The following is a 288358-nucleotide window of genomic DNA, read 5'->3' on the forward strand; positions in this document are numbered from 1 at the left end:
TTGCTTACTTATAATTATACAGCGTATGTGTTTACCTGCAGATTTTCCTTAATAAAAGCACTGATTAAAAACTGAATATAAACTCGATCTTATGTACCTCTGTCTGACATGATATTGCAGAAAAATAGTTTTGCTTGAGCTTTAGAATCATATGGACCGTCTGACAGAAAGCAGTCACCTGTGGCGATAGAATCTTAAATGGTTTTTAGGAAGCCGACGTTGAATTTATGACAAACATGAACATCATATTTATATCACTTGTACATTAGTCATATTAGTAAATCGTTACAATTAATATTTAAAAATTGAGTTCCAATTTCAAACTGCAAATAGTAAATTTCATTATTCATAAAATTCGTTACTCGTTAGTGACAAAAATTAAAGATGATAAAAATATTTGTTGTTACGATTATGGTAAGTCTTAACAAACGGCCTTATGAGAATTATCTCATTTCATTATTCACCATATTGTTTTGATTTCCTTAAATTATTTATTGCAATTAGATAAATAAGTATGTTTAAAATTTAACAAATATTTAAAAATTTGTAAAGTGAGGAAATGAAAACATTCTAAACTAAAGCCTACATTAAAAAAACGAAAAACTAAGCAATAAATCTTACAATACTGAATTTCACGGTAGGTTATAGAAATATTTTGTCACTGTACCGACATATAAAGACCATCATTATTCATAATTATGTGGTTTTACTAAAGGACCTATTAATAAGAATAAACTCCATCGATCACGTTTAAAGAAAAATGCTCTGTATTTTGCCATTTTATGGGTAAAATACATAATCTGTCGACGTCATCGTTTTTATTGTAATTGTAACTACGTCCTTTCGGTGTAATATTATAAAAAGCCAAAGAAAACTTTCGTTCGGTCTGCAAGAGGGATTGTAACATTTTATAATCATTTATATGCGAAATCTAATATGAGTGTTAATGGATAAAAAACGTCTCGGCATCGCTCCAGGCGTCTTAGTCAAAGCTCTTGTAATGTGTGGAATGAGAAAATTGCGTGGATTCGTTAACGACTCTTCTGGTAAGATAAAGAATGTTCACTTTGAAAATGAAAATACTTTTGGTGAATGGATTATTGTAACATTATCTTTTTTTAACATTTATTTTATACGAGTACCTACATATTTTGATTTAATTAATAACTATTTGGTAAAGAAATAATATTATATTAGGTTCATTGTAAAATCAATGTTACATCATACATTATAAGTTTCGAATGGGACAACAACGAATGCGGTATTGACATTGGTTTTCGGCTACCGTCCGCATGGTTATTTACGTCTGACCATGAGACAACAGCCGCTGCCGTTCACTCGCGACTTAGACCTGTCGATCTGAAAATACCATCGCCAATACAGGATACATCTCATGTTATAAAATATAAAATTTCGCATTCCGAATTTATACATCCAATTAAAGACTTAAAAATATGAAATAGATTTTTGGACAAGATTAATCTTATTTCGTCAATGAATAGCATGTGGGCAGTGTATAAACACTAAGTGTGACGGAATAATCGCAATTTATACAATGGTTGAACTTGTAAAGAAATATATTATCATACCTTTTTATTTTGGCGGGCGGGGGTTAGCCCCACCTGGGAGCCCATCTCGGCTAAAATGTTCTTCGGCATTTTGATGCACAGTGAATCACTTGTTGGAAAATTCGCGGGTGCACTGTTCACGGGCGATAACACGGTGCGCGGCGGACGCGCGAACTAGCGAATGAGCGCGGGACTGCGCGCGCGCACTTATAATGCTTGCGAGCGTGACGTCACCGCACCAGCCTGCGCTCCTGCACCCTACGCTTTGATTACAAAGAAATTTCAGAATAATGAAGTTTAATGTAAACACCCTTAAGTACATACGTTATTTTCTAATAAATAAATTTATCAATTAACGGTGGTAACAGCAAAAGTAATCTAAGTAATCTTATGCGAAACGTATTAGATCAAAAACAGCGTAACTTAATGATATTTCAATGCACACCAAATTTTGCTAACCATCCAGTTTTCACAGAACTGGTCTTGATTGTCAAGGCGTCGTCGTCGATAAGTTTTGAGAACTGACCGGTGTTTTTCATAGCGTCGAGGGAGCCCCATGTGCCAAAAAATTGTCATTGTATACGTTACTGAGCGGATACCTTGACTCGCTATTAAAATACCCCACAATTACATGCAAAACTATTTGGTTACTAGTAGTTTAGTATAACTATTGTACTGTTTCCTGTTTTAAAGCCACAGCGTCTTAGGTTTTCCGCTTGCTTGTCTTGGTTTTTAACGCTTGGCGCGACTTCCATAATTAACAATGCCGGACTTATCCTTATTAATAACATTATTTGAATTTTTTATCTTGAGATTATTTATTCATTTCATTTATTCGTAAGCAAATAAACAAATATAAAATATATCCAACTGAATTACACATACACTAAGTTGAATACAATACATATATAAATTTTCAACTCAAACGGATTAGCGGAACTCCTAAAAAATTCAGTTACAATAATTGATCCACACGTCAGCTACACCTCTTGTTAAATAAATGCTTGCAAAAACGAAGCACAGACGACTATAAGAAAAATGTATTCGTAATCAACAGCGTTACGGAAATTTAATGTACAATTCGATTTATTTTATAATGCCACATAGGATTGCAATAATGAAACAATATAAATAATGTTATTAAACAAAACAAGGAATAGAATGAAAATAGAACAAATGTTTTAGCTAAAACGACACAACTATAGAGTATATGATTGTGTGTGTATGTGCTTGTGAAGAATGATAGGTTTTATTAATTCATATGATGCAGTTTAATGATCTCATTTTTTAATTGTATTTTTGTCATAGGTAATATAAGTCAAGAGGTTGATATAAATTGTTGTAAGTTTGTATCACACGTATGATAATAGAATTTTTAGCATAGATTGTGCTTGACTTGGTACATTTAATAGCTGCTTGTTTCTCAGTTTAAAATAAGAACCATTCAGTGAAAAAGTAGATAGCAAGCGAGGACAATTGATTTGGTCATTTATGATTGCGTGTAATAGTATCATATCAAGCTGGTTTCTTCTTTGTTCAAGTTTATGTATTTTATAATGAGTACGTACGTATCTTATTGCTGTTGAGGTTTTTAAGTCCTTAAATTATATAAAATTACTTTAAATCTCATTTATTCAGAAGTTAACACTTGTTTAAACACAGGTTTTTATTGAATTGTTTACGTACCTACTAAAGCATACTTATGGTGGTTCCGATGTGAGCATCAATTTTATTTATGATTAATCTTACAACTTATTGATTTCTTGTTAAATAAATATATATAATTTAACAAAATATATTAAATATAAATTATTTATTACCAAATTTCTTAAATTAATAATCTATAACTACTTTCAGCACAGTTTATTTTGATTTATCAACTGACTCAAAGCAATTTAGACCAAAAGTTCGCAATTTTTTTATTTTTTTTTTGTTTCCCTTCATTGGTGCATTTTTGACAATAATAAGTGAGAAATATGATACTATTGACACTGTCATATAACTGTCCAGGTTACAAGCACAGGCTATTTGCATATAGTCATGTAAAAAATAATATAACGATCGATAATGGTTTAATCGTCATGAAGTAACGATATGTTTAATTTTACTGCGATCTGTGACCGGTGTCTTATTTAATCTATCAGAATGTGGAAATGTCCGTTACTCTGCTCTCTAATCGACCCAGAACACAGCAATATATTACCAATAGTAAACGACCATGCATTCCAAGTCAATGTACATTTTATTTATATTTTTCTTTAGCCCGTTGTAGTGTACACGCGTCATCACTAACATTTAATTTAGTATTAGTTTAATATTTTATAAAAATATATATTATCTGTGTATATATACATCAGTCATCTCGAGTAACAAACGTTCTGAGCCGAGGTGCGATCTCGTAGGAGACACTCCTAGGACGAACGCCACTCGGAACCCGAGAGGGCTCAAGTTTCAAGGTTAAGTCTAGTACTCGCCCCCACGCCCGGTAGCTCTGTAAAGGCTAGTAGGACCAACAGTAAAACGACACACAGACACACAAAAAAAAATTGCATCGCGGGAAAATGGAGGTGACTGTATTTCATACAATTTGTAACAGAGTTAAATTTTATTTTTTAATAAAAAATCTTCCTTTTAATAAAATAAAAAAGTACACAGACTTTTTTTGTTTAATTTTATCTACCTTAGAACTCTGAAGTCAAAATATATTCAAATTGGTAATTATCTCTCGCTTACACTAAATTGGTGGCAGCCATTTAATTTTTAATTTAGGCGGGAAAATCTTGTAATCACTTCAAAGCAATACGAATAGCGTTCTGAAATCAATTATTCGTATTTTTATGAAATCGTATATAATATCAAAATATGTATTTTTTTAAATCATTCATATTAATTAATAGTGACTAAATATATAAGTATTTCTAACAATATTACTTAATGGTTATGTCTTATGCTTTTCAGAAACACGAGACATTCCTTTATACTAGTAATTACAAAATAATTGTAAACTCAAAAACTTTCCTAAACATCAAAAAAACAAATAATTTGTTATGTACTTTTTGCACGCAAATGTATCTTTATTTATTTTTTTATTTAGCAACAAAATTTTATATGTATACACTGACAACTGTTTAGTGTATACATATACAATTTTGCTTTAAAAATATATCACCGATCCACCTGCCCATAGAAATTAGTATTAACACAAATTACATAGAACAACAACTAAATCTATTAAGGACATAGGTCCTTGACCATCCAATTATATCCAGAGGGTGGACGAGGAGGATCTAGTTGGTTCTTATTTTACTAAAAGATAATTATATAATATAGCTATAAAAGTAAAAACCAACTTTAAAATCAAAAACATTTGTGTTGATGAATTCTAAAACTATAATAGTTTAAATATATAATTTGAAATCGTTACAAAATTAAATAATTAGCCAAATATAAAATAGGATTATATATTTTTAAGTCAAAATGAGTAGTCGATATATTTGAATTGGGATTAAAGGTAATTTTTAAAAAATCTATGTACAATTTTTATTTATTACAAATGTCACTAGGTACCATAATGGATATATGTACATTTTAAAGACGAGGAAAACCAATGTGGGTTTTTAAACTGTTATTTAAAATGGTAATCAATGTTAAACTATTCGTCCAAACTAATTACACATAATAAAAAATAAGCAAATTCAATGACTACTGATCAGTAAGCTATGTGTTCCTAAGTAGCATTAAACATATAATATATGGCGATCATTAAAAGTTTTACTTTTTAATCACGATTCAAAAACTGTCAAAGCGACAATGACATCATTTTTGGGATTAGAATCTGTTAGTTATATAACAATTACTAAAAGTAGTAACATTGTCTACGTCTAAACACTTCATTGTCTTTACACCATGGGTCTATGTATGTATGTATGGTCTTTGCCGGAGGACTCTATAATAATTAGTAGTTAAACAAGACTTCATAGTGATAACAATACAGGAGACATATTATGCTAAAACTAACTAGTTGTCTATTGTTACATCCGAATACAACAAACGAGTGGTGACCACCCAGGCAGGCCTTTACAATATAGTTTTATACTTTGGTAGATTTTTATCTTTACTATTATATGATATAAATCTTTCTATGTATAAAATTATTCGGAACGTGTGTATGTCACTGAACTACACATATAGCTGTTCCGATCGTAAGGAATCTTTTGGTTATTGGATGGTTAAGATGGAACGGTAGATGGTGCTGCGATCAGGAAGTAAATTATATTTTTATTTCACCCGTAGGAATTCAGAACCTATTTCAGCCAAAGGCAGTCAGGACAAATGCGAATTTTAATGAATTAATTATTTTGGTTTATGATATTTTTCTGACCGTGCCAACGTCATAAATAAGGAACCAGTTTTAATTTCTTTTTTAATTAAATAAATTATTCTAACGGACGTGTAAAGCGTAGTTATTGTTTTTTTAAAATATTTTTACTATGTGTTATACGGTAAAGTGACAAGCAAACCGAACAGTATTCCGTAGTTCCGATACAGATTATGGAAATAAGTCTAGCAAACAATGCCATTGTTTTTTTTATTTTAAATACATTGTTTTAAGCAATATGGTCAAATACGTTATTTGAGGTTTCTTAGGCAAATGAGTCACTGACGAATATTTGTTGAAAAAAACTAATCGTTTGTCAAAATTATCAAATATATTTTAAATGCTTCAAAGTTAGAAAACAATATTTAAATAGCTTTTGAAAGTTACGAATTCTATAAAGATGTTACTAAAGAATATTCAATGAGCCGACAATATCCAGTGGTCTAAACACGTGAATCTGAAGCAGAATATTGCTTGTTCAAACCCGAGCAAGCATCATTAAAATGTACATGCTTCATTTGCATTTATAATTCATTTCGATGAAGGATAACATCTTAAGCAACTCTATGTGTCGAATAAAAATCATAGAAAACAACAATAATTGTCTAACTTTCATATAAGGATCGTCAAGGCGTCTAAATATATATTATTGCCATTTAAATAACATAATAAATAAAAAACTATATTTAATGAAATTAAATTATCGTTATTATTATATAAAGACTGTATCACTTTGTTTATATTATTAATAACAGTTAAACGTTATAAATATTAACGTTTCATTTACATATTGTTGTGTTATTAATGATATATCCATTTATGGAAATTTCCAATCCAAATTTAAATCTTATTCATGATGCCTTGTTTTTGCGCTAATGACGCAATTAGTTCTATTTAAAATCCAGTTATTTCAACGCGCGTGAAGCCGCAAGAAACATATTATAGTAATGTCAACACTAACTTCGTTCCAAAACAGAGAAAATAATATGTAATATAATATATTATATTTACTAATATATTATAACTATTTATATATATATACTTACGTTGATTACGCCTAAGCATAAGCTAACCATAATTAAATTTGAGTGTCCGTTTGTAATATTAAAATAAGTGTTTTTACTGAATGCATTTGTTTACACGGTACATATACTAAAACACAATTTTTTTAAATTTTTGTCTGTCTGGCTGTTTATTCCGGCTAATCTCTAAAATTGGCTGAACCAATTTTGACGGGACTTTCACTGGCAGATAGATGATTTCACAAGGAGTAACTTAGGTTACAACAATAACATTTTTTGTTAAAATTAAACGCGCACGAACTCGCGGGCACAGCTAGTTAAGTTAGATATGGCATATAGCTTATGCAACAGATCCTAAGGTCCTGGGTTCGAATTTTTACTCACCCAAATTGACGACGATACTTATGTAATAGGGAACGTATTTACTTATGTTTGTTCACACATGTGCTTTGACCATATCTCCTACGCCGATAGTCCTTGTATTAGCCGCCGTACACAAATTTTTTTCAAGAGTATGTTATTAGCTATTCATGTAGCCTGCTTATTGCTTACTTACCTATATAATTTACAAGCTTAATAATAGGTAATCTTAAACGGTTATATGAATGAGCAATATCAGCAAATAAAATATAGAAGTCAATTAGTAATCGTTCTGGTATGTAGGGCTGTATCTAGTTAAGGATTTTCCGTCAAATTTGTAATAATTACAAATATTTAAGTAATTTTGAACTACTGTTTGTGAAAAATTTCATTAAATTTAGGTAAAACATTATTTAATTGATCTTTGTAAGTACGATTCATAAAAACAATAATAACGATATATTAATTAGTAAAGTAATTTATATTATTTAATATTAACAGAATAGATGATGTTACTAATGTTATGTGTGATTATAAACATTAAAATTTTGTGTTGTAATTGACAACACAAAATTAACTGTGCGGTCTTAATACCTAGTGCCTCATATATGTCAAAAAACTTATACAGTATCGAGCACCTCCAGTACGTTGGATTGACAAGTGAATTGTAAAGTGAAGATGTAACTCAAAAAAATCTTAGAGAACCCTACTTGTCGTACAATGTGTATAAGTAAATTCGTAATACTGTGGAATTATAAAATGTGTAAAACAAATAAAAACCTTAAAAACTATTTTTACTTTATTACGAGTAAGTTCTTAATTTGTTGGAAGTATTTGTAGAATTCAAAAAATGGCTATAGCTATGACGTGACCACATAACATAATATGAATTTTATTATTCATATTGTCTCTTGATATTTAATCCTAATTTCTCAGGCCAAAGTGATTCAAACTCAAACTCAACTCAAATTCCTTTATTCAATATAGAAGTATTATACTTACTTATTGATAATCAAATTAAACACTACCTTTCATATAAAAAAAAGTAACGAATTTATTTGTTTGCTCACTAAACAAAACTAATACCGATCAATCCACTGAACACAAACATTCATCTTAGAAATAATGTTAAAAAAATGTTCCTACATTAAAGCAATCCATAAATTAAACGAATCTCGTCTTTATGTACTTCGTATTTTTCCTTGTTTGGTTTGTCTCCGTTTAAGTTAATTAAGGTACCTATTTATTTTAGCATGTGACACACGCATGGTAACATTTCATATATTTTTAATGGATTTAAAAGTTATATTAAATAATTATTTTGATTTTATTATACAACCTCCCCCTGTATATATTCCAGTAGACAAAACTTTTTCTGTATATGATGTATAACTAGTTATCGTCCGCAACTTTCGCCTTATAGGTTTTGTTGTCAGTTATTATTCATACAATATCTTTGTAAACCCTATGTGTGATTCTGATGTATAAGATAAATTATTGTAAAGTTTCATTAAAATCCATGCAGTAGTTTATACAAACTTTCGCCTTTATAATATTAAAAGCTTCAATATTTCTTGGATAACCCTTTGAGTTCGTTTTGAAGAACACCTAAGAGACAAATTCGACCTTAACCCGTAAATAGTTGCCATTAACTAGTTCAAAAGGAACAGTTTAGTGAGCGTGGCCGATTGCAACACCTGCGCACGCTGCCGGGAATAAATCGCACCAGTTCGAGCCGGTTAATTCCGGACAACACGTAATGGCGGGGTGACAGGCCAACTAGGAAGTACGCGGCGAAGTCACAGCGAAAAAGCGATTAATCATAGATACAAATGTTGGTAACAAAAATTCTTTAAATTGTCCTTGATATAACTCTTTCATTAGTAATCAAATTGTTACGGAAATAATTAATCCCATATTCGTATATACATCAACTTTCTAGTTAAAACTTCTAAATGATTCTATAGTAATCAATTCTGAATAAGAACAGTAAAGGTTTTACTACTTTGTTGTGTACACTTAACTTTCGAAATTGAAGTATAAACATAGTATTTTTATAAAAATATATATGTATATAACATGCGCATTAAAACGCTCACAGTGAGGCCACGCGCTGTGGATACTTATTAATTATTGTGAGACTTCGCTTTGAAGCGTCTCTATTGACTGCGGTAACATTAATAAACAGATATTCTTTGTTGGCGGTAGTTAAGAATAATACAACAATGTCTGTTCCAATATTATCAACATATTGCATTAATAATCGGCCTTTTATTTTTATTGGTCGTAATAGCTCCCATGATTCTAGGATTAAAACAAAGATACAATATACGACGTTAATCCCTGTGTAACTTTTTTTAAAAAAATGTTGTGACCGCAGTGATTTTTACTGTAATATTTTATTCGATGAGTATTATATAATCGATCTTAATGAAAATATATCATAGTATCTTAAATGTAAACCCATCATTCTACATTATGTGAATCATAAGAGGTAGGTACTTTTTTATATGGGTATTAACAGAGGTTAACAACCTTTTTAACCGACATACCACGGCTAATATTTTATGTTTATCATGTCATCTCTTTCTATAAAATTAATAAAAATAAGATGAGGTTACGTATTTATTTGATTATTAAATAAAACTGAAATACCTCAATAATAATCTGAACTATGTAAGAGACATTTGAACTTTTCATTAAATATATAAGTATTCGTTACCTTCTAAGTCGAAATTACCCATTGTTTAAATTTCTTCTTATTGAATCTTAACTGAAAATGTCAAGCCCAAAATATTCAATTATCACGTGGTCGGTGGTAAAGAAAATATCGTGAGGTAACCTGCTTGTAACGCATAAATAAAACTTATAAGCTAATAAATAAATCATTTTCATTAGGTAGTTACGTATACACACATTTATTTCTAATGCATTCTTTAAAACTTTTCTTTTTCGAAGAATATATACTTCACTTAGACTTGGTTTAAGTTACTCATATTCGTAGATGAATCTATTATTTTATTCCATTCTAATTTCTTATTTGGGTGTAGATTATTGATAGTCATAGCATTAATACAAGGAACAAACACAAACTTGTTACTCCTGTTACCCGATTGCATAGTCAATAACACTTTTGTGGTGCAATTAATTTCTACAACAGGATCTCAGAAAGCGTTGAAAATGCCTCTGTTGTCATATTAAAAAAAAGTTAAGGAACGCTTGTATGCGAAAGGTTATATTATATAATTAGTGAGTTTATGATTGATAGCACGCCTTGGGTTTGAAACGATCGCCTCCTGGCTATTTCTTTTCATATTGAATATTTGTAAATAATAAAATTGAAAAAAAAAAATGACCTGCTGAATTTCCAGGGTATTTTCTTTTCAATAAGTAAGTCTAATGCTTCAATATTGAATAAAAGAATTGGAGTTTGAGTTTCTCCAAATCGTAGTCTTATAAGAAATTTGTCCATTTAATTTACGTGTACTGTTAACTTTTGTTAGTTTTGATTAAGTTTTACGTAAGTGACCTGACATAATCTTGCCAGTAAAGTAAATAATATAAATATTAGTTGATTGAAAATATGCTATTAATGATCTCAAATAGTTATATACTATTTCTTTTGTAAATTTTAAAATGTAAACATAAACTAACCAGGCTTATAAGAATGGAACTTGCTTGGAAATGCTTTTTCGTAAACTTCTATATCGTATATTTTGACATTCATATAAAAAATAGAGTTATTCCATAACTCTAATTCCTTAATCGATAGATGCAATATAATTAAATTATTTAATCCTTTTATTTAAATATATAAAAATGATCTAAACATCGATAGATAGTCGTTGCTAAATTTAATAAGAGCTATGGTGCCGTTGCATTGCGGTTGCCGACAACAGATTAAAAATGAATATTTACTAAATAAAAGTAATTATAATAAAACACAGTGATTTAATTAATATTTATTTTATACATACAATGGATTACATATGATATTCTAATATTACACAAGAACTTATAACACTTAATACATTAAATAATATTTAGGTAAAATTATTTTGTTGAAACAATTAAAAAATTGTTAACAATGCGATAGGACATAGAGCCATATATATTGATAAGGATACATTAATTTATATCGATAAAGTCTAGAAGTTCGAGGTAACCCTCTGACGTTTAAAAAAATATATACAATATTACGATATTTTATATAAAATAATATTAATTACAAATAAATTTTATTTAAATAGTTTTATATACATCGCTAAATTTAGAAACTATTATATATTAAAACAAAAATTTTCTACTTCATAATATACTCCGTTCGAACAATTTACCTACTAAATACTTTCAAGAAACTTATTCAATTAAGGCGCTGACAACAGCCAAATAAGGTTCTATATAGAAAATATTTTTTGTTTATTTTAATCGAATTTCTATTATATATAAACTAAATTATATTTATAATTGTGTCCGAAACATGTTCACCATAAATTTCTCGAAAGGAAATAATGTAAACTAACTAAACTATAATAATAATAATTGTAAATAACATTGGTGTTGTCAGTATCTTAAGGAATAGTTTAAGCCTTATCCGATAATTGACCCTGTTTTAGATAATGAATTAAATATATATATATATAAATGTAAATAAAATAAAAAATAATGTATAAGCGAAAAAATCACAGCGCATATAATATTAATATCTAAGGAATAATTTTATTATAGAATATCCATTATATACCGTTCTCTTCCTAATTAAATAAAAGAAAATATAAGTATTATGCATTAACGACACTAAATATATTATTAATAGTTATTAAAACATCGCACATTTCAATTAAAAAAATTTAATATACAATTTGGCAAAACATCGACGTCAATATATTGAAAAAATGCAGGAATTTTGTGCATAATAAATTTATTTCGTATTATATAATAAAATGTAAATTTATAAATTAAATATAAAAATGTCTACCTACGCATTCAATTATTACAGAACAGTTTTGATGGAAAATTTCTAGAAATCATTTAAATTATTATCGTGGCGAGACGACTTGTAGCTTTCAATTACTTGGAATTATTTATTGTTTAACTTAAACAAGAATGCATATTTTTAGTTTATATGAGCATATGTATAATATAATAATAATTAATTTTTAATATTTGAATACATTGTGAAGAGTATCGTAAGACCGCATTGAGCAGGAATGTTCCAACCCACAGAAACATTAATAAAAATTATTGAGATTTGAAAAACCGTTTTTATACAGGCAGTATCTGTTGTATTATCTCTTTAAAGAGAATATTTTAGTTTTAAATGTTGTTGCAATCGACAAAACTCATCTAGTATTTGTCACAAATACATTATTAAAATAATATTAACATAAATACATAATACTTTGTATTATTGAATCAGGTTGGAATGATATTGTGATTTATACCAACGCGTGTAATTGAAGATGTAGATAATAGTTAAAAAATCTTTTAATTTAAATATTTAACGTAACTTCAATTATAACATAAACGAAAATTCATGATATTATTCCTTCAGTTAGTAAATTTTGATGTACTCATGTCGTCGCCGAGGGCTGGTGTTTCGTTTAATTCTTCAACTATGCGTCATATTGTGACACAGACATACTATCATGTGATAGACACTCAAATGTCACGATGAAACGCGACGGTAAAGCGTTTCTTGTGATATGTCATAACATGGAAATTTGCCAGGTGATTTCAATATTGATTAAATTTGCAGAAACATTGTCACATAAAATTCTATAAATTGTATTTGTATTGCTTTATAATTTTTTTTTTTTGAGTTATTTGTTATAAGTAATATGGAAATACTGCGCGTATATATTTTAGAAAAATTTGAGCGTCCTCGCTCTGTGCTGGTCATGGAAAGTGATATAAAAACTTACAGCGAGGTGAGTAGAGTACTCGTAAGTATACATTTAATAAATGGTAAAAATTTGTTTTTGTGGTCAAACCACAACGACAAATTCTTATGAATTTGTTTATATAGGTTGATTGACTATATTAAATTTACAGTAGGCAGAAATGCGTGTCGACTGTGGAGTGCAGCACAGCGCATAGAGTGGCACGCAGCGCATGCGCAGTTCCGGGTAGACACAGCAGTGTGATCACGCGCTCCTCTTTCTTTTCATACTCCTCCGTGCCAGTGTAGCGCGCCACCCGGGCCATGGCCACCGCGCTTACCTGATTGCGGAACTTTATTAATTTAGGTTTAAAACTTTAATCAAAACGGTCTAGTAAGTTCAGCGCGTTAACAAAACATCGTGAAGTAACTGGCATTTGTGTCGGATGGATTTCTATAAATAATCCATTGCAGTGATATTTATGATTGTAATAGAATAAATTAAATATAAAATCTATTTCTACAGAAGATTCGCGTTTTCACTTGTAGATATTATATAATTTTAATGAAAACTAAATGCTAATACAAAATATTGGATTTATTCATACCTCTACATCGAGGTTTTCTTCTTCTTCTTCTTCTTCTTCTTCTTCCTCTTCTTCTTCACGTGGTTCGACAACTTTTGGAGATCGCGGTGGGAGCTCAATAATCAACTGCAACAAATAATTAAATTATAACAATAGATTTTTTTATAATGTCATGCATTATAAAAAAAACTTTATTTAAAGAATATGATAAAAAATTTGACAGTTGTTAGTGGTGGGATACCTTAATGAATTCAATAAAATATCGCGATTTACAAATTGGAATAACTTTACTGGATCAAACCAGGAAACATGCCACTGAGAATATAATTTATAATTCAAGTTTCGTTTAAAGGCTATACGATCATTTTAATATAAATAAATAGAACAGCGAAATATATCAGCCAACGTAGCATGACCTAATTCAAATAGTAATTTTAATGTAATTACAATTATAAAGTCCAAAAGTATATAGTTTGGATTGATTGAACTTTGTTGATTATTCGATTGGCTAGTGTCACAATTTATTAAAAAGGTTCGTTGTCTATCGTTAAATTTTACTTGCGTGATGCGTGTTGTTTGACTTTGGAAGAGTAATGCAATTAGTCATATTCCACATAATTTCGAATTTGTTTGGTGCACATTTTATATTACTACTCATGTAGAATACACTCGTATAAATTGTTTAGTTTTAGTATTAACCCCAACATAGCTACTACGATACGCAGACCGTGTACAAAGACATGTCCCGACTCTTTAGTTCCAGTTTTGGGGAAAAACTCGAGAAGGTCAGAGGGTGATTTTTTAATTTGATAAATTTCTGCCAGAGGTCACATGTAGCCCACTTTAAAATACAAGCTCGGAACCAGGGGTACTCGTGCATACACAGATCGAAAAGGAAAGTATTATTCAGAACAGCGAAACTACAAAGGGACTATAACAAATAAAATCGCAGTTAACGGAGCAAAAAAAAAACCAATAAAAAGATCTAGAAAAATGGCACACAAAAATCAGAGGGCATATAATTAATAATAATGAAAAAATAATAATAAGGCATCTTCGGTCATTATAAAGCTGATATAGACTTTGGATTCTAATATAAATTCCAAAATAAAATTATCCAATAAAAATTATCTAACATCTTACCTCAATGATTTGTCCTCGATATGGTCCAAGTGAACAATTTTTAAAGTCCAGCATTTCGACCAAACGCTCCGTTTCTGGATCGATTATAATGAGGAACTGAAAATTGTTTATAAAATACAATAAAATACAGACATTTCTAGACAAACTTATATTTAAAAAAGTAATGATTATGTTACACAACATTCTGCTTTTTTCCTTCCTTTAAAATTTATTCTTTTTTTATTTTGTAACATATTCTTAATTAATTTTCTTAAGTCTTGTCGACTCGTCTATTCGCTGCGCAGAATGAGTTTACATTTCATATATACTTGTAATTTCGTTGCTGTTTCAGCAAATGGAAGTTAACCAACATTTTATTTTTAGATATGATGTTATAAACATAATTATATAACTTTATTTTCTAAAAATAATAGGATGTTAATCTTTGCTGAAACATGCGCGGAAATTTTCAAATTGCATTAAATAATACACATAATATTACATTGACCCAGCCTGAGTATAAATGAAAATAAATTAACTTAAAAAAATAAGAAACGCTCCAGAAAAATACTATCAAAATCCTTTTTTGTATTATACATATTTTTATATTGTCACAGATTAAAAGAACGTCACTAGGATGCGCTGCCGAGTTACCTTCAACAAACGGCTTGGCAGGCAAGTAATATAAATATGTTAGGATCAATAAAGGCCCTTGTGCGACATAACTTTGAATTAATATTTTTTTAAATATATATTCTAAGTATGGAAATAATTACTTAACACTTGTTAGCAAAGCCCTGTATATCTCGACGGGTATAGAAAATTTTAAATCTACCTATCACTCCTTCTCCAGAATAAATAATAATGTACTATTTTATAGCTTTTTCTAAATAACTATAATAATTTTAGTAACAATTAAAGGGTTTCTATAGGTTCTATAAACCTTTAATGTTTAAATTTTTTTTTTATTGGTTCGTCATTCAGCAAACCGAAACACGACTATACTAATTATTGCTGCTTTGAATATTAGATGAAATCGTGTTCCCTACCCAGACGGGCTTGCACAAAGCCCACCAAGTAAATAGGTAACGTTATGTCTCCGCACGTATCTATTGTGTACCATACCTTTCGCGTTATAATTAGCTGATAGACAGTGTCATCGATCAGCGCCTTGAAGCCGGAGATAACACCCAGGTCTGCATAACGGAATCCATATCGCACGCAGTCACGTCGCCACCCACTGGGTAAGGTACCTTTTTCCATACCATAAGTGGTGGTAGCCCGGGGCTGTAGACATGGAGTATATTTTATAAAGACCAGTTCCAGAACAATTTATTTATGATATAATAAGGAAAAAAACGGATGGTATTCCCAGATGCGCCTATAGTGAGTAAATCAGTAATACGAAAGCTGGCCGTAGAGATTCAACCAATTTTTCTAAAATATTACAGCTGTTGATAAATGTATCAATGTATCATTCTCGTTCACGGTCAATTATTGTAAAGCTGAGTAGTCCACCCGGTGAGATACATTGAGATACAATTCTTGCTTTATAATGAAATATATAGTCAAGTTGGCAACAAGTCTCCGCCATCCTTACTACGAGTAATATCACTGCGATACTATTTATTAAGAAAATTAGTATAATATACCCTATCTTCTTAATTTTTATTTCGACCAAGGCCACGTATTTGTATACTACATATTAGAACTTTGTTTACTGTGATGAGACGACCAAAATATGTTTAATTACCTGAGGTACGGGGTCCCAGCCTGTCTGAGACAGTAGTCCATGTCCAGCAAAAGCAACTAAATCTGCGGTGGCACTCAGAGGTTTCGTGATAGCACCAACTAGACCGCGTCTTAATGCTGCCGCACCGCTTTCGCTCTCACCTACCGCTACACCTACGAGCGGGTGGTGGGCTATACCACCCACTGCACCTGTTCGCAAGATGTATGTGAGTTATTTATGACGAAATTAAAATTGAAAGTAGTTTGGATATATATTATTATATCAAGAAAAAATATGTTTTCTTACCAAGAATGTTTATAGCAAAGTTGGTGACGCCAGTAACCAGACCTGCCATTAGGTTGGGCGGTGGTCGTCTCCTATGAAAAAAAATATTATTGTAATAGAAATTTTCGAGTCCGATAAGGTTTTATCATAGATCAGCTTATTTAAAAACTTTACTTTGTTCTACGCAATGAATAAATTATGACTGGAATAATCAGTGGAAGTATGACGTATACAACTACAAGCTACTACATAAAAAGCAAGATTTTCTTTATGTACCTAGCAGCAGCAGCTCTCTTAGCATGATCTTCATCTCCAGCGAGCAAATCCAGATTCCTTGCGAGCGACCCAGCCGCTGAGCTTAGCGAACGCAATAGGGCTCCAGCAGCGGCTGAAGCAACGCCTTTGACGCCACCACCAGCGTTTCCAACTCGGCTAGCTAGCGCACCCGGAGCACCTAATAGCTCAAGACCACCTACCACCCACCCTGAAAATGAACATTTATATATTTTTAAATATATCAATTTATTTATTGACTGCACTCAGATAAATAGACCCAACAATACCGCACAAGTATTTTTTTATGGTATAGATAGGTATAGACGGGCAAATGGTCCACTGTATGGTTAGTGGTCACCACCTCCCACAGATATTACTGTTGCAAGAAATGTTATTCATACCTTACATCGTCAATGCGCCACCAACTTTTGGGACCTAATATGATATACCAATTTATCCGGCAGTAATGGCTCACTCACACTTCAAACCGAACACACACACAACAATATTAAGTATAGCTGTGTGATGGAAGAATATTTGATGTGTGGGTGGTAACTACCCAGATAAGCTTGCACAAAGCCCTACAGAGAAAAACCAAAAGCATAAAAGATTAAAAGCAAGGAAAAACCTCAAAATAACTATTGTATATTGTATTTAATAAGTGATATTTGACGTACGCATATTAATTGATATTTAAAAATTAAACGCATATTAATTGATATTTGCTAGGCGGTTTATTTTCTCCACCTACCTGCACCAAGTATAGCCGCTGATAAGTAATGCACTGTGAGTGCATGTTTCAATCCTTCAAGTGACGTCATCGCATCGTGGATTTGAAAGGCGCTGAGACGTAATGGACTTTCATCAAGTGCTATGTACATACGTACCTGGGACGATAATATATAAAAAATTACTTAACGAGATTAATTTGATGATAATGATGATAAATGATTGAAACTATAACTGCACTTATAATTTCACTAATTGACACAAATAAAAACATAAATTTTAGTTACCGCGGTATGTAGGGTCAAAGTTATGTCGAGGGGGTGAATAATTAACTTCCTTAATATAAGCGGACGCTGTAACGTGTAAGTTTCAGCAATGGCGATCGACTCGGACGTTTGTATTTTTGAGGTTGGTGGCACAGCTAAGTGGTAGAGTTCAAGCGCCGCAGCGACGTATTCGTCCTCTATGTAGAGACCCATAGGACCCAGCAGAACTTCTACTTCAGTTATTTCTGTGGGGAAGAATGGTTTCGTTTATGTGATAAAGTATTCCACGATGACAAACGACGACCCTAGGCAGCTTAGCTTTGAGAAAAAGCCTACGTTAATGTTATCACTCAAGGAATAATAATAATTGATATATTAATCAGTCGTGGACAAATAATAATTAGAAAAATCCATGAGGTGTTATTAAGTAATATTAATATTAAATGTTTTACACATAAATTATATTTTCTGGACGTACGAGAATACATATTTAATTAACAACCATCACGACAATACACGTATATTCCGAAGACGTCACCGACAAAATAAATATAAAATTACAAACTTTTTCAAACATGCTCATCCCATTGTATGTATTTGTCATAAAATGTACTTCGTAGATGTTTGCTTAGGTCAAAAATCGACTAGGAAGACAGTATAGGAACCAAACTAAGGAAAAAATTAAAATATATTATCACCTTGATAGTTTCGATTGGCCACGGTCCACCGGTCATGGCATGTCTTTAACAATAGTCTGGCCTTGGCGGCACGACTAGGGATTCTGTCATTGAACATCCCCCATAGCGCAGGCCAGGGCTCCAATGGATAAGCTTCGCAACGCGTAGTGGCAACAACAGCAAAATCATATTGCTCAGTGTCATATTGAGCGTTATCTAGCTGGATGTCGGCTATTGCGACCGTGGTTTTTATCATCTGTATTTAAAAAAGAGTATTTTTATAATTTAATTGTTATAATAAACTAGCAGTCGTCCCTTGGTAACATATGAATGTAAATACTCTAACTATGGCAAATCTCACACTCGCCTTGAAAAAAGCATACAAATGTCACACCTCTAAACGTATTATGTATATATCGTAAACTTCCTGTAAAATTATAAAATAAAATAAACTTAGAACATTTGCATTGACCAATACTAAAATCGAAATGTATATTAAAATGTTTTAAAGTGCTAGAAACTACGGTACATCACATATGCTTTTTAATCTTACCCTAGTATCAGCCTGCACGATCAACGCCACTCGCTGCAGGTGGAGAGCGAGTAAAGGTATCGAATCGGAGGAGGCGCCCACGGACACTATCACGTTGTCAATCACACATCGGAATCGTTCCTTTTCCGACCAAAGTTTGCTACTATCCAACCAATCTAAACAAAAATATCTTAGTCTAGTCTATCTTTAAGCTAATATTTTAACCTAACATGCAAAATACATAATACAGTATATTCTGAAAAAAAAAAATACAATATACTCTAAAATATTGTTGTAATAAAATATTAAATAGATTTTATAATTAAAGATATTTAAAACTAGTTTACAACGGCATGTTGCCATTGTAAAATATTATTAAATAAATATTGCCCATTTATTTTTCAATATGCTTAACGTTAACCATATTGAAAAATATTGCACAAACATTCAAAAACATTTATTTCATTATATGAAATAAAAAATATACCAAAAAAATAAGATAGGTCAATGAAATAATAATAAATTATACCCAAAAAAAAAACATAAAATAAAGAAAAACCTTTTTGGGAGACACCTTCCAAGAGATATGATGTTTCAGAAAAATCGGAGGAATCTTTACGGGCCACTGTCGAATCGCTGATTAACTCGTTTTGATACGCCTCTGTGAATTATATTATCTCGTCCTTATGTTTTCATAATAAATATTATTGAATAAAAATCAGCCTTTAAGTTAAAAAGATCGGATTTTTATTGAATTAATATTTCAATGAGTACTAAATATCTAAAAATAAACTAACTTGATATAATCCTTTTATTGATATTAGCAAGGTTCATATTAACTACAAATTACGGATAAAATATCTTTTTTTGACGGTGATTAGTTAAATAATGGTGAAGATGAAGACTCGTCTTTCGAATGTCAAATCAATTATATCAAATAAATCATCAGTTAACTAAAACACCTGCCACACAAACATTATAAGTTAACATTAGACGTTAATGTTTTTGTATTATAGAGAAAGTATTTTATGTCAACTTACGTGGGATGTCTTCGTGCTCCGACTCGGAGCGTTTCATCTGAGACGAGTCATCGGCTTCGATCGTCCCCGCCGTCGTCACCGCCGAGTCTCTTGCTAAGTCGCTTTTCCTGCGTCCGTACTCTGTTTGAACCTAAAATTTTAAAGATATTTATTTAATAGAAATTATTGTTTTTATTATATTCGTAATATTTAAATTATTATTTTAAATATAAAAAAAAAATACTTGTTTAGAAGTCGATGGTTTGGATTCTTCAGCAGATGTACTGGCCGCATTGTCTTTATTCACATCCGTCGTGCCTCTTGATGATTTGTCTAGAAATTTTGATATAAATTACTCTATGCTATTAATACTATAAGACAATAATGTCGACCCGACCGATTTCGACGACGGGGCCAAATCCTAAGGGAGACCAGGGGGCTATTACGGTTAGAGAGGTTGATAAACGTTGCAGTCGATACATCAGTACTATGGAGTATTATGCTACTGCGTAGGTCCATAATACTGATTTTTAGTTTTTTGAATTGATTTAATTTGATAATAGCAAAAGTAGCTATGCCCTAACCGTAATAGCCCCACGGGCAACTACGCGGGACATATTATAGCGCTCAAGTGTGTGCGCAAACAACTCTCAATCTCTAGCCCCTCAGTATCATAATCCGATGGGACGGCAAATACGACACGACCGGATTAATTTAAGACGCAGTACCAACTGCTTCACGTGCTTTCTGAGGAACGGACATACAAGTTACAAGTATATACTTCTAAATTCCAGCTCCATGGCTGTTATTGAGGATTTTTCGATAGAAAAACCAATAACTTTTTATCGGCCTGGCCTGGCCTTCCAGCCTAGGACCTCGGAATCTGCAGCCATATATCTAGCCCTAGACCAACGAGGTAGTCATAACAACATTATACTTAATATTATAAATCAATAGATTCTGCTTGTTTTTGTGCAATCTAATAAATATTATAAATTGCGTTTTTTATTGTTATTTAGTAACGAAAGTATTAAGTAAAGTATTTCCATTATTTCAAGCGCTTATTACCACAGACGACATATAATAATAAAAATTATCAAGAACATAATTAAAAAATATATATATATTATTAAAAGTTTGACTTACTTTTAAAATATTTTGGTCCGACTCGTTGGAATTCAACGTTGGATGTTTCTTGTTTCTGTAACAATTACAAAAGTATAATGTCACAATTATCCAATAAATTCGATATTGTGATTCAAAATTATACTTTAACTTACTTCTTGTGTTTGTTTCGACTGGCTCTCTGCGGAATATTTGCCGAGCCTGCGTCTGATGTCACTCGCTGATATGTCATTCTGTTACAAATAAACAAACGTTATTATTATAATATTTTACAAGTTAACTATAATAATAAAAAAAAAGACAAAGACAAAAATTGTTGTTGAAATTTGGGGACAGACTCTTGACTACAACGTTAAGGCTAACTCTACTATCTTAATGATATTCAACAAATGGAGTTCAAAGTCACATCATAATTCACTAATATTCGTATGTCGTGCTAAACCGCAGTATTATATATTTTTAACTTTCCGTGGTCAAAGTCCACGTTAGTCGCTATAGTTAATGTTAAAAGCGTACTTGGTCCACGTCCTGCAACTCTAAGGGTGTAGAATGTGGCTGTGTGCGCACGCGCATTTTCATCGTAACGCCGCCAGAGAGATGTAAAAGCTGCTCTCCATCTGTTACCGCGATCGGTTGGCTCCATTCGAAAATCCCTTCACCTGTTAAAATATTTATAATAAAACAAATGTTTTGTTAACCATTAATTCGCTTTCAATTTTCTTAGGCGTGTACTTAAAGATCCTATTAATCTGGAAAAATGGGCATTTAAAATATGAAACTATCAAAAAACATAATAAGAAAAAAAAAATAATATGTTTTCTTTCTTATCGGTATTCCATAATGACCATTATATAACGATTGTGTGAACTAAAACCGCATATGAAATAAACAGAAAATCCGTATTAATACAACGGTATATTGAAAACATTAATTTTTTTTACACAGTATACGATAGTGTGAAATATAATTAAATTAAATTTATGTTGTATAATTTGTATTGTTTTTTATTTTTTATTTTGTGCGTCAGTTACCTCTGCTGACTCCAATAATTATGATAGGAGTTGGTGCGCGTCCCGCTTGCGCCGGCGGCGGATAACGTGCGCAGTACGCGGGCGTCGAGTAGTGCACGACAGTGTTCGATTCAACTACGCACCACCACTGCACGCCTAAACAGTCTTGTGCCGGCTGGTAACAGAAGTAAATACATTCATAATATCTGCAATAATTGTCTTTTCGTTAGATATTGGTTTTATTAGAAAGGAAGCTCGTAGATTAATATAACCTTACACTACGACTCCAAAAAATAAAGCAACCAATACCACAAACTGCGCAAAGTAGGCGCATATTTTATGAATTAAAATAACTCGGGTAGAGATACAGTTTTCTATGTAATAACATTTGTTATTATGCTTCTGTTGTACACACTCACTAAGCTTAAAACATATATATTTCATGTGACAGCAAAGAGGACATATTAGGCTTTAGGTTAAATGTATATTAAGCGAATCGGACCTTCATTGGGTTTGTGCAGTCTTCATTTTCAGTAGGTTGCGCGATGGCAACGATCGTTTTTGTGTGGTTGTGCACCACAAATTGTGGGCACCGATCTTCTGAAAAAGCCACAATCCATCGTGCTTCGTGCCGCAACTGCGTCACTACTACTGGCACCTTAAACATAATAATTTTATTTAGTATATATTCTGGTTGATTCTTATCGACTACGTTATATAACAAACCTATAGAATTTGTATTTGATGGTAAATTATTGTCTTTGATCAAAGATAATAATTTATATTTGTCGTAAAATAACTTAATTAAAAACTACGATCTCGCATGTAAATAAATGGTTATTATCCTGATGGCTAACATTAATATTGTGTTAGCCCAGTATTTAATTTAAATAAAATAAATAGAAAGAAATGAGAAATTCTACGAAGTACAGATACAGTTACATGATAAATTTATTGCAGGTATCTCACTTTTCACAAACGTGTGGGTGTTACCGTCTATCGGTCTATCGCAAATGTGGTACTTTAATGTTAATTACATGTCAATGTAATATTAAATAAAACTCACGGATCGACCATTTTTGTCCTTTAAAGCAATCGATCTTCGAACTGGCGCCACCCCCAGCCGTATGGGTACCGGGGTGTTTGCTTGATAGATTTTAGTGGGAAAAGCGACGCAAATGAACGCTCGTAATTCATCCGCATCGCCTCCTCGCCAGCGACCGCTCATCCAGAAACGACACAGGGGACTTCCATTTAGACTGGAAAATACATTTTTTATTAAATGCTTAATAATCCTTACATCGAATGAAGATCGAAGGTGTGGACATTATTCAGAATAATAAACTTAACAAAACGTTTTTTGTGAACTAAGGAAATTTAAAATTAGTGAATCGTTGAGGTGTTCATTTAATACACAGAGACAAAAGTCACGGAATTTATTTTTTCGCTGGAGATACAATACCTTGTGACATCACTATTTTGTACAAATCAGTTTACAGCGAGCATAAGTAATCTCAGTAACTGCAGATTCACTAAGATATATTTTATACCTAGTTTTTAAGTTTAGTTTTTCTCTATTCGCCACTTGCATATTAAGTTAAGTTATAACTGAACGATATCCAATTTAATTTAAAAATTGTTACCTATCTTTATGGGTCGGTGGAACAATTTTAAATACTTTAGGTCGCAGAACCGCATTATCCGTTTCGTTCGGGACGGCTAACGCCGATACCTGACAGAGAAAAAAAATAATATGAGATGACTGAATACATAAAGTATTTTATAACAAAAAAAACGCAGCAATTGACTACTAGTAAACCATTTCTTGAGAGCCGAGATGGCCCAGTGGTTAGAACGCGTGCATCTTAACCGATGATTTCGGGTTCAAACCCAGGCAGGCAGCATTGAGTTTTAATGTACTTAATTTGTGTTTATAATTTATCTCGTGCTCGACGGTGAAGGAAAATATCGTGTGTAAACCTGCATGTGTCTAATTTCAACGAAATTCTGCCACATGTGTATTCCACCAAACTGCATTGGAGCAGCGTGGTGGAAAATGCTCCAAACTTTCTCCTCAAAGGGAGAGGAGGCCTTAGCCTAGCAGTGGGAAATGTACAGGCTACTAATGTAATCTAATGTAAACCATTTTTTACATAGCCGTAAGGCAATGTAAGATGTTGTGTCGTCTGTGCTTAGACTTACATTGGATCACTCGCCCTTCAAACTGGGACAAAGCAATACGAAGTGATTAAAGCACGGGTAGGTCCAAACGAGCTCGCATGAAACCCTAATAGAAGCCAATATAAGTTTTACTACAACTTAAGTGTACCTACCGATAAAATACTCAATATGAAAATTAGTTTTTAAATAGACATACAAGTCCCCGACCTCGCTTCGAGATCAAGTCAGTGAGATAATTTAAAACTACCGCTACGGTTCTAATTATGTTCTATTTATGAATCAAAAAACGTTCGTTCTTGGTATTTTGCGTAAGTTAAAATTGCTTAAAAGACGATTACTTTGAGTTGTATTAGGATGTAAAATTATGTTAGCAAAGATATCTGTTAACTTACCAAAACATCGGTATTTAGCCAGTTAATCAGGACGTAGCTGGATGTTATCCCGAGGATATTCATGTCGTCCTTTATTTCGTGATACATTGTTACGAGTGCCACCTATATGAGGATAAAGTTTATAAATCCAAATTTAAAATAGGTTTTTTATTTACCTATAATTTTATTTGTATAAAAAGAAGCGTGTACTTTGGTAGTAGTTTAATCTATTCTAGTATTATAAAGAAATGTAAACATGTATTATCATGAACTAATGATCCATATTTTTTTTACTTGTACTTCCAAATTCCAAATTAGGAGCGGCTAATGGTGTAAATAACTGTGTAGGTGTACTTTGCTGTATAAAATATTTTTCTTTCTCCTTTTAATAATTGTGTTACCTTCTGGTTACATTGCACAGCAAACGTGGCCGGCTTTTCAAGTGCAATTTGCCCCGGCGCAGGTTGTCCGTATCGACCAAGCTCTTCCTGGCAGAATTCCAGTTTGCCACTCACGAATGTTTCTCGACCTATCTCCACTGACATGAAGAAAGGTTTCTGTACAAACAAATTCTTGTATAACATATCTGTGTAATTTTATCTGTACTAAAATAATTCGAACATCATTCATCCTCTATATTTTTCAATTCAATATATATTAAATATTTTACCTAATTTTGTTTATTGAAAAATATTATATTCATATTTTTTTACGTAAATTATTAACAATGTTATATTTTATCAAGCGACTTAGACTAAAAACCTGTAACATTGCGGTGGGAGGAGCAATCACAACCCCTGGCTCCAGTCGGCACATCGGTGCTCCGTCGTGGCCGCGTAGTGTTAACGATATTGGAGAAGCGTTCGCGAGCAACACAATGGGGCTCACAATCAGTTCTAGTGAACAGCCACTGCCTATTCGAATTGCTTCGTATCGTATCTGTTGTAGGAGATGTTGTATTTATCATAATTCAAAAAATAATTTTCACAAATACGACAAAACATTAACATACTTTTAAAAAAGGAACGATTGAATAAATTGATAAAAAAAGAGATGTAACACTGAGTTTATTAAAATATCGATCGTTTAGTGATGTATGTGTGTAGCTAGTTGACGCGTCTGTTTAATTAATTGAAAAGATCAATAATAAATATTTTATGTCTGTAAATGTTAGTCTGTAAATTATAAAAGTAAAAACAAGAAACATAAGAACCAGGAAATATTTATGAGAAAATACATATAGCTACTTTTATCGATATAGTTTTCGCACTTACATTGACGTCACACCGTGGCTGTAAGTATGCTGGTTCCCAAACACCACGCCAATGATTGGTTACTACTGAGTACGGCCACTTTTTACATACTTCTCGAGAATTTTCCAACCTAAGTCGTAAATAAAATATTTTATTAGCAGTTTAAAACGACATCTATGAACGCAAAATGTACTTTAAGTGTTCTTTATTATAACCTAGTGAATTATAAGATTAAATCTGCGTTCCCTTCATTATTGGCCATTAAATCAAAACAAGTCTATATTAAAAGAAAAACTACTAACGTAGCATTGGTTACATATTACTCACCACTGGTTTATGAGGTTTAAGACGTCATCTATATTATTCATGGTTGTCCGTTTGTCAAAAACGGACGTCTCAGTCATGCCATAATGTAAGAACACCGCATCTCGCGTAACAGGACAGTCGATGTCCCTGCACAAATTATACATAAAATCTGATGTCATTCGTCCAATAAACTTAATGTACACTTACTAATAATAATATAGTACTTATTATGAGGTAATCAGTTTGAACGTTGTTGTTTTATCAGCGCAACTGGGTTTCAAGAATTTGTTTCAGGCGAAGTTTAAAACGCTCACGATAGGATAGGTCGTCTTTAGACGGGAATAGGAGCAGGAGTTGTATGTTATATAATCCAGACATCAAATGATTTATATTTTGAAACTTGACATCCTTTTTTATCTTTTTTATATATTTATAACATAGCATGGATAAGGTGAGATTTGGGATTTCATGTTTGATGTGATAGTTTAAGAGCTGAGTAAAAAGTCGCAGGTTCGATCCCTTGGGGTATTATCGTCCCCATTCCCAGCTCAAGCTTAAAGGTTAAGTGGATGGGTAAATGAGAACATTCGTAATTCCTTTAAACGGGACATTGATTATATTCATTAAAAAAACGACGACTATTATCTATTAAAAACACAAAAAAATGTTTATTCTTTACCGCAGTTTACATACGTACTTAAGGTTGGATCTCTCTAGTGGAAATATACGCTTCGCGAATGCACCAATATTTTAATATACATAAATTTGAATAATGGTTGTGGTGCATTTAAGGTATTCTTGTTTTATTAAAAGAATAATGTGTAATGGATCTTTTACCTGTACTGGAAAGTGAGTTTGTGTCTTATAGAAGTAGTTCCTGGAGCCATGAGGTGAGTTATGGCACCACGACCTTCCGCCTTATGTACGGTGAGCGGATAATCGCATGTCACAGGTGCGGATGGCACAAGACTCTCACCCGATGATATCCGTACCTATAAAACAATCTCTACTGTAATACGTGCTTACTTACAGTTATAATAACAGGTATTATGACATGATAGACTGTCAAACGTGACGCATCGGAATAAATAATGGCCAACAGTTGGCCAATAAGTACACGCATACTAGTAAAGTAGTATGACGATTGGCGAATGTCAAGCTGTCACACACACCAAGATAATAAAGAAGGCCCGTTTATTTTAGCATTTTGGTAATGCGACATTCTATCTAGATCTATAACAACAGCCTGTAAATTTCCCACTGCTGGGCTAAGGCCTCCTCTCCCTTTGAGAAGGTTTTGAGCATATTCCACCACGCTGCTCCAATGCAGTTTAGGGGATACACATATGGCAGAATCTCGTTGATATTAGACACAGGCAGGTTTCCTCACAATGTTTTCCTTCACCGTCGAGTACGAGATGAATTATAAACACAAATTAAACACATGACAATTCAGTGATCGATAACCCGCAATTATTGGTTAAGATGCACGCGTTCTAACCACTGGGCCATCTCGGCTCGATATAAAAATTATTTATATATTAATTATATATCGTTTCAATTATATCTAAGGTTATATATTATATAGTTTTGCAAAAAAAAATATTTACGAATTAAAGCAGCCACGTACAATTGTATTCTTTCCATAATTGAACTTTCATTAATTATGAGAAGTTTTCTTTGTAATAAATGATATATTTGCTATGGCAAAGTCAGGGCTCCGATATATCTTTTTAATATCAAATCCCATAGCTCCGTGCACTTCTTGTCGTATCTATATATATATCTATATTTCCATTAAAAACCTGTTTAAATGTCCTAAATATTTTGATATGGTTCATCATCACAGCGCATCATCATTATTTATCTAAACCATGCTAAGGAGTACACTGTCCACGAATTATATAATTACCTCATTCTATCGCCTATGTAGTTGAACCATGTATGGACTTGTATAGCGGTAATAACTCGTGACAACTTACATCAATGTTCAGAGGGAGATGCGAACGTATCATGTAGAACGGCCAGAATGACGAGACAATACCACCGTCGTTTTTGACAGGGGTCACTCGACACCACACCGACATGTACTCCGCCATCTCTTCACATGGAACTTTTAATACAAAATATTTTAAAATAATATAGAATAAATTTAAGGAATAAAAAACAAGTTACATATTTACTCAGACATTTAAAAATGGTAAAACCTACTTTTGACAAGCCAGGGTATATTTCGTTTTCTACATTCTCGAAGCGGTATTTCGCCAGACCAACTGTTTTCGTTCGACATGAATCTAACCCTGAAAAATCATAATTATTATTGAATAAATAATATCGATCTAAAAAATTACGAAATCAAAACTATTTTTTCATCAATACAATTTATATATAATCGAAAAAATTAAATTAATCCTTTACTATATTTGGAAGATAACTGTATCAAATTCACATTTGTTTATTTGTTATCAAAACAATACACTTACACTTACGTAATGATAGTTAAAGTACGAACTATTAACAGCGCGGAAAAGCAGACACCCTATTTGGGTTCTTAAATCAGTCAGAATTTATTTGCAATGAAAGTTTAAAAAAAACACTGAATTATTATTATTTGATTTAGAATAATATCAATAGCACGGTTTCGATGGGGTTACGGGGTTTAGTTTTGCTGTGACGCAATATATTGCAACTTTTTATTTCCACTTCGGTTAAGGGAATTTGATTTCTCATTACGGCAAAGTCGTTAACATGTGCAAATGGTCCTCGTGATGGTAAGGTCACCATAGACATATTACCCCTGCTGCTGACGTGTTATTACAAATATTAACCATTCCTTACATAGCCAGTGCGCCGCCAACCTCTAGAGCTAAGGATGTTATGTCCCGTATGCCGGTAGTCATAATGGCCAACTCACCTCCTGCTATTGCTCCTGCTTGGCGGGGGAATTTCTGATGGTACTTACCCAGACAGACTTGAACAAAGCCCTAACTCTTCTTTGCAACACTTTTATTACTGCACAGTAATTCTTTATTATTTATTTATTTATTATCAAATAAGAAAAAATAGATAGTATTACATATTATTTGGAGCACTTACTTGAAGGATGCCTCATAATCGAGATCGCACAGAACACTTAGGCCGACGCTTTCTGCTAGCAAATTGTTTGAACTTATTATTTGCCAGGGGCTGTTTGCGGAGCTTCGCACCCGAAGCTTGAAAATAAATAAATTATTTAATAAAATTAATACTAATCACTTTAATAAAAACACTCATAATGGACCATGGATGTTTATCGTAGACTAAATAAACACTTAAACCAGTTAATAAATCATATGTTCAACATGAGATTATATAATGAAATCTAGAACTCTTTTCGATGAGGAAAGCCACATGCGAGGACAAAAAAAAATTAACCAAATATTTGGCTTTTCTAAAATATGATAAGGATATAATTATATATTCCGAGAGTATTTTTCTCGCTCAGCTAGACATGACTAGAGTTATAGTAATGATTAGGTCTGCTTTACCTTGTACGCAAAGTCATGACGCAGTAAATTCGCAAACACGAGTCTTCCAGACAGGTACATGTCTCGTCGGGCCCCGCTTTCTGTGACACGCACGTGCAAAAAGACACCCCTTGTATTCATGGATGTATCTTTATCTTCTAGACGAATGCGTGTCGAACCAGCCGTAAATCGAATGCCTACGATCAAATACCTTTTAGTATCCCGGTTTATAAACTATTTGGTACGGAACTGCTTGAATACATAAATATTGATGATAATTTATAATTGTCTATGATAAGGTGTTAAACTTATAAAAATGGTGAGCCTCCTGCTCGTTTGCTACCAATAACATAAAAAAGTAAAGTTAGAGTATTAGTACATTATACATACTTTTGGACCAACGCCAGTTTGAAGATGTGGTTGGTAACGAGAACCTCAACCTCTTTGCAGCTCCAGGTGAAGCCCATCTATTAAATATGAACAATTATGTACATCATAAAATAAATAAGACATTGTTTTTATTCTAATTTGTAAATCACACTATTACACTATGTATGATTAATTTACTTAAATATGAGAGCGAGGAGCTCTAACATTAAAAATACTAAGTGTGAAATAAAAATCACAAATTAAATCCATATTTTGGTTTAGTAATCAATTAAACATATTTTTATTACTCTTAGTTATTTCACAAGGTTCCATTTTATTTAACACAAAATATCATCCGTTCGAAATGAAAATTTTACCGAGTAGAACCGGCAAAACACTCAGTAGTATTTTTAATTATTCATTTACGTGTAATAATCGTGTACCACAAATATATGGAAATACTTTTAATTAAAAATGCATTCATAATTACCTATACGACAACGAAGCCCCGGGGCTTATCGGTATCAGCTCGTCGGTCCCTTCTTGCGCGATGCGCAAAACGCTAGTGCAATTATTGTGTACCCATAACGTAATGCGGCCGGCGAGAGCTGCCGTAGGATTGCCCTCACGCTTTTTCAACTCCACATTTTCATTAATATGTAGAACGTTCTGCCAGAAAAGCGAAAATTATAAATATATTATTCATAGCAACATCTTATTTAAACTACAAATTTTGCATTAAATAAAATACCTTTTTATAAACGGCGCTCCAGTCATCTACCAGAGATCTCAAGGTGCTGACGCGTGCGACATGTAATACCACGCGAATGTCGCCAACGCGAAAACGAATCCGGTTGTCAACGCCATAAGCTACAGTGCCTTGCGCGCGAAATTCATTGATGAATTTCTCCATAGTCCCATTAGCACAGTCTATTATATCGCTCCTTTATATTAAATAAAGACATATTATATTAGCTCCTTGAAAACGGAACGTAGTCACGTACGTATGTCGTAACACAAAAGATAAAATTATTTTTAGTAAAATTTTAATGTAAATTTACACGATTACTAAGCTTACAACAATTAAACAATAAGACACGAGTATTAAGCTCATTAATACAAAAAAAATTACGGATGAATGCATTATATTGTGAAATATATGAGAAAATCATTTTTATATATGTTAATTTGTTACGATGCATGATTGATGCAAGAGTGTAATTTCTACGACTTACGAGAGATATGTTTCGAGAAGTAGTTTCGTGGTAGAACCGAACACGCAGTGTATGGCGAAGTCGCGCGCGCGCAGCGTTAGGATCCGATGATTCCGCACATGTGGTCGGGAAGCATAGTAACCCTCAACAATTTGAGATGACTGCCTGTGTACAAATGTAAATAAAAAAAAATACCATCGTAATTTTCAGTACGATTATTACACTTTCGAGTTTCAATTCCAAATAATCTCTTGATAAAAAAGAGAACTACAGTCGGGTTTGGTTTCTTAGTAGCGATTTAGCTAGTTTAATTTTTCCATAACAACCTACCTAGGTATGATAGTATTATCATTGTGCGCATGTATCTCCATAGCAGCCAGCCGCACAGCGACGCGGTTTCTAGGCAGGAACAACGGTCCGAAGTAAGAATCCACACGTAATACCCCCGACATTTGATCAGCTGTCACGTTATACGACCTCTTGGAGTAGTCTTTAGAGGGTGGAGTCTCGGCTGTCTATTGAGAAAACGGTGAAAAACATTAAAATCATAAAGCCTTAGCCTTTTCAATCGAAAGATTAGATATAAACAGCAACTACTGCGTAAAAGCAGTAAAAATATATGTACGTAAACTTTACGTAGCTCTCAATCGACTCTGATGCAAAGTCTAACATTAAAGTAGAATGCTGCCTATAATAATCTAAATATAAGCAGATGTAATTTTTACCGCTATCGGAGAATTGATTTCGGGAACTTAAAAATAACTTTATCAACTTAATAGATGCAATCATTTTGAAACCACGGAGAGACACTTAAATTTTATTTATTTGTATTGATTTCGGTTAACTTAAGAAAATATAAGTAGATTTTACAATTACACATTGCAATTATTATTAGGAATATGAATAATTTGAACATTTCTATTTCACTAATTATTACGAAGGGATCAAAGATGTTAATCTCTTTATAGCCATTATTACAAGAGGTATTTTGAAAAAATCATTAAATTCCTTACTAATGGATCTTCTCGTGGCATAAATTTTCTGGCCTCAAAGTGAAATGGTAGTTTATGATCCGATTCAGAGCATGTTCGTATCCGCCACAATATCGCAAACACTGCCTCTGAAAAGCAAGAATATAATAATTAATAATAACCAAGTAATAAGGATTATCGCTACGTCTAAAATAATATTAAAAATATATGTCTATAACAATAATAAAACGCTTGTTATAACCGTTTTAATAGTTATAGTTTTAGAAGAAAGTATTTACACGTAATATAATGTTTTATAAATAAAACAGCAATTACTGTTACGACTATTCTTAGGAACTCATGTAATTCCTCACCGGCTTCCTCCACTATCGGCATATAGTGGCTATCCATGATATGTGCAATAAGAAAATCAGAATCTCTTAGTCATGTCACCGATGCGGTTGTATGTGAACAAAATAATTAAATAGTACACCACCTACCTTATCCGAGTAGCCAATACAATCATTCGGCGCGTGCTGAGTTCGATTCTCACATTTAAGCATAAATATATTTAAAAATAAGTTAATTTTATCGTCTATCGTGACGTTCACGTACCACTCGGTGATGAACTAAGAAGCATCTCTATTGATTCCTTTATCGGCAGCTTGAAATACGTCTGCGGCTCCCAGCGCACCAACATTGGACAGTACAACTCTAACACACATTCGATTTCGTCGTCCTACAATATAAATTAATAATTAATAAAAAATAAATAAAGAGTAAATAAATAACATTTGACATGAAATTGACGCGATGTCATTGTTTAGTCGGGAAGATTTGCGAAAAAATTGCGTTTTGAACGTCGACGAAACTGTTATAGGAATTTTGGAAGTAAAATGAAAGTGAAGATAAGTAGTTAATTGATAGTGTTATATTATAAATATATATATATATATATTATAGTTATTAGTAAATCGCATGAAATACGTAAATCTAAGGTAAGTTTAATTTTTTTCCTACTTCCACTGGAATATGCTATAAGTCATAAACGGAACTAACTTGCAAGTCTGGCACTGGATAGACGATGAGTCGAGTGATCGCTCGCGGATGCGGATACCGCCATGTCAACATAGTTCCGTGTAATGCAACCTGGTAAGCCAATGGCTGATGACAACCTGACACAACCTTGAAAGCGCCGCTTCTAAAATGAAATAAGATTACTATCAAGTATGTATACAAATGAATGATTTGATAAATAAAAGTATCAATTCCCCAATAAAGATCCATTCAATCCTTTACCAAGAAATCAGCCAATTGCTAGCAAGATCAACGAAAGTCGTTTTAGTATATTACGGCTTTAATGTGAACAATTACTGTTTGTATATTGCGTCACCGAACTGCTGTTCATCAATGATCATTATGATTTAATTTAAGAATGTATAGTATTTATTAATATTTGTGATGAGAATGTCTATAAAATCAATTGATGCGCCTGTTGGCAATGTTATCGAAGCTATTTATTTTTATATTATATTAATATTTAATTCATATTCAGCAATACGAGTGCTAAATCAACCATGTATTCATTTTATATTTACTAAAGGTACTATTACTATATTGAGAGCCGAGATGGCCCAGTGGTTAGAACGCGTGCATCTTAACCGATGATTTCGGGTTCAAACCTAGGCAGGCACCACTGAATTTTCATGTGCTTAATTTGTGTTTATAATTCATCTCGTGCTCGGCGGTGAAGGAAAACATCGTGAGTAAACCTGCGTGTGTCTAATTTCTCCTCAAAGGGAGAGGAGGCCTTAGCCCAGCAGTGGGAAATTTACAGGCTGCTAATGAAAGGTACTATTATTATTGATAAAAAATATGTACTTTTTTATAAATTACCTTTACTATTAATAATAAAATATATATAGTCGTTGCGAAGCAATACAGTTTGATTCAAAATAATATATGTGAATTATCTCTCATCGATATTTTTCGTAATTGAATCCGTGCATTATGCGTAATTACATCTCTAGTTAGTTATCGACTGCGCTGAACTTCAGCATAAATTGTGAGTATTACACAATTTTTTTTTAATACGGATGGATATTGCCAATGTTTATCGTGTAGGCATTTTAAATATTTACAGAATAATCATTACTCACCGCAAATCATCCTTATAAAAGTGGTTATTGGCATCATCATACTCCGAAGAGGCCTGATCGTTTGAAAATGCAGTCGACTCATTTATTGTTGACTTATCTGAATCTTTGCTTGCTGTAAAATCAGCCGAGGGCGTCATCTAAAGATAACGCAGGATTAGTTGAGTTGTAGATTCTGGATGTTCTGATAAGCGTCACAATTATTTTTAAGCTGTGGTAACTTAAACTTAGGTTAACACGCAAGGTATATAGTATGACATTAATTACAGATAAAAATCTATTTATATAAATAAGTTTAGTCTAGTAAGACCTTTACCTTTACCCATCCAAGTATTTCTTTCACGGTTTCGTATAATCGGACTGCAGTAGCCAAATCTGCCGGTCTTAAGTCGAAGATTATCTTGTCTAAGTCTACACCAACTCGCAGAGTTGGAACGAGAAGATCTGAACCCCCTTCTTCTATCCTCCAAGCCTCCCAATTTGCTTCGAATAAAATCCTTTGAATTTATAAAATTACAGCATCAGTTAAAATTATTGGAGCTTAATATATTTGCCGCACGTGTTAGATCTCTTTGAATTAAAAAACATTTTCAAAATACTATTTTTGTTGAAATTTTATTTGTTAGTTGTTATTAATGTCAGTTATTTCCCGGCTTGGCAGTATATATTTCAAGATAAAGATAAAATATTATTTATATTTTAGAATCGTTACATAGATTTGTTATAATCCAAAACATCCTCACCCAGCCATGAGCGGTTGTAAAATAATATGTCGCTTGTCCTCCTCAGATCCAGCTGTTAGTACTGCTGCAGTGATCAGGCTTCGGAAGGTCAACATGTCGGGTCGCTCGCAAGCTGCCAGCTGTATCCGCACGGCATCGCACCCCACAACGCCTTCCGAGCCACGTATGGCTAATTGATTCGTTTGTATTATTACGCACTCGATTCGGTGACCAACTATGAAAGCAAAAAAAAACGATAACTTAGTTTTGAAACTGGAACGATTATTAGGATATAAAATAAAACAACTAATTTTTTGATCAGATACGAACCCAAATTGCGTCGAACATTATACAAAAATGGATTCGATATTTCCTCTGTTTCTTCACAAACTGTATCTTTCGTTGTTATGTGTCTCTTAACCTGTGTTGAAATATATTTAATTTAATTGATTTCTTATTATTAATGAACATTACAAATGAACTTTTGTTACATTTACCAGATCCACAATGCCTTTGATTCTTCGAAGTCTATCTGTGCATACTTCAAACATAAGTGGTCTTTCGACATCCAATTGCACAACGCCTCTGGCGCTTGGCTCGCCCAATGTTGTCAATCCTTCTAAATTTGAATACAAAATAGTAAATATGTAAAAAATGATATTAACCAGCAGTTCTATAGTTTTATTTAATATTTAAATATACCTAATGATAAATCAACGCGCGCGGTCGCAAGTGTTGGTGGTATGTCTGTGACGGGATCCGGCGTCCCTTTTGTAGTGTCAAGTATCGGGGAATTCCATTGATCCTCTTGCTGACCAACCCCAAGACCTACCCAGGCATTGAATAGCGATACCTGAAAATTTAGAAGCTAGATGAATTTTACTAACACTAAGTGAAAACCATTTAAGCCTGAAACACATTGCTTAAGTTTTTGAGTGTCTTCATATAACACTATTATAGTAAGTTAAAAATGAGCATTAGCTCCAAAAATGCCTACAACGTTGTTTGGCGAGGAAGCCGAAAACTTTCCCGCAGGAGAAAAAAAGAAACAGCGTTGAGGCATGTACTGGTCACGAAGTCATTCACACGCGGGCGCGTTTGTCCAACGACGATTTCGTCTCGTTGTTGAGTAATGAGTAGAACTGATTGCTTGATGTTATGTCATATGCTGCTCGCCAGTTCTTTTACTTGAAGTTGGCTGACACGCTACCGCGTGTCTAGATGTTGTGATGTATTATTGGGCAAGTTGAGTTTTTATAAAGTTGGTTTAGAAAATATACATAAGCACAGTTGTGAGAAGAAAATTTGATTGTATCTATCTTAATGGCGCTGAAGCATATTGTTTTTTTTTTAAATTTAATTTACTCTATTACAATGATAGGAGTTAGTTTAGAATAGCAAACCATAGTATAAGCCGATCAGTCTTGTTAATTTAGACTTGGCTCATAAATAAAGAAATCATATTTGCGACGATACTTTTGTATGTAATCTATTTTATAACATACAATAATATTTTTATTATTTGGCAATTGTTACCTATCTATAATTGATTAAGTATATATCTACAATACAAATATGAGTTAATTTTAAAATATAATTTAAAATGATAATTAAGGGTGACAATATATTAATATTTAATTAAATAACACGTACCTGAACGGTTTTCTGTTTCCTCCGGTTCCAATAATATAAATTGGGTTGGTGGAGAGTCGCGTGAATTAATGGCAAATTTCCTGTAGCATGCCTTGCTAATGGCAGAGTATGCTAAAAAATTGAGAATTGGTTATCTTCTCGCAAAATAATGAAAACTCAAAGGCATATTTTAACATATAAGATATAAATAATTATATAGAAAGATTTATTTTAGGGACGGTCTGTTTTCTAACGAAGGAAAGATTATGACGACCGAATTGATTTGTTATTTAAGAACATTGTAGGCAGATCGGTAATAATGATATTAAAAAAATGGAAAACAGGACAGAACATTTTTGTTTAAGCAATCGAAAAGATACGTTGTTTAATTTTTTTCTGATATCTAGTATTTGGATTCAGTAATATCGAAATAACGGTAGATTATTAAATTAGAAACAAGAAAACATTGAGAGCTTTCTTACTTTTTCATCTAATTTAGTCTTTCCGATGTCCACATTTCGAATATTCTCAGTGAGACTTCTGCTCGTGGTCATTGAAACTCTATCATCATCCATTCTCGATTCATTTTTATCATCAATTACAACCTGAAAAAAAATATATATTTAAAAAAATATCTATTGTCTCATGCGAACTAGAACTCAAGCAAGCAACAGTTATAAAAGACGTAATTTTTCTATAGAAATTTGAATTGTCATACCCTTATCCGGGGTTCTTTGGGTGCACGTTTTTTATATACGCCGACCGGAGGACGTAAATCTCGCACTTCTCGGGAATTATCATCCCTTACGTAGAGGGATATGTCAATAACTCCCGTTGTCACGAATACTTCCAAATAATCGGAAGGGTTTGCCCTGACAATTTTGACGCACATGTGAAAACACAATCTCAAACGTATAATTTTTTTTTTTTATTAAATGTGTAGAAAATAGGTAGTGTACAGTAGTAATGTTGTACAGTAATACGATAAATAGCGAGGGTCCGTTTTATTTAAAAATAACGTGTGCAGATCGATAGGAATTGTATTAATGGGACCAAATGTAAAACTATACACGAAAAAAATATTGTTAAGCTTTCGAGAGCCTATCAGACACAGTCTAAAAAAGTCAATTTAAATTATTCTATACACCATATAAAATATTTCAGATATATTTTTTGGTTCAAGATAAATATAAATTAAATTTATTTAATTTTCAATTTGTTACATCAAATTAAAATCGAAAATTAACTCACGTAAAATCGAAGCAAGGTTTGGCGACTAATTTCTTGATAGGTATGAGTTTACGACCCTTTTTATAAGTAGAGTGGGACGTAGTTGTTTCGACACCAGAGTCAATCAAACAAGGTCGATTTATTTCTGTATTTCTTTTAGGTGCTTCTGTAAGATAATGGGATTTACATATATATTTTAAGATATTGCTGACGGTAGTAGTTTAATAGTTAGTTCATATGTTGCAGACGATAACCCAATACAAACGATCAGGCAAATATAAGATTTACATACAATTTAGTTCTTAGTAACAGCTCAAATGCGAGATAAGTAAGGGTCTCGAAAAGCCATTCACTTGCATTTAATCTTATTCCTATTGGGTTAGCCGTCCCATAGGATGAAAATTTAGTTTATTATTTTAAACAAATATTTATTTTATTATTCTTCTTACAAATTATGCAAATACTTACTTTGAATTTTTGGGGACGTCTGTTCAATGACATTTGGAGAAGATTCATCTGGTTGCAAATTTCCATCATGTAAAACATATGGACATGTAACGTTTTCTTCATCGAGAAGGAATGAACCTCTGCGTCTAAAATTATTATATAATATTATGTATATTATTATTATTGAGAGGAACGATCCGAAAACAAAGTTGCCTATCATGAACAATTATATATAATAAGTAAATACAAGTTCCCTAAACGAGCATCGCGTATCTTTCATGACAATCAAAAACACATATTCTTTTTTAGGAGTGTGAAAAGTATATTAGTTGTCATTTTAACTTTGTTTGTCAACGTCTTATAGGTTATAGGAAGTCATATTTATAGAGTTTATAAGTAATATGAAGAATCGAGAAATTATAATAAACTCGAATAAGTTTTTTACCTTTGTCTAAAAACAGGCTTCAGTTCCTCTGCAAAGATTCGCACCAGCTCAAGATTCTGCATCCCAATCTCTATCGAGCAGTCTGACAGCAGGTTAAGTTCCGCCGCGGGCCCGCTAGCCAGTCCACCACAGCTAAAAATCGCTGGCGCTAGTATGCAACCTATATCAACGCTGTAAAAATAATAATTTATTCTAAGCTTCCGTCCATTACTTTATTTATATCTTTGTATTACTTAAAAAATAATATTGCAGGAGAAGATCGTTATTTGTGTGATTCCACTCACGAGTGAAGAATTGGAGTAATAACTGGTGAAACAACCGGCTGACTCCATTTTAGAGCGGGATTTTCAAGACCGGTGCCTTTCAAGATTTGCGACTCTGTTACCTGTAAAGATTATTTATAATTACTTTGCATACATACATACATACTTTCATAGCAATAAATCGTTATTTTTCCTGATACTAACTATTTTACATATTAATATAGCAAAGGCAACAAATAGACTATTCGGGTGACAAGTAGGTATATATCATTATTTGTTTATTTTTGTTAGTCAATAAATACCATGAAATGAAAATAATATTTGAATCACCGACATTTATTTAATAAATATTAACTGTATTGTGGGTTATTTTTCACAATAACAAAAATAAGTTACATAAAAAACATTTCAAATGCCGTTTATTCATTTATTCTTAAATATCATGTTCCTTGATTTAAATTTTATTATGATTCGTTAGGGATGCAATAAACGTGATAGTTACCTCCTGATTAACGAGTTGACTGAACTTGGCCGAACTTATTGCTACATGTCGTACCAACACTTCGTATTGACGACTGTCCAAACTTGGACATAGAGCCGTCCAGGTGTTATCTGAACTTGTACTGACCGATTGTCTGGAGATATAATATTTCTATTAGCACAAAGTAATTCGTTTAATTAACAAATCAATTACGAAGTAAGAGATATGTGTAAATATTTTTGTAACTATCTCTTAATCATAAGGATACCTGCAAATCGGGTTTTCCGGGTGCGGGCTGATGGTGATTTTGCCTAACTGTAAAAATAAATCACATTAATATATTCTATAAATACGGTAAATATTGTTGTAAATAATTAAATATACATACTACTAGCGTTATCGTGTCGTCGTCATCACTTTCGACCTCCTCAGAAGTTGTTAACAGCAGCCTTAGACCACCAGCTGTGAAGTAAAAGAACGGCCACTGCCACGCCTCCCGTCTATTTGAGAAACATACAGATTGAACTCAATTATATCTCATATTAAGTTCATTCGTTGGAATAAAGTTTTTTTTATGCGGCTTACTAAATCAAATTTAAAAAAACGATGTTCGGTGTTGTTGTGGTTACGTAAAGGAGTTATTTGTAATGTCATGATATATTTCATTAAAATATATAAATATGTAACATACTTCATTTGCCGAGTCTGCAGCGAGCAAGCTGTATGCGGTGTTAGTTCGTACACCCAGGTTATTATATTATCCAATATATCTGGCTGAAGCACGGCCTCTAGAGGTGCGAGTGTTCCGTACACTTCCCACATGGTGTCCACATTCTGCAGATATATAAGGTACATTAATAATATATATTATAGAAATGTGAACATTGGTACGATGTCAGCCTTTTAGCAAAGTGTCATCAAACCTGCTAATAACATATATAATTACAATAAATACTTACATTTAAGATGTTGTATTCTATTAGTTTGGGATGTAAGTCATCTCTCCAGTGATCGGGCAAGTCTTCTATCCTGTTAACAGAATAAGATAGTAGTAATAATATTCGGTTCTCAATTCGACAAAAATGTCTCATAACTTATTCGACATATCTCAACAATTATCATTTGACTGTGTACAACAACAATTTTGTAACAACTTTGCCCAAAATCTATTCAATCAAAGTCGTGAAATTAATCGTACGAAGTTGGTGATAAGGCTTGTGTAAGCCCTTTTGGGTAGGTACCACCCACTCATCAAATATTCTGCCGCCAAGCAGCAATATTTGGTAATGTTGTTTTCCGGTTTGAAGGGTGAATGAGCCAGTATAACTACAGGAACAAAGGACATAACGTCTTGGTTCCCAGGGTTGGTGGCGTTGGCAAAGTGGGGGAGAGTAGATATTTCTAACAGCGCCAATTTCTTTGGGCGGTGGCGATCTCTTGACATCAGGTGGTCCATATGCCGGTACGCCTAGCTTTTAGATTAAAAAAAACTTAGAATAAAAGAACTGTAATATATCTTACAGGGCCTGAGTGACCGTGACTGTGAAGAATTGGTAACCAGCATTTGCATGAGTTGGTTCGCGAATTTCAAGTACACGGCCACCCAACACACCAGGCACCCACTCAGTGTTGCTCGTGCTGAAAATAATATCAGTAGATTTTTTTTCAATTAGTGAACAAATAAAAATGACTTAATACACATTATAATGTAACTGTTAAAAATATTTTGAGTACAATACCGTCTATAGTGTCGCACTGAAGCCGATGCTATTTTCATCTTGAGCTGGTTGTATTTTTCTTGAACATCGACAGTTACCATGGCGTCTTCTAAATCAAATGCCAGCTTCACATGAGACGAAGAAATCAGGAGCGCTGCACGACTCACCACCCATTGAAACCAAAAGAACGTCGTCAAGGCGTCATCTGGAAAGATTATGTTTGTTATATAAAAACTTAATACTGTGCTTATGCTAATAACAATGATATATGGAAAGCCAATTCCAATTGGAAGATACACAAACAGACAAATACACCAAATATTAAATTTACATGATATCTTTGGTTGAGATCCTGAAGAATTAATGTATGGTATTTAATGTACATGTCGGCCAAGTCATTATTAGAACTTTAGAATTAAAATATATGTGTAAAAGTAATAAAATTTAAAGAAATATACGAGAATATTAATCAAGAACTGTTTGTGTATGACGTAGAAGGGCAATTAACAAAAAGCAATAAATATATAAATCTAAAATATGCTTATCTTTTGTAACATTTTATTTTCAAATATTTAATTTTTAGAAAGAGTAAATTTTAGCGGAGGGTTGTTTTATTAATGTATCCTTTTTTGTTTGTATATTTACAAAACGGGAAAAACATGTATAATTGTATTAATGTCACCTGGAGTATTAAGATCTTTTGCTTCGAATATGCTAATCAGCTGCTCGGAAGGGTTTTCGCTCGGAGTCTCTTCGGATACACTCGGTCTTGGTTCGAGTTCGGATATTGATCTGCAAAGATAAATATTTTTGCTATGGTAGAGAGAGGGAAATGAGAGTGCGTATTCTCTCAATTTTCCAACCTAATTTCATTCTCCCGAAAAATAACCCTTTTTATCATATATTATATTTATTGGTAACGATTAGAACCTACTAACCTACTCGGTAAGCTGTTATCAAAAAAATATAAGTTTTTATATTTTTTGTCCAATGATGATTTTCATAACTGATGTTAATCAAGACCAAACTGTATATTCGAACACAATATAAAAACCTTAAAATTAATTATGGGCTTTTTATCAGTTTTGAAGACAAAAGACAAAGCACTAATTGTTTTCGTTTTAATTTAAACTTACTACTGAATACTTATATAAAATGTGAAACGTTGTATTTAAGTTAGGCTTCTATTTTATTTATTTCTATAGTCTATAAAATTAAGAATACAATAAACCTTTACCAAATTTAATAAAAAATAACAAATAATTAGTCCGCAAAATCAAATACGATATTTTATGTATTGTCAAAAATATACAATAATTATAATAACAAAAAAAAATGTTTTTGAAAACTGACTACAAAATGTTGCCAGCCTGTAAACTAAATACATAAATAGAATTTATACAATTTTTATAATAGTATTGCTCATATCTTATAGACTTTTACAGAAATGTAGTATTCCACCACCAACATCGTACAATGTATAATTTTAAATCAGTCAACTCAAGATATCAATCTGTACACATCCCACTGCTGAGCTAAGGTCTCCGCTGAGGTGTGATTTTAAGAAGATTTTGTGCTTATTCTACCACGCTATTACAATATCGCACGTGTGATTAAAAAATAGGATTTCTTTAAAAATGTAATTATAAAAATGTAAATTAATATTGGTTTATGATAAGACTCATTATTCTAAAATACAATGTAGGAATGCTATTTACACACCTGTCTAAGAAGCTAAAATATTTCACTCAAGCTTACTTACCTTGTAAGTGATCTCTTTGTGCTCCCAAATGAAGACACTCTTGGTTTAACTGTCACAGGTGGTCTACGAAGCAGTGACATTATATGGGCGAAGCAGTGCATTGCAATGGCCACGGTTTGAACCTAAAATGTTATAGTCATGTCTTACGGATTGCCTAATGATGAATACATATATAAGAACTTTCTATTATATACAAAATAAGCATAAAGGTACATGCAGCTTCCGTGACAAGGAACTCGCTGGCATAATTTTACGGAATATAAAGTTGGCCTGAATAATGTATACGATGTATAATGTATATGATGTACTTAATAAGATAATTTTATAGGATAGTTTTCTATGGGATTTTGTTTCGTTATTTTTGCTGTAGTAATTGATGAATTATTTTATAAACGTTGCTTAGAAAGTTTTTAATTAAACACAGATATATCTCTTTCTAACATAATTGATTTGACATTCGAAAGAAGAAGATACAACATTGTTAAACTTATCGTTAATCACCCCCATAATTATTGTCTAGAAAAAAGTTGTAGGTAAAGTCGTTTCCGTGTAAAACCGACAATGATGTTATGATCTAGCCCAAATTAAAAACTTTTATAACTAGGGTGATGGTATTAGATAGGGAGATGATGTTATTAACGATATGAAACTCACCTGATCTTGTTCCAGCCTGACGATGATTGGAGGAGTGTCGGCGTGGAGGTGGACACCTAACGAGATGATTGGACCGGTTGTGACATTGGCGGGGTCTGGTGGTGAGTCCGGATTTGGCTCCGATGGTCCTGGCTGTTATAAAAAATAATAAACCTCATCAAAACTTTGTTATCAGTTCTAAATTAACACGTTACTCTAATACATTCAAACATAGAATAAACAAAACTTTAAAAAAATATAATAAAAAGATTTAGCTTACCTCGGGACTGAGTTTACCTCGCCTGCAAATTTAAAAAAAAGACGTTTAAATTAGTAAATAATCACCACTATATGCATTCATTTTAAACATTACTTACTTTGCCGGACCGCGAATAAATTCCTTCAAGGATGAAGGTTTGAAATCGGACCCCGTCATGAAGTACTTCGTCTTCTAAAACAATAATGATTGTATGTCTTATACGTCGAGGTTAAATTACTAGATAATATTTTATAGGGCATGTTATTATTTAATATGTTGTGAAACAAGAGTCAGAAAAATACAAAATAAAATCAGAAATGAAGTTTTTTGTGCATTCTGTTCCCGAATATAAATCAGATTTAAATATAACTTTGCGTTACGTTTTTACGTTTTACAGTATATATAGTACACGAACTGCGTGCATCCTTTTTGTGTGTCTTCAAATGTTTGGTATAAATACTAGCTTTCCTTGGGGTTCAAGTGGAGTGGAGTTACATTCGCATTAATAATAGTTAAATGTCTTAAACCAATCTTGAACTAGTAACATTTGGCAGGAAGTGTCACACTTACTACCACAAGAAAGTATGACTAAACGCGGCTATTGTTACTGTTCTCTATTCCAGGATTTTATCAATCTCAATTTAAATAAAGTATTATAGATCACTTGTAATTCAGATAAGAAGTTAAATAGACTGATCTTCTATCTACGTTACGTCGGACTATATATATTGTTCACTCACATCTTCATCCCGGTTGTGGTCGTGGCGTTTCGGTCTTGGGTCACTTTTCTTACCGGTCTTGATTATTAAGTTCTTAGTGACCACTGACACAGTGATACTCGTTGTATTGGATTCCAGCACGGTTTGCGGTACAAGCACCCGTGACGGTTTCAACTGAGACCGAAGTCCTGACATTGATTTTTCCCTTCCAGAACGTTCTGTTCCCGGTCTCACTTGTAATGTGTAGCAGGACATGTCAGTGACAAGCGCCTTCCAGGGAAATGAGTCGTCTTGAGCTGTATTAGAAATGAAATTTTATCTTATAAAATATATGTATCTATTTAATTTTAGCTTAAGAAAGAACAGAGTTGATATTCACTATAAAATATTGAATAAATAATATGGTGAACGTACCGTTAGTATCACGTCTCGGTCTATGGAACGTAGGACGGTCGAAGTTGATATTTGTCCAGCAATTTTGCGATTGTGGATTTGATTCCAGAAGTAAACGGCCAACGCTATGAGAATAATAATGGAGATATTGTTTTAGTAAATTTGAATCAAATATGAATATTACTGTATGAATTTCACTTAGTCAAATCAAATATAATAATATAATAGCAGTCTTTAGTTTAACAAAATGCTAGACGACCTTTCTTAGTGACAGTAGAACTGGTTAACTCTTAGCTTGGAAATAGGAATTTCCAAATTCTAATAGCTAATAAGGATATCTTTGGATGTCCAAAGAGATGCTTATTAGCATTCTTATACCATTAAACGTCTACATGATTTTATTTCTCTTTGTAATATTGTTCGCAATATACTTATCTAATCAAATCTTTACATATTTGTTAATCTTATTTTTTTTTTTGTGGTAATATATATAGCAGACCCATAACGCCGACTACTAAAATGTCTACTAAAATTAAATAAAGTAACTTGAGATTTCAGAACTTTATTTAAAAAGGAATTATATTATTTTTACACAATTTTCTCAAACCCCGATCATTTCACTGTTTTTATATGTTAACGACAATTAAAAGGTTATTTTTTATGAATATTTCGAGATGTAAAGTCGTAAACATTGGTGACGTTGGAGTAAAAAAAATTGTATGAATATAATTATTTGCTAAAGAAAGATTTTAAAGATTATACAATTCCATTCATAAGCCGATTAATATTCGTATTTATATTGTACGGTTAATCTTAAATCAACAACTTTTGAATACATACCTGATAACAAATACCCGATGCGCAGTGGTGACGTGTCGCTCCATAGCATCTCTAACCGTAACGCAGTCGAGTGAAGACACAGAGGTCGAAGATACGTATATCTGGATGAGGCCCACCTCGACGCCGACCAGCAGGCGTTTGAGTCGTTCGTGCAAATGTAACAAATTTACGCCTTTCCACCAAACGTCGGTCTCTTGGCTCTGGAATATATTTTCAGTGATAAACAAACATATAATTATGCTATAATTAGCTGCCTCGTTTCTGTATTATTTAGCTTGTACGGCTGCATATTTAGATATTTGAATGGACAGGCCGGGACAGGTTTGAATTCCAAGTAGGATCAACAATTGGGAAAATTCTTAACTCCCATGCTTCGGAAAGCACATAAACACCGTAACCAGTTATGTGAAATTATTATTTGTATATATATAAATTAATATATTCCAATACCTCTTGTGGAGGGTGTTTCGGTTCTTTCTTTTCACTTTTCTCACTGCTTGAATCCACGCTCTTCGTTCTCATATGAACTAGTTCTGCACCAGACCCCGAACGACTGGCACCTCGACCGCTTGACTGCAAAAAATTTCGTACCATTTTCAGACACATAAATGTTTAGACAGACGTCAGCTTCGCATGTAATTCAAATAGAGCTTTCAGTAAACGCGTTCCGATTTTATTTGACCCATGTTTTTTGATGAAAAAAAATTAAATAATTAAAAACATTTACAAGGTTGTAAACAGTTCAGGTTCAAAACGTTGCCAATTTTGTAGAAATTTAACTAGATTAACGAATGTAGAGGGGATTGCTGTGTAAAATGATCTTAGTTATAAAATTACTAACGATAAAACGTAACTTTATAAAAAAATCTCTTTATTTGGATCTGGATACAGTGTTAAGAAAATTCAATACGCTTGGATCATGCACGAATTATTTTAATGTTATCTGATTGATGTGAATTAATATGTAAAATGTAATTCTAAAACTACTCACAGGCGGTGTGACTCGTCTCCGAGACAAGTATTGTGAAGAAGAGGCATTTTTTAAACTTTGATTTTGGGGTATGGATTCTGTAAAGGTAAAATACATATGTATAACATAGAGGCACAGATTACATACAACATTGTAACATATTATGTGATCATGCTTTAATATTTAATATTGTTTTGTAAGGGTGTGAATATTTGGATCTCTATAAGTCGGATTATCTTTACTGGGCATGCGAAAACTACTGATATAAGTTTAATTATTGTTTAAAATGTGACTGAAACTAAACTATTAGTGTCTAGTTACTCCAATACATGTGGTACTCTAATGAGATCTAAACTCCCTTCATTTAATGAAAGTAGTAGCAGATACAATCCATTGCAAATGCTTAATAAAATGTTAAGGATTTGGATCATAGTGCTTCACTTCACGTAATATACTTATTTACATACTAGTTGTGCCCGCGACTTCGTGCGCGTTGTTTGTATTTAAGTTATTTGGATAGCGTGATTTTTTTTTTTTTTCTATATATATGATTCTAAAAAGTCCCGTCGAAATCGGTTCAGCCGTTCCAGTGATTAGCCGGTACAAATAGACAGACAGACAAAAATTGTACATTTTTTACAATTGTTTTGGTATATGTACCGTGTATACATACATATGCATTTAGCAAAAATGGGTTATTTTAATATTACAAATAGACACTCCAATTTTATTATATGTATAGATTAATGTAAGTAACCGCTGATTAAAACTAATATATCATATGATGTATTGTATAGAACAAAGTTTTAATAATAAAATAAAACTTGTAGCATATCTCCATCGGACGGATCTGTGTGTTAACAGTGAACCATCAATGTCGGTTTATTTTCCAAATTAACTAATATTAAAACTTTAATAATAAACATTTACCATTCTGCGGTATCGGTAACACTTTGGAGCGGTAGCTCATCCAGGTGACTAGCATAGGATCGATACTCAATGCGGTGGGCTTGACCGATATATTCAAATACTCGATTGCGTTAACGGCGTTGGGATCCATACAACATTGCCAACTTGCTTTTATGTATGGTCTGCAAAATATGATGTATAGACATATAATAGACTATAAAATATCATTCAAATATATACATTGGTAAATACGAATAGAATGTAGAAAAATATTAATAAATATAAATATTTATCATTTGGTTTTCAGTGTGCAATTTTTTTTCCTTAACAGGGCTTTATACCAGTATAGTCTCCAGTGCCTCTTTTAAAACATTTTACGGCAAGCGATTAAAATGTCTTCCGCCGTCGTGTCGGATTTATCCGACCCATGACCCATCGGATTATGAGTGAGAGAGAGGGATAATACATTGTACTTGATTTGCACCGATGGCAAGTCTCCAAAATCAGTCAGAAGGATATCGTCATACTAAAATTGCCACATTAAAGCCATATTGAAATTTAACTTACGTAGAAGTTGGAACTTCTGGTGCAGAAAGTAGCCACACTTGCTTTAATTCACCACCAACTAATTAAAGTATGAAAAAGTAATAGATTAATATCTCGTTTACGTTTTACAATTATTTAAGCGTTCACACATAGGCGTTTATATTCAATGTGTATTCCTAATTATAATATGATAAGCTTACCCGGAGATTGGATTGCGGTAGCTTTGATGGAGTTGAGCGTCATGAAGTGTGTAGTGATATTGGTCGTAACGAATCTGCGCAACAGTAGCTCTTCTAATGAGATGTTAACGGCAACATAATCTAAAAGAAATTTTAATAAATATTCAGGCCAATATATTGATACAAGTTATACATTCACGAATATTAGTAATAAAAGAATTATTATAAAAAATCATGGTTTTTTATTGGTAAACTAAGTTCTTCAGAGGACAATAAATATTATCGAGAAACAAGTAGGTAGTATAAGGACTATTTAGTATATTTTTCCGCGATCTTATTTTTATTCAGTTTAAGAATTTTAAATATTTATAATTTTAGTACACATTTAATATGACGCTTTGTAATAAGATAACATATATAAGTTTAATATATTTTTTTATGAAAAAAAAATATATATAAAGAAATTGACTTATAAGGTTCTATTACTTCATTTCAATTGAATAATTTATTAAAATATTAAGTTACCATCGTCATGTAGCGCATCGTTGACGACAGTGGTGTGACGTAAGTGATCTGTGTAATTGCCCTTAGAGAGCGACTGGGCCACTTGGTACGCTGCCTGTAAGCGAGCCGCCGATCCGCACACGTTCGCCTCTCCTGATCGTCAACAAGAACAATTGATGAGGTCAGGAATTATTGTTTATAGATTCGATATAAGTTTAAATATGACTATAAGTTTATACAGCATTCTAATATTTTAAATATAATTTTATCGTATTATTAATATTATTTTCACATCATACAGGATGGAACAAGTTCCAACAATGTTTTTTTTTTAATGTGTCTAGCAATGCCTCGTATATAATACTCCTATTTACCCCTCTTTTTAAGCTTAACACAAGTGGTGTTAGAAATGTACTATCATATAATTCGTGGAGATCTTGAATAAAATCTATATTAGTTATTATTAGATCGTAAAATAATGGATAGCTATGAGATATCAAAGGTCGATGAATTTATTTCGGAACTTTGGGCAAATATTGTATTTTGTTACAAAAGCCACATTAGCATTGTCGTACGTGACTATTTTCGTAACAACTTTACCACTCTTATTTTGTAAAGGAAAATTCATTAAAAAATACTATTTAAATTGATTAATGGAATTATCATGGAAAAAAACTATATATATATTTTTTAAAATAGGTAGCTCTTGACGCAGAATAACACAACTGGCGGTTCACCGCGTCATTTACAAGCTCGCACGCCTACTCAACGTTGCAGCTAAGACGCCGTGGTGCGAATAACAGGCCTTATAAGTATAACTTACTTATTCTCATGGTAATCCCAAAATGGATAATATCTTTATGCTCGAAGTACTTTTTATGTAGCAGCAAGTTTATCAAGAAGCGTACGCGTATCCTCGCGCACGGTCGCGGCGGCTCGTCGTTGAGGGTACAAACGCCAACTTGGATAGTTGATTCTATTGACGTATATAAACGAGATGCTCGGTTCAATGACCCGCTATCTTCAAGCTGGCATGCTGCTGAACATACCCTGAAGAAATATATTTGTTTAAGTTACGAGAAAGACAGATAGTAATGTAATTCTACCCACGACGATCATACCTACTTATATATTTCAAAATTATATATTCTAATAAAAATATTACAACAATAATTCTTGCTATATTGAAAAACTCATATTGATTTCGAAAATAGTTAATGTTTTCATATTAGTTAAAAAAATATAAGTGTAATAATCTTTATTTAAAAATAATTAATAGATTATTTTACCTGTGAGGGTAGAGAGGTGCAGTGACCGTGATCGATGTGGTTGGTATTTGCACATCAAGTATGAGTGGCGGTCGTACTGGAACTTCGGATTGCAAGTGGTTTGTTGGTATGAAGCGCACGCGAAAACCTGTTATGTCTATTTTAGCGTGTCTCAGTGGTAAGTTGTCTGTTAACGCGTCACATTCTTCAACAGTAAGTTTACGCATAGCGATTTCTGAAAATATTCAAAAGAAAAAAATGAAATTTGTAAGGTTGGATGAGAGTAGTTAAGAGAGATATAATCAATGTTTGAAGTTCCAGTATAATAAAATTTCGTCTGTGTCCATAAGATATAAAAAAAATGCCAATAAAAATGTTTGGAAAGTTCTACCGGTTCCTTCTTTTTCTTTGTTAATTAACGAGTATCTTAATTGATGAAGATCTTTAAAGTATATATATATATGTTAATATAATGTTTAAATATACATTACCTACTGGAGCCGGTAAAAGGACCCCGTCATAAAAACTTTTCACAAGTGCAACACGATGAAACAGTCCCGTTGACACATTGCATAACATTGGCCGAATTAACACTTTCATGGTGCACTCTTCCACCCAATCGCTAAAATGACGATTTATTGTATGATTACTATTTTTCTTTTTTTTTATGATATCGGTAGGCGAGCGAGCAAATGAGTCACCTTTATGGTAAGTGATCACCACCGCCCATAGACAATGGCGCTGTAGAAAATATTAACCATTCCTTACCAATCCTTCCTTGCTCTCACCAACCCTAGGAACTAAGATGTTATGTCCCTTGTGCCTATAGTTACACTGGAACACAACAATACTGAGAACTGCTAGGAATGTGTGTCACCATAAGGGTCTTACTAGAAGCAGAAAGTCGATATAATGAGGAAATCAAGAAGTTAACGAATGTTAGATTCAATATATTGAAACACAGTAGAAAGTCAGAGAATTTTAATGAATATACTCTTTCATTAAAAATTGTATTTGCGCTAAGCAATAGAACTTATTGCTTATATATCTCAACCTTATAATGCTATTGCCAATTTTTTTTTTTTTATGTAACAATGTTAACGTTTTTGCAACAAGATGAGAGAAAATGTTCATGATATGAGTGCCTAAATAATACAACAGGCGGATGGAGTGCGCGGAATACTGTAAATAATAATCTTCAAAGCAAAATAAAATTGTTGGTATTGCGAAACGAAAATAATAATAATTGCAGCAGCTTTGAAACAGAGATTGATAAAAATGATATCATTATCAATACTAATATTATAAACTCGTAACTCTGTCTGTATGTCTGTGACGCTTTAACGGTTAAGCCACTGAATCGAATTGGATAAAATTTGGTATGAACCAAGCTATGACTATTTTCATTTTGACTACGAAATATATATTAGTAATCTTTAACAAATACGAATTACTAGTAGTTAAATTTTTTTTTTTACCTGTACTGAAAGTCACTCGGTGGATTGTCATATGGATTCTCATATTCGTTGGCTGGCGACCTCTCATGACTATACTCTAAATAAAGAACTGGAGCCATCCTTATCCAAAATTGATCCATTTCCTCCTCTTCTGCTTTTGGTGCATCCTGGCGATTACCGACACCTAAGTTTTCGGCTTGTGCTTGTAACTAAAATCAAAAATATGAATTTAATCCTATTAATAAAAAATGTAATATTAAATAAGATTTACTTTAATTTGCCTATTAAATATTGCTGCACGTGATGACTTATCTAAGTTCAAATCTTTAATACTAACTTTTTTCAATAAACAGTGATATATTTCAAGCCTACTAGAGACTTCAAGACTTTAGGTATCGAGGCTTTGTCGAAGCCTGGACTAAGAAAAACAATTATTGGGTTTTTCTATCTATAAATCTACAGTTGGAATTAGGAAGATGATGACGTTACATTTTTGAGCGTCAGAAAGGACGTAAAACCGGTCGTCCTGAGCCTGATATATCTCCGTTCGAGTAAGAACGCCGTTCAATCGAACTATAGGAATAATGTTATAGTGAGAGGATCTATGTTTGAGCAAACACTTCTGCACTACTTACGACATTTTAGAAATAAAAATAAGATTTTACCAAAATCAATTATATCATTCATTTGTATGTAATAAAACTAACATAATATGAATCCCCTTTGAACAGTTTTTGTACTACTTTAATTACTCTCACTCTCTCATTATCTATTGCTTACCTCTTCAGTGTACTCTTCCACCTTCTCCTCAACCGCCTCAGTGGCCTCAGCGATTTGCTCATTTAACTCTTCATCCACCCAACTCCAGGGCTGTTCGTCTGGTTGTTCTATTTTACTCAAGAAAATTCTTGCCTCGTCGTGTACCTTCGAACGATATATGTCAATAAATATAAACTTACAACTTCTTATTAAAAATAGGTAAATCCACAGACAAATCGAGACACTAGTACTCGGATTAATATATTTCAAGATTTATATGTTAAAGTAGCAATAGTGCCCTCCTCCTGGGATTATAAGTATATGTGGATACTACCACGTGTCAATTATTTTACCACTGAGAGTCAATATTCTGTGTTTCTGAGTTTGATACAAAGTAAATGTAATGTCGTATGTTCGGCAGCAAGAAGAGGTTTCTATCTCTTACTGCAGTATCTATTGACGAAGTATCTATCTAGTATTGTATAGTAAGTATCTATCAGTATCTATCTATGAATGAAGGTACCAACATCATATACATAATTGTTTTATTTAATCGTTTCTAAAATAAATAATAACTATGCAAAACATTTCACTGACACCAAAGTAATTTGGATAATGTCAAAGTAGAGCTTGAGTGCAACATTTCTGACATATGATAATTTCACCTTCGTCACTATTATTGAGTACTGTATATTTTACAATAAAGGTATGTAGGCACCTAAAGAAGGTAAATAACTTTAAATAATAGATTACATGCGTTTAAATAACTTACATCGTTTATATCCGTGTGACCGCACACACACTTTCCGTGTCCGGCAAAGGTTATCGTGCGAGCTCCGCAGTTGAGGCGAAATAGAGTTGGCGAACAAATAAAACTCTTAATGACCGCATCCGTTGCGTTTAGTTCTAGAATACTACGTGCGCGCTTACGAACAGTGCCGTGGCGTTCTGCTACCTGCAAAGAAAAAAATAAAATGCAACTTAACACTGGGATCATTCCATCATCTTAAGATCAAGGATCGAAGATCGAGGTATAATGTTATTTTCAGGTCAACTTAGTTTGATATTTTTTTAGCATTAGCAGCCTGTAAATTTTCCCGATGCGGGGCTAAAGGCCTCATCTCCCTTTGAGGAGAAGGTTTGGAGCATATTCCACCGCGCTGCTCAAATGCCGGTTGGCGGAATACACATGTGGCAGAATTTCGTTGAAATTAGACACATGCAGGTTTCCTCACGATGTTTTCCTTCACCGTCGCGCACGAGATGAATTATAAACACAAATTAAGCACATGAAAATTCAGTGGTATCTGCCTGGGTTTGAACCCGAAATCATCAGTTAAGATGTACGCGTTCTAACCACTGGGCCATCTCGGCTCTTGTATGTATTTAAAATAATATATCATAATTTCGTTTGCAGAATTCCGCAAAATTATTCGAACTTTTTCTTTATTGCATTAATTGTAAGACACAGTATTGAATATTAATAATGATAAATAATTAAAGTATGCAATTGCGTAGAGAAAGTTAGGTGAGTTACAATTCTTATTTTAACGAATCACATAAACAGATACAGATGATCGATAGCATACTTTTTTATTTATTTTATAATTCAGCACCTTGTATTCAAAACTTGTTATATTAACTATTATTTTATTTTGTAAATAAAGTCAAAACAGGACTACACAAATAATTAAATGTATATTGTATTAAAAACTACAAGATAGTAATTAAATAATAAGAACTATACATACATTTTTGAATGAATAAATTATATATACTTTATTGTACACCACAAACTACAAGAAACACACAGAAAAAAAAGTAAAACAAAATTAGTAAAATAAAAAAATAAAAACCCAAAAAACAGTTTTTTTTTATATTCTTTCATTTTTATATTAAATATACATTGTAAAGCTTTATTTTTCGTTTCTATAAGCGTTTTCATTAGTGTGTCTTAATATTCATAAGAATTATTAATAATTAGATATTCATGTCATATTAATAATACATAAAAATACAAACCTTAAACAGCACGGAAATGATACCAAAGTGCGCAGTAAATGAGACTGGTACGGGAGTTGCAGGTGCTGGTGTCTCTTCGATGCCCGCATTATTCCAGACAGGCATCCATGACCAAGCCCAGTCCGACCAGCTGTCAGAATGAGTCGGTTCGGCTGAGTTGGATGATGTCGCATCTAGAAAGAATAAATCAACGGTATTGTGGAGTGACGTCAGAATCGTTACTATAAACTTCTATAAATATATAAACTACGATAATTGACAGTATAATCTGTTAGTAACCTAAGTATATTTCGTTACTATCAAAACTTGCCAGGGTAAGTTGACCAATTACTTTGACGACCTCGACGTGTGTACACCGGTTTTTATGGGTACGCCACTCCGAGGTCCCGGGTTCGATTCCCGGCCGATTCGATGTAGAAAAAGTTCATTAGTTTTATAATTTTGCTATCGTGGGTCTGGGTGTTTGTTGTACCGTCGTTGTTTCTGATTTTCCATAACACAAGTGCTTTAGCTATTTACATTGGGATCAGAGTAATGTGTGTGATGTTGTCTAATATTTATTTATTTATTATTTATATTTAGTGGTAATTCAAATCAAGTCAGCCAATTAAAATAGAGAGAGAGCTCATATTTCAATCCTGTATAATTTCATAACTGATGGACTTTTATATCGTTTGTATAAAAATCCATCAATTAGCTAACAAAAATAATGTAGCTTAGCTAACAAAAATAATTATATTTTTCGACATTACAATAACCATATGCACTGGCTTTTAACTGCGACTTCATGCGCGTTTTAATTTAACAAAAAGCCTAAGTTACTCATTTATACATCCGCTACCTGCCCTTGAAAATTATGTCAAAATCAAGTCGTTCCAAAGATTAGCCGGTACAAACCGACAAGCAGGCGGACAGGCAAAAATTGTACAAAATGTTATTTTGGTATATACACCGTGTATACATACATATGCATTTAGCAAAAAGCGGTTATTTTAATATTATAAACAGACACACCAATTCTATTATATGTATAGATAGTATACAGATTTATATGATCATTAATCTTATGTACACGTGTAAAATTGGGGCAATAGGAAGTAAAATACGTTGGATTCAAATAGGGAATGTTTATAAGTAATTTAGTAATCGCTTACGTATTGGGGCGGGTTGTATAGTCAATTGCTTAGGAATAGGTGAAGGCAAGTTCACTTCAAAGGGTGCTCTTTCCCTCAGCAATCGCAATAGAAGCACAAGTTGGTCTCCATTAAGTCCCCACGCCAGGCGGTTACATAGCAATTCGACGCACAAACTGCGAGCTCTACGAGTACTAGCTGATACAAGTCTTGTCAATACCCTAAAACAAAGTAAATTTGTCAAGGATAAGTGAGACACCATTTTTTTTATTTAAATAAATTAAGATATATAACTCCTTGATTCCTAGATAGAAAAAAGAATGAGCAATAGTAAAACTAACGAAAAGGTTTTTTTTTAATGTTTACAATATCGTAATTAGATATACTTTTAACTATAGGCACAGAGGACATAGCATGGTGCGTTGTAAGGAATCGTAAATTTTTTTTTAAGCGCCAATGTCTATGAGTAGCGACGGCCACATCCGATTATAAAAATGTCATAATTAATTTATAATTAATCAAAACTTTATGTTAAATTACAATGTAAATTTATATAAATCAATAAAAAATATCCATTCATAATAATAATTAAATATTACATATATAAACACTTATTTAACTGATTCACTCTTTACGCTTGGGAATTATATCACTTAAAATTCAAAGTATGTTTTATCATGACAACATACAAGTAAGTACTTTTTAATGTTTAGGGAAAGAAGTTTCCGATAAATGCATGATCTGGGGAAATTACAAAGATAACTTTTATATGCATAACACCAATACTTCTAGATATACATCACTGTCATATTGAACTATACAAACTAATTACCTTATATCCATTTGACAACGATACAAGAGTGGTTCATAAAAGAATCTGATCTTGCCATCAGAATCTGCCCTATCAAGACATAGAGTGAGATCATCAAGGCGGACTATCCTCCTAATGGCGGGTTGATTTTGATCTATATCTGTAAAATTTATAATTATTATAATACTTCGTATTAAACAAACAATTAATAAATAATTAAAGTAATGCAAATTATGATAAAAGATTTAAGGAAAACAACTAAATTCGTCAAAACTTTGCTATTGAAATCAATTGGAAATGAAAACGAATATTATATTTGGTTTGATAACGTACCTGCAAATGCCGGCTCCCAATTAACCCCCACGCTGTCAATTGAGAGCCTCTTCACATTCAAGGAGAGCACAATGTCATCATGGACATATTTTACGATCAATGAGTTCACCCGCACAGCAATATTGCTCACAATGCGGCGTACCAGTGCCTGCATGTATCCTGGCGGCGTATCTACCACTTGAGCCCTCATAAATAAAAAAAATACAGTTAAAAAATCTTGATTGGTGATTCACTTATTTTTAATTAATTATATAAAATATAATAAGTAGTATTAGTAATTGTTACATATTCATTATTAAGATCTCACGCCCTTCATGTTACATTCTCATTAGCAGCCTGTAAATTTTCCACTGCTGGGCTAAGGCCTCCTCAATCTAAGGAGAAGATTTGGAGCATATTCCACCGCGCGGTTTAGTGGAATACCCATGTGGCAGAATTTCGTTGAAATTAGACACATTCTTCACGATGTTTTCCTTCACCGCCGAGCACGTGATGAATTATAAACACAAATTAAGCATATGAAAATTCAGTGGTGCCTGCCTGGGTTTGAACCCGAAATCATCGGTTAAGATGCACGCATTCTAACCACTGGGCCATCTCGGCTCTTAACACTTCACACTTACGCAAACGCAAATGTGGAGAGGTTTTTTTATTTGAAAAGTTAAATTAAATCATATATGTATGTTATACAAATAAATACAATATATAAACCTAATAGTTATTTATATATTTAAAAATAATATTATACACTGAAAATATATTTAGTTAAAATAAATGAACACTTGCATTTGCAATACAACTAATGTTGTTTAGAGTAATGAATCAAATGTATACATTTATATTTAGCATATATACCTGTGAGCTTCCCATGGTGTTGATTCATCAGCTGGAGGATTTAGACTTAAGATACATTCTGTAAAAATATATAAAATGAACAAAAAAGTATGTGGTATAAATTAGCATACACTTTAAAATCACCCAAGGAATATTTATTGTCTGACTCTACTTCGGAAAATTTGAATAATCATTGTTTATTAATGTATTTCTTTAAAAACTATGTAAGCCTATGACAATTAGTAGAACAATTACCAGATAATATAATAAGTACAGGTACAAGGGACATTACATCTTTGTTCCTAGATGGTTAATATTTTATTATTGTTTATGAGCAGTGGTGACCCCTTATAATCTGATGGACCATTTGCCAGTTAAGTCTACATAACCCAAAAAAAAAACAATTTAAGTATAATTAATAATTTACGTAATAATTAATGAAATGAGTTTCTGATTAATTTAATACAGAATGTTTTCTATATAACAAAACAAACTTCATTTTCATCTAATCTCAAATTTGTTGATAGATGAGCCTTTGTACACCGAGGTGCATAACACCCACTCAGTTTTCCTCTACAAAAATCAATACTTTGTTTAGCTTTGTTCCAGTTTATAAGTTAATTCAACCACCTGCACCACCCACCTACCCAGTGTCATTACAGCAACAAGAGATATAAAATCATATTACTCTATTTTTAGCACAACTTGAGCTGAGTATCTCAGCAAAACTACAAAATGTAAATACAATATAAAAACTGACCTATTGTGTCAATAGTCACAACTATAGGTTCTGACATAATTTTTGTCCATGGTACTTGTATGAGGAGCTGATGTATACGTCCAGACAATAATGTGAATGGTAGAGCTACTTCTTTCTGCAATACATCTGCTTTAAGCACAAGATTGTGCAGTGTAACCCCACCAGCCCATAGGGATACCTATAATAAATTTAATATAATAATTAAGAATTACTGTACTGTGTACCTCAAATAAATTATATTTTCTTTTGTTAAAAACTTACTTGGGCATTGGCAGGTTTGAAGTCACGAACATACTTGTCAACATAACTCAAAAGTATAGGTGTGATATAGGATTCAATTTTAAACATTTTTATTTTTTAATAACACAGTTTTACTAATACTGCTTTTCACATTTCACTGATATGAATATCACTGGTATGGTAAAATAATTTTGTATGTAATCAGTTTCATTGTCAGTAATTTTTATAATTATTTAGTATTATTGAGAAAATAAAACATACATTTGCTTAGATTTTATATACAAACATTAAAACATAGTGGTTATTTACTATTTGTAATGTGTAGTACTAAATGTTTTCAATCAATGAAAATATTTTAACAAAATAAAACCGAATTCAATAGCATATAGCAATGTTACAGCAGTAATTGTACTTGGTTTGCTGGCATTTATTGATGAGTTCCATTGTGACTCCGAAACTAAATACAAACATTGAAATTAAGGAACTCTTCCTACTTTGAACTCGGTTAAAAAAAAAAATTACAGAAAGTGATCATCACCTTGTTCATGGAACTCTAAATCGATAACAAAATTTAACATCGCGATTGATAGTCTATACGCCAATCTGCAATGCTTGAAGCGGCGTAAGGTTTCGAAAAGAAAAGGAAAAAGCGCACAAAACAGCACTTGAAAAACTACAGAAAAGTCCCTCCTGAAATCTGTAGATCCATACACTTCTACAGATTCTGCAGAAGACCGAAAAAGCTCAGGACTTTCAGTCACGACAGCAAAAAATGTCCAAATTATTATAAGCTTTGTACCGGCCGACCGAGCTTTTTACGAGAAGAATTTAAATACGAAAAAAATTTACGCACGCTGGGTTTCGAGAATATTGACACCGTTCAACTTGCGATTTGCAAGCGGCTAGGATGTTTTGGTTTTAGCCGGCGATAATTTTGTGACTGTATTGTTACCATAGATTAAAATTGGATTCAATGGATATGGAGTCCGAACAAGAGTCTATGCAATGAATAAAAAAAGTGAAAGCCAAACAAATTCAAGGAAAAAGAGTCCAGGTACTAGTGACTATTTTTTGGAATGGTCAAAGCTCGTGAGGCTATGTCCAGAAGGAAGATATGGGGCAGACCTTAAAACTCACTAGCGGTACGAACTATACATAGCACCTAACGTCTATTTCCAAATTGTAAAAGGAGTTACAGGACCGGATAAATCCGATGATGAAATGTAGCTGAGTTAGGTCATTATTTTGAAATAATTGTTAAGTTAGGTGATTTTTTTTGAGTGGAAAGTCATTATTTGCCAGATGTGTCAAGTGTATTTCAATTGAGAGATATATTTAAAAATAAAAAAGGATTTTTAAAGGATTTTCCAGGAATTTATCAGCCTTTTCTTGCAAATATTTTTTTTTATCATGTATCAATTTACTGTATTGATTTGAATGTTTTGTTAAATTATATTTACATTTTGGAGCAAGCAAATTATGTGTGGATTCAATCTCCAGTTTAAAAGACAGTTAGTTATAAGTGCACAAAAATACAGATGCAAACGGCAATATATTTGCACATCATGAAGATGGGTCCTAGTGATTTTGACCAAATATTGATTGATATTCTGTGGTGTATTAAGTACTGTGATTAAACAAGAGTTATAACAAGATAAACTCATGTATCTATTGTGAATACTCTTCAAACCTATCAATAAGAGGCAAAAACCCAACTGCCTATGAACTTTTTTTGTAATTAATAGCCTATTCATTTCTATGTAGAATCAATTCAAGTACAGCATATTTATATTATGTATTTATATTTGGTGGTCCTATAGGTGTTATTTTGATCATTTATCGTTTTAGACCATTCTTTCAGCCTAAATAAACTAGCATATGCAATGTAAATTTTTTTTATGATAATTAAATAATGAAATACGAGTTCTCTACTGTCTGCAAATTCTTAATATTTATTCAAAGGTACCAATTTGGTTATTAAGATTATATGAACAGTTAAAACTATTAGACAAACATTATTTTTGCAGATAGAATAGATGAGAGAAAGATTTTTTTGAAAAAATCGCAATAAATTACCTCAATGTCTAATAGAGAGAGAAAAATTAGGAATAGTAATATTTTTTTATTTAGAAATCACAATTTTCGTTAAAAAAATATTAGGTGTTCCCTTAAAGTGTCTATTACCTTTACTGTTATACCGATTTCAGAAGATTTTTACTTTTTATTTTTTCTAGATATCTATGGAACCGGATTGTATGCACTAAAATCAATACTTGATTTTGTAAAGCTTGTGCAATGTCGCATTTTAAATTACAGTTTAAATAAACTTCTTATAATTTGAAAATTTATAAGGACAACATTCTATTTCTATATGGATTATTTTAGTATTTAAATTTTAATTTATAAAGTCCATGGTAAAATTAAAAATAAAGGAAATGCACTTCAGGCACACCTACGATAACACAGATCTTATCCGAATTTAGTCATTTTAATTATTATGATTAGTTATATGAGTAAACACTATCACTTGAACTGTATTTTTAAAGTTAGATTTAGAGCAGTAATGTTTTTTTTTTTTTATAATAATGGCAAAATATTGCCGACTCGTATTTCCAAAACACTCTTACTAGTTACACATGTCAAATAATGTTTGACACTTGACACATTGTCTATTTGTCACAATAATATACGTATTACGTACTCAAATATATAGATAAGTACCGACTATCATCTAAATGTTAAATTATTAATTGAAGTTATTAGTATATAGTAATTAGTTTATTTATTATTTTTTAAGAATTTGTATATATAAATTAAGATCTTTATATTAATTTATTCCACACTAGTTCATTTTATTAACTAGTAATATAATTTATTTTTTAGATTAAATTGTTTAAGCTCTATCATACTACTAAGATATCCTAAGAAAAGTATAACTGGATATTTAATAAAAAGAAACACATTCATTCAACAAATCTACAGACAAAAATATTATGTTGAATTGAAACACTTGAGGGTAATCATGACTCGCATGCTGATGATATTTTAATTTTGTTCTTATATAATACATACATCTTTGCTATATAATTTATTTTTATTGGTTACCTATAAATGACAAATTCTTTCAATAACCAACAACGTTAATTTTTATAAAATATGAAAATTCAGTGACTTTATCCTCAGTATACAATATGCATAAATAACCAAAATATATTAACGGTATACCTATAGGTACACTAAAACTTTCTACAGTATCTACGTAATATTTTGATGTGTAAGGGCTTTTTCCCATATTTTTTGTAATCTGTCGAATAAAGTGTGACAGCGATTATTTGTGAATAATGCGATAGGAAAGGTCGGTGGGTCAATAAAAATGTATTTGTAGAATTTAGGTGTTTGCCATGGTTTTTGCTCTTTGTGTATTAAAATTTTGAGTTATGGCTTTGTTTACATCCATGTAAGTTTATTTTATTTATGTTTTTAATTATTATATTGCCTTTATGGTAAAATTATTAATGGTGTTGACATATGCTTTTGCTTTCAATTTTGTTTTTTCTTTGTTATAGAAATGCTAATAAGTTATATAACTTCTTTAATTCAAGGTTTAATATTAAAGATAACAGAGAGACTCCCCACAAAATGAATTTGAGGAATTTAAAAATTTAACTAGGTAATATGTGTACCCTGTCGCGGATCAAGAATGATTTCGAATTTTGACTTTTTTACCAACAGTCAAGGGTTTATAAATGTTTTATACAACTTGTGAATTTTAAAATATATATAAGAGAGAAAAACCAAAATCTACTTTGTATAATTATTCTCCATGTAAGTGGGTATATAATAAGTACCTTTATGTACGTTTAAAAAAATATTAATCGAAGATATAATTGTTACCAGAATGAGTTTAAAACTATCGTATTTATTTATTGCTTGGTAAAAATTAGTATTGTGTTAGTGATCTGAACTGAGCAGAATTTTTATCAGTAAAATATTAATTTTCAAAAATGCTATATACTATACTATACTATTGTATACTTCCCAATCATAATCTCCCAATTCTCATAAATATTACTTTAAATGAATCATAAATCAAGCGGCTTAAAAAACAAATTTGGGAAACAATCTGAAATATTATGGTAATACCATTATGCACTGCACCTTTATGAATACCATATTCATACATGAATGACAGAAATAAGTTATGTCAGGTCAACATACAAAATTAATCTTGTTCTGCGCCCAGAGTATACATGTTATTTTTGCTATCAGCTTTGTGTACAAAGATGCTACAGTTAATTTGTAGTAAATAAAAACATTTTTTTGAAATAAAAATTTAATAACATAATAATTTATTTAGTTAGGTGTAGACATTGAAAACACTTTATTTAATTACAATTATAAATTATGGTTATGGCTTAACAAGATACCAAAATAATCTTTCTTTCTTTCTTTACAGCTTACAAAAATAAACATCACAGAGCAAATTCCATGCCACCAACCTCATAAAATTTTGTGACAAATAGAAGTCTCCTAGTCATGTTTGGGCTCTAGCTAAGCTAGTTACATTTTTATACCATGTTTTCCTGATATTTGTAAAGCTATGCTGAAATTGACACACCATTTTTGCAGATACTCAAGACTCACATTTGAGAATATTAATCATTATTCAACTGTTGTCAAACAGTTTACAAATTTGAGCTGTAAAAGAAAGACATGTTTTACATGGAACAGCCAGCAATCATTGCTCAGTCCTATTGTTTATTCGGGTGTACAGTGGCGGCTGTTAGCTAATATAAAGAAGAGATTTCGGAACAAGAAATCATATGTTGATTCCAATGTAGCAAAGATACCCAAGCAAATGAGTGAGTCATTGCAGCCTACTTTGAATCACATCAGCTATGGAGGACAATTTGAAATGTAAGCTAAATATTCTGTTTAAATTTATACACATCTATTGTGTCATCATTGACTATGAAAAAGAAGATCTTATCGTAAAATATTTATGTATTATAAAAAGGAATAACAATTTGAAACTAGTTATACAAAAGTAACATATATATATATAATATATCACTAAACAAGGTTTAAATTTTCATTTGAGGCAAGTAAGTAAAGTATTAAATTGAATGTTTAAGAATGCATAGTATCCATTGGTATTGATAGATTCTAATGTATAAACTATTTTTAACTATTTAGGTGTAGTTTATTGGAAAAAAAGATCTACATATTTACATTAACATGCTCTGGTGTATTACAAGTCACATTCCTTACAAGCAAAGGCTCTTGAGTAAATTAACTACTTCAAAAATATATAGATATACATTTATAAACATATAGTTTTAAATGTATAAACATGATATTGATTATTCCGAGTTATTATATAAATTATGTTATATATTAATAAACATAATATTGACATAATATGCTATCCTGTAAGAATTTATATTGATAATTTGCTAAGAATGTGTTCTACCTACTTGTATACAGGAAATTAGATAATGCTTTATCAGATTTTATTAGTCTTTGTTAGAGTTTCAACAAACCAAATGCATAATTGTTATTTTCTATTAATGAATGATATTCATTGTATATTTTTTTAACAGTTGTTCTATTTTAATTCCATTCCTATTTTGATCAATCTCATTTACATTATTTTGTTATTGTAATCATTATAAGTTAAGTTAAATCAGAACTGGTAAATTCTGTTCTTGTTTACAAATAAATTATAAATCATACTTAAAATATCCAAATATTATAAGTAGTATCTTTCTCAGTTCAGAGGAAGATAATACTTCCAATGAATGGCGGGATCAATCCAGTTCCTTCAACAAAACACCATGTAATATACCAACTGATTTCCGGATATGGGAGTCAGCAGGAAATAATAATGAGACCTCCAACGGTATGTAATCAATAAAAATTATTTAATTATGTGAATAAAAAAACTGAAAGACTAATAAAAGTTTTTTCCAATCGAGAAAATAACTTGTCTAGAAGAGTTCTTTCGTCTGGAAACAATCCTGGGTGTAAATTTAGTCATTCTTACTATAAAATTACATTGTCACCTGACTGAATTGACATAATATAAAATTTCAACTAAATACATAAAGACTTATGGTTTTAATTCAGCATGCCTAATTTAAATAAAACAAACTAACAAACAAGCCAAGTTAAGTAAAAGCTCTAAAAAACATCCTAGTTTTAGTATAAAAGTAAGATTGTTATAATTTTTTTTATTTTTGAAGGTTTTAGATTTAAAGTAATGTCCTACAATGTCCTGGCGCAGTACTTATTAGAGTGCCACCCATATCTCTACAAGGAATGCTCGCCTCGAAATTTAAAATGGAGAGTTCGTTCTGCCAGGATTTACGACGAGATCTTAAGTTTATCACCCGATGTAAGTACTAACCTGAAAAAATATAACGCACACCGTGTTAATAATTTGTTAATACTAAATAATTATTAAATAAAGTGAGTAGAGTACTTAACAGGTATCAACTATACAGGTAACAACAATATGTCTACCTTCCCGCTCACAGCAGAAATGCAATGGTTTTCGTCCTCAATTCCATCACAGTTCTTAATAAATTGAATACGGTGTACAGTGTTTATTTTTAAATGTTATCAAAATACTTTATATTTCTGGATTACAGATATTATGCCTTCAAGAAGTACAAGTATCACATTTAAATAGTTTCTATGTCAAATTGGAACAGATGGGATATTTCGGTATATACAAGCAGAAGACTGGTCACAGGCATGACGGCTGCGCGATTTACTTCAAGCAGTGTCATTTTGACATGCTAGATCATGTTACCGTAAGTAATATCTAGAAATGCTTTATATTAAACCGATTTTACGTGAGATTAACGGTTTTGAGCAGAATTAATTATACATTTAAGAATACATAAATATACACGTCACGTTACTTTTACGTAATTAAATATTAATGAAATAATATATTTAATTGCATTTCGTAATTTAAAAAAAAATACAACGGGTTTGTAATCTACATTATGTACAATAGCGATGCCTTATTCATATTTTACTTCTCTCGAAAGATATTATGTTAGCGTGATTAAACATTATTACACTCGTAGTTTACCACGAGGACCAATAAAGACCAGTCAGTTAAGACAAATAAAAAATAAACTCATTCAATACCAAACGCTATTAATACTCAAACGTGTACTCATTCTCATTAAGTAGTTAATAATACGTCTTTTAACAGCCTACTGCTGGGTAAAGACCTCTTGCATTAAGGAGAAAGCTCAAATTTATTGCATGACAGACATGACATGCAGTTCTAATTAGAGTGGTGGATAAACAAAGTAAAGTGATAGCAAAGTTTTAACTGAATCAGAACCAACGGCCTACGTGCATTCTGAGGCAGAGGAATGTAAAAACTACTAACTCACTAACTCCGGTTTGCTACAGAATTTCTTAACAGAAATGCCCAACAACCCTCATTAAACTTACTAGGGATTTGAACCTATGACCTTGAAGTTTGCAGCTTTATGAGCTAGCTTTAAGACCAACAGACAGATTTTATTGCAATTTAAAATACCCAACTATGAACGAAATATTAACAGACATTCTCTATAATGAATATGCCCATTCTTTATGACGGGTCGGTCGAATTTTATATTAACTATAAATGTCTATAACTGTAAATGTATGTGTGTGTAAAGACGACTTATCGCCTACCTTGTATTACTGTACTATTATATTTGTATTGAACTTGTAACTTAATTCAAATCTTCTATGCTTATAAAAAGATCGCTATTTTTATGAACGCGCCTTACGCAAAAACTACACATATACATATATATACACTACGTGGAAGATCTAAATTAAAGGCTTAATGTAACAAATTAATACGAAATGTTTACAGCAAGATACATCACTGTTATTGAATTTATTGTTATTTTTAATATATGAAGTTGTATAAAAATAAAAACGAATAAATATCTTTGTAAAATTATAGTTTAAAAAAAAAAAAATTAGATACAACCCAATGAGGCGTTTACTTTGCGCTATGTAGGATTTTAGTGTCACCAGAGTTACATATATAACTGCTCTATGAATGTAACTGTCAAAGCCAATGCAAGCATGATAGGTATTAAAACTTGTTACAACGTCTAATATTTGAACAAGCTTATCACTTATAAATAAGGCGACGTACAAAAACAACAGATAAAACACGAACATACCCATTGATATTTGCAATCATTTGTTGAAGATCTAAAATTATACTATAATATATGAAAGATTATTTTCAGAGATAATAGCCGATATCTAACAAAGAGAATGGTCATACATTTTATCACAAATTAATTAATAAATAGAATATGTATTGACGCCTTAATCGAAGTTTAATAAGGTTATTTATGTAAAATAATATTTTTATAACTTGCTCTGAAGGAAAACTTCGTAAATGACAATCCTTTGACTTGGTTATATTGAAACGGGCATTAGCGAATTTTGCTTTGATTGCACATTTTCAATGTAATTTTATGTTTTTTTTATTTAAAAGTGTATGCTTTTTTGCAACGAGCGACTTTCTGCTTTGCGATTTGAAGAAATGATTCTATATTTGTATAATATTGCTTTGGATTTATGTGTATGTATTGTTGCTGTTCAGTGAATTGTTACACTTTTTACTTTGCTAAATTAACGCAATTTGAATGGTATAAGCCGGTGTGTTTGCGCTCTAAGTAAATATTATTGTTGATACGTGATTAATTGAGCGTTTCAGATCTGTTTTGTCTTTTCCACGATATTTGTCTAATATATAAAATAAATAGATATATACAATATATATACTTCTATACCTTTAATGGTAAGTAAAGTTTAATCATTTTCGCGCGGGAGAAGCTACGACTACTATGAATGCGAAATTACACCAGTAGAGCAATCATGGGGATTGACAGATTGTATTGAAAGTCTGACACACATTTTTCATAAGAAGCAAAATAAAATAGTTAACTTGCCAAACCGTATTTCTGTACTTTGTGCTGTCGTGTTCCGGTTTGAAGGGTGAGTGAGACAGTCTAACAGGCACCAGGGACATAATAACTTACTTCCCAAGGTTGTTGTCGTATTGGAGAAAATTGGGCGGTGATGACAACTTACCAACAGTTGGCCCATTTTCCAGTCCGCCGAAATATTTCATAAAAAAAAGTTTTTACACTATAAACTATTTTTGTATGAAGCTTCGTTGATTTACTTTCTAATTTGTAGGCATTATTTACCTTACCTTTGTATGCATAGCGAAAACTTTTGATGAGTGTCGATTTGTTCATTGAATATCATATATTTATTGAATATCCTATAAATAAAAATTGTAATATCTTTAATTGCGTTAATTTTTTATTAATAAATCCTCAAGAGAAACCGCAATTGCGGCCACTTAGTTTATTCGTTAAATACATTTTAAAATATCAAGCTGCTTTCGAGATTTGCTTTAGTTACTTGCTAGCTCACATTAAACTCTTAAAATTATAAACTACAATTAATCAGAAAGTGATATTTACTCGTTGATAAATTTTATATAATAATAAACGTCCGACATATTAGGTGCGTTGCGATTTCTATTAATGGCAGGCAGAGCGCGAGCTGTACAAAACTTCTAGTTATCATATTCATAATGTATTATTGTCAATAACGAGGCAGACGAAACAATAGGTCACCTTATTTATATTATATTATGTCGCCGCCTCATATATGCAAAGCTGCAGTAATTTTGTGTTCACTATGATACGAGGCGTGATTCAAATGTAATGATATAAATAGTTTGTATGTTTGTTAGTTTGAGCCGAGCTGGCCCAGTGGTTAGAATCCGTGCGTCTTAACCTGTGATTTCGGGTTCAAACCCAGGCAGGCACCACTGAATTTTCAAGTGCTTAATTTGTGTTTATAAATCATCTCGTTCTCGGTGGTGAAGGAAAACATCGTGATTAAACTTGCATGTGTCTAATTTCAACGACATTCTGCCAAAAGTTATCCACCAGCCCGCATTGGAGCAGTGTGGTGGAATATACTCTAAACCTGCTTGGGTCTCCTATGGTTTTTCAGTTGCACCCACTCATTATATAATCTGCCGCCAAGCAGTATTTATTCGATTTGAAGGGTGAATGATCCAGTGGAACTACAGGCATATGCGACGATAATACCTAAAGTTGGTGGCGAATTGGCGAATGAATAAGAAATGATTCAAATTCTTCAGTGTCAATGACAAAATGCATTGGAGACCACTTCCGATCAGTTGGTCCATTTGACCGTGCGCTCTATGTTCAAAAATGTTTTCCAATTAATATTCATGATTTATCCTTGAAATGTCAACTCATCTCTGTCTATTGCTCGTCGGTTAATGTTAATTTTTGCACAGAACTGGTGGAGATTTTTTACGTAATAATCTGTTAATGTCGTGTTAATATAAGCACGAATTTTCTTGCGATGTTTCAGTATTTTAACTACTGGTCCATTTCTGTGTCGCTATATGATATGTCATCGTTGTGCCAGTAATTTGGACTTTTTAATCACAACGTTGGTAGTACACTTTACTATTTTACACTCATGTATGATTTAGATGTACGGGTTCGATTCCCCTTTGGCGTGTATTTGTTACTAAGGGAAATTTATTGCTTGGCTATGATATTATACTATGACTGTTACCAAGAAATTAAGTATATTATTTATTTTTAAAGTATTCGCGAATGTATATGTATATGCGTTATGCACTGCCGTGAGAATAATTACAAAAAGGCATAGCGAATTTAATAATGTAATTTAAACAAAATTATATATTAATTAAAAAGCGTAAATTTGTAAATATTGTCTATGTTAATATTATAAATGCAAAAGTAACTCTGTCTATTACCTCTTCACTCTTAAACCGCTGAACCGGCTTATATTAAATTTGGTGTCGAGATAGGTGGAGTCCCGGGTGAGGGCTACTTATAATTCACCTTGCTTTTGCTATAGGTAAAGATCTATAAATTTAAATTCTGCGCGGGTAAAGCCGCGGGCTAGTATTATATAGGAATGTAGAGTTCTTAGTTGAATTTTTATACATAATATTTCGCCTTTTGAATGTTTTTTTTGTTGTTATGTAAAGACTCTGTTGGCATTTTAAACCGGAAAATGTCTGTTCGTTTTGTCGACACTACTGTGTTATTTTAAAATAATTTACACATCAATTTGTACGGGGTGTATACCGGAATTCATTCGAAATAATATAAAGTAACAAAGATACCCAGCAGGCGAGTAAACGAGCTATCAGTTATAAGTTCATAAATATTAGCGTTATATATTTCTTACCCATTGAAACTAAAATGTTACATCCCTTGTACCTTTAATAACAGTGGCTAACTGTTCGTTTTTATAAATTATTGATCTTTCGCTTGAAAATAACTGATGATAATTGGATATCGCCTACCTCAGAGTCCTTAGGATAAGTAGAGTTAAGTTAGCAGTTAGAATAGAACAATAAATGGTAACTGTACTGTGTAAAGGCGTTTCGCATGACATCACTACGTTCGTTTAGAATAAACACTAATATTTCATGCATTGCTCACTTGCGGCTGAGTGAAAGTAATAATGAAAATGAAATACATAGATTATTAATATGTATATCAATAATATAATATACATATAATAAAATCAGTGGCCCAGTGGTTAGAACGCGTGCATCTTAACCGATGATTTCGGGTTCAAACCCAGGCAGGCACCACTGAATTTTCATGTGCTTAATTTGTGTTTATAATTCATCTCGTGCTCGGCGGTGAAGGAAAACATCGTGAGGAAACCTGCATGTGTCTAATTTCAACGAAATTCAGCCATATGTGTATTTCGCCAATCCGCATTGGAGCAGCGTGGTGGAATATGCTCCAAACCTTCTCCTCAAAGGGAGAGGAGGCCTTTAGCCCAGCAGTGGGAAAATTTACAGGCTGCTAATGCTAATGCTAATAAAATCGTAACTGATCGAAATCTGTACAAAGATTTACGTTTATATTGTTTTATTATAATCGGGATGTTATTCAACCAGGGCCGATGAGGTTAAAACCTTATTAAAGAGTTCCAGTGGTGTTACATCATTCCTTTGCATTTGAAAACAAATATAAATAGGTATGGCGCAGTTGTGCAGATTAAATTATAAATTTAAAACGTTTGGTTGTTCGTGATTTGATTTTTATCGATGGCAAAGCATTCAAATAAGTTACCTATCAAAAAAAAAAAATCATAATCTGTCCATCCATTTGGGAACTACAATGCCACGACAAACGCATAGATATAGAGGATACACATCTGTGTATACCTCATTATATGGCTGACATATCTATGTCAGCCATATAATGAGGTATTATGTACTTTTGAGGCTTAAAGTCTGAGAACGTCACCAGCTAGTTTATAAATATATTTGTGTAGGACATATTATTTCATATGCAAATATATATAGTAATATTATTATTGTACATGCAAATCTAAAGTTACAGAGAATGAAACGACAGTCTTCCACGAGTGTGTATATTGTAAATTACGTAATCATTTTGTGTCTCAATCAATACTTCGTAGAATAAATTTATAAGTTATAACTTGAAAATCTGGTTAGATGTTTGTCAAATCATCTCGATTCAAAAATAATTTCTTAAATTTTAATCAAAATTAAAAAAGTAAAAATCCACGATCTTTGGATGATGTATTTGTTTTAGTTGTGGAAGGTTCATAGTTTGAAACTTATATTTTTATAAAACGGCGTCAGTAGTACGATCCGCGGCAGTGAAACTGCGCAAAGTATCTTGTATTTTACACGCTAATCTTAAGATACGTGTATTTAAAAACAATAATATAAACAACTATAATATTATGGATATGAATTGCTTATATTCTTGTTGACATACCACTGATAGTTTTTCTTTATAAATAAACGTTACAACTCTTAAATGCCCCACGTCTTGGTGAAGGCGTACTCTAAAAGAGAATAACTGTATGCAAAAAAAAAACCTAATAGATACGTTAACGATTTATATATATTTCTTCACCGTTTATGAAAATTCGAAATGATCATACGAATAGCAATATAGTACAAATGACCAATTACTATTATAGGTATAAAGACCATTATTTTTATGATGTAGGTAGGTGGACGACTAAATGGGCCACCTGATGGTAAGTGGTCACTACCGCCCATAGACAATGGCGCTATGAGAAATATTAATCATTTCTTATCGTCGTCATCGTCAATGCGCCATAAATCTTGGGAACTAAGCGGTTATGTCCACTGTACCTGTAGTGACACTGGCTCACTCAACATTCAAACCTGAACAACAATACTGGGTGCTGCTGTTTGGCAGTCGAATATCTACCCAGATGGGCTAGTACAAAGCCCTACCACTAAGTAGGTACAATTTTGACATTGAATTAGAAATGGTATGGAATATCCATTAAAAATTCAGGATTAAAGTAGCTTTGAATGAAGCTGAAGTTGTGATCGTATGTCAGTAAAAAAAGTGAATATAAATACTTAAGTTGAATAGTATTGTATCATAAGTAGGTATGTATTAGTCAAAAACAGTTCATAGTATAGCAGAGCAAATCGCATGGAAAATGTAATTCTTAGGTTTATTTGTCCTTAGTTCGTCTTTGATAGGAATAAGCTGAAGTTATTATAATGAATTCAGCTCGAACATCTGTATGTAAAAACTTTTTGATTTTAGTTACTCTTAGTGACGCCACTACTGAGACTTATATATTATATTTTTTCCAGTAAAATAAACAACGACGTTATAAAATTAAAATAAAATTGTCTGCCCGTGACCACGAACACTGCAAAGTGCTCGAAACGTCGGGATGTTAAAATAATTAAAATACGCGATTAAATCCGTTAAAAACTAGTTTTATTTCAATGTAAAATAAAATTGTCAAAAGTGCTTCTAACAGCCATAGCAATATAAATAATGCTATTACGATTAGATTAGTTTTAAGAATACCAAGGTGTAAACACAAAATATACGAATGTCATAAAATAAATTTCTCATGAAAACTAACCTATATTAAAATAATAAAATGTTTATTTATCTTAGTTAAATAAAGTCCATTTGTTTTATGACTCTTTATTTGCACTTGAAATAGCAAATTTACGGAATTCAATATTTTTTCTCTTTCTTACTTTCTTACTTTTTAATGTTATGTTAAATATTCAACATAAACAACTCAATACTCACGTTGTAGATTTATTAATTAAATTAATAATTTAAATTAATATTTCACATAAATTACAAAATGTAACCAGAAAAGGCTTTATAATCAGTATATTTCAGGTGGAGTACTATCAGCCGGAGATGCCTATCCTCAACCGGGATAACATAGGGCTAATGGTGAAATTACTACCGAAAGCGTCGCCGTGTACACCCATTGTGATCGCCACAACCCACCTCTTGTATAATCCTAAGAGAACAGATGTACGCCTGGCACAAATGCAAGTACTCTTGGCAGAAATCGATCGTTTTGCTTATGATAGTAAATCAAAGGGGTGAGTATTGGAAACATTTGTTTTTTTTATTGCGTCAATGTAAAATGATATTATCTGTATGAGTAATCTGATACAGATAGATCCTTACATTATTTCTGTGACCGAGATTGTTATTATGTACGCAGATTTAGTCAAATATTTCCTGGAATTAACACATATAATTTGCGTACATTAGTTTGAATGAGTGGCGATCGTGCTTACAAGACGTCTTAGTGTGCGTGAGACGATTAAGTGTACAGATAGAAAAATAATACAAATTAGAGCATATTTGTTAAATTTATTTAATTAAAAATTCATTTATTTAACGTGACTTCGTGAATGAAAAGGCCTATGTGGTCAAGGGTAAAATGGCCAAATCTGACTTATATTTCTATACTTGTTGACTTTGACCAGGTTTGTTGTTGACCAGGCAGGATATATTATATATACGTATATAATTTTAAAAAAACATTTGGCGTTCTGGTTATAGAAGGGTTATGGCGGGGTAAGTTCATGGTTGAAATTGTTAAACAGGCAGTAGTATGTCTTATGTGCTTAATTTGTCATAATGTAGTTGAAATAAAGTAGCAAAATAATGAAAAATTAATCTCTCAACTTCGTTGAATTGAGTGAAGCGGCAACGACCAGTCTTGTGTACATAAACTTTTATCTTGATGGTGTAAAGTGACGTTTCGTGCTATTTACATTTTTTAGCGGCACTTCGAGCCTTCGCCACGGCTGTGGTGGCGGAGTAAAAATATATAATATTATATATGCACTTCTAAGAACTCTATGATTCACTTTCGTGTATTTGAGTGATTTTAAATTAAATTTATGTTATATTGCATAAAAATTCATGATACATATAAAACAATCAGCTTCTAATCGGAACAAATCTTCAAATGTACAATTTTTTATGTGAATCGGTTTCATACTCAGATATCAGAAAAAAATATAGTTATTTATTTTTTATGTAAAAAAATGTTGTGTAGTGTAGTATATTCTTCAAGTATAATTATTTAAATATATTAATGTAGTTGCTATAAAATACATTATTATTATTCCTATATCAAATATCAAAATTATATTAATTGTGAATTGTTTTTTTTTTCTGAATAATATTTTATTTCAAAATAATATAAGTGTGGTTGTATAAAAAACATTTAGATTATAATAAGTTAACAGTCGTTTCCAATGTTATTGAAAATTCATGGACTGCAGTCACACTGCTAATAGTTACAACGACCTGTGTTAAGGAAATAGTATTATTAGTCATTGACGGTTTGAAGCCAGTGAGTGAGCCAGTTCCCGAGATTGGTTGCGCCTTGGTGATGTAAGGAATGGTTAATATTTCTTACAGCGTCATGGGCCAGCGTCTATGGGCGGGGACCACTTAACATCAGGTGGCCAATTTGCTCGTCCGCCTATCCAATTGATATCGAATAGGCGGATGAGCTTGAACGAGATTAAAAACAATATATATATAATATAATAAATAAATAAATAATATATATATATATATATATATATATATATATATATTGTTTTTAATCTTTATGCTGACAGTAATCATTCGTTTTTTTTTCAGATCCTACTTGCCAATCATTTTGACGGGTGATTTTAATTCAAGTCCAGACAGTGCAGTTATAAAGTTGTTAGACAAAGGACGTGTTAGGTAATCATTTTTACTTTACTGTTTACTGCAGTTGTTAACATTTAAATTAAGGTGTTCCGCCACTATGTATGGGTTTTTGATACGTAAATGATTTTTTTTTTGTATCATCTTAAATCAAAATTGTTATTTATTTGAACACGGTAGCTGTGATATCTATTATAGTGTGGTTTAATGTCGGTTTGAAGGTATAAAATAGAAATCTTAAACATACATGAGTTACGTACATATTCGTTACTAAATCAATTTATTTTGTTTCACTTCCTAGCACTCATTTCATCTTGTAATTATTATCATACATAGATATAATTAAATATTAATCCATCGATTCAACTCAACAACATATGGTGAATAATCGTTTTATTTTGTTTGTTGTTATATACATTTTTGAAGCTTTTTAAGAAAAAAAGCAACAATCGATGGATTTTTTATTTAAGAGTTTTTTATTTATTTAAACACTACTAAGACACACTGTACATCGGTATGTTATGATGATTGATGAATCACAATTCCAGGAAAGTGAACGCCTAAGTTCCACTTTCTTCCATTTTTGAAATCTTTAAAAGATTCATATTTATTTTTAAAACATAATTTTTTTTAAATATTTTCATTTCTGCAAGATTGTTCTATGTGTAAGATTTTTGGGGATTTTATCTTTTATGACACTAAAAATAAGGTTAATTTTACAGCGCTGGTGCATTGAGGGATAATTCAGACTGGAAGAAAATTGGCGTAACTGACAACTGCCAGCATCTCTCTGTCTATTTAAATAGGCATAAAGGAATCGCTCCCGATTTTAGTATGCTAAAGGTTCTATTTCATTTTAGTTTTTATTAGTTTGATTGATCTCTTTATATTTTTATTTACTCACATCCGTCGAAAATAGGTAACATCTGTGTCACAGTTACACGTATATATATAGAGAAAGATATACCTCGAGTGAGTCAAATTTTTAGCACCAGATGACTTTGATGTTGCATGATCCATTTTGTGTTGGAACGCATTTTTTTCATGTATTTTTTTGGAAACAACTATTTAAAGATACACTAGATATACTTGAATTATTTCCGTTATTCATTCTCTAGTGGCTCTACGAACATTTCCAGGCTATAAATGAAATGACAGTCGTTTCAAAGCAACTTTTATTTTATGAATAGTTAATGATGAACAGTTTAAATAAAATACAAAGTAAATCTATGTTAATCTATGCATAAAAGTAAAATATGAATAACTTATCACGAGATCTCCAAAACAATAGGCCTGATTGACTTTAAATTTGGCGTATAGTTACACATTTCGTGACGCTCCAAGAAAGGATTTTTGGAAATTTTAACTACGAGACGGAGGGGGTAACTTTGTATTAATTTTACCCATAAGTCGTAGGACTCCTACTATCGTAAGGACTTAATCCTGATCATTATATGAAACAATGATACATATTTGCTTTGGGTTTTACACGCTTGAATTATATTTCGAAACGGCTTGTTCTTGACTGTAATACTTAGTTTTGTAACAATATTTTGTACATCAAGGTGTGATTATATTTTTTTACCGTAAACAAAAACCTTTGTAACAATACTAGTCATAAACTACTACATTTACTACATTTTGTTATTATTTATTTATTTCATTATTTGTGTTTGTATTTTTTTCTTGTTTATTTAATTTTAAACAAACGGTATTATTAGAATTGATAAAATAAACATATATATAGTATTAACGTTACATATTGAAATGAAGAAGATGAAAGTTATAAATCAATTTTAATAAAAAAAGAAATTAAGAGAGTCTCTCTCATTTATTTAGACTACAAGAAATGAGATAGATTCATTAATATATTCAAAAACTGATAATGTTTATAGTTTAAACCACGCTTTAAATTGAAATGAAGAACTAATTCAACCTACACCCCCTTCCTACAGATATTCAATTCTGATTACTCAATAAACACTCAAGGGGATGACACATCTCCGATTCCGGATTACAGCGAGATGTTCAATAGCGGTTCGATTTGTCACCCTTTAAAATTGACATCGGTCTACAACAAAGTGAAAAGTGACGGTCGATTCGAGGCTACCACGTTCCAAGATTATTGGATCACCGTGGATTATATTTATTTTAGGTATGATTTAATTTTTTTTATTTCGTTACTTTTTTGTTCCTCCTATTTTTATTTTTTAAAATAATAGTCGTTGTTGATAATTGCAGATTATCTATTAATTTTCATCCAGATGCATTACTTTTTTTTAGATAGAGATTTTAATTATATTATTTAAGTAATAGTGAGGAACTGATATTTAAATTTCCTCAAAGTAGAGTTAACAGCTATAATTATAAACATTGTCGACTAATGTACATAGTCCATCAGGTTATATGCTTTACGAAAGCTCTTACAAGAGTCGTTTTAACGTTTGGCAAATTATATTCCAATAAATATACCATACGAGTAGATGATACGAAATGTAATATTACATCGTAATAATGTTAAACCAGCTTAAAAGCACTTTTAAGAATGTTTAACATTATTATTATTATTGTTTTTGTTTTGTTTTTTTTAATTGTGAAATGCAATTATTATTAGTTTTAATGTGAGTGATAATTAAGTGACATTTAGATTTTTTTTGACGTTCACAAAAAACTATGAACCAAAATCGTTGTATTGCTCGATAGTAATGTCTATAATTACATATGCACAGACAGATAAGTGATAACATTATTTTTATGCTCACCGTTAGTAAAGGTGTATATTACTTTTGTACTTCATTTTTATATTACTATATAGGCATAAAAACAGTATCGGTGTTTCATTTTAATCGATTTTACTTAACGTCTAATATATTGACTCGAGTCGATAATTTATTATTGGTAACTTTACATTGATGTGTTGTCAGTATTTCATAAAGTGGATAACCTGGTGGTCAGAGTATAAAAATTCTTTGTAATAATAAACTCTCGTTGTCATTCATTACACGATTAATCAATTTTTTCTGAAAAAAATTCATATTTTTCTGTAGAGCAATAAAAACAATTTTAGCAACCAATTTAGTTTATGTGACTCGCGCTTAATAGTCCGGTCAAATTAAACCAAAAAAGAAAAGTAAGTTACTTAAATTTACAACAAGCTGAAAATGCTTTCAGTTGTTCAAAACATATATAATAATAATATTCAGAAGTTCCGAATCATTCCGGTACTTGGGTGTTTTTTTATTTGAAGTCAAAGGTCGAAAATCCCGAAAAAAATGAATTTTCACAATTTTCAGGAAAACGGTAGGTTCAAATTACCATTTTCCTGAAAATGATTCAGAACTTCTGAATATTATTATTAATTATGTTTTGAACAAGTGAAAGCATTTTCAGCTTGTTGTAAGTCTATGTAACTTCGAATGTCTAGTTTGACCTAAAATTTACAAGAAGAAAAATCTAGCTCAAGACTTTCTAATCGCAATTCTGATACTTATTGCGATCATAAATTTTATTATTTATTTGTAGGTGCACACGTTGAGATTCAAGTTGTGTTACACATGTTTTAATTATTTGTTTTTGTTTCAATGGACGAGAATGTGGGCTCACTTATGCTTACTATGGGTACACTATGCGTCAGTAAACTTACGCATTTGTTTAAAACGATCAAATGTAACTTACTTTTTCAGTCATTGCAAATCCCTCAAGCTTTTGGAAAGGCTTCGACTACCTTCAGAAGTAGAGTGTGACGTCCTCGGAAAACTCCCAAACGACCATTACGGCTCCGACCACCTCGCCCTGGCAGCGATTTTCGAAATCAAACCTACCACGTCTTCCCTGTAAAACTATTTTGACTTCAAAAAGGTCTTCTATATCGTAACATCCGTTTATCACATTTACTTCTTGGAACAGGTTTTTAATGTTTAACTTTGGTAATGATTTTCATTGACCATGAAATTTTGATATCCGATACTTAACATGTTTTTACACTGTGAATTTTTTCACTACGACAAACATTTTTTTACTTTGTTTCGAATGATATGCTATTAGAGCATAATTATGGATAGAAAGAAGCCAATATCACATTCGATGAAAAACGCACTTTGAAAAACAAATGAAGATTTGTATGTATCACATATTATATTACTTGGAAATATTTATATAATTAAATCCATAAAATAAAAAGGTTTGTATGACTTAATTATTTCATTAAATAAACCTTAGTTTCGGTATCAATCAATCGTTTCATTTGTGCGCAAAGCGATGGCGAATTGTTAAAGTTTTGTAGTTTTCTCGATAGGTTATGTGACTTAACGTCGGTTAGTTCCGTCTGTTTATTTAATTTTTGAATGAAGAATTATGTATGAACATTTTAATATCTTTGTAAATATTTTATTGACACTCAGGTTTTTATTTTTATTTTAAAAGAATAATACATATTAGTTTTTATAAGTTTCTGGAAAAAAATAATGTTTAAAGAATCATAAATATTCTTCATATTAAAAAAATATTCACCCTACGTGATAAATAATAAAGGAAAATCTATTCAGTATGTTCTAATTTATTGAGTCGAAATTCAAAACAATAGACAGAGAATTTTCATAGAAATGATAAGTAATTTGGGCTTTGTTTGGAAATATAATAGGGTTTAAGATAATATATGTAAATAGTATTGTTTTTATTTAAATTGGAAGCAATAGAAGTTGTACAAATATATTTTTTTTATTATTTTATTATTTCATTACAGTTGTCTAATAAAAAACTTTTGAAGTAATGTTGTTGTTTTACAATCCTTTATTAATTAATTAACATTGTTTGGCATAAAAACTCTCGTCGAACTCACTCATGAGATAAATACTGCCGGTATTTAATTAATCTCAACATTAAAACTAACTACATAAATTCTTCTAAGATTTTCTTTGCTAAAGAAGGTATTCTCTTGTATCTCCTGGGCATCAGGCCCCGCCGACCACCGCTGCCCCTTCAGACGCATTTTAATATTAATAGTTTGCACTACAATATTATTAATGTAAAACGGCATCTTTGTGAAAACTTTAAAAAAAAAAAAAAACTTGTATAAGAAATTTTTCAAGTGACATTTTTCAAATTGTTACCATAAAATTGGCGGTCCAATATTTGTAAAAATTATATGTACCTATTTATTTAGTATGTGACGATGAGAGTTTTATATACAGACAGATAATAAAATATGTATAATAAATATATTTTTTCACCAAGTATGAAAAGAGTAATAATATATAAAAAGAAATAGAAAACCATCTTAGACAATAATTTAAAAAAAAACCGCCAGAAAAATGCCTTGGAGATTGGAGATTTTCAGACCGCCAACCTTATTTATAATATGATAACCATATGATGATGATGTCGTCCTGGCCGATTAAGATCACTGCAGCCGATCTCTAAGGTGAGCTACGCAAGACTTATACGCAAACACATCCGACACTATCGAAAAGAGTTCAGGCACAGGATCAACGACTGTACGTGCTTGCCGGAGGAAAATTCCAAATTACAGATTGCTGATTGTTACTGAAAATGTTTCGATAGAAAAACTCAGTAACTTGTTGTAGGGATCTGTGGCTTTATATCTAGCCACTAGAGCAAAAAAGCAGTGAAAAAATAATACTGTTAAAAATAATAAGCAAAGTAAAAAAGTACAATAAAATAAATGAAAATAAAGTGACTACTCATAATACAAAAAAATATTCCGATACGTCGACAATTAGCTCGCTAGGCTATCAATTAAAAGGCTTAACTAGCTTTTTAATTAAAACCTACCTAGCTAATTGTCTGCGACATTTACATAAGTTTATTCTTATGTTCAACTTTTATATGTATTTTGTAAAATTATATATTTAATATGATTAAACAAAAAAGAAAAACTAATAACATTTGAGATATGTATAAAAAGTTTATTACTTTTTAATCGGAGTTTTATTTATATTATTATTTAGTATAATATGGCATAAGATTCTGTAGAGCCCTTAGCCGTCATTACAATTTTCCATTTATGCATAGCTCTTTCAAGAAAAGATTTAATGATAGGTGGACATTTATAAATATCAAGTACACGCAGTAGCCACTCATAAGATTACTATCGAAAGCTTTTTTTATAGTCTATGCAGCACATGCTTAAATTCTTTTGAGTCTTATGTGCATCTTCCAAGAAAGCTTTATTTACCATTAAATGATCTTACATCCATGGGCACGTCGACATCCTCTTTGATCTGGGGCCATAATATTGTGTACTTGACAATGAGTGTACAGTTGTTCGGATAGTATCGATGTGAGAAGCTTACATATGCTAGGTAAACATGCGATGGGACGCGAATATCGGTATTAAAATGACTTTGCCAGTTATGAGCCAATCTTCTAGCGGTTCTTCGTCTTGTAGAAGTTTGGTGAATAATAGTGCTAATTGGTCATGTATATTAGTGAGATATTTTAGATAATTATATTGAATGTTATCTTGCCCTGGCGCTTTCCAATTAGGTAATTTACTAACAGATTGTATAATGTTTTCAACAGTTATTTCTTCAAAGGTGCTCATATTTAAGTTATTATTGTCTTGTTCTATATCAGTACCCTAATCCATTCTGCGTCGTGGTTGCGATAAAATATTACTCCAAAATTCCTCGGTACTTCTATATAATAACTTCTATATAACCGATGTTCGTCTTCAATAAATATTTTATTCTGCAGTTTCTTATTGTTTATGACATCGTTCATATTCTTCTTCTGCCTGCTAGTGCTTTTATTTTTCAATATTTCTTTTGTACTTTTGCATTCTGTATTTTATATTTCGTGTAAATTTTTTCTTTGATTTTAATCATTTTTCGTGATGTCTCCTCTCAAAATTTCTACCATTTGTCCTAATTCTTTCCTTGAGCGTTCAATTTTTATTTTTATTTTCTTCTTCCATGGGGGATCTGTGTTAGGCTTTAAAACTTCGTCAGACAAGTAAAGAGATTGTTTGTTCATTCATATTTATTATATTATTCATAAATTATTTGTTTTTGTTGCTACATAAATTAAATCAGTCGTATCTCGAAGAGTACAATTACTTGCCAGAATATTGGGTAAATAATAGTTAATTATTGCTAGATTATGTATAAATTGCTTATCATTTTTTACTTTTGGCAAGTAAGTGCGCTTTTCGATAGGTATTTCTTTTACTTCTGCAGAAATTTGAAGGAATTGAAGTATGATGGGATTTTCATGTTCGATTTGAAATTGGCTTGTTAGAGATTCTTCTTCGTTTCTATTATCCACATTCAAGGTGTCTTCTTTAAGCCTTTCTTCCGCGATATTGTCTAACACTGAAGCAGATGTTGCATTCGGTTGAATATTTGAATCGGTTTGGTGAGAATGTAGTATCTGGCTATCAGCTCGCAGTTTGATTCGGTTCAATAGTTCGTGAGAAATGAGATTTTGTTTCAAAATTCTACGTGCTTGATTAGATAGTCTATTTCCGTTGAATCTATGAATCCTATGATTATTTGGGTTTCGGTTTGTAAAATTTTTTTCTAGCTTACTAATATAGACAATACCTTCGCGTTTCGCTTCAAAGTAACAACACATTAGTTCTTCTTGTTCCTGATGTGTCCATTTCCTTCTTCTATCGATTCGATATATTTTAGGATTGTCAGGATTTCTCTCCTTGAAAAGGGTCTGTAACCACTCCCTCTGGCTCTCTTTAAAATAACAAAACATAAGTTCTTCTAACTCTACTAGTGACCGCTTCTTTTTTTGCATCTTCAAATTGTGATTCTGTGCTCGTTTCAGATGTTCCGGCCGAGCTTGCTTGGGAGACACTTCCCTGCTCTGCAAAGTATCATCCGTATCGCTTTGTTCATCGGTTGTAGTCCTTGAGGATCTTTCCCTAACCCCCCTATCCCCGACTCCCATCCAACCGGCAAGAAGGAAGTCGCTGGCTCGCATTCTGTCACGTCTGACGCCAGGCGTGCCCCGGCGATCGCCCCCGGGAAGCGACCCTATACGTGTATTTCTTCAATGTGCTTCCATATATCCTTGGGTTACTAAAGCTCCGTTACCCATTGGTTAGTAAACTTAAAAGTTACCAATGTCCGTCCCACACGTAGCAAAGGTCATGCCGGATGTGAAGCTAGGTTTTGTGAGACTTATTTATATTATTGTAATATATTTAATAAACTCATATTTTGTTACTGTCTCCGATTTCATGAAAATAAGTGTAATAAATTTCAAAACGTCATTCGTATGGCTTTAAAAATTATCACAAGATTTTTTCCCGCGTAAAATTATACACTATGACTAGCGTACGTATGTTAGGTATATTAGTAATTATAAATAAAACTCCTTTCTATAGTTTAAATTTAACCGTTATCACTTTTAACCGTTATTTCATGAATCTATGATTTATATTTACCTTTGTAATCAAGTATAAAACACGCCATTTTCATTTTTATCCAATCTAATGTTTTAAAAAAGCCCGCCATCCTTTTTTCCACAAATAAAATTTCTTATGTTAGGTCCTAAGTCGTTAACAAAATTAACCCTTGATTCCAGTAGATAGATAAATTATTATTGGTTCTAAATATAAAGTAGGTAATTAATATTCTAAATTATAATATAAAAAATTACTATAATTTTCTTACGCAATAGATAACGAATAATAACATTTTAACTATTTTACGATCATTATTATATATTATAGATATCTAACTGAACATTAATTGTATTCAATAAGCTTACTGTAATCCGTAAGAAAAGATTATATAAAGAATTCTGTGTTAGTACATACAATGTGCCTGTGACGTAAATGCATTAAATGATACCTCTAATAATATATGGCGTTTTAAGACCAAACAAAAAAAAAAACAATTAAATGCCTTCATTAACTTGACACGGGACTTTTTTTTCATTTCATTAAATTACAACACCCTATAACATCATCGGAAAAATCGTTGCATAAATCCTAGCAGGTCAATAACTTACGGCCAAAATAGATCAAACGTTGTCGTTCCAAATTATTAACCTAAAATAATGCCGGCTGAGGATAAAGGGAACTACGGGGAGTGGGTGAGGGGGTACGTTCAACACACACGGAGTTGCCGTTTTTACAGGTTATTGAACTAATTTTGCAAATGGTGTTTTTTTTTCATTGTTTGTAAATTTTTTTGTTCGCAATTTCCACTTTTTTATTATACGTCTATTTGTGTTTTCGGTAATTTTATCAGCCTCATATTAATGAGTATTAATCGTCGTTTCATTTAATGTGATCACGTCGGCGCCACTCTGTATATATACGTACAAAGTGAATCTGAATGTAAAAGGAGGAAGGGCTCTTTTTGGACTCTCTTAGACAGAGTAAAAATTTATTTTAACCCCAAATATATGTGTGAAGTAAGTGTAAGTATACGACAAGAGATTTTGTGTTTCGCGAATAGGAAATGTAATAAGCGCATGAAATCTTTATCTAATCTACCAGAATGTGAGGGCTGAAAAATAATTTTAGTAATTTATTATAAAAAATAGTACTAAAATTACATATACACTTTAATTTAAGCAAAATTTAAAAAAACAAATAAATTGACGTATTCACTTTAATTTTGTTTTTTTACGCTGGTTCACAATTAATTAGGTTTTACGCTTTATATATATTAACACTAATGAAAATTATCAGAAATCCCTACAAAAATATATCTAGCGTTATTTTAAATTAGGAAAGGAGTGGGGACATAAATGAAACATTAATTACACTTTATTGAATCATTTATACAGGTCTCATTTAAAACTCAGGGTACAAAGTAAATTAATGATACAGCGTAGCACTGTTTAAAATTAGACGTAACAGTAGGAAAAGCTTCAGTCACACCAAATTTCAAAAATCGATGATAAAAGCGATTTACTCATTACAATAAGACGAAAAACCAACTATACCTGAGTTAACAATATTTCAATGGAATTCTCTAAGCAGAACGCCAGCTGATGGGTTATAAATCGAACTTTACCGAATTTGTTATTGAAACTAGGCCATTGCAAATACCAGGCTTGAATTAATAGTCACCCCACTGGCGCTGCCTTACACTGTATATTTTAATATAGTTGGTCTTTCGAAAACTCTTAACGAACGACAGGGAAAATGTACATCTATAGTGTAATTTTATTAACGAAACATTTATGCCATTTGAACCGTATTAGGTTTAATTATTAACTAAAAAAATTACATGTATAATTTTCGTTGAAAATCTTCTCCGGCAGTTCAACATATTGCCATGCCATGCCAAACTTTACATACATACTAAATACCGTATCGCAGAGCCAATTAGTCATCACCTCACTCGTAAATAAAAATTCATACCGATACACAATAAAATATTGTTTAACGGTTGAATGTTTGAGTAAGTGACTTCGTAGACGGACTGACATACCATCTTTCTTAATAATATTACAATTACGATGAAAGTAATATACTGATTTCATCATATAAGAAAGAAATAAGAATTAAAAACATCTTAATAATCAAAGTCAAGGTTTGAATCTCGGGCATCACATTAAATTTTATGATTTACTTCGGAATAAATCCGTGAAAAATGTTTCGTTATCAGACTTACACTGCACATAGGATACAGTTAGATGGTAAAGCGATAACGGTTTCTCAATTAAACAGAACCATTCACACTTTTGGCGCAGACGCGTAATTATGATTCTTTAAAGAAATAGGATCGCCGACTTTAGTGTTTACACGGGTCGACAATCTATTGTGTACGCTAGTCGGGATTTTAATGATATGTGGTACAGCTGTACGCTAATGGCTCTATATTTAACGGTGAATTTATAAGCGATTTATAAGTATACGGCAGTGTTTTGAGAATCGAGTCGTCAGTTTTCAGGCTAGAGCGTTGTGCTTCGAGTGCTTTTTATTAATCGCCAAATAATTATTATATTTATGAATATATTATGCCTATATTTGAAATTGGAATAATATCATATCATGATGTCTTATAATTTAGTATAAATTTTGATACTTTCAAGTCAGAAGTTCGTATTGTTTCAGCCTAAATAAGTTTTTTATTTATTTCATTGGCACATGATCCTAACATTGAATGTTCGTAGCTGTACCACATAAACATTTATTAACACTGGCACAATTTTCGTGAAAGAAATGAAGGATGTAACAACTGTGCTAACAACGACCTTACGTATAATATTAAGTATAGTAGGAGATACTGTTTTTTCTATCATCTTACGATTTCTATGTGCATTAATATAATTGTATCAGATTTTTTTTTCAAAAATACCACATATTACAATTACGTATACGTTTAGAGGCTGTGATCAGATTATTAACAAACTAGGATACGCTCTAAAAAGGCTTTCAATGATCAAAAGTCAGAGCAACTATAAGCCGTATTTAACTCTTGTGTGTGACCAAGTTGCAACACGTGGTCTTCTTGAAAGCACTGCTTCATTTATTTCTCATTCACACCTACTAATGGACACAGGTGCTGTTACATATGACAAGAATATTTTGAAATGCACATTTATGTTTTACACAAGGTCGCCTGCACTTATTTCAAACAATTAATTACCAAAGATAAACAATGTGATTCCTAAAAACCATTTGTTAGGTCGAAAGTTTAGATGAATTCCAAAACTCCATAAACTTCTTGCTCCTTCGTGGTAGCTATAGCTAACAAGGTATGGTATCATGCACCCATATATTGAAACTGGGAAGTTATTGAGAACAATGCTTCCCCAACGCATAAATATCTCTTACTATATTTAAATTTTTGCTTCAGAAACAAAATATATTTACCATAATTAAAGGTCTATTAAAGCTTAAAATTATTTATCGTGTATTTGAATTTTGTAAAGCCTCAGAAATTATATTGTAATAAATAACGCATTGTCAGGGACCGATATATCGGAGAACGTTCAAATTTTACTTATTATAAGAATTTGTTGGCCAATTAGTGAACCTATGTTATATTAACGTACTATAGGAGCTATAAATGGCTTTGGCCATTACACCTATTTATCTAATAATACTGGATGGACATTAAATTTAATAAATTATCGCGAAAAATTCAGTTTACTTCATAAGATCTCTGGTAAGTATACTATTCGAAAAGCTCTTAATATTATAAAACCTTATATAATTTTTTATGTATTTGTAAGAGGTTTAATAATTATTAACTAGAGAATTCGCTCAATTTAATTTAATTTTATGTGAATTGAGATAAATACACGAATGCGGTGTTAAATTTTCAAAAATCGAAACAATAAACAAGCTCTTATTAGTATCTAACAATCAGCAATATCGCATTTTAATTTATTATTATATCATTATGTTTAACTAAAAATATATGAATAAATATGCCAATCAAGCATATTATAATCGCTATTTATTTAAAGATCAGACAATTTTAAAAATACATCTAAAACATTTTAAAATGTAAGTAATTAAATAAATATAAAAATTGAAAGGTAATATACGGCTAATTAAATGTTAGTAATTTTTGATAGTATCCGTAACAATATGAACACGCTTTAATCTGGACGGAGAGGGATAAGTGAAAATGGATATATTGTTTAGATTGTATATTATATTGTTTACGATATCGATGTACTTTCAAGATTAATTCTCATTCGTAACCTCGTTAGAGTGCTGTTATACAAGAATAATCTAAAGCGATTGCTCGGGAAAAGCACCTGTAACTTGAGAGGTTGGAGACAATCATTGTCACTTTCGTCGTTCGTAAGTAATACCCGAAACAATGTGATACACAATGTTTATTAATTTAATAAAAAACCCTCTGCGTTATATCGAAAAATTGAATAAAGCATATAAAAATGCATCAAAGCTCCTAGGTTTAAATATATACCTCATAAACCGCAAATAATATAGGCGGGTCCCGTTAGAGTTTTAGAATTCATGAAAACGTTTCGACCACAAAAGTTACTTAGCCGAAACACACAAGCAAAATATATATATATATATAAAATAATTTTAGATATACCACACTACTAAAAGATTTGTGGATATATCCTACATATAAATCTTAAAATAAATACAATATACAGATAAAATTACGATTACAATTTTATACGAACGTATCGGCTGCGGCCTCTCCTTCGAAACGAATACCTTCAGACTAGGATGTTGATTTAAAATTTTGCCAACTGCTTTCCTAACTACAAAATTTGATATTTCTCGAATAAGGAGAAAAAAAGATTCCTTCAGCGAAACCTATGTGGTTTATCTAACTACAATATTAAGTTTTCTTGAATATATTATTATTAACGTAAACATCTAGATATATAGATATATATATATATATATAGCTTAGTCTTTTACACTGAAATAGATTATACTTGAATTTGATTAAATCGTGAATGTGTATAATGTATAGTTCCCGTTCCTAAATATTATTTTATAGTTTTTGTAAAATAAATATTATTTATAATTTTGTTTTCGAATCGCTCTACGAACTGGGAAACATAATTAATAGCATTTCTGTGATTATTTACACAAAAAAAACACGTGCAGATTTAATACAAGTAATTAAAATTCAATGGAATTTAAATAAAATAATTTAGACACCAAACTAATCTATTAAAACATAGAAAAATGGTCAGTTACTTATATTTTATTTTTTTGGTCGCATCGGGCCCATGTTTAACCACGCCTATACAATTAATATATGTATAATTATATACCTACTATCGATTGATAACCATAATTCATCCGAAAACAAAATTACTGCGATTTTGGCCAACACGAGTAATTCACACTTTCAACATCTAATGACTTTCGTAAGGTATTTTAAGAATGATTATCAAATTTTAAAATTGAAGATATTAATTACACATAAACATTTTTATTAAAAAAGGTAATTTAAGATAAAGTAAGATTTTGGATAAATTGATAATAATCGCGTAATTTAAGAATTTAAATTATAACGAAACAGTATTGAACAAGAAATAAGAGGACAAAGAATTAATAAGACATCAAAGAAATAAAGTCATATTTCGTCAACAACCTGTACCCGCGCAGTAATCAGCAAGCCTTCATGGACCCGTTTGCTGGTTTTGTTTTGATAGTACACAACATGCATGTTCTACACTTAACAGTATTAACATCGACACATCTAATAATATATTGTAACAACCTCGGCCGCCATAAATACAAAGTCTTCGAACTCATTATATTTTATGAATCCTACATTCGTTGAAAAAGTATTACTCTCAAAAACTTCTCCGATCCATATTACTGTTTCAATTGCTTAAAAGTAACAATTGGTTGAGGGCGCGTTAAATTAAATATGGACCATGAACAACTAAGTCTGCTTTGCATTTGTGCCTTTCTTCCTATTTGTCTAATAATGGCTATGGAATATATGATATATCAACCAATTGATGCTTAAAAACGTTCATTTTATCACATCATGTTATCAGTTAAAATTATTATCTAATAAAAATGTCCTACTTGATGCGATGCGAGCTTTATTTCGAACAACTCCATGACAATCTGTCAATTTGTAAGATTAATCGATTCTACATACATAACTATAGACAACACAAACGTTAGCTTAAATTACAATTCACAAAAGACAATCAATAAAACTGGTGTAAAAACATATTATAGAGAATAAACAATTTCGTATAATTATTAGATACGTAACATAAGATATGAAATTGACAGATTTGAGTTAACTTGTTTTCTTTAAAGTCTATATTGCTCCAAGATATGTATTTTAACATTCCATTGAGATCTACTGAAACCTTATTAAAGTCCATTATTATATCAAAAACGCTAAAGGCTCGATGTACACGCTAGATTCGTTATTATTGTAATAAAAGATTTGGATAAACCGTAAGTAAAAGTAGCGTGCACACCGAACCTAATTCGTAAGTAGTAAAGTGAATAATATAACATATAGACTAAATTAATTATACCTATGTATAGCTACAATCTAATTGGCAGATTTGTGAAATAAAGCGCATTGAACGTCTATTGACACTTATAATTTCTTTAATTTATATAGTGCTCGTTGATTGAAATCTCATTAAAGTCTACATTGTGTCCTCTCCTTAAAATACGGTAATAAGCCTCAAAGTGACAGTCAAAGCGTCTATTACATTGAGAATGTAGATCTATTTAACCGTTATGTAATAAATTGCATACAATCTAACACTGATATAAACACAAATTGTCCTACGCTGTTTCTGAACCTATGAGTAATATTTGGCAGCGTTATGTTAATACAGTTTCTATAACTTACCACACAATGTCTATAAACCGGTAATACACCAATATAACGAACAGTTTGTATATAATTCTGTCTTTTACACGGCCACTTCGCGGTCACTGAATTTATCGACGCGAATTTTACGAGTCTTTGTGATAGCAATATATATTTTGTTGTACATACGCTTTTTGGTTAGTAATTTCATTCGCCTTGTGTTCGTTTAAACTTGATTAGACTAATAAGTTTACAATTGAAACGATATTGGCGCTCATGTGAATCCGGACTTATGTATGTAGACACTATTTTTAATTCTAATCTAGGGCATAAATATCATGCGTTTTAATTAAAATGTTTAAACTCTATGAAATGTGTATTAATGATATGATACAAATTATTTCAATGATTACTATGACTAACAAGAATTTACCATACACAAAATGTTTATAATACCGGCCTTTGGTGAAAACTTGGTGATGCAAATATCAAGAATTTAAATAGCAAATAATTCGAAGAAGTAATAGAGTAATCAGAAGTTCGAATAACAATCGCGTCAACATATAGAGAACTATAATTTTGAATAAGAAAATAAATTAAAATACTTTAGAAATTGCAAAGCTTTTAGATATTGTTCGTTAAGGATATTTTATTCCAAACTCGAGACTTCAACAAACCCACTGAGAAACGTAAAAGTATGAAATTGACAAGTAGACAAGAATCTCGTGGGTTCAGAAAAGTCGAGAGAAATGAGTATTTGGCCGTTATCTTATCAATAGTTCGAACAATAAACACATTAAGTAATAAAATCACTTCTTATTGGATATGTCTATAATATTAAAAGCTAATATGATTATATTATCCATTCTCATTATTAGCGACAGTGTAAAAATCACGCAAGGCAAGCGAGTCCTTAAAATGTTTGATAACATTTCATAGTTCTTAAAGAAATTGTAAAGATCTAAATACCATTACAAATACGAAAAACATTTTAAAATTTGACTTGAACTGTTTGCCTGACGAAATTGAGCATATCCGATGTTGTAACGAAGCGCTGTCACTAACATTTCTCTGTTCACAACCATCCTGTATTGTATACTTAACGAATAAAGCCTTTAAATGTAGTAACATATAAGACACATCAACAAGCAGAATTATGTAAACCTATGATTAATAATCATTAAACTACGATGCTAGTTGCTGTTAGGCGGCCGAGGCTGTCTCAACATTGAGTCGGAGTGGGTCGGGATCACGGCCGTGTGTCACGGGGCTTATACATTGGCAATCTTTAAAACATACGACATTAATCTTACGACTACGTTCCTGACAACACGAGGTTGATATATTTAAATCACAACCTCGTTCTGAATACTTATTCGACCGCGTTTCACCGTACCTTAAATCCAACTCTAAATTTTATACCGGAATAGTACTTTGATTGAGTCCATTGAAGCGATTGTCTACTATGGTACGAGATTAGCGACAAGGCGCACAGGCCCGACCTTGTGCTGAATATCGGCTTACTGGATTTTCCGTGAAATTATTGTATGCGAGAGAAATTTATATTTCGGCGTCAAATCCATTCGATGCGTTCAGTCTTTGGTCGTACTCGTACCTCTTGGTAGATTCTACGGCCTCTACGTTAAATCGGCTCTGTCTTCGAAGTGGACTATCTCGGTATCTGAATTTCGGCTTTAAATAAATTGTTGCGTAGCCACGTAGGCTTTTTAAATAATTATTTGTGTCACATTGAGTGTACAGTAATCAGTATCAAGCGCGAGTGATTGGGCAGCGTCGTAGAGACAACAACACGTTCACTTCGCCGAAGTCAAGTCATTTTATGCATTAGGCGCATTACGCATGCATGTACGTATTACAAATGTGGCGTCACTCGAAGCTAACGCCTCTTAAAGTGATTCATAATAGGCCTATTTGAATACATATAAGTCGTCAGTAGTATAATTCCTAATATTACATGTGTATCGAATTGTATAAATTATTAGTGTACGAAGCGGTTTGTAAGCTTTCTGGATTTATTTACAATAAGGGCCGAGGCGAATTGCACTCATAGTAGGTACAAGCGTATTCAAAGATATTATTTATAGAAGGTAAGTCGTTAAAAACTTGATTGCTAGTATTTGTTTAAAACTAAAGGATCGCTCGAAATCGAAGCATCTATAAATAGTTCATAAGTGTGTGACAACGCGGTGGGCGTGCAACCATGCGTGCAGGCGTCGCGCGGCAGCGTCGCCGTCGCGATCAGAGGGCGGCAGGCGTGCGGCGGGCGCGACGCTCACACGTGACACGCGGGCGGCGAGCGCGCGGGCAGCCGACCGCGCCATACGGCATGCGCGTGCTCGCCGTCCTCCCGGCACGCCTTACCTGAAACGCATCAAGCGAACATTAATACTTGTAACCACTGGTACGATATCTTCAAGCGTTATTGATTTTATTTTACATTTTCCTTGTTAATTTCCTGTATTAATTTGTAAGTCATTGCCTTTGTTAATACCTATGTAGATATTATTGTTGTACTTTAATTTTCTGGAGTAATTTAACCATTCGATTAGAGAAAAATTTAACATTCGATATAACTCAAGATATTTTTCAATGATATATTGTTAATTTAAGTTAATAATTAAAACGAACACTCATTTGACACATACATTAAACATATATTTATCTACAACAGTGACATCTGTCTATGATGTGTTATCATTAGCGTACTTTTTAAACTAACAGATAAAACAGTGAATACAACATTGTCTATGGAAGGGGGTCGTCACAAAGCCATGCCAGTATTGACAGGACTGCACATAATAACGCAATACTCACGATATACAATCACAACGACTATGCCAATTGTATAATCATTCTCGATTTGCGTTGAGCAGCAAGTTTACACTAAGCTTGATTTTCTATTTATTTAGTTTCATTTATACTTCAGAATAATTGTATTTATTTAGTGTTATGTGGTACGTGATGATGCACAAACTCTGCCATATTTTTATTTTTAACTTATGTATCAAACTATCAAATAAAAATTATATTGCGTCGCATATTTAAATATACAAAGAAAGAAAACCAAGCTTCTCGCGTAAACTGACGTAAGCTCGAGCAAGATTCGAGAGTTCATGCGAATTTTGTTACCCTACTAGACATAAGAACACAATTCAATTTATTATTAGCTACCACTGTAACATATAACAAAACCACAAACATTATGCTGCAAGAAATAAGGTATAATTTTGATTCTCAATATCTGAGATATTTTGTCAAGCAAATGCCAATCGGTAGAGTAGATATAGATCAAGTTTAGTGTACGGAGTGATTTGTTAATTTAGTGCGAAGACTGGGATCACATTTTATTTATTAATTACACAACACATTCAATCGGACGAACACTTAACTGTAAAAAATAAAAAAACGATAACAAAAACAAAGTTGTAAACGTCTATGAATTAAGTATTAACCCCCGACGACTCGACGAGCGATAATTACCTATTTACGTTCGTTACAAAGTCAGATATGCGTGAGAGAATTTCTGAATTTGTTAATCGATAGCCTCGTCGGGGTTTAAAGTTAGTACCACGTGCCGATGTCAAAACGTCTTCGAAAGTTATTAACAAAATTTTTGAATGCATTTAAAATCATTTTAAATGCATAATATATATATTTTTTCACAGATATAGAGGGTCTAATTTGACGGAAATTATTATTAAAACGGGTCTAAACGACGAATATATTTACTTCAGTTGTAAAATTAAATTCGCTTGTAACTGTTAACGATACGTAATATTCTATCAGAGTGATTGCGTGCATAATCCATTGTGGTTTTTGATGACTGGTGACGGGAGCGAGTTGCTTTAATATTGATACCTGATATAAATAATTACGCTTCCGTGAATTTTAATCGTACGGCTTTTTTATTTATAAACGCAACGACGTAATATTATTACGCAAACAATAATACATAATTATATTTAGATTAGTAATAATATTTTACGTCTCCACTCACGTCCCCCCAGAAACATGAAAAATACATAGAAAAAACGTTAATACTTTCTTTGAAACTCTGACTGAAGGTAAATAAACAAATAATAAATATTAGTACAAAAGATATCGATAAAACCAATGTATAAAATCCTCTAGAAAATAAAAAATAAGGAAATATATTTTAATGAACGAATGAGTTTATTTCTTATCACTAAATCCTAACGCAGTAGTACACAAGTCTCGACGACATAGATGAAATTTTTACCTCTAAATCTGTGATTTAATGTAAATATTTCTAGTTTATTAATGGTGACAGACGTTTCAACTTCGTACCGTTGTTTTTTTTTAATACAAAACTAAAGCCAGACACGGGACAGAGGGACATGATAACGTATGGATGAGGTAGAGACACCGCATGCCTGCATACAAAATAATAATCACCATTTAACACACCAATAAATTAAGGCTAGCGGGGTCCCAGTCTAAAGCCGAAGTTCTATGAAAAAGATATCAAATAAACACAGAGTAATAAATCGCAGCTTGCTTTTTGATAGATCTACGGCAAGAAGTTTTCATGCTAATTACGTTTTCTGTTGACTAACTTACAATTTAAGACTGTCCCGGGTTATGATGTATGTCTACGGTGACTGAAGAAACGAAAAATGCATTAATGTTTATAATTAGATTACAAAATAAAATTTTAAAAGATGTGATGCGCTATACTTTTGTTTTTCATTATGAATCTATTCACAATTCGATCGATGATTTTATAACAATGATTTTTTTTTATGTCTCAAGTCCGATAATATGTGAATGTAGTATGTAATGAAAACCCCTTAATGTTTTTAAAAGTTCAATATTTCTTATAGACATACCAAGAAGACACAATGAATACATTATAATTTTGCGATTTATTTGTTACTTTGCAAATATATTTATTTTTGATTTTCAATTACATTTTATCCAAAGCAGAATGCGTCAAATAGGATACTGATTTTTCTTAATTTTATTAATTCTTTAGCTTTGTTTACGAATATATTTATATATATATATTTAGATATTAAAAAAAGATAGTCTATTAAAACTTGAATTACAATATGAAGGGTAAAAATAAATGAAGGGCGCTGTTACAAGCTGATATTAAAGTTTAAATGTTCTAGATAATTCCCCTGAGCTAAGAGAGAAAAACACCATTAATATAAATAAAAAGCAAATACAAAAATATATGTTATTGTAAAATATGAACGCAAAAATGAACCTTATTAGTCGAGTCCTATTTATTGTTGAAACGCGTTTATTTTAATGATCGCCTTCACGGCTGTCGTCCACACAAGAAGCTCGGACATGTGACATAATAGGCGCAATGCAGCAGGCGCGATAAATCGCTTACGTGAACTTCATATTCTTTGCTACAAAATCATGTAGTAACGTAATTCATTTTATGCCTCGAATTAGTGTATTATGCAGTGTTCTTTCAATTATTATTTGTATTTTGATTTGATAATTATGTCTTTTATTTTAGTAGGTACATATTTTATTGGACGGAAATTCTCAGCAAACAGAAGAGTCACTATTTTACAAACACCCCATTGCTATTTACATATATTTTAAATAGCAACTAAGTGTTTTTATTACTCAATCAGGGTGAATTAAATAAATATAAAATGGTCTAGTAACAAAAATGTTCTTTGAAAATTCCCGAAATTTAGGTAAGTAAAAGTTGTGACAACAATAGTTTAAAGTAATATAGGACAGGGGGTGATGTGGGACCGATTCGGGTCGTGCTGAGCACGTGACGGGTCGACGGGCCGTGGATGTGACGTCACGGGTGCGCTGCGGGCTATCGATCACCCCCTTCCATTCACGTCGCGATCGAAGAGGCTGCATCACGCCGTGTCACTGACATAAGCCATTCACTTCAGTCTGTTCGGAGATGCCGTCTGCGGTATGCCTTTGGGCGCTCTTCACAAAATATTTTGTTCAACGTGGATTGCGAGTTCTTTAAGATATTTTTTTTGTTTTTGTTGAATTGATGCTTTACTATGATGTCTTTTACAGTCTTTTATTTTAAATTATTTTGAGTTTTATCGTTGCGATGGTTAGTTACTATTTAATAATATGATTTTTGAATTGTGAAAGAGTTATTATTTTTATTTAACGTTGTTGATTGCTCTTCATTTATCACAACAAATATGATTTAAAATCTGAAAACTTATCTGAAAATAATAATCACATTCTATGAATACATGATGTTCATTATAAAATTACAGTAATAAATTGATAAATATTAACTGTAACCACATTTCAGACCTCAAGTGATATGATGACTAATAAATACAGTTCCCAATGCTCTATAAATATCAATAATATAATCTGTCCGTGGAAATAAAAAAATGGTAACTTACTCGTTGGTCAGACGTCCGTCTCCAGGGCTTCAGCGCCCGAAGCGGCGTGCAAGTGGTTGACGCGCACATTGCACGTCGTGCGTCTGCGCAGCTCGCCGCGCCGGTTGTCTGGCGCGTTCGTGTTTGACCGGTTCGCCTGTCGCGCTTGTTGCTTCTGCACCTCTTGCTGCTTTAGCTAGTTTAAGTGGATTACTTTGTCACAGTTTATTCATGTTGGCTCAAGAAGTAATATGTTTATAGTCATGGTTATTCGTATTCAAGAAAAATAAAATGTTGTACAAACTTAAGTCACTTACTTGTAGAGTATTTTGTAATACATTCGCAATGCTTTGATATACCTGAAGTGTATAGTGCTTCGCGCTATTTATGATGGTAGTGGTTGAATGGCGTGAGTCACTGAAAACGTACTTGATTCAAGCGCAGTAAATCCTGGTGTTCTAACGCGGCGATGTCGTCCACGTTCCCTGCAGCTTCCATAGCTGCTTGCTGCTCTAGAAGAAGACGTTCCTCCTCACGAAGTCGACGCATGTTGCTCTCTAGATTAGCAGGATCTGCCGCTAAGGCCGAGTCCTCTAATTCCATCATGTCGGACGATGAATCATCGCTCACTGATGATTTCTTAATGGGTCCTGAAACTGTTTACGACATTTGTTATTATCTTTGTACAAAAAAATATAATTTATTACCCGTCTCAAATGTTGTCACGATGGGACCTTGTGAGAAGAACACCGTATAACGTCCACTGATGCCTTTAGATGACGTTGCGAACGCAATCGTGTTTATTTTTGCATTATATTAATCTATGGTACTTTTGATGAAAATCAGTGCTCGGAAAATTATGATGGAAATGAAAATGTGTACTTTTTGAAAAAGAAAGTGAGTTACGTATGCTGTGAGAAGAATTAATTGATTGAGTTTTATCTCCATCTTGTAATTAAGAGTACCTTATTATATTTCTTTATTTAATAGACACTGTTAGTAATCTATTGTTTGGTATGTATGGGTATCTACATAAAATATATTTTGTTTAATTCTTTCGATTGCTTTTTTGACACTGTATATAGTACACGTAACACAGTTTTAAGGTCCTATCCAAAACAGCATTTGGTACAGATAATATAAGCTATAAAACTCTAGCAATATCCAAGCTCATACGCTGTTATTATATGCGGTAGCGTTTACTTTTTAATGGAGTTTTAGAGTAAAATATCATAAAGCCAGATGGTAACAATGAAATAAAGGAGTTTTACAAATGCAATTAAGGCACTACTTTTGTTGTCTTTTGAAACAATGAAGTGTTGATTTGTTTTTATAAAGATAGCCTCTGTTTACTACACCCTTTTGACTTTTATTACGAGGATGGAAATGTTTACACTTAAAAAGAGGAGAATAAAAGAACTAAAATACTTTTTCGCTTTCTGATTAATTACTTATTTTATAATTACGTTCTGGAGTGTATATACTAAAACAAAATTAAAAAAGAAAAAAACGAGCCGCAAGGCTTGATATTGAAAAATATTATCGATACACCGTGTAGGCGATATTAATGCTCCTTTGAATTGGAATTATGATTTAAATCACAAAATAAAAAACAGAACGATTTATTAATGTCTATAAAATGAATAAAATGCGCGAAAAACATGAAACACGAGCGTCGAGATATATATTTAATGAAAGGAAAATGAAGAGTGCAGACTGCTTTCACTATCGTTTTCCCGATATTCACTACGTTATGTTTTCTAAACAGAGACACGTGACATGTTTACAAACATTTACTTTAAATATGAAGACTATACTGCAAATAAATGCAAAACATTCAAAATTAAACCAATATGGAATTATGAGTCCTGCGGCTTCAATATTATGTTGTTTAAATGTATGATTATCCAATCACTTTATCGCTTAAGTATAAAATAGTATATGCTAAAAATCAATTCGAAATATATATGTAATATTATATTCATAAATTTTGATAAAATCTTCTAACCTACACTACTATAGCATTATACTTATAAAAACTCTAATCAATTAGCCTAAAAATAGAGCGTCTAAATAACATTTCAAATTAAGCCTACGTTCGATTTTTGTGAATGTAGTTTATTTATACCTTACCAGTCAGTTTCATTTAAATTAAACATAATAAAGAAATGTAAGAAGCAAAAGCAAAATATCATTAAACATATAAAAGCGATAAAATGCAAAATTTAATTACAGATAAAAAAAAACAAGCAAACATAATAAAAAAAAAAAACTTACTTCTGACAGCGAAAAGCTGAATAAGGTGCTTACAATTAAATATAAAATAAGATTTTTATAGTTAAAAGCTAGATAGTTTAAGTAATCATTAATTTGACTATTTCCTTTCGAATTTACTTCGAAATTGTAATATTTATTAATGTGAAGAAGTATTTCTACATACTTTAATATAGGAAATAAAAATGTCTGTGTGCATAAATCAGTCCATATAGGATTTTTATCGTATTGAGTCGTTATTTTTAGTGCATTTGTAAGCACCAATAAACCCGCACTTTATCTGAACAAAGTGCCCGTTACCTACACGATGAAAAATAAAATAAGAATTGAATTTGCTACGAGGAAAACTTCGCTACGTCTTATCTATTCTTTGAGAAGGAGCTTAAGATAGTGCGGTCGAAAGAAATAAAACGACGGCTTACTTCCCAGCGGGCATGGAAATGTTTGAAGAACAGTTTAAGCCGCTTTAAAACTGGTATGCCGTGCTACCGTCTTTTTAATATCCGTTCAACAAATAACTATAAAGTATTAATAAGTTACTAAATAGTTGAATAATTGTTTCACGGCCCTTAAAGTTATTTAAACTATTTAACTGTTTCGAAGTGCTAAACAAAAAAAGGCAAGCATTTCAGAATGCGATCAAAATTCTATTATCTTCAAATAAAATAACATCGCAAACATAATTAAGAACAAAATAAACAACAACTTTTGATGTGGCATCTTCATATAACTTATGCTAATATTTACATGAACACTGCACTTCTGGCCTTATCATAATATCACAAAGATCGTCTCTATCGATAAAATCTAATCCGCACTAAACAAACAAACGCACAACACTATATAGTCAATGATCACCGCAGAACTCGTCTCTCTCATCGTCCTTCCCACCTGAAAGTATTCAAAATGAACTTAAAAAAAAACAAATAAAAGGAAAAAGCAAAACGTGCACATTGTATCGTGGCGGCTTTTGCATGCGGAAATGAAATTAAAGATAAGGGAATGGCTATGGGAAATAAACAAAAAATTGTTTCGTGTTTGATAATCGCACGTTCGTTTACATTTTAATCGACATTTGTTAAAACACTTTCACACAAGTCGTTTTTATTGATCAACTGCTTAATTGACAGTGATTTTAATCGCCTGAACACACTTTAAATGTAATTGAAGTAATAACAGATAAAACAGATAAAAAGTTTACCGTTTTAGATAGCAGTTTTTATTGATGCTATTTCAAAATATTTTCAATAAAAGGTTTTTCTTGTGCAGCAACTATTGGTTAACAATAATCGATCGATATAAGTGGCTGTTAGATAGATTTTTATACAAAGAATTAGAGTAAATGCAACATTACAATGTGATCTCTAATACTTAATAAAAACTTACTCAAGTAAGGTTCGCCCATAGTCCCGGGCAGGTAAGGGCAGCTTGTGACGTGGTTGAAGTTCTGGGACTGCATCTCTTCTTGGTCGGTCTCACGGTGATAGAAGTAATTAAAGTTAGATACGATGACAGGCACCGGTAGAGCGATCGTGAGGACACCAGCAATCGCACAAAGCGATCCCACGATCTTACCCCACACTCCAACAGGCCTATCGGAAAGAAAACGTTGTATATCTCATAGTTGGTTTAAGTCATTGGTGATATAGAGCTCAAAAAATATAAGCCCAATGATTATGAACATGCTTCATACACCCTGCACGGGGAATAATATAATAGATGCACTAAAAATAAAAATAAAAAAAATAAAAAACAAAAATTTCTTGTTAAAGTTTAGTTAAATATGGAAAAAATATTTTTTGCAAAATTTGATATATTTTATAATTTTAAATACAATTTCATACGTCACCATTCACACACGCCAGCAAATTTATACCTGCCATTTGCATTAATCGCACAGCAAAATTTTAACGCTAGCACTATGTCCAAAATAACCAAAACTCCAGTCTTAAACGTATTAACAGATTATAAATTCGCTTGCAAAAATAGATTAAAGAGGCTATTAATACATTTAACGCATCGAGTCTTGAGCTTTTTTGGACATCAAAAATTAAAAGGAATCTTATATAAATTATAAAGGTAAAACGAAAATGATATTATAATTAATGCATTAAATTATCTAAAGGAAAACTATTTACCATAAATGAAAATAATAAACATTGCAGCATACATGCAATACGCCACTTTACGTCTAACGTATAAAGTATACACGTACATCCTACATCGAAAATGGTGTGAAAACTAAACATTGATAGGCGACGGAAAGAATAAGCAGTAAAATGGTTGATCGACAATTTTACATAGTAGCAAATGTGTAAAATTTACCAGAACAATCTGGATTCTGGATATTAAAATGATTAACATGAATATGTGGTAATCAGGACAGATTCAGCACTGGGTGAAGAATAGCAAAATAATGTAAATGTGGCTATGTGAAGAACAGCTGTTGAGAAATGAAATCAACATAAGTGCAAGTCCTTTATAATCACCATTTTCGATAAGCTATATTAGATCCTTAATATTTATAACAATCACAACAACAACACATCGGACAGGAACATTGTACAAAGATACTTCAGCGAAAGCATTACGTAGGAGCACATTTAACAGTAGGACGTGGACATCGAGACACCAACAGGACCACTTCAACTTGATATCAAAGCAACGAGCCTCAACACTTTTAATTCATCTTTTACATTTATTTTATCAGAGTTGAAGTGCATCTACACGTAAAAGCGTTTTTTTTTTCATTTGATAACGATTTGGAAAGGGCGATTGTCACACCGACGACGGTTGTTGTGGTAAAAAGAAATATCGCTGTTAAAAATATTTTTTGTGTGGAAAATTTTACAACTATGCTTCCATGTAAAATTGTGAGAGTCCAGTGGAATATTTGATCTCAGTATGTAAATAAATAAATGTCTACGACGAACTGTCTGAACGTGCATTGTCTGTTTAAGTAAATAGTATAGATAAAAATGTTCGGTTATGTTCTAGGCGAGCCGTCGATAAAATCAAACTTAAAGCGTAAGTTACATGATGTGGCGAAATAAATCACAACCGTGTTAAAATGCCGATGTAAAGTTGTAGGATAAAATGAAATGACGAGAAGGCATAGATGATATTTAGGGTGAAGTCGCTGTATCATACGTCATATCGCCGTATCCTACGGTCGTCATTGTCACGACCGCCCACCAAAACGCATCAGGTATGGATTTGAAGAAGCTGTTCTCACTTCCGGCTTCCGCGAAGTACACCGCAGATGAAAACAGCACCACACCTTTAAGCACATACGAACGCGCATACAGTGGGATTACAGTGCGAGGGAGTGACTGCAGGTGGGCACCGGGCGGGTCGCGAGACGGTGGTTACCTCATGTCTCCGTAGCCAACAGTAGTCATTGTTATGACGGCCCACCAAAATGCATCAGGGATTGAGGAAAAGTTTGAATCGGGACAATCTTTATCAGCAAAGAAAACTGCACTTGAGAACACGACCACCCCTGTGAACACAAAATATTTGGTGCACGAGCGCCCGCAGCCAACCCGCAGCGCCCAGTTCCATGGCCTCGATGATTGTGCGTAAGTAACATCAAATGCCACTATGACGCAATCCACAGTTCCTTATTTTATTCCTATATGAAGCTGTTATTTTTAAGCTACATAAAACTTTGATCGAATAGAGGTTTTTCCGACATATTTCCTTAACCTATCCTGGAGTTTTGATTATGCTACTTTTATTGATTATTTTGGAATAAATTTGTTATATGTGTATAATACTTTTGAGTAAAAAGTATTATTTTGATATGAATATACAATTTATAAAGAAACTCGCGGAAGTCTTCTAAAAGAAAAATCGATTGATTTATAAGATGGTACTTACCGATAAAGAGGAAAAATATTAAAAGCCCAAGTTCTCTCATAGATGCTTTAAGAGTTCGTCCAAGAATTTGTAAGCCCTTGGAGTGTCGCGATAGCTTGAAGATTCGGAAGACTCGCACGAGGCGAATTACCCGAAGTATAGCGAGACTCATGGCTTGATTGGTGGATTTGTCTTGAGGCGAAACCGGAGCTCTTGGTAGGTTCAAGGTATCTTCTTCTTCGGCGACGACGGTGGCCAAGGTAATGAAGTAGGGGATAATAGCTATTATGTCTATTATATTCATCACGTCTCTAAAGAAGTTGAACTTATTAGGACAGGCAAGAAACCGTACTATCAATTCGAAGGTGAACCAGATTATACAGAGTGTTTCTATTAAGAAGAAGGGGTCGGTGATATCGGGCACTTCGTCTTCTTCGATTTTGGTTCCGTTGGTAGTGGTGTTGAAAACTTTGTAGTGTTTAAATTCTGGCAGAGTTTCGAGACAGAAGATCACGATGGACAGAAGGATGACGAATACTGAGATGATAGCAACGACACGGGCAGCCTGGGAGCTTTCGGGGTATTCAAACAGCAGCCAGATTTTGCGCTGGCGTTCGTTTGACGGCAGGGGTTTCTCCTCCTCCTTTATGAAACCTTCATCCTCACTGTAAAAAATAACACTCTGTCATATCTGTAAATCTGCAAAAGCAGTTGTTACATTTTATAAATAGCAGCAATATAAATGTTCGCATCGAAGCACGCTGGAATACCTTTCAATGGAAAGTAATCACAAAATCGAACTGAAATCGTAATTTGTTGTTATAATTCATTCAGTCGTTACATTATCACGGTGTAGTAAATATTTTTGCATATGAAGTAAATTGAATTATAAGTAAATATATTGTCAGGAAACGTTTGCAGACTTTATATTTTATATCATAATAAATATTACTGTAAAGCGATATATGTTGTTTTTAATTTATATTGAAATTCAATTCATAAATTACAATTTTTGAATGTCAAGTACTATCTTATTGATTTTTAATAAATGTACATTTATTTTTGAAGCCAATATTCAAGTTTTTAGAAGTATGTATAAATGTTCAAATATTTTGTGAAATTATTAATAAAAGATCGTTTTAGGTCAACAAACGTCGTTACAAATCAACCATGTCTTATGTTATGTTTTAAATTGAGTGTAAGGCTATAATAATAACCGGAATTTGTTGGTGGCCTGCTCCCCCAGTTCGTAGAACTTGATCTCTTCTGAGAAGACGTCCAGAGGGACGTTTACGGGCCGACGTAGTCGACCCCCGCTTTGGTAATAATAGAGGATGGCGTCAAAGGACGGCCTGTTTCTGTCGAAGAAATATTCGTTCCTGGAACAACAATACATTTTAAATAAGGTTCTTATGGAATTAGAAATTTTGTAAAGAAACTATATACTGCTAAAATAAGAGTAATGAAAAAATATGTTATAAGTTAATATTTGTCAATATGGATAAAAAAAACAAGAATGTTAATAGTGTAATATGCGATTAAAAAAGAATAAAGGAATTTAACTCTAATATTGCGCTTGTTTCGATAGCTAAATATGTATGTCTTTGTGTTAGAGCATTTCATATGTAGCGACATAGACAGTCAAACTTCTGGGCAACAAATAATAACAACGGCTATATCTACCACCTTGCTATCTAGACCGATTTATTATCGCGTTTTCAGTTAGCGACACACAGGATTGTTAAAACTTGTTTAATTTTCAATAAAATTTTATATTTCAGTTACTAAATATAATAATATTTAAACATATATGAGAAGAATAGTCATCACATTTAATAAATATATTATTATTTATTAATTAATTAAGTGAAACAAAGATATATCTTAAAAAAAGATTTTGTGTTAACTATTTAGTATTTTTGATATGTTGATTAAATTGAATCGCACGGTATAAAGAATATATTTTTCTTACCTCAGGGGGTCAAAGTATCTTATCCTCCTAGCAGGATCGCCCAGCAGTGTTTCCGGGAACTGGTTCAAAGTCCGAAGTTGAGTTTCAAATTTGAGCCCGCTTACCTGTTAACAAGATAGTTATTTAGTATTACAAATATTCGTATGTATATTATTGATAACCTTCAGCTTATTGAGATTTCGTGAACATATAAATTGTCTACCAAAATAATTTATATAGACGATGTTGTTTTGTTATAGTATTTATTACTTGAATATTATGACCACGTGACCGACTTCGACCACTCTCAAGGGATGGCTGGTCAGTCAACTTCGCAGGCTATTATAGTGTACAAGTATAATCGTCAACAAAAGTGCGCTCTCTATTCATTCAGATTGCAATGTAGTAGAGTTTTGTTTTGTGTAAAAATCCTTTTATTAAACAATACCTTTAAGATAGATATCAAAGTCAAGGAGAAAGTCCATTTCTCATTCGAATATCTGCCTTACAATCATGTTGTACTGACCACTAACTGACCTAGTTACGCTGTGGACCGTGCATTGTTTTAATACAGATTCCGAACAAATACCTTATTATTCAACTTGGTTTAACTGACTTTTATTAGAAAAGCTTTGTCAGTCAAATACCTTTATCTTTCTTTTCTTGTTATGAAAATTGGTAGGAAATTGTCATGAAAATAAATTCCATTAAATTGCACTGCAAAGAAGCGTAGCCTTTGATTTATGCTAAGGAGATATTCGAGCCTTGTTATAGATTAAGTCGGAATATTGTTTAGTAATAAATGGAAAATTACGATGGTGATATATTCCTCAGCTTCAAAGCAACTTTATGCTCTTTACAATATAGGTTTTTAATCTTAATTGGGTCATTTAAAATATTTCCTCTTAAAAGATAAAACTTAAAAATATATAACTCGTAAAAACAAACTCAAATTATCCTTTCTATAAGAAATAATGTTAAAATTACCCAGACAATAATAAAAGGCTAACAACAAACAAATGTAACGAATATATTTTATTAAACACTCAACCCTTTCCCTCGACACATTTCAACATGCTAACCCATGCATGGGGTATGGGGCCAAGGTCGAGAAGCAATGCACTTTGCTTAACGAGGTGCGGGTGTGCCATTCATGTGATATGACCGAGTAAAGGTCGAGATCGCGAACGTGTCATAACTCATAATGTAATGCTTTGCGAGGAACACGATAACGGTTCTTGTTAGCTTGTCACTTACATTACATGCATACGGAATGACAAGATATTATCGTGAACAATTTTCCGCTGTAGGGTAATGGCGCATTTGCCTTCGCCCACGTGGAAATAGCAAATCGTCCCGGTAAGCTTTCAGGTAAAGGTCGAACATTATCTCATTTTATCACTATTTAGATACAGTTTTAAATCTTATCCTGACCTATTTTAAATAATTTTTAAAATCGTTGAAGTTGTTTCCATCATTCGTTAATACTTCAATCAAATGTAACATGTAAGGTATGTGTAAGTAGCGGAACACATATTATTAATCTTTTGTTTATTATTTAAATCAAATTATAACCAACTTTTGAGTTCACCTGTGAAAGTAGTCGTAGGTTATCCGATAAATATTATAATATTTATTTAAAGATACAGTTTCAAATTGATTTTATTATTTGAGTGGAATTAAAATCTTAGCTGTGGTGGTAGATTTTATTAATATGAAGTTACGATTTTTCAAAGTTTACATAGTTTAAATGCACAGCTGATATAATATACATCTAAAATTCTGTGCTTTTTTTTAATTAATGCACTTATGTATATTACTTATATATTGGACTTTCAACTTCGGAGACCGGAAGTTGAAAGTGCCTTGGAAACTTTAGATAGATAGTTCGCTTCATTTCTCCCTTCGTATCATATTAGCAGATAGTGAGAGGACGCTTGTGTTTGCGCACATATTTGTGCAGTATAACTATAAATTTGTAAATTGCTTTCTGCGGCCGAAATTAGGTAAGTAAATAAAGGTAATATACCTGTAAATGTATTGTGTGTATATTGCGTAATTGTTTAAGTCATTGTCTTTCGTAAAATACATTGAAAATTATGTTAAAAAGATTCGTTGCGTCTTTATCGTTGTGTGAATAACTTGCAAAATGTAATGTAGAGAATTTTAAGTCGAGAAGCATTAGATATATCCAATAGGACGCTTATATTGATAGATTGGTACTAGATTAGTACTCTGCAGACTTAGTGATAAAAAATGTACATAAATATAGTTAATTCTGTGTAATTAAATGATTTCATAGTACAATATTGTATGGCATACGGCTCTCTGCTGGTCGGTCTTTGACTGTATTCAAATTAAGTCTTTGTTACTCGGTACATAGGACATTACTTGCTATTTTACAACCGAATAAACCATTCAACATTTTTCATTTAAAAGAATAGTTAAGAATATATAATAGTTAAGAATATATATAATGTTATTATAAAACATAATTGTTTCATTACAAGTCAAAAACACTCTCTTTCGACGCCATTCGAATTCTCAGTCGAACTTATGTCTTCTGTCGCCAGTGGAATGCTGAGTTCGATTTTTCAAACTGGTGGTCGATCTTTATGGTCTATGAAAATGCATAAATAAAAAAAAATATTAAAAAAAAATCTGTCTTTTTTCATTTAGTTATATGGTAAGTAATATAATGTTGTTTCACAAATAATTTGACTTCAAATGACTCGAGTAAAAAATTATTTTATAGTTTAATTTATTCATTAATGATAAATTCTATCGTATAATCTAAAGACATGGTGTATATTTAGAATATGATAAATATTAATTTTAAACAAAAATAACGAATTGCTTTAAATGCTACAAATAATTTAAAATGTTGATGCAATATCCTAGCTATGGAAATATGCATTGATTTACATAATCTTCGATAGTAGGGACCAAGATCGCTTAATTTAAAACCTCTAGACGTTTCTTCTTAAGCTTACTTGAAAGTTGAAGTCACTTGCTTACCCCAATAGGTTAAGAGTAAGTCAAGAGTCTAGGGAAAAAATAGAGTAAAATTAGGAATTTAAGTACGAGCTATTCTGAGCAGAAGTGTACTTAATACGTTTATTAATGAATAGTCGAACATTAAACATCATAATTTTGGTTATTTGTACAAATTAACTGTTATTTAGATAAGTATTTTGTATGTTTACAAATCATTCTAAACGGCTGTGTTAAATGTTAAGACGGGGTTTATCTATTTTCACACTAGCTTTAAGTACCTTTTAAATCCTTTGAAGTCGTAATAATGTCAGTCGTTTTAGCTAATGACCATTGGTTGAAATTCGACCACAAATATAATTTATAATGTTATGGAAACATATATAAATTAAATATTTCGATCTGATATTTTTTTACTAGCTTATGAGTAAGTACCAAACAAAAATAGAAGAAAATCGGAGAAAAATATAATCAACTATTTTATTTTTTAATATAATACATGTTTATTACGTTATTGTTTTGAAAAATTGTAATATCTAACATTACTAAAAATAGTAATACTGTCCCACTAATTTAATACTGTCCATGATAGCTAATCTCAAATACTAGCCTTGTACACAATCGATATTACGTAAATTTATGCATACACCGGTACATTTTCTGTGCATTTTCTCCCACTCCCACTTCGATAGACCTACAACCCATAAGCGAGATATAAGTTGCCAGATATTCCTGAGGGAGAAGATTTCTTAAAATTTCAAACAACTGCAAATAATTCCTATTTTATTGGCCCGAGGCGCGTATGTAGGGTCTTAACATCTGTAGCTTTATACAAAAATGAAGCAGTTTTAAATTTATAAATAAAATATCAAGAAATTTATATAATAATATTTAATCGCTACGCAGATTTTACGACGATTTACACAATAGCATATTGCGGGTACATTGCGGATGCTGCACGGCTTGATAAATCGATCTCACCGCGTCCTCACTGGCGAGTCAGACCGAGGGCGTTTTATTTATTCTTCACACTTAAAATGTCCTACACGAGCGTTGGAAAGACGCTCTATGTTATTTCAAACTTGTATAAAGACGCTGGTTTGTTTATATTTGAAAGACAATGGTGTAGAGTATAATGTTATTATCAAATGTGTTTTATAACGTATTTATACAATGTAAGGTAATTTTATTTTATAATGGAAAAACTTAACTATATATCACACACTGTATTATTAAAATTAAGTCCAACATAATTTTAAAATATTCTCCGTGATATTAATATTGTCATTCACTATTTGAGCCTAGTACACATTCGGATATTTAAAAGATAAAAAATAGAATCTGGAATTTGTACAAGCGTACTAATTTAAATTAATTCTTTATATTATACATTTTATTTAGAAAGTATACGTCGTCAAATTTATATGACCTAAAGGCTATTTTAGTTCATAATAATACTGTTACGATTCATATTTATTGGATATATTTATAACAGAGGTCCAGTTCAATTTGTTTCCATATGCTTAAATTATGTTTTTAATCCCTCACGTGGTAAAATCCTGAGGAAAACTGTATGGAACTGATAAAATTGTACCGTTTGTTTATTAACTAAAGCACTAAGCCGCATTGGTGCAACGTGGCGGAATAAGCTCAAATAGGTAAGAGACATTTACCGGCTGTGAGTTTACTTTATTAGTTAGTTTAGTCTGCTTCTAGAAATGAGGATTATATATTTTGATACAACGCAATAATGTTATACCTTTTACATCAAATAATACATTTCCTCATCATGGACTTATCAAAGTAACTACGTAATATTAAACACCGTGTTACAAATGTGTATTTCACTAATTTTATATAAGCAAAGACGCTTCGAGAAGCCCTTTTATTTTTCCATTTAATACGAAATTTACACCTTGTATTCTATAAATTATTTAAATTGTCAAGAAAGTGAAACTATATGTGACTTTCTCAAGAATTGCAAATACTTTCGACCCGTTTACAATAATTTTTAAATTTTATAAGCTTTATAATAATTAAAATGTTAATGATTCAATGGTATAAAAAGTCTCAGTTCAAATTTGCGTTGGCACTCCTAACACAATCATTTTACTTAACTTGTGAGTAAAATAGAAACATTAAAACTATGAAAAAATGACATGATATGAAATTCTTGTAAAATAACAATTTATAATGGTTGAAACAAAAATACAGAACACAATCTACAAGTAAATAAATAAACGTTCGTTATAACCGTTGGTGTATAATAAAGAAAATAAACACAATAAAAATGATTGTTTTCAGGCTGTTTCAGGTTTGTTACTATATATTTATCCCACAGTCTGTCAAGACGTAAAAGACAGGGTTGGATTTATCAGATGTAATAAAGGCCATGTGTCGTGGGAAACAGCCCGTCTGTTATACGTTACCTTTCCCAGAAAAGCATAATGATTGTATAACTTGACTTGCTCCGCCTTACCTTACAAAGTCTCGCGACTCTGAATTAGTTATTAGACTTTAAAACAGTTTTAAAACTCTTTGTTTACAAGAAAATAAAATGATACTTTGAGTTTTAGTTTTATTTGTGATTTAGTTGTTACATTAGCGATAAGATTTTTGACTGAGAGGAGGATACGTCGTTGACCTTGCTCGATTGGGCGTTACCAATAAAAATATGCCGCGCGGAAACCTCACTCCCCTGTGTCCTGTATTTGTGTCCCGTATTGATTTATTAGGCGACAGAGGTGTTGCATTGCGATTTTTGCGTATCGATTAGATAAAAATATCTTTCAATAAAGACATTCTACAAAAATAAGCCGAAGGATGACTTAGTGTTATTTAAAAATACAATGTAAATAAAAAAATCTTTTGATTGCTAGCGTGAAAAAAAGCTATTAATAATAAATTAATAATTAATGATTAATTTGCATATTTATTTCTATTACCTCTAAATTTTTTTTTATAATTTCCCCGGTAACTGTTATCGAAATAAAGTGAATCAATATAATTCAAATAAAGCCAATTGAATATCCACGCCTTAAGATCGTATTTATGTATTTAAATTCAACATTACATACTAAACATCAAAATTTGTAACGTATATAGTTTACTATAAGGTACTGCGTATATGATAAGATAATAATTTAAATTGTTTAATTTATAGTCGTTTCAAAGAATATAGAATATGATTTAAGCATAATAAGAGAGAAAATGTACTCGTATACCGGACGTGCAAATAAGCCACCTCTTGGTAAGTCGTAACCACCGCCTGCAGACAATATCGCTGTACAAAATATTCACCTTTTCTTACATGCCAATGCTTCACCGACCTTAGGAACTAAAATATTATATATCATGTGCCTGTTGTTACACTGGCTCACTCGCCCTTCAAACCGGAACACTTCAATACTAAGTTTTGTTGTTTGGTGATAAAATATCTGAGGAATGGTAGGCAGATGGTAGTTCCTTTTTAAGGTGATATATATAAAACAAAGTTATAACTAGTTACTGAAAAAAACATGAGCACGTGTTTAGAAATAGTGGAAGTGCAATTATAGCAAGAATGCGGTTCAATAGTAATAATGGAAAGAATTAAACTCCTTTGAATCGTAATTCCATTTTTCTGTGTTATGTTTAAGAAAAGTTTTCTTACTAATCATCGAAGGTCCAAATGGTAGAAGTAAGCTAAAGCTGCAAGCAGCATAAATTCGTTTTAATATTTTCCAATGAGGCTCTAGCTTTTGACATCGTATCCCTAAATGAAACGAGGCTTATGTGTCAATGCCCGTATCGTCTCACGTCTCGTCCGTCCGTGTTTCCAGGGATTTAGAGTTTGTATCATTATTAGGTATTGAGTCATCGAATCGAATAATTGCAGAGAGCTTAATCCGAGCAGGAACGTCGTTAGTTGCAAGAGTCATTGTAATTGTATCATGTAAAGCTGTAAAGTTAATTTATACTGTATTGTGTGACCAGAGTTACGCATTCCTACTATTCATTTCTACAATTTTAGCTTTATTAAAAACGCTAGAATTTATGCGTTTCTTGACTATAGTTGTTTGACAAAATGCCATACACGCTATTGTTTAGAACTACACACAAAAAACATGGAACTAAAAAGGGATTTTTGATCTACGAGCGTTTTTATAAAAATGATATACGTATTACACAAAGGATGAATGTTCGTTTGAAATAGGAATGTGAAGTGTTGTGATTAAAATGATTTATATATGGCGCGTACCTAAAGAGCGGACGGTTGTCGATGACTTGTGCTAATAAACATTTACCAGTACAGTACTTTATGTAATAACAGCTCGTGTACTTGGTATTTGTCTAAGCTTCGGCCTCGGATGTTGAAATTAGATACCTATTTTATGTTTGTACTATTAAGCAGGAATTAAATGTAATCAAAACATTTCAAAGACGAAACATTATACGTGATTTCATAAATATCAAAATTAATAGCATAACAATATATATTATAATATCGGTTTATGTATTTAGATTCTGATTAAATAAATGCTTATAGTGATATCCATTACGGCACGATTTCTTACCTTTTAAATTTTCTACTATATTACGTAATCAGTTAACAGATATCCTTTCGCGTTTCGTAGCAGTCATATTATAATCCATTTTCTTTTTAATTTATTTGAAAAAAATATTATTTAAATTGGACTGATAATCCCTGAGATTACTTCAAGATGTTAGATTACAATTGGGTCCGTACAGAGATAATGAAACCTCTTACAGGTCTACGTTTACATGATTGGCTCGTCACAAGTCCATGTTCCTGATAGCAAGTCTTGATTAATCCTGTAATCTTTATTTCATAGAAGATTTCATTGAATCTGATTTCATTAATACATTGAATGTACTATAAATGTATGTATATGTTTCATAGTCAGAGTGGCAACAGTCGAGTACATACAGTATGCTTTTTGTAAAATTTTCAACGGCTCATGTTTTGCAATAGTTCGATAATAGTGCTAGATACAGATCCGTTTGGGGGTACCAACAGTACTCCAGTTATTATACTGTCAAATACCAATACTTCTTATTTATTCTGGTTTAATAGTACGCATTGACTCATTTTTATTTGAGCCGAGATGGCCCAGTGGCCCAGAACGCGTACATCTTAAGCAATGATTGCTTGATAAGGAATTTATATGTACTTAATTTGTGTTTAAATTCATCTCGTGCTCGGCGGTGAAGAAAAACATCGCGAGGAAACCTCCATGTTTCTAATGTCAGCGAAATTCCGCCACTTGTGATCCACCTACTCCAATGCGGGTTGCATTGCAGCAGCGTTGTGGAATATGCTCCTAACCTTCTTCTCAAAAAGGCCTTTAGTCCAGCAGTGGGATATTTACAGGCAGTAGTACCTGTTGTTGTTTTTATTGGCTCATAGTGTAGTAACATGGACAATATTAACTCACTTCTTTTTTATTATTGAAAATGTATCTAAATTTAAATTTATTTTTAATATAAATATTTTAGAATATAAAATAAAGTCAGTTGTTCATTATAAACATACGTTTATAATGAACAACTTATTAATGTTATATTGATAACAAGATCAATTTCTTTAAAAAAAGGGAGAATTTAGGTTAAGACATTTTACATAGACAATGTTTGTCATAAATATCAGTAAGTGTGAATTAACAAATATACAATTTGCAGTCATACAGTAGGAACATCAGGAAGTAGATAGAGGTGTACCAACTATCAGTAGTACAGGTGTAATAGGTTATACTTAATAGCAGATAGTCTGGATTTATGCAAAATGTTTCACAAACATCGCACTAGTTGATGTCTTGTTTATAGAACGTTTCAGTGCAAATAAACTGTAGTGTGTCAGCTTGAAGGATTAATCAAACGTGCTGGCTTGCATCGTATTCCCGACAGAACGGAACGGCTCGTTTTCCAGCTTGTTACATTTGCATATAAATAGAAATGACACACGACTCGACATATATCAAGTTAGGAATGTGAAATGTGAATTCAAGTAAAAGATATATTTTTTTATCGATATAATATACTTTTGATCTGTACGTAACTATATAAAAATAGATAAATTGTCACGTCTTTTCGTTACAGATACTTACAATAACAGTAGGAGGTGATTTGTTGAAAACGTTAAGTTTATATTGTTTATTTTGTTTGTCTTTCTAATTGAATTATGTCGCTGCTCTTTTCATAAATTCTACAAAGAGAATGTAAGAATAGTTTGCACTATTGTCATTCAAATCATATACCATCGATATTCAAAATTAACGAAGGTGTGGGTGTGGATTTACCTTATTTTTTTTACATTCGTTACATAGAAGAGTAATAATAATTACGAAATTATTACGTGAGATTAAAACAGTTTCAGATTACATATATAATAACAAACTTAGATTATAAAACAAAAGACAGATGGAACAAGTGGAATGTTATAGAGAAGCAACGAAAGCGAATGCAAATTCCCTGTAGTTCGAAACGACAAGTCTATATTGTTAACACGTCAAAATTTGTTATTTTAATTGGTAATATCGACGTATTAAGAATTTTCTTATTACTGCATACACCACTATGGGCACAATTAGGTAAAACGTAACCTTTGTTAAAATACTTGACATAAAACCTTAAAAGTATCATCACATAAATCTAATGTTAAAATTATATTTCTTTTTAGTGAAAACATTTTAATACGCCTCGACTATTAGATATAAAATCCGTCTTTCAACCAGGTACTCTTGCAAAGGCAGCCTCAGAAATCATAACAACTCACGTTTTTAAAAAGCGTTAACGAGTAAGTTTTAACGAAGTACCCTCAAGACGTTTACCTGAATTGCTTCAGACTCAATTATTGAAAAGTGGCAGTAAGAGCACTTTGGCTACGTTCATTTCGAAGTGTATTTCTAGTAAAATATTTCAATCAAAAACTTTAATTCGGTTCAAATTTTGTTAAAGTATAATGAGTGAGACAGTTGCTTTGAAATTTAGGATAACTTAAAGAAATAGGAGCCGAAGTAACTAGCAGACAACTTAAAAAAAATTATATAATTCTCATTATTTTAAAAATAGAATAAAATTATGTGTCTACACCAAGCGTATCTACATAAATGAGAATTTTATGTACCTACAGTACAACTGTACGGGATTTTGGTTAGTCCTATCATCAATCACTAAGTAAAAGAAAACAACAGAATTTTTAGTTTACATACTTGAATAAAAATATTTTTTTAATAAAATTAAATCGACTTCAAAATTAGAGACAGATAGTGAACTAAAAATAAAAACAATAATATCTTTTAGGGTTTACGAAAGGGAAAACAAAATTCAAAAACGGATTTGTCTAAGATATACCTAATTCAGTACACACGCCGACAATTTTTTCGAGGTCAGTGTCAGCCAGCACAGAACAAACACAAGTTAAATAAAAAAATTACTTAATACCTAACAAATATTAATACTTATTACTACTACTATTTTAATGAAACTTAGACTGTACCCTAACATGAAGTATACGACGGTACTCGGTACTATGACTTTAAGTTTTCGATAAATTCGTGGACAAACTTACAAACATACATACAAACTTACACTTACGAAATTAAGCGCACGTGCTGGGAAGCCTAAATGGATCATCATAATAAAATATAATTAAATTCTAACAATCTTACATCCATATAGATAAATGTCGAACTGATAATTTCCTTTTTTTTTGAAGTCGCTTAAAAAGTATTTATTACAAATGTAAATAAAAAACGAAAACGAAAGATTTATTTGCAGTACAAGTGTGTGTAAGGCAGTTTAACTATAGAAACTATACACAGGACATAGTACATAATATTTCTTACAGGGCCAGTACAATGTCTACAGGCAATGGTGACCACTTACTATATGGTGGCACATTTGCTCGTCCGCCTGCATATACTATAAAAAAAAAATAAACGCAGTTTCTACTTCTCAGAGAGCAATCTTATTTCTTATCTTAATTCCCTTTTTACCTCAATGTGTTGTCTATTTTATATTCGATCGAGAGAAGGCAGGTTGTAAAACTCGCGTCGGTGTTATTGACCTTTGCAATCATCGTAACGTATTCCTTCATACTTACATAATTATAGATTAGCAGTTTAGTATAAAACACGTCCGAATACGTTTTTATATATTACTTAATAAAATTGTTACTTATATCATAAGCATAATTACTCAGTTACATAAAAAAATATAGATAAAATATTATCAGGCGAATCATTAAAATATTTTAAATCTTAAACGGGAATCCTAATCTGACGACCTCCGTGGTCGAGTAGTGTGTACACCGGTTTTCATGGGTACGCCACTCCGAGGTCCCGGGTTCGATTCCCGGCCGAGTCGATGTAGAAAAAATCATTAGTTTTCTATGTTGTCTTGGGTCTGGGTGTTTGTGGTACCGTCATTACTTCTGATTTCCATAACACAAGTGCTTTAGCTACTTACATTGGGATCAGAGTAATGTATGTGATGTTGTCCAATATTTATTTATTTATTTAATCCTAAGTAACCTTTTACTTTAAAAATAATAATAATTAAAAATACCGTCTTGTTTTATCAATATATATTTTTGGCTTCTTATATTATAGAAGCATTTATCACTTAATCAATTAATGCTTCTTTTTAAAGTCATGTTTATCAACTGTACAGCTTTAAAATAGTGCGTTACATTACAGTAGATGATACTTTTGAAATAATCAGTGTAGTTTTTATAAGATTAATAGAGGGTGTAGTGGTGGCGTCGAGGGTGATTTGCGCGTTACGTTATCGTGTAGGGTTAAGCGATAAGTAAATGTTTACTAGCGACGCGAATGCACGTTTTCGACGCATAAATTAAAATTTACGACGCAAGCCCAACGGTGCTCTGCTTTACGCGGTATTTCTTTCGCCGCGGCTGTTGCGTTGCGGTTGGCAATGGACCGGGCCAAAAATACATTTTATTGTGTATTCACCAAGGGCGCGTGTGCGTACTGCAACCGATAGACCGGCAACGCTTTTATGAAGAGATTTTATAATTAATACGCCGACGGTAACGTTGTAAATCCGACCGCGAATGGTTCCTGGTTTTAAATTTTATTATACGGCTCGCATGTGACGTACGCGGCTCCACTGCGAGCGATTACCATCGCTTACTTTTCTATTTCATATTCGACTGATTTATATTTAGACGCGTGTTGTCGTATACGATAATTTATTAAAGCTCCGTTGTAAACGGGGGCAGTGAGTGTTTACAGAATATTGTAATCATAAACAGACAAAAAATCTTTACGAGGAGATAAATAAATACTACAAATAATTCACTAGTGTTCCCAGTTTTGAGGGCTCGGAATAAAACATGAGATTTTTCCGACGCGTACAATATTTGACAAGCAACATTCCACATCGGCAGTCAACCGTGATCGCTTTCCAATAAATTCAACGGAAAATTCTTCTCTTGTCTGCTAGTTTGACGTCATTAAAGTCGTGTGTTTTTTGTCCCTTTATAATTGTATGTTTTGATGGTCTCATAACGATTCAGAAGCCGTACTTTGATGACACATACGGTTCTATTTTCAAAACAGCACGCAACAAATCTATTTGTAATAATCAAAACAAACTTAAATACGTAACGTTGTCATTTTTAAATGTGTAACAACAGACATTAATACGGAAAACAAAAGTGAAATAAACTCATTAGTCACTTTTATTAAGCGTAAAATACTCTTAAGTTTTAATTAAACAATAGTTAAGTAATGGGGAAAAACCTCTTACTTTCTTTTTCGTACAGACGTTAATGTGTGCCCAGTGTTTTGGCAATCGTAGACATTGCGTTGTATCGTCACTAAAATTCCTCGCGCTAGTGCGTTCAGAGATCAGAGAAACACCAAGTTCAACTATTTATAATGCGGTATTTTAAGGTATCTATATTTGGTTCTTTTAAATGTCTCGGTCCCTGAAGATGACATGGATTCCATGCGACCTACTTTTATACATTTAATCGTATAATCTTTTTATTAAACGTTTGGAAGTTTAGTGTATGGAAATGGTATTTTAGTGATTAGACTTTAAAAAGATAATTCTTTAATGTTGAATTATTTGGAAAGTCACTCTTTTATTAGTTATTACATGTTATACTTGTACATGATTTGTGGATTGTTTTGTTTTTGTTTTGACAGGTGCTGTTTGCAAGACGAGTTTAACTATTAGTGCCCTTGGAGCTTTAGTCTTCTGGTGGCTCATTTGGTTGTCTGTCTACCTTGACGACATTAAAAGAAACATTTGTGCGATGTTTATTAAATAAATGTAAAAATAAAGTTGCTTGTTCATCTTATTTTTCCAATTGAAATTATTCATTCTGTTACGTTATTTTTTACAATATATTTTTAACGCTATTAAAAAAGTCTAATATAATAAAAATACCTTATCAAGTTGATACCAATATATGAAACTTCTACATCAGCTGTATCAGCCGCTTAAAACAAGATTAATCTGTAAAGAGCGGTAGGTGTATCGAATATATTACATGCATACATTACCAAAGGTTATCTCGCAGTTGCCTCGTGTTAAGCACTATCCTTGGAGGTTGAATATCAGGAAAATGCTTTGTGATGTTAATTTAGCTCGCTAAAGGTCAGAATAGGAAATTTCAACAATGTGCACGTAACTGATAAAGGGGAGTTTAACAGTTATAACTTCTTATTGCAGTTTGTAATTTTTTTTTCTTTTTTTATCACTCTGTGCAAGATCATAAGTCATGTTTCTAATATATTACACAACATGACAGTTACGACAGCCGTGGATAAACATCATGCATTTTTATTTACTTTACTACATTAAAGTTTTAAATATAAATTTAATAATTGATGATGAATTTCAAGGAAAAGGTGTCGGGATGACCAATAGATTAAAATAACACCTAAGTTTGCGGGTTCTAACCCGGCAAGCGCATGATAATCATGGGCGTAACTTCACTTCTTATGATCGAGAAAAGTTTTTGATTTTGCTAGTGGGCGTTACCGATTTTGCCGCGCGGAAACCTCACACCCCTGTGCGCTGTTTTTTCGGTGGAAGTCGTCGTTCTCGTCCCGCACTGATTTAATAGTAACATAGAAGTTACATCGCATTAAAAAAATCGTTAATATACTAAAGAGAAATTCTGAACAACTATGCCGAAGGTTCCCTTAGTATTGTGTTACTTATTATTTAAATGCAAATAAAATCAATTAAAAAAAAAAGCTTGAAATAATTTCCATTACTTCTAATTATTTTGTAATATTTTAATAGAGGATAAGTAAATACTGTGTACGATGACGGTTTACATTGTGTTTTCGATAGAGATTACCGAGATAAAAAGGAATCAACGTAACTCAAATTAGCCAAACTTAAAGTGTTTATAATTTATTTCTAACGCAGCTGTGAAGTGAAATATCGTGAGAAAACCCGAGTGTTTGATGAAAATCAACCATTCACATATGTAGCAGATTTCCATCATCACCCAGCAACAGCATTCTCAAAAGAGAATTGTATCCAGTAATATGTCATTTACGGTATGTTGCTAATATTTACATCTGTCGTAAGTTTTTTGAGTTATAGCTTGTAACGCAACGTAAACGAAGTTCTATACTGTGATCAAAATGTATTTTTTTTTAATAAAAATTTCACTTGTAAATAAATTTCCTTACGTGTGAATAAGCTATTTAACTTAATGTGTACAAAATTAAAAGATTCCAAGCTCTATATATTATTTTGTATTTTGTTACTCGGGTCAGTCAGTATATACTTTTAATCAGTTTCATTGTTTTGTAATTCAAGTTCCGTTTCATGCATACTAAATGTGAAATATTAAAAATAGATTACAGGTTCACAGCAGTCTTCACATTTACATCTTGTTGTCCCTAAATTCAGTTTGCTAGATTTTCATGTGCGATGGCATCGTGTAGAACGTCAAAAAGCCACGTTTATCGCAACTGTGAAATGGAACGGGTGCGTGTTATAACCGCACACTAATTTGATGAACTGTGCAAGTTTTCAGTCGCAATTAGTTATGCAATTTAGTTTACGATTTTCGGTTTCACGCTCATCGTACTTTTTGAGCATGTAGTAGGTGTTTAAATATTGAGTTAAGCAAACAACTTCATATCTATACACCATCACACTTGACATATTTTAGAATGTACAATTATACAATATTATTAATGTTAAAGTATGTTTGTTAGTAGAGAAGCAGTATATTTATTGAAATACACGACGTTTCGAGCACTTTCCAGTGTTCGTGGTCACGGGCAGACTGTCGGGATGTTAAAATAATTAATATACGCGATTAAATCCGTTAAAAACTAGTTTTATTTCAATGTGTAATAATCGCGAAATCTAAGACAACATTAGTATATTTATTGTTTTAATTTCATAGCAATTTATGAAAATAAATTTGACTTAAACGACTGTTTTTTTCGAATGTCGTTTATTGATATGAAACATCCACGCCTTGCGTTTTGGTGTTAGAATCGACTCGTATAACCAGCCATGCTGCCTTAACGACAGCGATCTTTAGTCCCGTGCGGCTTAGCAAGTATTATATGTTCTTTTTTACATATTATTATAATTACAATAAAAAATATATTTATTAACGAAACTTTTATTAATTTTACATCTGCCTAGCGTTCCGTGAATATAATGCTCACAATTTCCTTCACGATTCCAATGTGCATCAACAGACACGATTGGAGCATTGTTGTGGGAGAGATGCCGAATCTCGTTTTAGAGAAAATTCACATTTGCTTAGCAGTGGGATATTGAGAAAGTTTTACTTTATATAACATAATTTAGAAGTTAAAAAAAGCATTAAAAACAAAAAATGTATCTAAACTGTTAACCATTGAATAGTTTTTTCGTTTCGAGGAAATCTTGAGAGTAGAATCAGGTCATGCTTACCATAAAAATACATTGTCGTCTGAACTGAATCAACGCCTACAATTTAAGCTTCGTAAGATAAGAGAAAAGATTCTGATCCAACTCGATTTAAACAAAGTAACAAATATTGCAAATAAAACCATGTAAATATTGGTAAAATACATGAGTTACCATGAGTATATAGCGGTATTTTTATTTTATATTAATGTGTGTATTAGTGAATTAAGAATATGTTTATAATTGAGTGAAATAATAGCGACATTTAACATTTCTGAGTGACTTATCCGACTTATATTTAGGAATGGTTTATCATATTACAAGATAGCGTCGTCATAATCTAATTGAGTCAAATTAATCGCAGCGGACACAACCCATCGGCGCGGATGTGAGGCATCGTAGCGTAGCTTAACGTGCATGAGTATTTGTGCATGTTTGCATGTAATTAGAAATTAACTGACACTTTAAATAATTATTAACGCAACCGTGAGTTCATCCATTATGTTAAGCTTTGGATATCGTACACCTATGAGTATGGTAAGTGGTGAACATTATAAGAAACTGTGGGAAATTTAAGCAGCTTTAAGTCACCTTAAACCTGCTTAAATTTCACTGACAGCACATTTCATTTCAGACAGCAAGTGTCTGAAATGAAATTGGCTTACTCGACCTTTCAATTGGACCACAAAATTATTAAACAATGATGTTTTACTGTAGAATATTTGGCAATATCTTGGCAGTAGTTAGTACGGTACAGTACTGCTATGTAGGTGTATATATTAAATGCTGCAGATGCAGAAGGTTGAAACCCCAGGTGGGGCTAATAAAAAGTTATTGGGTTGTTCTATCGAAAACTTTTCAGTAACAGCCCGGAGTTTAAAATTTGTGAGTGTGTATACGGTGCCTGTTTCCGTTCATGTCAGATTTGCTGCCTCGTCGGATTATAAGAGTGGTGGAATAGGGGGAGCAACTGTCTCTGCATAAATACTCGTACGCTATAATATATCCAGAACATTTGGCTGGTCTCCCTTGAGATTGGCTCTCGTGGTCGAAACCGGACAGGTCGACATAATCATACATATGTATTAAAGTATATTTTGCAACAGACAAAATATTCTTATTTTTATTATAATTACGGATAACAAAATATATTAAATGCCCATTTGCTTTTAAATAGTATAGATTTTTATTCTCAGTATAAAAATAATTATCTATTATACACGCAACATTTTTCAGCATGTCTTCTATAAGTAGAAAACCACTTAACCGAATTATACACAGTATAAAAACATTTATGTGTATTTGCACTTTCATGCACGAGATTTTTGTTCTTGTAATAGAGTTAAAAGTACAATGAAATCATTGCAAGTAATATTTATAAGTTATAAAAAATTATATCCCAGCTCGTCGTTTACAAAAGGTGCGCTGTGCCAATAACAAGGTAAAGTTCTTGTTAGCGATACAAGTTTAATGAAAAGACGTTTCTTCTCAACCGAAGTCCTTTGGTCTCTTGAGAGCGGCCACCGACAATGGTGCAAAAGTTTTTTAATTATATTTATCGATGGGCGAAACGAGGTTTGAAAGTAATGAGATACTCTGCCGCCATTGATGGGTCAGTGGATATCTTTAATTATATCTTTAAAGTTAAATAAGTTATGTGTTGTTATTATTACCTTATATAAGTTTAAAATATATGGAATAAACGTAATGATGCTAGTAAAAAAAATAAAGAGAAAAATATCATCGGTAAGCAAGCGACAGCTAGTAAATGTCCCACTTCTGAATTAAATCACCTTCTTATGAAATGAAGGTTTGGAGTTTATTCCATCAAGCCACTCTTACACGGATTGATGGGTACACAGGTTTCTCTTCAACATTGATCATGAAATTCATTATAAACACGAACAAAGGACATGATCATTCAGTGGTGCATGCAAAGATATGAGACCGCTAAATTTTGTTAAAATTCACCTGTACTAACCACTAGGCAATTTTGGCTAACCGGTACTCAGTGTTTAATCATCTGACCTCACGCTCTTCATCGTCATTGCGGTGAATTTAATTGTCAATTAGAGTCCGAATATTGTAGAGTGAATTCTTCACATCAGGCGTAAAATTAAGTGCGGTGCAAAATTACGTAATTGCTATTTACTTTACGGTACATTAATATTGTATCTCTTTTTCTATAATGACAAACTTTTCTCATCGTCATACAATAAGAGAAAATCGTCTGCTACGCTTATTCTATATTATGTTGATATCCTGAATCCATCATAAACCTTCACCAATTCGATTCGTAGTTAATTTGATTCCATCAATCGGATAAATAGTAATTGATTTCATAAAGTATCAAATATATGTTCTTTATAAATATTAGTATTTTTAAGTATTCAGATAACAAAAGGATCTTCATGGACTAAGAATGTATTTTTTAAACTATTTTCTTATTGTCTTAAACAGTTATATAGTATATTCATAATGTTCAAGTATTTGGGGTTGGTCGATAAAACACGAGCACCAATAAACAGTTCACAATTGACGACGTTAACTGCGCGTGCGCACTTGGTAACCAGTTTAATTATTCATTTGCCGCCAGAAATACAATTTTGGGTATAATTTTGAAAACATGATCGTTATAACTACGTTCCAGTTTTAGTGTAGTGTTGTTTTTTGTTGTGAATTGGATTTAATAGTCTGCTTACATTCCTCATAAAATGTAGTCATACATTTTTATTGAAATTTTAAGCACGCATAAAAGCATGTCTTGAGATTTCTGACTTTTTACTGTGATAGTTGTTTTTGAAGCGATAAAATCGCGTTCAAATTAATCAATGTAACAAAATAAGCAAAATATTTAAAACACCCATATCTTTGTTAGATCTACAAATGTAATATAAAATCGAAACATTTTTTAACGATTAAAGCTCTATTGAGAAGCGAATAAACAGATCCAATACAATTTTAAACCGAACAATACTTTGTTTACAAAATAAAATTAACTGTATTTACTGGTAAAAGAAACCTGGTGTTAATAGTATCAAGCTAGCAGTGTTAATAAATTGAGGCTAACGGGAACGCCTGCAGGGAGCGACGGCTTAACTTAATAACAATTCTCCGACGTACCTAACATGGAATCCGATTACTAAAACATTCCCTAACAATGTCGGTTACAGAGTCTATACTCTGTGCTCTGACTTATCGATGTTCGACAACACTGATAAACATTATGAAATATTATTACTGAAAATAAACATATTATTAATATTATAAATTTGAAAGTATGTTTGTGCCCTCAAATCATGCTCGAACGGCTGGACGGATTCCAATGAAATTTGGCATAGAAATCGATTATGTTGGTGTGTGGAATTGGACACAATTTTTTATTTAATATCATATCTTTAAAAAATGACCTATAATTTTATTTATGTTGAATAGAGCGAGCGAATGACAGTAAGTATTCATATTAAGCTGATTGAAAATAAAATTACTACAATATTATTGGAAAATCGACGCGATTGAGCTATTGATGTGATGTCATTTTAAACACTTTACTGACATCGTGAGGTATTATTACAGCCCAGATTCAAATGAAACGCCACATTTATTTACAGAGTTATGTGAACTTAAAAATCATTAGAGGAAACTACAGGACCTTATTGCTAACTTCCTGGAAAATAATTAAAATGATAAATAGTCGTATGTGATGGACCAATATTAATTTTGCATCAGAACGATCTCGATTTTAATAATTTTAATCACGATTATAACTTCGAAATTGATCAGGAAAGCGATAAAGAAAGCAATATAAGAACAGATAATCATGTACTGTCACAGCTTGGATGGATGTTATTCGGGTAAGAATAGGTGAAAAAGGTCTAGAAATATTAGCCATCTAGAAACATCTAGAAGTTTATAATTTTATACGACATACGCCAGGTATAGAAGGACCAGCTATTTCAAAACTCAATCTAAGCTCACTTCGGTGCTGAGAGTTACTTTTCACGTAAAATATAAATCATACGGTTTCAACATATACTTATAAAACTACAAAATCACCATAAGTCCTGAACATAAGGGGCATTGCACCTGCACGGGGCTATCTTTATAATCAATGGAAAGAGCGAAAATCTTCTACAAAATGTATATTGAAGAAACATTTCATTGACAAATCTGAATTCTGACTGAATCTGAAAAAAAATATTATTGATTTGTTTTTTCGCTTTCCTACAATATGTTGGACTGATTTCGTGAAGAGGGAAGAAATAGGAAATGGGAAGCGTGGGTTTTTGATTTAACTGTCAAATGATAGCGACCCGTTCTCGGAGAGGTCGATGTTGCTTATTAACAAGATCAAATGTTACACATCATTTGCGAGTACTATAAGGCTTGCTCGTTTTTATCTTTTCTATATACAACTAAATAGAATAAACTAAAAATGTTAGAAGATCATGGTTTTTTTTTTGCATAAATAGATTTATTTTTGTTAGATGATTTTATAAGTACCTAATAAACTATTATTATATACATTATGTATATGTATGGCTAAGAGATAAACTTTGGAATTTTATGTGTGTATATTTTTTTTATTTTTTATACGTTAGGTTTTCCGACTGGTGAGTAGACCATTCGATAATAAATGGTTACTACTGCCCATATATATCATGAGTGGGTGTAACCTACCCAGACAGGCTTACACTAAGACACTACCACAGTCTATTTTACCAACGTTGTTTATTTTAAATTAAATGACACTTAATATTAAAAGAAGGGACATTATTATATTCTTGTACATTTTATGTTACAATTATTTAAATAAGATCTGATAGACGGTGGCCATATTCAATGGAGAGTTGGAGTTGAAGTGGTTATGTGTAATTCAGGCATATCCTCAACACCTCTTTACCTCATGGCGGAGTGTAAGTGTAAACATGTACTGAGACATTTTTGAAAAAAAAAAACAAAAATGTTTTCATTGACCCGACCTGAGTGAAGTGATCAAGATCTCCGGACCTGCAGCCTTAAAAAAATAAACCAACGAGCAAAAAAACACACTTAGTACATTGAGGTGTTGTTCGATTTTTGAATTCAAAATAACATCCTATCTTCTTTGCTAGTAAAATACATTAACATTAATGTCATACTCGTATTTCCTTTTTAGAGAAGAATTCTCTTTATTACTTTATAATAGAACAATATTTTACAATAGAATACAGAAAACTATTTCTATATTAGTATTCATCGAGTCAAGCTCTCTGAAATTGAATGTGAACACTGGCAAGTTTCGCTGCCAAGTTTCGACCAAGTTATAGAAGTGATATATTATCCAAGTATTCTCGCAAAATGGGGACTATGCATATTTAATTTTAGTATCGATTCAACGTCAAAATATCTCCTTAAGTTTGTACCCATGATGATTCTGGCTATTATACCTACTTACATATTAGTTATTATGTATTTTTTCGTTATTGCTTGTAATTCGTGCAACAAACAACCAGTTTTACATTCATGTTGATATTTCCAAGTAACCAGGGAATCAAAATATTACGTGTAGATATATTTTTAATGTTACTTGGAACTTTAAAATAATATTATGAGGGTTAACTTTTGTTTGATTGTTTTTCTGAATTCATGGAAAAACTACGTACTACTTCCATTGAAATAAAACTTTCACTATTGTAAACCTGGGCAAGCTTTACTGAGTTCCCATAAGCATAAGCTTGTTGTGATGATGTAACACATAAGTGTTACATCATCTCGACTCGTCTATGTGTTGGGAAAATCTGACAAATATGTGTCCAACCCCATTTGGAGCAACGTGGCTCTATAACGTCTCCTCTAAAGAAGGACTTCACGATATCTATAGCTTGTTACTTTACTTTACTTTTTATAAGCAATACAATCAATGTTTTGCTTATAGTTATGCTGTAAATTTTTGCGATGCTTACGTCTTATTTTGTCAACATACACAGCAAAAGTAAAACATACTTTCATACTTATATTCTTTAAAAAATGGAAAGAATTCATATGTTATTTTTTATATGAAACATATTTTGGTGCGCCCTGGATAGGACCAGTTCGTATGAAGTAACGGCTAACGGCATGACGGTCTCTTAAGCGGTCATGTTTACTCTCCTTCGTCACATTCTAATACCTCGTAACTACGTGGCGATAGTATATGTACTATCGCCACATTGCTATGTATTATTATAACAATAAGAAAAATATATTTATTTTAGTAACAAACGTTTTTATTTATATTACTCCAGATTTATTTATTCGTTTGCTTTTAATTTAAATTCAACAAGCTATGCGTTTGACTCTAGTAAATATTTATTTTTATATAATTGTTTTAAAAAAAAGTAGTTTAGCTCTAATTGAAACCTTGTGTCGTCGGGACGGTTTGCTAGTTTGTATAAATAGTTTGCAATATTCGCAGCTGCAGCTGAGATTGCAAAACGTAAGAAATAAATATTCTGTGTAATTTAGTTCAGATTGGTAGGAAGGAAATGAAGAAAACATTTTATAATTATTATTTATGTACCATAGAGTACCTAGATTTGACCAAAGATTACGAGTTATATGTTTGATTAGTAATGGTAATTCATCTCGTACTCAGCGCTGAAGTAAAACGTCCATGGTGGAGGAGCGTGGTGGAATCATGGTATTTAGTAACCCAAACATTTTTCTTAAGAGAATTAGCGGTTTTCCAGGAGCCAGAAACGTGCAAGCTTCACTTAACTTTAGTAACCACTCCTATAAATGTAATATATATTGTTAGTTTTGATATTCGATAAATATTAGATTTTTTATGTTTTTGTACGTACATAAAGTACCGGAATACGTGGTAGTCAACTCACGGCATCGTACATCTTTTTTGAGTAAGGTTGTAATACGTTACGCTTAGCAAATTGCATATAATGACGGCTTTATTTATTGTACATGAAGTATTTTTTGTAACGTAGTCCAGTCCCCTTTCATAGACTGATTACGTGAACTCAATAAAAATATAGTAGCGCGTAACTCATAATAAGCGTTATGTTAACATTTAACATTAAATATGCTTAAATATTATAATCAACAAGAGAATCAACAAATAATTTAGTAAATGCCAATAACTACGATTAATGATTGTCTAGAAGTGTGCATGTATTACTGTTTATTTCATTTAAAAAATATTGTAATCATAATAAAACTATTTAATCGAAAAAAACTTAAAAGAATATACACTTTATTCCAATAATCTTTTATAAAGTTAAATGAAAATCTGAAGCTTCCACCCACTACAGGATTGTAAATTCTAATGAAAAGAACCGGCGAGAAACCTAACACTCACTCAATAAAACTGAATACTACTAATGCAGGATGTTGGCATATCAATATCTCATTTTTAAAAAGGATGTAACCAATTAATTTTATTGTTTTTATCATATATCATATCATATCATATTATTATACACTAAAACCTTTAGCGAAACGTGACACATCTTCAGCTATAGGTTTTATGTATATTGGTTAAGCAGTTAAACGTTACAAAAAAAGTCTCGTCATTTCTTATTATAAACGTATAATGTAAAGGTATTAATATACAATTAACTGAGTGTTTCATTACACGGGTTCTGAAGCTATTGCATTTGCCTTAACGTTGAAAAATATTCCCAGATATAAAAGATGAAAGCAACAAGAACAGACAATGGGATCTCTAGTGCTTTTACTAAAAAGGTTTTCATGGATAAAATCTTTTTTGTTTTAACGGAGAAAAAAACTTTTGTGTTAAACATCGAAACACTTGAACTAAAGAATATTATGACTTTAAAAGTGCCTTTTCTATAATTTTGTAGTGTGATTATTAAAAAAAAATATTTATTTAATTTTTGTTCAAAATTTTTAAAACTTAATACAAATATTTTAAAATCAAATGATGCTTGTAACAGCTAAATAATAGAATTAGCTGAGTGCCTAATGGGATTTACTATTGGCTCACGGCATTTCAGTGTCCATCTGACTTCACTTAAATGTTAGATTCTTGGTAGCTTACAGAGCCTAAGCTCGTTTTTACTTTAAGCTCGCAGAGGGGAACCCACGTGTGGAACACCCATGATGATTATTATACATTCTACCGCCAAACTACTCTACTAAGTATATTTGTGTTCTGATTTGAAGGGTGTAATTACAGGCAGAAGAGAGATAGTCAATTTCCAAAGTTGGTTGCGCATTTGATTTTTTCACGGCGCCAACCACTATGAGCATATTAACCACTCATTACACATTAAGTAGCCTTTTTGTCAGTTCGCCTACCTATGCCATAAAAAATATTAGGCGATTCCATTTTTAGCCTTAAAGTGAAACAATTTACAGAAATGTTCTATTTAGTGCAGGTAAGAAATTTCTGTCCAAAAACATGCATACCTATTGATTTAAGCTGTGCTGTGCTGTGTAACTAACTTCTGTCTGACAGACAAAGTCAGACAGAAGTTAGTGTCTTTTAAGAAAAAAATATTAATTATAAAAACTGAATAGGTAATTATAAATAATTATAAAACGAACTATAAACCTATATTCTCAAATCTATGCAAATAAATAAATAAGTAACCGTCTGAGATTCTATAAATTACAGCCTAATAAAAATATCGTAATCGTTATTTGTAAGCTATTAAAACTAACACATCATCGTGTTGTTATTTTTATCTGTATGTCTATCTATTTGTTAGGGATAATCTTCAAAACGGGTTAAAAATGCAAATGTAAATATTTACATTATTACAGAGTTTATATAAATTTAGTGCGAGTAATGCCGCGGGGTATTTTAAATTGCAAAAACGTTCATAAATCAGTAAATTACATTTTACTCGTGAACCGTCTTCAAACTTGTCGGTTTGCCTGGATAATCTCATAATCGGCTTTTAAATTGACCTTAGTCACTCAAGATTCGATCAACGATGTCGCATTGGTAAAAGATTCAATTAATTAAATGAATGCCGGTTTTCCTCAGGTTATGGTATTTTATTTTTCGAACCGGTGGTAGTGTTTAATGTGACTATCAATAAATCTGAGTAATGCTTCTATATTGAATAAGGGACTTTGAGGTTTAAGTTTCAATATAACAATAATGTATGCAGAAATTCGTTTACGATTTAAAAGAGTAACCAAATCATATTTTATGAGAAAATTTTAATTAGGATAATTTCATTAGTATCATAATTTTATTAAGCGTTTTTTTTTAGGTAGGAGTTCTGTTCTGAAAAACAGACGAATAAATAAATAATAAAAAATTATCGATTACTCTCGGCCTTAGACCTGCTGTGGTCGAAGTATAAATTACTTCTTTTACCACCAATGCAACAATAGAAATTATGGTCCTTGTGCCTGTAGTTATACTGGGTCATTTACTATTCTCCGTTATAAAATAACTTGTGACCATAGAACCGCCAATAGAAATTCTTCATGTAAAAGATTCTTGCAATTCTGTGTGTATTAGAATTATGTATGTATTTCGTATAATTTATAAATGCCTTTAGTCTTGCATATTTTGTGGTATAAAAATTTAGACTATATTTTATTTAAAGTATAGATAGGATACAGATATGGTAAGTGCCTTCCACCGTCTAATGGCGCTGTGGGAAATATTAATCATTCCTTACATCGCTAATACCAAACTTGGGAGTTAGGATGTTATATCCCTTGTGCCTGTAATTACAACTAGAACACTTCTGTTCGGCGGTAGAATATCTGATAAATGAATAGTACATATCCACACGGACTTACATAACGGTCTAAACTAAGCGAAAATAGTATAAAGGCCTCATTCAAAGATATCTAAAGATGATAATAAAACTGTATGAAAAAAAAATCCTGATAAACGTTTATTTAAAAATGACTGAGTAGTTTGTTTTTAAATGATTTCAAGCTATGAATTAAGTATAAATTCAACGCGTGTACTATTTTTTTTTAAATTATAAACACCGTTTATTTATATTTTGTTATAGTGTTGAGAAAACTTTGGCAGAATAAACCTAATATTCTTTTATCCATATTTAAACCCTAGACCTGATGTTATGCACTCTCACACGCTCGGCATTAGACCGACAAGACCGTCAATGTGTTATAGTAATAATTTTTCCCACGAAACAAGGCAACTACTATATGAATGTATAAAAGCGTGGAGTTTTAATTACAAAAGGAAGTCGGTAATTGTCGAGTCCCTGTGCCGGAGTCCACTTTTACTAAAACCCTGTACTACGGTATTGTAATATATTGTAGCAAACTATTTTCTGTTTACCATTGACTATATTTTCATACCTTAAGACCAAAGCGTTTTCATAGAACAATAAAAACTGATGGTAATCGTCATAAAATATTGTGGAACAACATACTACAGTGCGTTGTTAGTAACAGATACGAATGTTTGTTTAAACAGTGATTGGTTAAATATAGGACCCGTTAATCTGAAAGAATAACAGTTAGCGCAATGTGTTGAATTTTAATTGAATTCATTATCATTGGCTTTAATATATTTTTATAGTACAGATTCGGAAAGGATTATATCTGTTATGATTTATTATATTAGTCTCTCTTTATATTTATGAAATGGTTTGTCCTAACTAGTCTAAAAAGAAACCTAGAAAGCTGTAATTTGGAACATAAGTTTAATACGTAATGTATGTATTTTCATTTTCATTGGAGAAAATGAGAGAGTCAACTTTGTATGAATTGTACGCGTATGATGTCGAGACAAGCAGCTAGTAAATGATAAAGGTGTGGTTACCAGACCCACCAGCGTCCACACACACATGGCTGTTTTCTTAATTTTGGCTAATGCTCTACTTCGTAAAGTTGCTGCATAACATTAAATACAATCTTTCTGAATTGTCTTATAATAATAATCACTCGCAATCATTAAAAATAAAATTAAAATAATAATTCAGCTTTAAATCGAACTGATATTCAGTCATATGAATTCCTAGCTTTGTAATATACAGACAGAGGAATAGCCGAGGTAGGCTACCTCGAGGTAGATGACGGAAGTTTCAAAACATATCCATTTTAATAAAATTTCACCCTTACCGTGAAATCTGGACCAGAACTGTTGTACTTGGAAAATATTTTTACAATAAATTTCTTTTGTATATGCCGATCAATGTCCGGTTTTTGAGTTATTTGCATTTTTAAGTAAGCGCTATCGGTTCAATAACTGTTGAATTTGCGTTTCCGAGCAACGCAACATAAAAGAATTTTCATTTTAAATTAATCAATGTTATGACAGTTATGTAACTTTTTCTGACGTTTATTTTATGTGTATGTAACGCGTAATATAGTATAGGTATCATCAATATAATATTACGTTTTAAGGGAATATAATTTAGTAAATTAACAGTTAACATTAATAATACTTTATTCCTTTGATTTTTTCAAAGAAAGGAGGAATTATTAGTAATATGAAAGCTATAAAAGTACTAAAGTTTAATTCTAAGTCATAAGAACTTTGAAACTTAAGCCGTGGGAGAAACCATTTCGAAATGTTTACGGATAAAGAATTTTAACTTATTCGATTGTTTTTTATCGATTTTTTTATCGAATATCGATTTGATGCTTCATAATAATTCCACCAATGTCACTATTACTAAATGTTTCTTTGAACATACGGTGTGACCTAATAAAAAAAGGGTCATTACAGTAAAGTAGACATTAATATAGATAGTGAGCTCACTTGGTAAAATGTCATTCAATGTAAATTTTTTTAATACTTTACCCGTCCAGTGACGAGAGCAAATAAGGCACCGGTTATTGGTTGTATAGTTAATGAGCATCTAATGTGTGTGTTTGGAAATGTACTCGTCGCCAAACGAAGTTTAAATTTTGCACAAATTCATTGGACCTATTGATGACTTACAGGAAACTTTATAAAGATATCCTAATCAAACTTCAGTAGAACAGTTTTTAAGGCAGTGAATAAACTAAAAGTAAAGTAACTCTCTGTGAATGTCCCGTTCCCAGCCATCTAGGCCATCTGTGAATAAACTGTAAAGAGAGAAAGCACGTGTCGGCAACATTTATGGGTAGCTACAATTAACTACTCTAATTTTAAATCAATATTTGATTTTTTTATAAAGCAATATAAATCAAAATTTATACTGAAGTTAATGCATTTGACAGGTATAAAGAACGATAAAAATTCAACTAGATATATTAAAAAATATTGTAATCTAAGGAATGAAATAATGACGTTATATGACTTGGAGTATACTCTTCAAAAATCTATGTAAACGGACGCAGGACAGCTCCTATACATATTTACTATAAACTATATACATAAATAAACATATTTCAATTAACCGTAAGATTTGTAAACCGAACATGTATAATGTATATGTACATATATGTATACATATAACCTGTTGTGTTGGCAGGTCATATACAACATTAATTTCTGATTTCATTCATAGATAGAAATAGTATGTTTGTGTATATTGATCCAAGCTATTGGCAATTATGGCCCATTTTATAAATAGAATCTGCGCCTAGAACGTCGAGAGCATTGTTAGACGTAGTCAAGTGCTATTGAAAAATGTTTATACCTATTTTTATTTTTATGGGGTTTTAATGAGGAGTCGATTGAAATACTTTTATTTTAACACCTTTCTTGTGTTATAATGGACATTTAAATGGCAGGTTTCTATCCGAGAACTGGCAAAACATTTCTTACTGTACGCCGATAAAATGTCTGACAAATTTATTAAAAAAAAATATCTCGGTTTCGTTTTAAATACGCAGCTTCGCTCATAAAAAATAAAAAAAATACTGTCTATGTAATAATACTGTGTATAATTTTCAGTATGAATCAAATGTCACAAACAAAAATACGATATGCTCGTTCGATCATATTTGGGCCAATGAAACTTGTTTGGTATTTCAAACAAGAAATTCTCAATGAGAGACAGGAAGTTGACATTGCTACTTTCCGGAGCCTTAGAAAGTATGTAAGCCGTTTGATTTTTGCTTCATCTCTCTCGGTTCGTGTTGGATTATGTTTGACTTCGCGCATAAGATTGCACGCTTTAATATATTATACGCAGTTGATAGCCCTCGAGGCTTGGTCGCGGCTAGGATGATGTCAAAAGTATTTTTATAAGATTAACATAAGCGTACTTACATTGATCACGACCCTCTCGCAGAAGTCGTGGTCATGGTGTATGGGTTCAAATGTGACGACGCCGCCCTGAGGTGGCCGACCCTGCTCTTCTTCTTGACTGCACAATTTCGGCAGCGACCTTTAAACAAAAAAATAATATTAATCTACTTTGTTACATATAAATTATATGTTAGGTATAAATTTTATATTAAAATCTGTCTAATTAAGATTGTTTTTAAAATTTGATAGAAGACTATAATTTACGTAATGATTATAATTTTGTCTTATATGATAAATATATAAATAATATTTCAATAAAGATTATCACACTAAATATAGGGGTATTCCGTGTACTAAACTGTTAAATGAACTTGATTAAATCATATTTACGTAAAGTATTATAAAATGGTGAGTCAAAGTGGATTGAGCTCTTAACAAGACAGTACGCGGTAGTGGAACATTAACGAACTAACGAGTAACTAACTTAAAAATTAATAACTTACTTGAGATAGACGTTGCAAATCTTTAATAAGATAATTTATTGCATTTTGCCACAAACATCGGCAATGTCGCTTTCTTGATTGGACGATTTGATCAAATGCCAAATATCGGATGAATAGATAGTGCTTATGGGCAGTTACATAAATCATTGGCCATTAAATAATCACAGCCAATGTACTTAGTAATATCTCAATAGCTCACAACTCGTACGTTAAACATTACTCTGATGTGCCCCCGTCTTCTCTCCTTTCGAGGCGATTTATGAAGATGGTTTTATTTTCGAGCGTAATAGCCAAATCTTAGTCGTTACGGAGCAAAACTATGACGATTTATTTCAATCAGTCTTGTATGTACGGAACTTATTTACAAGGCTTAAACTATTTAAAGAAAAAAACTTTGTGTACAAACACGCTGTCACCTAAAAATTTATTTTAGACGCGACATTGTTGCGCTTTATTGAATACATCAATTATAGAACTCGTGCGAAATATTACTTACATTTCAATTATAGTTAAATTCAATTGACGTATTATTATAATTGACTAATTGACAGTTTGTATTTAAACAAAACTAATAATTGTAATATTTTATTAAAAAAACCTCAACATAAATAAGTTGAAAAAAAAAAATCGATGAAAAAATTAGGATAATAATTTTAATAGCTTATAAATAAAATTAATGGATGGTAGACGTCCAAATAAATCATATCTGTAGGGTCAGCTCTTGTTAAGAGATTACCGCCAACCACGGATACTTGCAGAACTGTAAATAAATCGGAGTATCTATTTATCCTCTTGAAAGGCCTATATAGCGTAATAGTTGGAAGTCCATGCCATTATTTATGTAATTTAATAAGATCATTTCTTATAATATAATATAAATATATTTCGACAAGACAAACCGTTGGCTGAGATCTGCCATTTATTATATATACTAATACCTTCTCCAAAACACGCTGTATCCTCTGGTATAAGTTTTATATGTATTGATTTAGTATTTTATTTCCGTCCAATTCTAAAAAACGTCGCCTCTTTTAATAATATAGATATTAAATAAGATTATTTATATGTACAATATACTTAATAACTTTTCTTAAAGGTAGGTACTACTATAGGCTGATATCTAATTTACGGTTTCGATAGAGGATTGGACTTAAAACCTTTATGCGTCAAAGTACGAATCAAATATTGTACGGTTTACTTAAACACGACATTTTTGATTTGTAATATTTCCTAACTGACGTCACGATATATGATTATTCAACACTAAAATGCAACAAAATTATATTGACCTATACCTATGTTACTCATGCTATTTTGTTCACGTAAAATAGTTTTGTAACGTATGTAGAACCAGAAATAGTTTAGATTCGCTATTTATACGGGGGTTTCGACAAATTTACTGAAAATCGAAACACTTCGTAAATATTATCTCGGATGATTTTATTGATGACATATGACAATTATGACTTTGAAAATTTCCAATGATCAAAGCATATTTGATAGAGAGTTTTGGTGTGATCGAAATCTGGAGGATATCTGAATGTTAATTATTACAATGCGATGGTTTGCGTTATAATTATGAATAATTGCATCGTTGGCTGAAAATAATAACGTCACTGGCTTAAATCCCTGGTCAGCTAATCAAGTAATTGTGTTTTTTTGACAAGGATTTCTCAGAAGGAAACTCGATACTTCAAAGGATGTAAATTATGAATTGAAACGAATTAGACAGGGACAGATTTATTTTTTTATTAATATTAATTTCTATAAAATATTTACGTCTTATTCGCCCATATTCTATCATATCCGTTATTCCGATACTAATCACAATAATAGTAGTGATTAAGATTAATATTCTTGATTAAGATTAATAATAAGATTCTATAATGAATGTCAGAAAAACATATTATATTCTAAACTTATCCGAATAATAATAGGTAATTCTGAACAATATGAATTACTAGTTAAATGAATTTTTAAGAGCATTCCTAAAATAAAAGATGCCAAGTATTGTATAAAATGCTGAAGTCAGCTTAAAGGCATTGTCCTGAGTGCCCCCTCTTAAGGCAGCGTAGCTTTTAAACGAGGATTTCAACTATCTTTGTGGGGAGGACGATGACAGATAAAATCGCTTTAGATTATTATCCAAGTCGCTGAAACACGTTTAAGTGAATGTGAACTGATATAGGAAGGTAATATTACGTCTTAACACATTAATATGTGGCTGCCTCGATCTAGTGGTTTGTATATAAGTTAGTATGCAAGAGCTGGACTCGAACCCGGGATGGACCTATAGTGGTCCATCCCGGGTTAGATTGATATTCTGTCGAGAATTTTTCAATAGCAACCTGGAGTCTGGACTGAGTAGTGTTTACATTTTGTCGGTACTAGCAACTAGACGCCGCTGTAGCACGTCAACTTTTATTGGTATATATTTTAGTATAGATATTATTATATCCCAGATCGTTTCGGGTAATAGTTTATTTAAACGAATTTAAAGAGAGATTACAACGCATGCTAAGTAATTACTATTATCATACATAATACTGTAATATAAATCGGTATGGTAATGTGTAGTGGATTATTATTTTTAATTAATCGCGCATCGTATAATTTTTTGTTGATTATTTAATTTTTTACAATTTTTATTTTTTAATCTAAATTAAAAATAGTCACCATTGTCAATATAATTTATCATTAAAGCAAAAACATTATCCGGCCCTTGTTTGTTTTTTGTTTTAAATAGTTAGGTGGACTGGCAAATGGGGTGTCCGTTGGTAAGCGGTCACTCCCCATCGATATTGGCGCTGTGAAAAATATAAGCCATTCTTTAGATTGCCGATGCAACAATTGAGAATTAAGTTGCTAAGTCCATTGTGCCTGTAATTACACCCGCTCACTCGCGCCTCAAACCGGAACACAGTGTTACAAAGTATTGTTGTAAAATAGAAATTTATTTTACCGTTTTACAACATCAACGGCTTGTACCTAATTAGACCGACTTACACAAAGCCCTACGAACAAGTATAAATTGATAGTTCGTTATAAAATGTGCTTGTAATGTATGTAAATCGGCGAAATACGCTATTAATAAAACAAAGCTTTCAAAACATTTTGTCAGCTGTTGTGTAAACACACGTTAATTATGTTACGAGCATAATAAAAGTTAAAGTATTTTTATCTTTATCATAAATCCACGTATTATGACTCAATCTGTGGATCAGATTTAAATCATAACTATTTTAAATCTGTTTAACGTGATCTAATTCCCATACAACTTAATCTGTTTTACGCAGCCTTGCCTATGCTACAATTATTATATTATTAGGTTATAAAAATATAGGGAAAAAAACTAAATCCCTTGTATGGTTAATGGCCTCGATTTTTCAGTGACTTAACACGTTTTATTCATAAAAAGTTATTCTAGTTATAATTGTTAATAAACGCCTCTGTTAAAATATCTTTGCAGTAATATTCTATGTTATGTTTAGGTTAAAAATATACCCCGTTTCTACAATAATTACAAAAAAACCATCCCCACACTTGGTCTGACATGTGTGATAGACTAAATCCCCTTCAAAATTCTCTGCATTTTGGAATGTGGAATAAGTTATAGTTTAGTTTAGTTTTTTTTTTTGCTTTAGTTACGGTTTATTTTAATGACAACATATAGAGATTTGAAATAAATTCGACATCGCCGTCCATAAACAGCAGCACGTGAGAATTATATTTGACATTTCTCACTGCATTAGAGCGAACATTGTTGATTTTAGAGATTGCTATCCGTTGCATGGTAAAATTATACGTCCAAATATAAGTTCACGCAAACCATAGCGGAGTTTGTAATTTCATTTGTGTTATACCCGTAGCGAAGAATATAAATAGTGAAGTTCTATTCAAAGTATGCTTTACCATTTAGTTACTCATAAATATTTACTAATACAACTTTATTCGTGTCTTAATGTATTATTTAATTTGTTTTGTTATGAATAATTGAAAAAGTACTTTATTTATCATATCAAGACAATCGATATTTAGAGTCGATTGTGGCTACCGTGTACAAACACGGTACGACGTCGTTCGTGCCTTGCAATGTGGCACGTTTTCATAATTTTTACAGGATGCATTTTTAGAACCGCCGCATTTGTATTCCCAATTTAAAATATTAGCAAGATATTTATCAAAAATATTTCCCAAAATAAAAGTAATAAATGTTAATATTTGTTAAGTGGTAATCGGAAACGAAACATTTTTGACGGTTTAATAAATACAGACAAGGTTATGACTCTAGATGACCTAATTCAGAAATAAGTTTATCCATGTCAGGTTGGAAATGAAAATGTGAATCCGAACTAAAATTATGGATACGATCGAATTTTGTATGAGTTGATAGACTTAGGTTAAATAAAATTATGTGCTACTGATGACATATTGTCGAAATCTGTTACTTAAGTAGACCATTGATTCATAGTTATCGCCTATGGGAAACGTTGGTTTTATTGATAGAAATGAAATAAAGCAAAACTCTAATTACACAGAAATATTATTACTCTGATTCAATATAAAAATACAAATATTTTTAACTAATCCCAACAGATATTTACATTTAAATGTTATATACAAAAAAAAAAATAAAGTTCCTTAACACATTTAAATTAATTTCACTTTTATTATTGCTTTTCTTACTAATTTATTGGGTACCAACTCTTTCTAGAATAAATTAAAAGAGGTCTTACTCAAGAATACAAATTCAGGGAATTTAATTTATATTATGTTACGAATGTAATTTTCTTGCACATTTATTTTCCTAGTAAATATTGAATCGTACGTATCGTTTGGATTTAAGAACGCGACCAGACTATCTGTTAGCTTACAAAGCCTTAATATTTATTTGTAGATATGAGTCAACCCATCTGGTCGATGTAAATTTGTCAATTAAACTGATTCACAAATTAACCTTCCTTAAATGTATACATCTCAAATTGTCATGGAACTTCTATGATCAAAGTTGCAGTTAATATATCGTTCAGTTATATAAACCAGTTACGTTTCGATATTATAAACTGAATTGAACTGCACTCTAAAATAAGATTGATCCAGAAATAGGCGACTTTAGTAAAGGCAATATTAGTAGGTATACAAGTAATATAGTCCGGATTGTGACATACTTTGACTTTTGATTTATGTCTTGTATGATTGTTTTAAATGTAATATTTTGTAACCCAGCCAATACATAATACGAATATTGATATTATTATTACTCTTACTTTGTCTAGAACCACATAATTATTTTTCAAGTCAAACTATTTATGAATCACTCTTACAATATATATATATATTCTATATGTATAGTATTATTATAAATTAAAATATTTGTTTCTTAATAAATGATCGATAATTTCCGATTTTAATAATCGAATAGATTTTATTTCATTAATAATTAGATTACAGTCTGAAATAAGATGTGTAAATTAGTATAAAAGTTAAAAAAAATAGCAATTCACGGGTCGGTTACATTCGGAGGACGGTACGTAGGCAGCTCAGTATTTGTGTTTATTTTGTTATACATATTAATTTTTGACTAATTTTTTTATTGTCATCTGTCAATTAATGCGTGTGGCAAATTCCATACATAGATACATACAAAATTAATAAATATACGTGTTAACAAAACTAGAAGAAAAAACGCTGTCTAGCTGCGACACTCGCGTATGTTTCAATTGAATGTTTCGCAGGCGAAGCCACGGTCGCATTTAATAGGTTTTTTATTCAGGCTCTAATTACTATATAAAAGGTATATACTTAGATACAGCATATTTGACACCATAACCGATTGATTTACGTGTATAAGATTCGTAAATCTTCAAAATCAACAGAAAATTCTACCATTAATACTATGATTAAAAAATATATGAATAAATATTTGTTTTAAACAATTTCTATAAAAAGCAATTGCTTTTTACACTTGTCACAAATTATTTGAATAAACGCAAGTAAAAAGTCGTAGATCTTAGATAAGATACATTGGTTCGATATTGAGTTGGCGAGTGCTGTCGGTGAGAGACCGCCCTTATGGTATTATTACCATATACTTTTATTTAAAAATTTTCAAGGGTTAATAAACTAATTTTAAACAATTGCTCAAATAGAGTATTTAAACATTTACAGTTCATGTAAGTATATTTACGAATGTCTTTACGTCACTATCTTCTTATATATTAATAGCGTAAGCTGATTTTTGTCCCACTGATTATGGGACGATAACTGCACGTAGAAGATCGGCTACGGTCTTATATGCAATTTACTAAATTGTTACGATTTAACAAAATAATAATTTTTTGAGAGCGGAAAAAATTACTGGCCGAGTAGAAAGCGGCGCTATGGCTGTATAAAAAAAAAAAAAACAAATGTAAAACGCGCGAACAGGCGTCGTTAGTTTACAATGAAATTAAATCAAAACAAAACCTGTCATAGGTTTTGAAATTCCTAAAAAACAGTTGAATAAACGCGAAGCTTCGCGGACGACCAACTAGTAACTTTTAAATATCCGATCACGTCTAAAACTGATGTCGTTAGAATCTATACACTTACATACTTTTCTCTGTGATTAAAATAGACTCTTATACGGTTAGGAATTGTATAATATAATTAATAAAATCGCGATCTGATTTTGGAAAATTTCACGTTGATTGCATTAATGCAGTTGATATGCATTAACCATATTTTGATCGAACTAACGCATTTTCAAATTACAATAAAACTTTTGCTTGAAATGGAATGAATAATATGCCACTGATATGACAGCAAGGGTAACAGGTAACAACATCCTCGCTCGCCTATAATGTCGCTGCCTCATCTCCGAAGGAAATTTGGTCCATATTTTCATTTACGGTAATATCTCCAATGTATCCCTTTTATCATCTACTACTATTACATATTAGGTGTATTATCTTGTGTTGAATTACATATTATTTTGTATTTCAAATGATGGAAAAGAGTAGCTGAAGAATCTACATTACGAATTTCCCCGATTCTAGCATAACGTTTAAAATACAGTTCTGTAAAATTACGATTTTAAAGTGCTCGTAAAACTACTCGAATGAAGTTTATTTAGTATAGTAGTTATTGATAGATTTTAAAATTAAATACTCTGTGCAATATAGATTTTTCATTTTCTATTATATTATTGAACCTCAAATCATAATACAGAACATCTTTGCATTGATTGTCGTATGGTACCAGTAGAGATTGGAATATAACAACAGTGTCTCAACCTCTTATTGAACATGTAACCTTAATCACCTGAACGGTGGAAGGGAATAACAATAAATCGGATGAGGCAAGTGATTGATGTTAGCGATATTGACGATGACACTTATTTTAGTCAAAAGTTGCATTCATTTTAAGAATATATCTTGACTGTTGCTTCTCAACAGTCGTTTATCAATAAGTGTACGACTCAAGAAATGATGTGCAAATATAGACATAAAATCTAGTAATCACGCAACTAAAACCGTATTGATTGTAAGATTGTAAACGAAAATATGCACATAGGAAAATTTCAGCGTTCACATATCGCTTTGACATTTCACGACAGTCCATCTCAACAGGATGTCTCTGGCAGCTTATCATTCGCCGAACAACGGCTGTCAGTTAGCGCAATTCACCAACTCGATGATACATTATTTAAACTTATTTTTAGGCATTTATTCATTAAAAGTAGCTAATTATACGAGGAAAATTTAATTAAATTTAAATAATAACGAGGTTTAGATTTAAATATTTCATAAGTTTTGGTTGGTAGGACTTTCTGCAAGCCCACCTGGGTTGATACCACGGGCTCATCATATAGATTCATATATCTGCCACCAAGCAGCAATACTTAATATTGTTGTGTTCCGGTTTGAAGAGTGAGTGAGCCAGTGTGTTTACATACAGCCCTTGTGTTATAGCAACTTAGTTACCAAGGTTGGTGGCGCATTGGCGACGTAAAGTATGTTTAAAATTTCTAATACCAATGGGCTGTGGTGACCACTAACCACCAGGTGGCCCTTTTCCGCCTACCAAATTTATACAAAAAAAAGAAGTAAATATTTTTCCTCGTCGAGAACTTGCTACGGCGCGGTTTTATTATAATAATAGATCCTGTTTTTCTGAGTATTTCGTCAAGGTAAATTGGATAGGAAAACTTTTCTAAGCCCGTCTAAATATTATTTACGATGACAGATATCAATGTTGACGTCATTAAAGCATTAACTTTTTTTCTATTTGACATCATCCTGTAATGCAAGTTCCGGTACAAATAATTCAAAAATTTCAACGCCGAATTTCACTCTATAATATAAGATGAGTCATGGTGTGATTCTTTTATTTTAGTTTGAGTTCACTCATAGAGTGATCGATTATAAAGATATATATGTTAATATAATATACATTTTTATTTCATAGAGTGTTAGTATTAGTGCGGGCGTATAGATCGCATCTATTTGTTTAAATTAATTTTTCAGATGAAATCCTTATTTTACACTCAAGAGGTCCGAGGTTATGTCCATATAATGAAGAAAATAATTTATATTATTCGTACAAACTTTATTTTGTTCAAAATGAATAGTATAATTAATCCAATTTGATTGTATAAAATTGCTTTTGTACACATGTAATTATTTAAATTAATTTAATGAATTGGATTGCCACGCCGATAACGGTTACACAGAATTGTTATTTACTGTAATTCCATTAATAATGTTCAAGTTTTCAGCAGAAACTAAAATAAATGATGAAGCACTCTTGATGTAGCAATGTAGGCAAATCGAAAATGCATGTCGATGCATTTTTTTACGATTCGGAAAAACTTTGTACTTCAGAAAAGTACAGTATTTAAATTTGAAAGGTATAATTATAAGTTTACTAAATTATAGTGAAAATTTAAATAGAAAATAATGAATATAAAAGTTAGGCTTTAACAAAGAGTACATTACATGAATACTATTGACGTTAAAAAAGAATACATGTTTTCTTCAATTTAATTCATACATAAAAGTTTGTATACGTAGGTCCTACTGGCCTCCCAAAGGCCTTGTCTTCTATCGAGAAGAGGACTCAAAGCTTCTTATACCACGATGTTCCAATTAGGTTTGAATACACATTTCATATGTAGCAGAATTTTGAGTAAAAAATATTAATTAAACAAAAAGTAAAAAAATACTTGATCTTGTTTGAATTCGCAATTTTCGGTTAAGATTCACGTATTCTGTTTATTGGGCCATATTGACTTATTGTAATCATGATTATTGATTAAAGTATAAAACATTTAAATGTAGTTTCTATTTGGTATATTTATAAGTTATCTAACAACCATCAACTTGTTCTAACAAGTAAGACGTAAGACGAAAAAGGCATTTTTTAAATTTATAATAAGGGATACACAGCATGCCAGCGAAGCGTCACCTAATCTATAATGCAACGCTAGCCATGTAACATGACTATGAAATATGAATGTCAGTAGTCATCCATCTAATATCGAACTACCCGCCACTTGTACGTGTCGGTTTAGCTAAATATAGCGAGCTATATTTCAAATTTTGACAGTTGAAGGTCGCGCTATGCAGCTTTAAACAGAATACTTAATTTGATGGATAAAGTCAAGGTTCGTGCTACGGGGGAAAGGTGAGGCAGACATTTAAGAAGCGGTTACTGGTATCCGAATTTTTAATGAAACGGTTGCATGTTCTCGTGTAACCGATGTTACATACGAAGACATAAGACGTGTTGTATTTTTAAAGAAAATTGCTTTATTTAGACACGTTAAACATCAAACTGTCATTTACGCCATTTACCGCGTAAATGTGATTAATTACTAATGGAATGTCTGATATTTTTTCATGCGACTTAGAAATTAACGTTTAACGTATTTTATGCTAGGGTTTTGACAATATTTTTACGTAATTAATGCATATTTACAGAAGTAAGATGTTTGTAGAACTAAGTATTTCATTGTCAAATTTATGTGTTTGACATAAAACCTTTCATTATTTTCATATAAGTAGTTCAATATTTACGTACAGGTAATAAATAGTATATAAAATATTAGTATAGAAAAAAAAAACTATCTTTTAATCTCATCGTCAATGCATGATCAACCTTGAGAATCATGATTTTATGTACTTTGGGACCGTAGTTACGTGAGCTTTCCGAACTGGAATCCATCAATCCTTATATAAATATATATATTCAATAAGTGTTGCTATTTGGTGGTAGAATATGTGAGAGGTTGGTACCTACCCAGAGAAGCAACCAAAGACAAAGCACTACAGCAAATATAGTAATAGGGTATCTGTTTTAGTTGTGATTAAGTAACGAACAGACAAGCTTTCACATATTTTATAATATTAGTCTGATTTTCTTGCCAAAAACTAAACTGTAGAATACTGCACTACTAACCTTATTAGTGCAGTACTGCACTACTGCAGACCTTAGTAGTGTAGTGTTGTACTGCAATATAATATTTAGTATATTGAATATGAAGGATGAAAATTTGAGATGGTAGATCTAGTTTAAAGTAAACGATCTTTTCACTCGATAAATTTATTTGGTTGGCATTTAACAAAAGTAGTATTGCCAGAAAAATAAGCCTTGCAGATTATTATTAGAAATGAAACTTTGAATGATCCTTTTTATCGTATAGATTTTAATAACAATGAAATTAATTAAGATGTTATTTCGTTAGTACAATAAAACAAAGTAACTCGGCTGATAAAAATGCGGATATTTAAACGGTTTTTTTTTTTTTGTTTAGCTACAAATAGTTTAACTGGTATTCTACTGTTATCCGTTAAAAGATTAGCTGTAAAGTGTAAGCCTTCGGATGATAGCGAAGCAATGAAATGCAACTGGAACGCCAGGCAGCGCTGGGGGCGCTTTTTAAGCTTGTGATTCCGAGGCACGATCGTTTAAATCCCTGCATACTAATTGGAGTGCCCGATCCTCATTTATTGTTATTGGAATTGATTGGAAAATGTTCTAGTGACGCCTATAAAAATATTTTTTTTTTGGAAATAATCGGATAATAATATTTTTTTATTTTATTTTTAATTTTTATAAAAATCTTTATAAAATTGCATCGTTTTTTAAAATATAAATATTCTAGAGTTTATTCTTTTTACGTCTTTGAATGGTGCTTTTATTGTGTAGGAGGGTTTTTAAATAAGTTTTCGTCATATTGCAGATATGCTATTTAAATGTAACACTTTCCAAATTACATAACATCTGCAACATGCTGTAGTCGAGAAGTATAAATTTTAATAAAGAAGCATTTATACGGACTACACATGTGTATTATATATATTTTTACGCGTTTAAATGAACGTATATTAAGATTGTCATAACGATCTTCTTACCTATAAATAAAAATGATATTACCATAAATATTTTGTCTATTTCTTTTCCGCGATTTCAACTGTGGTTAACCACACCTTTGTATCAAATCTTTAAACGACGAATTTAGTTAGAGAGTTAAAATATTTATCGTGTACAGTGCGGAGTGCAACGAAAAAAATCATAATAACTCAGAAATTCTTCCGAGTCTACGCACAGCCGACCTGTAACTATTTCCGATGAGTTATTTATTGCAAATGATTAAATTGTGAGTCTGTCATGAGTCATACGTGTAGTCTCTTTATTGATATACATTGAGAGTTACGATCCAAAGTAATCGTTTTAAGTGTATCCAATTTGTAATATAAAACATCACAATTTATATTTTCATCAGCGAAATATTTTTATTATTAAAATATTATACAAAATGATTAATCACAATACCATTGATGAGAATACAATATACAGAGAATTCCATTCGCCGATAATAGAGCACTCGCCAATCGTTTAGAACAAAACCTCCAGTATTACTCCAGAGAGAAAAGCGGACAAAAGCAAGGTAAATTAGAACTGCGACGTGGGTGTCCTCAATACTGACGCTGTCGCAGTCGTGCGGCTCGCTGAGTTGATGCGACCCTCGCCGCACGCGAGTGAATAATGCCGAAACACTGAAACAACGGAATTGGGTCGACGCGAAATGAAGACTCGAGGCGACACTCACCGGACCCGGGGATCGGAAGTGGTTAATCGTTGTTAGTAGCGGCCGCCACGCGGCACACTCACCAACACATGTCGAAATATTCCATAACAAAGCTTATATACATTTGCGATCAAACTAGAAACGAACGAGTATCGTGGACGCACTTCGCACAGCGTGTGACGAGAAAAGCGGGCAGGCGGGCGTCACGGGTGTTCCGTGACGCAACCGACAGATCCTGACCGCAGCCTCGAACGTCTTCGCCTTACCGTTCCGGTTTAGAACATAGTTATAAAAACGAAATGGTGTTACGTACCTTTGGTCTTCGCCTTGCTCCTGGGCCCGGGGGCATTCCTGCCTCGGCCTGAGGACAGGCGTCAGCCCCCATTTCTCGACCAACTCTATACGAGCAATGGTGGCTGCTCAATTTCAATGTGTCATCGGGTCGTAGCAAATACGGTGGTACAGCAGATAAGTGGCAGGGGCCGGCTGGCCCGCGGCGCCCCCCGGCCGGCTGGTGGCGCTCGCGGCCGCCGCCACCTTACTCGTATGCCATGCCACGCTCGCGTGCTGCGGTGGACCGCTGCCACTACGCCCGCTCGCTGTTCTCCCGCGCGCTCGCGCTTCTTCGCATAATGGGTTCAAAGCGCGCGGCGCGGTAGGCACATCGCGCTCACTGCGGCTGCGGCACGCCCGCCCAATTCGCGCACCGCCGACTCCCGTCACCTGCGCGTTCTGCCAATCCTACACTCGTGCCCGCACTGGCGTTCGTATTTTAATTAGTGTATAAATGTTATTACGAAGTATGTTGATATGTACGTTCTGTGATTATCGGGCGGAGACCTTACGTAATGTGTAAGGGGCGCGTGCGGCGGCACCTCACCGGGTGCGGCGAGTCATCATCGTCTTATAGAGCCGCGTGTCTATCGCGAGGCTCAAGCGAGCGCGTGTATCGCCGTTGCACGACGGCGGTGGACTGGCGCGGTCGCGCGTGCGTCCCGCCCCTTCGCCGCGTCGTATCCCCCGCGGGCGGCCCGTGCTCGCCCGTTGCCCGCACGCGTATCGACACCGCGTGCCAACCACTGCACCGCGGAATGGGCCCCCCGCTCGCCGCCCAACATCCGCGCCGCCCTCGACGCTCTCGCTCAGCGTCCGCCGCACGCCTCCGCACGTCGTTGCACGCAACCCCTTTAAAAGCCGCGACCCTCGGAGCAAAACATTCGCTTTCCTTGCCCTTATTCGTATTTCCTTGTTTTTAAATTTGCTTTATGAAATTATTTTAACGAAATAATTCCATGGTCCATAAGATGTATCGAATAGATAATGAAGAAAAAATAATTTCAATTGAATAATGTAATTTTCAAACTATACTATACTTATTAAATATTAACAAAAGCGACTTCAGTCAAACATATTTCACAAAGCTTTTTTACAATTTATATTTCGCGATGTTGCATGGCGAAAAAAAACAACAAGTAAAAAAGGGATATAAAAAATTACATGACTGTCGGGTGCTTGAGATGTCGCTGTAGCGCGATGGGCTCGGTGGAGCGGTGGCGCGGTGGCGCGTCGTTGCGGTGGCCCGGAGGCGCGACGGGAGCACAGGGATCACATCAGATGGAAGGCGCGCGTGGCCGGCGTGGAGGCATGGCGAGTGGCGAGTGGCGCCTGCAACGCGACGCGATGCACCGCGGTGCCAAGCCGACCCAACCTCAAGTAAGAAAGCTCGCAAATGCAACCCGTGAGCCAAATATTTGATCTGATAAAATGTTAACTATAACGACCATCAATTTATCGATGGTAATACGTGAAAAAAAGGATACCTTTTGACAAGGAAAAAGATTTTTTTTTTTTTAATGAGGATAGAAATTTTTGTCCGTGATGTCGAAAAAATTTAACATTAGAAATGCATAAAAAATTTAAGATTCAATTATTTATGGTAAGTAATATTGCAACTGAATCAGTCACACTAATAGACCTAGGTGAACTGATACGGCTGGCGATAGAGAATGCACTGACGCTGTAGTTTAAATTTCCTCACTGATATAAGCCTTTTTGCCTCACAGGGGCTATTTAAGGCTGTCATTTGCTAAACATGTTATAAATTATTTGTTTGACTTAAAGTTATTATTTATTCTCAAGGTTGAAAACTTCGTATTGACTGTTCGACATGGCGAAGACACAGAGCATTTTAAATAAAATTTTATAAACATATTAAATTTTTATTACTGAAAGTTTTTACCGTAACGGAATTTATTGCTCTTGTTAATATGAAAAATAAAACCTACCCACTTTACAACATTACGATAGCACTTCACACTATTACCCTTTTTTAATTATTTTTTATTGGAATCTGCGTGTTGTTTAAATTCGCATTATTTAAGATTTATTTTTTATTGGAATCTTTGTTTAAATTCGCATTATTTAAAATTATAAAAAATAACAGTTATAAAGTAAGGCACATTTTCAAGGTTGCAAAGGAATATCAAAGAAAATAATTTATCTTTTCTTGCAGCCTCACCTTGCAACCAACTCATCTCTAATGAAAATTTATTACCTTTCTCAAGAACTCGTCTGTTAAAATAGATGAATCTCTCCAGTTTATTGAAAAAAAATTTTGCTATTTTTAAGGGATTTAAGTTATAAAAAAACTGAACATAATAGTTAAAATATATTTGAAATCGCTTCCTCTTGTGTTGGTGAACTGAGCCCCGTGATGGTGAAAGAACCACCCACTCATCAGATATTCCTAGACATATGGGTCTGCCGTAGCGGCTATGTGTAATTACACCTCAAGGCCGTTGTGTTGATCTTGCGCTATGCCATTGCACAAATATTTCCAAGTCTAAGATATTGGCATTTTGTTGCCAGATATTTTTTTTTCTATTTTCATCGTATTATATTTATATTCGGTTTCCAAATCATTAATCTTTAATAGCAGATTTTATAGGTGATTTATATTTTGAATGTGGAATCGTAAACGTATATATTATTATTTAATGTAAATAATAAGCAATTATCTTGCTACTTTTTGAAGAAAAAAAAAAAACGATGTGCCTGGCACATTCAATGAAAATGATCTAAATTAAATTGTTTGTTAATATTATTGCCATTCATATTTCCTGAGGCACATCACTAGAGTATCGATTTCGAATGACGTCAATAAGATTTTTCATTATTTAAAGGAAGGGAACAAACAAAGGTCTCGATCATTATTTCATTTCTACGAAGGTCATTTTAAATGCATCAGTTCTCAAGTATATAATTTTGTACAATTTTATTTGCGTTGTTTTCTATTTGTTTATACTTCACTTTGTATCCTTGATACTAATGTCATGCCTTTTTAAAGAAACGATACATCAATAACGAAACGAGTGTTTTCGATGCAATGCGATACGTCGAAGTTATTTTAATTTATTACGAATAAATTGTTATGAATATTGATTTATATTTTGTAAATTGGAATTTTTGTGTACCTATTTTATATATGATATATATATAAATAATATGAATAGGTGTCATAAATGTATTTTGTTATCACAATAGAATAAATAAACATCTCTAATGTAATTAGCACTTTTTGTAGGTAATTTATATTTTAAGTACTCAGGGTACTTAAAATAATCCTCTTATTTTATAATAAATTCAATTAAATCATAATGTATTATCTGTACCGTAGGCGTTAAGCATTATCTTTAATTATTTAATTGGAGTACTTTTTATACTTCAGAAAATATACGAGTAAAATAAATACCATACTTTGATAATCAACACTAAATTTAGGCGACATACATATTTAAGACACTGGATTCGGATACAATTATTCATTTGTTTATTTTGAATGGTTTAATAAAAATCAATCAATTGCTACCCATATTTCAGATTTATTTTAATGACATTGTTTCTTAGTACTTAGTTTGTATTAGTATGTCATACACGCTCACAGTTATGTAAATGATAACGCCTATAATAGAAACATTAGTATTTGCATAATGTATAACAGTGCACTTACGTTGTAAAGTTTGCCAAAGACAAAATATATTAATGTATTTCCTATAAGTAATTACTTTATCGTAGCTGTTTGCTATAGTGCTTCGGAACGTTTGTTGTTCCGGAATAAAAGTTAACCAAATTTTTATCCGAGCATAAATCTATTAACTCGCCGGTTTCCATTAAAAGCCATCCGTTTTACATTTTGATATAGACAGGCAGGGAAAATAAAAAATATCCGATTATAGCTGACGAAGTTGTATTTGTGGTATCCCTTTTAATAGACTTTAAGCTGGCGTTCCAAAAACTACATGTTAAATTAAAAGTAATAGTCGCGTACTTTTATTTTTCACTCGAACGTTTATTGAAATTATCGGACTCAAAGTTCAGATTAAATTTTGATGCTGAAAATCTTTCTGATTGAGACGAAATTGTAGATACTCTCGTAGTTTTTTATAGACAGTAAATAAGAGTTTGTTTTGAAAAAAAAAAATGTTTAAATTTAAGCTACTACGTATAACAATTATTTTTTCGATAATAAATACTTACAGCTGTATTCGTTTGTTTTCATTAGTTTTATTGTACTTATAGAATTTAGGTTTCGAAGTCACAAAGTCTGAGTGCGAATTTGTCTCGCTAACGTCTTCGTATTTTACGCCATATGCATCTATTTTTTATATTAATTTTTGTTTACAATTTCCTAAATAAATATTGGGTCAGATGTTTATAAAAATATAGAAATTGCTTTTAGTTTTCACAATGATTTTAAATGTAACGTTAAAAAAGGCGTATTCGTTGATATTCGTGCAGTATACAAAACTAATAGTAATTAATGAAAATATCTATGTAATTTAATTGTTGAAGTTAAAATTGATATTCTTAGTAGAAACTATTGACGAAATTATTATAGCTTGAAATTTAATTTGATGAATCAAATGTCCTTTTTAATAAGTATATTTTGGTTTGGAATATCTTCGGAAAAACTATGTTTTATCGATATATGATTCCTCTATAATCGTCTAATAAATAAAGACAGTTATTATTTTATTAATAATTGGTTTCATTACTATAGGCTATAAAGTTGTATATTTTTATATTAATAGTAATTTGAATATTTGTAAACAGATTTTTTTTTAATAATAAAATATAAGTAAAATAAAATTTTGTAAAACAATTTCGTAGACCTTGTATTTCGTGATATATGTTGGACTTTAGGACTACAGATCGATATCGCTGTCAGTATAAATAGGCCTCTGTTACTGACAGACTATAAGTAAATTAATTAATATAAACCAGTATTATACTGATACTCGATAGTGCTTTGTTTGTAAAAGTTGACACGTGGATATATTAAATAGCTACTTATTATATAATATTAATAAATTATTATTTTAATTATGATGAGATGGAATAATGTTTTCACTAAATTATCATTATCAGGGCTATTTATTTATTATCATTAACTGGTACACCAGTTGCGTACTTTTCTACCGCCGAACAGTAGTACTATACATTGCTATTTTCATATATGAAGTATGTGTATAACACATCAGATCCCTTTCTTGGAAGGAGTGGAGAATGATCGATCACATGATCTTCTCTTGACTCGTTTGGAGCTTTATAAGCTGGCCAATATACCTAAGAAGCAGTCACTTGAAGTAGCACTTCGCACAGTGCCGGAATCTATGGGCCAAAAAGACAGACTATCAAAGGCTTAAAATCATTTGTTTCTTTAAAGATATATTATATTTAAAGTCTAGAAAATACGACAACTATGTTGATAGATTTATATTTTTTTTAATGTAAATTATTTTTAAGATTATAATACAGATATATTAAAATACTTTTAATTAAAAATTATGTTGAGTGTTATGTTTATTAACGTTTCTGAGACAGATGGGTTATCTTAAATGCGTCTTAAGTTACGGATAAATATAATTATTCACAAAAAGATACAGCCTATATATCAGATAGTCGCTAGTACCTATTGTATACATTTTTAATAATATAATCAGAAATTCGTAATTGGTTTGGCTTGCTACTATCAGTTACGGCCTATTTGTTGATACGTAGTTACGAGAAAGTCATTAAGATCAGTCAGTCAGTAAGCATTTGACCTATTTGTAATATCTTATTCACGTTATTTGTAATGTCAATGGAACTGACTATAAATTGATTTCCAAATCGAATCAAAACGTACTTTGATTAAGTATACTCTTAGGAACACTTCAGAGTTGCCATTTTTTAATATTAATTTAAAAACTGTTGTATGTAATCAACTAAACATTTTGTTGTAATCTTTTTTATTATCTATGAAATTTTATACCGAAGAAATTGCTTTCATTGCCATATTAAAGGGATTATATTACTTTAAATGTTCTTATAGTATTAAATATACTTCATTAGCCAAGTAAAAATCGATAATATCATTATTATAATATATAATAGTATGTTGTGTTAATGTAGATGATATAAATTTCATATAATATAAGATACCTTGTTAAGGTCTCGATATCCTGGGATCACATTTAGGTTCGGACAGATGAAAAGGTATTTTATCTAAAGCGAAATTCTCAGTAACAGCCAAAGTTCGAATGTTGGCAAGCTTAGTATTCCTTTGCCTGAGGAAGCACCTAAAGCCATCGGTAGTTCATTCGATCTCTGTCCGGACATGTTTCATCCCACTGGGCTTTCAGAGTAAGACAAAAGAGATTGCACATACACCAGCACTATCTTCCGCGTGGTTGTACTCTAAGAGATTTTCTCCTCTGTAATGGCTGTACGATCGAAATCGGTTCGAACCGAAAAGGGTTTATATATATATATATATATATGTTATTGTATACATAAACATCGGTTAATGTTACACTGATATTACAAATAAGTAAGTTTTGTTCGTCTGTTTTAACATATTCACGCAAAAACTGACCATCAAATTGTTATATGGAACTTTCATACAGTGAATGACAACGCAGCGAGAGAGAAAATTGCTGGTCAGGAAATTTTCCAAACGAACGATGCCAAAACTAAAACATTCCATAGATGTATATCATGAATGGGAATAAAATAGTTGGAGCTCCATGCAAAACATAATGTTTTATTTGAAATATAACTTCATATGATAACAAACTGACTTTGTTGTTGTTCAAAATAAGTAACTTTATTTTTCGGAGACAATTGATTGTATGTTTATAAATATCAAAATATATAAAGAATAATTTATCGTCTGGTTATTTATACTGAAAAATTAAAGAAAATGTTATATAAATTTAAAAAAAAAACGTTCACAAAACCGTCGTAGTGAAATCCAAAAAATATATTGGTATTTAATTTGGCTTTCAATACACGTTGTCAATTATTTACTCTACCTAATATAATATTTTTTGTAAATGGGCTGGAGGTCATTTAGACTGCAAAAAATATTTTTAATTCAGTTTTTCCAATCCTCACAGACGAGTTGTCCATGGCTTTGCCTATTGTTTGATCAAGTTTGGTAGTTGGGTGTTGCATGTTCTTATCTCTATGCAGAATCCATTTTAAAATTTCCGGATTACAATTAGTGTTTGTTACTTCTCCGTTACCGTGTCATTGATCTTATGGGAATCTGATCTAGGTAGGATTCGGCCAGCCGTGCTGGGCTTATATGTATTTTGGATTGTAAAGTTACAAAAAATATTAAGAGTTTTATCGTAGCATCGTACTTTATTTTGTCTATTTTATTAAAATTTTGTAATAAATTTACCCTAACATAGCCTATGTAGGAATCTAATTAAAATTTCTATAACGGTTCATAAAATACATAAAAATTGTAAAAAATACAAATAAAATGTATAAAATTTAGATTTAATTGTAGCGTGTAATAAATCTCACAAGTGCTTACAATGAAATACATTTACAACAATGAAAATGCCTAAACGAATAAATTTTTGGCTGTCTCAGCAAAATATCCGCTTGCATTTCGGTATAAAATGTAAGTAGTTAGTTCTGGACTTTGATAGCACCTTATTGAAATATGAATATAAAAATGTTATACGTCTGATGTGAGCATGTAGATAAAATATTAATTGTTTCTTAATTTTATTTTGGAATGTAAAGTTACTTCCAGTACTAGACCGATTATTTATTATAAGATAATCGAATTATATTTTAGTTTTATTCGATTATTATTTAAAGAATGCTCTACTTAAAAAAATGCTTTTTTTGTAATTATTTTTAGTGAAATTTTTGATAACTGTTTTTGACGTTGTTTTTTTTTTCGAATAAATTAATTAATTTTTAAAAAATAGCTTGAAATTGTGACATTCAATCTACAGGCGCGATGTACGATGATATCGAGATGTATCTGTCGATTTTTATTCATACTTGATGGAAAATAGTAACTACTGAATTAATTGTCGATTCTTCTCGGTAGTATTCACGTTGCGAACCGATGAAAGTTTTACAGTAAATTCAATTTCATACAATAACGATTCAAAAGTGCTTGTAAGAGCCTCCTCGAATAAAGTGTATTAATTTGATTTTGATTTTATGCCAAAAATCATACTGGCTCACTTGTCTTTAAAAACAGAATACAGCACTGCAAAGTTGCTGTTTGACGGTCGAATAACGGTTGAGCCACCCACGCTAAATCAAGCTGCAATTAAGGATACTTTTAGTGAGATAAACCTTCAGTAAACAAAGCGTCAAGAATATCTTATTTTAAAAGTTCTATTTCATATTACAATAACTATTTTGTTACACGGTAAAGGAAAACATCATTAGGAACCTGGAATCTGAGACGCTCTCGGGTGAGTAAGGAGTAAAGCGTTTTTTTCTTAATTGAACAGAAAGCGTTCGCTTGTTAGGAAAATTAAAGGGTTTTTATCATTCATTGTGATTGTAAAATAAGAGTCAAAAATTATTTTTTACCAAAATAATAGATAAATATAGCATAAAAATATTCTGTAATTTACCGACTACCGGGAAATAGTAAAATTGTTAAGAATAAAAAAAAAACACGCTCAGAAATTACAAATACCCATTCCAGTATAAATATTAAAACATTTCATAAAAATACAATATATTTGTTCCGAAATTCTCGAATCTTATTTCACCGTTGAAGATTAATGTCCGAAACTACCCATTGAGCTGAAATGGCACACTTCACTTCTCTGTAAAACAGGAAACAGTTCTTATACGTAGAGTGAGCGGGATAGATAATATTTGGGACGATCGATCCGCTCCGAGCAAGAAGCGAGAGCCGGTGCCGTTTCGACTAGAACAGGTAATGTATACAATTGCACACTGTCATTTTAAGCCTAACGATGATGTTGACGTGTTGATCGCCATTTGTGGATTTACAGTACAATAACAGCTTTGACTTGACCGCCATTTTCGGGTTCTATATAAAATTCAACTACTTTAATGATTTTAACCAAATATTTATCCAGTTCTAAAATACCGTTATATATGTTAATTTACTATTGGGCGTGTCATTAAAATATAGATTATATAATTATAACGAAACGAAGTGCTCATCTAATTTTTATAGCCCTAAATGTCTTCGTGTACATAATTTGATAATTTCAATTTTCCTACTAAGCGTATGTAATTTATAATTCGTTACACATAAATAAATAAATTACTTATTAACTAAATGAACAGTATTGTTAATGAATTTTTCCTTGCGAATTTTAGTGACGTAATTGACTTCGTTATTTAAAAATCTAAAAAGAACTTTGAACAGAAAACCGGGTATTCAGAAAACAAATGTGCGGCTTTAGCCAGTCTTTGAGATGAATGCATCTTTTATTTTGGTTTACATGGACAAAGCCGACTTCACCGGAAACTTTTTGTGACTGGTATCTTTTCGCTCATCGTTCTAAAGGTTTTTTTCTTACACCAAATGCAACTCTGTTGACAAAACTATTAATATTGTATTCGATGAATTTGAGATTTTTCATGATTTAAATTCAAAGTTAAATCTAATGTTTTATTAATTCTATCAAACATATAATCAAATGTAACGTTCAGAGGATATATTCCTACGAGCTTCCAGGATGCTGCCTAAATGAACAGAGTTATATTAAAATAATGCCGGGCTTAATAGTACCATCAAATAATACTAAACCAACAACACACATTATATGTATGTACAATTGAGATAATTATTAAATTATTTTAACATTAAATCAACGTAACAAACTGAACATTAAAGCTTTCAGGACTATTATGGTTACAATAATGCTATCCTCAGGGCTAGAGCGGAAATGGAACTACGTAAAAGATTTGTTACAAATGGCAAAGAAAACAGTTTCGTAATTGAATGTGTCTCGTTAAATACCAACAATAGCTTACATACTTTGTCACGTGACCGGTTTTAATACCAACGCGCCACCATCCTATCCCTTGTATTGCATTGCGGACGCGATGCGGCGTGACGTCATACAAAGGGGTGCGGGGAACATGGCCTATTTATCCCTGGGAAGAAAAAGTAGAGTTTCGTCCCGGATTTTCGGACAACTCTTATAATGATTACAGGATCTAAATTCATTGGTTTTATTTTAGCCTTAACTATACATTCATGATTCTGCAGTGTCTCGATCTATGTAAGTATTTCAATCTAAATAATTAGTTTTTATAAGAATAATATAAATTGTGTGGTGTAGTTATAACTACATCATTTAAAATTATGTTACATACAAGTATTTTTATATAAAAAAAAAACATGTAATACTATATATACACGTATATATATTATATACCGTATATCTATCTGGGCATATTAACATCGTAAGACGCATTGCAATTCCTTTCAAATACGCTGCCAACTTTGTATAATAATTATTATATTATTGTACCTGATATTACCTTGTATGAGTTTTATTGCTTTTAAAAGAAGCATTACGTATTAAGTTATACAATTTTAAAACAGTAACATTTATGGAGGACACTAAGCAAAGAAATGTTTAATCACAGTTCTTTATCAAAATCGATATTTTTGTTAACGATTAAAATATTATGAAAATGTTAAGTTAGTCCGTTTATATTTTGTCATCTGATTTTGATAAATTCAATGAACACAAATAAAAAAATATTCACGTGCACTCTTACAGGCACTTTTGATTCAATTTATAAGATTGATTTAAATCTTAGGCTACTAACAGTTAACAATTTATATTCTAGACTAGAATTAGCTTAAAAGTGGTCTCTTTTTCATTTGAAGAATCAAATATTATTAAATTTTATAATACTCAATTAAATAAATAGCATTCACTTAACTAAAGTACAAATAACTATTAATTCAACCGTATAAAAAAATCAATGATCATAATTTTAATTACTATCTGTAAATAAAAGTTGTTTCTTAATGTAGTAATCGATCTATAATCGCTTAAAGTCCTAAAGGAATATTGTGTAAAATAAAAATTTTATAAAAGAACATCGTAATAAAAAATAAAAATAAATTTGTGTAGTAATAAAACTACGCTTAAGGGAAACTCTCAATAAGAAAACATTTTCCGATGCATCGTTTGTCGCGTTATTTCTCACAATATTACTTAGAAAAGTGAACTTTTATATCAGCATTTCGCTTTCATCGAAGACTATTTAAGACGGATTTATGAATGAAAGTAGTAAGATCGCGTCCCCTTTCTATAGAAAGCTGGGAAAGTGAAATTGAAAAGAAGTTATTGCGGGTGACTGAGACAGAGGGGTCGAGAGCTTTCTGAACTATGTGTAAACAATGTAGCATCGAGCGTTGTGGTCCAACGGTCAACATACAACATACGTAATATATAATCTGATTTTCGTTGTTCTAAATTTCATAATAAATTGTTACAATATTATTTATTTAATTTACTATAATTTCAAGAGAAAAATATTCTTTATTTATACAAATAACAAATTCCACAAAATCAATCTTACGGAAGATTTTGGAAATTGGTGAATTGCAACTCCTTCCATCCTCCTTCCATTCCATAGCATTTAATAATATAATGTTATGTTATTTTAAGATAATAATAATATACCTATTTTATGAATAATAATTAATAAACATTATTATCGATCTATGAACTAATTTTATTTAAGGTTCTTTATGATTTTTTTTAAATATAATATGTATAATAAGAAAGTGCATGACTTTGTCTTATTCATTCCTTAACCTAAAAAGACAGCTCTAAAACGTGACCCTTGGTTTTGCAGTCACGTCTTTCGGTAAATATGCAAAAGAGTGACGTCATATGCAACTATATAGAAAGCTATGACAAAACGTGACCAGACCGTCAGTATGATACAGCCTTTACCTAATTGCTCGGGTCGGTCGTGACCTAGAAAAGAGAGTCGTCGCGGCGTCTACTTTAGCTCGAGCATCGCACTGCCGTATCATTCCCGGGTTTCCCCTGCGCCCTACCCCTTCATCCCCTACCTCCCTTCCCTCGCCAGAATTCGTGAAGACGTGCAAATTATGGATTGCCCGAAGTGGCCCGAATTTGATGTACGCGTGACGGGATATATGCAAATACTCTCTTACAGTCATTATAAATATTAGATCTGGTTTAAGTATATTTCGTTTTTTATTCATATTACGCAATCGATTCTAATTATTGCAAATTATATTAAAATACGCACCTAAATAAATTGGCAATTTCTTACGAATATTGAATCTGATATTACGGATTGCTTGATTGCAGATTTAAAATTTAATATTATTTAATTAATTCACTACAGTTATTTTTGCCAAATAAAAAATATTACTTGAATTAAGTAGAATGTTTAAAGTTATTCAAATCCTAAGACGAATTAAATAGGCCTTGATGTATGTGTGATTGCAATTTTACATTTAAAAAATATTTTTTCAAATTTTTCTACGTATAGGTACTCTATTGATTTGTATTCAAAATGAAAATAAATCTATAACAAATTTACAATACGATTGGAAGTGCGACACAATTTTGCTTATACCCAATATACGAATACATATGATATCATATTTTTAATGTATTGATTCTTATTTTTTTGAAACCAATATTGAATATTGTAGCCTAATTCTATGAAGACTATGCTTGCTACGTTTTTTGATACTATGATATTATTCAATATAATTTTATGTCTAATTATTCAAATATATAATGAACAATACATTTATGTATGGAACAGCAGCTTTACGTAATTTTATAATAGTAATTAAAAACAATGTGTAAGTATTGTTAATGCGGCTTATGAATGTCGTAGTACGTTGTTCTTTGTTGGCTACGCCTGCTACGGTATATCCGTAGCACTGTTTGTTAAGAAGTGCTAGTACAGCCACTACGGCGTTATTATTACTAAGTTTACATGTAACTTTTTCATTGTTTCTTGTAGCAATATCTTGTGTAAATAGACTATATTTTTATGTAAATATAATATATAGTTATTGATGCTAAACAGAAAAAAAATCAATAACAATTATCTTAATTACTAACAATTAAAAAAAATATATAAGATTTTGTTTCCAACGAATATAAAATTTATGTGATTTATATTATTTAAAACTGTATTTTATTTAACGGAACAATAACCTCATTATAGTTACGAATGAAACAAATCCGTATTTTTTAATTTTGCTCAAAATATAATTACTTGTATTAAAAATTAATTACAAGACTAGTTTATATGAATGCAATTCAAATACTGGCCGAGTTAAGACTTAATTAAACTCGTAATGGGGTTTTGTTCTGTGGATTGAATTCAATGCTTTGTTAGCATTTGAGGTTACAAGTGTGCTTAAATGAGTCTTGTTTCTAATTAAAAAAAATTAGCCGCAAGTGTGTCGTTTCGCTCTTTTTAGCCAATTATTTTGTGGGAATGCATCTTTATTCACTTGATTTGTTTATATATTAATTAGGCATGTATTATATCTTATAATCAATGTTAATTGTAAGGTTAGTCTCTTATATTTTTCATTATATGATTACCAAATAATTCGATTATTATTAGTCTTTTTTTCTATGTAAGTTATTTTCTACTAATGTAATTTTTTTGGTTATATTAATTTGTTGTAGTAATATTCAGTGCTGCCATCTAGAGACTAAATGTCTTATCTTTGTCGGTTGTAACGCCATCTGTTTTAATACTTATAACTTTCAGCAGCGCCATCTAGAGGCATAAATATTAATCAAAGTAAAATTTAACATAATAAATTCCATACTACAAGCCTGTTTACTGGTAAATAGTACTCATGAAATAGTAATTACTCAATTAAACAAAATTACTAACATGAAAGATTTAAAATTATTTAGTTTGATTTTGCTCTACGACACTTAATATTGTCCCAAAACTTACACTGCACTTTGTAGTTCCCCTTCGTACCGCTAGGTGGCGTAATTTGAAGCTTATAATTTTTTAAGTTTCTTTAATATTTTACAAGAAATAAATAGCAAATGTTTTACTGCAATATAAATTTATAAGTATAATAATAATTGATTTATAATGGACAATAAAGTTAATAAACTAAAATATTTAAGTCAATGTTATAAAATGGAATAAAAAAACGAAGATACGTTAAAACAACGTATGTTCTTTTTATACCTAAAGTAAAATACAAAAACATAACGTTGAAGTTAAATAACAAGCAGCGTCAATCTCCAAAATTCTCCGTTCAATATCTATGTCAAGCGGTAACGGTCCACCGCCCTTAATCAGCCATTCCCTAATACTTCTCGGTAAGATTTAACACACATTATAATACGAGTCATAAAACAAGCGCCGTTCTTTATAATTGGTATAGCAATGAAATATAAAAGGTTTTGCGAATTAACTATAAATAATTTCAATAGGCTTATTGTGTAAAAATAAAAATTGTCTCGTTTATAATTATCAGATTTTTATTAACCTTCGCAATTTGAACATGAAGAATAAATTGGTTATTAGCGCTGAAGTCGTCATTTCAATCGCAGTAAACATTTTAAGCACATTTCTTTAAATAGGTCTTCATTTTATAAATCTGCGTTCTCACCAAACTGCAGTATTAATGATCAACGCAATAAGGAATAATCAAAAGATTTTTTAAATACAAGCTCTTGCAACGAAATCCATATTTTCATAGGTTTTCATTCTAATCTTATATTTAAAACACAATCAAATATCTTCTCTTAATTATACTTTATAATATAATAGTTTTAAAAAAGGTTTTATAAAGCCAAGCAAATAACAGTAGGCGCGTTAATAATTTGAACACAATTTTAATTATATTTTAAAATGTGAACTATTTTTTCTCATTAGCTACATTAAAAAAAAAACTTCATTAACTTTGTATTTCCTAATACTCTTCAAAAAAATATCAATATAGATATTTTAAAGTCTCTCTACATTCGTAGGTTTATCCTACTATTAATACTTTTATAATAATTCATATTACTTTTTTTAATAATATATAAAATTTTATATGATATATAATAACTAGTTGCGCTAGGTTATCTGTATTTATGATGGAATTTTAATGAATATACTCGATATACATAATGGAAAGGGCAAAGAGTAAAAATAGTAAAGCAAGGCAGAAAGTTAGATTAAATATGAATATACCAGCCGTCTGTCCGATGGGATATCCCATTAGAAATTATGCAGAAACAGTGATGTTAATATAAAATTTAATTCTACATTTCATTTAATTTAAGATTTTTTGTTACTTTTAAATTATAAATCTAGAAACACTATGTACCCCTGAAATTGAATTGAATTAAAATATATATTAAATATTTTACTATTGTCATGTTAGTTAACTTGTAAATCATTGTATGTTGTTAGTGCGCTTTATTAACAAAAAAAAAAAAATAAAAACAACGCCGAATTTGCCGAATTTAATTATTAGAATTTTTTTGGTCACCTGTATTTCCCATATCCTCGTTTTACTTCAGTAACAGTACACTTTTTGTGTAACCCTGCTGGCGTAACAACTGTCTATACTAAATCAACGGAATACCTTATATTTAGTCTGGATTTGGAAGTCGACCCGTCAAAATGTTAAGCCAAAAGGAAACCATATAACCCCGAAACGCCCGAAATAATTAATTGGCACCATCTTTTAATGCTAAGCTGTAACAAATGCGCTTAATAATAACGAGGCAACTTTAACTAGACAGTTTTTAAAAATAAATTATTAAATTTCAAAAAATATATCACTGCTTTATAAGTATGGCCCAGATTTTGCACAATATAAACGTTTTTTTATTAATATTTCAGCATAAATATTATAATCCAAACAATTTTTCATACAAATTATCTTCCTAAATTACACTCTCTTAGGTGATCAATTTTCGATAGGCTATTATATCTTTTAATCGTTACATAAACCTAAATATTGACATATTTTTAATGACTAATTTTCATACTAATCTTTCATTCACAATTTAATCCCCTTTGGAAATGAATTTTGAAAAAACTTTCGTGGTTTACCTGCGTTTCATAAATCCCTGTAGAAAATTTTATCCTTTTAGTTCCACCTGCTTAAGATGTGCGTTGTATGTCAGTAATTCATTTAATAACTTTGTTAAGTAGATAATGTTATTGTAAATTTAAATTACAGATCATACATTTTTTTCCCAAATATTGAAATGACCAAACTATCGTCCGGAATTAGGTGAAATATTTGATATCCACGATATCAGCATTTATCCTACAGTTTTAGCGGTTAGGTCATTAGTTGTAACTTCACATTTTAACCATCTTGTGAAGCGATCTAGAACAGTGACACAATACCGTTGTCCTTGATGTATGGGTAAGGGATCAAGGGATAATATCCACATGGACGAAGGCAAATTGAGTTGATACGTCACGATTCGACATAGCATACTGACATGACGGTCATTTTCGTGATCACTCTCTGCAGTCTGTACGCTCTCCGGGTTAAACGTATCTCATGATAGTTTGGCTGAAAGGTTAGTGCCGGTGTCACTGGGACTATAGAGATTGTTGAAGATTTGCTTTCATAATGGTTAGGTCACAAAAGGATTTAGCAATGAGGTACTCATATCATATATTTCTACGCTACTATGCGGGATTTTGAGCTTCATAAGGCAAGCAGTTGCATAAGATCTTGGTCAGAACTTTGTGGTTTTGTTAGAAGGTTATGGTTCAAAAAATAGAAACCCAATGATTGGAACAATGATTATGACCGTTCGTTATCTTAAAATTTTAGAACTAATGTGTGTAGCCTATTGTCTAGCTTACGTCGTTAATAATTTTGTCCTTTTATTTCTACTAAGTAATTTCAGTTAAATTTCAAATATCTTTATAACTTCATAATAATTGTTTCTTGCTACCTTGCTCTAAGACTTTGTTTACCCTTTTCGCCTTCTTTTTTGTTTACTGTATTCGTGTACCTATGGTATAAATGTTATAAAAATGAAATGGCAAATTTTCGACTTAATTTATTTAATCATTCAAATTAAATCAATCGCAAATATTAACCGAGCGCTATGCAGTGATTACGTGGATACAATAAAATGGCTATTATGATAATAATAGGTTATTATACTTTCTGATGTTATTTAATATCTTTAATTCTAAAACACCTACAATATTATCCAAAATTTATAGCCATAATGTAGCTAATATTTATTGAAAATCTGCAATTGAAGGTTATTGTATATGGACATCGAATAATTTTATTAAATGCTTTAAATGGCCATTGTTTCATTTCAATAGATAATTAATTGGATATATATACATATATTGTATAGGATTTGAAATCATTCGTTATTACTAAAATTTACTATGACGAATATATACTACTAAAAACGATGATGCCGTAATATTTATATATTTTTAAAATTTTAATCGTAATATAATATATTAATAACAATAACTGCGCAAAAATATAAGTTATACCAACAAGGTTTACACAAGTAGCAAACTAGTATAAATAATTATATATTTTATAACTTCGTCACTTTTTCTTTGTGTAAAAGTTTCATATTATACAGTTATAAGAATAAAAGTGGTAAGATTTCAAATAATTCAATTCTTTTTCAATTAAATCGAAGGACAAGTTCATCTTTGAAAGGAGCACTTGGTAGGTAGGTCTGAGTCATTAAAATACGTTGTGGACACAAATGCCCGCAGAGATTTATTTTAAAAGGGTAATTAGGTACGAATGGATCAGCTATTCTTTCAGATTTCCGGATCAATTAGGTACCTTAAATATTAGAATTTACCATAAGTTATAAATTTAACAACGAGAAAAGATTTCCACCATGGTATGTGTAATTATTACAATGCTCTTTACGTACATATAACGTAGGTAACACAAGTTGAAAGTTATTTAATATTTTTTTATAATTTTATCAATATCGAAGTACGTTCTTTATTTTAAACGTATATTTAATAAAAAAGTTCATTTTGTCTACAATTCGTTTCGTAACAACTCACGAAAATATTGTGCGGTAATCCTTGTAACTTTTTGGTACCATTTATGTTTTTAAAGATTATGCTGCTTATTACACACTAGGGCTGTTTTAGTAATTAACCGACGAAAACAAAAGAGGGATGTTCTCAATTGGACGCGTATATATATTTTTCGTAGTTACAATTCTGAAAGTGGATTTCTTTTCAGTGAAGCGAAAACGACCCCATGGGCAGATAAGGGTTAAGAAAGCGCAATACAACTGTGTGAAGGATTCGCTTCTTAATCCTTTTCCTTAATAGAAAAAAAGGGACATTAAAGAAACTTTTGGTTCATTTATTTAAATTAATCTGTTGATTAAGATTTTACAGAGACATTCGCATAATATAAAATGATCACCAGCTTATTGAGTTTTTGTATGTGAGCGCGAGTTTGAATGAAACTCTTTGGAAAAATACACCAATGGTCCGTAAATGTCTCATTGATAGGTCTTCTCCTTGACAAGATTTGAAGTTTATTTCACCACGATGCTCTTATGAAGGCTATCGGGTTAAAATATTGCAGATTTTCGTCCTACATAATGCTGGTGTTCTCTTGATGTTTTCCTTCAACGGCGGGCAAGGTGATATTTTAAATGGAGTGGATATAATGTAATATTTTTAGTCAAAGAGGCTGTGTAACTAAACGTCTGGTGAAAGTACCAGATTTAATATTTCCATTTCAAGCAGATATGGCTCCGAATTTCATAACTTTTGCAACTATTACTAACGAAGCTTTAAACTTCTAGTTTGATGTCAAACTGCGAAAAATTTTTCAATCATTAGATACCTATTTGCTTGAATTTATAATTCTTATGTATTAGAAAATAGGGAATATTTAAATAATTATTAAATGACGGAGAAGTCATATTGAGGAGTTTTGTATAAAATATATTTAGGAGAATTTGTAACGCATGATGAACAATAGAGTTGTAACTTATATCAGATAATATTATAAAAAAGATAATTTTAATTTCTTTCTAAGATTCTTCGGATTCTCTGAGCTTTAATTTATATATCTTTCATATTTTTAATATAGTAGCTTTAGGGTGGGTTCTTTTTCAGATATAGCCTACTATGTCAACATAGTCGGTCTGGGTGATTTCCAAACGAACGTTGCCAAAGCATACCTACAGATGAAAACTTTTCTCGAAGAATGTTAGACGTCCAAACATCTTTACTGTAAAAAACACAATTAACTTTTAGGTTTTAAAAGATATATAGGATAGAGGATAAGTTTTAGAATTACAATTTTATATCAATGAAGAACGCATTTGGTTGCTCACACATTGGCGATGTTAGGAATGGTTAAAATTTCCTATAGTGATAATTTCAATGGGTAGTGGTAATCACTTACGTTCTGGTGTCCATTTACGAGTTCTCTAACCAACGATACGTTAAAGAAAACAGTAATCTTAAAATAGCACGACACTGTTATCATTTTCTTGTCTCATATAGTATTTAAATTTGGTTAAAAATTCAAATTTGTGGAAATCTAAAAAACGTGGTCGCGAATAATGGAAAATGACAAAAACTAAAGTTTTCTCTCCCAGTACTTGCTGCGGCCCGGTTCTGTAACAAATGGTGTAAATTTCTCGCGTTGATGTCATCTTACGTATTGCTTTCTGAAGATTTCCACACATACTTACGTCATGATGAACGGCAGAGTGACCACGAATATATATAGTGGCACATCGCATGCACATCTTACTTATGTTTTAACCACGATTATCTGTTTTCTGTTTATTCTGATTCTTTAACAGAGTTTCATCCGCAGTAGTCACAAGCTGGCTGATCAGATTTTTTTTTATTTTGCAAAATAAAAGCGTAAGCAATCGTCACTTACAAATGATTATTTTGAATAATATAAAATATAAAACAAAATATGAAATATGTTAATTTGGTATATGTACCGTGTGTATGCATTTAGTAAAAATCGGTTATTTTAATATTACAAACAGACACTCCAATTTTATTATTGTAGTATGTATAGATTATTGTTATTCTTCCCCTTATGATCAAGTATTTTGTATCTTTTGTAAATGGATGTTAAGATTTTAATATTATTTTGCAGCCAGCTTTAAAAGAACATAATCAGTGGGCGAGTGGCTGTTGTTTACAGATTGCTTTCGAAAGTCTTGTCCACGCTCATTCTTACATAATCCGAGCTACATTTTATATAATCTTTTGTCTTGAATTACTAAAGTTTTCGTCGGAAAGTTGACAAAATGTCACGATGTTGTTGTTATTCTGAAATTTTATTATATATTCTCAATTTAGGTGTTTTATTTGACTTATAAAATAATTTTAATAATTCTTATCAATTAGGCCTTAATATGATTATCATGGTTTAGAATTAATCAGCTATGTTCCATTGGATATATTTCGAGTTTGTATAGTATTAGGATGTAAAACGATTGTATATTTTAATTAATTTAATTATAAACGCTTTGATTCTCTTCGCCTTGAGTCTTCACCTAATGGTTTATAAGCCAAGAAATGTATTTATTACTAAAATAGTTTTCATTTTATTAATTCAATTTACCTAATCACCCTATGGTGACATACATATGGTGACATACATATGTGTATGTATGTTGTACCTTTGGTGTATCTTTTCATAATTTCATCGAATTTTGTCGTTCACATAGTTCACATCGTTTTCGGTTATATTCGGCATTGAAATTTCTGGATTGTGAATATGATTGTTGTATACCAGTTGTCTTCCTTATATAATTGCTCTAAGTGAGTTTCGGGATTCGTAGCCTAATTTGGATGGTAATTAGTAACATCTTGTATATATAGTATCAGATTGCTGTCAGAAATATGTACCTACTTTAAAAGCTAGCTCAAGCTAGAGTTATAAGACCTAAAATATACAAACATATTTATTACAAGCTTTTATATGATATTGTATTATTTGACATCAAAAGTATGTGACTTTCATTACATTATATTTTTTTACATTAGCAGCCTGTACATTTCCCACTGCTGGGCTAAAGCCTCCTCTCCCTTTGTGAAAGTTTGGAGCATATTTCACCACGCTGCTCCAATGCGAGTAGGTAGAATACACATGTGGCAGAATTTCGTTGAAATTAGACACATGCAGGTTTTCTCACGATATTTTCCTTCACCGCCCAGCACGAGATGAATTATAAACACAAATAAAGCACATGAAAATTCAGTGGTGCCTGCCTGGGTTTGAACCCGAAATCTTGGTACAAGGAACAAACACAATCTTGTTACTCCTGTTACTCGACTGCATAGAGTCAGTAACTCTTTTGTGGGGCAATGTATACGCTTCTACAACAGGATCCCAGAAAGTGTTCAAAATGCTTCTGTTGCGAAATTAAAAAAATTGTTAAGTAACGCTTGTGTGCGAAAGGTTACTATACAATTAGTGAGTTTATGTTTGATAGCACACGTTGGGAATGAAACGATCGCCTCCTGGCTGTTTCTACTCATATACAATTATGTATATAATTAATTTGACGTAAAAAAAAGTCCCGCTGAGTTTCTTTCGCCGGTTCTTCTCAGGTCAGGGTGTTTTATTTTCCGAACCGGTGGTAGTGTTTAATTTGACCATCAATAAGAAAGTGTAATACTTCTATATTGAATAAAGGAATTTGAGTTTGAGTTTGAGTTTGAATCATCGGTTAAAATGCACGCGTTCTAAACACTGGGCCATCTCGGCTCTTGCATAAGCAAATAATAAATTGTTTCGTCAAAATGCCTTCATATCTATCTTCAAATGTTTGTCAGTTCAGGAAATTAATAAAACTACTTCGCAAATACCAAATACGTGATATTATACAATAGACAATTCTATAGTCGTCTTCAGATTATCTTGTATCAATGTCATTTTAAATGTTTCATGAAGTTAGTAACGTACGAATTTGAGTAAAAGCTTCTTCAAAATATGTTTCATAAGAGGTACTATATATTCACCAAGTTTTACGCAAGAGTATTGTAAAGAATGACGTAACTCTGCTTAATTTCAATATTATCGTACATGTCGTACACACTTCTTGGTTACAAAGTAATATAAACATAAAAAAAAACCATTACCTTATTTTTGTTTTTATTTTATGCGTTCGTGTATCGATTAGCTAATTTCGTTGTTTTCTATACTATTATTAGCCCGTGCGTGTTACTGTTTGACATAAAACCATCATTGTACAATAAGTGACGTGCGAGTCGTATCGTGATAATTATTTCACTTGCAACGCAAGCCAACATAATCTTTACCAATCATTTCTTAAGTTCTTTATTAAAATTACATCAATAGTAATTTATTAATTTCATGATGACTATGCCAATTAAAAAATTTACTTCAGAAGTTAGTTTTCTTTTCATCTAGTTGCTTTATTAATTATTTCTTTTTGAAACACTATATTTATGTCGCCACAAGATGACTAGTTTGAAAGATCACAGTTTTAATTGCGTTCAAACTTTTAAAAGAACAGTTGAGACGAAAGTTAAAAAAAACGGATCTCACGATTTATTGTGTAATATATATATATAGTGTTATATTATTCTTATATGCAGAGTACGATCAAAGACCATTTGCAAAGAAATGTATAGACAAAAAAATAGGTGCCGAAAGGTACGACGGCCTCATTGCTTCTCATCATGCTATAATGCCTAGCTTAGCAAGTCTTAGATCTCGAATGTTATTGGGTTTTTCTGATGAAACATTCTCACTAGCATACTGGAGATATTGGCAGAGTTTAATTTTCAAGTGCGCGTAAAGCTGTTGTTTTCATCTGAACTGTGTCCAATTTGCCATTCCATTCAATAATATTCATACAAACAAGAGTGAAGGAAAAATAGTGCCTGTATTTGTGCACACATTTATGCTCTATAATATACAATTTGCTAGTATCTCTCGAAAATATCTGCGGTGGCCGAAATCGGATTCACATACTCATTACCAACAAATAGTAATTCAATAGGAAACATACATAACAGTGTCAGAGTACTGCAGTACAATTTCTACTTTAAGCGTTAAATTACAGGCGTACGTTAAAAGCGATTGATACGTACGCGAACATTTGTATGTGTATTACAATGAATTAGCTATCGACGTCGAGCTAGGCAACTCGCAATGACATGATACCAACGATGTATCGTGTTACGTTACGCAAGAGGTAAGCACTGGTTAGTTCCAAGTACTGCTCGTGCTTTCTACTAGTAAAAGTAGCATTGTTTGAAGTTGTTACATTATAAAAGTTAGTTTTAATGTTTTGATATATTTAATATTGCACTTTGCTTGCAGCTTGTTACTAAGCTTGTCAGCGCTTGATTTTATTTAGTGCGTTTTCCATCCAAGTGTTGTATCCACTAAAAGCTGTATTTATATATTTTGTTTAGGAGTTATCAGTGAAGCAATTCTGTGTTTTCTTTTTTAGATTGTCAAATTAACGATGACAGAAAGAAACTTTATTAGTCAGGCCCTCTCGTCTGTTTTACATTAGAATGCTTACAAAAATATCGTTATTTTAGGGATGGTGGACATTATCGAATTAAGTATCATACATTATTTGATAATAGGTATAATTTTTATCACTGGAGAATTTACTTTATTAAAGACACAATTTATTATTTTTATTGCAACGATGATTTAGCGAATTGCATATATTTTTTTATTGTTTTTAAATTTATATTTAAATTAATTTAAGCAATTACTATAAAAAGTTATTAATTTTAATTTAATATATAAATACAATATATGTCGTAGAAGACACAAATTATCATAAACAAGTATAATCGAATTTCTCGCAATCTCACGAACACATACACTGGATTCTATGCGGTTGCACGTTACAGTTAAACTGTAATTACGATTGCTTTGCTAGATTTTAGCATTATAAATATTAGCATAGAAATACTAAAAATAAAACAGAAATGTCATCGCATCTCGTTTGACATTTTAATGTTCATTTAGCCGCAATGTTTACGGGCATGAATGTCAATTGGCTTAATTCAAATATAAGTTAAATTAACTTGTTTATAATTTGATTTGTATATTTATTCATAATATCATGCACGTCTCATTATGATTTTGTTATATTTGTCAGACAATGTATGGCTTTATTCTATGTTACCTTCGCCTATAAACATTGACTGAAACAAAATATAAATAGCTCATTACTTCTATGTCACTCACTACGGAATAGTTGTTTTGACCTTTGCATCTGTAAGCTTATTGGTTCATTCACCTTTTAAGCTGGAATATGGAAATAAAACATTGTTGCTTAGCGGTAGAGTAGGTGATTTATATTATTTTTTAATAAGGGATGGTTATTTCTTTCCTACAGCGCCAATGTCTATGGGCGTTGGTGACAACTCACCATCACTTTGTACAGGTGGTCGTACACCTACGTTTAAAATCAAAAAAAATATATAAACTTGGAGTTTTAAAATTTTGCTATATATGTACAGGCATTGGAGCTGCTTGATGGAATAAATCCCAAGCTATCTCCTTTAGAAGTAAAGAGACCAGTAATTAATGAATGCAAATGATTGACTACTTCGCTCGTCTAGTCGCCACTCCATCGGGCTTCAGATCCCGAGGTTCTAAATTCATAATTCAATGCCATTCCATTAAAAAGTTATTGAGGCAGAAGTTTGGAAGTTGACAGTGTTAAGAATGTTGAACACTCTTCGGTCGTGTCCGATTGCCGTCTCATCGGATTTTGAGAATGAGTTAGTAAGTGCATTAAAGTATATCCTTTTTTGAGAAAGGTCACTTTAACCGAAACATGCCAAAATGACATCATCATCGTCATTACTACATCTTATTAAGTAAATAAGCAATTCGAATGAGTTATTTTTTTCAATAATAAAAACTTTGCACGATGAAAAATATAAACTATATTCTAATTAATTTTTACTTCAATAAATAAATGGTCTAAAAGACGTATAATTTTACACCAAAGTCCATAATTCATAACAGTGCATTTCAATACTAGCGTAGCTTTTGCTAAAGTACGTAACGATTTTCATGTTATTGACGATTAATTCGGTGAAAAAGTAAGCATTTTCCATGAAAAGTAATATAAACGTCTAGACGTTTTGTAAACCGGCCATATTTGTTAACCAGCTGCGACATATAGCTGTGGACTGTATCTACAACATATGCAAATAGCTGTCATAAAACAGGCCCCGTAATATGAATGTGTACGGTTTTTTTTCCACCGAGTTACGTTTACCAGAACTCGCTGCGACTGTATGAAAATGTTTCAATAAATATGGATATTATTTTTCAATGATAAATTAATAAATATTTTATAAAAAAATATAATTATTTATTTAGCCAAAATTTGTTATATCTTACATAGAGTGGATTAGATATCATAGTAGGCTCGATAAATATGGATATTATTTTTCAATGATAAATGAATAAATATTTTATAAAAAAATATAATTATTTATTTAGACAAGATTCGTTATATCTTACATAGAGTGGACTAGATCTCATTGTAGGTTCGATCATAGAGCACGGATTGAAACTGATATTTAATTTATGTTCATTTCATACTTAGTGGTAGGGAGAAATTCTGACACATGAATACTCGCAGTTTATGAATCACTTTTTGACATATAAGAATTACTATTAATAAAACGGCAGACGTTTTCCGCTTGTATATAATAACTGTCGTGGTAAGCGTTTGAACATTTTAGGTCCTGAATTGATTTGACTGACATTTATGCTAATTATTATGGTTATTGGTGAAACAATAGTGAAGTCTATTTATCTCAAATAGACTTCAATATTTAGAATTCATTTATATATATATGCATAGTTTTAAAAGATGGGCCTGCATAAAGCCTTATCACCAAATAATAGCATTTTCAATAAACTAAAATCATCGAAGCGAATTACTATTAACAATTTTAATTTTCTGGAGTGAGTTGAAGTGGGTTTTAAATCCGCTCAATCGGATTAAGATAAGGGGTATGTTAAGAAAAATCTAATTTACGCTCTCCCGATGTCGTTGAGCCGAGATGGTCCAGTGGTTAGAACGCCTGTATCTTAACCGATGATTGCGGGTTGAAACCTAGAAAAACACCGCTCATTTTTCCTGTGTTTAATTTAAAAAAAGAAGTAATCTCATGTTCATCTGCGAAGCTTCAAACCTTGTCCTCAAAGGAGGAGGCATTAGCCCAGCAGTTGGATATTTACAGTCTTTTACTCGATGTCATATTGTTAGACCGAAATGAAATTGAAATAAAGAATTTTATATTCTGTTTGACGCAATTCAATACTGCAGTTGTAGTTGTACTGTAGGTAGCATAATATGTGCGTTTGAGATTTTTAAATAAAGTAAAAGGAAACCTTTTAATATTCCACTGCTGGGATAATCCCTTTTCTCCTTTTGAGTTTATTCTACAACGCTCCTCCGATGCGGATGGTGGATAAACATGTGACAGATTTTCAGTCACACATACAGATACAAGTTTCCTCACAATGTTTTCCGTAAAAACTGAATATGAGATTCATTATAAACGGCAATGAAGTTTATGAAAACTCTTTGACGCTTGTCCGTACTTGAACCCAAAATGTATGTATTCTCACCACCGTACCATACTGGCTTGGTTTTTAAATAACTTTTTACTAACGTTTTAATTTAGTATACTATAAGTAGTAAAGTTTTAAACTACGGTTAACTACTTGAAGAACTCTGAGATACCTATTTCTTTACCTCTGATAAGGTTCTAGTTGTTTTATCTATTTTGCTATCTCTACTCTTATTTTCAGATATTAATATTATATTTAATTTATATAAGAAGATTTTGTTATGTCGTCATATAATCTACAATATGCGGTTACATTTACATATTTTTCGTATATGTTCATAAATGCACAGTGTGTTATTAGGTTATTGAAAAAATGTAATCATATGAATATTTTATTCAGGTATTTTGATAAGGTTATAATGTTTTAAGATCAGGAATACCCGAGGTATTGCGTCTGTAAGATTTTTGTGCTTTATATATTTAATAAAATTTTGTATCGCACAAATTCTTGACATTCCTGTGTACAACTACCGCCTTGACCTAGTTTGCCGAATTTAAAACGAATATACAGCTTAATTCTAAGGTTACATCAAAACCTGTAATCGATATTGTTTGTAACAATATATATATAATATATTAAAAAAAAACAGCCTTCGATATAAAACAATACTGCTGCTTTTATTCAAATCAAAAATATTTTAAATAAGGTAGTTAATTTTCTTTTCTATAATCATTGAAATGCTCACTTAAATTATACGTATTTCAAGCAACGAAACAGAAAACTGAATATATTTAATAGTAAACAAATTATATTACTTTTATAATCTTGAATAAAGATTAAATAAATAGAGTCGATGTGGCAACATGACATTTCTATTCAAAAGTAGTTCTTTAAAATTTCAATTGAGATAAATGTTACGAATTGAGCTCTTCAGCGGTTATATGGCGGAGGCGTCTTTAAGATCCCGTTAGAGCATTATGCAGGAATCTAGACTTGTATTTCGAGATATCGAGTTAGGGACTGTCGACAAAATAATACGACATTGACAGCTACATCGATTTCAAATGAAATGGAACAGCATAAATGAAAATTGTCAGTTCAGTATTTGAAATGTAATACGGTAATTTAAACGTTTTTGTAACGTTCAAAATTATTTCATATCGACAATTTTGTCGGATGTATATTAATAATATATACGTATTATTATTAGAGGTTTATATATTATGTATAAGAAGTGGATGAGATGTATATTTAAACCGTCGCATGTCTTCTCTTTCATTTAATAATCCTACTAATGTCATAAATATGTGCGAAACCAGACTATTGCTACTATTGAACACCTAACATCCCTCCTTCTTCTCACACACAGACAACGCTGTGGGCGGAAACTAGATGTATAACTAAAAATATATTAAGTAATAGTAATTAGGCCGTTTCTGTAAATAAATACAATTGTCATAAGATTTAAAGCACTTACGCCTCAGTGTTGTCATCCCTGGACTCGGAGCGTTCGGCGTTGGCTTGGCCGCGCCGATGTCGTCCGCGCTGCTCGTCTCCCAGTCCATAAAGGCCGGCGACGGCCGCCATTCTGGCGTTCGTTCACACCATACCACAACAATCACAGGCCCATAGTCATCAAAACACCACCGGAAGACAGAACCAGAACCACGGCGATCATATTCATGTCTTCACGTTAGATATCACGTATTGTCCCCGCATGAGTGTCCTTAAGTTTATAAACTACGTTAAATCTTTACCTAATATGAAAAATTTGGACGCCTTCATTGGTACAGTACGTGCTAATCATCACAATTGAATTATTGTAACTCGTCATAAGTCATTTAGTATTATTAAGCTTTCATTGTTATTATGTTAAGGTTGCGTTGGCCACGTGTGATTCATATCTCTCGCGCTCGCGATCTTCTCGTTTTTTATGTGGCAACTGCATCTGTCAATTTAAAATGATTTACATTCATTTGAATATGATACTGAATGCTATTAATCATACGATACTGTCAAAAGTGGTTGTTCCCGTGCGTATCCGATTTTTGGAGTTTCACAATTTAAAATTAAAATGACGTATTTTATTATGACAATTTAATTAGTCTTTTACATTCGAAGCAATTTTAAAATACAGTTGTTTTTCAATTATCTTATATTAAAATATTATATAATTCAAGCAATATCTCCTAGACGTCAGTTGCAGTAAGAAAATTAATTACAACTCTGTCCGGAGCGACGCGTCAGCGCAAAATATTTGACTTCCAAGTGCAATTAGCTTTTTAAAATCGTTTTCTTCAATTTGTTAAGTAATTATTCATGTTTTAATTTTTATTTTTTTTTCGATATTATTATTTATTATTGTTCACCTTATTACAGTATATTCTGTAATATCCATTAAGTGCAATAAAAGAATTCGATATCTCGACACATACTTTAATTATATTGATTAAGTGTTATCTTATTTTTTAATTTGTGGACGTAAATCTAGATTTACAGGTAGAAGTAATGTGAATGATCTTATCATGATTTATGACAAGCATAAAACAAAGACAAAGTCAACCGAGCTCAAATACGAGAATCAAATCTACAAGAGTGTATGAAAATGTTTATAGTAAATATATCATTAAATATTTATGTAGATATAGCTTTATTTATTGATTGTTAAAAATCATGTTTAAAATGCAATCAATGATTAAAAAATTTCGCAATAAGTTAAATACGTAGCAATGTTTTCAGTGATTTAAATTGAATGCGGTATAAACGTAGCGGCGTGGTTTTATTAAAGCAAGTGAAATAAATGGCGTCCAATCGACGATGCGGCCGAGGGCGGCTGAAAATCGTGATTTATTTACATCCTACAAGAGAAAACGATCACTATAGTGCTTTATTGATGTACGAGTTCATTTATATGAGATTGTTTAAAATTTATTTAGTGTCGCTTACAATTAACACGAGTGCGAACATCAAAGTGTAAACACACTCCGGCGCTTGCATTGTTTGAATAAAAATGGTTAATACCTATGTATGTATATTTTTTAATTCCATTCTGGAGATCTTGGAAACTTACTTTATTATTAGTAAAAAATAACATTCTACTATTCTATTGTTAAGCATAATATTAATGGTACGTCGCAGATTTGTTTCATGTTTAGTAAATAAAATATGGTTTTTTTTTTATAATACTATTGTTATATAAATAATTGTCATGAAAGTCGTTAAAAAGATTTACTAAAAATATTTAACGAGTTTAAAAAAATAAAAATTTGTAACTATTAATCGGTTTAGTTAAATAGTCATCATGCACCATAGAATAATTAGTACAATACGATGCATGTTTTCTCGGTCGTAAAACAAATCATAAGTGCATTAAGCTGAGTTGCCGATATAAACTTTACAGCTTGACCTGTAGTGTCGTTGAAATTCGCTGTTTTTATGATATGGGTTGGCGGACGGGCAAATGGCTCGCTTGACAGTAATTGGTCAACACCGTCAATAGAAATCAGCGCTTTAAGAAATACCATTCCTCATATCGCCAATGTGACGCCAATATGTCTCCTTGGAAACTAAGATGTCATGTCCCTTGTGCCTGTTACACTGACTCAGTCACCGTTAAAATGGGACCACACCAATACAATGTGTTGCTATTTGGCGGCGTAATATCTGATGGGTAGCCGGTACCCGACAGGTCTGCACAAAGCTCTACTACCAAATAAATATAAAGGTTACAATGCAAAAAAAAAATGTTGTAAGGGGATCCTCCCTACTGTGTAAGTAAGCTGTAATAGACTTTTGTCCGTTCAGTTAAACGAGATTTATAGTTAGGACGCGTTTTGATTTTGGAAGAGACCAAATATCGTATTAATGAGTGATTTTTTGATCGACCGCGACACACTTAACGTGGCACTACATTGGTTCTTTTGACTTGGCATTGACTCTTAACCATAAGGGAGAGTTTTCGTACATTATTGGTGATATTCCGGCTAAAATTAGAATGCTAATGATTAACTCTTTTGTAAAAATGAGCAAATTAATTAAAAGAAAATTATAATAGGTTTGGCTCAACATCATAAAGACTTAAGTCAATAGAAGTTAAAGGATTACAATTGGTAATTGGTTATATTTGTACCATTAAATATGTTTGTAGATATTTTTAGAAGTTTATTTAATACTCATTAAATAAACTTCTAAAAATACTATATTACTTTGAAAATATCTAACGTTGAAATAACTGATCCGCGACGATCCAATTAAACGTTTCTCAAGGGACGTGCGATGCAATTTATTGAAAATTTCACCTTATAAGTTCTCATACTACTTACGAAATTTCAACTCCATCGATCTCCGGACCGACTCGACAGGGAGAACCCTTATATTTGTCAATTTATCACAGACCACGTATGGAATCCATTTGCTCTTAAGTGAAAGCGGATGATTACTCTTTAAATGATGTAATAATATAAAGTAAATAGTAAAATCTGTAAACGTGTGCTCGACAAAGCATTCCTCTCCTTTTGAGAAGTTTCGGATTTATAACAGTACTTCAAAATAGGCTTAGATGTAGAGGACAGCTGAGTTTTTAATTTGTGTTTTTAATTCGTGCGATCTCACGTTCGGGGATGAAGGAAAATATCACGAGGAAATCTGCATATATTCGATTTAGTTCGGCCATTCACTTGCCGCAATGGAGTAGCGCGGTAGCGTAACTTCCAAACCTTATTGTTTAATGAAAAGGCTTTAAACCCAGCAGTTGTATTAAGTGACTGGTGACTTTAGTTTTTACCTTAAATAAATGAAGGTTGTAGGTCTTTGTACAAACCCATCTGAATAGGTACCACCTAAGCATCATATATTCTACCGCAAAGCAGCAATAACATCTCGGTTCCTAAGGTTGGTGGTGGATTGGGTATGTAAGAAATGGCTAAAATTTCTAATGGACAATGGTGACCACTGACCACCAAATGATCCATTTGCTAGTCCGCCTACCGATGCCACAAATATAGTTTATGTTGCGTTCACGAAACAAAGATTTTCCATAAATTAAATAAAATATTTTCATCATAAAGACATAAGTGGTTTAGTGCACTTGTAAAGCTTTCACACCTATGTCTTCGAGACATGGCCCACATTGAGGTGTTAATCCAATATAAATAAAAAGTAACCTCCTAGAGTGACATGACCTAGTTGAATCTATTACCATAATCTGTTTCATAGGATTCAATATGAAAATAGATTTGTGAGAATAGATTAATGTATTATAAAATTATCTGAATGTGAGGGACTGATTATGTCATAAAATGTTGTTAAAAAATATGTTTGGGAACTAGTAGTAGCTATTGAATTTCTTGTCAGTAATTTTCGGTAGAATACATTAAATATAGTAAATTTTATGAGTGTAATTGAATCAAATTACCCTTTTTTATTTTGTAATTGATATCATGTGACAAAAAAATATATAAATTTATTCACGTAAAAGTGAAATATGAAAATAATTGTCTACCCACGAGTGCTGTTACAAAACACAAAGATGCGAAGTATAGCAATGTTCTGTTTTTGAAATTATACTGATTTGGAAAAACTGTTAAAATTCATAAATTTTATGTACTCAAATGTCTTCTCACATTGTCGTGAATAGAATTTTTTGTTTTTTTTTTCATCGCTTTCGTTCCTTTTCCGATATATATTCTACGTTGAACTACGCCTAGGTGACATTGGTGAGATTTATTTCACTTGGCACAACGAAAACCCATTAAGAAAAGACTTAAATTGAATTATAACTATCTAGTACTACTTACGAATAAAAATGTCAAGAAAACAAATGAATACCTTTTAAATTAAAGTCTTATCTATACTGGATAGGATATTAAGTACAGTGTGACGAAATTAGTATTGAAATTCTAGTGAAATGGTTTCTAGAAGAGTTATGTAGGGAACTTAACACTAATTCTAGGCACAAATTTGCATTAATTTCACTGCTAAAACTACGTTTAAATAAACACCCGTTTCTAAAGTCTTGTTTGTAGAACGTTGAAACTGTCTGCGTATAATCGGTTTTAGCGAGTTTTAATTAACCCAAGCATAATTCACTTAAGTGATTATTCGTTTGAAATTTATATTAAAAATTATGCATTTATATTATCTGTGACCTCCATCTATAGATATGTGATTTAATTTAAATGGGGATTGCATAAAATACATATTAAAAATTACTTAATTATTTACCAAAACAATACATCATTAACTTCCAATTTAAAAAAAAATGTTAAAATAGTTTCAGATGTAAAAATATTTTATACCGAACGTGTTAACTGTTTATAATATTTTGGGTTTAATGACCTTTTGCGCAAGTCGCAATGGAAATTATACGCACTACATTGCCTTATTACGGTTACAATACGTGTCGTATTTAGTTATTATTTGTATTTGCATGTTCAATATAAACTGGCTGTATAACGTCATCCATTGAGCTACCAGATTAATCATTTATATTTCAATATCGTAGTGATATTCGACCTTTAAAGACAGCCTACGCGCAACATTTCTTATGTAAGAGATTTTGCGCGTAGGCTGTCTTTAAAAGCGTTTTGAATATGTATTCAATGACACATTTTTTTACCTGACGTATTTTTAATACTAGTTAACCTGCGGCTTTTTAAAACATTACCCATAGCGTACAAACCGTCACCCCAATTTTATCCCCTTATGGGGTAAATTGATAAAACCTATGTCTTTCCCAAGGATTCAAACTATTTCTATTTTATAGGTTAAGCCGCTGAGGTTTAAACGTGAAGAGGCAACAGACAGAGGTACCGCAGTTATATTATTAGTGAAGATATAGATTTACGAAATTCATAATTAACCTTAATGAAGGTATTGCAATAATAGAAATATTGTATTGTGAAGAACATAACGTTTTCCGAATTTTACGAAACATAACTCCTTTTGTTGTTGTTCTTAAATTTTGTTTACTTTATTAGTACGTATAAAAATGAATCCTTCACGTAAAATACTGTATTGACTTTATGATTTCATAAAAATAACCAATCATTTTTCGAGTTTTTCTATTTGCTCATATTATTGTTGTATACATTATTTCTGTTTTGCATACTCCTAAACTTAATTTATCAATACAATTTTTAATGTATTTCTATAAGATTGTACACACATTTTTAAAACACTTGTTTTTGTATATGTATTTTATGTATAAGATTAATTGAATTAATTAACGGATTATGTAATTTTTATTTGCGAAAGAGCGTAACTGCTGAGATTCTTGTCGATTATTTTCAATGTAAATTCAGAGTCAGTAGTTACTTTGAATTTTATTAAATCTTGTAAAATTATGATAAAATAGTAGGAATAGTACTGATGTGTTTTGATTTAACATATACACACAGGATTCTTAACATGATTCGGCTAACTAAATAAGTAAGCCGAATGGCGATAAAAGTAATTAAGAACTCTTGATGTGGCAAGTTGAATGACTACTTACTGTCAAATTACTTGTTCACTCTTTATTCAAATCTAAATTAAATAAAAAAAAAGCAGTATATGTATGTTTTGTTTTGAGTGTTTTGCGTATTCTAACAGCAGTGAAATGTAATGTTATTTAACAAGACTAAAAGTAGAACAGTAAGTCAGAAAGTGTTGCCTCAGTGGCAACTTTACAAAACGGACAGCGACAAGTTTGTAGCGAAATACGCTAAACCGTTTTGTAATAGTGGAAAACAATTGTAACAAAGAAAATGCTCGCGTCATACGCTTACGTTTTGCTACATGTAAATGATACTGTCACGAGGTACTCCTGCTCATGTTCTGAACATAGGATAAAATACTGAAAACATTTCAAAAATGTTTTCAGACAGATTATCAAATTACCCACGTGAAAGAATGGTTCCATTGTTACCAGACATTAAAATGCACAGCGATAACTGCTCGGTTAATGTGTATTATTTAAAATGTATTTCGTTAAGTTAGATCGAAGTATTAGTATATAATTGTCGTCAACATATAACATGCCGTTCTCAGTTTTTTCAATTGTGCGTGCTAAACACAGGTGCGCTCTTTATTTCCCTATTATCATAACCCAATGGGTCCACAACTCGGACACGATTGGACTGACTTCAGACATAGGACCAATGGATGTAAATGTCTCAGCACGGGAATATTGATACTGCTAAAATTAAAACTTGGGGCTGTTACCGACAAAATAATGTTAACGGAAAAATTATAATTTTTAATGTCATAGCAGACTTTAACCTAGGACATCTAGCTACTAGACCGACAAGGCCTGTCTTCCATGAAACATATTCAATGTAAATAAAGTGATCATTATCAATTAAATACCTATTAAAAACAAATTGATATGAGTTAAAATTTGAAAGCAAAATTGATATAAGTTTTAGGTAATCCAATCACGAAATAAAACCCATCCCAAGTCTATCACAAGTTTTTAAAGTTCGAGGTTCAGTGTAATATCATTTGATAACAGATAGTCTGCAACCGATCTGTTGTATTTCACAGAACTTGGGAACTTCGCTGTTTGACTTGTTCAAAGGTTGTATCTTTCTTAACCATCATGCCTTCTTTGGGATTTCTCTTAAAACATTTTCACAACATAAATCCACTACAACCCACAGTGATTAACAAATTTATTTTTAAATTTTTTGCTGAAATTGTTATTACTCGTAACTTATTTTATCTAGTAGATATGTAATTATAGATGTGGGCGTTCAGCGAAGATCTCAAGGGGCCTGCTCTATTCAGCCTGTATATTGCTAGTTACTCATCAAATTTATTAAGCGTAGGAAGGTTATATTACGTTTATGAAGATTTCATTAAAATTGAGGAAGACTCCGACTTCAAAAGGGATTTTTAAAATTTGTGATATTCTTAGATTTATTAATAAATACTGTTAAGGTAATAGAAAGCTATAAGGTATCGATGTGATTGTTTTTAAGGTATATAAACCAAATAAAAACTTTGAATTAAAGTCATAGTCATAGTCAATACAAGATTTCGCACAGAATTTCTCATGATTGTGCCTGAAAAACCATTGTTTTTTGGGCATACATAGATGACGGTTTAGAAATGGGGATGCTGTTTGATTAAACAGATTTTCTTGTCCAAGCAGTGTCGCCAAGCCTAGCTATCACTACGCCACGCCCTATTAAGTAATTCCTATTGTTATCTCATTAGTAATATGAAAGAGGCTACTTTTTGCGATTATAGAGGTTTCATATCTGGGGTAAGTGTGGCTGCACTGTTGTCAATCCTACCTAGAGAAAAAGGTGGGTTTGTCCAATGTCCTCCGATATTGTTGTTGTTGTGGTTGTTGACAATGACGAGTATCAATATTCTCATAATTTTTTATGTCATAAAGAATTATACGGCGCAAAGCAAGACGGTTGAGTGGTTAGAACATTTGGAATTTAACCTAGCTGACGGGTCGAAGCTCGGACAAATACTACTGAGTTTTCATGTTATAGTTTGCTGTTGGTGAAATGTGGTGAATAAACTCCAAAACTTTTTTTCAATTATGCGCCATTTTAGTTTTAATTTTTTTTAACCCGTAAAATTTCCTAACGTGGTGATGATATTAATAAAACAAATACATGAGGTACGTATATTTTGTGTATTATTTAAATATATATAATACACTAAACAATGTCTATTTTTATAGCTTCTTTAATAAAATAAGCAAACAAAATTTCCTGCACGTGTATACTCATACTAACACTATTTTTTTTAATTACTTTGGTTTTGTAGAAAGTAATTATGTAATGTATGTTTCTTTAATATTATAATTTCGAACATCTTTTGAATTAGAAATTTAAAAATTAAAGTTTGAGCCAGTCAGTGCTCAAAATAATAATGGACCTTGTTAAATTAAATATCGATTTAATACGAACGTGTTTTAATATTAATCAACTTATTAAATATATTTATTGACCTTTCAAGCTGAAGGATTTTGTCTCTTTACTTAAGATGATTACTATTTTTTCAGACGTCATTTAATGATGAAAATATAATGTCTAATTTAACTAAAATTACAATGTCGTGATAAATAGTGTAATCGGTCACGTGCGCGTCGAGTCACGTACGTTAGCTTGAATGTCTAATGATTTTGCAAGCTCGGCGGAATAAAGTAGAATGTTATTTTAGTATTATTCTTTACATTATCATAGGCCTTTTAATCTACTTAATAAAAAACTAAAATTCGCTTGATTGAGTCTCTGATGGACGGTGGGTTTAAAAGTATAAAATGTGTGTCAATATCAATTTCTACAAAGTCGTTAAGCATTAAAGTGTTTTTGAAAATACATCCTTTAAGATGACTAAATAGAAAGAAAATATTTATTAGAAGATGAAGATGAAAGTTGAAAAAGAAAGTGTCTTCGGGTGCTTATTCTTATTTCTTTTTGAATGATCATAATCAGGTCAAACGAACCCAAAAGCTCTTACTTTTGTCTAAGAGGATATTATTGATTGGAAATCATTAAGTACGCTATACAGTACAAAATATTGAAAGTTTCAAAGCTGCATAAGAAAATGTTGTCTTGAGAGGTGTTACGATTTTTTACATTTTGCGTTTTCTTTAATTATTTTTACAACATTTTTTCTTATTACTTTATCGATATCTCGTGACAGTTGCCGTGCCGTTGACGTATCTTTAGATTGTATTTTTATTTTAATAATTTTCTTAACAGGCAGCATCACAATTTAAGCTTTAAGAATATATATATATATATATTCAGTATTAATTAGCAATATAAATATAAGTGTGAATTAGAAGCCGTAGCGCAACAAAAGTTTCAAAAGCTTTATGTCATTAGTACAAACCATAAAATTTATATCAGGATATTGTTTAAAAATAAATCTGGTAATTTTTTACTTATTCGAAGTATTTTAATGATAATTTATTCAACAATAATAAATCAATTTGGGGACAGCATCACAGACTTCAACGGGCACCCTTTTTTACGCTATCAATCAAATTGAGATGGTGGTTAAGGATTATCGTCTACCAGATTTATAGCTTCATATAGTATAGTTTTTTAAAATATTTTTGTAAGCCAGCGCGAATTTTGCCTATATTTATTTTTTCCACAACTCACTTCCGTGGGAGACGATAGAGTAACAATATTTCTCGAGATTGTGCAGCCGAGCGCTATTTTTCCAGTAAACAGCCAGGCTAAACCAATTCGTTCAAGCATCGAGATTTATTTAAATTTCTACCGAGCACAGCAGATTCTATCGACTCAGCGAGTCATGGATTTTCCTGTAATGCAATTTGGTTTCAGTTACATTAAAGGTGTTCAGAATAATAAATGACAGCTTACTATATATTAAGTTGCTTAGTGAGTTATGTTTTTATAAAAACGTACTTTATAAATAAAAGATACAAAGAAAATTAAGTGTATAATATTACATCTTAGGCTTAAATAAGCTCAACTTCACAACGAAATATCCGTAACATCGCCACGTCGCATCTAGAAGGATTAGCAGCTAATGCACAATTGTCAGCGTACTTTAGTAAAAGTTTGTCTTAAATGGTTTATTTCTTGCACAAAGAGTAATACTTCAGTGTAACTGTGAATTGCGTTTACAAAGTGAAACATTCAGTCTTCACTCTCAAGCCTAATCGCGTTTGCCGTCCGACTGCATCTGAATAGAACTTTAAGCACAAATATAAATCCTTTTTGGATTACTCAGGTCGTGATATCTTACTCTGCCTCACTCGGTTAGTGTTACACGAATTATGTTCATGTTATTTTATAAATGTTTCTTGATATATTGTAGTGACTGTTTGTTTTTTGAGTAAAGATTACCTGGTTAGAAGAATACGTAGATCTAAAGCGATATCGATTTTTCAAATATTGACAAGCACTGCTGAGTTTTCGTGTGCTTAATGATGAAACGCGGAGAAAATCAAGTAAGCAGAGACAGTGAGAACAACGAAATACTCACTGTTGCTGATGCTGTAATATGTTAGGTTAATACCAAGGCGTTTGAGTTATATTATGTTTTATCATTTTAAGTTTAAGTGTTCCGGTTTAACGGGTGAACGATTCAGTCTTATTGTAGCGAGATCTTATACGGTGACGTCGCGATAAGTAGTTGTTTTTATTTCTTCGAGTATCGTCGTATTAGGGTGAAGGTGATCGTTTAACAGATAGATAATATCTGTCAGAGTGATAGCTTAATGGCGCTCCACACAAAACTGTACGATAAGCATAATATTTAATAGTTACTCACCCATGTAAAATTTTATGACGTCATAGTTAGTGGATTTTTAAAACATCCATATAGAACACGTGCGGTAACATAAAACTTTATGTTCAAATCAAGCCAGAAAAAAACCATCGAAAATTTAATTTTATATTTTTTAATGTTTTTTTTTTACATCAAACTTCGCTCCATTTTAAAAATATATTTTTTCCATATGCGATTTTTTAAAGTAACGGCGACTTTAAACCTGAATGGAGCGATTGAAATAGAGCAGTTATCATTGAAAACGATCATTGCAGCTCAAAGCTTTGCCGCTGGCTGCTGTGACGCAGCCGATACACTCGTTCAATATGTAAAGATTTGCGGACTATTTTACAAAATGCCTAGGTTTTATTGAACGTTCGTTCCTATTACTTTAACTATGAATGGTTTTGCTTTCAGTACTTAGATATAGTAGAAAAAACTTATCAGCATATTACTAGGAATTATCTTAAGTGTTATTTTTATTAATATTTTTTCCGTTCTTGTTAAAAATTATTATCTGAATGTAAACAGTCTACCTACACAAAGCTTACGACTCGGTTCGGACGGAAACTTCCAACCCTAATCCTTAATAAGAATATTAGTTTCATTTTTAGATCATAATAAAGGAATATTACTTATGAACATTATTTTTTTCGAAGATACTAGGTTTGTTTATTTACCAACGCACCTTGAAGCAGCGTGAAGGAATACGCTCTAAGAAACCTCCTTAAATTGGGAGGATGCTTAAACCCGGCCATGGGTTGTTTACTTTTCTCTATTTTTACTTTTAATCATTTAAGTGGTAATTGTTGACAAGTTGACAAAAACTTTCAAAAAAATAATGATGTTATTTGTTTTGATATTTTTTTTAAAGTGAAAATGGTATTAATACAGAATACACCGATGTTCGCTAAAAATTTATAGAAAAGAAAATTGTTATTTCATCTTTAAAATGGTCAACGGGTTTGATTGAATTCTTACTGAAATTCGGGATTCAATAGGACCGTTGGAAGTTAGCTAGTTACGATTCAAAATGTTCATTCTCTTTGAACGCTGTGCCGCAGATCTGGAGATCGGACAATTCCATAAACGAGTTAGAAGTAACGATTGAATAACAGATTCGTTGTGAAAGAAAATATAATGATATTTCAATATAAAGACTATGGAATTTATTGTAAAATAAAATAAAATTTGTAACTTACTCTGTAATAAAGATATAAAAAATACTGACCAAATGTATGAATATTTTTAGCTAGTTAAAAAGGAAATAGAGAAGGCTAGGACATTATTTTACAACTGTGGCCCAAAATGCATTAGATATTTGACACTTATTAATTTTAACATAAATAGATAGAAAATATTAAATTTAGTGTTAAGAAAAAATAAACAAGAAATGGTTAATTTAACGGACACTGATAAAATACTCTAAAAATAAGATAAGTCATTGTAAAACATGCATTCATAGAATGTGAAGTGATGTAAGTAACACTGGTTAGATTTTCGAAAGGTCCTCAAGATGTTAATAAAAAAAAATTACTTTTATATAACTTTATACAACGGTGAAAAGATACTACTTTATAATAGATACTTTATTTAAGCCACCTGGGTAGGTACCAACTAATCAATCCCATATTATAATGCTAAACAGCAACACTATCGTGATAAGATTTAAAGGGTGAATGAGCAAGTGTAACTATAGGCACGAAGGTCATAACATCTTAACTCAAAATGTTGGTGGCGTGTTGGAGATGTAAGGAGTGGTTAATATTTTTTACAGCCCCGATGTCTGGGTGATAATGACCACTTACCATCATGTGGCCCGTTTGCTCGTCCGCCTATCTATAATATAATAATAATATTTTTTTCATCAAACCGGAAGTAGATTCTAGGCAATTGATAATCGTAATGTTTCTATATTAAAAAAACATTTTCAATTTAACACCAACGGTGAAATGAAAGGAAGAAATGTGATTCACTTTGTGTCTGTGTAAAAATTACTAGATCAAACAAGATACGTCTCTTTATATTTTCGATAGAGCCCAGCGATGATTTTACGCCTACAGACTATGATAAAATATGAATTTGTTGATATATTCTATTCAGTTTATATTTGCCGTATATATGAATAATAGTAGTTTGGCGCGTTGACAAAGTCGTCGGATATTATAATCTAATTAAAAATAATCGTCCGATTGTATTTAAATTATTATATTAATAATTTTGAGTTATGCGATAGGCAATAATGGTATTTAGGAAGTAAAGATTCTTGCATTTGCTACAATTGCCTTTAAAAAAACAGAACGTATAATACAATTAATAAATAGAAAGCGTACTTATCGACAAGAACTGCTTTTTTTAATGTTAAGCTGAAGTACTACTCAACCAATATATGTACATGGTTTGTTACGGAACATACGGTGCGTTGCGGAAAAGGTTTTAAGGGAAATATTATAATATATGTAGACGTGCTTCGCAGCATTCTTGTGTACTATATTTCATTATTTTATGTAAATTCTACTATTCTAAGGCTATAATAGAATTAAAAAAAATCTAAGCCAGAAATGTTTTTATGATTTTGTTTTTACTAAATTCATATCGAGGCCGGCAGTTACCCGAATATTGTACCAATTTACAATATGAAGATTTCTAGTTACAAAATACGACATCGAGTGGAATACTGTGAACTTAATTGAAATGTTCTTCAATTCAACGTATTCTTTTTTTAAATTTTTGACATTGTTGAAAGTTCTTCGTTTTATATATCGAATTAAGAAAAAAAAAAAAAACAAATTATGACTCTATAAAGACTTTAAAATATTTAACTAAAATTTTTGTCGTATGATGGTCAATTCATAGATTAATTTTATTATTTCTAACTGTACAACCTAGTACGATAGATACTGCAGAGTAGGGTAGCGTCTACGTCAATTATTATTTTTGGGTTACCCAATCATTACTCGTAATTATTCATCACTATAGAACAGTATGAATAAAGGGAACGAAACGCGTTAAATATATTTCGAAAAAATATTAATTTGTGTTTCTTCAAGAGGAGTCTCAGGAACAGGCGATAACGACCGTATCGTTTTTACTTTTATATGCTTAGGGATTTTTTGTCTGACCATCATAAGTAGCAAAAAATAAAAAATCTTAATTATGATTAAATAATATTTGTGTCTAATTGCACGTATCTGAATAATTCTCGGTAATACTATGCTTCTAGAACGAGCGAGTAACGACGTAAATGTTTCACCATATTTTCAAATACAGTTGCTGTCTCCGATCTCGGAATATGCAAAATAAGTCAAATACTGACGCTATATGCCGCTGATATTACGGCTTTGTTACATTCGCACGTGCAACTTTGTTTTTTTACGTTAATAAAATATATATGGAGATTACCGTCCGGAAATGTTTATTTATTTTCAGTCTCTAGTTATATTTTAAGTAACTAACTACGAAACAAAGAATAATAATTTCTATTTAAAAAAAATAGTAAATTTAATATAACGTTTAATATATTTATTTAAAAAAATATTTTTGACGCATGACCGGTTAAAAAAAGTAGCATAGCATGCTAATGCGGATCCATTTCGTTGAATATTTTTTTTAAATCAAATACACAAGAAGGTATTCCAAGAGTAACCCGACCAAATTTGTGAGTCAATTTTCCAAGCACTTTGTTAGCGAGTTAGCGAGAAATTGCGGATCGTTTACAATTTTCAGCTGTAGTGTTAGGAAGCGCTTGATTCATTAATATTTTAATGTATCTGTCATATTACTTTAATTAAATATTCGAGTTTCACTCTTTTTATCGAGGAATATTCGAAACGTTCGGAAAAAAATCTGCCTTGGAAATTGTTATATATATTTTTATTTCGTCATATATATTTACAATCGTTGGACGAAATCTTAAATTACATTATCTCATCAGTCTAGAGATAGCGTTAAAAAATATACAAATCTTATTTACTTGAAATACTAAAAATGTCGTTACTCCTTCGAGTTAACTTATCGTATATTTGACAGATATAAAACAAAATTGAATATGCATTCGTAGGAACATTAACAATATGATAGATGTGTCGAAACTTATGCAGTAGACATCACCTTGGATACGTAGCATTCAATGCCTGTATCGGTATATACATTACTCGACATTTTCCATTCATTCCATTTCCATTCATGGAGATGATTTTATTATTTTATTTGAAATACATATGCATATTGGCTAATGGGCCATGATGGTCACCACCTTTTTTAGACTTAGAAGTAATGGAATAATCTTTTTTATATCGCCAATGCACCACTGATCTTGGTAACTAAGAAGTTGTCTTGTACCTGCAATTACACTGGTTCATCTACCTAAGCTGACTTTCACAAAGTCCTAATACCAAGCTCGTGATAGAAACACGTTCGATAAACGCAAGATTATTTATATATTTTTTTCCTTACAACAGAGCTCAATAAAATTAATAAGCACGTAGAAGTCAGTTGTTCGTCGCTGGATTCGAAGTCGCGATTAATAATTAAGATCCACGCGTTATTTGCACGAGACCATACCGGCTCCATGTTTAACCTAGCTAATGCGAATTGAACCGGCACATTTTGCTGATGGAATTATTAATTACACATATTCAATTTTCATTAACGTCTCATTGGGTCGAGCGAAGTTGGCGAAGTGTGAACTTTGATCACCATGTTAATTTGTGGAATCAATTTGAGTGCTCCGAACATGAACAAAATGTGTTGATGGTGCAATTACAAAAACGCTCCTGCCTTTTGTTACGCCAGTATCTTTGTTTGAATTAGCTGAAAAACAAAAAACAATCAAAAAATCAGACAAAGCGAAAAATATTGGCCTTAACTACAGTTTGGTGATAATTAAAACCAATTATATTAATAAGTAAACATATCACCACTAATAATTGTATTGTTTTTTTTTAAAACGACACGCTGCTTTTTTCAGTCCGATTATAGTAATACGTACGACACAAATAAACAATAATAATTAATTATTAATTCCATATTCATTTCATATATTTATTTTTATGACTAATTTTTATATAGGTATGTATGATTATCTAATTTTATACATTTTTTACTTAGTTTGATCCATTTAAGTGCTTTGAAATCGCATTTTTATAAGTCCAATGAAACGAAAACTTTAAATATATCACAGTTTTAATAAGCGTATTCCTACGGTACATGATGTAGATTTATAAAAGCAGTACCTAGTACTAAATAAAATTTTCCATTTAAATATATAAAAATAAACCCTCGCTGCCTGCGGATCCCATTAGAAAAGCTAAAAGATATGATTTATTCCGTCCCTTGGTGTAATTTAAAAACGGCTCCGCTAGTAATTTCTATGGATTACCTTAAGCATCCCGAAGACCTTGTTCGTATCTCAACGTGATTGCGAAGCTTCGCTTATAAAGTTTGTTACGATAGTTAATCTAATAGTTTTGATATTTTCTTAAGATGCTTATTTAGATTATGCGTATATAGTTTTATGTTAAACTCTTAGTGTCATGTTAGTCTCCCGAACTCGTATGGGCTACGTAATAAAATATCCTGAAACGTGATCGCATTCACCTAACAGGTCAATCAAAACCGATTAAAGCATAAAAAAAAAATCATCAAATTCGGCCCAGTCGCTTAGGACTTCATTTTAGACACGTAATTATAAGTATATTTCTTCGTTACGAGTACGTTACATGTCTTATATCGACGATGTTCGACATTAGAACTTTGAAATATTAATGAGGTATTTTCGTCTTTGCGGTAGGAAAGTTTACAGCCTGGGGGCCACGAACTTACGAATTCCTTAAAGGTACGTCTCTTTGAGGTGACCGCAGCTGGCAGTATTTCTCCTTAAGAATAAGCCTCGCTATTCAGCGCCGTAATGCAGCTACCCTTAGTGCTATGCGCCATATTGAAGTAGTGGTTTCTTTTTTTTTTTCAAATATATATATAACATAGCATGTACAATTGTTGTATTATATTTTTAAATCTGTGAATCTCTGTAGATTGTTTCAAAACAAATATTCATATCAGTTCTCTATTAATTTATATATCTTCAATATAACATTTTAACTCAATTCAAATAAGTCGTTAAAAATAAATATACTAAGCACGAAGTATATTTGTTTGCGGTACAAACGACCGTTTAGGTTAAGAGATCGTAAAAGCATTGAATGGCGAACATTTAAGTGTTTGACCGTTAACGCTAAAATAAAGTAAGATTATTATATATATATTCATGTTGTATAAAATTTTAGTGTGGGACACAAATTAAAAAATTATAGATAGCAAAAATAATTTGTATGGTACTGCTGTTTACTGGTTTGATAGTTTAATGATCCAGAGATATAACGTCTTAGATCCTTAGTTGGTAAAACTTGAACAGTGTAGGAAAGGGATATTTTGGTGCCTGTATTTATTGGTGTTAATACATTCAGGTGTATAATAATCACAATAAAAAAATAAAAAAGTAAATATAACCATACATAGAATTTAAATTCCAAAGCGTCATGTAACATTTAGATTTACTTTAGAACGTTTTTCTTTTCAGTTTTTCATAAAATCAAACTATAAAATAAGCCGATATATTTGAAGTGAACGTTTGAAAAATATAGTCATATAAAGTGTAAAAGCGACAGAATAGTGTTGAAATTTTTATGACGGTACTGGAAAATACTGTCAGGAAGCCGTTGAATAGTTCATACAGTTACCTCATGCTGCGCGTTTGTCTCGCGTTAATATTTTAGTTACATTGCTTTGTTTATGGGTAAGATTAGTTTTAAATTAAATTAAGGTAAATAGTGTTGTAATTTTAATGTTTGTTTTTGAACAACTTGTTGACCAAATGCTTAACCGAAGATTTCGGGTTTAACCCCGGGCGAGTGCCATTAAACTTTAATGGGCGTAATCTGCGTTTATACTCCTAATTCATCTCACGTTTGGCGGTGGAGGAAAATGTCATGAGCTTGAATTCGTCGGCATGGAAAATCTGTACACGCATGTATTCATCAACCCGCATCGGGCAGTGTCCAAGCTAAAATAAGTCTTTACAGAAAGAGAAGAAGCTAAAAGAGAGACATGTCAAGGTTGTTAGTTTTTCGTAATTAATGATTTAAATGAAAATTATTAATTCGCTGAGTTTTTGTACCACCAGACGGATAGACAAACATACACTGATTTAACAACTATTTTACATTTTTTGGATTTATTTCTTATACTTGTTATACAAGAAATCGCTTCTTACCAAATTTCATGATTCTAGGTCATCCTCAATACGTTTTGATTCCCTTCGCGGATGTGTGGGAAATGCTACAGTCAAAAGGTATTGATTCCCTTTAGAGGTTTGATTTTGATAGTTCTAAGGGACTGCTTAAGGGAATACCTTAATATTTGGTATTAAATTCAACTTTATACCTCTACGTGTTCTCGAGAAAAAAGGTCTCGACGGACAGACAGACAGATGGATAGACGGACAACAAAGTGTTCTCATACGGTTATTTCCTTTATAGGTACGGAATCCTTAAAAATACCGTTTGGATGTCGTATCCCGGAGTTATCTCGAAAAATGTATACTTTCTCCTGATCTGTGTTAAAAAAAAATTAAAGTTTATATTTCCTACAGATTGGTGATAATTATTAGTACTACTAATAGCTCAAGATATAAAATCTCTTGTTCTTATTCCAACTGTGTCGAATGTTTTGGTGTAAATTGGTGTTATATATTCCCAAACTATTAACACGGTTAAATAAGGCAATCTTATTCTCCAATTTAAAAGTATACACTCGACCATACACTTGTTGCGCTGCCTTTTGGATGTGTACATTCAATGAGTTCTTGAACCCTTCTTCATCCCATGAAGTATCACTAAGTTACTTTATACTAGATGAATGTCAAGCTGTTCTAGACTTGGTGTAGTACTTTATAATGCTATATTGTACAAGAATTACCTACCTACTAAAAGTTAAATAAACAAAAAATTACTTGCATTTTTACTGCACCATGTAGATCTAATTCCAGACGCGTAAACGCCTTACAGTGATAGGTAACAATATATAAATTTTTTACTGGTTGATTAAAAGAAGTTAAAGATTGTTAGAATTGTCGGTATAATAGAACTATATGAGATGTTTGTTTTAATAATTTGTTCTATATATGCATATCGATTTCGAAACGTCATTTTGCTTGTTTTCGACTACTTTCGAAACTAAATTCATAGTGTTAATTTGTTGCTTGTAATTGTTATGTCTTTAAAAAATTTATCACTTAATAATAAATAGTAATAGTGATTTTACATCTAGTAGTTCAAGTTTCGAATATATAATTTTTTAAAACAATCGACTACACTGTATTATTATATTTTGAACTAAAAAAGTTCTTTATAATGTCGATACTTTATTGATATTTATTGAAAATTGAGTTAACAATAGGTTGGAGTCGGTAGTGATAGAATCGATTTTATAAGCCGTTTCTGATTTACCAATGTATCGACTAAAATCGATTGTACGACGTAAAACAAAATAATCCGATTACTTAACCTAGAGACCTTAATAATATTTTCATTTAACCCATGACTTTTAATAAACCAATCAAAAGAAGAAACGGCCTAAATTATAATAACATGTATAGCGAGTCCAACTGTAAAACCTTTGACGTATGGACAAAATGTTTAAACCAGCGTGCTTCATTTACTCGTTTGCTGTTAACTCGATTGTAAACACTCGTTAGTTACAAAATTATACAGCAGAAAGAGTAATCAACCACAGAGTAGACATAACGCATATAAAACAAACACTAAGTTACTTCATAAAGGTGGCTCAACATATATGTACATAGTTCATTATCGCGTATTTACGAATACACACGTTAATAGTTAACCTTTAACCAACAACGTGACTATTTCTTAACGTAAGTACCGACGTGGGGCCTGATAAGCCCGTACGATTATTTGATTCTTAATGAACTCATTTGACTTTACAAAGAATTATAGGTTTATAATGGTTAAATTGAGGTTTGATGCAGTTCATTGGATTGTACTTTGCAGTAATAAAGATGTTTATTCGATCAACATATATTGTCATAGTAAGAAATTCTTAACTGTCTATAATATTTAGGTCTATAATGTCTTGGTAGCTTTAATTATCCGATTAAAGTTATTTGCGATTATTAATGCCTCTTTGCAAAAAAATAACAATTAACATAAATCAAAATTTTGTACTATTCATGAACCCTAATTAACACAGTATTCAATAAATTTAATAAAAATAAAAAGATCCTAAAGATAAACGAATACTGTGAAAAACTACATTTCCATAAAAAACTCAAAAATATTTCACAATCTGGGTATACATGCTTGGTTTTTCCCAGTTTTTACAGGTTTGAGGTTTTATATTGTCTATGTTTAGCTTTTCGCCAAAATATTTTTTTTAGTGTAGGTACCACTAAAAAGCCACACTAGTAACCGAAGCAGGGTCTATGAGGACCGTGATACGTGGCCCCAGCCGTGACAAATTCGAAGCAACACGAAGTGGAATTGTTGCTTTGCGGAGATTATTTGCGATTTTTACTAATGGTCCTCTCGGGCCGCCATGTCGGTGGTTTAAGGTTGAAAAATGATTTTTTTCATAAAAGTTTGATTAAGAAATTTTAAACTTAGAAATCAGTTATTTTGTAATAAAACTGCTATATTTTATATTTATAGTCAGATTATTAATTTATAATATATATATATATATATATATATATATATTCCGTTGCAAAAGTGAACAATGTGCCAAAATTTCATTTGAGATATGCAGATTAATTTATTCATTTACATGTTATGTTTCAATGTCGGAGAGAATATTTTGTGAAATCTGTAAAGTTACTTGCCCGAGTTGGAATCCCTGAAATTTGGTAAAGGATTGCGTTTTATTCATTAGTGACAAGGCTGTCTAGGTTATATGTTAGCATTATACTAGCAAACAATCTATTATTTAAAATGTAATAATCTGTTTGTGAAATGACATTATACTTTAAAAGAAAATTGTATTTACTACAAATATAAACAAAATTCATTATAAGAAAATTGTTACAATTCGCTTAAAAAAACTTTTATAAATTTGTAATTGTAGCATTATAATTCTAAATGAAAATTAAAAAGAAATTTCACGATGACTTATAAGGATTCCGAGTCAGGGGTTGGTTGGAATGTACGTCAAAGTCACGTTGAACCGACAACTTCCCGCCAACCTTCACTTCTTCAAGTGCTTCTACTGTGGAGTAAGTACAATTAATCAAAATAGTTTTCAACAAAAAGGTTGTAGTCGGCAATAAAGTAACATGCTGATGATGAACCCGACTGTTATTTGCTAATATAACGATACTAACTACTACTTTTAAGTATGGTGGTATAATAATAATTTGGTGGTAGCTTTGTGCAAGACCGTCTTGTGCAATTTAGGGCTGGATTTAGGGGAAGGCAACTGGAACATGCCCCGGTCCTACACAAAGGGGACTCCATACAAAATACAACAAGTATGTATTAAAAAATACGAAAGAAAGAAAGAAATTTCATCTGGAAATAACTTATTGAAAAACCTGACTGATAGAATTGAAATTGTTCAAATTATTTTTTAATATAATAATTAGGGTCTCCTCGCCTCTGTTGCCCTAGGGCCTCCGCTCCTTTATTGCCCAGGGCTACGCTTCTAAATCCGGCCCTGCACCATCTCATCACTTAATCTCCCACTTAGTACTGTGATATTCCGGTTTTGAAGGTCGAGTGAGCCTGTGTACATAAAATCTTAGTTCCCAAGATTGTTGGCGAATTGGTGATATAACTAACAGGTCTTGCATTTGTTGTCCAATAGAAATTATTTTTATTTTTTATTTTTAGAAAAGAGCTCGAATGTTATTGGATTACATAATAACTTAGAACTTAAGTACTTTCGATTTCGATCACAAAAACCTATATATCCACAAGCAACAGTCACGCTATTGATCATTTTTGGCTCGAACTTAATAAATATATCTTTATCTCTCAATTTAGACGATATTTAACTTTATTACATTATATTCTTTAAAAAGAGAAAGCTACGGTAACTGATGCTTAATAACAAAGTAGTACAACTACTTGACGTAGTTTCAAAGGCTCTACCGCATGACTTTAAAAATAGGTCACAGTGTGGCTGTGGCACCCCTTTTGTATTCAATGGAAGGATGCCTTTTAAAAGGGGTTATTTCTTTAACACCAACTGCGTAAACATAATTAAAAAATAAATGATTCAGTTTTTTTTTTTTTTTTTTTTTATTTTATGAATGTCACACTTTTTAACTAGTGTTTATAAAATATTTTATTATATTAATAGGAGTCATTATTGTAACTTTGTATGGAGAACGCCACCTTTTTTCAATTCATATATTCTTTTAAATAGTGAATTGTAGAGACTGTGAAACTTTATTCAAGAGCAAAAACCTTGAACTAGTAACTCGTGATAATGGGTCAACTCCTACGCTATTATTTCAATTAAAAGAAAGTATCCGAGGAACGAATCGTTTTAATATAAGTTTCAAGATATAAATTGGCTACGATTTATGAAGTCATTATAATTCCGATACGAAAATAGATCTTATTTTCAATGGTATCTAAAAGTATTTATACAAACAATATTTAATTGAATTGAATTTTAGTTGAGTAGACTTATTTGGTCGTTATTAATTTTATCCGGTTCAAAATTAGTTTGAGTGGTTTTGCAAATAATGACGATTTCTTTGATTTTTTATTATAAAACTAGCTGTGCCCGCGACTTCGTGCACGTTTGTATTTAATAAAAAAAGTTATTGTTGTAGCGTATGTTACTCCTTATTACATCAGCTTTCTTCCAGTGAAAGTCCTATCATAATCGGCCCAGCCGTTCCAGAGATTAGCAGGAACAAACAGACAGACAGTCAAAAATTGTAAAAAATGTTTTTTTGGTATATGTAGCATGTATACATTCATATGCATAGTAAAAATCGGTAATTTTAATATTACAAACAGACACTCCAGATTTAGTATATGTATAGATAACAGCTATAATGATAGTATATAGTTTATTTCTAATACCAAAATCGAAAAAATCAGGCATAAACAAAACAAATCAAAACGTAAGACAAATTCGGTTTAATATGTATTTATTTGTTAACGAATTAAAAATTATATGCGACTTTAATAGATACGTTATCGTTATTGTTTTAGATAAAACGCTTCTAAATGTCACTTTTACATGTATTTATTAATATTTGCATGTGAGCTGTTATACCATGTCGCGGAAATTCATTATTATGTTCACAATAATGTTGGCATTATATCAATTTCGAAGACCATTCTATCTTAGTATTATGTTTTTTAAATTTATAATAAAAATATAAGCAAATATAGTGTAATGCTTTGCTATTTGGATATGTATTATTACATATATTTAATCTGAATCTACTGCTTTACTCGCGCGAAATGTCCTTTCCTATGTCCTTTCCCGGGCTGAAACCGCCCAAACCATTCAAATTTCATCTAAATCGGTTCAGCGGTTTTTTGGTGAAGAGGTAGCAGACAGAGTTAATTTCGCATTTTATAATATTATTATAGATTTAAGAAAGGTAACTTAGAACCATAAGTAAACTTAGGATGTCAGGTAAGCTGATGTACTAGTTTTTTTATAAAGTAAGCGTTAATATATGACGGGTCGAGATACAGATAATACCACTTTGCATCTTATTATTTTTAAAATATCTAGAGAATTTACGTTACAATCGTATCTATGCAACCATTCAAAGTCTGTGGGTGTAAATTATACTGAAATTTTTAGCGTTTAATGATGATTAACTAGTTTTATAAAAGATAAAGTTAATGATTTTAAAATATGTAAAGAATAAATATAGAGTAAATGATCATTAGGCTATATTTATAGGTCTTTGTGGGTCCTTAAAATTGGTCTATTAATAAGCCTCGTTCAGAACTCATCAGCTATTAAGCTATTATACCCATACCGAGTTAGTATAAATAAAATTTTAAGAGTCGTTACTCCTTTAATAGCTTGGTGACGAATTTAAAGTGGTAAGAAATTACTTATACATCATTTTGTTTATGTTACTGTTCGAGCCAAGATGCCTAGTGTTTAGTCCACGTGGACATGGGTAAATATGGAGTTTTCAGGGGCTTCGTTTCATTAATCTTGAAGTCCACGGTGAAGAAAAATCCACTAAATGTGTAATTCGAGTAGAGTACTCGAATTAGAACGGCTTCTTGGAATAGCTTATTCACAAGCTTTTCCCTCCAAAGGAGATCAGGTATTTTTTAAAGAAATGGGTATATGTATACTGGTTGTTACTTTACTTTTTACTGAAAAAGGACCTGTGTCTATGAGTAAAGTGATCACTTACTATCTACCAGCTCGTAATTTGCTCGTCTATTTTGTTCGTAAAAATATATTTTCAAAGCTGGTGGATTATGATAATCATGCTTGTTTTTATCGAATGCAATCTTCAGTAAAATAATTATTGGTACTAAAAACAAAATATTCCACCCGAGCTTGGTATAAAGTGTATTTTGAAAGAGTCAGTCAACAAATTGATTTTATCTGCCAACTGGGAGAAGGCAAACAGCCGCTGAAACTAATTGATTAACGGACTAACTCCGGTAGTTTCACATGGAAACTAGTTTAATTGTGTTCGTGGCATTTACTCTTCGATAGCCTCTCGATTAGGTTAATTTTATAAAATAATGAATTATTATATAATACATGTATGTGTATATTTTAGTTGATTTGGATTGGACAATATTGGACAACATTACATACATTACTCTGATCCCAATGTAAGAAGCTAAAGCACTAGCTACAACACAGCGTTATGGAAAATCAGAAGTAACGACGGTACCACAAACACCCATACCCAAGACAACATAGAAAACTAATGAACTTTTTCTACATCGACTCGGTCGTGAATCGAACCCGAGACCCCAGAGTAAGCGTATCCATGAAAACCGGTATACACACTACTCCACCATGGAAAATGTCGTCAAACATTTTGGATTTTTTTTTGGATTTGGATTTGTCAGACATTTAGATTACATTTTGATTATACTTTTTGGTAATATTATTTCTATTTGACAAAAATATTTTATTTGTTGCGAATTACAATTAAATGGATATTTTTTGTGTATTTAAAACGTTACTGTAATAAGGTTGCTTTCGTAATTTAAAATTATATAAGTGCCTTATAACCTTCCTATGGAAATGTTTTATTTAACGCGATAAGGATTATTCAAATTGGACAGGTAGTTGAGGAACTAACCATTTTTGATTAGAGCGAGATTGAAGAATAATAAATGAGGTTTATAATATAAACATAGATCTTCGTATTGTGATATTTGTATCAATTTATTGTGTTATCAAATTATAATCTGATCGAGTCTCATATAAACTCAATTGAGCATTTAAAAAATAATTATAGATGAAATAATACTAATGAATTGTCTTCAAGGGAATTGACGAATATCGAATTTGAATAAATTTTGTATATTTGTTGTTTTTTTTTTGTACTCACCTGTAACTGTTTCTATTATTAAATTTTTCTTATCACTTACTGAAATATTATAAACAATAAGCTCTAATCTGACTTCATTAATATGAGTATTTTCTTTTGTTTTTCTTATATTACATAAGTATAAAATATTTTAAAATTACTTTAAATGATGCAATCGGTGAATTTTATGTACATTTTAAATTAATATACATATCAGTGAGTGTTTAAAAGCCCATTTATTCTTTGAAATGAAGTAAGCAGATTGTCAAATTAACCTCCTAGTCGTGAGCGATCCCTCCGGTAGATTATAGCACTGTTAAAAATATTACTAAGCCCTACATCGCCAATGCACCAACTATGAGAACTATTGTATTATATCCCTTATGCCTGAAGTGACACTGGGTTATTCACCAGTAAACAACAATATTAAGTATTGCTAGATGATGGTAGAATAAGGAATACTTACCCCAACTGGCTGATCAAAATCCTACTACCAAGTACAGTTTCTAAAATTTACTGTAGACTTATTTCATTTATTCATAAGCTTATTTTATGTAACTCGCTACCGGAATTGGTAGCTACGCACGGTTATAATAAGGGTCTATATGAAACGTTAAATTAAAGGACAAGTACTCTAAGAAAAATTCTAGTTTTTACCTTTTTAGAACCCAACGGGCTTACACAACACAGCCCGTGTATCATACAAGCGCTTATTAATTAATCTCGAAGTCGACGGTAAAGAAAAACCTCGTATGCATGAGTTGGGTTAAAATCTACTAAACGTGTACACGCAAACTGAATTAGAGCGTTTTGGAGGTATAAGTTTCAGACTGCTCCTCCAAAGGATATGAAGTCTTTTCAAAGCAATCATAACATTACATCAGGTATACATACTGGCTGTTATTTTTTCATTTACATTACAATTTACTCTCGTTTATCCAGAAAAAAAAATCTCTTATATATTACAAAAATCAGCCCAAGCGAAAGTTCATAAGCAAATAGAAACAAAAAACATAAAACGATTTATTTCTAAAACTGCTTATATTAAACCTAGTTTTATCATATAATCCGTTAAGCGGTATTTTGCGGAAGTTCGTAACATGCTATGAACCAAATAACTTTTCAACGCGATACAAATAAAATAACGTATTTATCATGTTCTGTGTCGTGGATTATTTTTCCTATCGATGTAACTTTTTAATTTAATAAAAATATTACTATCTTTAAATTAATCTTGAAGACAGTTTTGAATCGTCATTTCACAGAATTTTATTAAATGTAAAGATATCACTGATTACGAATACTACTGAGAGGTTCCGGCAAAAAAATTAGTAGTTACTCTTATCCAACATTTGAAAAAGAGTCAGTATCATGTCAATAGGAAACTATTAAGAAAACGGATTTAAAATATACTACTATTCTACTCTGTGGTGCAAAAAATATTTGAGAATTCTATGGTATATATTTTTTAATAGAATGAACATCTTTTACGCGGCTTACAGTAGAGTCAACTAGCAGAAATTGTGACGTAAGGAAAGAGCGTTATGCTCTCTCCAGCAGACTTTTCCCTCTCTTACTCTTTCTCGCTGTCTCTTTCTATGACGTATTAAGCCTCTTTATACGGTATAAATTTTATTTAAACTCATTTTTTGTAATTGTTTACTTATTACTCTCAAACGTTGTATTTCATTTATTTTATTCTATCTGTTATTTAGTACATAATAATATATTGCGAAGACAGATTCATTCCAACCGGGTGTCCCACGACACCTGTTTTTTTCATTGTATTTTACGTAGGATTATTTGATGAGCAAAGAAATGTCAGTCAATATTTCGCTGCGCTAAGGCAGCCTCTCATTTTACATGAGCGTATTCCACCACGCGGCTTGGTGGATTCAAGGTCGCAGATTTTCATCCAACATGTCTTAACCTTCCTCCTTCTTAACCTTACGACTTAACCTTCGCCGTTGAGCATGAAGTAAATTATAAACATCAATTACCACATAAAACAAAATGGGGCTTGCCCGGCCCTCGTGGTTTAAAGTGGCTTAGGGTCATCAATTAAAATCTCAGCATGTTCATCATTGGGCCATATTTTGTTCATTCTAATCATTGTAATTAATTAAAGTATCTATATAGAAAACATTTAATATATTTTTTATTCAGATAAGTCTATCCAAGTATATCCCAAACACTCTGAAAATAGTAAACAAATAACTTATTCTGATCTATACATTAGAATACAATACTTTCAAATTAATCCAAATTAGAAACACAGCTTAGTGGTGTTCAAACAAATTTGACCCCGTAGTATTTCTTTAAAACCAACGCTTTACAGCCACTGTACCGTACCGAGCTTTAAAAACAATCTATTTCTATCCATTACGATAGTTAATTAATTAACGATAATAAATAAGTTTCATTGGTCATTTCTTTGAATTCAGTCTCAGTATACTCTATTCAGTAACAGATACATTGATATAATAAGTTTTTATTATTAGCTTATGCGAATTCCGTGGCTATTATCAAATTAGTAGGGTTTCTTGCTTACGACACACTTATTCGTGCCTCGCTAGGCAATTATGAACGTTACAATATACTTACAAGTAAATAATTCAAAATGCGTTTACTTATATTGGTTAAATGGAACAAATGATTGTGCATGTTAGTTTGTTTAAGCAATTTTATGAATTTAGTTACGTTGGAGGTTCACTCGCTATCTATATCATTGGCAAATAAGCATGACTTGAATTGTAGTGTTCCATTTTAAAAGGTGTGTGAGCCATTGTAATCGCTGGTACAAGAAATATTTTATCTTAGATCCTATGTTGGGGTGGCGGTGTTAGAAATAAATTATGTTCGTTACGTGACCACGTGACACCAGCTTGTCTATTTCTTAGTAAACTTTTCTAAATATATTAGAAACACGAATGCAATGTAAGCGATATTTTGTTTTGTATAATAAAATCAGAAAAATAGGACTTGGAGTTCGTATAAAATTAAAATGTACATTTACGATAATATTATATTGGTATAATTTATTTGCGACTTAAAACATATTTTAGAACGCTTGATTGGAAATTTAATTAAGTAGAAAGTCTGAAGAGGAAATACTTTAAAAAAAGTTTTAAAGTTTCCAATAGAAATTCCCGCTCGCGCTTTGATTTTTGAACTTAAAGTATACTTTTATATAAATCCGAGGTTCGAGATTACAGTTCACCTTCTAATCTATACATATAGATTACAAGTCTTAAAATATTTACGAGGATAAACATGTTGTACGTTCATAAAAACAGGGTGTAACATTAATGTTTTCAGCTATTAAAAAAGTTTAAAAAAACCGAACCACCTCAAAAAAACAATTAATCTTTCGTCTTCGAGGCTTTTACATTAGAGCTCTTATACTACAAAAAGCGTAATATTCAACAAGCCCCGGTTCTGATAACTCGAAGCACTTTGTTTGCATATGTTTATTACATTATTATTTTGTTCGAGATAGAATAATAACGATAACTTATTCTTAAAAAGTTGCGGATACTTTTATTTTGTATTAAAACAATTTAAATAATTTCTTAATAATTATTTATTGGGCTCTTTGAATTAAATTAGCAGTTATAAACTAAGATGTATGTTTTTTGTGCGAATTTCAACTTATTTTATATAAAATATTTATGGGTCAACGGTATGTGAGGTCAAGTGATCTGTAGTTCACACTTCAAAATTATTATTTGAGATAAGTATATATATTGAGATAAGATTGTTTACTAAGCAAGCCTCTCTGGGGCCATCTACTTATCCAAACTCAAACTCAAATTCCTTTATTCAGTATAGAAGCATTACACTTACTTATTGATAGTCAAATTAAACACTACCACCGTTTCGGAAAAGGAAACAACCTGACCTGAGAAGAACTGGCGAAAAACTCATCGGGTCTTTTGTTATTTTTGTCAAACTAATTAAATACATATATTGAATATGAATAAAAATAGCCAGGAGGCGATCATTTAATTTCCAAGGTGTGCTATCATTCATCAGATATTCTTCCGCCAAACAGCAATACAAAGCATTGTTATGTCAACTTACGTAATTAAAAACAGTTTAGTATAAAATAATATCGTCGTCCGACAAGTATTAGAGTTATTAAGACGTGCACTTTCTTGAGACGCTTATTTGAATTAAAGAACTCATTTAGGTAAAGTATCGCGAACATTAAAATACTTGCAACATTAAACTAAGATTCTTTACTCTGTAAAACTTTGAAGTACCCCTAGTATCCTTTTGAAGGTTTGTGTTATTTGGAGTAGAAAAGTAAATCTCTTAGTATGCAACTACAATGGAAAGGAGAATAAAAGTCAGTTTTACTGCACAGTAATGTTCAGTGCGCTAGGGTATCTCAAATGGCGCTTAAGTCAGTCTATTTAGTTTTAAAATATTTAGTAGCATGTTATACGTATGCGAAGTGATCCTTAAAAGTAAGGAAATATTTGTTAGTAAGATATAATTTGGGTCATATTTAAATTTGCAATGTAATCAAACTTGAACCTGTACTCATTATTTTCATATGTTTTTAATTTATACCCCTAAGTAATACTTAACATGCAATATTAAAACGTTTAAAATATTAGGTCAATTCAAATTTGTGTTAATTATATCGTTAAGTTAAGATTATTAAGTATAATACGATAATTATACTAAATGTTTTAAATTACTTTAAATTTTATATTAAATTTCATTAAGTAATGAATGTTTTCAATAACTCCCGAACAGCTGTTAATAATTTAAACTAAAAATATTGATTAACTAAACAACAACCTTTTTAGGGGACAAGGTTACGTTAAATTTTAAATAACGTAATAAAAAATTCAAATGATGGTACATAGTATTAGGGGTTATAGCAAAGAACTATATTTAAAGAGGCCACGGTAAAATTTTACGCCACCCAACAAGGCTTCTACGTACATGGTAATTAAATACCCAAAACAGAATTACACTAAAACCCCTGGTATAAGTGGACTTTATAGAATCACAGAAAAATATATTTTAACACGTGACTTTAAAGTTCACAATCCTATAAATATAGGTAAGTTATGTACTATGTGAATGTGTGAGCGAATGTATCGAATAAAAAATAACTAAAGCTTAATTGGTGTTCCAATTAAAGAATCTTACAACATGCAATTTAATTACAACGTTTTTGAAGTACGTCTCATCTATTATTATTTTATTGAAAATTTCGAAGGTTTTTAGCGACTAAAATATCGTAAAACCAGGAATAAACTGAAGAAAATTATTAGAAAAATACCTGTGAAATAGTAAATTAAAAGTATGTACGATATGTTGAACTACATCATTAAAATATTTGTGTACTCCAATAACTCATTTTGAAGTCACGCTTTTAACGCGCGCTAATGATTCTCTATTTACAAAGACAGGCTACTGGTCTATTGGGCTTAATATAGCTATATTAAGTAATCATTATCTTCAGATAACGTTCAATTTAGTGACAAGGTTTGTGCGAGTACATCTTGGTAGGTGCCACCTCCAAACTTAGTATTATTGTATTCTGCTTTAAAGGATAAGTGAGTCAGTGTTAACGAGTTTCCGAGGTTAGCGACACATTGGCGATGTATGAGTTAGTCAATATTTCTTCCGGTATATATTTATTACTTGGTGGTAGGGCTTTGTGCAAGCCCGTCTGGGTAGGTACCACCCACTCATCAGATATTCTATTGTTGGGTTCCGGTTTGAAGGATGAGTGAGCCAGTGTAACTACAGGCACAAAGGACATAACATATTAGTTCCCAATGTTGGTGGTGCTTTGGCGATGTAAGAAATGGTTAATATTTCTTACAGCGTCATTTTTGTGGGCGGTTTTGACCACTTACCATCAGGTGGCCCATTTGCTCGTACGTCAGTATATACCATAAAATAAAAAAAAATATTCTGACATGATTCTATCAAACAAACAGTCAAATTTGCAAAGTTAACGATGAAATTGTCCGTCCGTGTGGCAGATCGTAGACTTCCCCACTCGTGTGTCATACAAATTATTACTAAAATCACACTTTATTTTTGAAAAGCTGTTTTTTATCTATAATAATCATCACGAATAGACTATATACGTTGTTTTAAAGGGAGGTATTTGTTAATATACTGTTGAGTGTTAATGAAATACAATACTCAAGACACGCGTAATGTTATAAATGTTATAAAAAAAACCCGTTAGTAACCGTAACCCGAGTCCGTAAACTTATACGTAAACTTGTAGTTGTATCTTAAACTTTATGCTTTTAAAATCAGTGTTAATTAGAATAAAAATTCGATTAAATTTAAAAGCAGAATTATTACTTATATTTATGTATTTTGATCAATTTAAATTTCGAAAAATTAGTACTACTTTAAACACGATATTAGTTTGTTTTTCTCGGTAAAGTATGGGCTACAAAACACTGTATTAATGTTAATGTAAACGTACCTAAAGTCTGTTCTCAGCAATACCAGTTGAGTGTAACTGACGTCCCCCTGCAGGGAACGATACAGGCTTTACAGGCAAAATGAACAGCTATCCTAGATGAAGCTACTGCACACAACAGAAGTCTTTGGCTCACTGGAATTGTCTCACGAGACGAAACTGAGCAACGAGTGCTTTACAAGAAGTTATCTTGATTTTATAATATTTCACATGATATTTCATAATGAATTTAAACAAGTTCTTAATAGGAAACTCTTAACTTTTTTATTTCTAAATTAATTGTATATAAAATAATCCATATACGTATTATGCGACACGCTTGTTTTTAAAAATGTTTTTTACTTTTATGTTATTTTTACTGTTAAGTAATTAAACTCGCATTCGTATTTGCAGTAAGTCCTTTAATTTGATACCCATATATATATAGGCAACTACTAAAATCTTACTCCGCTATATTCCTTTACAGTGACGTAACTTTATTTTTTGTCTTATTAAGTAGGAATGAATTAAAAAAATATATCCGTCATCTTGGGTGTGCCGCCATGTTGGATTTAGAATGACGTCACATAGTTATCTATGCATTGTCATCCAAACTGAACGTGTATACAAAATTTCATCTCAATCGGTTAAAGATATCTGCTTCTAAATTGAGTTGCAAGATTTCACCCGTACGGCGTATATACTTGCATTGCAAGTTAAATAAAAGCTCGTCAAAATATGAAAATGTATATTTTACCTTCATATAAAATAAACAAATGTTCATTAATCAGTTTTATTTTAACAAATATATAGAATTAGTAAAGAGCTTAAAAATATTTATGACTTTATTGAATTGAAGTCGACTCCATAGTAGTTTTATTTAAAAACACACATTAGGGGCTAATCGTACACGTGACTTTATAGATCTCAATCTATTCCATCGATTTTAACCGTGAGCTATATTCTCTAATGAACAAAGATTACATTGAAGGGTTTTCCACGATAGGGTTTTAGTGGAATTATTCTATTTGCATATTTATTGTATAGTTTTAATTTAAACAGTACCAATATATTTTGTTAATATGAGGCTAAATACTATTTCAAATACTTACGTGTACATATTTAATTCATTAATAATTTTATAAATAAGTTTATATGTACTTTAATTAATAAAAATCTGAATCACTGTAGATATTTATGAATTATATAATTTTTATTTTATTTCAATTAGATTTTTATAATTAGTAGCAAAAATGTTTCTTATAAATTGGTAAATAAAAAAACAATATAATTTATAATAACCTATTACGACTTACGTACAAACACAGGGCGTGTTTTTTATGTTCCGCTACTCTCATAGTCCAATGGGTCCAGACACAAACCCAATGACTTTATAGCGTGCTTTCCGAGTCTTGGGAGTATACAAACTGTCAATGTCCTGACTTCGTGCGGATTACCGCAGAACAATAGAAAAGCTAATATTGTTCATAGATTTAAACTTAGGGTATTTCGATCTGCAGCCTCATAAGCTCGTAAGACTAACGAGTAAAACGAGTCAATACAGCAATTACAAGGTTTCGTGCCCAAAGGAAAAATCATAAAAAATATTTTCTACTGTTCATTAAATTATTAACAATACGTCTTGGTAGTTTTTTGTTGAAACCGCATTATTGGTAGTTTAACGGTTTATACATACGTTGAAGTGACGGTTACCTAAATATATCTATTAAGAAAATTAATTATTTATAAGAATGTTAAGGAAGCATAAAAAAATCATCAGAATTTTCGTTGAAAGAATCAGGCAAAGGAAACTCTAAGAGGGTCGCAAAAGTTTATGAAGAGAGAATTAAAAATGTTTAAAAAAATAAATAAGATCCATTCGTTTCTTCCTCTCTAGTTCTTAACGTCATTAAAAATATTTACATACTTTTGTGTTGCTTTCAATTACTTTTTGGATTTATTATTTGAATATTGAATATTAAAATAAAAATGCTTTGATCGAAAATTCTGAGTTACTAATTTTTTGAAATGTTTATTTTAAAAATCATTACAGTACATAGAACTAAATCTTTATTTAATTAGTGTAAAAACGCGATGTAAACGGCACGGATTAAACGTTGACTGATTGACTACTTGGAATAAAAGTTTCTTGTGCAAGTTTTATCGTGCGATGCAAGTTCATATGAAATCATTGATACAAGACTATTGATAAAGTAATAACGTTTAAGTGTTCTCATTTCGTAACAACTTCGTAATTCACAATTTTTTAATGTTAATAGTTAAACAATTTAAAACTACCAAACATACTTCACAATAATAATGGTAAATATATTATTTTAAATAAGATGGCAAAACGATCCGTGACATACTATCGTTTACACGTTTAACTCTTAAGCTTAGTTGAGATGGTGAAGCTCGTAGTATCAAACGTTAAATAAATGTCACTTATAAGTACTTTGATTTGAGATTTTGTGTAGTTTAATAACTTAGATACATATTATTGATACTTTGTAACGGTTTGGTTGGCACTTGCGTGAAAACTAAGAAAAATTATTATAGGACATTAATCCAAGATAATATTAAAAAGGTTTTGCAACGAATCTGGCTCTAATCAGTATATGTGTACATTATTAAGGCCAACTGTACATTAGTTCATTTCAGCCCTTGATTGCATTTAGTCGGGTAATAACACGTGTAAAATATTTGAGCTCTGTAACAGCAACTCTTACTTACAACAAGGACATTTGTGACATTCATAATTGTATAAATCTTCCTAAAGTGCAATTTAGTAATATTAGTTAAGACGGAGTTATAAAGTTAATACTCTTTCTACAGTTTGTTTGCTTTGACTTTGCACATGAAGATAGAGTATTTTTGAAAGGAATGCTATAAATCGTAGGATATGTGTGACCATATAAAATGTTCCCGTGATTCTTTTGTTAAGCACTGGATTCATTATCGAAATGTTTCGATGAAATCTCTTCACAGCTTTCATACAATACTTGCAAAGCGAAACGAATAAAAGAGTCGGGCATTCGTTTCAAAAGTAAAATTCGTAGTCTTGGTATAAACACAATATTAATGTTCGTATACGCTGAAGGAAATACAAATGAGATATTTTTAAGAAAATATAGATATAAACTTGTTGTATGGTGTTGTAGATTCTCGTATCTTTGAAAATGTAAGATTTTTAATTCACAAACAATGGAGGCAGAAAACTCGAGGCAGACAGAATGTCGCACACGGTCGCATAGCCTAAAGATATATTTGTAGACGAAGAGCGCTCGTTTAATTTCACCGTTAAGACTACATAATATATACGTACAATAATATATATCAACATATGTAAGGATAACAATGGACCGTAATAAGTGTATAACTCTGTACATATTATATTTCGAAAATTATTTTAAAGTATGTTTAGATTTAATTACCCGCTACGATTGGTAGCACACACAGTATTTAACTCTCTAGAATTAATCATAATCAAGATAAATCTAATAGGCTGATGCTAATAACCTAAGAACGGATACATGTTCTAATCTAGGACGACACGTGCATACATTCGACCCGTCTTGTGTCAAGGAAACGACGTTGAGGGCGTGAGCCCCGGTAAAAAATACTAAAGCGGGCAAGTGGCGAAAACATTCGTCTCTTATTTGAAATTATATCTTTGTGCCTTTTGAAGTTGAAAAAGCTTGGACCTTGGAGTAATAGTGCAAAAAAAAATTAAAACATGTAACACCCCGCCTCATTGCCTCCAGTGCAGCTGACAGGAGAGATGGTTCATTTTTCGCCTAGAGAATCAGCATTGCGATTTAACGAAAAAATGCTGCTAGAATTCTAACGATTATTTCATGTGGCCGTGTTTCAAAAAGTACCTATTTTTATTTTGACCTGCATTAAACAGTCTTTTATCATATTTCATAATTTGGAATATTTTATTGAGTCATAAAAAATAACCGCATTAAAAGTGTTATATTTCATTAATCTGTGTAGATTATCCTGATTAAATAATACTACAGAAACACTTCGTACTACACTACTAATCTCAAAAAAATATAGATCGTTTTAGTTTAAAAATATTAATCCTAGAATTTATGGAGCAGCGGGCTTATTAAAAATGCATATGATAATTTTCAAAGCGATTTCTAGCTTCTATTTCTTCACTCATTTTATTAAAATCATAAAAATATGTTGAAGTTACTTGATAAAGTTTCTATTCGTTTTGAATTTTCTATAAAACCTGTCGATAAAACATTAATGGAGGCAGTTCTTTTTAAATAAAGCAAATGGTAGATATATGTGACTAATTACCGAGGAATAGACGTACTATTCCTCGGTAATTAGTCTCATATCAATTGAGTCAAATAAGGCAATACGACTTTTTGAGATTTTTATGGTGAGTGGTAGGTGGGAGATCATATTTAAATAGCATTGTTATATTCATATGCACCAAATATTCCAACAAATTTACAAAACGAACACGCTAAGTCGAATAAATGAACTGATAAAATAAGAAATTGTAAACGTCCTTTCCCTTTAGTAAATCATCATCTATCACGTTTGATACGACAACTTTTTTCATTTTGGTGTTTTCTACAAATGAAATCGTCAATCTCGAATGTGAATATTCGTTATATTACGATGCATGGAGATAAACCTTGCGAAGACTACGGTACTTTGAGGGAAGCTGAAGACACTTCACACCGCCGTCAGTAAGCTCTCGCGCATCATTTGTTTGTGTTCGAGTTTCGCGGTGACATTTCGATCGATAAAATCGAATGCAATAAATAAAAATCTAATATAAGTATCTAATTTCGATATGGACAACGAAGTGTATCGATAACATTTTAGACCATATCAGCAATTATCCTGGGGAATTCGCGGTAAATTACATGATGATGTATACACATTCGCAGTAGGCCGAAGGCGAATTTGTCTCGCAGGAATATTATTGCGATGTGTGCAGATTATGCATAATGCTATTCCGTGAGATAAAACTCTGAATTAATCGTAGACCCCGATTGAAAATTGTTAGGAACATCCCGTACGATGTTAATTATAACGATTTTAGAAATAAAATGTTACATACATTATTTCTTCGACTAAAATTCGAAGTCAGTATTAACAGAGTAGCGCTGCAAATCTTAATTCATTATGTTTCCTTTAGTTTAACTCTACTGAATAATATAGGATCTCCATTTTAATAAGATAATATATTAAGCTTATGATTATTCGGAATAAAGTCTGCATTCTAAAAATATAATATCTAGAAAATGTTCTCAGGAACATGTATATAATATGCATGTTGTTGTATGATGTGATGAATCTTCACGAAGTTTTGCATACGTGTCCTTTTGTTGGAAGATATTTATTCAGAATTCTAGTATTTATTTTAATTTCGCCAGCGGATGAGACGCGGTCTGAATTTAAATATTCTTTTTCGTTTGATATTTATTTAAAATCTATTTCGTATTACGTTCTATTAAATTATATTTGAAAGAAAAATAAAATGTAAGATTTGTTTTGTTTTTTTTTTTTTTTGTTACTGTATATTATGATTAAGAGCTTGTAAGTAATAATTCAATTGTATTAAATATAAATAACTATATTTAATCACGCTTATTAACATTGAGGGCTTAAATTATATAGAATAAAAATTAAAAAAAAAAAAGTAAATACTAGATAAAAACACATGATATACAAAATTATTGTATTCTATACTGAATTGTTGGAAAATAATTACTACCGAGGTTTAACTTTTACTCTGTGGAATCTAAATTCATAATCTACTTGGTTGAGCCGACTTGAATAATAGATATATATTTTGTTATTTGATTTGTTTTGAATAAAAATAATACGATAATATTATACGCAACTTATTTTACTTGGTAGTAGGGCTTAGTGCATCAGATATTCTACCGTCAAGTATTGTTGTGTTCCGGTGTGAAGGGTGAGTGAGCGAGTTCAACTACAGGCACAAAGGACATAACATCTTAGTTTCCAAGGTTGGTGACGCATTGAGATATAAGGAAAGTTTAATATTTTTTATAGTGCCATTGTCCATGGGCGGTGGTGACCGCTTATCATCAGGTGGCCTATATGCTCGTCCGCCGTCCGACCGTACATGATTTAAAAAATATAAGGTGCTATAAATATGTCTAGTATATTTTAGTGTCAAAAGAATTACTCCTATTTAATTCAATGCGTTAAGTAGATTGATTATGTAATTTTCATTACTCATTCAAAATCAGGTTAAGCTTGGAAAGTTTTTAAAACAAAAACTACTTATTAGTACTATGAAGTTTCATTGCATGTAAGCAGTATTCATATATATAGTAAGATATCTATATATATCCAAAATATTTAATAATCTTTATTCATGTTCAACTAAAATTTTCTTTTAATTTGTCTGCCTTTATTTTGTCACACATATAATTATAGACAAGGCGGAAAATCAAATATCTTATGGTTTGTATTCATAGCTGCCCAGTTGCTTTGGCAAAGTTACACGCATTCGTTATGCCCCATAGCGCTGACAGCTCTGCTATATCCCTTGTGCCCGTAATGTCTTTTACACCGCAACACAACGATACAGATGTTGCTTTAACATATATACAATATTTGCTTAGAATTTGATACTTACTTTACTTATTAAAATCTGACAATGCGATTTTGATACTTTACTCACTACTAAGATTTTGCGTAATGTATTCGTTCACACTTCAAAAATTTCGATGTTGTTATTTTAAAACTAAAGTAAGAAGTTTACTTTTTGATAGGGCTTTGTGCAAGCCTGTCTGGGTATGTAACGCCAAACAACATTACTCAGTACTGTCGTGTTCCGGTTTGAAGGGTATGTGAGCCAGTGTAACTACAGGCACAAGGGACATAACATCTTAGTTCCCAAGGTCGGTGGCGCATTGGCGATGTGAGGAATTGGTAATATTTCTTACAGCGCTATTGTCTGTGGGCGGCACTTACCATCAGGTGGCTCATATGCTAGTCCGCATACCTATGCCATATAAAAATAAAAAGAAATTTGATGACATCATTGATGCAGCAACAACAATATATATAATATATAGCAACAATCGAACTGACTGACTAATGTTCGTATCCAGGCTCACCTTATATTATGATCATATCAGGATAATCCTGTAAGCATATTCAAGCATTGCTCAACGAATTTAATGTACGAACCATATTATAATATGTTTATATTTCTCTCGATTTAATAATAATAATAATACGTTTCACAGAAACACGTCGTATTTGTATTAATAATCTCAAAGGGAATTAATTTTAATATAACGCGCAAAATCTGATATTTGAATAAAATAAAAAAAAAATTAATAATGCCATTGTTGATTTTTTTTTACGATAATGTATTTAATTATGTATAATAATCTGAAGTCTGAAGTCTGAATACTGAATCTGAAGTATAAAATAAGTAAAGTAACAGAGATGAATTATAATTAAAAAATCAGTGGTGCTTGCACTTGAACCCGCAATCATCGGTTGGGATTCGCGCGTTCTAACTTTTGCATCAGCTCAGCTCATTTATAAGTTAAAGGGTATAAAAGCGGAAGCATAAAACGTATTTTGCACAACAACAAAGCCGCGAAGAATAACTTGTAATAAGTTTTAAAAAGCTAGTGTAAGTAGAGGTTCAGTCTCGTATGAAAATGTTTTGAAAACTGCTCACATCTTGAATAGTTAACATATTTAAGTTTATAAGCAGTGACGTAACTTTGATAGCTAAAGCAGTGGATGCTATCGGAGCCAACATTCTTGGTTTCAATTTTATATGAAAACTTCTAGGTTTTTATAATGTCCTTAAATTTATACTAACATAGAATAATTAGGTTCTTCAACGCGTAGACTACAGATTAAATAATATTTAAGGAATTCAGTGTGTGCTTTTGCGATGTATTTATGATGAGTGTAAGTCGAATACGGCTTAAAGTTTAAATACACAGCAGCGGTTAGGCTTTCAGTTGTTTTCAAGTATTTAAATCTTTCTGCGCTCATTCAATAAAATGGAAATGTTTTTTTTTTTTACGAATGAAATTTTCAAATAGTAAATAGTTGGGTCATTAATGAGTATCACGTGATCGTAACAATGAGGGAAAGTATTTTATGACTTTGTTTTGAGTTACAGTCATGTAATATTAGCACATGATCTTTTTGAGCTTAAAAATATATATTTATACCATTAATTATGTATGCGTGTGGTGGGTAAAGAATGAGCTTGGCTAAAAAGAAAATCAACGATACCAACCAGTATATTGTGTAAAATTAACACAAAACTCTATGATGGTCTTTACAGTCTCACTCTTAGAGTGTCTTTTAATTAACCGAAGACGTTAAAATACATGTACATCCCAATATTTCAAATTGTTGATGAACAATCTCATTTTAGCATACCACGAAAATATAATTAAAAATATGCACTTGATTGGTGCGCCATATATACATACGACATTTTAGTAAAAGAAGATATGATGTTAAGAAATCATAAGGCACTCAATATCATTTCATTATAACAATAAATATTTCAAAAACTAACGTGATTTTGTTACTTTCAGCATGAATAAAATTTTGTTCAAGATATTATTTGACGTCAAAATATTATAATCATGGATTTCTGATAGTTAATAAAATATTCAATTGGTACCTACGTATAAATGTTATTCTTAGTAAATACATACCTACTTTTATTTTGTCGTGGCGATCTCTTGGGACGGCATCGATCTTTGGAAATCACGTTTAATATATAGATTTTTTTATGAGATTTGCTTTTGGCGGCAATTCGTTTTGTATTTTTTTATTAATGTTTTTTTTTATTAATTTTTTGTTAATGTGTGTAAAGTTGTTGTACATGTTTAAATTTTGTATTTAGTGATATGTATAGATGTATATTTACATATTTCAGGTTATTTAATGTTAAGATTTTTTTATGATTCTTCTGTATATTGTAATTAAGTAAAAAAAATGTTTTATTTTTAGTTTATTTATTATAGTCTAAATAAAAAAAAAATTAAGCGCTCGGTTTCTTGAGCAGTTCCTATTTATTACTTTTATTGTGTGGATATGTTATAGTATGTAAATGGTTTAATAATTTTATAAATGTTATCGAAAATAAAACTTAAATTACTGAAACTTAATAAAACAGTCTTTCACTAATAAATTAAAATAAATAGATACATTATAGTATTGAAGTAATTCTATATAATTTAGATCCACTTCTTACTATCACTTGCATATAACTGCAGAAAATCGTTCACGTAGTTAGAGCACGTGCGACCTACAACGCGGTTAAACAGTGACTGAGCGCTACCAATCTCAAGTTAGACTCCCCACCTCCATACGCATAAGGACACTGCGACTCACGTGGGTGTTAAGATAATATATATTTTTTAAACTTTCGTTCATACCTTTGTTTTTATATCGAATGTACTATTTATAGAAATATAATATCGAATCAAAATTCGAGTAATCCGATACGCCCATAGAGGTTATTGTTTTGAAAATCTTAAGATCCTAGAAAGACAGCTGATTCTTATGGAACTGGTGACTAACTAATGTCAGTCACTAAAGTAACTCGGTTTATATACGTGTATAAATACATGTATACATACATGGTTTAAAGGTTGACCAACAAAAGAGAAATAAAGTTTTACGCACTAAATAGATATAACAATTATTGTTTTGGGGATGAATAGTTAAGGAGTAACTTGGTGATTTTCTTTCGAATGAAAACTTGATAATGACGTAAAGAGATAAATCAGCTTTAACTGCATACCTACTAAAGACGTTTGAAAATGATGCCGTAAATGTAGTGATCACTTAACATCAAATTGCTTAGGGCAAAGTAACCACCTTTTTAATTAAAAAAATAATGTACTACATATTTTGATGATTCAAAAAACTACATATAAAAGTTTTATATATAAAAGAAATTAATAATTTAAATAACACGGAACGTTTTTATATCGCTGATCTGTGAATGGATGGCAAATTATATAGTTGTTTCGAAGTATTTACAAAAAAATATTTTTTTAGAGAAATAACTCCTCAATAATCTTGACACGCTGATCTAGTAAGAAGGTTAATTATATTTCATTTAAGATCTATTATATCTTTTGAATTGATAACCTTTGTTCTATAATAAGTTTTATAAGAAGTGTGGAACAGAAGTGTTACGCTTACAATGAAAAAGACACCAACAATCACTGATGCATTTTTAATTTAATGTATGAAGAATACGCAGTAACAATTTCATACCACGAAATACGCTTTGAGAACTTTACTTTAAAGTTCTAGTGATAATAGATCATAGTTATATCGGGCCTATAGAATACTGCCCTTAGGTTCCACTCACTTTGGCACGTGTCCAACTTAGGCAAGAGAACTGTCGGGAAAAATACTGCTTCATCGGAATGAAGTACATAAATATACGGGTAGTTTCACGGGGAAGCGATCCTTGGGCAGAGACGTCGTAGTCTAGTTGGTGGCGTAATTGAATATAATATAGGTTAACAATCAATGCGTATAATAACAATATCGTTAACACTCAAAGTAATAGGAAAATCGATGGCATTTCTAGAGATTTTTGATTTTGTTGCAAGAAATTTGTAGCGGAAAATATAGATTTTTTATTGCACGAATTTCATGCAAAACGTACCTACTAGCCTTGGACGAAATGTCTTTCGTTATCGCTTGCATATTCGTTAGCAAGTACTATCCAGTACACGGGATCAGAACTGATTGGTCGATACGTTTGAGCTGGGTATGTTCACTGTATTTTTAATAAAAGTAATTTTTTATTTCAGTTTAAACATATTATCAGCACATGTCCTATTTCGTATTGAAAATTATGATATCGATACTGACGTCACTGACGCTGCTCAAAACTTGAGAAATTTATTAATTTAAATCTGCATTATCGTCATTTTCATATCAAAACATATTTTGTGTTATTTCTTATTATTAAGTTATATTTGCGCAAACAGAAAAATGTTGAATTTACAATTAATTACAGGTAACAAAAATGTCTACTTTTTTTTTTCAAAGTGGGGTTTGAGACTTACGAAAGTCTTAAAACAATATATAGTCTTAAAAAATTGGAACTATTTTCGTCAGTCAAATAAAAAATATATATTATTTATTTGTTATTGCTTTCAATAAAGAACAATGAAAACCCCTTAAGGCAATAAAATTCTTGCGATTTACTTCGGACTTAGCTGTCATAGTGTCCTTTGAAGTTTTCTTCATGTATTCGCTCACGTTTTGTATCTGATGGCTTATTGAGATTAATTATGTATTTACTTATATAGGATATCCTTACACAAATCTTTTAATGAGGATTTCTTCCTAAGAATCGGAAATTGGGAACGCTAGAACCGGGACAAGGCCGGCACTCGCGTATCTGATGATACTTCACCTTTGTATCGTTTTCGATATGTATCAAGCTTATTAACATCAATTCCCAAGTGTTCTTGCATAAAATGATAATATTATTTTTTAAATAGAAATCTTACCAAACCCACCATTGAATTGGAATTAGAATCAATATGTATCGAAAATATTAGTTTATCGTTAAATAATACAAGAATCTTAAGCGATAATTGCGGATTCAAACCCAGGTATGTATTTGTCGGAGAAGAAAAACATCGTAAGGATATCTGTCACAAGGATTCTAATCTTAATTCGTAGGTAGTATTCGTACCAAAACTTCTTCTCAAAAGAAGGCTGTAGCTCAGCAGTTGAACATTTAAAGTTTAAATAAAGTTATATTTTAAATATGCTTTATCTTGTCTAGTTCTAGTTTAGTATAAGTGACGTGAATTGTGCAAACTACTTATTCTGGTTTTTTAGTTATGATCTCTTAGACGTGTTAGGTCCAACGGAATATTAAGCTATAAGGCATTAAATATAATAAAAATACTTGATGAATATATTTTTTCGTTCGCACTGCAAACTTTTTCAATATGTTCGAACTTCAAAATTTTTTTTATAGATCGGTCTCCAATTTGTAGAATGCTTATTACAAAATTATAAAAGATAAATGAGAATAAAAAGTTAAAAATCAATCGCAACAGGAATCCGGACTTCGGTGTGTTCTATTTCTTTCGTGTACGAAGTAAATGCCGTAATCAACTTAGAATTTGTTCGCTAGAGAAACTTCTGAGGTTTTTTTTTCTTTAGACGTTCTCCTTTTGATACTATTTGAAGTTATTGTTTAAAAAGATTCACGTGTATTAGAAAATATCTGTTGGTATGATGGATTATATGTAATGAGTTATTATTAATTATTTTTGAATGAAGTGAAACTTCCTTGGACATTCGTATATGTAGGTCGAGTTTTAGGGTAACATTTAAATATTGTGCTTTCTTTAATTAAATATTCATTCATGATGTGAACTTAATGTTTTCTTTTCTATTTGCAAATGACATTTTGAATTGAAAGCCAATTTAAAACACGGCTACAGAGTTAATTTTTTTGGATTGTTGCTCTTATTTAATTTAAAAATCAACTTTAAATCGTATATTCGACGAAATAAAAAGCTTTTGTCTTAATATTTTTTAAATTCCCACATTCTTTGTTTCAAACTTGTTAAGATATTTTCCTGTCTTCAGTGACTGATGTGTAATTACTTAATTATTTTCGTTTTTAATACCACATTAAATATTACTATTACAATAAAATAGTTTGCTTTATTTTTGAACAGCTTGATATATTTTTACTAATGAATGAAGTCACGTTTTTTTTTTGGCTTCAATAAAAAATAATAATTCAATATATAACACATAAATCAGAAGAGGAAGGATGTTTAACAGAGAGTTTCATTATATAAGTAGCTATGTTTCGTAGTTTCGTTTTAAATTTTGATTATTAACGTGACAAGCGTGAATTTCTAGTTCTGTTTTTTGTATTTGACAAGAATATCAAGTGACGAGTAATATTTTGGCAAGTGCAGTAGATTTTTAAATTAACTGCTCATACGTTAGGTATATTAATAAAATAAATTTAACAACATATAAAAAAAATACGTGGGTAGTATTTTTTATGAATTAGTCTTTAAATAATAACAATATATGAAGTGCCTGGACTTTTGAACGAGTTAATCTAGGTCCGACTTCTTTTAGTTTACGACTACTTTAATATTTTCAACTCTAAAGAAAAGCCAAATATGAAATTAATCTAGTACAACTTTGATCATTTTTTTTTGAAAATAAATACATGATTTTAATTTTTCTTGTTTACTTCCTTTTATTTATTTTTATTTTTAGTGACAAGACGTTTTAAATTTTGATATTTGTTTTACGTACTTTCTTCTGCAGAATTAGAAATTACCAGAAGTGGAAACTAGCCTTATGTTATAAATAAATTATAGTAGTATATTTATAGTATATATATATATTATATTTTTCAAAATTATTTTTGACTTTCAACCTTGAACTGCTTTTCTACTTTACGTTCAATTATTTATATATCATTACATAGTATAAAACAAAGTCGCTTACCGCTGTCTGTCCCTGTGTATGCTTAGATCTTTAAAATTACACAACGGATTTTGATAAGGTTTTTAATAATAGATAGATTGATTAAGAGGAAAGTTTATATGTATAAAACATACACAATATAGTAGAGAAACACTGATAATTTTAGAAGTTTCTAAAGTGATGTCGTAAATAAACACATTTTTATGCGCTTACATCGCAACGACAATTACATCTATTAGAGATAACCCACAATAACCATTTTGTATCTTTCACTTTTTACGAGAAATAATGTCTTATTTTTAAAGCAATTTTAATCAATACAGCATTAATTCTTATTCAATTAAGTACCTTAAATACATTGTGCATTTAATATTGATCAATATGGTTCTTTACAGCGTGTAATTTAAATGAATAATTTCGAAGATATTACAGATTTAAAACGCAGGGACATAGCGGTTTATATTGTTTAATGAGTGAAAAACTGTGAACGTTGCAAAATATTCTGTAGTAGATTTAGTATTAGCATTGCACCCGTGCATAGCCGGGGCCGATCGCTAGTTTAAATATAAAGGAACTTACAAACTTGGCGTAGCGGGGGTTTCAATAATCCTTGATTTGTCTTGATTCTTAAGAAGAAGATACGATAACTAACCACCCCCTAAGCAATATTTAAAGGTATAATCGTTAATTATCGTATCAGTGTCTGTTGCATCATTTAAAATTAATCAGAATACATCTAACGTGTATTGCTTGGTTTGAGATTTTTTGTCATTAATCTTGAGTAACAGTTTTATTTTTTAAATAGTAAATTAATCTGAGATTTATGTGTTAATTATGTGCATTATTTATTTTAATGTTTACGTTAATATTCACTTGACATTATCCTTACAATGCAGTGATGCGACACCAATTGTCTGATCGCAATGCAGTTGCTGTCACTGCAGTTCCATTATGATTTACGAGGTGTTAAAATTTTATTACGCGAACGAGTACAACAAATAAGCTATCCTTCAGGCGAAGTTAAAAAATGTACGTTTCATTATTTGAGCGATTTGTGATTCGTTTATTGGCGCGCGTTGGTTAATACCGAATCGTTTATCGTTACGACAAACGGCACGACGCTCTCTTATGTCGTACACGTACGTAGCTTAGTATAGAGAGGCGCTCTATACTAGTTTATATTTGTGTGGCGCGGATACTTTATACGTCCTCGCTCTCTTTGTGAGTGTACTTCGTGAGCCTCTCTGTTCGAATACACTATAATTGTCGTTTCCGCCACTTGTACACAAAGTAATTAATTATAATTAATCTAATAAAGAAATAAATCATAATTACACATTTTTTCTTATTATTATAAAGTTGACGTATTTAATCAGTATTAACGATTGAAAATGTGATATATACCTATATACGTGATGTTTTAATATAGGTAAATATATGAGAGAATACGTTAACTAAAAATATCGCAAAATGGCAGAGCAAAAAAGAACACAGGAAATTGAGAGAGGATACGTTACTGGGTTCGGAATTGAAAGTTGTGTCATTCGTCAACACATTAATGCAGTCAAAACGGTTAGGTTACAAACTATCGTGAAAAAATCCATTCGGAATACGAAAAATCTAATCAAAGTCACTAGTCAATAAACATTCGTTCAACTGTTGATCTTAAGGAATTTTGGAGTTTTACAAAATTTACAACAATAAATTTTAGTTGATTTATTTTATTTGTCGTTATTATGTCGTTAATAGGCGAAATAAAATGTAATTGAATAAAGTGTGTTAATACAAACAATTGTCTGACTTTAGCCTGGATTACTTTAATCAAGTAAATTTATAAATGGGTATTATTTTAACAAACTACACGATAAGCAAAATTTAATCAAGCTACCGAAAATAATTCGACGTTGAGAAAAACAGTTTTTTTATTAAAACAAATGTTATGAACTTTTTTTTGTATTAATCATCAAAACATCTTGACGTCTCAGAATACATCATAGTTATATACGAGTGAAATATGAGTACGTTCGTAAAGCGTTAACTCTTATCCGTATTTGGAACCGCGAGCTCATTGAATTTGGCTCTGACAGGTTTTCGTTGAGTTATTACCTGGGGGGATGAACTGTACTGCAATACTTATAAATCGTTAATACGAAAAAATACTTTTTAAAGCAAAAATTGTGATAATGAAAATATTTATTGTATATTGATCTACTTTGTGATAAATGAGATTATTGATATAAGTCAGGATCATTCTTAGAAATAAAATAAATATTTCAATTAAATGATTAAAATTATCTTTCAATGCAATGTACGTAAAAGTATATATATAATTTTAATCTTAGCGGTTTGTATAAGGTAGAAGAGGAATTTCAATGAAAAATTTACCTGCCCCAGGTCACATTATGAAAACCACTAGAAGGTTATTGTAATGGATCAACGGACGGGTAGGGCTTAATTATTATCAAGAATCCGTATTTTCATACTCACATGTCAGCGTCACTTTAGGTATTTAATTAGGTTATTATTTTTTCCATATCTTGTTATAATAAAATATTATTGTGAAAAAAAAAATAACAAATATTATTTAGCAATAAACATTATATACTTTTTCATTAAGTAAGTGTACCTGCAAAAATGACATCTGGTGTTAAACGGTCACCCCAGTACATAGACATTTACGCTTTAACCGTTCCTTGAACGCCAACGCGTCACCAACCTTGAAAACTAAGATAATAAGTCCCTTGTACTTGTAGATGCCTCACCTTTCGAACGAGACCACAACAATACTAAATGTTGTTAAAATTTATCCTAAATTATTATACAATTATGTATGTATTTCTAGGTTCGAATAAGAGTGTGTATTTATTAACTTGATAACTTGCGAAAATGTTTTATCTGCACGTGATTCTGTGGGTGGACTGCATTACCGCTACAAGTGTTCAATAATGCAAAGTTATATAATACTGTTTATTATAAATAAGAAATACATTAATCTCACTTAGTCAGTTTTTTTTAAATACATTCAGAATACTGTTCTCATATTATACACAATTTTAGTGCAGCGATGTTAGAACTTACGTAATGTTTTAAGCTTCATTATAGTAAAAGCTTTTAAAAGCCGAGCAATGCAAGAAAAGGATAATGCTGATAAAACATGGAATTGTTCACCTATTTTGTGTAGTTTGTATACGCTTTTCATTTTTCTTCGTTTCACATACTCAGACTTTTACTTTTTGTGGAAAATCTTCTTTAAGAATTTTTGTATTTAAGTGGCGGGAGTGAAATTAAACCTTTGAATAATTGGTCCAAATATAACTATAACTAATCAATCTTACACAAAAATATTAGAAAATAGCTGTATGGTAAGTAAATTTGTTGATAAAAGTTAATTTTAACGAACGTTTCGACAATATTGCAACATAAAACTTTTAAAAAAACACGTTTGTTAAAACGGTTTCATAGAAAATCTCAATTGAAGTTTTGAATAAAGTAAGTAAGACCCTACGCAATCAAACCGAATATCCTTTTAAATTTCTTTTCATACAAATTTTGGTAAATTGCAAAATGCGAGTTTTACGATTGATAAGTCCAAGGGAGATCGTTAAGAGAGCTCCGTAATGCCGTAAACGCCCTATTAATATTCTAAAGCCAAAATCATCTTTATTTAAATATCTTCTTAAAACTTGAGCTGTTAAACCTGATTTAGATACATTTACGTATATATCTATAAATTAAATCGTTCTTTAACTGTGGGGACTCTACTTGGCGGTAGGGCTTTGTGCAAGCCCGTATCAGATGGTACCATCCATTTATTATTTATTCTACCGCTACTTAGTAATGTTGAGTTTCAGTTTTTAAGATGAATAAGTCAGTGTAACTACAGGAACGAGGGAAATAACTTCTCAGTTTCCAAGGTTGGTGACTTTTGATTTACGATGTGGGGAATAGTTAATATTTATAACAGCACCAATTTCTATCGGCGTTGTTGACCGCTCATCATTAGCTGGCCCAAATGCGAGTCAACCGAACTATTATTAATAAAAAAAAAAATGACAAGCTTACTTCATACTGCGTGATTGATCGTGATAAAAGAACTTGTATTTCGATATGTCTGAGTTTCATTTTGCCATATTAATCGGTAAACAAACATAATATTTGTCGTTAAAATGCTTTTTAATGCAATTAGTGGGAAAAGAATCATTGTTATGATAAATTGGATTTAGATTTTAGCTTAAGAAATAAGGAACAAAGATCATTTTTACTATTCACCTAGCGTCAACTCTCGGTTGCGATAGGAACGTTTGAATAATAACGTCTGTTTTCCATAAGTTCACTAACGTTTTTATCTTCAATAATATTATTTTGGATGAAAAGTTAAATTGCACAAATATTATTTGACATAACATTAATTTTTACGTGGTTTACGAGTTACTGTGGTTTATAAATTACATTGAAATATGTAAACTAGAAGTGAATGAGTCCAGAATGTCTAGTTGATAGCAGTGGAAGGTGGATATTAAGTGAAGGCCAAGGTTTTAAGCCCGAGCGAGCACCGCTGAGCTTTGATGTGTTTAATTTGATTTTATAATTCATTTTGTATTCAGGAATTAGGAAAACGTCGGTGGAGAATCATTTCGTGTCGAACAAAATTCTGCTATCCACTAATACGAATTTCAACAGCGTGGTGAAATAATATCTTAATATTTTAGTTAAGCCGGCTGCTGCTTTGTATATTAGAAAATTAGAGAAACATTAAGGTCTCAAAGGTGAACAGTTTAAGGAGTGCATATAAATTTTCAATAGTTATGTCACTGAGGTCCTTAAAAATATAATTTGCCTAATAAAACTTTTTGGAGTTTCAAAAGAATCTCGTTTTCAGATTGAACGACTTACACACAGAAAATTCCAAGTAGACCGAACTCTCTTTTATCAAAGAGACATTATGTTTCTAAAAGAAAGCACTAGTGGAAAGACGAAAACTGTTCCGCAGCGCTTGGGTTTCTTTTACTTTAAAAATTCCCACACAACTCTATACAAAGAAGTTTACATGCGATGAAATATACTCAACTTATATAACACGGTAAATGTTTGAATTAACACGCGTAATTATTAATAAGAATAATATTAATTAACACCCTTATGCGCGTACGAAACTAATTTCGACAGACATTGATAAATTACCATTTTTTAAGGTTTTTAAAGAAAAACGTGATACGATTTAATCATCAATTCTAATTATACATAACGAAATATTTATGCGATTATTCACTAAACAAATTATATTTATTATATAGCAATATTGTGGTAAATCGAATTTCGCTCTGAAAGCAATAAGGCACCGATATTGTTTATGACTTGGTGCAAAACGTAGAAACTGTGAAAAGTGTACTTAAATAAGAGTACGGAAGAGGATTAAGAGCACAAGCTGAATTCTTTTCACTATTTCGCTTTTAAAATGCATTTTTGCAGTCAAGCAAAATAATAATAGACTACACACATAAATAGTTTAATAAGTTAATTTTTGAAAGTATTTGCTCATCTCTTTGATTTCACACGCGGTTTAAATATTTTGAATATAGAATGCATTTTTTTTTATTGAAAATTATGATATAAGATTAAAAATGTATGTAAAAACTTTTCATGTAAACGTCATGATATTTGATGTTATACGTAGCTTATGTTACTGTCATTATAACTTGTATCACATGTTAATTTGAATAATGTTAATTGAAGTGAGTGCATTTGTTCACATTGATTTTAAATTAAAAGTGTCACAGCTATGTGTGCTTACAAAATTTTAGTTGATTTTTTTTTTCTTTATATTAATCGATTTTCCGATACAATCTCATAGGCATATTTGATAATCATTCCGTACAGTTCGTAACCTAAATATAAAAATCAGTGTATCTATTTATACAGAAGATTGGCACTAGCTTTGTTTTGCTATTGAAATCCAATATTTAAAAAAAATGGATAGCAATTAGTTTACCGCAGCTAACAATTGAAGGAAATTGTTTAATTTAAGATCTTTAGAGAACTGTGGAGATTGGAAATGTCTTATAGCTCAAGACAATGGCAAAGTCTTCAGTCGAATAATTACGAAACAGTCCGACGACAATATCGTCGTGCAGTTACAGCTAAGTTGTCAATAGTGATTATACGATCATTTATTATGAGGTAATGAATAATTTACTATTTACACCTAAAAGTATTTTTTAATTATATACGTGACGACATAACCTTACGTTCAAACCCCAAGATTAAATATAATATAAAACGAAACAAGCTGTCGCGGTCGTTAAAGAGATTCCGTGAAGAAATAACCAAACGTATCTATCAAAGTAATTCTTATGTATTCGATACATATGATCGACGAAAACACGCAAACTGATTATTTTTGTTATTATAGTAAAGAATATATCGTGCAGGGCTTCAAATATAGAACGTTGAATGTTTTTTTAATACAACCAGTCTAGAAGAAAATCGAAAGCAATCTATGATTCGAGCTTTAAAATAAGATTTTATGAATCAACTAATAAATCTAAATGGAAAATCAGTAATTGATTTTGAAATTATTTTAACTAATCCTATTCCAAGTGTTCATAGTTAGGAGTAAATAAAGCTCATTATGATATTTAAAACAAATTTAATGATTCCCTTTCATGAAGATTTATTACAAGAGATCTTACAATTCATAATATAGTTCAGAATAATTCATTTGAGGACGACGAAATATATTCACCTAAATTTTGTGTATTTTGGTTGAATAATAAATAATTACAATAAGACAACGCAAAGCCAAGACTAATATTATTAAATGTGAAATATTAATCAAACGCGAAGTGGAATATTAAATTGATACAAGTTCGCGTCATTTATTTTATCTCAGGTGTTTAGAATTATTATTATAATTCAAACGGCACATCATTATTACGATAAAAAGGACAACGGATATTTTAAAATATGAGGTAATATATGACGTAAAGGCTATCTTTATCTTTACTTTAATGGAGCATTTGGTGACATTAAACGGTGAGTAGATGGTGCTTTCTACCGATATCTTGGCGGCATTTCAAATGGTGCCAAAAACTAAATTTAATATAACAAATTGCTCAAATGCCGTTTATTAAAATTATGACAGATATTGCATGTTAAGAACATCGTCGTTTAGCGGAAGTTTTTTCGAAGTTTAATAACTATGTTTTCTATTAAATGTTACTACAAAATTTCCCGCAGGAAAACTTTCAAATGTTAACTTTTAATATTTTTCTTAGTAATTTAATGGGTCGTAAGAGTAATTGGGATCATTGATGACAAATTCGCAATGCAGAAACAATCGTATGTAAGTGAGCGATAGAATAAGACAGAGTTTCGTAACAATAAGCGGGAGGCGCAACAATGATAGCCGGCACTCTTAAATCACCCCGCGCTTTGTCCGTGAAACTCCAAAAGTTGCACTGAACTCGTGAACCTGACGGTTTGGCACTGGACGACCGGGAACCACCAGAGAACTGACCACGCGGGTGCGATCGGCGCGTGAGGGCCGTGCGCGGCGAGTCCGCGCTCATCGGGCGCGGCTGCCGGCTGGTTCTAGCGTGGCGGGCAAGCGGCCACGGCGCCTCCACGCTACTGCGGCACGCGCCAACCCGCGCTTGCCCCGCGGCCCGCACCGCGACGCATCCCCCACCGCTCTTCGTCCCGCGCACCCTGCCGCGGCACCACTGCCACCCGCACGCACGCCGCATTCTTGCGTTCCGGCCGCCCTCAGCTTCGGCGCGGAAACAATTTGCACAAAAAGCCTACGCCTCACCACTCCGGCACTCTGCTACTCAACCGTTGCATGCACCCCACATGTTGATATGTTGCCATCTCTAATTCACAATACATATCTTTCTTTTGGTCCCTGAAATTATCCTTAGCGTAGATATTATTGCAGTAACTTATATGGTACGTAACTTTATTAAGGTTTCACGGGTGAAATCGGGAGCAGGAAATTACTATACGTGCTGTACGTATGAGTATACTACTAACAAACTTGCTCAAATTCTGTCGGATGACCGCAAACTGAAACTTGCTGTCCTTGTGGTAAAATCTGCTAAAATTTCTCTCGACGAATAACGAGTTTAAAATTATGAAAGAGTTTATATAATTTAACATTCAGTTGAATTTTAGATTCTTCATAATATTATCATAGCTAAGTACTAATCCAAATTTTGCGACTTTGTCGAAATTATGACGCAGTTGTTCGAACATTAAACTAAATTATGATACATCAGACGTTAGTTAGGTTTAGCGTATTTTGGAAATAGCAATATAATATAATAAGTGAGGGCTCTTTACTGGCATTTTCTAACAAAGTTAACTCTGTAAGCGTTTGGAAACTAGTAGATATATTGAGCAATTTGAAAACCCAGGGACTCGTTACTTCCAATTTCATTCGTCTGCGGTGATCATTTGCAAAATTGTAAATATACTTTCTGTTATTTCACAGTATTTGTGAAAACGTCCTAGCAAATTACCAATTATGTTTTAAAGTAACCGCGATCTATTAATCAAATAATGTTTTAGACACATTACACACACATTAGTCACAAAATGACGACTTAGAGAAACAAGGAAGCCAGTGGACCGTGATGGCCTACGCACAGCTGTGGACGGAAGTCGACTGAAAATGATCGTGATAATGATTGATATGATGTAAAACTAATGAATGAATACGTGATTCAAAATCACATTATATATGAAGCTGAGATTGAGCTTAGCTAATACGGACATAAAAATGAAATAGATGACTAAAACGGAGATTAAACGACTATGATCGCACATAAACCTCTATTATATAGCGTTTCTGAAATTCTTTTAAATTTTAAACCTTATCGGCGTTGAATTTACTCAGTTGTTAGTGTATTTGAACAGTATTTCTGAAATGAAATGTAAAACTTATTATGTTTATCTTTTTCTAGATTCATTAAGAAAATATTTTAAGCTGTTAATAATATTAGTAAGGATTAGTTAGTAGTTTACTTTATTTATAAAATATAATAATTTCCATTAAACAGAAGGCTTAACTTTTACGAAAGATTAATTGAAAATGTTTAAGGATTTTAAATTGATAATTGAGACTCAAGATAACTTTAAATTAATTCTGTTATCATTAATAAGAAAAAAATACGATACAGAATACGACAATTTGGAAATCACATTGAAAGTTACAACAAAGTAAGTACTTTGATATCGCATCTAAAATGTTCTAATTAGTGTAAAATATGTCTAGTTCGGCGAAACTCTTGGTACGGTAAACGATCGTTTGAAATTGATCACATCGAACAGGAATTATACGAATGATAAGTCGATGAAAATGCAATAAAACACAAATCATAAAACCATTTTTTATTAGCGGTAACGCCACGCGGCGTTTATGCATTTATTAAAATTCTTTCTGTTAACAAAACTGTTTATGCTTTCACGCGTCCCAAGTTATTCTCGTACGATACTATGACATGTTTAGTTATGAAAACAAGCAAAAACAACCACTTTCCAATAAGAATGTCAAATATATGTTATCTCAAAATAAGGTCAAAGTAAAAAGAACTTATGTAAGTTTATTCGGAGAACATATACGGCCAACTATTGGAAACATAGACACAGAAAGTTTAAAATTGGATCGCTTCTACCCACGTTAAATGTACGTGTAATCCCTTGTTACCAGACATAAGTGAAAGGTGGACTGGGATTGTTCCCGTCTATCCTCAGGGAAGAAGTCACAGGTCGGTCGCTTGTGCAAAATAAAAATGCAAATTGCCGGCAGAGGTAAGGGTGAGGTCTTAACGCGGCGGATTTACGATTATCTCCCTGGGGAAAATGCGGATGTGACCAAGCGCTAAAAATACGTAGACCCGGCATAATAAAATCGAACCATTTAATCGGAAAAGCTGTTTACCTTGGCTATTCCTCTGTTTATATTTGTATTGTTCTATGAAATTGTCATTGAAGCCAATATTTAGTGCCAAAATGTGTTTGTATAATATTAAAATTACTTTTATAATATCACATTTTACTATATAGATTTTTTTATTTATTTTATTTTCTAAAACCAAATAAAATAAAAATAGTTCATTAATTTAAAAGTAATATGTTAGTAAGGTTAAATAGTAAACGATTTAAATTTAGTTGTTCATAATATTCATATAAGAAAAACAGTTAAAAGTAAAGTCACAGCTCCTTAAAGTTTTGAATCAGCGGAACCAGATATGAAAGGCAAGATTAGGAGCTTGCGGCTTTACTGCGAGGTGAAGCTCGTATGAGAAATACAGTAGTAAGTCACATTTTTACATTGAACAATTATTCGGTTTACACCAAAACATTTACTCTTATTAAAATATACTTAAATCTGCAACAAGTCGTTGATATTTAATTTCAATAAAGAAATGATTATGATTATTTTTTTCATCGTGCTAGTGATTTAGAAAAACTCTTTACAGTGAGTTTTTATATTCGTTTATATATTTTTGAATTATAACTACCTGTATCTGTGTGGAACGGGTTAGTTGCATATAAACTCCTTATGCAAATTTTGAACAATGCTGTCCGAACAGTTGTTTCATGTATAAGTTTTACATAATTTAAATCATGCAAAATCTTCATTTTAATTTGAAACAGCATATTACTATTTTTCAATATATTATTTTAAAGATATGTGGTAGTACTAGTGGACAAAATTAGTTTGTTAATATTATATTCTATACTTTTATGAGCGGAGATGGCCCAGTGGTTAGAACGCGTGCATCTTAACCGATGATTTCGGGTTCAAACCCAGGCAGGCACCACTGAATTTTCATGTGCTTAATTTGTGTTTATAATTCATCTCGTGCTCATCGGTGAAGGAAAACATCGTGAGGAAACCTGCATGTGTCTAATTTCAACAAAATTCTGCCACATGTGTATTCCGCCACCCCCATTGGAGCAGCGTGGTGGAATATGCTCCAAACCTTCTCCTCAAAGGGAGAGGAGGCCTTAAGCCCAGCAGTAGGAAAATTTACAGGCTGCTAATGCTAAAAAAATACTTTTATAGCCCTTTACATATAACGTTTTTTTGCCCGGAAAACAGACGATCCACTAACTAGTGATTTCACATTCAAATTCCCATGATTTGATCATTCGAGGCAACTGTAATTAAAAAATAAAAATACTCGTTCTCAATACACGACAGTGAAAACTTCACTATAGTAGAGGTGTTAAAATATACAGACAGATACAAGAACGAATTTATGACGTAGGTATATCTAGTAAATGAGAGCGCAACGTCATGGCACATTTATATTCGTGCACATGACAAATAGATCGTAAAGGTGTTTGTCGAGGTCCAATTGTGTGATTCTAACTAGCATGATGATATGTCCGGCGATCGGAAACGTGTTCCGGTGTCAAACAATATACTTTAACTCAGTGCCGCTTGAACAAAATATTTGTAAATATTTCATGCATTATTTTTTTTATTCTAATAATTAAATAAAGGTCACAATTTTAAAATTTTTAGTAATATAGGTTTTTGTATTAGTAAATATTTTAGTACAACTGTAACTGCGGTGTTATTTCTCTTATTTTTTAATCGGTAGTTTTAAATTACTTTAAAAACAATCGTGCTAACAACATTAATGACGTTTGATGAATCGAAGAATCATTATTTTGATGAACATTTGATATGTAAAGATTTTAATATTAACGATTTTTAGAATTGTAAGAAAGTGTATAAATAAAGAAATGCTTATCTATCTACATACATATAATAAAATTCTAGTATCTGTTTAAATAACCGTTTGCATGTATACACGGTATATATACCATAAAAACCTTTTTTTAAATTATTGTCTGTCTGTTTGTTTCGGCTTATCTCTGGAACGGCTGGACCGATTTTGATGGCTTTTCACTGGCAGATAGCTGATTTAATAAGGAGTAAGGCTAGAACAATATTTTTTTTTTTAAATCAAATGCGCACGAAGTCGTGTCCATTTTTTGTGTGTTGTTTTTTATAATCTTAATTGAACAAAAACTTAAGAGTAACTGAGACTGATCGGATCAGGTTGAAAAACTTTCCGAAGCATTAAAAATTAATCGGCGATGGATCGGGTTTTCGATACTGCTGTAAAGTGACAATGTACAATTTATAATTTCAAGAATTAGAATAAATAATTACTACGCCTTTGAAACGTAAGCGAAAATATGCAATATGATACAAGTTTAATAAACGAAATTATAGAGTTTTTTGACAAAAGGTCTATTTATTATTTTATAGTTACAAATAATTTAAATGTAATTTTAAAATAAAAATAACAAAAAAAGTTAATCTAATTGTTTGGTTTAGTACACATTATAAAGTTTTTGATAAATGGTCTATTTAGAATTTTATAGTTACAAATATTTTATATAAAATTTTAAATTAAAAATAACAAAAAAAGTTAGTCAGTGATAAGAGATTTATACGAATTGTTTTTCAATCGTCGCTGGTTTCCTCGAAATATAAATACGGCTTCCTAGAGGTTTGACTCTTGCATTATCACATAACAAGGCTTAAGAAAAGGTACACTGTCTTTATTAGTATTTTTATTTTTTATAGTAAGTGATTCGCAGTCAATTTTCCATGCTCCAGAAGTAAGCAGTTTTCGAAAACTGAAATTAATGCAGGCGGTATTAATGATTTGGTTTTTTTTTAAGCAGGATCTTCTGAGTATGTGCCGACTAATCTACCGCCAAGCGGCAATACTTAGTTTGACTGTGTTCCGGTTTGAAGTATAGTGAGCCACTGTAACTACAGGAACAAAGGCCATAACACGTTACTTCGTATGTTAGGTGATGCAAAGGTAAAGTAATAAATTGTTAATATTTCATACAATTAAAATGTTTGTGTGAATATCAACTAACAAGTTGCCCATTTTCCGGTTTATCTATTTTAATAAAATAAAAACTGTTTGAAACTCTATTATTACGTATGAAATACTAGCCGCTCTGTGTATTTTTAACGACGTGGCTCTCAATGGATAAAAGTTTGATTATAATATAACCTATAACCTTTCCCAGCGTTCTAACTAGCGTAAAAAAAACGAGAACGATTTTTTTAGGTTCAAACAAACCAAAATATTCTTTTCAATTTTATTTATTACTATGAAATAATATTTTGTACAATATTTTGTTGTTACAGCAATATAAATTTAGAAGCAGTTTATTATAATCTTAATCGAATACATTTGGTTAGTTTATTACGAACAGATTACGCATTTAAGTATAATTAATTGGTTACTTCGATGTATGTGCAATATGTTCTTATGTCATTACTTTTTAGTACTTATCGATCATTTCCATAATTCGACATTGTGACCTAGTGCAGACTTAGACAAGGGTCGCAATCGAAGATTTCGGGTTCTAACTCAGACAAGTACAATTGAGTTATCATCCGTTTAATTTGAGTTTATAATTTATAACATCCACCTTGGCGGTAAAGGAAAGCATCGTGAAGAGATTCACATATAACAGTTTGCTTCACAAGCCCGCATTCGAGCAGTGTGGTGGAATCGTCTCGAAGCCTTCATCTAAAATATATAATATATATAATAAAAGATGAAATTTGAAAGGTAACGAAATAAGTTAATTAAACAAACCAATGCGATGCTCGTAAAATAAAACATAATTAAGATAATACCAATTTTCTGTACGTGTACAAAATATTATGTCATCAAATGTGAATTCTCGCAGACGACACGGCGATTCGGCTTCAATCGAACCCGTTCCCTACTTCCACGTCCATACTGACATTGAACAGAAATAATCCTTAGACAAAAAATATAAAAATACATTTAAAACGATTATAGACTGGACACCGTTAGATACGCAAGTAAATATTAATATAACGTAGCACGTAATATGTGTCGGCGTAAAATATACGATATTTCGTAATACTCACACATTATGTTCGATAATGTCGCGAAGTTGTCCGTTTATTCATATTTCGTGAGACGTATGAATGGAGTTTTTTTTTTATAACACACTAGCTAACCTTCACGCTTTAGGCTTCACGCATGTGCAAAAATGATTTATATAACATTTAGATTGAAGAACAAACATATACAGAAAATACTGTTTTTTTTATGTAATAAATATTATACATATATGTAAACCTACCTTTAGAATCACACTATTTATGGATGAAAAAAGTATTAAAATCCATTGCGTAGCTTAACAGATCGAAACGTGCAGACGCTGGGAAGCGACTATGTTTTATACTATGTAAAATTATAAGCGGACAGGCAAATCGTTCACCTGATGGCAAGTGATCCCCACAGCCCAGAGACATTAGCTTTAGAAATTTGTTCCCCACAGCCCAGAGAAATTAGCGCTGTCAGCAATCTTAAGCATTTCTCATATCGCCAATGTGCCACCAACCTTTGCAACTAAGATGCTATGTTCCCTGTGCGTTTGATTTCTCATACTCACTCAGGTACTTTAAGCTTTATCTTCACAAACCAAGCTACTAGCTAGAAGAGGTTGCTGTCACCTCTAAAATTTGGTTTGTGAAGATAAAAAATTACAAACGACTCCGATAACTTTTTTGCTTGGTGTTAAGGCTTGCCCAAAGATTTATGTATTTCAATTTTTCTTATCAGACTTAATGTTGTGGGTGTAAACGTCCCAATGCTGGGCTAAGACCTCCTCTCCCCTTTGAGGAGAAGTTTTGGTGCTTATTTCGCCACGCTGCTCCAATGCGGGTTGGGGGATAGACATGTTACAGAATATCATTTACCTCAGGTTACCTCACGATATTTTATTTTCACCACCGAGCACGAGACGAATTACAAACACAAATTAAGCACATGAAAATTCAGTGGTGCTATCTGGGTTTGAGCCCGCAATCATCGGTTAAGAAGCATGTGTTGTAACCACTGGGTCATCTCCTCTTTGAAGCTTAGCTAGTTACTGGTCCTGTTTTCGCACAAGTACAATAAAAGACGTTAACATTGTAATACATGTATTACAATGTTAACTTTTTCCGACAGCTTAAAAATCATTTCAGTCAATTTACACAAACCCTTAATACATTATATAACTAAACCTCCCGATTGAAGCATTATGTCTATAAGTGAAAATCTTATGAGTTTTCACTTGGTAATTTTGAAGTTTTATTGCGTACAAACAGACAGACAGACGCAGGTGGTAGGAAATTGTTTGATAAAATTATGTAATGATACGATGTTCCTTATTATACACAAACATATAACACAAGCACATTAAGAATCCAAGTCAATAGTTACCGATGATATGTAATTACGTTAATGGCAGACCTAAAATATATTAAAAGATATCTAATAACTTAAATTGTAAGACATCGGGCGATCAGTTATTTGCAGAATATATTGCGAATCTCAAGCCAAATAGCCGAATATGAGCATGAAAGCAGTCGACGCTGAACCGAAGGAACTATACTTTGGTATTAGATTAAAGTCAGAATTTATACGTATGACAAAATTGGTAATCGGTATTGATTTATACAAATGAAAAGCAACGAGTCTTGAAACGCTAATAACTTAGAGTAAAATATTTGCTACTACTTAACTCTAGAATTACTTAATCTAATAAGGAAAGAAAAACATCGATTCCATTCTGAATTGTATTATTTTTTGTGTCAAGGGAAATTACTTGTTGGTAGGGCTTTTTGCAAGTCCGTCTGGGTATGTACCACCCATTCATCGAATATTCTACCGCCAAACCGCAGTACTCAGTATTATTGTGTTCCGGTTTGAAGGGTAAGTGAGCCAGTGTAACTACAGGCACAAGGGACATAACATCCTAATGTACGGAATAGTTAATATTTCTTACAACGCCATTGTCTATGGGCAGTGGTGACAACTTACCATCAGGTGGCCCATTTGCTCGTCCGCCTACCAATATCATAAAAAAAATTGTAATAGCCATAATAGTAAACAAACGAATCCCCGACAAAATAGTTTTTATTAATTAAGTAAGAAACTATATAACGATGTTTCAAACGAAAACTACTTATTGCGTATTCACCGTTTCGACATTTAATGAAAACGAAAATTATTTTAAGTGTAACAATATAATAATTTAACTGCTAAAACCATAACACTGAAATCAGAAATGCAATTCTGCCGAAACACTGAAATTAAAAATAATCTTTGCGTAGTCGTAAATTAAGCCGTCATATCAATTTACCGCCATTATATATTTCCCGCGCTTTAATATAACTTTGATGGGCGATATTTTTGTCTTCTTACGTATGAATACGTTTTATACTCATTTAAACTAATTTATAGCTGAATAGTGATCAACACGAGTATATAAAGACTTTTACTATTGTATTTCTGTAAAAAAAAAAACTTCCCACTCGAAAATATCAGGGTACTGTATCGGAGCTCTAAAAATACACAATATAAAATCATATAACAAAGATTTTTTAATAAGCTGAGAACGAACTGATGACCGATTAAGTTGTAGATAGCTTTTCTGTACTGAACTAAAAAGCTACAACATTGCATCATATACGTATTATTAATGATAGAAAATACAGTTACATTATCTAAAATTACAAGACTTAAAAAAATACTGCGCGGCTGATTCACGGACAATTACAGCTTTTCGACGACAGTTTTTTTTTAAACATTTTTTGCAGCGGTTCCGCGCCAAACCTTCTCCCGCCCGTACCCAAACTATCAACGTAAGCTGTTGCTATCAACCAGCGGGAATTTAATTATCGTACCGCACATGTTTAAGGTATTTTAGTTATATCTCAACTGACTCATTTATTTTAAATTAATTGAATTTATTTAGGTATTACGAATTACTTTATATTATACTACATATTCTATTAGCCTAGTGGCTAGTTTATAAGCTACAGAGCTCGAGGTTCCGGGTTCAAAACCCCATTGGGCAAACGAAAATGTCATAGGGATTTTCTATCATAAAGTTCGCGCTAATCGCCTGGAGTTTTGAAGTTGACAGTGTTTACATTTCAAAAAGCCTCCTGCCTTATGTCATGCGCCTGAACTTTCTCCGGTCGCGTCCGATAGCCGTCTTAACGGATTACTAGAGTGACAGAATTGACAGTACACTGTTAGCCCACATTATTGTGCACTATAATATCTTCAGCTGAGAGTGGCCAGGGATTGGAACAATTTTATCATTTTTAATTTCAAGAAAAGGAATGATTCTGAGCTAAAGTGGAAAATTAACTAAAATTGCCATATGGGTGAAACTTTTCAGTTATCAACATAACAATTGTTCAATAAATACGTTGTACTAGACGACACATGTTTTAAAAATAGTATTAATTCAAAATATTATATTATTTTATTTGATCCAGTGGTTAGAACGTGTGCATTTTAATCGATGGTTGTAGATTTGAACCCAGGCAAACACCATTGAAGGAAAACATCGCGAAGAAACCGAAGAAATTTCAATGCCACATGTTTATCCACCAATCCGCAGCGGAACACTGTAATGGAATGCGCTCCAAGCTTTACTTCAAAAAGACAGGAAGCCATAAAGAATTAGTGAGACATATTCTTTATTCTATTATCAGTACTATGCCGAGCGATTTCTCAACATTTACCTTGCTAATTAGTCTTACCGTACGTCCTACACATTTTCCTTGAAGCGATCTCTTAATCTATATACCACTCAAAAACTATTGCTTTAAATTATATAACTATTAACGTATAAAATAGCAAATACCTTCTGTATTTATTTACATAAGAGGATTACGACATGAAGGGCTTTAGAAAGGTTAAAGGTACCTTATTATAAAATTTACATTTTGCATTGTGTTATAAATAATATCGCACCTGTAACACTTTACTTTTTTGTACTAAATGAGGATAAATATTATAAGTAGTCGTTACGAGAAGTAGCGACTTGAAAGGATTCGAGTGCCGGGTATAAGCCTTATTCTTAGCTAAGGATAAAAATAAAAATAAAACTCGATGACCCCATCAAGACTTTTGGCAACGCGTATTTCAAAATATAGGGCGTGTAGTTCTCTCCGAGCAAAATAGAGCCACCTCATTTTCATCTACGGGCGTCGTCAACTTCGTGAAGCACATATTGCATATCAAAACACGAACCATCATAAGTTAATAGAGAACCACCACCATCAAATTGTACCTAAGAAACGTTAAAGTTAAAAAAGTAGTATGTGCGATCTTGTTACATTGCGCCTCTAAAATAAATAGAATAGGGGCTTGCGATTGAAGATGACGATAATGGCACGTTTCAGAATATCCTTCGACAAATACCGGTTATCTCACAATGTTTGCTTTCGTCGTTGAGCACGTGACGAATTATGAATACAAATGTAGTACTGATGTGTATTAATCTCAGTTATGTAGGACAGTCTAGGTGGATACATCTCACTTATCGTTTATTCTGAAAGAAATCATTCTTGTAACACTATAACCAGGTTTGAATATTGCAGGTAGAACAACTACAAGTGTTATAATATCTTGGATTCTGTTGTTTGGTTTTCAATCTGTCTTTCCTATAACATATAAAAAAAAAACACTGCTTTCCGTCCGTCCTTCCGTATTTCTGTATGTTACCAGGCTATATCTAATGAACCGTGATAGTTAGACAGTTGAAATTTTCAAAAAAAAAATTCACTGTCGAGATAAAAAAATAAAAAATAGAACAAATATTTAAAGGGACTCCAATACAAAAGACATGTTATTTGACGTTTTTAAAAAAAATGGTACGGAACCCTTCGTGTGCGAGCCCGACTCGCACTTTGCCGGTTTTTTACTTCTTATAAAGTCATTATGTAGCAGAGGATATGCTTTAAAATATTATCGCTAGATATTATCTATCAGAACGCTAATGATATTGTTTTTCCCTAATTTGTTTGTAATTGATCGTAATTAAGTTTTATTTACCAATTTTCTACTTATTCTTAAAGCACTTACGTACTCTTATATGATAATATTGCAAGGCTAATTGTAACTCGCATTGTAGCAAATCTGCATAGTCTGTGGGTTGGCACAGTCTGACGGCTAATGCCATAACTTTTATACTAGTTAATTAGAGACTTATCTATACAAAACTTATACGATACTATTATAGTGAATCATCGTGCATGATGTATTAAAATAGTGTTTTATCTCAATTACAATTTACTGTTATAGTGTTTTTTGTATAAAATTTGTATAATGCTATGTGTTTATAATGAAATATAAACATAGGTAATAAAAAAATACAATATTTCACTACAAGGACTAAGCAATGTCATCTACTTAAAACATCTTACTTATTACTTGGTGGTAGGGTTTTGTGCAAGCCCATCTGTTCTACAGCCTAACTTACTCAAATGTGTTTCAGTTGATAATGTGTTTACTTCAGGCACTATAGCATGAGATCTTAGTTACCAAGATTGATGGCGCATTGGCTATGTAAGGAATGGTTAACATATCTAACAGCATTGTCTATGGGCGCTGGTGACCAGCTACAGCTGGTGGTCTTTTTGTTCGTTCATATACTTATAAAATAAAAATATATTTTAAAATTTAGTGTATGCTACCTACCCTGGTTCGGGTTTCTGTATGTAATGACGAATTAGTCTCGATATTGCCCCTTACTACTCAATTATAAATTCAAGGTATTTTTCTAAACTATTCTTTAATTTAAGAACATATGATAAAATTATAACAATTTTAACCGATTACATTTAAATTAATATTTAAATATTTTATCATGTGAATGTCTATAAGTAATATTTTTATATTTATTTAATTTAACAACATCCACGGGCTCCCAGTTTCCGTTGCCTTTTTTTACATTCTACTTTAATAAATTTTGGCGTTTTATATTTTATATTATTACTGAATAGAAGATCTTCGCTGGACTTCGAGATAATTGTCTTCCTGGAAGACGTGGCTGAGACTCAACTAAATTTTTATATTTATACAATATCATTATAATATATTGAGGGAAAGTATTTTTATATGTTATTTGATCAAAACATTCTAAACACATAGTATTATGTTGTCAATAAGTATCATTCTTTAATCAACATTTTAAAATATATAGAAAATATATGAAGATTAGATTAAGATTAAGACGAAAAATCCTAACATTCAGTGTTGATAAGATGAAAATTAGAAACGAACTAGTGCGACTTAATTACAAACTGATTTGAATTTGCCCCACTGGGATGGAAGCCAAGGTATTCAATTTACAATACATGTTAACTGGGGTAAACAAACTTGTAGATGTACTTATGGTGTTTCAAAACGTCACTAAATGCACGTCAGAGACATATTCGTATATAAATCGTTAATTTTAAATAACTTTTACAATGTGCTTCAATATAGTTGTGATAAAGTTTGAAAAACTCATATGTGCAATTTATTATTTACATTATTAGCAAATATTTCAAAGCGAAACACTTATTGACTTGAAGTAGGTATAGTTGCTCCTTTTGCGACGTAGAAGCCCCCTAAGAAATTATTATTGATAATTTAACTTCTAGTGGGAGTGGTCAATTTGTCTGTATTTTACCTATTTTAAGTTGGGAAAGACAACACGTAAATCAAATAAAATGTTAATATTTAATTCATTGATGACATAGTCCATTGGAAATATTTTGCTCAAAGCGGCCGATTACAAATAACCAGTCCTATGGCACAATTTATGGTATCTACACAAATCTGGAAGCAAAAACTAGACACAATAATGTTAAAAATATATCCAACAAGGGCACGTACTATAAGATACTATATCAGTTCTCGTACTATGAAAGAATGCGATTAATAAGATAATAAGATACATTTAAACCTTTTTAGTTAAAAAATAAGCAAGTTAAAATGAAGATACAGAACAATCCTATATATACAATATTACATTTTAAATGTATATGATTCTCAGATAAAGCAAAAAAGTATAATGAACAATAGACTATTATCCTTATTGATGACATTGCGAGATACGCCAAAATAGGCTTAGTGATCGTAACCTCGGTCGAGATGTGGAAATACAGTTTAGCGACTATCAGAAACAATTACGTCATACAAAATAAAAGTGTAACAAAAACTCTATCTTAACAAAGATAGTGAGTATTCCTAAAGATGACTTTAGTAAAGCGTAGTTAAAGCGCTTCTCCTATTAAAGGTTTTACAAGTTGGTGAAACTTAAATGTTTACAGACATTGACAAGTCTGAAGTTAATATTCTCAAGACGTAAACTCAGGTTCATGTGAAGGTATATAGGATTACCAAACTTACGTTAAAAGCAAGCGTCGAACTAAGTATTTTAAACGGAACGAGAGTTCTACTCGCTGGCTAAGATGAAAGATGAAGCATGGATACGTCATCTGTATAACTAAATTTACTTGGTACGGCTTTGTATGATCCCGTCTGGGGAGGTTACACTTACGCTTAACAGCACTACTTTGTATTGTTATGTTCCGGTTTGAAGAGTGACTCAAGCTTGCTAATTACAGGTACAGGGGACGTAACTATCTTGACAGCGAGAATACTATGCTATTATTACTTAAGCAGCTATTATCGGAACTATATAAAAATAAATATGAAATGCCGATAACAATCAATTAATATTAAGAATTGATGTTTTTAAATATGAAATATGATTGTAAAACTGATATCTACTCGTATAATTTATTAGTACGAACAGTATAGAACAAAATAATTTGTAATAAAGTAACTCAATTAAAATCAAGCTTAAAAGATATAAAAGTAACAAACGGAATAGGAGAGTTACATGAAAAGAAAACTCTGTTTTTGCTACAAAATGTATTAGTTTCACATGTTACTTCGAGTAAATGTACTCTAAAAGTTTTCGACCTCATCCAGTAACATCCTATCTACGTCTGAAAGGCATGCCGTCGACACCGCATCGGTGGGCCTCGCCTTTGCAATGCGGCAAACATGTTACTGTGATGGAAAAACTGTGATTACAATTCAGCTCGACTCGTGGTTTTGCATCTGACACACGAATGCTTATCATGCAAACGTTTTATTGGCGAATTGCATTCCCAGCTTGGGTTTTAACTGCTGCTAAATTGGATAGACAAATATGAATAAAATATTCGGCTAAATCCTCAGCGATATATTATATTTAAAGTTTCGAAACCGTCGCATCAGTAGAATTCAAGTTAAATGACGTATTTAAATCTGTTGGAGTCATTATATAATAATAGTCGGTGAATTAAAGAGAAGCTTATTTTTCTAAATTATAAGTTTGTTTTGGTTACAAATAAAACGACGTTAAGCAGCTGATGGATTTGGTCTTGTTTTTTTTAAGACAGTGTAATAATAATGTACATTAGTGTAGTAACAACCTGTAAACGTCCCAACGCTGGGAATCCCTTATCTCTTCTCAACGCTTAGAATTTTATTCTACCCTCCTACAATGCTCCTAGAATAGTAGTTGATACAAAATAATGTAGCATATGGAATTTCATCTGACATATTTAAGTGTCCACACGGCGTTCATTTTCACCGAGCATAAGATGACTTGCAATAACTTTCACCATGAAACCACAGTGGTGCTTACTCTGTTTTGAATCCGCAAACTAAGATTCACGTGTTCTCACACTTTAGACAACTAACAAATTATTACTTTAACGCAATCGAATCGAAACGTTATCGTTGCTATTAAACCGTTTTCCTATTCTACTAACACAACAAATCAGTTACAGCTCGGTCGTAGTTAGATCGCTATATAATGGAGATCGTAGTATAATCGAAATAAATAAATATAATTGACCCTCAGTTACGATTAAACTGAGTTTTATTTTTGTGAAGAATAATCAAAGCTGGATCGGATTAGAATCGGGAAAATAGCATAAAATGTATTTACACACATTTACTCTGGTAAATTTACTGGTAAATGACCTGTTAACTTACATTTAACTATCGATACATTATTTTGATCTATCTCATAGGGTTCAGCCAGCGATTGCAATGTAAGCGCAAAAAATTGTTTATTTACGAAATCACTTTAGAAACCTCTAAAATTATCAGTGTTTCTCTACATAGTGTGCATGTATTATATATATAAACCTTCCTCTTGAATCAATCTATATATTATAAAAAACCGCATCAAAATCCCTTGTGTAATTTTAAAGATCTAAGCATACACAGGGACTGACAGCAGTAAGCGACTTTGTTTTTTACTATATATATAAAAACAAATTAAACATCTCAAACAAGCGTCTACTTAAATAAAGTATTGTCAATGTCCACTTATGTGGCCAGTCGTGTGTATGGGAAAGCATTAAATTTACATAGTCTATGTATTTTGATAGAGCCAGTGTCTGACAGAATGAGAATAGCAAAGTAGAATATAATCGACAAACGTCAATTACATAGCTTTATTTGAATTGACATACTGAAATTAGCTTACAGATTTATTGTTCTGAAAACAACTGCGCTTATAAAAAATGAACTGTCATACAGCGCGCTCGTGTGTGTGTTAACGTGAAAAATCGATATGTATTTTCAAAGAAAGCAGTTCGTTACACGTCCTTCATATGCAAGTCTTCTTTTAAGGGGCCTCAGATTGCTTGACAGCTTTTAACCAAGGCGTCACTGCCAGTCGACCTTCGGAATGTAGCGCTGGAGGACAAGGGGACGGCAGTAGATCATGAATATTCATTCATTCGAATTTTGTTTGTTGTATTTATCACCGAAAGAATTGTTTAAAAAAAATTGAAACTTTATTTAAAGTATTATGTAATTTATATATAATATGTTTATTATTGGTGGTAGGGTTTTACGCAAGCCCGTCGGGACTTACGTCGTCGTATTTGACTGCCAAACAGCAATACCAGTAAGTATTATTTCGGTTTGAAGGGTGAGTCAATCAGTGTAACTACAAGCACAAGGGACATAATATTTAAGTTCATAATTCTAGTTTAGTTAAAAATATATAGTAACTCATCAATACACATATGACCCCAAATAGATTCCACATGGAAGATTAATGAGCACCATACATCAATGCATTTGCACTCATACGGTTCAGTATTCGAATTCGTCGCCTCGTTTTTGACCAAACATTAGAACTGTGGTGACGCAATCAATTTTGACTTTTAATGCTTTAGGAAGAATAGTTTTAACGATATATTTTGGTAAAAGTTTATTACTTATTTAGTTTCATGGTGCGTAAAATGATCTAGGACCACATTGGTATTTATATACATATGTCCATTTTCGCAGATCTCAAGTTCATTGATGGACAGAATTCTAACGACGTTATAGGAGCCTTAGCGATCGTTGATGTATTTTTGAATAGTCTCTTTCTCTCATTAGATACCTACTATATCTGTCTTTTTCGCACAATACAGAAGTGCTATTTGTAAGCATCATTATTACATAGTATTGACATTTGATTTTGTTATTATTATTTTTTTTTCATTACTTTTTATAGTGTAACATTTACGGTATATTTAAATACACACAATAGGGAAAAGTTGGTGTAAGCGTTCATTTACGTTTAATTATAACATGTCGGTTCTTTAAAGCTTTTTGCCATAAATAATATTCTAGCTTTATTAGAAATTAATCACACGAGTAACACTGTTAGTAATAATTACATGATAACATTAAATTTAGTACCCGATTCTAAACAAGCTACTTTCAGAATCAGAATTTAATTTAACATTGATTATCATTAAAATGTGAACATTGTTAATTAATCTATACATTTCGGTAATACGACTTACAGTTCTATTTTTAAAATAATCGATAATAATATCGATTTTTAATGTTATTTTCCGATTTTCACGACGAGTTTGATCAAACGTGACCTTGAAATAGTCAATCATTATAACATTCGTGGTACCCGCGTAACCCACACCCTCCGCTAACTTTGGTGACTTCAACACAATGAAAAAGATGTGCGAGGGCCGCAAGATACGCGTGCTGACCTTGTACCGCCAGCCGTAACATCTGAGATTTATCTCTCTTCTACCGGTACTTGTACAGACTTACACAATATTTTATGAAATCACAGCAATGCAAAGTAATGCTCAATGAAAATTGGGCGTCGCATTCTCAAAATAAATTGTTTTGTTAAAACATAAATAATATTCGATATAAAATAATATAACTTCAATATATTATTGGTAGCACATAATTAAATTTGTACGGGGCAACTAGAAATCTGACCTGTTTCTCTATACTCATGGGAGCGAGGTATTTAATCGTAACGAAGCTATTCAAAGACCTTTAAAGGTTTTCCTTCGGGATGAACTTACAAATATAATTCCTTATTCTCCTTATCAAATGCTTCAAACATTATTATAAAGAATTTTATAAGAGTAAAGTAGCTATATAATTAAAAGTACATGAATTATTATCACTTTTCTTATTATTAAACGTAGTTGTTGTCCAGGCACCTAACCGACTATAACACAATTAACTTAATAAAATTGGAGCGCTGTTGCATTCAAATACACCGGTGACTTCATTATATCATAAACTAATTAAATATTTATGACAAATATTTTCAAAGTTAAAAGTTTATTTCGATTTAAGTTCAGGAATTCAAAATACATCAGACTTGGCGTCGAATAGTCTGCCTGAAGCTATTATCGCTTGTAAAAAGCTATGAAAACTGGCAACGATTTCTTAAATAGACCAATATCATTTAGCTTGTCAATCCTCTGATAATGCTTTAGTCTCTTTGTTATAAATGTACATGTTTGTAAATATTTAACATGAAAAGTATGTATTTTTCGTTACTTAATCATTTCGACGTTTTTAGAAGCATTGGTTCCCGATGTTTATTAAACGGAGAATAATTGGCGAGGATCTCTATTCTCACTTACAAAATTAAATAAATTTATGTATTTCGAACTGGGGCTTGAACTCAGGACCCACGATTCCATGGGATCTTATTATATCGACTTATACTCGACCATACGTATTATAATAATAAGTTTTATGTATAAATATATTTTGTCTGATTATAACTGAACAGAATCCAAAAGAACTTTGCCTTAGGGATGAATTAACTAGATTCGGGATTCGAGAAATTTCATATTACAGACTTGTACTGTTATACTGTACCGTACTGTAATGTATGTCGATATATGTGTCTATGTATTAAGACGAAACCAGAAGATACATATATTTGATGATAGAAATTAATATATTAAGAGATCTTTGGGGAATAGAGTTGTATACAAAATATGTGTATATTTTTAATTCTGAAGGGTATTTAGTGTAATAGCTTTCATCGACTTCGGTGTTTTTAATATTGAATTAACCCAACTATGGCGCCATATAGTCTGTTAACCGTTTTCGTCGATCGTAAAAAGAATAACTGAAACAGTCGAAATGAAACGATTCTTAAGTAGGCCAATGTTAAATTTCGTTGCAATATTTTATATTTTAAAGAGGCCGAGTTAAAAAAATAAAATTCAAATGCGATCAAAAGTGATCTCCATAGACGTGTAATTGTTCGTGTTTTCGGTAAATCTTTTTTATTTATTTCAATGTAAAACAGACATCACCACAACCTAAATTTTAGTCGTTTTATTAATACTAATATTCAAAAATCATCAACTTAATTCTAAGTTTTGTATATAAAAGTAAATTTATTCAGGAACTAAACGGATGATATTTTCATCTACGGCCAATACTCATTACTGTTTTTTCTGTGTCGATGGGCGAGTGAACAATGTAACTATAGGCACAAGGGACAAAGCATCTTAGTTTTAAAGGTTGGATTATTTTGGATTTCTTACAGTGTATAAATAATATGATAGAAGTCAAAATTAGAAGTTTATAAATATAAATTAAAAATAAATACACTACAAATCATGACCGCGTGGGATGTTAGCAAGATTGTTAGCATTTCCCCGTTAAATTTTATTTTTATAGATAGAAAAATTAAATTTCTTTACAACTTTTTAAATACAACTTTATGACATATTCAGTGAAGTTAAAGTGAAGTCAGTGAAGTTTGTTTTTAACGAACTCGAGAGTTAAAATAAAAATGCATCGTCTTCAATTACGTCATTTTGTAGAATATTATTTATTCTTCGTTTGCTGTATCGTTTGTTCACCTACGATATAAAAATCAGTAAATGCAAATGTAACCACCGTCTTTTATTGAGAATTATGTTTTAAAGATAAATAACATGCATTTTATAATTGGACGACGTTAGCTGTCTGATAATAAAATTAATAAAAAAAAACTAATTATCGATCGACCTAAAGTTTTTTAAAATAGAATAAAAACCATCTTACCTTTTCAACTAACACATATTTTTATTTTATTGTGTAATATTACTGTTAATCTATTTTATTTATCAATAAATTAAAAATTATCGCTGACTAATCAGACGATCTTACGATCTCTCCAACGATCTCTCATAGACTTCGATAGGACAATACTAGCAGCCCGATAAATAAAATTTATTATAGAGAATCGTTAAAAAGTACTCCACTAAAAGGTAAGGTATGTTATACATTTTCTATTAAAATTACGTATTCAGGTCCAACGTTGCGTGTATCGCTACCATTATAAAGATAACATAATAGATCAATTTGTTAAATTGCGTGTAAAATTGATCTCAAAGCAGATCCTTTAAGATTATTTTGTAGTCGATATTAAAAACATCTTCATATTCTTTAAGCTCAACGTCAACCAATCAGACTTATTGGAGTTACTGTTGACACTCGGCTTTGGATTTTCGTATGAAAACTTGTAACAGTTTTGAGTACTAATATATATATATATATATATATAGAGATATAATATACGTAATAATAATATATATTTTTTACACATAAACGATATAACTAATTGTCTTTGTATAGTGAGAATTGTTTGTTTAAACGATCTAATTATATATATTTATAATATGTTGAACAATATTTTTTTATCATTAAATGATGTTAATAAACGGCTAGATGGCGTAATGATAAATCTATCATTATTGCAGATCAGTTAGGTTAGTTTGATGTTCGTTTTTTATATGTATGTCGTACCTAGCGGTGAAAGAAAACATAGTGAGTAAGGTTTTGGATGAAATTAAATTTTTAGCTTATAAATCCCTAACTACTCTTACATAAAATAATTTTAGGCGAATATATATACTAGAAAGATTATATATACCATGTAAAATTATTTTCTGTTTCATTTCAAGATTGTCTTTCAACTCGAGAGTTGGAATGATATGCTCATTCATGCGTCGTAATTTCAACGGCCTACGAAAACAGCAAAAACTTGTACAAAGAACCACTCGTTCTGACGGCTGTAATTCGTTCCCAACGACGCAATTAAAACTCATACAACGGGGATTCCATTCATCTCGGATCGTTGATACATGTCCCGAATTACACCAACATTTCAACACGTATATGAAATTCCTGATCGTCTCATTTCTTCTGTCTAATTACGATTTTGAACAAATTCGATTGAACAAATGACATCAAGCATTATAATTAAAAAGAGCTTTAAATCCAATATCAAATTGTTCTTAACGATTTATGATGCAATGAGGATCTCATTCCGTATGAAGGAAAAAAAGTGAGAAGTATTTTAAAGTAAAAGCAAATAAAATAATTAACCATGAGTACGTTCAGTATAAAATATACACTAGCTAAGATCGATTGGATAGCTATACGCCTGACACGACAGGAGTAGCTCATACTTCTTTTCGTGGCAAGATAATATGTCTCGACAATGTTTGTGTTTGCGTAGACGATTTATCGTCATCATCAGATGTTAAACTTACTTGTCACGTACTTATACGTCACTAGCATGTAGTTGTGTTGATTATCGACTACTGTGGCTATTTCAATTGCCACTAGTCAACTGCATAGCAGATATTATAGTTATGGACGAAGATCTACGACTTTACGTACATTGTAAGATATGGAATAATAAACTGCTTTATAACTAAAACTCTTTATTGTCTTGGTTGAAACTTACGACCGTAAGATGAACTACTTAAATACAAGACTGACTTGTAAAAACTACAAACCAAATAATTTAGTAATTTTTCATAGTGAATATTTATCTATATATATTTAATATATAGTTTGTGAGTTATTAGTCATTGGTATTAACTTTTTAAATTCGTCAGTTTAATTTATAATTTCTGGATACAAATGTGATCACATTTGTATCCAGAAATCCCCTAACGATGCAATCAAATCTCATACGACATTTCACTGATCTCGTTCACGTACCTATGTATAACGAAATACATCCGCATCAATACGACAGCTCAGTTTGGCATACGAATTTCGTTAGCTGCATCACATACCTGTCGCAAATTAAAATTATATATACTAAAAATAATAATAAAATAATAACCGACTATAACATATTTGACATTGGTTATGGTTATTTATTATTAAAAAAAAAAAAACAATATTATTATAACATTTAAAAATAAAGGTAAGAAATTTCTTATTTAAGAACGACGAGTATATTGGAATTTTAATTAAAAATAACCCCGCAAGCGGAAGTTGATGGAAAGTGATTATTAATTAATTTTCAATTGCTTCATAAGCTTGCATGTTTCAAAGGCTTAGTATAGTTCTCACCTACTTCGAATACTTTAATTATACTTCAATATTATAAAAAACCGTGATAAAAAGACGATTTTTTTAATTTTATTAATTCTGTTATTTTATGTATCTGGACGGTTAAATATACATAGAGGTTGATATTGTAAGAAGTATATTTTTATTCTTACATCAAAAATGCGCCCCGTGCCTACAGTAACACTGGCTCATTCTTCAAACCGGATCACAGAAATACTTAAGCAATACTGAACATTGTTGTTTGGTAGTATAATATCTAAAAAAATATAATAGCTTAATATGAATCAAATAGCCGAGATGGCCCAGTGGTTCGAACGCGTGCATCTTAACCGATGATTTCGGGTTCAAACCCAGGCAGGCACCACTGAAATTTCATGTGCTTAATTTGTGTTTATAATTCATCTCGTGCTCGGCGGTGAAGGAAAACATTGTGAGGAAACCTGCAAGTGTCTAATTTCAACGAAATTCTGCCACATGTGTATTCCGCCAACCCGCATTGGAGCAGCGTGGTGGAATATGCTCCAAACCTTCTCCTCAAAGGGAGAGGAGGCCTTTATCCCAGCAGTGGGACATTTACGGGCGGCTAATGCTAATGCTAATGAATCAAATATCTTAAACTAAAGAACTGGTCATATGGTTTTCTTTAAAACGGTATAGTTATAATATATAACCTCTAGACCCATTTATATCTTTTAAAATTTACTTTAGATTGTTTTTAGAAGCCCTATTATTTTAAGGTATTGATTATTTCGTATATTATAATGTGGATTAAAATTGTTTTGTACACTATAACAATTGAAACAATAGTTTAGAATATATCACCGTTTTCAAATTGTGTGCAATGAAAAAAATCGTTCACTGCGAAAAGGATGGCTGGTTGTTAAAATTATTTTCAAATTCACAATTTTATACTCAAATTAGAATCTATAAGCCCTAGCCACATTTTGATAGTTTTTTCACATTTCGATAATAAATGATAATTTTAATAATAATTAAAATTTTCATTTAATATATATTAATTAATATACTTCATACAGGATAAGATCAAGATAATATATTAGAGTAATAAATAAAAACGTCAGAAGATTAATTTAATTGTTACTTAAATATTTTCTTGCTAAGCGTATTTCATTTTCATCATTAATAAATTGCAGTCGAGCGCAGCTGGGGCGGACCTTTAGCTGATTAAAGGTAGCAAATTTGACATCCTAAAATAATAATAATAAATATTTTCATACAGATATTTATGTTATCGTTTATGAAAACAAGTGGCCCATCAGATATAGTAAACCTAACTAAAATCAATTACTCAACACGTTTTGTTTATAAAGCTGCAATTGTTTGTTAGTTCTTTATTTAAATATTAGCTGCCTCTTATCATTCTGTAAATATCCCAATGATTGTTCAAGCATCCTCTCATTTTGAGATCAAGGTTCAAAGTTTATTCCATCACAATTTTCCAATTGATGTTTGATAGATACACACAGTTGGTAGATTTTCATCCGACGCATGCAAGTTTTCTCACGATCTTCCGACCGGGGAGTACGACATGAATTATAAACACAAATTAAGTATATGAAAATTCAAAGGTGCTCGCCCGATTTTAATCCAAAATTTTTAGTTATAATTCACGTGTTTTTACTCCTGAGCCATCTCGGCTACATAATGGTGCTATAGATTCCGCAAACTTTAAAAGAGTAAAGCAAATATTGGTATCGATTTTTTTAGGAGAAATATTTTAAAGAATTATCCAAACAATTTGATAGATAATTCAAACAATATTTACAATACAACATTTATAAAATAACTTAGAAAAAATATTTGATTGTAATTAGCTATAACCGCTTCCATACGATCTTTCAGTTTTGATAGATCAAAACTTACCGTAATATATATTATTAAATTTATATATTCTATATATCTTATTACAAAAATTGACTACAACTTTCTGTCTAATTCAAAATGGCTCAACAGAATTTGCAGTCTGACTGTTTAGTTGTATAACCGAGATAGTCCAGTTGTTAAGAGTACGAATTCAAAACCGGAGAAGTGCCGCTGTGTTTTCCGAGAACTAAATTTGTATTCAGGTACAGTTATCTTCTGGGTCGAAGTTGAAGGAAAATATCTTGAAGAAACTCACTGTATGTTTCGGAAGAATTTCTGAAACAAATATCTGCCAACCCGACAATGTAGCGACGTAGTGGAATGACCTCCGAATTCTTATTTTTAACTAAAGACTAAGACTGCTGTTACTCCAAACGTGTACCAAGTATAAGGCAATATTCCCACAACTAGACTGCATTTGCATCAGAACTATAGAACATTATTTCGGCACTGACTTGAATCGTATTTCAAACGCTATCTCTTTCATACCCATGAGTGTAAAAGAGAAAGCCGAGTGTCGTGGATTATTCGTCTGTAATGTGCTGTATCCCTAAAGTAGTGCAGTTTAATTAAAGAGGTTTCACTGCGGAACTTGCTTTCATTAATACTACATCAAAAAGAAGCATCGTACGTGAGGAGGTGAAACTATAACGTTTTCACTTAATAACCTTTCCACATCACGTAGCCCATTTACAAGCTAAAATGAAAGAATCATTTTTTGTTGGTAATTTCAAAATTAAATGTACAGAACGTGTGTAAATGTTTTACATTAGATTTTTCGTAATTTAAAATTAATTTCCCTCTGTGCGTTTTACTTTACAATAAGCTTTGGAACAATCAACCTCTCCATGTTTGCCTCCGGTTTGGTTACGTGATATATTGTTAGAAGCTGCTACTAGATAAGTTATACGACGAGTTCTCATTCCTTTGTTATTGATAGGTTTGGAACTTTATCAAAGTCATTTTAATTCTATATGACAAAAACAAGATGTAGTAGAACGCTACGATTTTGTGAAGGAGATAATAATAAAAAGGCCCTTTTCAAGGCCACAAAGAGTTTCGATAAACAATAAGTAAAGTTTCAAACGATTTAACCGTCTCGACACCACCGTATTATTATTATAATCATAAATAACAATAACACTACATGTTTATTTATCAACATATTTAATAAACTAATTATATACATATATAATACACACTCTGATAAGATTCGTTACAATGAACATATACAAACATAGTTTTCTTTACTAGTCTTGGATCGAATTTTAATTAGAGATATATATTTGATCGTCGTAGTTACCTTCCTGCAGAGCTGTAGTACAGCGCTACATGACAAGACAAACTCCGATTTATATATGTTCACTAAAATAAAATGATTTATTTATTTTGACAAAAAAATAATCAATTAATACATTTGATTTTTCATCACATTATATTTTAAAGTATTGGTTTGTTATTGTGTAATTGTTCGTCGTTTATAATTTTATTGAATGTATTTGCCGTAAATATCTAAATAATTCTATCAATTTTCTAGCATGACGCACTAAGAACGCATCCAAATGAATCGTTGAATATTTCTTGACAGTTCGTAAATCAGTCAAAGCGCCCTCAATTTAGTCTATTTTCCTTCCACTATAGAAGATCAAGGTCTTATATAAAAATAATACGATTTCACGTAATTTAAAATTGTATCATATTCTTAAACGTATCGGTTACTCTTCTAAATATTATGAACGAATTGTCAATTGTCACTGATGCGCTCAATTATAATATTATATACTGTTATATCTTAGTTTTATTTTCTGAGTCAAGTTGTAATAAATTTTATAAATTGAAGCTTTCAAATCCCAACATGAACACAATAGCTTGGAATCATTCCTGCCATATTTCTAATTCTTCATCCATAGTTCCAATAATACTGGGTGTCGGTGCCGAGAATTCTACGAATGGATTCAAGCGGTGTACGAGATACGGTACAAATGAAGTATTAGACTTTTTAGAAAAGACTTGGAAGGGGGAGCCTGCATTCGAACTGCAATCAATTGCAGGATCCGAACAGTGAGCTTCGTCTTGTTTTCGATATTATTTAATGTGTCAATTAATTCAAATAATATCTTTATTTAATATTTGTAACTAATAAAGTATTCAAATTTTTTATTTATGCGGTCTTCAGCATACTTTTTTATTATATTAATTAGACTATGTCAATATTGAGCACAAATATGGAAACAAAGCTGTGAGGACTATATTGGAGTTTTTTTTTTAATCTCTTATTTTATACTTCAATATATTTGAAAACCGTATCCAAGGTTTTCCTGGTTGGATCAGTAATAATGATATAAATTACGTATGATATTTGTGGATGATTTAAAATTCAGATGAAAAAAAAAAAATCAAATAAAATAAATAAAAAATCAAATATGATCATTTAAAAAAAAAAAAAATATTTATGATAAATTATGATCATTTTAAATGAAGTGAATATATTTTTATAACTTGTAATTTACAATAAATATTATATATTATACGTTCAAATTGCACTTAAAGAAGGCCGTGTGTTTAACAAAATAATTATTAAACGTGAAAACGTTCAAAATTGTTGAACAATAATTAAAAAAATATATAAATATGTCAATATAGGTTTGTGTACTAAAGGATATTATGAAAGTAACAAATATTTAGACGATAACAGGCCTTTGTAATGAAAATGTTGCCTGTAGCCCTTTTTGAAATAAAATATATGACGTAATATTATTGTAAAAAACAACTGTAATAAAAAACGCAAGAGTCATAGCGACTTCGATCCCATGTAGCAAGGCGCATTGATGGTACCGATGTCTATCAGCGAAGGTGATCAGTTACCACGAGAAAAAAAAAATATTTAAAAAGTATTCCGTCTGAACTATGTTTATAACTAATGGTAAGACTTGCCATCTAAAGCAAGTGCTCAGTTTAAGTTCCTAAAATAATGTAAGCATAACAATTTTCTATATTAACGATTCAGAATATAAAATAGTATTTTATGAACTGACGTAACGTACGAATAGTTTATGTATTTTTAATTGCAGGAGCTTAAATTCTGTATAGAATTTAGCTTGAATTGGTGATGTAAACACACGTTGCGACGTGCAGCTGCTCAAACTTGAATTGCGCCTTTTGAAGACTTCCTACATATTACAAATTATTATCTTAACCCGTATGACATAGTTTACGTGTAGCTTTATTAAATGGAGCTTAAAATACCATCATTCATTCAGAAGCGGTTATAATTTTAAGAGTATGAAGTGTTATGTATTTTTTAATGTTATATTTCCTGTGCGATGAATTATATGTTTATTTTCTTTTATACCGTTTGATCTTATATGGAGTATGAATACTATAAGTAATCAGGTCAACCGAGTGATTGATGATTCAATGCGGTCAAAGTTGCTGTAATCAACTATGAGTTTAATGAAGCATTTTTTCAACTTTATAACTACTAAAACATTTATAATATATATTAGCAGCTTGTAAATTTTCCACTGCCTCCTCTCCCTTAAGGAGAAGGTTTGGAGCACATTCCACCACGCTGCTCCAATGCGGTTTGGTGGAATACACATGTAGCAGAATTTCGTTGAAATTAGACACATGCAGGTTTCCTCACGATGTTTTCCTTCACCACCGAGCCACGAGATGAAATATAAACACAAATTAAGCACATGAAAATTCACTGGTACCTGCCTGGGTTTGAATCCGAAATCATCGGTTAAGATGCACGCGTTCGAAACACTGGGCCATCTCGGCTGTATGCTTATAATATAATTTATATATTTTATTTAGGCCATGTTAAAACAAATATATTTCCCAATGACTAAAATATGATTTTAACTTAAAGAAATTTCATATATTATACAGAAATACACAAGAAAAGTTTTGACACAAGAAAAACGAAAACATCAGCTTAAAAAGACACTATTTATCCTCGGTTATTAAATTAAATTGTAGCTATTTTCTCACAATAGAAATTTTCTTTTATAGATAGTAAAACAGAATACTTGAGATATTATGGTGGAGGTGTGGAACGTGCGGTGAGATGTATTAGCAATCCGTAAGCTGCTTAGGTAAAGTTCGAGAAATTGCTCGACGCTTTACTCATTCTATTAAAATATTTGAACATAAAACGGTAAAGAAAAACATATCTTGAGATGAAAATTTACTCTTCGTAAATTAATGTGTAGAAATATTATATTTTATAAATAAAAATAGTTGAAAACTTCAAAAGTGATTGACCGGTTCAGAAGTCGCAGACTTTCATTAATATCTACGTGTTTTACTTTCAGAGCTCGGGTCTTCAGTTTGATTGGTCGGGTCTTCAGTTGGATTATTGATGACATTTTACTAAATTGTTACGAATTAATAACGTATTTCTTTTGAAAAAAAAGTTACTGGTCGATTAGAAATGGCGCTATGGATATATATAAAAAAAATAATCAACGTAAAAAAAATTAAAGTAAGTTATTTTCGACAAACTCCAATACTAACTGAACTAATGTATACAATTTCAATGTTTCAATGTTCAATGAAATCTAAACAAAACCTGTTAAAGGTTTCGAAATTCCTAACAATCTTTTGAATAAATGCGAAGTTTCGCGGGAGACCTACTAGTATAAATATATAATTATCCACATATACCACTGTACAATAATTCAATAATAATCTTATGCACTTATAAATTAACGGCGCTTACTCGGCTTGGAACCGTAAGCTCGGGTATGTATCTACGTCTTCTCAACTATCTCCCTTTCAGAATGGATTACGTTAAATAATCGCCTTTTTTCTAAAATCTGTCTTATGATATTTGTGGATAACTTTTTTTTTTATATGTGCAGTAGATCAATTTGGGCAAATGCTCTCAAATTAACGATTTAATGTGAATATTTCACTCAAGCGTTATGGACGTATGTTGAACCTAGCATTAAGCTAACGTGTGCTTACTTGGATTAGCGTTTAAGCTGTTCCTAAGTAATGGGCTAATGTATTCATGAATTTTGGAATAGTCTCGGAACATTGGCGGCGAGAAATTTGCATGACAATTAGGTACATCTTTTTAAGAAAATTGGCTAAAGCTAAGGAAATTGGAATAAGTTTTGTGTAAGGGGTGAAACTTATGAAGATATATGGTCTTAATGCATTTGTATCTATTAAAGCCGTTGAACGTTAAAGGCTTTTTTAATATAATTTTTTTATGAAATTTAACTTATATGATTCGTATTCATATTCAATGTCCAAAATGCTCTAAAATAAATAAAACAAAGTATGAAACAAAATTATTTACCAAAAACAGATAAATACTTATTTGTTTTACATTTACGTGGTTATATATTAGAATCGTGCATGTAACTAATCTAACGTTAAATATACACGAACAATTTTATTTCGTCACATTTTTTAATATAATCGTGTGGATGTGTGATTTCATTAATGTGGTTTCATTCCCATGGGTGTACAGCTTCTTTAACCCTGGGAAGGCTTGAAAAATTAGTCTTACATATTGAGATATTTTCATCGAAAATTGTATTTAGAACTATCTACTAATTCAGTAATAGCTAGGACAAATTCGACTTAAAAAGACAAACGATATCATGTGATAATAGTTTTATAAAAAAGGTGTTATGTAGAGAGAATGGTGACATGTGTTATACTTTTGAGACATACGTTTTAATGTCAACTTTGAAAAAAATTCTACGACTACACAGTCGAAGACACAATTGTTCTTCCTCGCGTATTCCAAGCGAAAAATAAAAAATCCATGCAAACTTTTCATGTAAAATTTCAAAAAGTCTAGGAAAAAGTTTATGACAGCTATATAGCTGATTTCTATAGTCGAGAGTGACTTAATTAACTTATAGTACATTTGGTTATTTTAAATATAATAGATTATATTAGACAAAATTAATTAAGATTTAAAATCAATTTATTTGACGCACTGTATTACTAATTATTAAAAATAAATTATATACTTTAATAAAGTAGGCTCATACATATTTTTAATTTGATGCATTCGTATAACAACGTAACAACAATTACTTTTAACACTTTTGGTCATCGGATCTGCTCCTACTTGAAAGTAGGGCTTTGTGCAAGCACCAACTCATCAAATATTTTGCCGCCAAACAGCTTATGTTCCGGTTTGAAGTTTAAGTGAGGGACATAAAATCTTTGTCACCAGGGTGGTGGTCCATTGGCAATGTAATTAATGGTTAAAATTTCTGACGCCGTCAATATCTATGGACAGTGGTAACTTAAACTCAGGTGACCCATTTGTCTGTCCGCCTAACAATGTTATATAAAAAAGCTTAACAATATTTGAACAAAACCACATGAAAAAGGATGTGATTCGATCTCACCGCATCAGTCTAGTTCGTGGTTTATTTTCATACTGGCATTATCAAAATAAACAACGAACATTAGTTTATGTATAAATATAATAGTGTTATTTAAGTGTTATCTAATAAAACCTTTTTTTGCTTGCTTTGATAGATTTTATCGTTAAACATACTATGCTATGCTCACGAATAAAATTATATTTAGAGAAAATAAAACTGTTTTTTTATTATAATTACGATTGATATAATATTAAAATGGTTGTGTCATTTTAATATTGTATCAATCGTAATACCGCATGGCCTCCGGCGTTTTTCCAGGCACAAACATCGCGTAGACCTATAATATTAATAACGCAATTCATTTTCGTATTTATAATATTGTTTTACAATTTATTTAAATTATTTCTAGCTAATTATTTTTATACATGTTATTTTGATTAAAAAAATATTCTCAAAATAGTTTAGTAAAAAAATTTTAGTAAAAATTAAAGTAAAAGCATGTATACCAATATCAAGCTGTCTTATCAAGAAAGCTGGAGAAAAAAGTTAAATGATATTAGTCTAACTGTCAACTCAGTCAGAAAATAGTACAAAAGCCTACATGCTTTGATAGATTACAATAGATATAGGTGATCAGAGTAGTTTAAATTTAGTGTAAAAATAACAAAAGTAATAAGTGACAACATTTTTTTGTGAACTATTCTAATTTTGTAAAATATATTTTAAACCTCAAAATGAACTACCGTATTTTCTTCTAGACCGTCGGTATGTCTTAAATATTAAGCATGAGGCATTTATCCTTTTAAGGAGAAAGTTATGAGTTTATTTACATGGAGCAGAACCCGTTCTGCCATAGCTGTCATGCCCGGGTATAACAGATATAATTTTTTTCGACACATGCAACCTACGTCATGAGGTTTTCTTACCCACCAAAATGGAGCTTATACCTTATATTTCCTGATATAAAAAGTTTGTGTGCAAATAACACATATATAATTGTAATGTGTAAAAATGGTTAACGCTTTTTATACTGTTACAAAATAAAAATAACACAATACTTTAAATACATTTGAAATGAAAGGTAAAATACACACGTATTCGTGTATCGATATATTATGCTCTTTTAATATGAATATCGAATATAAAGTTTACAATTAAAGTCTTTATATTTGATATAAAATATACATTACTAAACTTATTTTTGACATATATGGCGAACTTGCGAATGAACCAACTGATAGTATGTGGTCCCCAGTGCCTATGTACGAGTACATTGATACTTTATTGACTATTTCTTACTTCCAATGCACAATCAAACTTCAGAATTAAAATTTTATGTCCCTTGTAGTTACACTGGTTCACTCACCCGTCGAACCTTCCCCTGAAAACCTGTTTCGACCGCAACTACGCATACTTTTTTAGGGTTTAGTAAGTTTTAGGTGTAAAAAGCACATACCAATTTTTATCAAATACGGTTAACTGGTTTTTCCGTAAAAGAGTAACAGACAGACAGACAGACAGCTTTATTTTCGTATTAATAACATTAGTAAAGATTATTTAATTGTCTATAAGCTTGACATACCAAAACTTATGTCGTTACATATGATACTTTGATGAACATTCAAACGGCTTTATATGTTTATCTTACTACAATAACGTGAGCCACAAGGAATGGAGAGAAAAACTGCAACGAAACTACATTTATTCGTAACCAAGTGCAACCAATGTAAGGTGAGCTTCCATTTCCCGTATATCTATATTAACGGTAGTCAGTTTTAAATGACCCTTGCAATAGATGCCGCAGGCGGAGCTGTAATATATTTATTCATGTAAAAGTGTGTTTATTGGTTATATGGGCTGGAAATTTACATTGGATGCTCTTTAGTCCGGAAAAATTCGTGGAGTGCAGCATACATTTAAAATTCATTTTGAAATTATTACTCAGATTAAAAGTCAGATAAACGTGGAAATACGTAATGAATTTTATTGATGAATAAAATAATTTAAAGTTTTATTTTAAAAATTGTTCTTACCTACCTATCTAAAAGTATTTTAATTTCACTGTGAATAAAATATCACGTATCTTCGACTCATACACGAAATCTATTGAACGTTAAAAGTATATGAATAGCCATCGCGCAGCTTATATAACCTTATTTTAAAATATATAATATCATTTCTATATGCATTTATCATTAATACAGAAGGTTGGATATTTAAAATACAGATATCCACCCATATCATATATATATAATTCATCGTACTTTGTGAAATAAAGTATTAAGGAAATAAATGTGTATGTTCCAGTAACATTATATATCTATATAGTACATTAGAAATCGAACACACTTAAGGGACTTAGCAAAGCGGAAACGACTGCTACCAAATATTGTTCAGCCACTTTAAGGTACGATCACATCTTTGCGATTTATCCAGACGACTGTAAAATATTTTTCAGTTGCGCAGGTGTAACGTAGCTTTACATATGATATCACGTCGTGGTCGCTTCCGCCTTGCATGGTCGCTCAGGTGTGAGCGCATCCTTCCTGTACCCTTTTAAATATTCTCAACTTTTATTCAAGCTGTATAACTTGTTAACTTCCATTATTTGTCTTAAAATATTTACTGTCAATTATTATTGAAAGTATCACATTTTTAGCAATACTATTTATTTGATAAGGTATCATCGATCTTATAAAGTGGAACTTTATACTAGCTATTGTTATTAATCTAAAGTATTTGGTAGTAGAATTTTGTGCGAGCCCATTAATGTAGGTACCACCCACTCATCAGGTGTTCTGCCGCCAAACAGTAATACTATGTATTATTCTATTCCGTTAGAAGTTGAGTGAGTGAGACAGTGCAATAACAGGCACAAGGGATATAACATCTTGGTTTCCAAGATTAGTGGATCATTGGCGAAGCAAGAATTATTTCTTACAGCGCCAATGTCTTTGGGCGGCTGTGACCACTTATCACTCGTTAAGGTAGGTACCACCCACTCATCAGGTGTTCTGCCGTCAAACAGTAATACTATGTATTGTTCTATTCCGTTAGAAGTTGAGTGAGTGAGACAGTGCAATAGCAGGCACAAGGGATATAACATCTTGGTTTCCAAGATTGGTGGAGCATTGGCGAAGTAAGGATTATTTCTTAATGTCTAAGTGCGGCTATGACCACTTATCTCCAGGTGGCCCATTTGCCAGACCATAAAAAATAAGCAGTAAATTAGACAAATATATCAAAATACGCAACAATCGTAATATGTACCAATTGCATGTGAGTTTGACGAGGTAGTACCGCAATGAATTATTCTATAAAAAACAAAAATGTATTTCATTACTGTGCCGTTATATATTAGAAGTCTGTTGAGTTAATGTATAGACATATATTACGGGAATAGTAAAACTATGGATATTATATTAATCGATGTTTAATGATGTTGGTGTTACTGTACACAAACCTTCTATGAAAACGTTTTCCTCAAAAGGATAAGAAGTCAAAGCCCAGCGGTGGGATATTTACAAGTCCATCGTTTTATGGTTTAAACAAACACGTACGGAAATAAAGATTTGGCTTAATTACTTGCTGTATACAAATGTTTCTATCCAAGCGAGAAAAGGCCAAAGTTCTTTTTATCATCATGTCAACATATTACAGCATGCTTCAAGGGACAACCATCATTACACTCTTAAGATGAATAAACTGAAAAGTTTCTACTCAAGATAATGTAAAAGATTTTTTTCCCTTTTTAATATTTACTCTTAAAATAAATTGTAAGATCCGTTGTATAAAAATATTGTATGAATGTTTCCAAAATATTGTACGTTTTCAATGTGTGTGTTTTTTTTGTTCACATTCGATATATATTTGAAAATATCACAAGAGAGACAATGTTGCCAGTGTTTCGAATATCTTTATAATAACTTGTTTTAATTATATATAAACTATGAATAGGAAGTGGTAGTGAGAGGACTGGGCCATAAAATTTAAACATAAATTAATTATCGAATATTGTACAAAGACATTAAAATTGTGCAATATTCGACCACTACATATACGGGATACATTTTAAATCTGACATAATATATAATAAAATGAAATTTTACGAAGAATAAGATAAAGTCATAATGATAGATTCCATGATGACGTGCACGTTGAGGTAATTTAGTTCGACGATAACACGAATGGACGCGCTGAGAGATAATTGAAAATACTCCTCTCTTGTGCTGGCGTAGTATGAAGAGTGAATAATTAATTGCAACACTGTTGTCTTCTTTCACAATTGTTACTAAAAACTCTTTAAAACGATTTCAATTCAGTTGGTAGAAAAGATTTCTGAAACAGAAACACGATGAATGATATTTATAACAATGAATTAGATGTTTGGTATTGATGAGCTTTAGGGGTATTAATAAAAAAAATAAGAGCAAATGAAAATGTTCGAAATATGAAATCGTCATAATTGTAATGATCCTTCTATTTTTTACTATTGGTATGTTTATGAATATCCCATATCTCATCGGAAATATTATTTCGAAATCTATTGCTTTTTTATATTGGAGCGTTTTGGTTTGGCCACATTATCTGCAATTTATCTATTATAAGATTCCACAGAATGCCACATTTTGAGTCAAGGTTTTGTAGACAACCCCTTATTGATTAATGCCGAAACCATTCTATGAAAGGAAAGCTTACAAGACTATTTACGGACAAAATATTTATTCAAATTAATTGTACTATTTCATATAAGTTTAATAGTTTATATTTCAAAATCTGAGGGGCCACGCTGCTCCAAAGATCTTGAGTTAAAACATTTATGTCCAATTTTTAATCTTAGTTGATTACAAAAACATATTAAGTTTAGCCTTATTCTCTTAAACAGAAGCGTAATGTGATAAAATTATAAAAAAAATTCTACGTCTATTATTTCGCGACGAACTATTCGCCGCGGATTCCGGTTGACAACGTGGCATGCGCCGTACTGATTCATACAGTCATATATGTAATTTTTCCCATCGCCCATCGCGTCGCTTGACGCTCGTGCAATTCGCACGGCAACATTCGCCGTTCGCGCTGCCGCATGTATTTTGCCAATCTAATTATTTATATCATTTTTAATATATGTATTACCTTGAAAACAGGCTTGGTATATTTTCATACAATTGTCTCAGTCGCAACACGCGTTTTGCATAATTTAAAATATCTTTTGAAGAATTTGAAATGCAAAATTAATTAAATCTATGAAGAATATTTTATTCTTTTTATAATAATGATTATAAGATTATAAGCTAGTCAATATATTTATAAATAACATATAATAAATGATAAATGTCATTATTTTATTATAAGATCAAGTATCAATTAGTATTTCGTATAACACTTCAAATACATCATTATTAAGGTATATTTTTTTATTTGATGTTAATTCACATACATTTTGACTGCATTTAACACTATATACTTGTGTACTATCTTTGCATTAATTAAAAGGTAATTTCAATCATAGTTAACACAGAACTATTAATTAGCTAAATCGAATATTTGTTGTTGAGCACGAGATTGAGATGAGATTGCAATATCGGTTTAATTGATTAATTTAGCTCAATATTGTGAGAACAAGGTTACAGTTAATGCATTATCAGTAGGCTTACTTTGTTTCGTCGGAATTGAATTATCGATACGAAATTATTATATTTATATAAAGTACTAAATATTCTTACTTTGTTAATCTGGTCCATTGTCTATGTAGTAGACAATTAAAAATCGTTATTTGTAAATTTATCATAGTGGTGGGCTAGACCGAATGATGAATCCAAGATAAATCTATAGAAATGTTATTTATAGAAATATAAACAACATTTCATTTTCAATTTTAAAAATAACGAATTGTTTATTATAGAATATGAGGGATATAAATATGTATGTAATTGTTATACTATCAATCAATAAAAAAATATATCATTAAATTAATTTAGTAGTAGTGTTACATGTATGACAATGAAAACATTTGAGACTTTCAATGCACTGTCCCCTAGATACATTGTGATCTATGTACGACAATGATTTGGAGGTGACCCAGGTGATAGAATACTTGGTTCAAATGAGATCAAATCACGGTGAGAGTTTTGCTTCATATAAATTTGTCGCAATGGGGCAACATCTGCACATTACATATACATACAGTGCACGAGTGTGTGCATTCTCAATTTCATCGCTCTAATATTACGAAGTCAACACACACACTGTCAACTTCCGGAATCCTATTTTATGCAGTCAATAGTAAATTTAGCACCTAATTATGATCCAAGATGATTTAATTATCATTATTACTGTAGTTATACTAGTTCGCTTACGTTTCATAATAGAACACTACGTAATATTTGTTAGTAGAATAAATGTTGAGCCAGCATAAGGTCCTAACATCAGTAAATTATATATATACGAGAAGAGCTATAAAGCTGAAACATACAATCCACATGCTGTACAAACAGAGAAACTAAGCACTTGTTACGAATGATTATCGCGATAGAGCGTTATCTCTTCCAATCAATTTGGGTGTGATCCGCCCTCCGTGTGGTACCCGTTATTTGCGTTAGTGGACGTACTATTTAAATTTACATTTGGTTTGTTATTTATGAATGCTGTCACGTAATGGTTTGTGTAATCGATTCATTTGTTTATTAGAAATAAATAAAAATGAGTGTTTGTACGTTTGTCTTTTAGTTGTTTGTAAAGCAAAATTTAGGCCAATTCTGAGTACACCTCCAATGATTACATGCTAATTTGCATGCTAAAAACTCTACTCAACCCGTGCGAAGAGAGTTAGTTATAAATTTTTTCAAAAGTACCTACATCGAATCACAAAGAAACATTTTTAAATCATTAAGCGTAACCAATTAAAATACGAAAGAGATTTATGTAACCAACTTGTATTTTACGACGCCATCAAACAATAATAAACTTGAGTCGAGTAGAGTCGAGACGCGTAATGGATTCCTTCCACGTGGCACCTACACTAAATCGATTGACCGAGTAATTAGGTATACATAATAACTTGTAAAAATTGACTGGAGTCGCGTTATTAATAATGTATAAATGCCAGTGTTTATATTTTATGCTCCCATTCTCCATTTCCGTACGATGTCAAATGTCACCTTAATAAAGAATTCTTTTATCAATATAACAATGGTTAAATTTATTTCAGAAAAGTTCTATGCTCAATAGGAAAATATATTACAATAATAATAAGGAATATATGATATTTAGTATCATTATTTTATTTTAAAGCTCCATTAAATTTATTATGATATTTTTTTACGTTAAAGGTAATTTTAGGCAAACTTAATTCCGTAGGAAGGTAAAGTTTGATAAACTAGTTTATTTATAATATAGCTAAGTTGTTTGGTTGCCAAAATCTTGCATGAGTGTATGTAAAACGCTTGTCAGTTTATTTTCTTTCCCTGTTCCTTAGGAAGCTTGCACCCGCTAGTAAATAAGATAGTTTTGAATCTCCTTTACGTGGGAAACTTTTCTGAGTAAAAATCTGGGATTTTATGGGCTTAAAGTTGCAAATCCTTTTCTAGGATAGTATCTTTCAAGTAGTAAGCGATAAAAATCTTAGGCTTACATTTTATAACATTTTAAAGAATATATTCAGGAGTTTAAACATGATGGAGTGATAAAATAAATTGTGTTGTTTGCATATACTTATTAGATATTTTGTTTGTAATTGAAAATATAAGCAGTTTCACCAGTAAATATCGTTTCAGTAGACACAGCATTAGTTATCTAATAACAATTCGTTAAGCAATTCTATGTCTTCAAAAGACAAATCAATGTGGTCACAAATATTGTTAAAAAATTCAGTGCTTAATTAAAAGCCCGATAAAATATATTTTAATTAAATCCATAAAACAGTAAGAGTATTCGTCTGTAAGTATCCCACTGCTGGGCTAATTTCTCCTCTCCCTTTGAGGAGAAGTTATGGAGTTTATTCCACCACGCTGCTCTAATGCGGGTTGATGGATACACATGTGGTAGAATTTCGTTGAAATACGAAACATGCAGGTTTCCTCACGACGTTTTCCTTCACCATCGAGCTCGAGATGAATTATAAACACTAATTAAGCACATGAAAATTCAATGGTGTTGGCCTGGTTTTGAAGCCGCAATCATCGGTTAAGATGTATACGTTCTAAGCACTGTACCATCACGGCTCTTAAAGAGTGGGTAAAGTATTTCAGTGATCGTGCATATAGAAAATATATACGCAGTGCGTAGTAATATATTTTTTTATAAATTATAAATTGTTTTTCGTAAAGCATTTGATTATGTCAATAAACACCCCCTCGATGATGTTAAGTAAATTTAACGTAACGGCTCTTTTACTTTTCAATACAGCTCTCTTTCTAACATTAACTATGCTATATATCTATCTCACTCCCCTTTGCACCAATTTGATTGTAGAAACACATTATATAAGCGCACACGTGCGATGTCGACCAACGCTAAGTTTGAAATTGTGAACGTCACCACACTGAAACTATACGTAAGAGAATGGCTGTTGCCTATAGCAATGCGATAACTATTTTATTGAATTGCTTACGTAATATACAAATTGAGAGAAAAAAGCTAAATAATCTTTAAGTGATACGGTTGCTAGGTTATGAAAAGGAACTATTATAAAAACAGACAATTTATCTGTAAAAGTATCAGCTAGCGATAAATTATTAGAAAACCTGTATATATCAGAGCTGGTATTAAACTACATCGTGGAATAAGATCTAATATTGACCATCTATAGATATTTTTTTCATATAATAATTTGAAGTAATATAATTGAAAAGAAATTCTGACAATTTTGTTTTGATATAAACACAATTGTTTCACCATAATAATCAAAGAGAGTCTCAGTAGTTAACACTTCTACGGAATGTTCTTCGTGCTACGAATTGTCTTTATATCGTTATCGCTTTTTTACTGATTGCTTAAAAACTTCATACCAGACTTAAAAATAATTTTAAACATTGCACATTTTCTTTTATTAAACGATTAATAATAAGATTTTACTTCTATTTATAAATAAATTTTTAGATAAACTATACACTTATTTTAATGAATATAAATTAGTCCGTACTAGAATTATTTTAGAGTAGGCTCAGGTCTCATAATATATTTATATTCACCATCTATAAATGTTCGGTCTATTTCAGATTTAAACTCAGATATAAATGAACAGAAAGTCCCGATTGGTATCACACGAAAATAGTAAAAACTATATCGAAACCTTTAACTTGTCAATTTACTTTAAAACGAAAACTATTAAAAGATACGATAGAAAGCTGACGTAACACTGGAGAGAATTCAGAAATGGCGTAAACTTTTATAACACCTGAAGAAAACTATAATTATTTGTGAATTAAAGAAGACTTGTTGAAGTATACCTATATGAATTATTTTTAATTTTAAATACTCGCCGTGAACCAGATGGGATCTCCCTTTGGGAATATAACTCAGAAACAAACCAAAGTTCCTTAAATATTAGAGTTTTTTATTAACCTGCATTGCCCTCTCTTAATTTCAGTCTTGGCACACTATATTCAACCCATATATAATTTCAGTCACTTATGTGATGAATTTTTAAAACGTTGTAAGAACATTATTTTATTCAAAACCAAACAGATACAAATTTCGTATTAACCTTGTAGGAAGGCGAATTGCTATACAAACTTTCATCCCCTATTTTACTCGCTTAATTAGTACTTTTTTTAAAATGGAGTTAAATTTTTACTTTTATGGAATACGAGAGATTTTAATATTGCCATTTTTCATAAATGACAACCTTCTACGAACTTTCATCCAAAGCTTCATCTTCTAGTGTGTCGCTTTTCAAAAATATACTTTAGGCTTTATACTTTTACCTATTAAAATCAAGCTAAATACCGATTTTAAACTTTCTAAAATCTGGAACAACGAATATCTATATAAACTTTTAATCCCATATTTAACAACCTTAGGTGCAAATTTTCATTTTATAACACTCCTGTGTCAGTAATTTTCGATTCGACTTGATTTTGAGCATTCGCCTGCAGTCGAGTAGTTGTTTTTTTATATTTATCTTTTCGATGGCCCTTCCACGTCCGGATTTCTTAGGAACTGTCTATACAAATATCACGATTTTATTTGAAATAAAAGACAAATATATATTTCAAATACGATTCCGTGAAAGCTCAGCGGCTCCATTTATATTTTGAAGTCGTTAAATTAGTGAAGCGAAATCGTGAAATCTTTTGAAAAAAAACGCAAAGTTAGTGGAATTCTCAATGTAATTTTTAGAATAATGTGTGGAGGAAATGCATTATAACATTTCTCTTCGATAATGGAATGAACAGTTTTTGTAAAAAATGGGTTCAATTATATCTTTGAATAAAATATTACTTTTAATTTTGAATAAGACTTTCATAGAAGTTAAATGCGACGAAAGGAACTAAATCTGTTTATTAAAATGAATTAGTGTAAACTTTACTCGAGTATTATAAATAAATAATCGAAAAAATATTTAAACGGAGAGAAAAAGCGGGACGAGCAGGTTGGTCTTTTTGTAATGTTTTTCAAACAACTTATTTTATAAATATTTATAATATTATCATCGAGCTACGCAGTACTTAGATATTCATCGAGTGTACACGAGGTAGTAGAGAAAGAGGACGAAGAGTAAGTAACAACACATAACGCCGTTTGCCGCCACGACATACGAGCCGGTAACCTCGAACCGCGCCAATTGTAGATATTTCACGTAAACAATTACATTAACCTTCACATGTCAGTGACATTATAATTTGTTTTCAGTTTTATTATGTAGTTTATTAATTTTTCATTTATTGGTTATTCATTGGTTTTTCTATGATATTTTGAATTTTTAAATCATTCGTCATAATTACCACCGTTCAAGCGGTTATTAAGATATAGTCTTAGGCACGTTCAATGCGTGCAATCACCGTATCGTTTGTGCTGTGTGATATTATTTTGTATCACTTCATATTAAATAAAAAAAAAATATTTACATAAGAATTCTTAACATTAAGTCCTTAAATATATACAAATATTGTGATATAGTAAAATCAAGAGTAAATTTAGAACAAGTATTATTTTGAGAAATTTGATTTTATCAGCAGTTACGAAAAATATTTTATTTAAATATATAGATAAACATCGATTTCTTCCAAATATACTAGTAGCGGAGTGCATATAAAATATTTGATATATTTAAACTATATATCATTCTTTAAATTTTATGATACGACTTGATTATTTCAATATTTTTTGTATATGGTATTTGAGTGCCCAGCATCGGCGGTTATGACGTTATCAGTCGTGTCAAAACGCGATGCGTACGTAGAATCTACACAAAATGATTGCTTTAAATATTCATAAATAATATTGTGAACCTAATTGTTTTCCATCTAAGTTATGTAAAAAAATAAATAAATTAAACGTTGACAGACCAACGATATATATTGTTATATAATAATATATAAGTAAGCTCGTCTCAATCATGTCTTAAGTCTGACGTTGCCCTTAATCGACTCTAGAGGAGTTGCGTGAGTCAGGAAGTGTAAAGGAAGTGACGCTTTCGTTTTTTTAAGCCATTTTCCGTCGATAGCCGACGAATAGCGTTAAATTTGTTTAATGATCACGTTAAAGTAATATTTGTTACTACTAAATTAATATCATTTTTTAATATATACAAAAAATTTTGGGTGCGATGAGGGTACAGTTTCAAGGTCAAATACAAGTGCAACGTATTTTAACATTTTTGTTAAACGTTTTTGATGCCAATAAGCTTCATTCCATTCCCATCACTCGATAACGATGAAGTAACTTAATTTTCAGTATACTAATCGGATCGAATTTTTCGTTGACCTAAAAAATAATAACCTTACTATTCAGATACGGGTCTCGTTTTAATAATATAATAAAAATGACTATAGCATTTGTCGTTAAAGCGAATACTTGATTGAAAAGGCTTAAGAAAGTGTATCATTTATTTACCTCTGTATTTAATTATTTTTTTCTTTATTTATGTTTTATTGTCAACATAGTAATAACGGCTTGTTATATTATATGTTTAGAATATAATCAACACGCTACTCTGCTGTGTGGTTGGTAAACGCGTGAACATATACATATATCTACCGTCCCGTAGTATCTTCAGATCCTGAAGGCAATCGATTAAAACTTCGTGAAGTTATTTCCGTTCATGTTTTCCTTCAATCTCGTCGAATACGAGACAATCCAGTGGTGCTGGCTCGAATTCAAATGAGCGATCTTCAGATAAGATAAAATAATTCTTAAGATAACATCCGTGTTTATTCGTGTTACATCCACAGAGTTAATGTGATTGAAATACTCTAAAAGTCATGTTAGTACTAAACTTCTATAGATCTCAAAAATGAAATAAATTAAATTACCAAATAAATTGTAATGCCTACTGATATTATAAATCACGTCTTAGCTACTCAAGTGATTGTCATAAAATTTTGGCGTTGACAGGGTTACAGATAAGGACATAGGATTGAAGGGTTGCTAACACCTTCTTGTTCTCCCCATCAAACGTGGCTGAAGTCACAGCTGGAAACTAGTTGTTCATAATCATAATATCAGTATTTTTAACAGTTAGATATACCTATATACTTTCAAAATGTTTTTTCGCACTCCCCTTGAAATGGATTGGAAAGTCTGAAAATGATCAATCTAATAATATATATTAAAAAAATATATATGTAACCTATTATTTCAGATATGATCACAGTAAATCTATTCAATTAAATGTCTGAATGATATTGTTAAAATAATAGTTAGATCTTTTTTTAATCAAAATAAAGTGTGCGAAGTTGGCGTGGTAGTAGTTGCCCTGCTTGGTGAAGGTAAATATCGTAAAGAAACATCGTTCATCGAATCCATATTAAAGCAGCTCAGATAGAGAAGAGGCCTTAGTCCAGCTATAATAGTCCTACTACGGTTCGACTAAATCCTTAAAATGTTGGGTGTATTTACCGCCTGAGGTGAGCTTTTCCGAAACGACAAACTTTTGTTCGTGTTAAATTATTGTAAAACTTCCATATTATGTAATAAAACCTGTAACCTTTAACCTTGTGTATGTTATACACAAGGTTCTAAATATAAAGTTTATAATGAAATGTAGGTAATTTAATGTTAGTATGTTTAGTATTGTATGCCTAAATTTGAATTGACTGAGCGCAAAAATGTATTTAAAACGACAAAAATATTTGGCGCCAGCCATCAAAGTCAGCGATAATTAATAGCTAAAAATTTAATATTAATTCGGTAATGGATATTGTAATGACATTAATATTTAAAAAGTGCTGTCACAGCGTACGGTTAATAAGCTTCATAAACATTTTACATGACAGTATGCTGCCGGAACGGAACGGTATTAATTTATTGTAAACAAGTGTAAAGATTGGAGCGCACTCATGAACATGTTTCGATTGAATTAAAAAATAAAAACGAGCTGGCCTTATACTAGTCGCATATTATGATGTGTAACATCTGACATCTCATATTGACAACATTTTAGGTAGGTAATATGTGACGGTCAATTTTAGCACCGCGCTGATTGGTCAAATCAAATAGCGCGCGCTTCATCGGCTTCTTGTTACACAATTCCGTCCCTTTTCATTATGTCACTCCTACAGAGTGTAGGAAAGCGAAGGTAAAGATTTTAAAAATCAATTAAATCAATTTTTATCGGTCGGTTTATCGGTCTGTCTGTCGGTCCGTCAAGACCCTTTTTCTCAGAAACGCGTACAGGTATAAAGTTAAAATTAATACCAAATATTAAGTTTGCCGCCCTTGGAGCTGAGAAAAAAATCTATAAGACTGGGCAATTTTTTTGAATTCATATTAATTCTTGGTTGTCATTGATTAATTATTATTTCAATAACCATTAATTCAGAAATACAATCGCGACCACGTTTTTTAAATATTGCTTCATCTAACTATGTTAATCTGGAGTCGGACACTTTTTTTGTAGTAATATTTTCCTGTTATCTACCACAAAGATTCTAAAAGGGATAAATAATAAAACAAGGCTTTTCCATTACATGTGACATTGAGATGCTTAGTTAAACAACGCTAAATATTCTTTCGATTGTCAAATCAATTTTCTCATAAAGAGAGTGAACTGATAAAAAACTTTCATTAAGATAGCAATACTCATAATTAAATTTCAAAAATATTAAGCTCACTGAAATGTACCGAAAAGGAATAAATTAAGTGTTGAGTTTCATAACCACAATTAAATGAGCGAATTGATGTGAGTAGGTACATCACGAAACTTTCGGACCGAAACTTTGTTTCCACGCTGTTTTTCAAATAAATACATTTAAACAGCCTGATTGTTAACTCGCTTAATGAAATTTTCTGTACTCCACTGTCTATTATATCGACAGAAGCCCGTTTGTTTGTGGTGGTCATTTGTATCAAACCGATTTGATTTATATATACATAATATTCACAAATAAATTTCAACTAAAATCTAAAACTCGGCTTGCGTGATAAAGTGCAAAGTCTTCTACTGTCAAAAGAAGGGAATTGACGTAACAATTTTTATAAGTGCAATACACCATATTATACACATTACATATCTCAGACCAATCCATGCCTATAGTGAGAATCTTATTAAAAAGTCAAAAAAATTGTACTAAACACACATATTGATAAGGATAATATGTGTGGTAGTGAGGGTCGAGTGAGTAAAACCCCAATTTTATCTTTAATTACTAATTAGACGACCGAGTAAAAAAATCCTAGTAAATTTTAGTTCATGATCAAGTTAATAGCATCGCGTGGTGCAACTACTTAGGCAACAGTTAAGAAGTATGAAGTCTTGTTATGGTTGAAGGTAAATAGAAAATTAACACAGAAATTCAAAAGCGGTTCATTTATAATCATTATTTTTGTAATAAATTAAATGTTGTCAACAAAACTACAAAATAAATCTGACTATGTTTCATCACCATAGATATAAAAATAGATGTTAGTATAGTTTGAGATTATAATTAGACATCGTTTGAAAAAGACACAATAAGGTTAACGAACTATCCTAGTTGGTTACTAGTTTGTAATGATTGCAATGACGCTGCCATCAACATATACATTAACGCCGTTCGACCGTTCGCCATGACAAATATATATTTATAGGTATACATCATACTACTATACACAGAGGGACAACATCTTCCGGGTTTTGCTCGTACTATTCTCTATATACATATATCTGTTATATTATATTATGCAAAAACGATAACTCGGGTGTTTTTCGGACAAATTTATGCACCCTGATTAAATTTGGCGTACAAAATTTTCATGTGTTATTTTAACCTAAAGCCGAACAATGCCTCATGAAGTTCTGAGTACAATTTGCTTTTGAGAGGTGAAATATAATGGATTTCTATTGTTAAATAGTTTCCATTATTGCATTCGCATAATGTGTTCGCGTTTTTTGAGACCAATATAAATTCGCAACTCTACGACTGCATTATAAATGACTACAGAAATTAGCTAGATAGAAAATTCAGTTTCGTAGAAGGCATGAAGCTAAATCATCCACGTAGCTTCAATGCGAATTTGATTGATAATTAGACTCACAAAGGTCTCCTCACCGATGTTTTCCTACACTGCTGAGCACGAGTTGAATTATAAATACAAATATGACACATGAAAATTCACTGGTTTATTATTTATTACCTGGGTTCGAATCAGCAACCGTCGTTTAGAAGCAAGCGTTTTAACCACTGGATCGTCTAATATTTCAAAACGAATCACACAAAATTCCTTACCTTAATCCGAATGAGTAATAAAACAGCATATAATTTAGAAACAAATTTAAAACACATTACATAATCAGGTTCGTGTGGAATCTGTTGAAACAATAAACGGCAATTGATATAAATTATTAGTAATATGTTAAAGTATTGTAACATATGGTGCGTGAACAACAATTAATCAGAGTTTCCCATTAGTCAAGTTATTCCGTGCTGGCTCCTCGCGATAAGCTTTGATGAATGCCGTCGTCAACGGCTTTCGAGATATTGAGATTATTATACAGCCATAAATATAGCTTGAGTTTTTTTATATCCATCAATTAGTTGCATCGAAATAAAAAATGTCATGTTGTCAATGTTGATATATTATAGGTTGTTTATCCAAAGATTTTGACCATCCAATCATCGTTACAGATAAGTGGTTTTTGAGTTAATGGACCGACTGACCACAAGCGTAGCCTCAATGGACTAACAGGAAATGAATCAGCTACTTAAATAGTCATAGGTTTAATCCTAGCACCTTTGCCTATTCTCATACCTTTTCCGAACATATACGTATGTAGAATATTTGATAATAAAATTAAAGTTTACGCCTTCGTTAGACATAATTTGGGTTTCGTGGAAACAAGACACCATTACGTTCTTATATTCATAGTACCGTATTTTCAAAGAGTCACAGAAGTCATAAATAATCACAAAAAACAATGAGTTCCTAACTCGGAGCGTTGAATCACTGAGCAATTCGTAGGCTAATAGTGGCCAACGTGCACTAAGCAAATGAACTGAAAGCACGCTGACCACTCGCCACCCAGACTCTTCAAAAGCGCCCCCTGGTCGCTTCCAGTTATAAATTATAGAGGACGCCTTAGAATATCGTAGTCGTTCCATTACAACGAAACTAAAACTACTACTACAAAATATATTAAAAGAATTAAAACATTTCAGAAATAGATTTCAATTAAAACATATAATTATCAAACGGTATACATGGTTATTCTAACGGTAGTCATATAAATATAAATACTATTCAGAAATTTTTAAGTTTAATTCGCGATGAAATCAAGGCCATATGTAAAAATGCATAAAATATCGTGCAAACCAATTTTATTTTAAGCGATATAAACCGTCCTTGATATTTAATTGCTTCAATTTAAATACATTTTGCGGTTTTTATATTAAATAATTAACACAGTTCATATTACATTTTAAATACACATAACAAAAACGATTAATACATAGAAATACATTAATTTTAATATTAAGAGACGATTGATTATTCAAGGATACAATACGAATAAAAAATATATTATACTAACATATTATTCTCCTGACTGATTCAGTTACGGTGGCTAATATCAACGGTGACTAGCCAAGTGCACTTTCTATACCCTCACTTTTCTAATCCAATGTATATGACAATCGACGGAGAGAGAGCTTATAGAAGAGAGTTTATAAACTCCGAGATATTATCCAAAGTAAAATCCGATAACTTGATTTTAGCTCCCGGATGAATCCCGGATCTTAGAATCAGTACCTTAGAATATGCAGTTACTACACCAGAAAAAAAGGTATGGCTATCGTAGATCAGGATTGAGACAGTCGAAGTAGCAGTCATTAAATATGATTTTTTTTTATAAATAATAAAATGAAGTTGACAATTTGTTTTGCGTAACAACTGTGTAAGCCTCAAAGTTGTGTCGGCCTCATAAATTATTTCAATATCGCTTCCAATATCGAACATTCGTAAAGCACTCAAGCTTTATACTTCAAAGAAGGATTCTATTCTTATACTTAAACGGTTCGACGCTTAATACTATGATTATTTATTTATTTTTCTGGAATAACCTAAAGAGCTGTACTCAGTACTGAAGGCGATTAGGCATAGCTGTTTTCTACAATTTGAAAGTTTGAGATACGCTAAATACTTCGATACTTGAGTAAGTAAAGTTATATAGCTTAATTTTTTTATAATATAATACATTAATACAATACAAACAAATGGAATACCTTTATTTTCTTTAATTGAAAAGAAGGTTTAATTAAAAAGTCTTTTGTACTGCAAAAATGTTTAAACTCGACGCTCGTATTTGTTAAAACATTCAATAATTAAATACGTCCTAGTTAGCCTAATGGTCAAAAAAGGCCATAAAGTATAGAGCCTGAATGATTATTTTCTAAAATTGAGTTTATTAATAAAATATACACATATATTGAAATATATCTTAGACATTAGTATTTAAACCTGAATTTGGTGTAGTTTGTGCACAATTTTAAAATAGTATCCGTTTTGTAGCATCTGAAGTTGAATTTATGTCACGATGTTATCCTTCTCTTTAGATTTTACAATTCACTGTAACTTAATAAAAATGGAAGGGCAGTGAAAACTCTTTAGAAAATATGAGAATAAAACTTTAAGGTCGCAACGTTTTCGAATGAAACGCTTCTTATTTTTTTTTTGCTTTCGTGAATACCCTACTGTTTTTTACGTAAATTATAATTGGAATCTCTATAATCTGTATGCAGGTACAATTTAAATAAAATATGACTATAAATATTAGTATTATTCAATTTGCATATTCTTAAACAATAAAACAAACAGTTTACGAAGTTGAAACTGATTTATGTTCGAAGTTATTGAGCAAAAGAACATTTAATTTAACTTTACAGGATAATATTTGTTATTAAATAGAATTATCTATAATTGAAAATAACAATCAATTGTAACGATTCCGAATGAAAACACCAACACGGCAGTGTCGTGAATAATTTAATATTCTATTTTATTTTGTTGAAATTGTGAACGAATTTGTTTGTACCGAACTATTTCTAGAGTTATATTTTTGTTTTGAATATCAATCATTCGAAAAGCTTTCAACTCGATAGTTTAATAGTTTTAGTCGATACTCTATATGTTTGTAATATTCATTATATCTGAAAATTACTTCGAAACTGTTATTTTATAAGTTAAAAATATTATATTCCGAAGACGGAATTAATAGATGATGTAAAGTTTCGTTTCTTATAATATTTAACGCGAAATATATTAAATGTACATCTACTCTACCTCACTAGATTTCCCAAGTGGAGGCGGTTTTATAATGAAAGTCAATGTTATCGGAGAAAAGTGAAAATTGTTGTTAAAAAATTATATTTCAGGAAATATATTTCTGTGAATTAAATTTTTTATATCTTTATCGACGCTCATCATACTTATTTAAGTTGTATTTGTGATTTACTTCATATCGAAACTGTTATAATTTAAATTAAAGGAGGATTTTTTTTTTTATTTCATATGAAAATATATAATTTGATCATAGATATAACACGATTACGAACAAAATTATAGAAAGATTCGTTTAGTGTTACTAAAAACAATAATAAAATAAAAAGAAAGGAAATATTCACTTTGATAGTATTTTAGCGTCATTTATAAAATAGTAGTTGTAAAATTATATTATATTTTTTATCCTATAATCATTATCAATTTCGCAGTGCTACCTACTACCAACATTCGAAAAAAAATAATTATGAAATGTTCTGAGGCACTTACCGATGGTTCAAGACTTGACCATCAGCCTGAGATGACAGTCACCCGACGACAGCCTGTTTTTTTACATCCCCTTCACCTTGGATTAAGATGGGCCAGTAATCTTGGTCCAGTATTAGAACAATTTTTAAGTTAAAACTCGAAACACCGCAGATCGCGATCGTGAAATGCTCGAGAGTCATATCTGACTTTAACTATAAAAAAACAAGCTTAACATGCATACAATAAAAAATCAGCTTCAACAATTCACCATCTAGTTACGTAATCAGTTCTTAAAGAATAGCACTGTATTTTTGTAATAGTTATAGTTTTTTTTTTAAGATCACTGAAGTAACATTAAATTCTTTTACGATGTTCATTCACGTTAAATATACATATTAATATTAAAATCTTATGATTGATATTTAAATAGCACTATTAGTAAAATACCGAATCTGAACCAGAAATGTAGCAGGAGAAATACAATGTTTATTTATATAATTATTGTTAGAAAGTAAATTTGCGATAAATGCCGACATCCTTGTACGTCTATGACCTATTGAATACTATGTAGTTCTTATTTCCTTAAAGATAAGGCTTAAATTGATAGAATAAAATTAAATGGTATATTGTGTAGCTCGTTCACGTATGCAGAACATGAGTCGCCGCTTCCTTTATTTTGATATATTATCCGGTTTGGGACCACCTTCTATTGCATGCTTAATCCACGTTAGTATGAAAACGTTTCATTAGTCTAAGTATAAACGAATGTTAAACTTTACCTTGCGTCCGTTGTATATCTCATAAGAATTTGTGCATACACTTACCTGAAACAAGAAAGGTTAAATTAGTATTTATTTCGCTGTGAAATCCTCTTAGAAAAAGATAAGAATTGTAGAAAATTCAATGCGGAACTGTTAGCGAAAGCTACTGCGCGGTTTATTTAATTTTATTCCTTGTTTCTTCATATCTTCGAAAGCATTTCCTTATTTTTCATTTTCATACATCTTAATGACTTAATCACATACGTGCTTTATAATCTCTATATTTTAAGGAATGAAAAAAATATCTTAAAATTATTATCATATTTTAAACAAGATAGTTTTTCAATTAAGTTCGAAACCATATAAGTCATGTACACAGTAATGCCATCAAGTGAAGGGAGTGACCTCGTCACGCATCAGATGAAATATGCTATCAGTGCACCAAAGAATTAACTAGAACAAGTTGTTTTCACAGTCGCTTAGCTTTTTATTTTTTACGGTTCCACTTCACGTCGCCGATGCTTAGCCTCCACACTGTAGTGTGCTAGTTACTTTATACGGATTATTTATTAGCCTCGACATTATCAAGTCTATGTAACGATCAGTGAGGTAAAAGTTTCTTTAACTTAAACTTTATGGCCTCAGTACTAAGAATAATATACAGATTAAATGTAGATTGGGTATAAAGGAACACAGTAATAAAAACTTTAAGTCAAATTTGTTTATACTCTACATGAAAGGAGCGCATTAAAATGTCTAAAGCCAGCCAAGTCCATGCATTTCATTTGTGCAATCTAAATTGAAATTGAATAGAAACTATTTCAAATAAATCCACCGAGACAAATTATTTTCTTTACGTAAATATTTGGATGACGGTGATATTTGATAGTAAGTCCAGAGGCCTTTTTGCCTTTGAATATATTTAATGTATGATTTATAAAAAAATCATATACATTACTAAAAGGTACCTAGTTATCCCTAACTCACCTTTCAATATATTCTATTAAATTTTAAAACGCCTAATACTTTAATGAAGTAGAGATTTATAAAAATTACACTCTAAAAATAATTATTATATTATAATAATTATATTCTTATCATTAGTACTACATATTGATTTTCATTTGGTTGTAATAATGAAAATATGGTTATATGGTCGTAGTACTTTATTTTTGAAAAACGAATGTGCATCGTTTTCATAGAACGCCATCTGTGTATGAGTAGAACAACTAATATATGCGATGTCTCTCTCTAACTTAATGACTTATGGAGTATGTATGATCGTGACAAATTGTTCTTGACAGGTTAGGTTTTTTACAATTTTTCCATTAATAACACGGCATAATTATAAAAGCCTTTAATTTGTTTTTAATAAGCCTTGAATTGTTGTTAAAGTTTAAAAAGGACAAAGTGCTATTAATTGTAATTAAGGCAAATTAATTCCGAAGTGTTGGTTTGTTATCAAAGCATGCTCCAATAACAAATCAAGGAAATGTCATTCGGATGATTGCTTATAGTAATTTGGCCAGCAATTTTAAGAAATTGAAAAAAAATCTTCTACTCGACACCATCAACCGTACCGTGGAATTAAATAAGCTATAGTATTTTGCCTGTAACAAAATTGTATCATTTACTGTTCAAGCTCGACCACGCTAATACAACTATTGATTTATATATATCGATTAATATATAACTCATGTATTTCATATAGAGCAACGTGACAACACCACGCTGTGCCTGAGGTTGGAAAATGAATCAAATGAAAATTAAATGGTCGTTGAATTTGAACGAGTGATCATTTATTATCCGCGTGCTCCCTTTAGCAGGCCAGATTCGAATTCAAGATTTCATACATAATATTAGATGTTTAGGAGGTTATTGTAAGTTTATACTGTAGATCTTAGATTTCCTTACAAGCTATATTCCTCACGATGTTTTCCTTCACCGCAGAGCAGGTGATTGATTGTAAACACAAATCAAGCGCTTGAAACCACAGCCATTGGTAACGAACTGACTATTAGGTATAGCTCTGTAGATAGTTTTAAAGTGGCTGTGAAGGAACGTTTGTGTTGAAAAGGTTATACAATAATAATATACAATGAGTGACGTTATATATGATGTACATCTGGGAGTGAAATGGTCTTCGATGACATCGAAAAATATTAAAATAATCTGCTAAGTTTAATTCACAGATTCCTCTCAGATTTACCTTGACCTTTATTTTTAAATCGGTGGCACTTTTTACTTTGACTATCGAAATGTGAACTTAAACATTATTATTAACGATATTGAAATAAGGAATTACAATTACGTTAAAGTAAGATCACGTAGACAAAAACAAAAACATAATATACAACATAATAAAACGAAATAATGTCTCGAGTACTTACAAACATTACGTTCTAAATTCCTTCTAAATTCAAAATTATTCATTTCCAAACAAAGGATAAATTTTTATTTAAAATAAATACAATAAATATATCCAACGCATCTGTGCATATCGCTTAGAGATTCATTCGACGTAGGTAAGCTAAAGAAAGCTTACCGCAACTACACCGCAAGGCAGTTAACGAACCAAAAGCGCATTTCGGAACTAATAATAATAATGGAAATATATACAGTAGTAAATGAGTAGTGATAATGATATTATTATTGTGTAATAATTTAACGATGAATTTCAAAGTTCAACATAAAGGCTAATTAGAAAAATTCTTATGATAAAAATATAGTTCAACTAAATGTTATGAGGAAATAAGATGATAATAACTCAGAAAACATCATAACGATTCAGTGCGGCTTCTAATATAATAATTATAATTATATTATATGATTATGGACGAAACATTTCCAAAATGAAAATCACCGCGTTATTGTATAACTTCTAAAGTAACAATTTACAACTTTTAAGGTTAAAAACGGGTACTTGGTTTATATTTAGCATATTATGCCATGTTCAGTAGCTAACTTAACGAAGTACTTTATGCAACAACAAAATCAAAGAAATAAACTTTATATAATATTGAATCGAATATCTATACTTAATAATTAATTATTATTACATTAGTTGTACCGCTAATTTATTCTTCAAAATTTTTGATTTTGTTCCAAAGCCTAAGAAGTTCATGAATATCTTCGAAATATTTTTGTGCATTGCTGACGTCATTGATTCAACAGAAGGGATGTATATATTAGCTAAGTTTGGCAAGTATGAAGAAACCAGTCAATATTACTACTGCATAGCCCTAGTGCCATCTAGTAATGAGTAGCGGAGTTAAATGTAACGTTTTTCTTATTTATTTTACGTTTACCGCCCTCTGCAAGCGTACAGCCAATGCTAACAGGAACTTCTGATGAACTGAAAATACTGTACGTAACGTGCTGCTAGATGGCGCTCTGTGATAACTTTCAACAACACTCCACGTAGCGACATCTACCGCAGGGTGGGCAGTGCAACAAAAAAATGTAGTACTCTCATAGAGAGCAAATATTAGTTCATGAAAACTCTGCTAGATAGCGTCTGTTCAAATTAATATATTAAAAAATATCAATGAAAATAATGTGTAATTCAAAAATAGCTAAAGAAACTTTTATCAGTAACAGTATGTAACAATCTTAAATGTACATCATGTCGATTGGATCGACACAATACATATACATACAATACAACTAGGGACATGTAATTGACCAACGACCGGCCTTTTTTAATTGCATTAACACACGCTTCATTTTCTGCAAAACAGAATATCAAATAAGATAATTATTGCAGAAAAAACATGGAGTAATATTCAATGAAAGAGGCAATTAAAAACAGCCACACGCAAGTACATATCTAAAGACGTATATATATGGTCGAACATATCATGCCAATTGTCACTGAAGTCAAGACAGAAACTCAATGATATAGAAAATTTTAAATAGATATTATGCATTCATTATGTTTATAGTTTTGGTTTTTATACAATGGAAAAAACATAACATCAATAAAAATCTTAGGAAATTTTAAAAATATTATTATTCAGAAATTAAAACATCTTAAAATATATTATAATAGTAGAATTTTTTAAATTGTGGAGACTCTTTTTGTCAGACTTCAACAAGCGAATAGGCTATTGCAAGCAAGCGGTCAGTTATGCCTGTAGACTCGAACAAATGATCAGGGCATTCAGCAAGTATCTTCTACTACTAGGAAACAGTGCCAAAAAAGCATTGCCAAGGATACTTAAGATGTTATGTACCTTATGCCATTAAACTTGCTGTTGCATTAAACTTGGGTTCAACGATCTTGGGTGTTTTAAATTGGATATAGTTTAAAACTGCTGGAAATAAAATAATAAATATTAAGGCTTAATTTATATCTACAAGTTTAAATATATTATTTAGATTTAAATATAAAAAAAAAAATTGCAACATGTGTATTGGAGCATCAATCTGTATTGGAGCAGCGTGGTGGACGAGCTCAGAACCAACATCCCAAGCGTAGAGGAGGCTTTAGCCCAACAGTGGGACATTTACAGACTGTTAGTTTTTGTTTTTACTGTATCTAAATTGAGTATTCGTTTGTTATAGAATATATAACTACGGCTATCAAACTATCCAATCATTCATGTACTTTTAATACAATGCTTCCCAAAAATGTTTTCAATACTTTTTTTTACAAAAGCAGAAGTTTAATATAATGTAACCTTATCTAAGTTACATTTACACCTATTTTTTTTGACATTGAAAATAATGACCAATGGTCTTATTAACAGTGACTCCTATGTCATTGTGAATTACTAATGGAAAATCGAAGACCGAAAATTATCCCCATTTTCGCATTGCTACAACTTGAAGACTGAGTCATCGCCCTACTTCTAAATATTAATTATCAATCGTTGGGTTTGAATTATTAATCGAAATATTTACGATAATGTCTCATCAAAACAGTATAAAATTTAACAAAATACTTATTTTTAAATATAAATTTCTATGCTTCTGATATATATTTAAACTGAAAATTAATGCATACTCGTTTAGCTAACGCTCTGAATACCATGTTCTGACCCCTAGTCTGGCATTATCGTTTACGTATCGTTTCGTGTCGATGTATGTACATATTTTATTTATTATAAACCATACACATCTGTGAGGTTCTCAAGTCTAATCTAACCACGTGGTGCCAACAAAACTTGGCACGAAAAGGACGTATCATATTTCCCATGCGTTATACATAGGCTGTTTTTGATATCGTACAAGATGTCATCAAAAAGTCCCCAAGCCAATGATTGTATGAAAACTTTTCTTATTAAATATAAAACCATTATGACTGTCGATTACTTCCTTACGTAATTTTTATACTGATAGTGTAGCAGTATTTTCGTTATAATAAGATCACCACCATCACTGGCTTTAATCCCATATAATGAGGCCAAACGCGGCCAACTGCATTATAATGTATTACTATATTTAAAACAAAATTATAATATTATTTCACATGAAAACAAATGATTTTTTTTAATAATAATTAACATTTCGGTATTAACTCACTTAACGTAAGACCTACAAATAATACTATTGTCAAAGACAAAAATAAACAAAAGACTAACAGACGATAGAAAAATGTTGGTTTATTTATTTTTGACTAATCTAGATTTATAATTTATTAAATTAATAGCATAACTTGATTCTCGTAGGTAAATTGCTCTTGAAAATCACACGTTCGGTTCCGAATAATAAGAAATTTAGATTCAAAAGTTGGTAAGTTCCACTAAAATCTAGATCGCTGGACTTTGTTTTCCTTTTTTCTAAGGTATCGGTATGGACGGTTGTTAATATGCCATCTTTTGGTTAGTGGTATGATATACTCATGTACCTGTAGTTTCAGTGATTTACTCACTCTTCAAACGGAAATAAAACAATACTAAATATTACTTTTTGGTGGTAGAATACACAATGATTGGGCGGTACCTGCCCAAAGCCACAGCCAGATTTTTTTAAGGTTATTATTACATCAAGTTTTTATTATGAGCAAAAATAATTAGCCAATGCACGTAAGTATTAGTAAAAGTCTACCATATAAAGAAGCGTTAGAGAAATACGTAGATACTTGAGAAAAATAAGAGAAACTAAAATATATTAAACATACATATATTTCCGCCAATTCGTTTAAACGTAAGATAAATAAAATGCATTGTTATTTACTTGCAAATTAAGTAGACTGCAAAGCTCTCAGAAAAATAGCTCGTATTAAAATGCGTTTATTGCCTATTTGATTTGTAATCATCTTTTGTGAAATGTATACAAATGAAAGAGGGCTATGAATCCATTTTAATGCCAGTGTATTTGGCATGTGTTCTAGCACCGTCTTTATTGCATTTCTCTTTTAAATTTGCTTATCGTGTGAAATATTACTGAGTTATAGACTGTTTCTTTTCTGTTTTATTAGCTTTTTATTTGGATAGTATTTTTCGTACTGTCTTAATTGGATAAAAGTTTTTAAAATGGCGTGTTGCTTTCCGCTATATAGAGTATAATGGGGATTTTTCCCCATTTCATCCCATGGTCGACACCATAAATGCCGACTATGCTTAGTAGGCTTATGTTGCGTTGCGCATGAATATATATTCATAGACATATATATGTCTATACATAATATATACCTTCACTCGCAGAACTCCAGCAACCCGCACGGTGACGAGAAAACTAAGGAAGATGTCAATGAAAAGCAATTAGCACGTTATAAGCTATGATACCGTTTCAAGTTTTATTCGAATATTTATTTTGATTTGTGGATTGCTACTATGTATTACTATATACATATATATGATAATATTACTACAAATCGAAGATTCAATGACACATTACATAAATTTATAAAATTAAATTAGATATTACAATAAAATTTACTTTTATAAGTTGATAATATTTTATTAAAATAAAACATATTCAATATAAAAAATGTACTTTTGAAATCATTTTTTTGTAAAATAATTTTATCATAAAAGGATTATCGTCAAGATAACAGCCCTCGAAGCAACACCACTCACTGTTTTGATATGTTTCAGTTTAAAACGGTATTCAATATCCTGGATGTGACAAGGAAAGCTTTGGAAATCCGGTTGCAACGATGTATCAATCTGTATTAGATTTGTACATTCTCTATTGTGGTATTCCTCAACAAGAAATATTTTTATTTAGAAAATATATTTAGACTATTTTATTAAATCCTTTTATTACAAGCAACAATATGTACGTTACTTCGAAGTTATATTTTAATATGTTGGCAAATCTAATAGTAATAATCTATAATAAATATTATAATCAAATCATTATATTCCGAAAAAAAATATATATGATATATAGATTTCTTAAGTATCTTTGCGAAATAAAACAGTATTGGCAAAATTGTTCTGTTTTCTTTTTCCCTTAAGCCTAGTATATGATGTGGGGCAAGTAAAGTGGGCAGAGCGCACCCCTTTGAAAATATTCAGTACACTGACTCACTTCTTTACTATTATGAGACCTCGTAAAATATACCCAAATATTGTATCATTCTATTGTGCTAGGAATTCGTGACAATAGTATTGTACTTATTATGAAACAGAAACGAAACCGTGTACAAAAATTTTAAGTATCAATGTAAAACAATATTGCATTATTCGAATGTTATATAATGATATAATGTAAGCCAAAAAATAATTAATTAACAAGTACTAGACGAAAAAAGCAAGTTTTTGTTCGAAGCTAAAAAATGTGTTCTTGTCTTCTATTCAGACACTATACGTGACTGAATAATAAAACAGCACAAGAACAAACAAAGGAAATCACATGAAGCGCATCAAGCAAACTTAAAATAACGTATCAAAAGCATGAAGTTAAGGAATATAATAATAATTTATTTATACTGACTTCAAAGCTCGGTCCTAAATTGATTCAATGTGAAATACATACAAAATATGTAAAAGTATTACAACGCCTCGTCTTGTTCATGTTAAAATCGAGAATATTTTTCGTAGTGAACAATACGGGTTCACTAAAGGCTTTCATATAACGGATGCAGGAGTTGTGCTACTTGAATAGCTTGTAAAAGAAACAAAATGCTATTGCAAAAATCTCGATGAATACGGCGAAAAATACATGTTTCGTAAATTTTTGACTGCTAAGCTCAGCTAATTAATTCAAGAGAATATTATTCATTAAATAAAATTCCTTCATAAGTGGGTGAAATTAATCTAGATCTATTTCAGACATTACTTTTCTTGAGAATGTTTGATTTTCTATTTTTGTCCAAGAAATTCGTGCTTGTCACGGCGACAATAGACGAAATTATAGCGGGTAAATTATCGAAGCTACTTACCTATTTAATATTATTTACCAAAATCCTCTCTGAAACTTAATGCATCTAGTGGTGTAAGTTTTCTTTGGTTTAAAATAATAAAAACACTTTTTCAATAACGTATGACAGGTATGGTATGACAAACAAATGAAAATTAGTATATAAATAGGTTTAGTTTCAAATATTATTTCAATTTACAAAATCCTAAATTAACATTGAAATAAAGAGCGTTATAAAATCTAGTTAGGGATATAAGGTATATTGTGAAATATAATGTACGTAGCAATATTGTCTGAGATGAACCATCGCAAACAAGGTATACCTACTTGACCGATTGTTTGCATATATGGCTCTTGTCAATATATTGCTTAACAAAACAAAAAACTTGAATAACCATTTTGTTAATTCTTATTAGATCCACATCTCTTACCAAGAATGTAGATCATAAATAATACATAAAGCTTTCTGTTCCACTCGATTCCCGGAAAATTTTGCTATAACAAGCTGACAGACAGGCAGATGCAAGATTAATCCTATAAACATTCCGGTATTTTTTTTTTCATTTGATGTACGGAACCTAAATAACTGCGTCGTATAAAATAAATTGACCCGCTTACAATATTCATAAATGGGTTACAAGTATACGAAATTCCGTCGTCTTCCAGCCATAGGCCATATAACTACAGTAAATATGTATATGAAAGCTTACTTGATATTATTAAAGAGATGATACTATATTCCAATACTCGGACGACGCTTTGTGCATCGTATATGACCCTACAGATCGCTTTCTTAAGACTAGCTAGTATTTTATATAATATATTCTGTACTTCCTAGCTGATTCCTACGATTTCGTTCGTAGGCACATTACTAACTGTATTAAAAATCTTATTAGTATACCTTTTTTAATTTACAGAATTTCAGTTGAATTAAAAAATAGTATGGATTATAATTATTAATATATTCTTATTAGTCCGTTACTTTAAAAAATTATATATTACACCGAATTTGATGTAAATCGACCATCGTAAGTCAAATACTTGACTATCGACTATATGTAACCGAACCGAACCAATGTATTGTAAAATAAATTAACATATTTATAATATAAATAGAAAATAAATTCTAAAATTGTATTTTATTTTAGTTAAAATATTCTGATTAATTACAAGTTGATTATAATACTTCTTGACTTCGTTGTTGCATGAAACTATAAAATTCTACCAATACGGGTATTAGACAGTTGATGCTACTTCAAAGGCCATTGAATATCCAGATAAATTGTATGAATTTGGAATAGAACGATTGTTTTTCATTTTTGAGTTTGAAGTTTGAGATTCATTTAAAATAAAAATATAACTTGTCTTATGTAATGATTTATGTTAAAAAAAACCGTAAAATATATTCAATTTATCCAGCGTAGTCAGCTCTTTGTGACCAGTTATACAGAGTTCTGAGGCTACTAAATTCGAATATCAAAAGTTGCGAACGCAGCGGGCTTCGGAGTCTGGAAATCATGATACGTTCGACCGACAAACTAGGATCTGCATTCGACGCGTCTCGGTATTGGACATCTTGATAGTTGTAGCTCACTCTTTATACTAGGTAAGAAAATATTATTTACGAGTGCTTCCGATCAAATATTATATATCTGATAAACATTAATTCAGAAAAAAATATATCTAACTATTTATTTTCGAAAGTTTTTTTTTAAAGTCTGTATGAACTGATTTTGATAATCA

At 31.5% G+C, this 288358-nt stretch overlaps 4 protein-coding genes across 13 annotated transcripts in view; 1 reads left to right on the forward strand and 3 right to left on the reverse strand.

Moving 5' to 3' along the window:
- The window catches only part of LOC125075841 (proton-coupled amino acid transporter-like protein CG1139), a 40679-nt gene extending 38916 nt beyond the window's left edge, over positions 1-1763 (reverse strand). Inside the window, exon 1 of the mRNA XM_047687645.1 lies at positions 1590-1763. Within this exon, the coding sequence (XP_047543601.1) occupies positions 1590-1658 (69 nt within the window). The 5' untranslated portion in view covers positions 1659-1763. The remainder of the gene's footprint in view (positions 1-1589) is intronic.
- Positions 1764-12306: 10543 nt separating this feature from the next.
- LOC125075812 (vacuolar protein sorting-associated protein 13B) lies at positions 12307-61684 on the reverse strand. 2 transcript variants are annotated; one of them, XM_047687584.1, is made up of 87 exons: positions 61622-61684; positions 59187-59337; positions 58926-59103; positions 58187-58244; positions 57332-57516; positions 57020-57158; positions 56209-56408; positions 55055-55227; positions 53805-53987; positions 53054-53197; positions 52295-52482; positions 51308-51438; positions 50838-51051; positions 50372-50598; positions 49570-49701; positions 49066-49185; positions 48887-48944; positions 48341-48501; positions 47432-47508; positions 46891-47013; positions 46441-46640; positions 45622-45725; positions 45229-45503; positions 44607-44680; positions 44510-44531; positions 44251-44382; positions 43597-43718; positions 42517-42626; positions 41856-42039; positions 41638-41754; positions 41076-41145; positions 40808-40950; positions 40505-40616; positions 40385-40431; positions 40138-40270; positions 39657-39757; positions 39373-39543; positions 38949-39073; positions 38502-38646; positions 37969-38122; positions 37733-37855; positions 37272-37382; positions 36321-36471; positions 36116-36237; positions 35949-36039; positions 35640-35853; positions 35213-35393; positions 34900-35036; positions 33800-33941; positions 33356-33479; positions 32783-32889; positions 32100-32284; positions 31791-31934; positions 31307-31499; positions 31046-31224; positions 30577-30653; positions 30208-30383; positions 29777-29892; positions 28892-28980; positions 28663-28793; positions 27518-27672; positions 26702-26827; positions 26396-26504; positions 25884-26060; positions 25523-25678; positions 25143-25244; positions 24213-24301; positions 23636-23828; positions 23072-23227; positions 22591-22744; positions 22076-22218; positions 21715-21792; positions 21581-21635; positions 20679-20767; positions 20456-20585; positions 19975-20076; positions 19437-19591; positions 18905-19139; positions 18228-18451; positions 17963-18098; positions 17212-17419; positions 16957-17027; positions 16672-16859; positions 16044-16205; positions 14940-15035; positions 13818-13922; positions 12307-13550 (listed from the first exon to the last, which is right to left on the reverse strand). In XM_047687584.1, exons 2-87 carry the CDS (start codon positions 59271-59273, stop codon positions 13377-13379), a joined length of 11880 nt encoding a protein of 3959 aa, XP_047543540.1. In that variant the 5' UTR covers positions 59274-59337; positions 61622-61684; the 3' UTR covers positions 12307-13376. The 2 variants fall into 2 exon arrangements, with proteins under 2 accessions (XP_047543540.1, XP_047543539.1); XM_047687583.1 differs by lacking the exon at positions 61622-61684 and adding an exon at positions 61350-61382.
- A 733-nt stretch (positions 61685-62417) lies between these two features.
- LOC125076016 (protein angel homolog 2) lies at positions 62418-96645 on the forward strand. 5 transcript variants are annotated; one of them, XM_047687944.1, is made up of 11 exons: positions 62509-62622; positions 62768-62835; positions 63795-64082; positions 64940-65067; positions 65411-65562; positions 65819-65983; positions 73487-73698; positions 75266-75352; positions 76039-76159; positions 77272-77471; positions 79000-79995. In XM_047687944.1, the coding sequence occupies exons 3-11, from the start codon at positions 64024-64026 to the stop codon at positions 79151-79153; spliced, it is 1278 nt and encodes a 425-aa protein (XP_047543900.1). In that variant the 5' UTR covers positions 62509-62622; positions 62768-62835; positions 63795-64023; the 3' UTR covers positions 79154-79995. The 5 variants fall into 5 exon arrangements, with proteins under 5 accessions (XP_047543899.1, XP_047543898.1, XP_047543900.1 ...); XM_047687943.1 differs by lacking the exon at positions 62768-62835 and having other exon boundaries at positions 62418-62520; XM_047687942.1 differs by lacking the exon at positions 62768-62835 and having other exon boundaries at positions 62496-62622; positions 79000-79996.
- Positions 88790-227946, reverse strand: LOC125076014 (potassium voltage-gated channel protein Shaker). Of its 5 annotated transcripts, XM_047687937.1 has the most exons (12): positions 227799-227938; positions 175018-175488; positions 134075-134192; positions 105046-105149; positions 104291-104452; positions 103095-103738; positions 102363-102492; positions 100599-100804; positions 97368-97594; positions 96960-97134; positions 95161-95201; positions 88790-92940 (listed from the first exon to the last, which is right to left on the reverse strand). In XM_047687937.1, exons 2-10 carry the CDS (start codon positions 175125-175127, stop codon positions 96967-96969), a joined length of 1869 nt encoding a protein of 622 aa, XP_047543893.1. In that variant the 5' UTR covers positions 175128-175488; positions 227799-227938; the 3' UTR covers positions 88790-92940; positions 95161-95201; positions 96960-96966. The 5 variants fall into 5 exon arrangements, with proteins under 5 accessions (XP_047543893.1, XP_047543892.1, XP_047543891.1 ...); XM_047687936.1 differs by lacking the exon at positions 95161-95201 and having other exon boundaries at positions 227844-227946; XM_047687935.1 differs by lacking the exon at positions 95161-95201.
- Positions 227947-288358: the final 60412 nt, after the last annotated feature.

Source organism: Vanessa atalanta, chromosome Z (assembly GCF_905147765.1).
Source record: "Vanessa atalanta chromosome Z, ilVanAtal1.2, whole genome shotgun sequence".
NCBI lineage: Eukaryota > Metazoa > Arthropoda > Insecta > Lepidoptera > Nymphalidae > Vanessa > Vanessa atalanta.

Coding starts and splice junctions, on each gene's coding strand:
- LOC125076016 (XM_047687940.1), top strand. CDS start 63,766: ATGCTGAAATTGACACACCATTTTTGCAGATACTCAAGACTCACATTT. Junction 65,984..73,486: donor ACATGCTAGATCATGTTACC/GTAAGTAATATC, acceptor AGTATATTTCAG/GTGGAGTACTATCAGCCGGA. Junction 77,472..78,999: donor GTGGATTATATTTATTTTAG/GTATGATTTAAT, acceptor TTACTTTTTCAG/TCATTGCAAATCCCTCAAGC.
- LOC125075812 (XM_047687584.1), bottom strand. CDS start 59,273: ATGTTTAAAATTGAATCCTATATCACACCTATACTTTTGAGTTATGTT. Junction 37,856..37,968: donor CCAAAGAACCCCGGATAAGG/GTATGACAATTC, acceptor ATTTTTTTTCAG/GTTGTAATTGATGATAAAAA. Junction 35,037..35,212: donor AAATACTTGGATGGGTAAAG/GTAAAGGTCTTA, acceptor CGTTATCTTTAG/ATGACGCCCTCGGCTGATTT.
- LOC125076014 (XM_047687936.1), bottom strand. CDS start 175,127: ATGGCGGCCGTCGCCGGCCTTTATGGACTGGGAGACGAGCAGCGCGGA. Junction 105,150..134,074: donor GCGAGAGGGTCGTGATCAAT/GTAAGTACGCTT, acceptor TCTTGTTAACAG/GTAAGCGGGCTCAAATTTGA. Junction 104,453..105,045: donor AGATACTTTGACCCCCTGAG/GTAAGAAAAATA, acceptor TTGTTGTTCCAG/GAACGAATATTTCTTCGACA.